General features: G+C 40.2%; 1 protein-coding gene and 1 long non-coding RNA gene across 7 annotated transcripts; one reads left to right on the top strand and one right to left on the bottom strand.

Annotated features, from left to right (window-relative positions):
* The first annotated feature begins 65,439 nt into the window (after window positions 1–65,439).
* Window positions 65,440–193,276, top strand: MCTP2 (multiple C2 and transmembrane domain containing 2). Of its 6 annotated transcripts, XM_071568171.1 has the most exons (25): window positions 65,440–65,454; window positions 72,276–72,354; window positions 89,509–89,612; window positions 90,421–90,957; window positions 96,092–96,154; window positions 97,171–97,279; window positions 108,693–108,835; window positions 109,626–109,702; window positions 110,855–110,966; window positions 112,836–112,871; window positions 121,212–121,376; window positions 123,148–123,278; window positions 129,713–129,899; window positions 130,604–130,697; window positions 134,411–134,513; window positions 136,153–136,255; window positions 145,215–145,316; window positions 146,216–146,290; window positions 147,086–147,205; window positions 170,302–170,424; window positions 173,192–173,233; window positions 183,335–183,444; window positions 185,804–185,913; window positions 188,280–188,377; window positions 190,577–193,276. In XM_071568171.1, the coding sequence occupies exons 4-25, from the start codon at window positions 90,484–90,486 to the stop codon at window positions 190,643–190,645; spliced, it is 2,646 nt and encodes an 881-aa protein (XP_071424272.1). In that variant the 5' UTR covers window positions 65,440–65,454; window positions 72,276–72,354; window positions 89,509–89,612; window positions 90,421–90,483; the 3' UTR covers window positions 190,646–193,276. The 6 variants fall into 6 exon arrangements, with proteins under 6 accessions (XP_071424272.1, XP_071424271.1, XP_071424275.1 ...); XM_071568170.1 differs by lacking the exons at window positions 65,440–65,454; window positions 72,276–72,354 and adding an exon at window positions 74,755–74,916; XM_071568174.1 differs by lacking the exons at window positions 65,440–65,454; window positions 72,276–72,354; window positions 89,509–89,612; ... (4 more) ...; window positions 109,626–109,702; window positions 110,855–110,966 and having other exon boundaries at window positions 123,213–123,278.
* A 56,212-nt stretch (window positions 193,277–249,488) lies between these two features.
* On the bottom strand, window positions 249,489–250,624 carry LOC139678190 (uncharacterized). Its single transcript, XR_011698981.1, has 3 exons — window positions 250,542–250,624; window positions 250,256–250,325; window positions 249,489–249,597 (listed from the first exon to the last, which is right to left on the bottom strand). It is a non-coding gene; the product is annotated as an uncharacterized lncRNA (long non-coding RNA).
* Between the last annotated feature and the right edge of the window lie 4,974 nt (window positions 250,625–255,598).

Genomic DNA, 255,598 nt, shown 5'->3' on the forward strand with positions numbered 1-255,598 from the left:
CCTCCTGCAAGCTTCACAGCTACAATTATATCAAACTCCTTCAGCATCAGAAATCTTGAGTTGCATTTGCTTTTCTCCCTCACCCATCTTCAGTATCATCTTTTTTCTTTTTTTGTGAGATGGTGCCAAAACTGTATGTTTCTGTACGAACCAGAAGCACTCCAAACAACTCTGTTGTTTTAACATTTTTGAACAAATCTCATAGATGGAAGAAGTTATGACGTGTCAACATGAGTTTTGAAAAACAAGTTAATTTTCATATCCTTATCTGAATGAACTCTCTCTGTGTATATTAACTGAGTATTCTGTTTTTAACTCTTGGAATTGCTACCAACTTAATAGTCATGACCTTGCAGAGTTATAAGCACCATGAGAAGTCAAGAAAAGTTCATTTTGTGTTATAAAGATTTCTGGTGGTTAAGCCTGAAACAGACTATAATTGGAGTTTTACATTGCAAAGATAAGTAGCTGAGGCAGCTGTAGTGTTATACAGATGTATAAAAAAAATGTTAGCTTACTACTGCCATCACTAACTATAAGAATGAGCAGAGAGGGACTTGCTTCCCTTGCTTTTTACTGCAGGTGTTTCATATCAGCATTTTTAGCTGTGCTATTCAAAGGAGAGAGTGAGTTGTGAAAACTTTGTGTGGAACAGGAATTTTGTGATTAATAGAGAAGACCTTGGATGCACACAGGTCTGAGTTGTATCAGTGTATTCAGTGAGGATGAGAAGCAATGCCTGAGCTATGCTAGGCCCCTCCACAGGATGACTGTAAAATTGTTTTTGAGAGAGATCCAGGTACATCTTATGCAAAAAATTAATCCAAGTACTCAAACCCAAGCAATCTGTTTTTGATACAGAGTGCATCATCTTAGTGAGCTGGAGAGACAGACAATTAATGGTGAAGTGGCCCATATCACCTTGGCTTTGGTGTTTGGGGTTTTTGAGTGGCTTACTTTGAAAAAGAGGTACAGAAATAAATGCCTTCTGAATATGCTATTAACTCGAGAGTATTTGGAGGGAGAGGAGCTTGTTGTACATGAAAAATATCCTTGGGAACCAGTGCTAAACATTATGCAAAGTGAACCTGGCAGAAATGATGGGGAGCAGAACAGAACTGCTAAACAGGTTTGTTGTGGTTTAACACGTGTCTTCTGAAGGAAACCTTCAGTGCTGGGCAGAAAGAAGCCTGCAGAGGACTGTGGGAAGAGGCAGAGCCAGCCTTCCATAGGAACACCTCTTCCAAGGATATGATGCAAAGAAACATGGTAAGCTACATTTCTAGCACAGCTCAGTGCTGTGCACTGCATGTACATTAAGGCATTGTTTGCTCTTGGCTTCAGTCAGGCTGTGGTGATCAATAATTTCTCTCTAAGGCCTTCCAGTTCTCCCTGAAGGAAATCCTGGAGGTGGCCACTCCAAGTCACACCTGATTTGCAAGCAGACAGCTTCTTGTATGGGAAAAATGAATGTCCAATTTGTTCAGCAGGGAAGTACGTTTTGAATCTCAGTGTAATCTGACTCCCTGGATCAGGAGAGATAGTGCATGGGTTTTGAGACAGAAATATATGCTGCTCTTGAAGTGGTTGGGAAAAAGCAGGGATCTGTGTGGGAAAGCTGGAGAAATGGCAGGAGGGAAAAGAATAATTACATGCATTAGTGGTTTATGCCTTCCAGACATTTACAAACTCTGGGTAATGCAACTCAGAGGGAATTTTAGTCATTCCAAGGAGGCTGCATGATTTAAAAGGGCAGAAGGGTTGCAGTTTGCTCTATGGTTTAACCCACAAATAAAACTCCCATCACCCGGATGAATATCTGGAAGGAATTTGGGGTTGCATTTTTAGGAGCACAGACATTAATAAGGCATAGCTTTATTGCCTCTGTGACCTATCACCTCAGCATCGTCTGGCCCTGTGCTGCTCATGGGATGGAGAGGTTAATGTGTAAAACACACCACAGCTTCAACAGATTTGGGGAAACAAAGACAGTCTTGCGGTTGTTGCACTTCTGATTTTTTTTGCAGATGACATTGCTTGCTCTTTCTGCTCCATGCCTTAAAGACAACCTACCCAATCCATTTTCCTTTGCTGGCCTACTCCCTTCCTTGTAGAGAGAACTAAAACCAAGGTAGTGTGCAGCTGAAGGGCCAGTGGCCATCATCAGGCCATGATCTATTTAAATTCAAACTCCAACTGTTATAAGTCCCTTTAATATTCTCCTACGTGTTTCATTCAGTGATATTTTCCAGTCCTTTTCCTAAATAGCTGCTACCTTAGAAAAGTGTTCCTCAATGAATTCCACTTACAGAGGCCACTTCATTTTATGTAATACATATTGTTATCACAAGAAATGAGTTCTCTCAGCATTTTTCATAATAACCTATACTCCATGTAGCATTATCCCTTTTTCATTCCATTCCATCCTTGTGTTTTCCATATTTTTCACATTTCAGTATGTTTTTCTGCTTTGGTTTTTGACATATAAAGATCAGACATATATCAGTATCAATAAAATCCCTCAATCTGCTTTGTGATGAACAACAGATGAGAATGACAGCAGTGAAAAAAAAACCTCCAAGTACTCTCCTTTCTTGAAGGACATTAAAGGACTTGAGAAAAAAATATTTGGAACTGGGATGAGAACTTCAGTCTACTGAGGGTTTAATGTTTATCCTTATTTTATTAGGAAAGGGAAACAGAGGCAGCAGGACTTGCCCAAATGAGTCAGTCATTCAGCCTAAGCGGATGTGCTGGCATGATTCTGGCATCTTTCAGAAATACCAAGACGTATTTTGATTGTGAAATACTTTCTGAAGTGCATTATCAGGGAGCCTCAAAGGGGTTCATTTCAGAGCTAGCAGTTTGAAGCTCTTCTGATGTGAAGGAAAAGTAGATAATTCCTCATATTACAATCAGTCCATGAGCAAGGACCCAGAACAATCAAATTCTGCTCCTTTACCCTTTATGACATACTTCACATCTTGTTACAGCACTAGGAGAGAGTCTGAGCCAATGGAAGTTGGAACAAAACTGCACCGTTGCAGCAATGAGTAGGACTGAGAGTAACTGAACTTGGACACACGGGGAAATTTTAAGAGCTTTCTTTGATCCATTTACTGGGGAAATACCACCAGGGTAATTTAGTTCCTGCCACTTCAGGTGTAAAGTGATTTTAGTGATGATGGAAATTTCTGTAGTGATACACTCATGATTTGCTTCCTTTCTTCTGTCCCTCTTGGAACATCTCACCAGAGTAATTGGCTCGTGGTTCAGGCTGTAATTTGGTTCATGATTAAAGTTCTCTCTCTGCCTTGTACTTTCACTGTCCTCAACATTCATTCCAAAAGGGACTCTAGCACAGGTAACTGGTGACCATTGCTAATCCTGAATTGCCAAGGAAAAACGTGGAGCTGCAGTGTCAGGTGTTGAAGGATATTGAAGTGACTAATCACAGCTCCATTCCCAATCCAGTCACTTCAGAAAGCCAGAACAAAATGTGTTGTGTGTGGCACTAAAAGGCAAAATAAAACTTGAAAATACAACAGGAGCTGCAGAGAAATCAACACAGGCTGCTAAATTAACTTCAGAAGCAGAATGAGTGTTGGGTTGATGCCCCATAGTCATCTGCAGCTGCCTTATAATTTCTGGAAGAACTGTCACCTTCCTGCTGGCTCAGGTGTGCAGCATGGTGCTGCCCTGTTCTAAAGCCTTTCAGACTCTCCTTAGGTAGGAGTAGAAGTCTGAATATATTTTATATTCTAGTAAGGTCTCAGCGAGGAGGATACGTGCTGTGATGAATAAAAAATGAGGCATGCAGAGAGTAGTCTAAAACACCCATTTTAACCGGTTGCTTTGATTTTCTTATGGATAAGGTTGCCATTGTTATTTGAAAAATGTGAAAATCAGCTTTTTTAATATTTTTTTTTAAGTAGAGGGTGGAGAAGTCTAAACTGCAGGTATTTTCATTGTGAGCATTTTCAGAAAAATGCCTTGCAAATGTATTTCTATAAAGAGCACACATGGCTTAGGCTGCTTCGACAGTAGCCAAAGCAAGCAGCAAAACATGTGATTGCCTCCAGCCTGCTCCCAGGGTTTTGTTCCCCTGCCAAAAGCTGAGACATACACTCACAGCATGAGGCAGCAAACTTCTCTGGCTTTATGTGCTCTCACATGAGGTGGGTTTAACATAAGAGACTCTTATGCTTTCCTTGTATCTCCGCTTCTATTTCTTCCTTAAGGTCTTGGTCTAAGAAAATAATGTGGAAGTCATTCTGGATCTAGTGATATTGAAGGCAGATGAAACAACTTTGCTAGTTGCAGCACATATTTATCAAGACATCTGGGCTCCTGAATGCTTTTGAAAGACCAGTATCAGTGTGTTTCATCAGGTTGCTTCTGTTTTGTGCCTGTGGATGGCCAGATATTGGGAGATTTCTTAGATACTGTGTATGTTTCCTAAGGCAGTTCAGAATATAGGGTCAATATGCTGGAAGAACATATGGTGTCTGCTCAGGAGGATCTGAATAGATACAGGTGTTTTCCTGATGTATCTTTCTGACACTTGAGAAACTTGGGATGAGCTCCATATATTGTTGGTGGCGCATCATGCTCTAAGCAGGAGATGAATCCCATCATCTCAGGGCAACCTTTCTTAACCTTGCTTTCAGCCTGCCTCTTCCCTGAGATCCCCCTCAGTTGTCCAGGGTAAGGAAATCATCTATAATTCCTGTCTACAAGGGTTTAGTCCCTTAGATATCATCATTGGCATTGGAAGCCTTTCATCAATTAAAAGTAGTTGGCTGCTCTTTGGTGCAGATAAACCTCTGTAGGCAACAGTAAAGAGCTTTTTGCTGTTCTGTTACCCTGGAGGAGGTGAAGTGCTGGAGGCTGCTGCACTTGCATCTTGAGCCCTTTTGCAAACATCAGCATGGCCCTGATCTTCACAGATGCTTTAATGGAAATGGACATGAAGAAAATGTGAGCACTTGTCTTACCAAATCCTGGTTCACAATTCATGCAATAGCTGGATATACAAGCCTGGAGTCTGCAGAGCATGTTTTCAGTATGGGCCTTGAGGAGTCTGCCCAGTCTATACGAAGTATGTGTGTCTTCTGGCAAACATAAAATCCCCAGATCTATTAGAGTGGAAATAGATCATGTCAGAGAGAAATTTTGATCACCCATGTGTAATTTTCTCATATACAGATGTCAGCTTTCATAAAACCTATGGGTTCAGTTTCAGATTAATGTGAAAGTTTTGCCCCCATTTAGTTTTTATCACTTAAGAAAGGTTGACTGGATTCTTAAAATTTTGTCAGCCCTGATTAAATCAATCTGTAGAAATCATCTGGTAGAACCTTGGCACAAGTCTGTATTTGGAAATTTTCATTTGAACTGTCTTTTGCTCCGCTTTTGCTTATACATTAAAACAGATGGACAGTAATGCTCTGTCATCTGCTGTTCTTGGGTTATGTGGATCATAAGAGATGTTATTAGATGAAGAATCATTTTTTGAGGGTTTATTTGTCGAATTGTTTCTGTGGGTCTTTTGCCTATGGAGGAGCAGGAGCAAGTTACAAAAGCTTTGGAGCTATATCAGTAAGTCCAAAGCCTCTAACCCAGATCCTCTTCAGTCTTTCCCTCCTTTTTCTGCTTCTGAACAAAGAGCTACAGATAGAGATCGCAATGCAGAACTAGGAGAAGTCATCTCCTGAACATGTTCATGCATGTAGAATATTTCCCAGAAGCAAATGCATTTTTCTAATCTCAAGACTGCTTTGTGCATTGAGATCAGATCTTAAGCAATAGAAATTCACTGCCAGACTTCCCCTCTGCTATGTAAAAATTCTGCATATCAAAGGTATCATGGACAGGATTCATCTGTACAAAATTGATTTATTAGAACTTGTGAAGCCAGATTTTATTCACATGGGATTGCAGGTCAGCACCATGGTTTGACTGTGGAATGCCATCACTGAAAAGTGTTTCACTTATTTAATGTCTAAACAGAGTCAGAAACGGGGAGAAGCATCTTGAATAACCAACAAAAAAAGTGGGGGTGCAGAGATTTCTGCCAGTTGTTTCAGGCATCCAACAATGCCTTGGATCTGTCTGATCAGCTTGGAAAGTTACTATATAAGATTAAAAATTTTTAGGTGCTGAAAGCTTGTTTTTTTAAGAGATCTGTTTTTATGAAGCACCTGTATTTCCCTGTGGTACTCAAAGTGTAACAGTCTCTGTCTGTCTGCAGCCTCCCTCACTGCGAGGGCTGTAAGGCTGACAGCTCTGGTGTGTCTTCTTCTGCCATGTACTTTCCCTCTGAGAGCTGAGCTGACCCCATATTTTAAATATCCACAAAGAGTTTCAGACAGGAGGAAACTCCTGGATGCTTTGTGGGTGACCCTGAGCATCAACTGAGTCAGACCTCTGTGCACTGGGGGTAAACCAAGCTCCTCACAGTCTCTGAGCTGTCAAGTGTCATGGGCAGCTTGAAGAGCCCTTATCTGCCTTTTAAACTGATAGAAATCACAAAATCTTAGTTTCTTATAGGCTGACTTCTTTTATTTTAGCTTATACTGGGACTGCCAAACTAAGGTAATTTATACACAAATATGCCAAGCCATCAAAACCCAGAGTTTTGAATTACCAAGGTATTTCAGATGCAAAATCCTTACTATTCAATCTTCTTTCCTGCTGCAAGACATAAAACTAGATACCTAATCACACTCTCTGCTAGATTTGCTTTATATTAAAATAGTTTGCTTGCTTTGCTGAGTAAGCTATTCCTGTGTCTGGTTCTGATAACAGGATTTCAATCACATAACCTTGAATCAGATAGAGACCAGTGGAAGTAGCTTCTTTATAAGTAGGATTAAACTTCTTTAAGAGTGGAATTGAACTTCTTTAAAAGTGGCATGAATCAGACTGGCATAAGCATAGAGAGCTGAATCATGTTCTCTGTGTTGCATTCACAGCCATTATATGGAGATAAAAGGGACGAAGGAGAGATATCGTGAGGAAAATGCAGTAATAATGATATCTGAGGATGTTTCTTATTTGGTTTTTAAAGTGTAAAATATTAAGCTGGTCAGTGAGGGAATGACATAGGCAGAATTATGTATTCTTGAAAATTTATATAGATTCTGAGGAAAATGGAAGTTAGGATGTACTTGCATGAAAGGTGGCTTGAATGTTTAAAGCAGATCTAAAAGTTTGTAGGTAATTTTACATTTAAAGAAACAAATGCATTGAATATTCCCCCAGTGCAGCCAAAAAAACCTTTTGGGTCTGTGTGTGGATGTATTGACTCAATGCTACTTATTCACAGAGCTCCTCTGAACAACCTGAACCCTTCAACAGAAACAGTTGTTTACAAAGGTAAGAGACAGCCATGATCCTTATTCATTGCAAGTGTGCCTGTGTCTGGATGAAATGGGGGACAAATTTAAAATCTCATTCACCTGATGGATGTGGAAGGAAAGCCACAGAAGCTGAGGACACTCCACCCAAAAGAAGCTTCTCTCTTGCTGTCAGTGTCCAGGAAGCTTCTGTAGTGCAGATGTGACAGCAACAGCAAAACCTGCCTCATCATCCTGTCCCTTGAAGAAGCCGTAAGTATTTGGAACTACACAGAAGAGTTGCTGGGAGGCCAGGGAGGCCAGACTCTGCAAAATAGCAAACATTATCTATCCATCCTGGTGTAGTGTCCTAGTTACTTGTGGGCCCGTTGTCTAAACCCCATCAAAGTAAAAGCACAGTGCTGCTATCTGTTGTTTTTCTGGTTTAGATTTTGTTTTCAAAATGTTTTCAGCACGTTGACTTATGGTTCTGAAACCCTGTAATTCTTCGACAGAAAATGTTTGGCTTGGTTTGTTAATCAGAATTGTGACTCCAAGTATCCATCTGACACAAAGGACTTGCGTGAGTGGTCGTGATGAAGCATGAGAGGATTATTATAACCACCCTCAGGAAAGCTCCATCTCCTCAGGTCCCTACCACCTGGCAGAACAACTTTGTTGGAGGTGGAATGGATCAGGATATATCCTGAGATGTTGCAAGTCTAGGGGCTGCTCTGCTTAGGATGGGATTTTTTTATTGTGAAAGAGTTTAACTCGATTTGTCATCTCATTGTGGGGCACACTAAATTTAGGCTGGAAAAATAAGGGACTTGATGAACAGAGATGTTCTGGAGTAACCTCTGAAGACCAAAAGTGGTGACAAAAGCAGTACTGCTTTTGAAACACAGACAAATAAATAAGTGAGGTACTAATGCTAATGATCTATAGCTACCCTAATTAGGGTTAATAATTTTACAAGATATATAAAACTCAATTAAGATATATAAAAATTTACCCTGGGGTTCTTGGATACATTGATGTTACTCCTGAGTTGCACTCCTAGAGAAGAAGAAGTAATTTTTATAACACCTTTTCAGATTTTATAGAACCCTACTGGTTTCCTCCCTCTTAAACACTTTAAAATTTTCTAACATAAAGTGTTCTTTGGAAGGCTGAGAGTATTCAGGAGGGAGGCGGTGGTGAAGCAGCCAAAGGTGTGTGATAAATTAATGTAATTACTCAGCTTTTCACTGTAGCTCAGAGACTGCACACTACAGTGTGCAGTGGATGCACACTAATGTAGAAATAATGGTAATATATCATCATTATGAATAGAGATGGACACATGAACACCATCTGAGAGCCACACTATTTCTAGATACGTTGTCTTGCCACATCTGGCTCCATGCTAACAGAATGGGGCTTTCATGCTATTTTTACTTCAGACTTTCTTTTCATAGGACTTTTGTTTGACTTCCTACTGCCCCTTCCTCCTCCTCTTTGCTTCTGACTGCACTCCACATGCTCTTGGTCATGAACATACAAACTCACATCAGTAGGCCAGTCATAGGAGGAGAGAAAATCTAAACTTTTTATTTTGTCAGGCTGCTCAGTCCAACAGTTCCTCCTGGCTGAAGGACTTGTTTTGGTTATTTCAATCTGCTGAAATTGCTGCAAAAATAACCTTCCAGACTTGCTCTGGCACTGTCTTTGGACCTTCACTGCAGAGCAAACCTTTCAATCACAGCAAAATTGTTTTCCTTTAAAGTCTCGTGTGCCTCGGCACATTCAATTCATTCCCTCACCCCAGTCTTACTCCCTTAACTCCCATCCGCTGATCTTCTGTTGAAGTTTGGAATAACAGCTATTTCTTAGAGTCACATAATCATTTAGGTTGGAAAAGACCTCTGAGATCATCGAGTCCAACCTTTGACTGATTACCAGCTTGTCAACTGGACCATGGCATTAAGCACCATGTACAGTTATTTCCTGAACACTTTCAGGGATGGTGATGATTTGTTTCACTTTGGGCCAGTTACCCAAGTTTGGAAAGGACAATTTAAAGTGAGATGTGCCATTCTCCAGGAGCAGAGGAGTGGCAGTGGTTTCCATTGTTCATCTGTGTCTTTTCACAAATGTTCACTGTGCAAGAGGTGGTTAGTAGAGAGAGCTCAGTGAGATGATCTTTACTACTCTACTGCAGAGTTTTGTTCTACTTTCCAGTTGTACAAATCCTGCATAGTCCATATTCAGGAGGGTGTAAAATGCTGTTCAAAATCATCTTTTTAGCTTTTCTCCTGTACTTCACAGCAATGCCATCACAGCATCACACTCCTAAGAGGTTCGGTAAAGACACTTACCCATCTTAAGACATTTCTAGGGAGAAGTCTTCAGTCTTTGTACTTATGCCACACTAATATGAGAAAATTAGTGTTCTTTACTCCAAGAGTGAAAGCTTTAGAAAATGTTTTTAATAGACTTTTGTCTTACTGACTGGCTTGCCCTGTGGTGCAGCAATAAGGAGTTATGAGCAACTTGCCAATGAAATATTTTGCTTTGAACCTCTGATTCAATATATAATCATGAGTCCATCTGCAGTGGACAATTTTAATATCCCTTGATCTGCAATAATAACTTTAATTAAAGCCAAAATGAAGTTTCTACTGCTTATTTCAGATTTTTGTTTTTTCTCAAAGCAGCTTCGTGTAAATGTTCTTATGAAATATTATGAGCCTGAATGATTTCAGATGAGAATACCAAGCCAAAATTGGAGTTTTTCTGAAAATATTCTAAACAAAATGCAGAACCAAATGTTTTTTTTTTTCTGGCATAGCCAATATTTTGAGTAATTTATTCAGCAGCTACTTTGTAAGTTGTTTTGAGGTAAATATTCCTGTCCAAAAGGAAAGCCATAGGGCAAAAATATCAGTGAATAATGGATGGAACATGCTATAGCACAGTGCCCAGCCATGCTTACATATGGTCTCTTGCAAAAATAATGGGCACTGCTCTGCTTTATACCTTAGTGTCTTCAATAAGCACATTCAGGTAGCAACTCAGTGAAAGTCCTGTAACATCTGGGTAGCCCATTTGTCTACTGTTGTTTCTTCTCCCTTGTGTTTTTATGCACTCTAACTAATGGGGACATTGCAAATACTCAAACCTTGGAAGTAAATCTTTTTCCTTTGGAATTAAAATAAACACCATTCAGTTACAACAGCTTTAACTTTTGTTCCCTCTTGTTTTGTCTTTTGCTTAAAACAATAATAATAATAAAAACCATTCTGTCTTGGTTAGGCATTTCCCGAGTCAGTAGTAAACTAAACACAGAAATTGTTTTCTAATGGCTGCCATAGTTATTAGAAACACAGAGATGTCCCCGTTCTAGGGGCATCTAGAATAGGGTCATATACACAAAATGTGCTCAGTTAAATGGATTTTGCCTTTAGAGTACCCCAGGCTGATTGGAGCACACACACTAGACATGACTGTAGAGACATATTTATAACTTGATCAGTGATAAAACTGTAACTGCAGTTCTGAATTAGTTTTCCAATTTATCAGGTTCATTCAGCTGGGTAGTTCAAGGACCATCTAGGCTTTGATGGTTGTGCAGGTTACAGAAGGTGAGAGCTGCATCAGTACTGCCAATGTCTGCTTTTGTGTGCACCCCACATCCTGATATCTTGGTTAGGATTCACTGGTTAGCAATTATTTGAGACAGACTGATCTATGCTTTGCTTTGCTTTGCTTTACATTTGCAGTAAAATTAAATCAAATTTTTGTTGCAGGTCAAGTTGTTACATTACCACTTTGAGTCACTGTGGTGCTGAGGTGCAGTAATGCTCTGTGGTGGCCAGAAGGACTAATGTATTCATGGGATCATTCAAACAAACATACAAATTATAAGGAAGTCCAGCAGCTGGAAGAGACATGTTTTCCAAATTCACGTTTCATTGTGCCTCCATACAGACTGAATGATTGCAAGAGATTTGCTTTTTAATGTAGGACAGGTTGATTGGCATAAAATGGAATGTACACTTAGAAAAAGAAACACCATCTTGATGTTATATTGACTTTATATAAGTGACTTTTCAAACAAGTGATTGTTTCTTTGTGATTCTATAAGATGATAAGTACTTGCAGTATAAAGAGACTGGACACAGTGTCCAAAGAAGTCCTGCCCATTGTTTTTATCACCTTTATGTATTTGAATAGGAAAAGTATCTCTTTAAATTTTGAGTAAAAGTTGAGTTCAGCTCCTTTATTCAAATCTATCCCAAACAGAGGGAGCATAACCATTGCATACTGAACCCACTGGAAGTGTACTGGAGGAATTTGCTTTCTTTTATTCTCTGTAAAGATTCCTAAGCTGTAATATGTGAATAGGATAATTTGTTTAAAATTCACTTTCTTCCTTCTCTTTATATTGCCTTTGGCAATGTTAAGCCTTCAAAGACAGCTACAGTTTCTTAACAGTTTTTCTGACAGTCTGCACTACTGAAGGGAGACTTCAATGGAGCTCACTAGCATCATGTGATACCCAAATATGATACCCTGTGCAGGTGTTTGATTAATTTTTAGCTTCCTTGGATACCTCAGGAAAAGTGTATGTATTGGAAAGATGCAGGTATTTTTCATTTAAGTATTTACTTTTTCCATTGTGACCTCATCTGCTCTACTGAGATAAATAGGAAGAGGGTAAATGGACATCTTAAATCTAGACAGTGAATTTCATGTCAGTCAAAACAAGATTTTAGGTTTTTTTCCACAGCACCAAGGATTAGAATCATTACAGCCACCACCCAAAAAAAAAACCCCAACCAAAAAAACCCAACCCAAAATCGCCACCAAACCCCTAAACTTTTATTAAAGAAACCATTTCACCAAAAACTGGAAGAAAATGAGTTTTGCAGATCAAACTGCTTTATAGCTATTATGAGATTTGTTTAATTTAAAGGAGGATCTTGAAGCTGAATCTCCTGTCTCAAATACAATAATAATGTGGCATCAGCCCTTTTTTTTCAAATTCCCTCAGTGTGGCTCTTTCAGTTTGCTGATCTCACCCACCAAGAAAGTCCATTACTCTGGCTTCTCCCTCTCCCCTGAAAGTTTTCATGAGAATTGTTGAAAGCTTTCATTTTTGTTCCACTGTGGAATGAAAATCAAGTGTCAAAATCATGACAGCTGGGGCTTTGGGGTTGTCTTTTCCCTTTAATGGAATGAGATTGCTGGTTTTAATCTGCTTCCCCATACTGAAATGAGTCCTGTATTCAAATTGGCACTACTGAGAAGAAGACAACTGTAGTTTGATATTAGTTCCCTGGGACCTGCAACCTACCTGGCAAGGAAATATCGTCAGGTAGGTTTTACCTCATTTAAATGCCATTATTCCAAGGATTTTCCCTATCAATATACCCTGAAGTGGGAGAGACACCACAGAGAATGGAAAGATGGATGGCAGGCTTGGATGAATGCCCTGGTTAGATTCTCTATATTAGACTGTCATGCTTTTCCTGGCCCAGATGCTAACATCTAACACATTTTTAATACTATTGCCTGTTGAGATCCTATTAGAAAATGATTGAGAGTCTGGAAAGTTAGGGAGGGAAAAAAAGTTAATTCCCTAGAAATAATACAGTCATTATGTGTATATACAATTCAATATGTAACTTGGGGGTTTTATGGCCTCTCTACCATCCTGCGCACCAGCTTTTTAAAATTGCAGTCACATTCATTATAAAGTAAATGCCTAATGCAAGTGATTCTCAAAACAGTTTGTGATTAAAATTCCAATTGGAAATAAAAGTAATGACCCACAATAGCTCATTAGTGGCTTTGCAAATGTTCATTATTTCCTTTGTCTTTCTCCTGGTTTTCTCCCCTTACAAAAAGACAGGGGAGTTTAAAGGTTTAGACTACCTTTAGAGCTATCCATCTCTAATGACCCATGAAAATGAACATTCGATTCCTGAATGAGGAAATCATCATTCCCTGGTGTTTTTGAGGGGATAAGTGTGTTCATTTAGCAATTCGTAAGGAAGCTAGATATTCCAGATGATTTAAAAAAATTGTTTTATATTTATACCTAGGGGAATTTTAAAAATTATTCTAAAATATCAAAAGAAACACAGAGAAGGCCAAGCAATCCATGAAAAGATGGATACGGACAATTAGGATTTTGAATTCAAGTTGTTTTTAATGATACCCTTGGTGCTGCTGTACTACCAAAGGTTTATCTGGCTCCCCATTGCTTGGATATGCACAAGGAGAGAGAATTCTGGAATTCTAAGGAAAGGGTAGCTGCCCTTTCTGTGCCCTGTGCCAGCTTTCCCCTGCAGCTCTCCTGCCTAAGCACTGGTGGTACCTGGGGGTTGGTTTCGCAGAATCCCAGAATATGGTGAGTTGGAAGGGACCCACAAGGATCCTCGAGACCAACCCTTAGCTCTGCACAGGACCATCTCCAAGAGTCACAAGATGTGCCCCAGAGTATCATCCAAATGCTTCCTGAGCTCTGTCAACCTTGGTGCTGTGACCACTGCCCTGGAGCCTGTTGAGTGCCCAGCCACCCTCTGGGGGAAGAACCTTTTCTAATGTCCAGCCTAAACCTTCCTTGACACAACTTCAGGCCATTACCTTGGGTCCTATCGATGGTCACCACAGAGCAGAGATCAGTGCCTGGACCTCCTCATCCCCTCATAAGGAAGTTGAACCTGCAATGAGGTCTTCCTTCAGTCTTCTCTCCTCCAGCTGAACACACCAAGTGCCCTCAGCTGCTGCTCCTACAGGTTCAAGGCCCTTCACCATCTTCATTGCCCTTCTTTGGACACTCCCTAATGGCTTAATATCTTTCTTATATTGAGGTGCCCAAAACTGCTACAATATTGCAAGTGAGGCTGCCCCAGTGCAGAGCAGAGCAAGACAATCCTCTCCCTCCCCTGGCCAGTGATGCTGTGCCTGATGACCCCCAGGACACGGTTGGCTCTCCTGTCTGCCAGGGCACTGCTGACTCGTATTCAGCTTTCTGTCAACTAGGACCCTCCCCAGGGCCTTTCCCAGCACTGCTTGCCAGCATCTCATTCCCCAGTCTGTCTGTACATCCGGAGATGCCCCATCCCAGGTGCAGAATCTGGCATTTTCTTCAACACAGCTCATCTCCACTGGCTTCTCTGTTGAAGACTTAGCATCTGCCATGCAGATCCTTGGGGAAAATGACACAGGAGAGAGGCAACATTAGGTTGCAGTGAGATTTCGTGTTGTCTACTCCCATGAGCAGGATTTAAATGGAATGGTGTTATCCTTAATAATAGACTCACCCTTGAAAATATGCTGCCTTGTTCACTTGGCTCTCTCATTGCCTTGAAGTCCTCAGTCCCTCAGCACCACTCCCTGTTTGTCTCCTTTATGGTGCCTCATGTGGCAGCATTTGCTGCTGCTCTGGAAATGCTGAAGTGCTCTTTGCCCCAAAATTCTTGAAACAAAAATTCTGTGGGATTAAATCTGCATCCTGCATGGCTCAAGCATGCTCTGCTGTAGTGTGCGCTCAGAGGAAAAAAATGAGGGGAAAGAAAAATCTCAGTTTTTCTCTACCCCAGTGATTTTTTCTCCTCATTAGCAATCAAGACTTGGAGACTGTCAGTTTGTTGCTGATTGCTGGTAAGGGCAGCCCTTAAAACAAACCTCTTTGGAATATAAAATAACAGATTTCTTGCTTGTAGAAGTCTCTCATAAGTGCTTACCAGAAGTTAAGTTTCAGTGACCTCTTTCTATGTATGCGAAGGGATTACTTTGTCAACATATGCATGAAACAAAACCTGGTAATGTGCTTAAAACCATTACCTATTGTTGGATTTTGGGTTATTCAGTACAGTCTTTAGATTACACCCAATAATTCTGTAAAAATTGATTTTTCCATCCTAAGTTCAATTCACTTTTATTGCATTGCTTCAAGCAGGTTCCTCCTCCAAAGCACAGTGCTCCTCTGTGAGCCACTAGCACCAATGCTGGTCCCTGGTTTGCTGATGTTTTCATTAGGTCATCTAAGAATTAGGTTTGACTGGACAAACTAGCTCATTTGACCTGTGTTGCATTGGTTTTAGAAAGAAACAAGTTAGGAATGTTCTTTCTCAATTCTCTGATCTACTTCTTGCCTAAACTCTGAGACCACTTCTCTCTCACTGGTGAGACTTGCTGGAGGCATCTTCTTCCTGGAAGGTGGCTGCTCTCAGTCTGTTCTTACCCCTCAACAGAGAGAAACAAAAGGTCAACCCTCAGTTTCTCATAACTTGCATGCACATCAGTTGTTTTCTTTTTCAGTTTCTTTTGCTCTGTTTTTCAGATCTACTTAACACACCCATTGACTGCTTCCTCCTCATTTGGTGTGTACTCTGGTGTGTCAGTTGTTTAGGTTTGCCCACCAGGTTGGTGTCAGATGTGATACTAACCACCTTTTCAAATTTCTACTTTAAAACAATATCATTCTCAATTTGTTCACTATAAACTGACTACACAGTACCACCTGCTGATGGACCAGCATCACAAACCTGGCTTTTATTACTGGTTGGGGTTTTTTTTCAAAGGCAGAGTTGCTGTGACAGCCTTGCCTTCTTGGGAAGGGGCCCTATGTAAGAAGCAGGAATGCTCTTGTGTTCGTGCAATGCCATATACTGTGTCATCTGCTACCACTTAACAAAATGATAATGTTGTGTCAGAAGGAGACTTGTGCCTTAGAAGAAAGAGTGAATACTCTCCCTTTTCTCAGAGCCTAAAAGGGCAGAAAAAAATATAGAGCATAAGCCAGCAGGCCTAAGGCTATTCTGATTTACATCAGGATATGTATAGGCCCTATAAAAAGCCCAGGAATCATCTACATTTACTTCAGGAATGAAGTATCTGAATATCAAAGTCATTATACTTTATTCGTCTTCATTAACGTGAGAGCTGATCTTGGTCTTATCTGTTATTTCAAAAGCTTTTACTACTAAGACACCAAACCCCTTGTCCTCCTCACAATTCCAGAAATAAATGTGTACAGTTTCAAGTTAGGGAGCAGGCTTGCCCTTATGACCAATCCAGTGAAATATTGATTATAGTTTTCCAATTGTTCATTCTGATTCCGTTGCTCACCCCAGAACATTCCTGCAACTTTTGGCCCAATAAAAGTTTGCAGAATTGTCCCTTCCTAGGGAACAAACTCAGTGTAACCACAGCCAGATAACTGTCAAAGAGAAACAGAGCAAAGCCAAGAAAAAGAGACGACAGAGCCAGAACTTGATATTTTGCAAATCCACATTCTGATCTCCTTCAATTATCTATCGGGTGATTAAGAACAGTCTATCCTATGGCCGACACTGCCACTTTCAAGAGCATTCTTTCTCCCCAGTTTGCATCGTTTTCTCTCTCTTTTTTCCTCTTCTGTTTTTCTTCTTTTAAGATGTGAAATACCCTGATGCATGGGTTTTGGTTTCGGAAGGCTTGCTTTTTTCTTTTCATTTCATCAAGACAGAGTTCCATTTGTTCAGCATCTGCACAGGGCAACATCTGGAGCCCCAGGAAATTCAGCTGCTCTGTGTATGACGCTTAAATGAAATTACTTTTTCATGCACTTCAGAAGAGTATCAAGAGCATCTCTCTGACCAAACAGGGCCTTTTGTTCTCCTCCAGCAAGTGTTTCTCATTAAAAATGTCATCTCCCTAACAAATTGCTCCTTTGCCTTTGCAGCTGGGGTTATTGTTTTCATGGTTTTGTACTTGTGTGATTCTCTAAGGGAGCAGAAAGCTAGGAGAGGCAGGGTTTGGTTTCCTCTCTTTGCCCTATGTCCCATGCTTTGATTTCCCACTTTTGGGGTGCACTTTCATATATTTACCTTTTTACCCTCTTGGCATAGCACTTGGGCTGCCTATGGGAGGCCATTGGCAGCAACATGTGTGACTGTCCCATCTCTGTTCATGGGAACTGTCCCATGGGGCTCTGGGCAACCTGGTCTTGTGCAACGTGTCCTTGTCCATGGCAGGGGGATTGAAACGAGATGATCTTTAAAGTCTCTTCCAACATAAAACATTCTATGATTCTATCTCCTGGGGCTGTTTTGCTTGCACAGGGATGGAAGGTGAGAGCAAGGCAAAAGCAAAGTGATAGATATCCACTTAAAGGTGAAATATAAAGGATTGGTTTTAAATGAGACAAATATGTTTCTTTTGTAAGAAACACAAATTTTGTTAATTTTTCCAAGTGTTCTTCCCAGATGGAGTATGTGAGGCTGTTGGGTCTGTGAGAAAACCTAAATTAGCTTTAGGGATTTAGGAAGACTGCTATGACTTTTCATGAAAAGTCTGGCAGGAAATAAAACTAGAGTTTAAGAGAAGAAGCTGGAGGAGTTCAAAGGGAGACAGAGTCAGTCTGTACCTACTGCACCAAGCTGTAATAGTGCAGAGTACATGAAGTCCCTTACAATAGTGAGGAACACTGTGATGAACCTCATTCAGCAGCATAGAACTGAAGGGCCTATATAATTTCAATGAAAAACTGCTTAGAGTATGTCAAAATGTCAAAAACTATTTTCCAGGGAGGACATTATTTAAACCCCAGACATAAAAACGTCAATTTTTTTCTCATTTCTGACTTTTCAACCAAGATTTCCTTCTTTCTGCATTTTGAAAAGCCTTCCCCCTCACCCTCCATTGAGGAGAGAAGGATGCCAAAAAATTAAACTAACAGATTATTTCAGATTGGAAGAGACCTATAGAAGTCTGGTCAGGTTTGAAGTCTAATTTAAATGGCAAGTTATAAATAATCTAGAAGCTCCATCTTACTGGCATAAGTATTCCCTGCACGGTAACATACCATCTGCTTAACCTGAGATCTCTTACTCCTTAATAATTTCACTGACCATATAAACTTGCTGGGTAATAAATTTGCACAGGCTTATTGCCCACTTTCACAGTTCTAGTGCTGGACCCACAGTGTTCGCAGTTTTTCTTAGTGTTGATTTCCTGAGTCATGTATTTTCCTGAGAATGCAGGTTTTCAGTTTTTCAAGTGGCAGGAGCTACAGAGAAATGTTGAAAGGCTCATGTGTAAAGAGTCATAAATGAGAATGTAAGAACCATTCCTTAATGTATATAATTCTTCACAAATCTTATTGTTATTTAGATGTTCTGATGTTTAGAGCTTCAGCTTGTAATTCCAATTTCTCTTTCATTTAAATAAAGGATAGAAATAGTTACAAACACTATTTCTTTTTTGTCAGTTGTTTCTTAATGGGATGGTTTTCTAGGTTTGTTTCTCTATTTCACCTGGGACACAACCAGCCATTTAGTTCACAAACCACAACAGTTACCTTGGTTGTCTCAGGCACAACTGATTTTAACGTATTACCTCTCCTCCTCCCACTTCCAAGCAATGAAAACTGTTCCTCTGTGTTAAATATAGCACCAGGCAGCCTTCCTGTGAGGCAGCTCCATTTCAGGCTGCAGCAGAAACATTGGGCACCACACTGTGGAAAATAAGTATGTAGCAGTTGTAAATATACATGTATATTTATATATATAAAATGGTGCTAGAACCCACAGTCTATAATTTGTGGGTGACCTTTTACTACATGAGGATAAATGGTTACAAATGAGGACCTCTGGTCTTGGCTGTTGTAACCTATTTTCTTACTTCTGTTAGTAAATCAAAAAACATGTATATCCATGGGGTTTTTAGAGTGTAACATTTGGCTTAGATTTAAGCTGGGATAACTGAACAAAGTGGAAAACCAAACAAATAAATATGATTATCCTGCAGTGTTTTGTTTCATGGAATCAGGTTCTGAAATAAGCAAAGTGTGTGGGATACTTTAAGGCCTGTAAGACAGACACGTTCTATTCCCATAATGAAATCTACTCCCTGAATTAGGTCTTTGTGCTAGTAGGAGCTTTTTTTTCTGTTTATTTTGTTACAAGCCTGCATTTTTGCTGAACTCAAGCAGCATGTTTAAACCTTCGATTTTTGAAGGCCCTTCTGTGATGAGGTTGGTGACATGATGCCCTTTTCTTGAAGGACTTGAAGCTCAGTCTCCAAGATCCAGGGTGTTCCAAGACATTTGGTTTTGAAATGCACTAATAAAGATTATTTGTGATGGGATGTGCACAGCAATTCAGGAATGGGATGGCAATAAAAACATTTGTTATAGGTAGATTATTTGCTACAAAAATCTAGGTAGCTGTTGGGTGATGGTGACTCCCTGAGCAGCAGGTAGGGAAAACTGGAAGATATATTTCTCAAAAGCTACATATTGTGTTCCCGGTTCCTATAGCTATTTCCACCCCTCCTCCCCCATCCTTAAATGCACACACAGCTTTCTCCATTCTATTTGATCATCACAACACTGAGGAATAAGTCTGCAAGTCTTCCAAGACCTTAAATAGTGACCCTCTGGGCTCTTGATTTCTCCACCTCAGTTTCAGTGGATTAATTTCTCTGTGGCAAGCTCTGATTGCTACTGAGCTGTGGCCTGCCTGCCTTTTTATTAGATGCCCCAATATCTTTGTCACAACAGAGAATGAATGTTGGTCTTCATGAATTTGTTAGCTTATTACTGATTTCTTTCAAGGTTTTCCTGAACAGGGAGTAAAATGAAAACAAAACAAAAAATGAACAAACAAACAAAAAAAAATGAACAAACAAAACAAAACCAAAACCCCCACAAAAGTAAAAACCCTGACAGAACAGCTGTATGTGTATTTCCTTTCTTTCATCTCTCATTCTTCCTTTCTTTGTCTGCATCTCCATTAAACCTTATTTAAAATCTCTGCTTCATCATCTGGGCTGTACCTCAGTCTCCAGGTCAGCCATTTATTTCCCATTTCCTTAGAGGAACACACAGGAAGTCTGGCTTGGTGGATATCCACAAGTCTGGAACCTCTGTTAATGCCTGCAAGACTGAAAACACTGTTTGAGAAGGTGTGTTCCTGAGAGGTAACAACACAGGGGGAAGGAAGGAAATCACCACTGGCATCTTAGAGGAAGGGTTACATAGGTAGCTGGACAGGATAGCTAATGGCAATGGGATTTTAATTTGGTTACATCTACATCAACAATTGCAAACAGTTCCAAAACACTCAGTAAAGCTTTGGGTAAAAAAAAAAATCCAAAACAGTGGTGGTTTGTGAGAGGCCTAGAAAGATATGAATCTTTTGAGTTGGAAAGGATGGCAAGGGAAAGAGTGTTACAAACAGAACCCTAGCAAGGACGTGTGATACACTCCAGATCACACTGTGCCAGAGCTACCCTTATCACCACTCCCTGTTCTGCCTTCCTGTGGATCCTCACATCCTGAATTAAATCCGCGGGCTCTTTGCACACCTAAGATGCAGAAATTAATCTTTGCAAATAGTTGCCTTCTCTGTACAGTCCTCAGTCTCATTTCATCTCCTGTAGAGGTTTAAGGAACTGTGCATGTCTGCAATCTCCTGAAATATTTCCCATTAGTATTTTCCTTGTTCTCATACAGAGCTTCCTGAGGGTTTATCCTTCTGGTTCTCATAGCAATTTAATAGCTGACTGTTGCTCATGAGAGAAAAGAAAGGTCAGCAAAAGCAAGGTTGGGATATCTCTGGTTCTCATCTTTTTTACGGTTAAAAAGATCTCTTTCCTCAGATGTGAAGAGATGGTGATGCTGTGAATGTCATTCTGCTTATGATGGAAAAGGGGAATGGTTTTCATTGTTTCCCAAAGGTGCTCTATCTGGATTTGTCTCATTTCCTCTCCAAGTTTGTTCCACAGCTGTATCTCCAGCCAGGAGACTTTTTCTCTGGCTTTTGCACTTTCTGTTCTGGACTTTGTGATCTGCACTGTCATGAAGAAGAAATAAGTGTAACTGTACAGCCAGCACAGAGATGGAGAGGAGGTCTGCAGTGTACTAAACACTGTACTAATTACTCTGAAGATCAGTCCTGAGCACCTCAGTTAGGAGGAGGGGCAGACTCAGAGCAGGTGGAAGTCACAGACTCTTTTGTTGCAGGTGAAGTCAGGCAAAGGGGCAAGCCACAGAGGAGTCCTTGCTTTTGTTTCTATTTCCCTTGAAATGTTGTCTGTGAATCATGGACACTGTGCACACCTCCAACACAGGCACATTGGGGGATTGTGGGTGCCTTTTCTCTCAGTTATTGCACTTGTGAAATTTCTATTATTTTGTTTTTGATATATCTTTTTTATGCAGGATTGATTACTCTGGCTCCCTGAAGAGGAGGGTAATCTTCTTTCCAGGAATTTGTGGCTGTCTCAGTAAACTTAAGAACTCACCAAGATTAAGGATGTCTTTCTGTGCCCACCTCCTCCCTTTTATACTCTTTTACTATACCCTCCTCTGGGGCACGCAAGGTGCTTATGTTCAGATGCAGTCCCATGGGACCTACACTGATCTTTGCTGTGGATGTAGTTTCCATCTTTCCCTTTTTTTGCTTCAACGCTATTCCCTTCTGTCACAAACCAGTTTCTCCTGACTTACATCTGCGTGGGGGCAGATAAACTGGTTTTTCAAAATGCTTATTAAAAACTACCTCTACTATGCTCCATTTCCTTCTGCTTCCAGCCATTTGCCTATGTTTCAGTACAAGGGTGATTGCACCTTCCCTGCCTTCTAAGGCCTGGCTCCAGCAGTCCATCCCCAGCTGACCCTTTCGCATCTCAGTGCTGTCTGGCCCTACCTCACAGTACTTGGCAGCACACCTTGTTCTGAGAGGTGTTTCAGTTACTGATGGGTGAGTGACTTGATTCAAAGTTTGCTTTGGATAAGCTCCCATGAATTGTAATGCTTGACTGTAGGTTATCCAAACTATCTGGGCCTTTTGAGACTCTAAATTGGCCTGGAAGATCCAGGCTGTTTTCTGAGATTTTGGCACTTCCTGATCCCAGAGAAGCTGTGGATAGCATGGCAACAGGCTTTTGTATGAGAGGTCAGCATTTTGGCTTCTTTTTTTAGCTGGATCCTGCAAAAGTAGTGAGCAAACAAACAAGCCCATTAGAACCAGGTGGTCCCAGAAGCCAGGTGGGAGCTGTAAGGAGCTCTCTGGTTTCTTATATTTGAGATGTGCATTGCCAGGACCTGCTGGCTGGCATTTGACAGAGAGGAGAGTGGAGAGGCTGTCTATTTGCACAACATTGGATTTGGCACCTTGGTGCACTAATCCAGGGGTAGATCTGAGTGGAGGAGGGATGCTGCACCCCAAAAAGTGACTAATGGAGATGGTTTTGATCAGAAAAAAATCACCCCAATACAATAGATGAAGCTGTGACTGACAAAGTGTGTGTTTTTGCTTGTGCTACAGCCTCTCACAACGGCGTATGTACAAACAGCTAGAGATTCATGGCTAATGCAATATCCTGTCTGGAGGGAGAGCAGGAGATTTGGACATGAGCAGACCAAGCAGTCCCTTGGCAGAGCCTCACCAGTTCCAGCACGCTGTAGTTTAGCAACTTTCAAGCCAAAAATCTTGTCCAGATCATTAACAGCCAGTGATCGACCTATTCTCCCAGACTTTGTCTATGCAGTTTTTAAACACATTAACACTGGCCAATTATTATTATTAAGGCAGGAAGATTGATTGAGAGAGAGGGAAAATCCTGTCTTCTACAGCTCTATGTAAAGATCCAGCTGTTAAAGGGAAAAAAAAAAAGTGGTCAAAGATTTGGATAAGTTCTGTAGAATAACCATTACTCCTGTAACTGCAGTTGTGAAAGGATTCCCTACAGAATTTGGGGGTGGGATAGAGCTTATTACCTGCACTGCCAAGTCTGTGAGACAAAGAGAGCAAATCCCTGACCTCATGATGTCATCTATTTTCACTCAGCTTTGAATCCACTCTTCTCAGCTCAAAACCACTGGACAAACACAGTTGTTTTGTCAAACATGGATGTAAAATGGAAAGGGGGGGGGACTACCCTCAAACCTACATTCCCTTTACATTATAGTATGTTCTTCAGAGTAATTTACAGTGTTCTGATGTTTTTGCTTTACATACTGCAAACCTCCTTCTCTCCAGCTTGACTCTGGTGTGCAGCCTTCCTGCCCACATGGTGTCTGTTTCGTGCAGACGTCATGAAGTTATTGCTAAATCACAGCTGTCTTGCCAAACAACTGGTTCTTCCTCTGGCCAATTTTGTTCAGCCTCTGAAAAGCTACAGGACTTGTGCTGGGCCTCACTCAAACTTAAATGATGTGCTCAGTTACAAACACCAAATAAAATGCAGGACAGTAATAAAGTAGTTAAGTTTTGATTAATTCTGTGAAAGGGTTAATAGGATTTTTTTCTTCTTTTTTTTTGTCCCTCTCTCTAAGGGAGGGGGAAAAGAAAGACAGAGTGAGAGACCCAAGTGGACACAACTAGAACAAAGCCCTGTTTATGATTAGTATGGCTGAAAATATCCATGTTAGGCCAGGTGCAGATGGCTAATTCTCCCAGACTACAAGCCAATTTAAACCATAATTCCTGAGATAGACCACTTTTCCCAACATTAATGGGAACCAGCTGCCTCCTATTAATAATATGGATGATTATAAGAAAAAAAAAGTGGGGGAGGGAATAGTGGAGTTAGAGAAGATATTATTTTCCAGACTGTCAGCCGTGTCCTGCTGAGGACAATATGGAAAGCTATGGAATACAAGTCTTGAAAAACCTGTCAAGTTAAATACGCATAGTGTGTTTGTTCAGAAGAAAGATGGAGTTATCAGTGTACTTCTATGTTGTGGTGACAAGGTTATTTAAGGGGTAACAATTGTATTTATTTAGTTATTTGCTAGTTCTTTGCTTTTGCTTTCCCTCTGCTGACACTGGATGGTTTTGATTAGCTTCCTAGGAGGGGAGCCCATTGCCTTTGGTACATTGAGCCTGGCCATTCCCACTGAGGCCTGATTTCATGTGAGATTGTGGAGTACATCAAAGTAGAAAGACAACAAATGTTCTGAAGGGTTCTCCTGAGAGCCTGACTTGCTGGTTCAAGAAATTTGTTCGGGCTTCCATTATCGTTGTGCCTGTGTGAGATGAAATGTGAAGACATGGCAGTTCATGGCGTGTAATAGGAATGAGTCTCAGGAGTGGGGGTTTATTCTGTGCGCTTTATGATTGTTTTCCTTTGGTTGTTTTTGGAAATCTGAGTAGAATTTATTTAATAAAAATAAATTCCATACCATACGTATTTTACTTATTTGGAAGGCAAAAGGAGAAGTCCTGTAGTATCAGTCATCTTGGCGATACTCCTTGTTCCCTATGCAGACATGATTCTTAACACATGGGTCATTTCTTTGAGATTGATGAATAAAGGGACTCACTAAAAATGTTCCTCTTGCCCCTGCAGGAGACGAGGAGGAGCCTGTGCCCTTTTGCCAGTTCTGCTAGGATTTTTTGAGATTCTTGGAGACATTTAGCTCACACAGGCTGCATTTCTTCTTAATCCATTTGATGACTGTCTCTGAACATGTGAAGGAAAGTCCAGCTCATGGCACTTTAATTCTTGCTGGAGGGTGGCAAGGACTTGTGTACTTGAAGAGATGCACAGATGGAACAAACTGGGATTGATCCCTACCCAACTGAAGGTACAGAAGCCTTCCCAGACCATGTGGGCCTTGTACATACCTCCTCCAAATGCACAAACTGCAAGGGGTCCTCAGAGCTTTTCCTGCTCTTCTCTCCTTTCTAAGAGGAAGCGGGGAGAAACACAGACTAGGACTTTGATTCTTTAATACCCTGATCACTCGCCTTTAAGACAGAGAGCCAGGAACCATGTTTCTTAGGAACAATTTCCCTCATTTAGACACCTTCTATCCTTTGCTAGGTTACAAGAAGAGCCTTTTCCTAAGTCAGGAGTAAAATGTCCTCTATATCACCAACACTTACTCTGAGAGAAAAAAATAAAAATCTATATACTTTCACATCCTAGCTAAGCCATGAAAATAAGAACATTCAAGCAACATAACTCAGTGGCAACACTCTGTTTTCATTCACATGTTTTAGTAGCTCAGTCCTTCCATGGGTCAGCAGAACATCTCTCTGGGGTATTTACTGTGAAAAAGAAAATCTCTACTGTCTATATCCAAACTTCAGTAGTATTTAAAGCAGACAGAGCAGAGGCAATGAGGAAGAGATTATTGATTTTATGTATGCAAATAGGCCATAACTGAGTTGACAAGATCTTTTTAAATAATTGAAAAAAATCAGCCTCAGCTGACAGTAGTTCACCAGATAATGAGGCTGGTAGTGAGGAACGTGAATAATTAGAGAGGGGGATTTTTGCTGCATGGAATTGACCCTTGGGGGCTCAGAGAAAGAAGGATTTGTGGCTGCTCTGAAATGCTAGTGGTCTGGTCCAGCATTCCTCTTGTCAATACGAACCTTGTGTTTTTATTGAAAACACGTGTCAAAACAAAACAGGATTTGAGGCTGCTACTGAGAGAAGGTAGGCAAGTCCAGAGACAGCAAACCTGTTTTTCTGTTTGTTGCCAAAAATACCGTACCACTGCTGCCCATCATGCTCAAATGAAAGGATAGACGATAGGCATACGCAATTCTTGCTGTATCTGTATGTATAGATAGAAAAATATCATATACTGGTGATTCTGACACTATTGCCTCCTCAGTGAAGCTATTCACACTCAGAAAATTAGAGAAATCAGGGCTACTATGGCATTTTGCTATACTTTGATGATGTCTGGATTGAGAGCTTACATTACAGTACTTCCCTGGAGAAAAGCTGTTGTAGCAAGCAAGGACTTATCTTTCCTGGACAGGCAGAGGAGCATTAAGTGAAGACCTGCCAGTCATATATAATATTTAACTCCATATGGGCTGCTAAAATACTTTAAAATCTTCATGAATTTGGAGTACTGGATTTGTTACCTGCATTATAGAGAATTCAAAGTATAAGAGGTGAGAGTCTAGTATCTGGTGTCTTTGGGTTTTTAAGATTTTTTAAATTTAAAATTATTTTGCTGGGCTGATGTTAAACATCTGCCTCTTTCTCTGCCCTCCTCCCTATCCCACCTCCTGAGATGGTTTTATTTCATGGGCGAATTAAATGGTTTGGGAAGATATAGAACCCAATTTGTAATGTGCTTTAGGGGCTTTCAGAATGAAAGGCAGGGATTGAAGTAGAGTATTTGGTTATTAGTGTCTCCATATTTCTTTTGCTTGATCTACCTGTCCCATCATGTTGTCAGATCTTCACGGTTGAGATTTGAGGCAATAATGTTGAAAGCTGGAACATGTGAGCTCTATTTAAGCCCAGCACCATCATATTTCTGGAGTGAATCTAAGCTTAATTGAAAAGGCAAGTGGATTTCTTTGGCAAAAGAAAACATCACTGTCATAGGCTTTACCAAGTTCAGTTAAAGAGAGTAGAATGTGCTCTGGCATTTTTGTTTGGTTTCCATTTTAGATATAAAATTAATGACATATTTCATCTGTTGTAGGTTTTAAGGATGATTTATAAACTAAAAAGAAAATAAAAATAAAAAGAACTTTACAGCATTCCAAGGTCTGGCCCTTGTGATGCCAGGAAATAAGTCTTCCCTCATCTTAATAACATCTTCACAACAGTTTGTGCAGACCAGATTACACACTGTCTTATGGGCAGCATGTATAGTTGTCACCATTCCTCATCATGCCTGTGATCTCTTCTGATGTATTTCCTATTGCTCTTGAATAGTTCAAGAAACAGAAACTATTTGCCTCCAAGTTCCAAAGGATTAGAGCCAAGTTTTGGATTGGAGGCCCATGGAGTTGGGTTGAGAGTAGCCCTACTTCTTCCCTGCTGCCACAAGCACAAATAACTCCTCTCTTTGGGAGGTCAAAATGTCCCAAGGCTTCCAGGAACAGCTCAATCTGTTTCCATCTTCTAAAATATTTTCCAATCATCACTGTCGTTTTAGATATATTTCTTTTGGTGAGCATCCATTTTTAGTTTAGAAATTGTAGATTTTTTTTATATTTGATACTCCTTTTTGTTAGTTTGAACCACCATGTGATTTTTGTCCTGTGCCCTTCAGAATAGAATTTATGGGAAGGTTTCACCCTCAGTAATAGTTTTACCAAAAAGAATTTCCATTATTAATTAGTTGCACAAGCTCAATTGATTCTTTAATGGAACATCACAAATAGATACTCATTCTAGAAATCTAAATCCACTTGTTGTGGTCTTTTGATCAGGCACTTTGATTTTATTTGTGTCTGATGCATTTTAGTGTCCTCACTGCTTACTGATCAAGGGCTCTGCTATGAACTAGGAACATTTTAGGAAATGTTATGGCAAAATAAAAAATACTGGAGATCCTCAAATTGAAGAAAATAGCAGTCAATCAGCTCTGCATGGCTCCTTTTGAAGACCTCATCTATCATTTGGGAATTGGCACAGGAAGCCCTTAGATTACAGTGGAATTATAAGCACACTCTTGCAGCAGTGGCACAATTGTTTTGAAATTAGGCAGATCTTCTGTGTTTACTATTTGGCAGGTTCTGTGTTTTTGGCTGGCAGCCACACTGAAATGTGTTTAGTTTTAATTGACAGCCATGGTCAACACTGCAGATCCCAGGTAGGTACTGCTAATCCTGACAAGGCAAGGCAGAAACAGAAAGCAGGCTTGTGTTCCAGCCAGCCAGAGACTCAAGTCTTCGGGAAGCAAAGGAATTCTGCCTCTAGACCGTTCTGAACCTCAGGAGCTCACCCTCCAGTTTCATCTCCACCTTAGCATCTCTTTGTAACAGCCCACAACTATGGGAGCTGTAAGCTGTTGCAAACAAAATGATTGTGTGATCAGCTTTAATAGAAGGGTTTTGGTTGGAAGGGACCAGCCCCCTTTGCCATGGACATGGATGCCACTTAATAGATCCGGTTGCTCCAAGCCCTATCCAACCTGGCTATTAGAGCATAGAGACATCTCAAGTTGTATTTTCTTGGATTTGAGACCTGAAATCCAGAAACAGTAAAATGTGAGACATTCCAAAAGTGCATATGGTTAGATTTATGTAAGCCACAGTTTGTAATGGTTTAGATTTAACCTCCTAGTCCTTGTGAGAGAGTTTCACCCTTGGTCTCAAGAGAGTAAAAGAGTAACCCAGAACATTTACAAAAATAAAATAAAAAAACAAAACAAAACATATGCACAGACTTAGGATAGCTTAGTCATGACATCTAATTAGGGACAGCAATGATTTCTGTGAACTACAGAAAAGTTAGTTCAGTTGGCATGAAATTCCACAGAATCATACTCGCAACTATCTCTCAGTCTATCTGTCTCTCTGTCTACCAGTTCCACTCATATGCTTTATTATTAGTGATGCATTCCTTGTGTTATTGTCTTCCTTATAAGATAATTTCTCAAGGAATTCTTGAACTTCCCCCTTAAGGGCCTTGTATTTCAAGCAGCTGCTCAGCAGAGGTCCATGACAAAGTGACTTCCCATCAGCACATAGGTCTCATCCTTATTAACCTCTTATGCCTCTGACAGAGAAGAATCCACAGCATGAAGTTAGACTATACCAAAAAAGGACACTGAAACTAGAGATTAAGAGCAAAGGAAATTTGGTGTGTCACTTGGGAGTACATGGGATGATTGTTCCAACCTTGCCTTTTGTCCCAGTGAGAAAGTAACCCAACCCTGACGCTGCCAGTGACAGCTTCAAAACATGACTTCAGTGAGTCAAGGTATTCCACAGCCTCCAGATACAGTTACTGGTGGTACCTCTGCAGAGAGATATCTTCAGAACATTTATAAATTTGCATTATTTCTGAGACCTGATTTTCAGTCTAGGAGAAGTTAAAGAATATTCCCCAGTGTCTCACTTTTAGTGGGTCTGTGAGATTGAGGTGGAGACCTGACTGTTCCAAGCTTTCCAAAAGGCATTTCCAATAGCAGAGTAGCCCTATTTTCTCCTTCAACAGGCCTTTAAACTGCAGTACTTGTTCATTAGCTCAGACTTTGATTTGGCACTCCTATGTCATGCAGATGTAGCAATCACATTGGTAAGCCTGGAACTAATTAAAAGTGGAATATTTTAGATCAGTCATGGTGAGTGTGGCCAGATTTACAGGGAGAATACAAGGGCACTTAAGCAGCAGAGTGATCTAGCCTTTTGAAAATGTTCTTCCTGCAACATTGGTACATTACCTGCAGGCCAACTGGGTTGGACCTTTAGAGCACTCTTTATACACCCTCTGGCTGGTTAAAGGGGAGCTTTAAAACATCAGCATTTCATGATTTGCTGCATTCCAGATGCATGCAGAATCATCTCTAAAGACTGCCTAGCAAGACATTGCTTTTTTAAAGAAGGCATGGTTTCCAAGCTTGTCCATCAATTTAAGAGACAATGAGTTAAAGGCAGTGGGGAATAGAAAAATCTGGAGATCGAAACAAAAAACAGATGAGGAGATAGATATGGCTCTAGCTGTGTACAACCATACATCTGACAGCTGCACAGAATGGAGTAGGGCCATCATAGATAATACTGTTACCTAAAACTTGGAGACTGCACTGATTTCCAACAGCCTCTCCAATCCTGTGAACTTGATGTGTGAATGACTGAAGAGAGAGCTCTCCTGCAGACAGCATTGCAGGGCCTTTGGGAAGGAAAGATTATCCACAGAGCAATTATATGGTGGGTCACCATAATTTTCTCCTTGCTTAGCTCAACATTTTCTGGGCTTTGCTGCTCCTGGCTGCCAGCTCTGCACCTGCTCCATGCTAAGTCAAGCTTAGAAACAAAGCAAAAACCCTGTGGTCTCTCCCAGGGTGTAGTCAGGGCTTATTACAGATCAGTGCTTTTTCCCTTTGCACCTCACCAACAGCTCGCTGTGACTGGCAACTGGTGTGCTATGACACTAGTCACACACCAATTGCACCCCTCATCACGGTCTGGTGGGGACATCAGGTTCCTGTCGCCACTGCTCTGTGTCACCTGATTGTTTCCTGGGCAGCACCAGGCTGTGAGTGCCTTGAGTCAGGATCTCTTCCAGACGTGCAGACTGTAATGGGCTGTTTGATCACATCCCCACTGGACTGCCTCCAAGCAAAGGAATAAATGATATGGGTGTCCCAGATATTGCTGCTGCTGGAGAATGGAAAGCTTACCTGTGCCTCGTCATTCAGGGATGACATTCCCTATAAGATGCTCAGATGGCAAAGCCTGTTACAAGTTTGTATATATGAAGATGACTTTTTAGTCCTGGTACCCTCCAAAGGATTTTGAAAGCAGGTAAGTTAGTATCATATAATGGTATTTTAAGAAACTATTTTAATTCGGAAAGACTTTTAAAATTAATTTGTCGAGAAAGTGTTGAATGTAGGTGGAGGCACATGGGCAGGTGGTTGTGGGGTGTTGCATCCAGCTTTTCACTTCAAGAGATGGACTGTCACCAAAAGGTCCCAAGTGGTTCTGCTGAGGGTATCCAGCAAATGTCTCAGTTTATCAGCCCCCACCTCCCCAGACAAATAAAATAAAAATCAACTTTCTCTAAACACGGCTTGGCTTGTAGTCTCTGCAAGGGTATCTGTGCAGCAAGAGTTATATTACCATTAAAATTATCTAACTGGAGACTCTGCTTAGCAGCATTGTAGGTGACATGATCCCTGGCTGTGGTGTATCCAAACAGATTGTTGCAAAGCCTTGAATAAACATTTTGTAAGTCTAGCTCTGAAGCAATTTACATCAAACAGCATTTATTGCATGGTTGCCAACTAGTTCTTGTTTATTCCTGACAGAGCAGACAGTGTTTTCTATCAAATCTGTTGGGTGAAAACACAAAACCTATTAATAATGTGGCAGGAACCTGACTGAATGCAATATTTATGGTTTATGCATGTGAAAGTTTCATGGAGGGTTTGTTTATAAAGAGTACATGAATTCTGTGGTTAATGTCTGAAATGAGTAAGAGAACAGGAATAATTTTCAACATTTTTCTCACAGGTACATATACCCACATACTTTCATTCCTCTTGTAATATGAAGGGGTGATACTTTTCTCAGAATAATCTGAATTCAGAGCTTGTCAAAGCTGGTCCATCCATTGATTTCAAAAGTTTTAGTCTGGGGTCAATGCATTGTAGAAAATATTAGACTAAAGCATTCAAAATCTAGCAAAAGGAGTAAATTCCCAGAGCCCTTAAATTTTTCTTGTGTGTTATGTGTTACTGTGGTGAAATCTCAAGTTCATCCTTTGATTTCAGTGACAAGTTGAAACAGTGTAGAAAAGGAGCAGAACCAGCTCTTGGCCGGCGGCAGCCATCGTGAGGTGGTGAGTTGTGTGCTAAGCACCTTAAAACTGAATCTCTTCCAAACCCCAAGTCTACAGAATGGATATGGAAATTTTGTGAAGTGAGTCTGCAGTTGGAGTATTTTTTTTTTCTTTTTGCTTTCACACAAATTAAGAGAGTTCCAAAAACAGCCTCTAATGCTCATTTCTACTGGCAGGGCCACTATTGATCAAGTCCAGAAAGAGGGATGGAAAGGCACGACAGTATTGACAATGATCCCAAGCTGTGGAGTTTGGATCTAAACCTTGATCCAAACTTTGCTAAAGAACAGGAGGATTTTTAGTATCTGGAGGTTTGATTTAATCTCTTGTACTTGCATGGAAAATCCATAGTGCTGGAGTGCAGTGTATCCTCAGGGGATAAGATCTATTGGATCTGTTGCTCTGTGGTGATTGGCTCGGTGGGGAAACTTTTATGCTGGGAAAAGAGGGGCCTAAGCAGCATCAGCAGCATCTGCAAGGGAGAGGGGTCTCCAGCCACGGGAAGCAGGAGAACAAAGACTATGCCAGTTTTCCTAAACGCGACCCAGCTCAAATGTCTCATCTGGCCTTTTTCCAGAACAGTCTTTTTTCTTTATTTTTTGTGTCAGCTGGATCAGGTATAGTACTTAAAACCTGATTGAAAAATTGACTCATGAATAGGTTGGAAAGTTTAATCAGGATGAAAACTTTCGTCACGTTGTGATTAATACTTGCTGAATTTCTGAATTTTTTTAATGAGTTGCAATTCATTAAACTAATTAAACTCATTGATTTCAACCAGATATTTGCACCTGGAAACGCATTTATGTTCATTTATTATTGGAGAGGGACTCTCCATCAAGAACTGAAGTGACAGTACAAGGAGTAATGGGGTCAGACGGCAAGAGGAGAAATTCATGTTGGATATACAAAATAAATTCTTTACTGTGAGGATGGTGAGGCACTGGCACAGCTTGTCCAGATAAACTCTGGCTGCCCATCCCTGGCAGTGTTCAAGGCCAGTTTGAATGGGGCATTGAGCAACCTGATTTACTGGAAGGTGTCACTGCCCGCAGCAGAGGGGTTGAAATGAAATGATCTTTAAGATCCCTTCCTTCCAGACAAACCATTCTGTGATTCTGTGATTTATCATTAATTGGTTTTAGTTTATGCTCTTCTGTCTCTCCAGTTAAAAACCAGAAATATTAGCATGCAATTGAGCCAACCAGTATCATCATTATTAAAATCAACTAACAAAATATCATACTTTACAATTTGCAAAAAGACAACAGACTGACAATTTCTTCTCCAAATTGTATGGTAAATATATTACAGTAATGAGTGACTTAGCAGAAAGCAGGAGAGAAAAGACCACAAATAAAATCAATATTATTATAAATATTACTTGCCACAAGTAATTTGAAAAGCTCTGTTTTCATCTGAAACATTTGTTTTAAATTATATGTTGACATAATCTGGAAATAATTATGATAGACTATTTTTAAATTAGTAGTACACAAAGGACTTTCTTCTTTATGTCCTTTTTTACATCCAGTTTCTGGTTTCTGATGTACTAAAATAGACTTGGATAAGGATCCATATATGTGTGTGTGTGCATGTAGCCACTTTTATTTATGTATTTTCTGGTTTGGACTACAGAATTGTTTTTTTTGGGAAGCAGGTGGTTTCCAACATTTGCAGAGATCTGCATGCTAAAGGAGTTATGTTTTGTATTGCAGGAAAGTATTGCTACATGTATTTTCATGGCATTCCTTTCAGGCATCCTTTTGTGTTTGTTTCCAAAATGCTCTGAAAAAAGAAAGTGATTTGCTTTCAGAAAGAAATTGCTCCACTAAAAATAATGAATATGTTATAGCTAATGTGGAAACTCAGTATGTCAGGGTTAATGTGGAAAAATTCAGAGTAGACTGAACTGAGAGGATAAATGATCCCAAGAAGGAATCAAATGAAGCTGTGTCAGAAAGTCAAAATTTTACCAGTGTCAGGATAGTTTGGATCTCTGCTTCTCGTGAACGGTTCGGGAGAACCAGGAAACTTTTTGCTGGCTTTGGTGAATGAATCAGTTGGTGCTCGGCTAACCTATACTCACATTGACCATTTCTGGGCAAAGGATCCAGGTGCTGGTGGTGCCCCAAGCCCTGTACCTATTATGGGGTGGCTAAGTGTCCCACGGAGGCTTGTACAAGTGGAGAACACTTATAGTTCCAGATACAAACACACACTCATGTGCTGGACGAGCATTTTGTGTGACCTCCTCTATGGGCTGTAGTAGTATTAGAGATCTCAGCTGGGACCAAAGTTTCCTTGTTGCTGTCCCAGGAAGTCTTGATAGAAATGCAAATCAAGAGTTGCAGTTTTAGCAGAGGCCTGTATGACTGGTTGACAGTCCTGGGGGTTGCCTGCCCTGTCCCTATCAGCACACAGTATCTGTAACGGGGGATTCCCCATGACTACATGCACTGTCATGTGTGTTTGTTGTTTCCCTGGTTTTATGACCAAATATAATGTTGGCTAAAGGTTGACATACAGTTCTGATGAGTGTCAGCTCTCCTTTTGAGAGGATTCATCTTACCAGATTGCTTCAGTTTGACTACCTAAATGAAAATTAAACATCCTACCCACCAGGAAAACTAATTTGGAAATACATTTTAACCCTAGAGCCATCTTTTACCTGAAAACTTAATTGTGTTCCTTTAAGAAGATATAATTAAGTATCCTCATGGCAGATCATCAGTTTTAACAAAGCATCTCTGGAGCAGATAGACATCATTACTAATACAATTGGAGGTGCAGGCAGGAAAATAAATTGCTTGTCATTGGGACATCATCGATATAATGAACATCTGACATGTAGACTCTTTGTTTCAGATGATGCAGACATAGATGAGTAGGAAAAAATGTTACTAAGAGCAACACACAGGACATTGCACACTGCATCTGTCTCATGAAATGTTATTTTCTGCCAACACATCACAGTAAAGAAAGTCTGTTCTTCCTGGGAACAGATGAGAAAAATAAGGTGAAGAGACACTTTCAGGTATGTCCTGAGAAACTCTACTGAATAATGCAGTTTGAATTTCTGAGCTGTTTTATTGCATCTTGGTAGCTACTTTCATTTCAGTCAGGAAATTGGTAGCTTGCCTGTCTTTTATTTCCATTTACCGCTACAGCGAAATTGAACCTCTGATTTTTGGAACTATACCATCTCCAAAGAGGAATCAGTAGCTAACATTGTCATTCAGACAAATACAAAGCAGAGCTGGCTCAAGTTTTGCGAAGACCTACGGGGGAAATTTTGACATGTAGAAGTAAATACCCAAATACCCTTGGCTGCCTTGGGGATTTCCGGCAGCATCTGCAGGATGCAGGGAAAAAATTCCAGTGTTGAAAACAACTGAAAATGTTCTATGATAGTGTCCCAGTGCAGTACTCTTTAGCCTCACTTGTTTTACGTGGATTTGAGCATGTGTTTATTTTTAAGGGTAGATGTTTAATCCAACAAGGACTCACTGCTTTTCCAAGAAGGACCATAACTCTTTTTCATAAATTATTTGGGAAGTGAATGTAGACTCTTTCAAGTCTTTTCACTCAATATTCATTAAAAAGTTTGGATGATCTGTACTCTTTGAATCAGTTGTTTCCTATTTAATTCACATAATGAGTGAACTAAACCACAAAATGTAATTCCTTTTCCCAGTTTTACATGACTGAAACACAATGAAGGAGAAAATTTTCACTTTCTTTACTTGGAAGAGTTTTGAATGAACAGCTGCTCACGTCAAAGGGATTAGCAAAGGGGTTTATCAACATGCTTGCACAGATCCCCATTTGTCAGGATATGTGTGAGCTAAAACCCCACAAGTCAGAGCAAAGTACAAGAAGAAACGCCACAAGGAAGTATCTTTATGCAACTAGAGAAGCTCAAAGCACTGTGCACACCCTGAGCTGATCAGGAGACATAAATAACCGTCCTCATGGAATGCGTTTGGCCAGAGAAAGCACAGTAGACAGAGTCAAAATTTACAGGGAACGTGAAAGTAATACAGGATCAAAAGCTCAGATAAGTATACTAACACTTAGATGCTAACATGGATGCTCTCCAAAGTTATCCAAGCCATCTGGGCCCAGCTCATTCCCTTCATAGTGTCTGAGAAAGGGTTTTCTTACAAGGCTGCTGATGCTTCCTGTTTGACAGGCGGGGAAATACAATCCAATGAGCCTTTCTCACTGGAGTTCATAATGCTTGGTAGGAGAGAGAATTAGGAAGTGCAGAGGCAGAGCTAGAGTTTAGAACAGAATACTGTGGTTGGGATGAAGTGGGAAGAAGCGATATTGAGAAGGAAAATTAATCAAGTTTTCTAATGCCTCAGAAACATGCTAGTTTTGAAAGGTATCAGCACATGTGGGGATGGATTGCTGTGCCAGGCAGCAGCAGGATGCGCTTCTGGAACAGCAACTCGCCCACTCATTGGTCCAGCCCAGGTGATAACATCTCCCTGTGACCTGGGAATGCAGCAGGATGAGAAACTCTGCTGAAATGACAACATGCAAACACATTTCTAAAAAGCATTTTCTATGTAAGGATGCTGTTGTCACTTCTCAGTGTATCTGGCATCTTGAAAAGGCTTGTCATCCATTGTTGGGTTTTTTTTTTAAATTAGTATGTATTTTGTTATTTTACAGGGCTCTAATTAAGCACTGGACTGCCTCCTAGCCTATCTGGCGTCACCTTATTGTTCCAGGGTAACAAGGCAGCAGCAATTGCCTTCGGTGGCAGATTAATCCATGTATGACTGTGTTGTTTTTCCTCCAAATGGAGGATTCTTTGTGTGCAAGTCTGAGGCTGTGTACACACGTGTGTGAACTCTCCAAAAGCAAACAACTTGCCTTTAGAAAGCCAAATTCCAAACACGAAACCAGCTTTGCAGCTGTGAAAGGTGTCTCTGTGTTTCATTGTTGATAAAAGTACAATCCACAGTGATTCAAACTTCAGGATGTGGTGGGAAACCAAGAAGAAAAGAAAGACGGAGAATAGGGGAGAAAGGGGAAAAAAGAGCCTTCTCCAGGAAGAGGAGTTCAGACATGCCAGATTTCTTTGGCACAGGCATTGCTGTCATGAGCCTTGCAGACATTTAGTGCTTGAGTTCCTGCTTACTTTTTGTTGGCTCTGAGCATGAAGGTTTTGAAAACAGTATCACAAAGTGTTTCAGATTGCAAAGCTGACCAGTAAGTGCCCCCAACAGCACCTCCATCATATGCTACAGGTTGACAATGCAGGTAGGAACCTGTCACCTGAGGGCTGTCACCAATCTGTCATTAGTGTGCATCTGTTCACTATGACATAAACATCAATGATCATTTTCCTCCACTTCAGCCCTTTCTTAAACTTTTCTGGGAAAGCAGAAGGCAGCCACTGGAAGGACAGGGACTTAACACTGAAAAAGGAAAAGGGAAAATCTAGACTGGAAGCTGAATGCTAAAAGTAGGTATTGATTTCCTATCAGAGAGGTGATATGTTCAAACTTGCCACACTGTTTTAGATTGAAAGGCATTTAGAGAGTCACTGAGACTACCAGGTGTGCTGTGTTCAAATGAAATAATGCTTCAGGATTTGTTCTGAGGCCCTGGATTTCACTCCACCAGCACCAGCTGTCTGGCTCTGGCAGAGCTAGAGCAGCAGGGGTGACTTGAAGCTTGATGGCCTCAGTGTTTCTCCAGTGGGGCTGTCAGATATTTAGCTATAGGAACACAGGCATAAGGTAAGAACTAAATTTGCTGTTGTAGATAGTACCTAACTAGCAGAACAGGATTTTTTTTACTGAACATGTGTAACCTTGACTTGCAGTAAAAGAAGAGTGCCCTATAGATATATGGAGAACAGAATGATGTAAGGGAATGGAGAAAATAAGAAATTAAGCAAGTCGAGTGAAGGCTGTACAGTCTGGTCTGTGGCATTCACTGATAGGAATATTATAGGGTTTCCTGCCAGGTCTAATCAAACCTATTGAACTGACAGATGCTGATTCAGCACAGAGATTCTATGCCTGGTCTCCAGGGGAAGAATCACAAAGGTGACCCTCAGCTTCTCAGCAATGATAATCACATTCCTGGTGCTGGAAATCCAGGAACTACTCAGACAATGGAAATTAACTAAGGAAAACATTATTGATAGTGTATTATTGATAGATTTACATTGCTGCACCTTCTCCTTCAGGCCACTACAAAGGCTCAAGAGGCTCACAGCTGGAGAGAGATTGAAGCCAAACTGAGCTGCTCTGCATCAGCTTCACTGGTGATGACAGGAGTGGGACTTCAGCATCCCTGAGGCAAGCTTTGCTTCTGAGAATAGCAGGCTGTGTCCCTTTAAACTCCAAAGAGGTCACATAAGTCACAAGAGCTCTGAGTGTTTGGGAAGGACCAGATACAGGAATAATTGCACTGGTACTACCAAGGAACCTCAGCAGACACTGACACCTGGTCTCTGCCATGTGTTGTGGTGATTTGTCTTTGTTGGCTGAGCATTCAGAGATGCTGACTGCAATCAGAGGGTATTACATCCAGCAGTGGGCACAGGGAGGAGCCGCAGACCTGGCAGAGACAGAAACATGAGCTACCTACTGCCCCTTGCTTATTCTTTGCTTTTGGCTCAGCTCTGAAGCAGCATGATACAAAATTAATATTCGATATTCAAATCTTCTTGTATGTATAGACTAATGTATGCATGTGTGGACACAACACATGTATAACATAAATGTGTTTTTAAGTACATTTCTTGAATGGCTGTTGTTCTCTAATAGTGCTATCCCTGTATTTCCACAAATAAATGACACTATTAGATCTAATCTCTAATTATATTCTGAAGACCTATAAACCCCCCTAACATTTCCGAATGTCTTTAATTAGAATAAAAACCAAACAACAAAACAACAAGAGGAAAAAACCAGGTTGATAGAGTCTCGTTACCCACTTGCTGATGGTTGGGAGTAGAACTGGATAAATTAGTAATTGCAAACATTTTGTGATTTTAGACCTGTCTAACTTTTTTTTCGGTGTCCTGCAAATATTTCTTTGTATATATTTATATTCTTTGAAATGCTGGATACATAGTTTATGTAAATCAGCACTCTGGTAATAAAGAAGTGTTTAGCTGTTAAAGGTGTTTGTGTGACACTCAGTATCCAAGTAAGTATATGCTTATACCTGGATAGCTGAAAAGACCATAAAACAGAGGGGAAAAATCAGAGATTCTCAGGAGGTCACACAGGCACTTGCCTAAATTGTTGTAAAGATGCAAGAGGGGACAATATGCCCCCCACTGCTATTTCAGTATAAAGGAATGGGTGTTCTTAATCTCTGATAATTTTTTCCAGATTATGATGCAGTTATAATTTATTTTTAATGGCATAATCTATGTTCAAGGCTATTTTACCTTTTAGCCTTTTCCTGATGATTTTCACAGCAATGTAAGAGTCCCTTGCTGTAATGCAACTGTCTCTGTGGTGAAGCGCTTCTGGTTAACTCCAGCACAGAAGCAAATCAGATCTGTGTTTTGGACAAAGAAGAAAAATCAGGAAAGAAGAATTGAATGGAGGAGAAAAATTTGATTAATGATGGACGTCTTCAGAAAGTACCATGAGACCTTCAAGATGGCAGCAGCAGCAGAGTTCCCATTGCTTGTGTATTGCCTGAACAGCATGAGTGATCTTTAAGGACAGCAGTAAGGAAGGAACTAAACAACATACAAGGTACATCAGCCCTGGAAAACAGAAGCATTGTACAAATGGTTTTGCCTTCTTATACTGGTGATAACCAACAGTGATGTGCAATTACTTCTTGTATTTGTTTTGTTGTATCTGAAACACAAAACCTTCACTTTAAACCTTGTTAAAAAGTAAAACAAGAGAATGCAGCAATTTCCAAACTATCCATTAGCTCAGCAGCAGGGCTTTCTCAGGTTGTTACGAGAGGAAAAAAAAAGAAAAAAAGTGAGTAGTTTAAACTTTTGCCTCAGGGGTTGAAAATCTATTTTTCAGGCTCTTTAACTTCTGTCATTTTCCATGCATCTGTTTAAATTAGCTTCAGACACTGAAATAAATAGGATATATGGCCCAAGGGTCCTTGGTTTTGTCAGAAGGGACTTAGAAAGAAGTAGAGGAGAAGAAGGAAGTCTGGTTCATGAAGGCTTGCTGGGTCTTTTTGCTGACATGAAAGCAAACCTGACTGAGAGAAAGTTCATTCAATCATTGCAAATACTTCAGTGTGCAACAAAACAATGAATGTGATGATACTGGATGGAAAGTCCAAGACAAGAGGTTGTGTGAACTTCTCCAAGTTTGAACTCAGAGTTTCAGCAAATGAAAAAAACATGAAGTATATCTGGGAAATGAGTTCAGGGAGGGGAGAAAGAGATTGTTTGCTCACAGTACAATGTGGCAAAGCAGCTGAGGCATTTGCTGCAACACATAACTGAGCACATTTGGGCATTATGAGTAATACATTTAGATCTTAGTGTCTCTTCAGGTTACAAGCCATTACTATTGATTCTAGAGAGCCAAATGAAAGGGAAACCTGGGCACTCACATATCTTAACCTCAGCTCAATAGAGCACCTCTTCTCAGCAACATTTTGAGCAATTCTGTCCTCATAAACCCTTCTCATTACAAAATCCTGGATAATTGGTTCATCTTCTCTCAGACTATTACCAGATCATGTAAACATCTTTGTTACCAGACTCCTTTAGTACCAGTCTCTTCTCATTTTTGCAAGAAAAATCCTTCATCACTGCTATGATGTAGAATATTTGTTTGTCATTGTTATGATACACATATATCTATGACCATAGCAAGATGCAATAGCATCTCCTCACCTTTGTAAGGCTTCCCTCACCTCCGATTTCCATAGTTTGATTCCTCGTGGCTTGGAAAAGCCTTTTCAGTCTCTGTGTTTGCAGTAGATGAGAATCACAGGATAACTTCTGCACTGTCCACTCACAGTGGTGGTGGTTCTGGTGTAGGTGTCCTACCTATCCTAACCAACTGCCTGACCAACCACCTACCTGCCTGAAAATGACCAAAGACCAAAAACACCCAAGCTGGGACATCCCCAGAACTATTTCTGTATTTCCTCTCTAGGTCTTCTGGCCCTGCTGGCACTGTGGCCCAGAGACTTCTGGCAAGGTGACTTCATTTCTCCCTGTCTTTATAACAGTCTTCTTGGATGTATGTCAGTGACTGTCCAGTAGGGTCAATGACTCATTTATGGCATAGATGAAGATATGCAAAGAATAAGCTACAAATTTGATATGGTGGTTAAGGAGGATAATTTCTAATGCCAGGTTTTTGCAATAAACAAATTGACACGACTCCCTACCCCCACTCTGTTTCCACTTCTACTTTCACAAATTTACATCTTTCCCTCAGTCACATCCTTCCCTAAACAGTCTCCGGTACACAGTTTTTAATTTACCCATTGTTCTTCTGTGTCCTCTATGTGCATTAATCAGGCTGTTATCAATAAGAGGAGCTTATCTCTTCTCCTTTATTTGGTCTGGAGTTGCTGATATATCCATTACCCTTATATCGAAGAAAACGATTAACAGATATTTGTGTTCATTCAATAATCAGTTTGACTTGGTTAAATGTTTGTCTCTCAAAGCACAAACCCTTGCACAGCACACCTCTGGTCCAGAATCCTTCTGAATCACCTAGAATATCCTTTAGATCAGGCAGGAAAGGCATTCCTGTAAGCAATATCACTAAAAAAATTATTTTTATGTCACACACTTACCTTGCTATTTCTGATGTTTTTTTCTCTGACACTTAAATTCAAAAATGTCTGAAATCAGCATGGAAATACAGAGACAAAAGACACTTCATCCTATTTTTCTCTAATTTGTACCTCTAGAATATTTTGTGAGAAATCAAATGCATTTCACAGCTCTCTCTGGTATGCACTATAATTATGATCAACATTTCTATATATCATAATAGTGATGGTGATAATGATGGCAACTGTTTCCACCTCTTTGCTGCAGGAAAAGAGGTGACTGCAACAGGATGTACTGTGAGCTAGATTTATTCCTAGATTTATTCCTCTCCTCTCTCAGAGGTAAAATAGGTCAATATTCTATTATAGTCCAAACATTATTAACTTACTGTTCTCATATATTTTCATATTCCAGTGGAAAATGCCCCATGAAAATCAAAATTGAACTTCAGAAAAAGACCTAATTTCAAGTGTAATTTTTACAGTTTCTCAATCCATATTTTCCATTTTTTTCCCTCCAGGATTTCTATGCATGTGCTTTCTGTACAGAAAGGAAAACAAAACTTGAGGACTGAAAATGGAAAGAAACAAAAGAAGATCTTGGTGCTTGTGCTTCTTTGTATTGTGTAAAAAAAGAAATCCACAATGCATTTCCCCAAACAAATTAAATATTAATATTTATTGCAATACATGCCCCTTTTTGATAGGTGTGTCTTTCCTGGAGTTGTGTTGGAAGCCATGTAGTCCAACATCTTAGCCCTATCTTTGGGAGAAGAAAAGAAAATGCCAGTGTGAGAGTATTTTCTGTGCAGAGCAAACCTCTTACTAGGCAGCCACATATATTAAAGGAGAAGCACTATAAATGTCTTGTCTGTTTCTTTGGATGACTTAACAGGGAGCATCCTTGGGTTTCTGCTACCTTCTCTGACAGAAGAGAAACTGCAGGGAAGGAAAGAAATTCTTCTGTCTGTGTCCAAGTTTAAGGCAAGCTGTAAAAAAAGAATGAAAACACACTGAAAAATTAATATCTCACTTCAGCAAGGTGTAAATCATTATGTGCAACATTTTGGATAATTCACCATGTTTCCTGAGCTTATTCACCCCCCTCACTCCTTTCTCTGCTGTACCTCAAGCTGTAGACCTACTTTTGCTTCTGCTACCTGGAGAATAAATCAGGTGTGGAAGCACTGGAGGTCCAGTACTGGAGAAATGCTGGTGTGAAACTGGGCTGAGTAGATCCACATCACTTACTGGGTGTTACAGGTCCGCAGGTCACTGCAAACACCTCAGGCTGGTGATAAGTAGCACATCATGAAAAATCCATAAGAAACACAGACACTTTTTAGATGAAATGGCTGGACTTTGGGGTTGATGGCCAGGGCAATGGGAAGAAGAGAAACAAATATAGTGCTTTCCAAGGAGCAGCCTTCGTTCTGTCCTCAGCCTGAGTATGGAAATATATTGCTCCTCACTGTAAAATAAAGCTGTGATTTTATTATTAAAACTAGGAGCAATCAATGTCTTAGCCTTTTGATTTAAATATAGCAAGAGAAATTTTAGGATTAAGTATATTAATTGCTCCACTGATATGTGACATTTGGTGTTGAGCGTCAAATATTTGAAAGCAGTCGCTATTTCCTTCTACTCACAATCTACTACAGAAGCAATTAATTATAAACACAAACCAGAGTCAGGAGAGAGAAAATGAACAGCTGGAGTAGGTATCAAAAGGAGAGAAGTGTGAGGAAATGAAATGGAAAATACATATAATCACATCTGCTGTAAATGTAACAAGAAGGAAAGTATGACAAATATCACTGATAATGCACAAAATTATGAAATCATGTTTTCACACTCTTATGAGGTTGGTTTTTTTTTTCATCCTGCCAATCATTTCCTCTTTGTTGGACTCTGAGAGAGGAGGGTAAACAAAGACATCAGATAAATAGCGAGAGGTGGCTAGAAATGGCTAATGCCAAAATAATGATAGCTCAGACTTTCTCTTCATGCTTTGCTTGAGCTCCAGCTCACACTTATGGAATTAATTATTCTATTGTGGATATTGTTTGTCAAGCACCATTCACAGGAGCTCTCATTGCCCCAGAGCTGTGTAGCTAAATCATGGTTATGGAACTAAATTGGCAAACTCTTCAAACTTACTTGAAAACCAAGTATGCGGTCAAAGGTACAGGTGAAAAGGCTGAATGGGCTGATGAAAGGTATTCCCCAAATGAAGGAAATCCTGTCCAGATGAAGAGGTCACTTCATCTGCAAGCCGTAGGCATTGCAGGGATAATAATCCCCAGGTTCAAGCGTTAATGGGAGAATAAAAGACAAATGGAGCCATTTGTCATTTATTTCCAAATAAATGCACGTTTATTATGAACAAAACCTTCACCCTGTCTCAACAGGCAGATCCTAGGGGGTAATTTCAGGTCAGTTTTCCCTGGTGAGTGCTTGCTCCAGGTTTATATGGGTTTCTGCTTTACTTCTTCTAAGTACAGCATTGGGCTGTTCAGAAATGGGCATTTACTGCTCTCACTTTTGGTGAACAAAGCTCTGTGTAACAATTCCATGTAGTTTTCCTGTAAGAAAATTTCCTTAATGTAACACGAAAACCTCCAGTGATGCTGTGGACTGTGAAGGAAGCCCATATAGGTGTGTTTTTACTACCTTGACACAAGTCTAGGAATGATGTGGACACACGAAGGCTGAAGTTGAATTAGCCAAGATGGAAATGACATCCATTAATTGATTAAAGCATTTTGCTGATATATAGAGAGGAACACCTGGTTCTGACAGAGAATTGTTGGACCTGCCCACCTGTGGGCAGGAGAGATGTCCTGGTGACTCCCACCCCCATGCACCAGACTAGGAAGGGCTAAAGGGCACCATTTTTTTTTTTTTTTGCAATCAAGCAGCTGAGAGAGGCAGAGTTAGCCAGTGTGATTAACCCATAGGGGCTGGGGCAAAAGGGAGGTTTGGTTTGCCTGGACAGGGGGAGTTTGTAGACTGTGTTACCTTGAGGAAGACTTAGAGGACTCCTTGGCTGGGCCTACCAGCTGTCCTGCTCCATCCCAAGGGCAGCTTCTCACAGAAAGGAACTAAGAATGGCTATTTTTTTAAAGGTGAGTAATTTTTAGGTTTAAAGACAATGTTTATCTTCCTGAGCTATGATAGAGCTGCTTTCTAATCCTTGAGTTGAAGCCTGGTCTATGTTTTTCGGCTGCTAGAGATTTCCTAGGTTGGCTACTTTGCAGGGCAGTGGAGCAACAGGTGCTCCAGCTCATTTCCACTAAGTCCCATCTTATTTCCCTTCCTTGGCAATACTGGGACAAGAGAGAAATAACAACAGCTCTTCAGCTGCCTGGGCTTTTTGTGAGCCTCCATGTGCTGAGGTCAAGCTGTTGGGATGCTTGGTGTAGGTATCTGAATGTGAACATCTGAAAGCCGTGGAAGTGGGATGAGAGGAGGGTTCAGAGCTCTAGAACAGTTTGATGCTCTTGAGGAGAAACAGCCAGATCATCCTCTGATCATTGCTGAGATTGGAGGGTCTGAGTTTCCTGTGGAGCAGTGGTGGTAATGAAGGCAGGGGCTGGAGTACTGATGGACTTCTCTTTTCACGTTTCCAGTGCTCACCAGTAAAGTGTTTGAGGGCCCTCCAGAGGAGAGGAAGAAAAAAACATGAACAAGAAAACTAAAACAATAAACAATCTGGTTTCTCTAGTCCATTGCTGCAAAGCAAATCAGTGCCTCTGTTATGTGGTGATAAGGAGAATTTGGTATACAAATACACTTGAGTTTCTGGTTTCCCAAAGAATCTAAATAGGAGGCAAGGTAATAACTAAAAAAAGAAATGCAAGCAAATCCTTGTAAAGCTCCAGGTTTGTGGCCTGTTTTGCTGTTTCCCCACCTGCTTAAGCCCAGCACACCTTCAAACATTCCTGGCTGAGGTAGATATTAAAAAAAACAAACAAACCATGTCTAATTTGGATTCGTAGAGCCCAATCCTATCCTAAACAAACAATGCTGCCTGGAATTGCTTGCCAGAGAGTTGGCATATCTTGCAGATTAGCTAACACTAACAATAAAGTGTTTCAAGAAGGAGAAGAGGCTGAACTTGGCCTTTGTTCACCAGGTGGAATGCCAGTATGGGGATGTGTGCCCCTCTGAGCTTCTCCTCACGGAGACTAAGGATTTGCTGATAGCAGGTTGCTCGACCCCAGCACTGAACCCTTTGTGGAAGTAGGCTGCAAGCTGAGCTGGGAGAATAATTCCACTACAAATTGCTCCAAGTGTTAAAGCTCCAGGGAGCAGATTTAATAGCTGCCTTCAACTCCTACCTTGGTTCAGCAGACTCTGGTTTATAGGCACAGCTGGATGATGGTGAGAGAAGCCAGGGAGGGGAGGCTATCCTGCACTTAAATTTGTGGAAAAAATAGTTTGCAATTGTCCAGGCTTTTTTTTGTGTCGATTCATCACTGTAAGTTTAGATGCATGGAGGAGAGGTGCAGGCTTGGAGTGAGGAACCTCAGTCCAGCTTGCCTGGATCAGGAATGTGGGAACCAGCACCAGCCAGAACTTACACGCTTTAGAAACAGCAAAAAAAAGTTTCAGCAGCTTGGTTTGGAATTTGGGTGGCCATGTGTAAACACCAGCTTAGCTTTTTTGGGGGTGGTGGAGAAGTTAGGATTTCAAGCTTACATTTGTCTCAGATTTCAAATGGTGGAAAGGGGAGGGTGTATAAATGCTAACTCAGCAAAATAAATGGTTCACACAGAAAAAACAATGTCAGGAGTGAAACCTGACTCGCTGAGAGCCTCTTGTGTACTAAGTGCATGTGCTGCAGTGACAGGAGAATATCCCTGCTGCCCCCATAGCAACACAATCAAAATGCTACTTATTCAAGTATTTAGAGATCAAAATGCCAAGAGGAAAGGAACAAAGATATCTCTCTGAAGATATAAGTGGAAGCTGAAGTTTCAAGTATCAGCTTGGGGAGTGTGAAAGGCAAACAGGAGTGGTCCTTGCTGGAAGCCCAGCCCAGCACATCTGCCTTATACCTGCACAACAGTTCCGCTGACTGCTGGGCAGTGTTGGCATCTCCTTTTGTGAGGGAGTTGCCATCTCAAATGGATCCATGGGGTATAGCTGGGAAGGAAGTACCTTAGGATCATCTGTTTCTGTTAGCTTGTGTGGAAATGCTTACCTTGCCTAGCAGGCTTTGCCAAGCCTCACTTAGAAAACACTTTCTTGATGTTCCCAGTATTTGTTTCCATTTTCCTCCCACCCATTCTTGTCTCAAATGGCAGGATCATTCTCCAAATCTCAAAGCTGGTGAGCATGGACTAGCAGTGCTCTTGCCAGTATGCGTTCCTCTTGCCTTCAGCCCAGGTTTGGGTGCCAGTTCTCTTTCACTGAGAAATAAAAAAAAGAGTGTAGTCCTGTAATGCCCACAGAAAGGCTTGTGATGGTGGAATGGGCTCTGCCCCTCACTTCTATCAAAATCAGTTCTTAGCAAGAATAAAAGTTCTTCCTTTTGCTTCTGAGCCATGTGACTTCTCCAGGTCCAAATCTTTTAATTGCTCAGCTGTTGTTAGCCATTAAAAATGGTCAGAAGTTGGAAAAGTTGAGGCAAGGGGAAATATTAGGAACACACTTTCAAAAAAGAAGTTCAAGCCACCAAACAAAACATCCCATAGTATAAACAGCTGCACCAAACAGACAGGTTGTTCAGATAGCAAAAATACTCCCTGCTTATCTAATACCTCTTCAGACCATTTCTAGATGCCCAAGGCTGTGCAAGTTTCCACTTGCTTGTTCATAAGCTTGGCCGCATTTTCTGTTTTCCAGCCCCTGATCCTGTGCCAGGGTTCAGTGATGCTCCCAGTTCAGAACTGTGGACCTGCCTGCACAGGCTGGGCATGTGGGAACGGGGCAGGGCCCCCTGCAAACCCACCCAGCCAGGTGTGCCAGGAGTGTGCAAAAGCCACGGGTGATTAAAAGGCAAGAGAATGCAAACCCATCATGTTATGTTGTGACTGTCACAGCTGTGCTGACATCTAAAGCAGTTCCTGAGCTCATGTGTCTCATAGCTGGCTTTGTCCATTCCAAAGGGGGTGAAAGGCTTGAGGCATCAGTGTTTTATCCCTTGTGGGGAGCAGTGAGCTGTCTTCCAGCAAAGGGCTCCTTCCAGGTCCAGGTGGAACCTGCTGGCTGGCCACAGGGAGCTGTGGGAGCTGCAGGGCTCAGACCCAGGGCAGGGAGGCTACGCCATCTCAAAGATTCAGTCTGCCTGTGAAGAGAGCTTTGTGAAGCTCTGCAAGAAAAACTTGCTTGTTGCAGTCAGAAATTGATGGCAATAATCTTGTGGAATTTTGGAATCTGTCTGAAAGTGTTCATTAACTAAAATCCAAAGAATTTGACAGATTTTCCAGAGCCTTCTGAGTTCTGATGTCCTTTGTCACAGCAGGCGTGGAGGTCCAGCCCCAGAAGGGAGGCAGTAAGTCAGGAGCAGGGGGGATGCTTGGGGACTGATCCTGTCAAAAAGAAGTATGCAAGAAGGGATTTTCTCTCCATGAAGCAGAGGAGGAGGCATCTCCATTGAACAAGAGTAGCAGGGGCTGGAGATCTTCTCCAGTGGACAGAGTGGCTTCTGGTCTTTGCTCTCTCTGCAGCTGGCTATTCTAGGTGGGAACACATCTGTGCATGGAGCATTTAGAGCAAATTTAGCAGTGCTTGCCCAAGATGCCTTTCGTTTGCACTGTCTAATTTTGCAGTTTTGACTGTTTTGCTGTTGAACATCCTCCTAAGGTAAATGGAGCAAATCAGAGTGAACATTCCTGACAAATTAATGGCCAAACACATTAGCAGCTCTGAAATGAAATGTCTGCACATCCCATGAATTCATTTCACAGTGTTTATATATTTATGGAAATGTCTTTGAATTATACCCCCAGCTCTAGCAGAGATGATTTCTTCCCCCATTATAAAGCAGGTTATGTGCTGATAACTTCTAGACCCCTAGGAGCTACTGGAGCATGTAATTATCTTGTTCCACTTATTAATGATGAAAGGTCTATGCAAGTCCCAGAGTAGCTGTATATACTATGCTCAGTAACTTAAAGAGGATATATAAATTTAATTTAGTTTAAAATTTAGTTGCTGACTTAAAATAATCTTCAAATATGAAATATAAATGTTTTAGGGTATTTAAAACTTTTCAAAATTATTAATGGATCTGTAATACTGGAAATGTAAACTTAACTTTGTGGTGCTAACATATGAAACTGAGAAAGTGGGCTGTAAAAAGAAGCTGAACAGCTCTACTCTGAAATGTATATTGCAAACATCAAGTTAATACAAATTAGGACGCAGGCTTTTAATTGTGAAGTAATATTATTGATAATGGAAGATATGTCAAAAATTAGTTTCATCTTGATATTCTTGTAAGGTGGCCAATTTATCTAGTTCTGGGCGAGAGATCTGCAAACCTCTGTTCCCCAGCCTTCCTAAAATGGCATCACTCATTTGATGATGTCTCCCAGCTACAATTTTGCTTCTCCAGTCTGCCATAATGATGCTAATTAGTTCTGTATGTAAAAAAACTATTGTTGACAGGACACTTTAAGCATTCACATATGACTCATGGAGAGAGAGAAAGAGGTTTTAAAAATGATTTATCCATAAACAGAGATTCTATATGTCCTAATCTGGCATGAATTTCTCTCCTCGTCTTTATAGCAAGGAATGTGTGTATCCCTGTAAAGCAGGGCTATAATGTGACAATTTGTCTCAAAGGGAAACCAGGATTTATGGTACTTACTGGAGACCACAGACGTAAAATGAACAGCAGGCTGTATTTAATCATCTGAATTTTCAAATATTTCTTTAGCTTGGGTAAATGTGTCTTTGTTCCTATTTGGAAAAGTGCTCAGCTGGAGGATTGGTTTGTGTAAAGGTGTCTGAAAATGCTGCAGGCATACTTAGGCATGTGCATGCAGGGAGGGAAAGAGGATCCTTGGACAGGGGACGCTTCTGCAGGATAGTGTTTGGGCTCCCAATTCTCTAGCTGAGTGTACTTCTGGCAAGGTATTAACACATCCTTGAGGAAAATGCATTTATTAGGTGTCCAGTGCACATTTGTGGAAATAAGAGCATATTGCACTGATCCCAGAGAAATGCCATAGGAAATACAGGCAGAGGAAAAAAGAGGAATTGGGAACAGTTAAATACTATTTATTTCTCCTGTAGGTCCTGATTCAGTGGCCTTTAGTGATGTGATACTGTTCCACCCTCGAGTAGTTGCGCTGATACAAGTGTAAGAAGGAAACGTTCCCTTTGCAGGGTTTGGAATCTTCACTGGGAATGAAGCTTAGGCCAAAGTACCCTGTACCTGGGATATTATTTTTGCCCCTGTAATCTGGACTGCAGTTTTATAACCTTCTGGTGATGCTGGCTTTTCTCCCTGTCTCTTCCTTTTATGTCTTGCTTTCTCTTTGCTTTTGGTATTAGCACAGGGTCAGTGATGTTATTACAAGTAATTCCTGTTACATGCTTATTCTACTCTTATTTTAAACCAAGAATATGGAGCTTTAGGTAAAACAACCAGAAATTATGGAGTTTTGATGCTTAAAAAATGGCTGCATGGATTACCTGAACAAAGAGATTAACAACCCACAAACCAGTGGCAGGTGGTGTTTGTGCCTTCATAATTTGAACAAGACAATGCTGCACATGTGACCCATAAAATGGGATGAAGCAAAGTGCTACTGGCAGTGAATTGTGATGACAGAACAAGGGATTTAAAAAAAAAAGCAAAGCTGAATTTTAATTATGAGGGGGCAAAGCTGGCACCTGCAGGGAAAAAGGCTGGCTGGTTTTTATGGCAAAGTTGCCAGCTTTGCTGCCAGTGGAATTGGAGCCTGTTTTCTGTCTTCAGAGAAGAAATCTCTCTGGGGGTGACAGTGGTTTAATTGGGATGGTTGTTCCAGCCTTTGGGCTTTGAGTCCTGGTGAGGCTGCCAAAGAAGTGCCAGCATGGAGTTGCAAACCCTTGTCTGCTGAGAATTGAACCAGGCTCTGATGCATTGGCACAGCTGTTCTTGGGAAAGGCAAAGCCAGCACTACTTTTGCCTTCTCTCTTGAATGTTCAATGACTTTTCCCCTTTGGGCTGTGCAGGGGGGAGAAATAAAGGCACTGAGCTGGCTCATACAAAGGAAGGGATTTATCAGATCCGATAGTTTTGTGGCCCATTTTTCTCCCTAAAATAGATCACTGTCTCTGACCTTTGTTTCCCATCTAAGCATTTCTGGTGTAAATACATGGTGATAATAAAAGTGAAATAAAAGCAGATTTTTGAGGGGTAGAGTAGAAATTTGGGTGTGGAGTGGGAGCTGCCTTTGGCCTGCTCTGTCATAACTTTCCTTTTTCCCCTCTGTAAACACTTGAGAGCTTACAGAAGGATCATAGATTACATTTTTCATGCAGTTGTCATTAAGTAATGCTTGAAAGTTGAAGTGAAGAGTTGGGTTGCTGTGAGGTGAGTAATATGTATTTATTGAGTGGTTATCTGCTACCTGCCAGCACACCTTGGCTACCTGTGCTGGCTGGTTTTAGCCACAGAAAAGAGCTTGGGGTTATGTTGTGTTTGATCCATTTAAAAACAAAGGAAAGGGATATTCTTTCTCATCTCTCTAAACAAATTCCTTAACGAGCAATATCCCCAAAATAGGCTGAGAGAAAAGGTAAATAACTATTTTGGTCAAACAGGGTAATCCCAACCCAGGAGCCAAATCATTCTCAGGGATCTGGGATTGCTATAGAGTATGAATTTTAAAAGTGAAAGGTCGGCTCAGATATATGGCAAGGGGAGGTCCTAGTATAATTTTTCAGGGAATTTTGAACATTTTTGGGAAGTCAGGTGTCCAAGAAGCTCAATGATCCCATGGAATGGTAGCTGCTGTATAAGCTTGCACTTGAACACTCATGCAGAAATATCAAATATTCCCCATGTTTTGGAAGAGTTTCTATTAAGGGATGATTTTTTTCGACCCTACAAATTCTCACTGAGTCAAAACAAGATAAAATCATAGAAAATCCCTTGCTCAAATGAAGTCTTATATTTTTAATTGTTTTGAGGCTAATAATGTGGCTGTATTTGGAAGTATAGGTACAGGACAGGGCCACAGAAGATTTGTCTCCTATTCCCAACACTCTGCCCAGTTTCTCTGTTATAAATATTGAGAGAAGGTCTAGTGGTGTGACAATCTCGTGATATTCCTCCTGGGAATTTTTTTGTCCCAGAGTCCAAAATATGAGATTCAGATTTTCCCTGTGAGCAGCTCTTCTACATGTGCATAAACCCTGAACATAAAAGGCAGGGTTATGACCAGGGCTGACTGAATAATCAGTTACAGAACTTTTGCAGAAACACTCTGGAAGAATCCTCCCAAAATTTCTGGGGTTTATTCAAAAGTGTAGGATATGGAGAAAACGTAAAATTTCGTTTGCAGGTGCAGCTGGCCGTTCTCAGATTACCTGTGTGTGTTAGCAGATAGTTGTGGTTGCTGCTTATCTTCCCATCCTTTGGAGCAGAATGTTAAAGGTTAATATTTGCAGTCATGGTTGTGGATTCCCCTGGCAGAATCAGAAGTGTGTGGGCATAAAAATGCTGACTGCTTTATGTGAACTTGTGTTATTTATTAAAAGTCCATTTTGAAAGGGACTTCCTGTTCAGGCCTTGTGTTGCAGTTTCTTTATCTGATACGAAGTTTTATTTTTCCTATGGTGATGCTTCACTTTAGGTTTTATAAGTATTTTAATGGAGTATCTACCCAAGCCTACAAACACACAGTAGCTGTACTAGTTATCCTATAGAGTGTGTGAGTTGTCAGTGCCACAGCTGCTGGGGTGACTTTTGTGAGAGGTAAAAGAAATCAGCTTGTTGAAAAGCTGTGATGACCATGAACACCAATGTGGGAGTGTTTGGTGTAGGCTGTGACAGGGAGGTAGCCAAGTGACTGTGTTTGAGGTGAAGTAGCTATTTATTGAAATCCTGTTGCCTCCAAGGAGGCAGTGAGGCTGTGGGGAATTTTAGGACACTGATTTCCTATTGACCTATAAAGAAGTTTTCATAAAAATGTGGCAATTCAAGGATTTGGTGTTTCTTGGTGGTACTAGGATTTTCCATTCAGATGTGGCACAAAGATCAAGTGTATTAATAACAACTTACATTCAGCAAAAAGATTAAAAAATACATCCAAGGAAGCAGATAACGGTATTGTGCTTTCTGAGTTCTTTCAGTGCCAAGCAATCACTTCTCTGAAAGAGCTATTGCTCAGAGAAGCTGAGGATGCCCCAATCCTGGAAGTGTTCAAGGCCAGGTTGGATGGGGTTTGGAGCAACCTGGTCTAGTGAAAGCTGTCCCTGCCCATGGCAGGGGCTGGGACCTGAACCAGCTTTAAAGTCCCTTCCAACCCAAACCATTCTGTCATTTTGCAAACTTGAGCTTGAGAATAGTATACCTGCAGCTTGGCTGTTCTTGCTTAGTGAAGTAGTGGGGCCACATAAGAAAATTTAGTTCACTATGAAACAGGCACTATGTGGGTGGCTTTGAAGTAATTGTAGAAAGAAAGATGGGGGGAAAAAAAGGGATACCAAATTGGTCTGCAAAAGGGAATTGCATCAGGTCAGGTGTGGAGAAGTGATGTAATCCAGAAACATATTGGGAGTATTTTGCAGCTTCTGAAGAGCTTGTCTGAACACAAACTTCAAAGTGGATTTGAAGGTGAGCCTGGCAGGTTATAAACTTACAGGTATTACTTGATATCCATTTTTTGTTCCAGGCTGTACTACTGGCCTGGAAGGAAGAAGAAACTTGGAGAAGTTATTTCATCTGTCTTTGATTTCCTGTAAAATCAAAGCAATGATAACAGCTATCATGAAAACATGTGGAGATAAGCTGAAGGAAAGTTATTAATTATACTAGTAAAATCACTTCCATGATTGTCTGTGGCAAGTTTCACAAATTAGACTCTTGAATTAACTTCTTTCAGTAAATAAAATTCCCTTGTTTATGCCTCTTTCCCTCTCATGTCCAAAATACAAGATGGATCTCAACTTTCTGTAGCTCCCACTTAATTGGATTAGTCATCTACCTCCAAAGGTATGTGCCTCAGGTCCAGTTCTTGCTGACAACCAAACCATTGGGCCATTACATGAGGTAGATGGAATCCAACATCAAAGGAGAGAGCATTTTGGGCTGGATAGATGCCAGGACCTTTTAGTGCTTAACGAAATACCTGCCTGCATAGAGATTTTTCTCATTGCTGTTCGTGCTCCCTTATTGTGTGTTGGAAAGGATTAAAACCTCTGCTTGTGAGTAAGGTTGTGATCCCATTATCTCCAGTGGCCAAATAAAAATGATGTAGGAGATCACTTATCACTTTCAAAAGCTGGTGGTTCTGGGGAATGAAAGCCAGTGCTGCAAGAAACTACCAACACATGGTATTTTTAGCAGTGCTTCAATATGATCATCTCTTCATCTCTTCCTGCCACAGAATCAACAAAGAAAATTAAGGGTAATCAGTACTATCATGTGGCAGGAGGGGTTTGCAAGAAGATGGGAGTGCAGGGTTCTTGCTTAGCTCTTCTAATCAGGCTGGTGCTGCAAAACAGCTTTCTAAACATCTGTGAAGGTCCCTGGAGAGCCTGTCAGAGATGTGACATTGCAGTAGTTTGTGTTGCCCTGGTATAGACCACACTGTACTCTGTGCTCTTGGTTTTGGTAACCTACAGCCAGTGTCTCTGTGGAAGTGCCATTAACTTTAGCAAAGGACCACCTGCAGTTTGAGAGCAATTCCTAAGCAGAAACTTGGAAAGATGGAACTGTGTTCAAAATGCAATGAAGGAAAAAACCCAGAGGTAAATATCCATTCCAGCATGTGTGAGAAATTAATCCCCAAAACCTCTATGGACCTGAGTGCAGCTGTTTTGCAAATTGACTCCTTTGGTTTCTACATTGAGCCAGATAGCTCCAGAGAATTGTGTTTACTGTGTTATTTCTAGTATCTTCCTGGAAAAACTATTTTTTGTGTTCCTTTTCTGCTGAGGAGTTTGGAAGCAGTGACAAAAAAAAGGTAACTGGGCATTGCTTCTTCTGAAAGTTACTGTGGGGCCAAACAAATGCACAGCTGAGGTAATCTGGAAAGATCTGCTAGTCTTCTGGGCATAGCCCATCCCCTCTTCTCTGCATTAGTTTTCATGTTGAAACATGGGATAATGCTGCTGATCTTTGGATTGCTATGAAAGATGAAGGTAATATTTGAGCATTTCTTAGGTGATGGGACCTATCTGCTGTGGTTTCTCCCTGCTTATGCCTAACATACAGAATGGACAGCTGTGTGGCAGTACTGGGCTCACAGGAAGAGCATGAGCTTGCAAAAAGTTCAGGGCTGCCATTACAGATGCAGCATTTCACAGAACATCTGCAAAAGCTGTAAGAGACCTGTGCTAACTTATTGGGAGCAAGGGTGACGGGCTGGGGCACTCTTTAGGGCCCACAATATGTTTACAGCTACTTCACCACCAAATTGAGTGCTCAGGGCTGGTTTGTTTTGTTTTGTTGTTTTAATTTTTTTTTTAAGTTTTATTTTTATTTATCAGTCCCTGGTTGCCTCCAGTCCTCCTGCTTTTGCTGTGCTGAGATTCAGCTGTTTCACAAGCCATGGGGTAACTTGCTCATACAGATCAGGTAGGTACAAAGACTCATCTTGAAAGTCTTGTCCTGAGGGTCTGCATCTGTAAAACCTGGCTCTATAAAACTAGCATTTGGGTATGGTTGTTCCCAGCATAGGATAATGTATGAAGTCAGGAATTCCAATATTAGTACTGGGTGTGGATTTGCCACGCGGCATTTTTTTTTTCAAGGAGAAGATATTCTTGCTTTATTTTCAGAGGCGAGCCTTTCCAAAGTTGTGAATACAAGAGCTTGCCAAATATTAGCTTTCAAGGTTTTAAGTCACACAGTGTTTACTCGAGTTACCTCTTCTTGAAGTCTATATAAAGAGTCATGTTTGCTCAAGCATACTCCTAAAAGCCCCAAGACACGGCTCTGGAAGGTGGTATGCAGCAGCAAATGTAAATATTGCTGTTCTTAAAACTGGAAGACCTCTGAGGAATCTATAGAAGGAAATAGTAACCTGAGGAGAAGACCTTAGAAGATTTGGAGGAAACTTTATGAGATTTGGAGGTGAAGAATACGAAGCAGTACTTGGAATAGATAAAATCCAGAAATTCAGTGATATTGTAAATGCAACTTCTCTTAGCTAAGGCTTAGTCTGCAGCTTACAGCTGCTCTCTTCTCTTCCCCAATGTTTCCCCTTGCTGTCACCAAAGCAGCATTTTCCCATATCCCAACCTCTGAGGCAATTGCTGGGAATAGTTTTTAGCAAATTTGCTGGCCAAACTATGGTGGCCTCTTACTATGGGATAACAGTTGGAAACAAAATATTTGTTGTACTTACTAAAGCGATTTCGTCCCACCTTTTGTCAGTAACTGGTGTCATTTTCCTGAGAAGGCTGTGGAAATGTGAGCTGAATTCCAGGTGCTCCATGATACAGTAAGTGGGAGAGGAATTTTCATGAAGGAGAGCTTAATACAGTGCGAATAAAGAAAAACAATTGAATTAAAATGCAACCACAATATTTACAAGTCTCTCCACCTGCCTGTATGTTCAGTCATGCTGAGATCAAATTCACATCATGTTTCCTGCAGCTGAGACAAGTGAGCTGAGTGCTGGGTTGGCTGTGGAGAATATTTGCTCTTGCCATGCTACTTTTTCTATGTATCAACAGAATTTCCCCACCAAATTTCCACTTCCTTTCTTCCCTCTCTGTAGATAGCTATTATCAGCCTTCCCACAGCAAGGGCAGGATGTAAAGAGCTGGAACTGAAGCATTTCTATGCTGCAGCAGAAACCTCTGTGCACGAGTTAGTGCAGAATTATTACATTTAACAGTGTATTTATCTGCCTCGATGACTGAAGGATTGCTGCAGAACTGGAGGCAGCAGGACTAGCTGTGGTCCTGTATCCTGCAGATGGATTTATGGTTTCCCGGTGCCATCTGCTGGCACAGAGCTTGCTTGTGCACTGAGCCCTTCAGCTTCTCTCTCCTGTAAGCAGATGCTTCAGCTCTCTATGTCTTTGCAGGTGGTGTAACCCCAATCCATCTTTTCTGGATGATATCGTGAGCTTTGTAAAGCAAATGTTCCCTGAAGCCAAGCGCCTGTAAAACCACTCTGCTCACAATCCCTCCTGGAGTTTTCTTCAGCTGGTTGACCTGTAGGCTTTCCACACCTCCCTTTCTCTTGCTGTGTCTGCTCCATGGGAGCAACCCCAGATTCAATGGAAACTGGAGCTGGAGCTGTTTAGTAATCTACCAAGGTCTGGGAACAACAGAATCTTGATTTTTGTGTAAGTCTTTGAAAAAAGCCCAGAAAATGAACATCCATGTTGCAGAGGTTGTAGGGAAATTTTTCTTTTTCCTGTCTTGCAAAAGGGACCCTGACAAGCAAAGATGAGCTGTGATAAGAATGTTAGTTGGTGATATTCCTTGGCTTTCGCTGTTAGCAGTCTGGATAACCTGCTAAAGCTGCTTTATGGTTTACACTGGCATCTCTACCTGCCATCCCAGAGCAGATGCCATGTGCTGCAGGGGAACTGATTTCTGCATCTTCCTTGCTGCTTGGAAAAACTCCTTGGCATGTGTCAAAGACCTGGCTGTGCCCATGTGCACTGCATGAGCCTAAAGACAGGACGTGTGCCAAAGCAAAGTCATGAATTCACTTTTAAATCTTCCATTTTTTACAGAAGTAATATATCATTTTGTGTAAACACCCCTGCCCCCCCCCCAAAAAAAAAAAAAAAGACTTGCTTCATGCACTTTGGTTTCACTTCAATCCAGGTTTGACCTGGGCTTCCCTTATTTCTGCCCAGGGAGAAGTAGGAAACTTGCTGTTAACCACAAATAACTTGGAATTTCTGACACTTAAATTCTAGTATGTCAGGAGTGGGTAGCAACAAGACCTAACTGGGATCTGTATTAGCATGTTTTCAGATATGGATCAGAGGCTTGAAATCCAGATGACATGAGGATGAATGAAGATGAGAAATTGCTAATCAAATTCTCCAGGGCTGCAATGCAATAAACCAGGGTAACCTGATGGAGAAGGTAATCAAGTCTTCTAGTCTGTTTTTCAGCTACATGTAGGCTTCACTTTTTTAGTCCTTATGCTTCCCCATCACATGGACTTTAAAAGGAAGGAGGGTGTCTGTGAGGCTCAGGGAAGTATCTCAGTTTTATGAATCAAGTCCAGTAAGCCTACTGGACAGATCTCCCAGAGGCTTCTTCCTCTTAAATGGGGAAATATTGCAAAGAAATTCTCCATCTTCAGACCATGATTAGTATACACAATGCCAAAGCAGAAACATAACATTATAGTGGAACTGGATTTTTCACCCCCTGTTGTTTAATAAGTGTCTAAACTTGAGGGTTGTTTTCTCTATCTTGCATATTTATAAATAAGTTTTTCTGAGTTTCAACACCTGATTTTATGCTGAGGAAATTTGGTACTTGGGTCCACTGTCATGTTTATCAAAATGATGCAATTACATGCAGAATACTTATCAGTATAAAGTGTTCATAGACCTTATAAGAGATGACTTTTGGGGTTTTTTGACTGAGATGTCTGGACATAATAAATATTGCCCTTGCATTATGAGGTGGGGGTTTCCTCTTCCTTACAGCCTTTTATTGGATACAGGAATCTTGGGTATTTTGTATCTGTAGGATGAAAGGAGCTGAGCAAGTTTGTAAGTGGAGCTGCAGGTGTTTGCTTTCTACAAAGTAGAAAGATTTTTTCTGAAAAATGCAGTGCAAAATCACAGCAGTAGCTGACATACTACCTCAATTTTGGATTTGAGCCAACATTTAAGCCTTAAAAAATGTGGTCAAGCACTTTGGTTCTGTAGTATTTCAGGCACATCACTTTTCATAATTCAACATTGCCTAGGTGGGAGACAATACACAGAACTGCTGCTTTAAGACTTAAAAGGTCCCTGCAAAGTAAGCTTCTAATTTTTCCTACTTTCTTCCTAAAATTTGCTTACAGGTTGTATGCAAAACATTCTTTTGACAGGAACAGCCTGATTCATTTTCAGGGAAAATCATAAACTGCCAGCAAATTCTGTGAACTACTAGGACCAGATTCCTTTAAGACAGAACTTTTTCAGTTCCATCTTAGAAGTAATTTAAAACTTGAAAATCTACAAGGTACTTATCAGTCACATAGGGATGTTGTTAATTCTTCTAGGTTATGCAATAAATTAAAAAAAAAAAAGGGAGAAATACTTAAGTGATCAGACCTTGCACTGGGCGTAATCTTCAGACACTGTTTAACAGGCAGGATTAAATGAGCGAGTATGACAGCTGTATTGGAAGGATTTCAAGCCTCAGAACATTTTCTAAATGAACAGGAGTTGACACCACAGAAGGTAGGTAAGGAATGGGTCTCTTCAACATAAGCCTGTGTGCTCAGATATTGGGTTTCCAAAGAAATTTGCCTCACTGAAGCAGCAAACCATGGATAGCAGTGATTGGTGGGGATGGTGAGGGTGAGGCTGTAACTCTAGCTTGACCTGTCAGGTTCAGTGTAATTTAAAACACATTTCAGGCTGTTCTAAATCAAGGGAAGGAAGTGGGGCCAACTTATGGTGGTCCTAAATTTAGCGGGTTTGAAATGGCATCTTATACCCACTTCTGTTGCACTACAGCTTTGGAGGAACTGGACAAAGCTGGAGGATGCTCTGGCTGCTTACAGCTGATAAACCACACAGGTTTGATTTGCTATTAAAATAGAAACAAAAGTTCAGAAGTCAAATGGAAGGAGCTGCCCTTGGAAACTCTCACATTGTTTCCTCTTATTGCCTGCAATTTTGTACATTTCTTTTCACCTCATACAGACCCTCAGGACCTGGGAATTGGACGACTTTGAGGTGCTGCCCTTTGCTTTGTGCTGTCCCTCTGCAGTCATCTGTGAATAACAGTGATGGCTGCTCTGGTGCTTCATGGACATTTGCTTACTATGAGCTTCCAAGTTCATGGGGATAAGCCTCTATGCCAGAGCCAAAATGGGATCTGGAAGAATATTTTATGTTTCCATGCATTGATGTTAACATATACTGTGAGGAGACATGAGAGTTTTTATATTTTGTGTGTTCATTTTGCTTCTGCACTGTTTTGCACTCAGCTGATTTGGTTTTTGGACCTACTCAAATTTTCCATGTGGTTTACCCCAGAGATTGTTGTACTTGGTGGTGCAACAGGGTTTACCCACATTTGACTTATAGGCAACTATTTAGGGGATACAAAATAGGAAGTGCTACAGGGAAACAGTGAGGACTCTTATTTAGCAACTATATGGTAGAGGGAAGATTTTTGTTTTCCTGTGGTCATTTTAAGGTTCCTCAGGGACCACTTTCACCTGTGGAGCTAAGGACTGCAGAAAACTCTGTTCCTTAGGGATGCTGAGAGCTTCCATCAGTATCAGACTTTGCTTTATTCTCACCAGGACACATGCACAGGCTCTAATTTTTCAGCTTTCCCATCACAAAAATGTGTATTTCTTTGATGGTATCTGATTTTATCTTAAAATAAGTGATACAAAGCACCTGTATAAGAAAATAGAGGGGCTGGAGTCTGTGATCATAGCCATCGAGTCATCTGAATTACAGCATATTGCCTTGAGATCTTTGCTCCCAATGGCCACACTGTGGCAGCAAAATCCAAACAGGTTTTCCCATCCTAATTTAGTGTGCTAGAAGTAGGACTGAGTCCATGAGCGCTTGAGCCTACGCTGCCAAGTGTAATACTTGAGTCAGATGAATCTTGCTGCAGGGAAAGACTGATAGGATTCATTTCTAGTAGTACTTGATTCCTTTTGTGCTTTGCTCCTGGAGGAATTGGACTGGCTGGGAGTGACACAAACTTTTCTAGATACTTCTAATAAGTTTTGGTTGAGTTACTTGGTTTTTCAAGGAAATCAATTATTTTTAAGCATCTCTCTAAGGATGAATTAAAGGCATTATGGAAATCAGTCTGGTTTTGGAGCATATTGATTTACTTCAGTCTTGTCATATTGTCATTTACAGCTTCAGGGTCCTGTTAGGCTGTGTACTCTACAAATACAGTATGAAACCATTCCCTAACTAATCCTTGGAGCCTAAATAAAAAGCAATAAAGAAAGGGCAATTCCATTTCAGACAAGTTACTAAAGCATGGAGACAAAGGAATACTTTCTTTTTTATGCTAAGGTTTTATTTAGAGAAAACTGAGGAGCTGAATCTTTTTTTAAAGGGCCTAATTCCCTTGGGATGAAAGTCCTCAAGTGTTTGAATGCTTCTTGCTTAAACTACACTGGAAATACCCCAGGTAGGGGACTAGAAAGCAAAGTCTTATCACAGCCCTCTAGTACCATAACACCTCTGGTCCCAAACCCAATTTCTGCCCCATGGCCTGAGCCATAGCCAACAAACACAGGGCTGAAAGGCAACTCATCATGTATTATAGAAGAAAAATAGTGCAGCTCAAAATGGATTTTTACCTCCTGATCCATAAATCTTGATAATTTCTCTCCTTGCCTAGAGGGACAGGAATTTCTTTGCAACCAGAAAAAGATGTTGGCTGTATCTGTGGCATGCCCAGCTCAGCAGAAGGGAAATGTTTGTTCATTATTCACAGCCACAATTAATTTAGGACACTAGTTAAAGGAGGAGCTGTTTGCTAAGCAATCACCAAGTGAGATATGGAGCTCTGGGATTAGCGAGGAGCAGCACAGGCAGAGCACTTGCTCGAAGGAATGTGGTCATACAGGAAAGCAGGGCAAAACACCACCGGGTGTGTGAGCTCTGAAGCAATTTTTTTTTTTTTGCCTGACTTAAAAGTGGATTAGAGACAACCTGAATATCTTCCTTAATTAACACCATTTCCTATATATGGAGTAATTTACTAGTTTAAATAGGAAATAATACAGGACAATTTATTAAGTGACTCATCAAGTAGAGTAAGACGGATTTGGCCAACTAGTTTATGCCTGTCTTGTGGGAAGGGGTATCTGAAGCTACAGTCACACAGATGTGCTGCACCCCTATAGCACAGGCTGTCACTTTTACCTGTACCTCTTTCATTTCACCATGGGCCTGCTTAATGCTTTTGTTCTTTTGCCTTTTCAAGTGCATCAAAAATGATGCATAGCAGACTGGCCAGACTGACATCAGTGCCAGGGAGTTTTATGGAGCAGATCATCCCGAGTATGATCACGTGGCACATATGAGATAATCAGGAGATCAGGCCCAGCCAGCACAGGTGTATGAAAGTCAAGTCCTGCTTTACCAGCTTGATCTCCTTCTATGACAAAGTGACCTGCCCGGTGGATGAGGGAAAGGGATGTTGTCTACCTAGACTTTAGTAAAGCCTTTGATACCATTTTCCACAGCATTTTCCTGGAGAAACTGGCTGCTTGTGGCTTTGGCAGGGTCCAGTTCCATCAGCTCAGTAAGCCTGTGGTTGGGCTTTTTCCCTGAATGCGTCTGGATCCTGTTATTTGGTGTCATTCCTGCTTGTACATGTTCTCTGAACTTTTGCTGGCTGTTTGCATAACCAGGAGTGTATTTCCTGGCTGGCATATGGCCCTGGATCTCTTTATTAGCAGTAATCATGGATGGGGGTGAGTTGGTATTCAGAGCTGTAGGCTTGTGCTCCACATACTCTGCAGGGTCTCCCAAGGGTTTATCTACTTGTATCACTTAAAGCCAGCCTGTGACTTGATTTAATTTCTGTCCTGCCCCTCTTCCCAAATATCAGTCTACTTATGCAAATAGAAGATTCACAGACATGATCCTGATGATCTGAGAGAAATTGACTGGCACTACATTGCCTAGTTCAGTTCCTCTCGGAAGTGTCTAAGTGTTATCCACCTTATCACCATGCAACTGTAAAGTAGAGTGTCTTCAAAGCCAAATTTCTGGGATGTGGGATCGTTTCTGGAATCTGAATACTAATAATGCCTCAACAGCATTTTGAACTCAAGCTTTTGACATTTCCATATATCCATTTGTTAGCACAGTTTTTCTCTGATTTTCAGATTTTATGTGGATTTCTTCTTAACTACAATTCTTCCTCTCAAGTCATCTATCTATTGAGTGTCAACTGAACATCTTTGGTGTCTCAGGCAATTCAGAAGACACCATTGCTTTACTTTTCCCTCCTGTGCTTGCTGTTTCTATTGTTGATGCTTAATGGCCATTCAGTAGGACAGCTGCAAAACTGCGCTTTCCTCATCCACTGTACCTTTTGTCCCTTCTATCTTTAGACCTGCTATCTCTGGTTTTTGGACCTTCCAGCTCATCTGAGGTGAAAAACTGCAGTTCAGCCACAAGGGAGAAGCGTTTGCTTGACACTGAGATGAGAACAGTCAAAGCCCATTTGCTTGCTGCATGCTGCAGAAATGGCCTTCTTCCAATTTGAACAGAAAACAGAGACAAATCTGCCAAAAGTGTAGCCAGAAACCAGCCTGTGCCAATGGCTTTGGAGCCTGAAGCTGGAAGATGCTCCAGATGGGTTACCATCTAGCTTCCTCATGTAAAAGTGGTGCTGTTCTGGCTACTATGGCATAAATTTTAGTGGTAAAGAACGTGGAAGAAATCAGGTGATGCTAATAGGCTAACAAACCTTTTTATTATTTAATCCAGGTGTAAAGCAATTCTTATGCAAGCTAAAAAGGTGGAGAGTCTTGGCTTTGTTTTCAATAACAGCAGCTATTTTGTTCTGTGGAGTTGAAATGCTCTGACCATTTAAAATGGAAAGACAGTTAATAGTGGAAATGTGTATTTGACACATCCACTTATATATGCAACAGAACCCATGGCCTTCTGTAACCAGAAGGAATTAATATGCTATAACAAGACTATGATATAGTTTCTCCCTGTCAGTGAGAGGCAAAGGAAGAGAGGAAAAATATTCATTTTAGGGAGAGGAGAAAGAGAGATTTCCATCAAGTCTGTCTTGTATTGTCAACACTGGAAAGAAATATTTCATGCTTTTTTATAACCTTACTAAATCATATGGGAACATCAGATTCTGAGTAAAGAATAGCATGGAGGAAAAGCATGACTCAAAAGTTGATCTGTCTTACTGAAAGCACAGTTAAAATCTATGCATGCATTATTCCTGAAACTGTTTTCCCTGCTCTTAAGGTTTATCCTTGGAGTCTCTGAATTACCTCTACTGGAGGAAATGAATGTTGGAGTCTGTACAGGATGTTTGTAATTCTTCTAGTGGTATAAAAATAACTTTCCCAGTTTTGATTGAGTCCTCATAAAGATCATTTCGGGTTTATGTAATGAAATTTGGCAAATTCCTAAAACTATTTTCTATTTAACTACCAGTGTTAGACACAAGATTCTCATTGTACATCATTGCTATATCAGTTGGAAGGAGGGATAGACTTGTAAAGAAGCATCATTTTTCTTCATACTCAGTGTTGCATTTGTGAAAATAAGCACAGTAATCTTCACTTTTAGATTAGACTTTATTCCTTGCTCATGCATTTTCCTAGGTTTTTGAGGTTTCAGACCTCAAGGAAAGAGGTCTGTGCCTGTAGCACATTTCCTTCTGGAAATGTGACATTCTGATCCTTTAAAAACAATAGTCCTAGATTTGATTTCTCTGTAAAAACTGTAGAACTGAATTTGATACTCATGTAAATTTTCACTTTTTCTTCTAAAAGCAAAAAAGGTGGTGGTGATGCAACACTTGCTCTTTGGATAGGCCAGAAACTAAAGTGAGTCTACAAGCATTAAGAATGTTTATGCTGTATCAGACTTTCTCAGCATTCCCACTCCCTCTCAAAGAGGTTTAAAACTATGTAAAATACAGTTGTGTGAAATATTCATAAAGGCAAGTGAAGCAATAGTCCATACTCCTGTGGGTTTATTTCTCATGCACTAAGAACAAAAAAGGGGAAATGTTTTTATCTTGCACCATTTTTAGATAGACAAGTTCCTTCTAAATATTAATAAACAATCTTTAGAAAGGAAATTAATTTCTGGTGGGAAGTGCCTTGCTTTGCAAGAATCCACATCTGACCCAGTTAATCGTCTCTGCCTTTAGGAACCAGGACAAGACCAATGATTCTACTGAGAAGGAATGATTTGAAGAAACTATAATGAACCATATGGTGTGATCAGTGAGATCCTCTCCTTATGGAGAAGATGCTGGAAAAAATTACTGTTCCCCAGGTGATCTGTGTCCCATCTCACTGTTGGCAGTGGCTACCTCATTGCAGACTCTGGCAGAGTGATCTGATCCCCAGGTGGACTGAGTAGTGTGAGTAGCAAATTGCAGGAGCGCCTGAAGGGGGCTGGGGAGGAGGCAGAATCCCCTTCTGCTGACACCAGTGTTTAAAAGGCTGTTAAAGCTCAAATTCTCTTTCACAGGTAAAGAGGAGAAGGGTTCGGGCAAACCTGATTGACAGCTTGTGTCAGTCAAATAGCCACTCCAATTTATGTAACCAGTTCAGGTTTTTCCAGGTGATGCGAAATTAGGCAAAGTGGGAGAGCCTCCCTGAAACTCTGGGTTTCCAGAGCTGAGTGAAGAGCCGAACTCAAAGGCCAGGGTATTTGGAAAGAGTTTTGTAAGAACTCAGGAACAAGCAAAGGCCCTAGAATGTTTTTTTTCTCCTCAGAATGTAATTGTTTAGCAAAATTCCTGCCAAAGGCAGTGAAGAGGGCAGGAAGATTCATGTTTGGGTGCTTGAGTACAGGATTAGAGGGAGTGGGAGGGCAACCTTGAAGGCATCTTCTAATTAATTAAGTTGAACTGCATCAGTATGAGAAGGCACTGTAATGTATTGCACTAACTCCCCTTGTGCTGTCTCAGATGGTTGAGCAGTGGAGCTGTCCGTCCCTGTGGCCCCATGCCATGGATTGTACCAGCTGTGTCCTTTCCCCTCTTCCAGGTGAAACAGGTAAGTATTTGGATGCTGAATTGCCTGCTTATTTCAGAGTTTTTTGCTTAGAATATCTTTGTTTTTCCATTAGGATTGTATCAGTCTTAGATGTTTTTTTACTCCCCATCTAGTTATGGAACACTGGAGTATTGGCCACAGGCAGAGAAAAGTTGTAAGGTGAGCCAGGCTGGGCATGGAAAATAATTCAGGTACAGACCAGAGAATATTGCTCATTTCTGGAGGTTTTAGTATAAATATTGTTGCAGACCTTTAGAGTCTCTTTCTGTATTCTAATGTGGCACAAAGGTCTGCTTTCAAGGACTATCTGCTATTTTTACTAAGTTACTGTCTTCATGTTTAAAATATCTTCCTGTTAAAGGAATCTGAAAGAGAAAATATGCTTGATGCTTTTGTCTGGTGTTTTTTGGAGGAATCCTGTTTTCTATAGCTTGTGATCTATGAAATACACCTACATTGGTCCTAAGGTACCAAGGTGTTTTGTGGTATCTGGAATAGCAAGTAAAAGTTATGGACATCTCTCTGGATTGCTTTTGACTGCAAAGGTGGGTCATGATGATCGACTTTCTTTCTGAAAGCAAATTTAAGGCGTTTACTGGTGTTGGGGAGAAGCATTTTATAAGGAAACAAATATTTGTTTCCTTTACCCAGAACATATCCCCTTTCTCCCCATGATCCCCTATCTAACTCTCCAGGTTATTTGCATGTTTTCAAGGTCAGGGTCTGGAAGGATTCCCAGTTTGCTCCACTTAGGCGCCATTGCAATTATAATTTCACACTTGGCCTTCAGCAGAACGGAATGTCTCATCTCTTGGAAAGGAATATGCATAGGAAAACAAATAAAAGCACTTACCAGCTGGTGCCTGGTGAATTACACTGTTTGAAGTTCAAGGATATTGAGTATAGTATATGCTGATTGGCATTTATGTGGATGTTTGACTGGCATAATTTTACACTTTGTAGCACACAGACATGCACTAGTGCAGTTTCTGTCTTACCATGTGAAAAAAGATGTTTAAATTCTCATGAATTTTCCTTTTTCCCTCTACATACCTGATTTCTTCTTACTGGCAAATGGTCTAGGTTGCTTCCTCTTTTTCTTGATCCCACATAATCGCTTTGGTCCTCTTGTCATAAAACATAGGTGGAGACAGCCTGTAGCAGCAGCTGGCTACCAGGAAGCCCTTGATTGCTGTGTGGCTCCAGCAAGGAGGAGATATTTCTTGCCTGCTGTCAGCCCTTAAGCTCTTGTGTTACTGCTGGACAACTCTCCCTCTTTCCTTCTGTTCGTGTCCCATCACCCCAAAAATGGCTTTAAAAACTGTATGTGGCAGAAGAAAACAAGTTAAAATGCTTTGGTCTTATCCTCCTGGTGTAAGAGGTGTCATGGCACAACTTCTTTCACCAGGTGCTAGTTTGCAACATGGAAATGCTGTCTGTGTTGAAAGAAAAAGTTAGTATGTGGGAATACTTTCCCCACCACCAAAGGAAATTTGGAGCTCTGGTTTCTACTGAACTAGATAAACAATGGAATTGCCTTCAGCTGTCTCCAGGATTTAGTAAAAGTAAGACATTTTGGTGCTAAGACTTCCTGTAGTAGTGGTAAAAATCCTCCTTTTTGAAGAACCAAATCTCTTCCAACTTTGCTGCTTAGTTTTTGTCAATACTAAATTATTTGCATCAGTTGGAGACTCAAAGAAAAAGAACAAAAAGATGCTTAAAGTATATATAATGTTGGAACATCTTGCCGTGTGATTTATAGAAATGCCACAAAAATGTATGTATTATGCTAGGCATTAGAAAGCCCTTTAAAACACCCACACTCAACAGGCTGTGTTTTTCCTTTGTTTTCTCTTGCTGTATCTTAGTTCTAGATATTGAGGATGGTAAATGTACAAATATAATCTGTTTTGGTCATTCTGTACCATAGCCTTTCTTCCTATCCCTGTGCAAAGCAGAATATTGTTTTATTCCCAACTTATTGATACTTGTATATCTCTTATCAGCTGTGCTGAAGCCGGATGTGTAAGCACCTGTTTGTCAGCTCTGGCTGTTACCTAGAAACATCATGCAACTTTTAGTATTCTTTCACCCACTTAGTCCTTAGGCTTATATTAAAAACCTTACCAAGTTACCTGTTGGCTTTATCAGGGAGGCAGACAGGGGAAAGCAAGATCAAAATACTTTTGTATGTACATATTTATTTTATATCAGCCTCAAACTGCTGAGACAAGAATGAAGTGTTTTTTTCAGGCTGCAGTGCCATAAATCTCTAGACTGGCTCTTGTAGTTTATTGAGGCTGAATGGCTGTGGTGATCCTCCATAAACAACTTGGACATGTGGAAGATGAATTTTAATGAGTATTCTCAAAGCTAAGTGCTACCTCTTGCTTCTACACCTCAAAATTACTCATTTTTATTTTTATGTTATATCAGAGGCTGCACTGTGCTTCCCCCTACCCCCCCGTTACTTACACTTAAGCTGGATTCTGTCAAGCCCAGAGGAAAGGGAACATAGCTGTGTACACAGAGGAGGGGTTTCCACCTGGCCTCACTTATGCAAGGGTTTAAACTCCCGGTCAAAACACCTGGACTTTTAAATGGGAGGGATTAGCGACTTGTGCTCAGGGATTGTTTCATTTGCTTTTGCCTGTGCAAAAGGCTTTTGTGTTTTGTGTCCTGTCTGCAGAATGTTCAACCTTGTTCTAGGAAAGGCTCCAAAGTAAATTAGAGCAGCCTCAGGGGCTGTTTTAAATCATAGCAGCTGAGGCCTTACCCCAGCACTTCACACTCCACCCTGTGTCTCTTCCACCAACACACTCTACAATAACCTCAGATCTTTACCTTTTCATAGAGAGAACTCTTGGCTTTGCATCACTGGTAGGTTTTCCTAGGTAGCCTGGGAAATCATCAAATCTGGTTCACAATAAGCAAAGGCAATGATAAACTGACCACTGGCTTTTCTGAGAAATGGACAGTCACCAGTTACTGTAATTCAGCATTCCTGTTTATATTCTTGAGTGCACAGACTGACGAAGTAGGAAAAACACAGCTAGAATAATTGCTCCTGGGTATTGTACTTTCATTTGCATTCCTGAAGCTGCTGATGACAATTTCCCTGAACTTCTAGCATTGTGTGATTGCCCATATCCCTTCTCTGGAGTTTCCACTTTCCTCAGCTCTGACAAATACTGGTCAGTGATGGAGGCAGGGCAGGAAAATTGATGGATCAGTGGAATGATCCAGTACCAACACATCCATAGTTACAAAAATAGGCAGTGATTCTTGTCATTTCCTTGTTCTGACACAATTTCCTGCCCTCCTCTTAGGCTGTTCTGAAGATTGCCCAGATGACAGATCTCTTTGAAGCCTGTCAAACCCCTCTGCAGAGCACCTCTCCTGTTAGGAATTGCTGTCTTGGAGAACAATGGCTGGGAGCAGGGTGAGGAGCTGTGCTGTGTTAACAGCCTTTGATCACACCTGGCATGTATCCAGCTGGGGCCTGCTTGTGAGCACTGCTGGTTTTTAGCATTTCTGATCATATCACACTAAAGCACAGAAGCTGCTTTGCTTGATGAGTTTTATTATACCCCCCAGAGATTTAGTCATCTCCAGCCTTCTTGGAGCACCTTAGAACAGGAGAGGGATGTGGGAACTAGAGATGCTCCTATATGAGCTAGTTAGGATGTGACTGCAGCAGCCAAGAGAGGAAGGTGAATGAGTTTAATTAATAGGGTTCTGATAATGCAGTTTATTTTGACAGAAGAGGATTAATGAGATCTCACAGCTGCAGCTCTGCTGACAGGTCTGTGTGTGATAATGTCTGGCATGAGGTGGTAGTGCACAGATGGAATTGATAACCTCTTTGTCAAGTGCAGCTGTCCTTGGCATAGGAAGTGTGATAACCTTTAACAATTTCATCAAGACCCTTAGGGATCTATCTGCTGGTGGCTCTAAGGATATTTGTGACATCTGGCCTGGCTTTGCAGGCTGGCCACCTTAAGTTTGTCATCCTCAAACCATGTTAAGTTTAGTTATGGTAGTTGTCAGCTTACCTTGCATAATTTCTCGGTCTTTAATACTAAAAAGGAACCGAAACTAAAAGACTAGAGTCCTTAGGTCAGTGTTATTTAGAATGGAGTATTTCTATTTGCTTATGGGATAACACTTGGGGAGCAATGCTAGGTGAGGCTCTAAGTAGATTTGTGGCCATCCCTACATGTAAACACTTATTCTAGTCCAGAAGCCCTAATATTGCATAATTCATTCAACATCTAGAACTATGCACAAGACTAATATCCCTCAGAGTCAGCAGTTCTAGTTTGTCTGATTAAATAATGTATTGGAAATATGTATTACCAACAGGCATGGGGTCTGCTGTGCTCCCAGTTTTAGACTGGATTTCAGCTTGGAGACATTTTTGCACTATAAAGAAGTGATTAAAAAACACATTAAGAAAAATAATGAGCAAGAAGCTGTTTTTCCTGATTCAAGTCAGTTGTAGGAATGTAAATCTTGTTTCTTAGCTATCAGTTATTAGTAAACACAGTTGAAAACTCTCCTGTGTTAAAACCTGTATGTGTAACTTTGTTCCCTCAGCTACTTCAAGGACCAAATGCCTCACTGCAGTTCTGGTAAGAGCATGGGGCTGAGAACTGAAAATTCCAGGGATCCAGTTTTCCTTTTTCAAGAAGTACAAGCAGAAAACACAAACCAAAATAACTCACTCATCTCCTTCCCTAACAAACACTTTGAGATTACTGGAAAGATCAGAATTTCATATTTTATTCCTGACTGTCACTGGTTTCTCACCTGAACCAACCATCAAACTAAAACTTTGCTTGTGACAATCTTTCTTATGACAGTACTTCTGAGATGTATGAGGACAAATGGAGAAATGCTGGTAAATTCCTTGGAGATTCCTGGATACAATTCCTTACTCAAACCCCTAAGTATACTTTTGCCCTAGCATTTGTTTGCTGCTCTCATGAGCCCACAGACCCACTGCTCAGCTCTGCACTATTCTTGGGATGAATCAGAAACTGAGTTTTCAAATGTTCTAGTTCATTTTTTGCAAAAGAAACAGTCCCCTGCCTTGCTGCTCAATAGGTTGTCAGGAAAAATGACTGGCATAGATACTTAATTATAAGTTCTGTCACAAAACACAGCCTGCTTAAATGGCATTTAAAAGCTGTTCATGAATCCTGAGTGGATGAAACAATTGTCTCACATCTTTGTTCTTTCTTACCGGGTACAGCGAAATGTAGTCAGCCGTTCAAATGGTGAAGCTGCACAGAAACATGGGCATGGGATTGAAAAAGAGAGAAGAGGAAGCTATGAGGTTGTGATGGTTTCTTTGAAGTTTAAACTTAGGTTTCGCCATGCAGCATTTCCGCTGTTCAGACAAGAAATGGTCAGTGGCACCTCAGAGCACAAAATCCAGCCCTAAAGAGTGTATCACACATGTAGCTGATAAGGTGGATCATAATGATGTTAAGTGGGATAAAAATATGTGGTTTTTCAAGGTAATCTTTTGGTGCTGAAAGTGAGTAGTTAAGCCATAACTAATTATTGTAATTCATGCATTCATCTCAAACTATTCATGTGCTTAAGTCTCCCATAGTCTTGAGTGCGTTTATTTATGCCGTTGCCCAGCATGACTGAAACCTTGCATTTAGCTTAGTTTGCTTCTAGGAATGGCTTAATACTTGCAGACCTGGGGAGCAAACACACCCTTGGTCCTGCTCCAAATTCTGCCTGTAAACCAGGTGCTTAGCTGCAAGGAAAATGAGCTGCTACTCAGGGACTTGTAATTCTCTGTGTTGGGGCCATCAGGACTCCTAGGACCCACTTGTCCTAAAGAAGTAAAACACAAAGCTTAGCTCTTGCAGGAGATTTTCCTTTTAAAAAGCCTTTCTCAATTGCATACCTGAGGGGTTGTGCCCAGGGCTAACAAATGACCAAAGCAATCTACTAAGCAAAGTTCTGTAAACAAGTCAGTAAAGCTGGTGGTGAACAGGTGGTAGGTGCAAACAGAATAGCTCAAAGTTGTGATAAAGGGATCTTTAAAGCTTCTGATGGTGTTTCCAGCGAACACCTTCTATCTGTAGGTGAGAAAAAAGGAGGAATCCAAAGTCCAAGACTTGTTACCAGATACACTACCTTACAAGGTCAGGAGAAAGGGTGTTTTAATCTACATGGGAGGGAAATTTAGGTTAGATATACAGAAGAAATTCTTTACAGTAAGGGTGGTAAGGCACTGGAACAGGTTGCCCAGAGAACTTGTGGATGGCCTATCCCTGGAGGTGTTCAAGGCCAAGTTGGATGGGGCATTGGGCAACCTGGTTTAGTGGAAGGTGTCTCTGCCCATGGCAGAGGGGGCTGGAACTAGGTGAGCTTTAAGGTCCTTTCCAACCCAAATAATTTCATGACTGTTTTCTTCTGTGATTTTATCTCCTTTTGTCACTGCTGTAAACAGGCTGTGCAGAGAGATGGGCTGGATACTAATGCTTCACTTGCTCCCTCTCTGAAAGGTTGCAGCTGAGCCTGTGATCAGGAAAATAGCTAAAACCATCATTTTCAGCACCCTCAAACTGATCCCCATTGGCCAGGTTTTGCTAGAGGCTTATGAGGTTGTGTTTTTTCTTTCAGCAGTCAGAGTACAGGTGGGAAAAGGAGAGGAAAGTTTTGGGTTTTTTTTTTCAGATTAGAAGACATATTTTCTTTATGAGAAAATCACATATTCACACAAAAAACCCCGAGTAGGACTTGATAACTCCAACTGTAGTTCTCAATTATGTGTTTTTTCTCTTCCCTCAAAGGAATTGATAGTGCCATCCTTAATAAAATCCAGAAGAAAAATCTTTGTGTCCATGAAGAGAAGGTGTACAGTGGCTCCTTGTGAGTATTTCTGGAAAATTAGTAATAATTATAATAATGTATAATAAGAACTTTTATGCACACTTAAATGTCTCTTGCTGAAATATTTTTGCTTGCTGTGTTTTTAGCTGCGCTTTTTTAATAATGTGTTTTACAGTGGGATTTAATTAGTGCTCATCTTTAAGTCCTATACTTAGCAAAGTACTGTTATGCATATCTTGGCTCTCAGTGACTTCATGTTACAGTGGATGCATTCATAAATACCCTCACATTGATGTTTTGGTGACATTTCCAGTGTCATGTTTCCTCCTCTCTTCCCCTCAGCCTCTCAGTGATCCCAAGGATCTGTGCACTATTGTCCTCCCTTTCTTTTCGTGGTCAGCAGTGAAGTAGCAAAGAGCCTTGATACTCTGCATGCTGTTCCCTCATCAGCATCCTTAATACAGTTACATGATGTCCAGGAGAAGAAAATTTCTCAAGCTAATTTTCTGCAGAGCCCATATTTGGTAGTCTTGTAATAGTTAATTGATTTATCTTCTTATTGCCACTAACTTGTGGCAAGTTTTTCTCATTTGGGTGGATATTTGGTATGAGAATTGAATTTCTGTATCTCTCCTATTGCATCCAAAGAGCACTGTTACATTTCATTTTGGCAGGCACATACAAGCTACTTTCTTTTGCTACTTCAGAAATAAGCTTCCACCTTTATTAGATTGCCTTTGGGCATGTTTACAGTTTTGTCTCTCTTGCCTTTGATAAAACACGCACAGAACTATATTTGATACACGTTTTGTGGAATCACAGACCTAACAGAAGAGTATTTTAAAGACTGTGTTTTGTGTTTTTTTTTTAGTTCTAAACTAATTATCTGAAGCTGATAGTTTTCTTGCTTTAGATGAAAAGAAGAAAATCATTAGTGGCACAAGTTTGGTTTCTTCTCTATTTTCAGTTGAGATTGTAGATTAGTTTTCTGTTCTCAGCCAACTTCTTAAATTTTTAATAGCATGAACTGAGTAAAAGTGGTCTATTCAGAAAACAGCAAGCTTTTGAGAACTTCTATGCATTTTAGGACTTGCTGTATGCTTATTGTTGTAATACTGACTGCAGTAACCAATGTCACTGAGGTTGTGCTGGAACATCAGGATCTGGCCATTCAAACATGACCTTTAAGTCAGAAAGCAAAATAAAACATTGCCAATTTTTCCCCCTGTTCCTCTAATATTGCTCATGTGTCCAAGCAATAATCGTACTGATGTATAACTCTCTGCTCTTGTACTGCTGGCACCTTGCTCTTGATTTTGTGGATCCATGTGGGACTGTGAATAATTCCAAATTGTTCCTCTCCAGATCTGGTTGAAAGAACTGAATTAATGGTTTTTACGTTTTCCTCACATTTTTATTCAGTGGTTAGTAAACGATTCTTTGCACTGTGACAAACCCTTACCACATGTCCATGACAATTTATATTTTGCAATGGTATAGCATGGTTGCATCACCAAGTTTCAGTCTATGGTGTGAGATGAGTGTCACTACGTCAGCTATGCTCTTAGACAATGTGTAATCTCTGATCAGAATGATATGTATGGAATGTAAATATATTCCATCCCCAAGCTTTCCTTTCCCCATCCCATTGCCCTGCACTTAGCGCTACCACATTCAATGGATGTTAAAGACCATAGGTGGAAGTGGTGACGTGTGGGAGCTCTCTGAGAAGGGATGTGGTGCAGTGTGTGACCCAGGGTGCTCCAGAAACAACCTGGTGCTCAAGGTGCTGTTGGGAGGCAGTTGCCGTTCCACGCTGTGGCAAAACCATGAAGAAACACGTGGGGCCACGTTGCAGCTGCAGACATGCCAGGTAAGCATGTCACCTCAACCAATCCTGCTTCAGTTTCCTTGTCCGGAACGCAGCCACAGTGCTTGGCTCCCTTGTTAGGCACCTGGAGGTGCTGCCAACAAAACACGTTGGGAGATGCAGCCAAGAACAAGTGTTACGTGGCAGAAGTGCCGCTGTTGATTTTATTTCCCTTGGCCCGTCCTCATTCCTGTAGTTTCCTTTCTGGCTCCACCCTCACCCAGGACTCTCCGAGGGAGTGCTGCCAGACTCCTACCCTCTGCTACCACCTTCCCCGATGTCCCTGAGTTTCGGGGACAAAACCCTCGGGGTTTTAGCTTTGGTGTGGGGGGAGTGCTTTGGTCTTGGTGGGGAGTGGGCGGGACGGATGGAGGTCCAACAGGGGATGGTGGTGCTACGAGGGAAACGATCCGCGGAGGGATGCACCAAGGAGATGCACCGAGGGGATGCCCCGGGCAAGCCGTGCGGGAGGGGATGCTGGCGGGGGTGGGTTACGGGAAGCTCCGGAGGTTCGGGCGTGGGCGGGGAGCGGAGCTGAGCGGAGCACGCAGGGAGGTGCCGGCGGGCGGCACCGCCCCGGGAGGCGGGAGGGGTCGGGGACAGGCAGTGGTGACAGCGGCGACGACAGCGGCGACAGCGACACGTGCCCACCTCGGGACCGCGTCCGCCGAGCGAGTCCCCGGCGGCGATGGGCGGCTGCGGGCACTGTGCGGACCCGGCCCGGAGAACAGGTAACCCCAGAGCAGAGAACAGGTAACCCGGGCCGCTCCCGGGCGGGGACCCCGCTCTGCTTCGAGCTACTCGGGACGGCGGCGGGAGCGCTCCTTCCCGCGGGGCTCCGAGTGCGGGAGTCCGCTCTTACAGAGGAACCCGCGCGGGCTGGAGGGAGGTTTTGTACGTTTTCTTTTTTTTTTTTTTTTATTTTGTTGTTTGTTTGTTTTGCTGGAGATTCGGTGGATTTCGCCCGGGTTTTTTTTTTGTTGCCCGCCAAGTCGCTCTCTCTGTTGATGCTTCCCCCCAGGCACCAACAGAACTAACTTTGCAGACTCGAGGTTACTCCGCGCTTTTCTGTGTGCTGCTTTAGTGATGCTGCACCAGGTGCTGCTCGCACCTTGTGTGAAAATGTTTTATTTTGCTGTTGGTGTGAGAAAATGATGCTGGAGAAGTCCTCTCCTTTCCCAACCAGCTCGCACTGAGCTGATTCATGGCGATGTGCACTTGCTGGCTGAAATTGAAGTGGTTGGTTATTGACTTTGACTAAATAAATAAACCACTTAATAGTAATAATAAAACAATCCCTAAACAAAAAACAAAAACATTTACACGACTACATCAATAAAGCGAAATTGCTCAAAGAGCACCTTTGAGTGAAATGTAAGGTGTAAAATACAGTTGTTTAAAAGAGATTGCTCAACTGATTGTAATGAAAAACAGTGTGATTTTTCATTGGTGTTTGCCTAGCACAACTTGGCAACTGGCAAGAAACCAGTTGGTGCCCTTAGTTTTATGACAGTCAGTTGTTCACAGCACACTGAAAGCTGAAGTGATGCTACGTGGTATTAAGAAAATAGAAGTTCTCACCTGGATATTTTAGTATTAATTTCCTGTAATTAAGCTGTAGAATTTGTCATGTATTTTGCAGGGATTTTGATTAATTCTTAAGAAGGTAATACTATTGAATGGGTCGATTTAGCTGTCAGGATAAATGGGTGTATTTGAGTAATAATCTTACTATTTTATTGCTTTCTTATCTTAAAGCAAATAAGCTTTCATATGCTGTAGAAGATGGATTCAGTATGTGTAGTTTCACTTTCCAGTAGCTGTGGGATGAACAATTTGAAGAAAACGGTGCAGAGAGGAAATCTAAAATTTTATTTCTTAAAAAGTTTTGTACATTTTTAATTGGGATGTTATTATGTGCTGTAAAGGAAAGTTTAACTTTGATTATATTATAGAACCTAAAGGATGGTTTGTAGATGTGTGTTTTTAAGGTGTCAGTTATAAAGAAGGGCATGAGGAGGGGCACTGCTGTCATTGACAGGAAGGTGGGTGTCTAAATAGCATGTGGATTCCTGTAATCATCCCCTCCTGGGGCAGTGCATGAGGCTGTAACAGTGCTAAAGTTGTTGCTTATCATGTCTTTCAATGAAAGTAGTACCATAACTGACTCAATTTCACTGCAAGTTTTTTTTCCGAGGGTCTTTCTCATTTGCTTATATAATCAGCTGTTTTTTTATTAACTTCACTGATGAAATGCCTCTTTATTTGAATAGGTAATTATTAAAAAATGTACCTGCACAGGCAACAAATGATGCTGAGGAGAACAGTCGTGCTTTGAATGCTGGCGTTTGCTGGGATGTGATGAAGCTGGGGTCAGGCTGTGTGTGTGGCTGAAGTGGGCTAGAGCCAGGGGATAAACCTCATCCCAGAAGCTTCTTTGTTCCTCCCACTGAGATTTCCAGGCACTACTGAGTTTCTGATACTAAGGAACTTCTGCCACTTTAGTCTACACTGTGCAGATTTGCCTGTCTCATCTTTATAACTAGTTTCTTACTGATAGCTGAAGGTTTCCATGAGGACTCCACCAGTGGCCATCAAGTTCATGCAAGATGTGTGTAACAGCTTGTGTTGTCACTTTGTTATGAGAATTTTGGGGTTTATGTATTTGGTTTACAAACACCGCTATCATGAACTGATTTTGGTATAGGGCTTTGAATTCCAATCTCCCAAGGTGCAGAGAGTTGAGGTGTCATCATCTCCATGCTGGCTGAGGTGCCTGTGCCTGTGCCTAGGTAAGAGGGAAGTTTTACCTTAGCAGAGGAGAGCAAAGCATGCCAAATATGTTCTGCATTTCCTTTGTGTCGTTTCCATCCTTGAGTGGAAAATTGCTCCCGATTTCCTCAGATCTGGAGGATTTACCTTGGCACCCTTCCCACATTCCCATTTACTTCCAGTTGTACTTATTAGATAACATGCTTGTGCAGAAACTTTTTATAAGAAAGAAAAAGAACATTTTTTCCTCAATCTGTTCCTGATGAAGTTAAGCAGTTAAATGTTCCCGAGGTGCAAAAGATCTGTTTCTTAAGACAAAACTGGTCTTTGCAGGATTGTGAGGATGTTGGAAGTATGAGTGCCTTGAACTCGGATTTCAAACTGCGTATCCACTTAACAGCTGTACCTGAGTGCACTTCTATTTTCTAAGTTGTTGATGCTATAAAATCTTGGAACTAGATGGAATATTCATATTTAGGTAATGCATGTGTCTCAATAGCAAGGCTTTCTTTCTGTATTCCACTGTAATCTATGTAAGGTTTTCTGTAATCCAAGTAAGGATTAACACCCCATTGTCTTCTGTGTGAGGGTTCTAATGAGAAAAGAAAGTGGACCAAGACTCCCATGTTTGATCAAGTGATTAATCATTTTGTTATATGCCTGGCAATTTCTGCCTTGAAGAAATTAGCTTGGGTGTAACTACAGGTTTACCAGCATAGCCGTGGAGTGGGTGGACTGCTGCGTGGGCAGATGGTTTTGGTCCAATTTAGGGATCAATAATAAGGACACCATGTTAATGGAGATTTCACTTCTGTTGGATGTTCTCCATGTTCCCTGGATCTTGGGTATAATGTACTGTAAGGCACTATGGATGTGCAGTCTGTCTGTCCTGCCCTGATGATGGCACCTCCTAAAGCAAACTTGACTTTCAGCACTCCTGTGACCACGTGCCTTGCTGTGCTGAGGTAAATACTTGCTCAAGCATAATTGTATTTACACTTACTCATCATATAGTTACTCTGGAGTGATACAAAGGAGGGTCTTGCTGTAATGTTTTTAAAAATATTTAGGAATTACTAGTTTTTATTAATCAAAAAATCCAGTCCTTTAAAAAGCTACACAACCAGAGGTAATTTTCAAACCCCTTAAACTGTTCTTTCAACTTAGAAATTATTTGGTAAAATATTTGTTAAGCCTGTAGAAAAATAAGATGTTAATTAGCTCTTCTTGAAACATTCCTAGATGGTTTTGAACTTAGGTTGTTTTGCACTACAGTAGGTATTCAGACAAATCAATTATCTCAGGAAAAAAAGTCTGTGGTGTAAGGCAGTTAAGTTTGGATGGTGTAACATTAACCAGCCTCCTTGAATGAACTGGGCTTTTCAATTAAAAGAGCTCGTTAGAGGGGAGAATGCAGAAGTGGGTACAATCTGAGTGATGTGGAGTAAACAGAGAACAATTACTCCTAATTTCACGTAGCTCAAGTTTTTAAAGAGGTGAGAATAAATGAACAAGATTCAATGAGTTTTTTTTCCTAAGGTACTTTTCAATAAAATTAAAATGCTTCCATAGTTAAATTATGCTTCTGTTTCACACAAGCATAATTTATCTGTGGAACTCATTACTGCGATATCTTCCTGTTGTTTAGGATATAAATGAATTTTGAAAGTAGTTTGGCAAATTAATAGAGAAAAAGTATGCTGGGACTGTTAATCACAAAGTTGCAGTTACAATTTCTAGCTGAAGCACCTCCTAAATCACAGATTCCTGGAAGCCAGGAGATTATTTTGCAGGCAGAATCACAGTATAATTTCCTGACCTTATAGTCTTTCCCTGAGCATCTGTTTTCAGTCAGAGTTAGAGGCAGCTTATTGGGCTAAATTGATATTTGGAGTGATGTAGTCCCCTTGCATGCTCTGTGTGATGGAAATTTGGATGGGTTTTCCTGAAATGACTTCTACTTTGTCTGAAATGGTTCCAAGCAGGTGAATGTTAGATGTAACTTCAGTTTTCACACTTGGGAAAAACCTGAAGTCAACAGTGTGCTCCATGCTGTGTTTCCTTAAGTTTTGATTAACTGGCTATTCATAACCATAATCTGTTAAGAACACAGATCAAGCTGACCTTTTGCAAGGCTACAGTACTGCTGCAAAGCTCCATTGTTTTATCACTTGTGAAATGGTTGGATTATTGTGTGAAAATCTGGAGGATGTTATGATTTCAGTTTTGATTTCTGTTTTCTTACATGTATATTGCTTTTCCAAGGAGACTTTTTGTTATCTGCATGTAAGCAGCCTGCTGACCTTTAGGCATTTTTTTGAACCTTTGCTTTTGATGCTTTCACTGCCTTCTGTTAAAACCTGCGTCAGGGCTGATGGGGACAAACTGTGTATGTATCTGTCCTTTCCCGTTGACTTCAGCTGCTGCTTGTCTAAGGAAAACAGATCCTTGAGCTGGGAGCCTTCAAGTCTACTTGTGGAATTGGAGCTGGAACCCTTCCAGCGTGGTCTTGTAGGTGTCCAACCTTCCCTGCCATCAGAGAGGAGCCTCGTATGGGTATGTTAGTCTTAGAGAGGAGCCTCTTGGTAACACTGTCTGGTGGTCTTTAGTTAAAACTAATTATTTTCCTGGTTTTTTGGTTAGTGTACAGTGAGAGCTGGAGCAGAGTGACCTGGAGGTGACTTTTCTGCCTGCTGTGGTGGGTGCCTGTTTCATATGTATTTACACAGATGCTCCTTCACTAGCTTGTTTTCACTTTCCCACAAAAACAACTTGATAAAATGCAAGCTAAATATTAACATAGGTTTCGAGATCTTTGTTTTGTTTTGTTGGCCTTTTGGGATGGGGGAAAAAGTGAGATATTATTCATATCCTTCCTTTCTGGGAAGCACTTGTACCCTTGACAATTCTTCCTGTTGCCCACTCCTAAGAAGTACAGTTACAGTCTGTGAAGCAAATTTTGCTTTACTGGAAATTTTAGATTTGGAGTAATTTTATTGTTTTGGAAATTCTTGGAGTTGTATAGCTTTGCTGGCTTAAGATCTGAGAAAAGATCTAATTTAGAAATAAGAGATTTCTAACTTTGTGGTACACTGTAAATTAAGACACAGAAACAGCTCTGTTGTCTTCTCAGGATTTATGAGTGTGGGCTTTCATCCTTCTTTCCCAAAGAGATAAGGCCTGATCTAGAAATAAGTTTCTAGCCAGGACAGGGTATATAATCTATGTCATTTGAAAATCTTTTAATGGAGATGAATGGAAACGAGATGGGCATGCTAATTTATTTGAGCAGCCATTTGTCTTTGTTGCCATTGATGTGGAGGTGGTGATGATCTGGAGCTGTCAGCGAGGATGGGGCAGCCTCTCAGCTCATTTTATCATGGCTATGAAATTTTTTTAAAAAGCCTGACTCATTTGTGTTTAAGTGAGGTGGGATTACAGAGCTCAGTTCTTTGAAATTTTATTGGATACAGGTTTCCCTTAAGTAAAATATTACTGAATCTAATGGTTTCAACAATTTCAAATAAAAATATCCAAATGAATGAGCGTAACTCAGCTTCTTGTCGCTGCTTCCCTGAGTTTCAAGAGGAATGTTTTTATGCTGTCTTCCCTCATGGGAAACATCTGCAGAACCAAATGGCAAGTCATTAATGCTCATTCAATAGCAGGCTTTGTTCCCAGTTTCTTGTACTTGGAAACAATTAACTGTAGCATTTTGTTTTGTCTTGTTTTTCTTTTTTGAATGCAAACATCTAATTCCAGTTATATATTCTAGTGGATTTTGTAGAAGTCCTGCTATTTGGGATTGCTTGTAATTATTTTAGAATAGATGCTTCCTACCCACGTTCCGATAGTGGGAATATTGTTTTTGTGTTTGAAGTGTGAATTGATTTTATTTTTAATATGTTAGTGACTGAATTTTGTTCAACTCTTTTAAACCTTAATTTAAGATACAAATCTCATTACAAGCTAAATGAAGACATTTGTCTTCAGTTCAGGTTGGTTTCTGGTTTCTCACTTCAACCAAGAAACCTTGGATGCCTCATAGTAGCATTTAGCAAAATATCTGGCCTTTGATACTAAGCAAATGAAAGCTGAAGAAGATCAAGCATTCATCTACTTGGTTGTAAAAGTTGTTTGAATCAGAAAACCTCCAAATCTCTTTAACTGACTGCAAGCAATTTGTGGTTCAAAACACTTGCCAAATTGGTGACTGCTGCCCTTGTCTGCTAGACACAGGGAACTGGAATGTTAATAGCTGTTAAATCCATTAAAACATACTACTACATCTTTAGAGGGGTGTTTTGACACCTATAGTAAAATTTTAGTTTTGAGCTTTTTGCGATTTTAATCCATGAGCCAAAGGAGGAGATTACATAATTATGACGGCTGAATTAATACACCTTTTAGTCTGTATTCACCATAACTAAACATCCATGATTAATAAACTGTGTTTTGTTAGTTAATTATGGGCTGAGTGGTCATAATTTGTGCATTTAACATTTACTTTGAGAATATGTGAATGGGGCAGATAATGACATATGTGGTGGTCACCTTGATCTTTTCTAAACTATCCTGCCTGGAGCTACTTGTGCATGAAAGGAGAATTAAAAACAAAAATCCCCACTGTGGTAGTAGTATACAAAGGAGCAGCCAGTGAGGTTGGGCAGCATGAGCAAGAAGCTGTAGATATGCTTAAGGAAAGGTATTTAAAGTTTAGCAAACTTTACCCCACCCTGCCTATGGCAAATTTACCCCAGATGAATCAGAACCAAATCGGTTTTTAAGGACTGTGTTATGTGTCTTCCGGTTTTCACAGAGCAGGTTTGTCATACAGAATCACAGAACTGAAAGTGAGGTTGAAATTGCTTCATCAGGTGTCATCCTGGCTCAACAATACCAGTATTTCTGTTTGGGGGAGCTTTTCTGATTGGATCGCTTGCAGGAACCAGAATTAACAAAACCAGGCTTTGCTGTAGTTGAGGTTCTCTGCAGTTTTTAGGTCTCCTAAACAGGCCACTTATTATTCATCCCAGCATGATATTCCTATATTTTAATTTTTGGCCCTATTCAAGGTTAACATAGTTACTGTAGTTGTAGTTTTTGGTTTTCTTGATAATGATGCCCATACTTGGGGCTTCAGCTTTAGCAAAATGAAACCCCAGTGTTAAGACTTTGGAAGTGCCAAAGTGTAACTGCCGATGCACGTAAGTTAAATTTACCAACTTTATCTGATCTTCTCAATAGGAAAATAATTCTATAACAGAACCTGAAGACAAGGTGCATATTTCTAGTGCCAGGAGGTTGAAAACTCAGATAGTATAAGGAAAGATACACCTCAAAACTCATTCTTTTCTGTGAAAAATGGCTGGCATTTAGGTATGTGTGCTGGCATATGTTTACAACTGGAAATAAAAAAGTTTGAAGCAGTTAAAGGGGTCTTTAGATTTTGCTGCCATTTGCGTGCTGAACATTTTGCTGTCATGACTTCGGGGGAGCAGTGTGAGTGACTTTAGTTGTATGCATTGGCATCATATTTAAAGTACTAAGCTATTGTCCAGGATGAAACCTGCAAACACTTGCCTTCACCAAGGGCTTCTTTGTATGTCAACCTTCCCTCTTTCTCTGTGGCAATGCAGAAACTCAGATCTCTTAAGTGCAGTGATTTTCTGTTAGGAGGCTTATGGTTCTTGCAGAAAATGAAGGCTTTTATTCTGCGCTACAACCCACCAACCTCCCTTTTCTTTAGGGACAGTTGCCTTCAGCCTCCTGCCTTTGGTAATTGCAAGACTGCAAAAACAGTAATTTTACCTACACATACACTCAAACTGTGAGATGTTAAATAGGAAATTTAAATCACGCAGGTCGATAAAGATTCAAAGTAATTTCATCTCTCCTGTGTGCCCAGTTCTCACTGTGAGCTCTGGGCCTGGCTTTGTGCCATGTTGCTGTTGGGAAGAGGAACATACCATAGTAAGCAAAAAAGAGGGAAGACCAACAGCTTAGTGCAGGTTTTTGTCCTGTTCAAGTTATCATCAGGCCATTTTTATGAATCAGAAGTATTCTGTTTAGGTCAGTTTGGAAAACTGTTGTTAAATAAAGAATCCTGCAGAACTTTTAATAGATCTTTCCTCTAGTCACTGAGTTTTGACAAGAGATATGACAGTAATAGCAGCTATTTAGGGAGCAATCCTGGCACACGCAAAAGTAATTTGCATGTAGTCACTAACTTCTTTTATTTAAATATATTATTTAAGTGTTGGTAAAAGGCACTGGTTGATGTGGTCTCCAGTGGAAATGAGTCTCCAATTTCCTTCCTAGGTTTGTTTTCCCCGAGAGTTATGGAAAGGGAGGATCTATTTCTGTGCGCCTCTTGTTATAAAAATAAACCTTTTGTTATGAGAAGGGAACAGGGGCTTGAAGGAGAGAGTGAGAAGGAAGGAGGTGCAGGGCTGGATTCCCACTGGAGCCACTCTGATGAGTACTGGCTCCTTCAACAAGTGTGTATCTGCCTCTCTCCTGATCGTGTTCCTCATGTGAGCCCCGAAAAACATTTTTTGTTTTTTGAGCACTTCTTATCTTGCTCTTACTCTGCTTGTACCTACATCTCTCCTTCCTCTTGCTGCTCCTCAGCTTTCTCTCTTCCTCTGCTCCAGGTGTCAGCATTCCCAGGGATCACCCGATGTGGTTGGGAACAGTGAGACAAATTATAAAATTGATACATTCAATGGTAAAGAAATATCTCAGTTGTTGGTGTGATCTGAGCATGCCACACAGAGCATTCCAAGCGCAGGATCTGGGAGTCCAGGATCTTTCTTGGAGTCTGATTTGAGGTGCACGTTATCCCCTGTGCCACAGGGCTGCAGGAAGATCTTCATGCATAGGTGTACCTGAAGAGGTTTGATGCTCAGCAGGTGTGTTTGCACTGTAAAGATCATATTTGATTGTACCAGCTTGTTACAATCCCATGAATTAGACTGAAAAGATTGAAAGGGCCCCTTGACTTGCACAGGTAAAATTACAAGCCACAATGTTTTGAAGGAAGCTGAAAAAGTGGAAGGAACATGTGAAATATTTTTTGTAAAAAATACACCCAAACACTTCCTCCTTCATTTCCTCCACACATACTCATCATTTTTCTTCTGTTTTAGAATAGACCGAAGCAAAATGAAAGCAATACTTTCATAAGCTGGAGGCAGGTGCAGGTTTTTTTCTTCTCAGTAACTTTCACTAGCAGATGCTATTTTAAGATGCTTGTAGCAGCTGGTCGTTCTGTTACTTCTCATAGTTCCTATCTGCTCATAAATGTTGAGAAAAAAGCCCTCCAGATTGTGCAAAAGAGCCTCTAATGAGTTAAAGTGCCCTTGTTCCTCTCTTGTGTGATAAGTGGAGGAAGATGTGTGCTTGTTTCATGTATTTGTGAAAGATGAAGCTCATCACCTTTGAGCCAACTAAAAATCAGAAAGCCAAGCATGGGTTGTAAAAGCCTAGAGCCTGAAAATTTAGAGATCTGTAAAAAATCCCGACCCAAAACAACAAATGCCAAACCTAAAATAGAAAATACTACTTTAGATGCCTGTATTATCTGCATGTGATAAACAGGCTTTTCTAAAGCTTTGTGTTTACCCTCGATACTATTTATGATCTTCTGCAAGGACTAGGTTTCTTTCACCTCACATCAAGCACATAAGGCTGGTTTCTTTTGGTTGCCTTATTTCCATCGAAGCATATACAGTTGTTGCTTGTGCTAATTTGGCTGACAGCAACAGGTCAAGTTTTTATTTTATTTTAGTTTAGCATCCTGCTATGCTTTGCAAAGGAGTCTGTTAGAGTAGGGCAGTAGAAGAGCAGAATCTGTATCCACAGGCTGGCATCATCTGAAACCCTACAGGGAAGCTTAAACTCATATGCCGTGGGAGCATTTGGAAGCTGGCCAAGCCATGACCCTGCTTTAGCAGCAAATCACCTGTGCAGTGAAGATGTTAGCTACACCACAGCAGTGTGCTCCCTTTGATGCTTGTTAGTGCTAAAAATAATTCTAACACTGATTTCCCCAGGGTAATTAGCCTGTGCAGAATCAGATTGAGATTTTTTCTACTGCCTTACCGAATTTAACTTCAGGTATTTACCATATGCTGTAAGAAGAAAAGGCTGTCTCAGTTTCTCAGTATTAAGATGTATGTGTCTAATTCAGAATCCTATGTTATCTTCTGGGATCATATCCAGGGAGGAATGGCCTTGGGCCCACCTAGTCCAGTCTTTCATTTTGGATTTGTTTTTTTCTACAAAGGAAGTGCAACACTGGCTTGAAAGTGTTGGTAATCCAAGGGACATCATGCCCCTGGTAAGGTATTCCCTTTTCTTTTCAATATCATGTATGAGTGTAACTAGGGCTGGGTTTGGAATGCTCCAGTACAAACTTTATTTGGATGATACTCTCTTATCTCTGTGTCTGGTGCTTAGCATAAAGCTACTGTATTTCCTGACAAGGCACTGAAATAAGCCACTGCAAAGAAGGAAGTGTTGGTTTCTTTAGAAAAAGTTATTCCACTCTTAGTAATGATTTATATTTGACTGTGTTTAAGATACAATGATATTAAAAATCTGGAGTGCTTGGTATGATCTGTTGTAGAAATAACCACCCAGCACATGCAGTGGTTGTTCTGCCAGCTGAGAGCTATTTTCCTGATATTTTCCCTTTCTCTCCTAGGGAGCAGTTGTTTAGTTTATGGCTCCTAGGGCCAGAGAGTGGAATTTATAGCAAAAAGAGAAAAGAAGAGTTTGAAAAATAGACCTCAGTCCCTTACTCCCCTGCTCCCTTATCTCCTTCTGGATGTCAGCCTTGTTTCACAGCACGCTGAATTCAGAAATTATAAACCTAATGGGGTTATATTAGAACTTTCCATAGCCAAATACTGTGTTGCATAGCAGGAGTGTGATTAGCTTTGTGTGTAATTCCAAAAATCTCATGTGTTAGGTTTTAAGTCAGTGGATGTGCCAGGTAGGCAGAGATTGGGGTGATCCTGTGCCAGAACAGCCAGAATCAATGGAGGTTTTACAGTGAGGGAGGTTCATTAGTTCCTTCTAATTTGAACCTATTTTAATATGCATCTAAGTGTGCAGCATCTTCCTAACAGCCTCTAATGCATGTTAGTGTTTTCAGCTGTGATGGATTTAAATGGTTATTGCCATTTAGTTGCAGCTGAAAACATACTGGCTGAATCAGACCTTAAAGCTGGGTGGCATGCACACTGACCCAGAGTTTTCACTTTAATTGGATAAACAAATTGAGTATAAGGACTAATAGATTTATGGAAGCTGTAATAGTGGTGGTGTGGTGCTCAGTAGTGTTTTTATCATCTTGCTGACTTTGGAGATGATGGTTATAATGCTAGCGGGGAGTGTCTCATGGTGCTTCAATGAGCATTGTGCAGTTCTGGATGTGCAGGGAATGTTTACATAGTGAAGAAAGACAATCTATTTCATAATTTCAAATGCATAAATTGATTTGGGTTTGTTTGGTTTATTTGTTAAGTTGTATTGGGAACTTTTATAATGTTTGCAGTGTGTCTTGCAGTATTTCTCACTTGTGGTTTTGCTGGCTTCCTGACAAGACAGTAAGTGAAGTAGAATTGCAGAAGGATTTCTCTAGGCTTTCAATTGCATTTGAAATATTTCTTAGAGCCACCTGTTAGAACATCTAAAAAAGTCATTAGCTCTAAATATTATATCAATTTAAGGGAGTACCTACAGAGTATTACAGTGAAAGAAACCAAAGCACATTAAAAACAAATCCTAAGGGCAATAATGAGAAGATACTTAAGGGAGGATAAAATACTAGAAATATTTATTCTATCAGTCACAGTGAACCGTGACCAACTTTTCTGTCACTACTCCTTTCCTTCTTTCCCCTGTTGCCCTCAAAGAGGAGACAGCAAAAGAAAAGAATATAATAAAAATGACAGATGCAATCAAAGTGGTCTCTCTGAAGGAAGGCATTAAACAAAATGGATTTTTCTCAGCTTTTGAGATTCAGCAGCTTATTAAAGAGAAGGCTGAAGAAGATAGGCTCGAAGATTTTTTTTCTTCCTACATAAAAACAAGGAGCCATTCAATTATAACCAACAAAGGTAAAATTGATAACGGGAAATGTTTCTCTTTGAGTGATTACTGTTTGCAGATTTTTGCTACAATGTGCCATTGAAAGGGAAAGAGTAAAGATGCCAAGCTTACACCAAGAATTTGGCAAAGTGTGTTTTTTGTCCCTGTAGTTGCTTAGGGAATATTTGGCAATATGGTTGGCCATGAACTGGGGAAGGAAGAGGGAAAACTTCTGGCCCATGGAGGATAAGGACTATGTGAATAACATGTTGGTACTGAGAACAATATGTTGGTACTGAGAACACACTGTTTACAGGCAAGAGAGAATTTCTCCCTCAAGAATTATATGTTTGTGTTGATGTTGCTCAGTGTGGCATGGTAGGGGGTATCCCAGTAATCCTGGCACCCCTGGCTCCAGCACTGTGCCAGGGTGGTCCCAGTCCCTGATCTTCCAGTGATCAGTAGGGAACAGATTTCTGATCATGGTGCTGTGTGTCTTCTTCTTGAACTGGGGAAGTGAAAAAAGGGCCAGTCTGCAGATGGCATCTGTCAGAATGCATTTGCCCATCACAGTGTATTTACCCCTTTCTCAGATTAGAACAGACTGTGCATTTATTGTTAATTGTGTATCATAGCCATCATTTGGGTTAATTTATTTGTAAATACAGTATTTATATAGGAGAAGTTGTAGCAGCATCAGGAATGTGGATGTAAAGGTTCAGAGGCAGACTATGGCCAAACTTCCAAGCAATCGAGTGACCGGTGTGGGCTTATTTCTTCTGTGGCCTCAGTTAGGCAACCTGGTGTTCTCTGTGCAGCAGATATCATTGGTGTGTTGCCCCAGTGTGGGAGCTGTGAGATGGCAGGTTACTGGAGCCATCCCTGCTGTCTTGACCAAGACCCAGAAACTTTTCACCCAGCTTTTTTTCTGGTTTTTTGTTTTTCAATTTTTTAAATTTTGCTGTTGTTCTGCTTGGCTTGAGCAGGACTCTGCTAACTGGGTTATGTGCAAGTGGGTCTCAGAGATACTGTACAGTCCCTGAACCATCCTTGCTGAATGGGCATTTCTATTCAGCAACTGAGGCAATGTAACTGTGGGGAAAAAGCATTTGAACTGGGGAAAGTAACTGGAAAAACCTACAGGAACAAGTGTGCTGCTAGGAAACAAAAATCTCAAAGCAAACAAAATAAAAACAATGGTGGTGGGTCATCATAACGAGAGGGGTAGAGAATAACAGGAAGGGAATAAGAAGCAGTAAGACCCTTGGGAAGTGGATATTGAGCTGGGCTCTGCCTTTATTTGCAACATCTTTCCTCCAGCAGGTTTCTGTGCATGTAGGCGAGCAAAGCAAAGAGCACTGGCAGCAGATGAGTTCTTTAAATGAGTCCCAGCAGTGTATTTCATAATGTTTTGTGCAAGTGTGTTTAGCCTAATAACTTCTGTTGCTGGCATGTGATGTAGCAGTACCAGGGGGAAGGCCTTGTCAAGATTTTGTGCAGAGAGGGAAGTGGCTCTCAGCTGATGAAAGCAAGTTCAGCACGAGCTTGTGCAAGGCATCAGTTGCTGCTCCAGCACAGGCATCCCTCCATCTCCAGTCAAATAGAGTGGTACTGATTCCTTTTCTCCTCCCTCCATAAACCTGTTTATCTTGAACTTCAACCTGAGTTCAGTGAGAAAGACAGACCCACCATGCCTTGGTGTACCTCAAATCTTCCTCTGAGGTTCAGAAAAAAACCTTTTTCAGAAGTTTTTACTTTTCAGTGATGCTCTGAGGGACAACACAGTTTCAGTTTTCCATGTGCACTTTGATACAGTGACTGATTCGTGGCAATAGAGGTGAAAACAGTGAAATAAGCTGATATATTTATACTAGCACACCTTCCTGTTTGGGCAAAACTTATTAGTGCTTTGTGAATGCATTGATTTATTATTTCTTATTAATATAAAGGTGGGGAGGAGAAGGTTGTGCAGCTTTAGCTACACAGTAATACAGTTAGAGAATTTTTTGTAGATCCTTAATGCTCTGCAAGTGTGGTGAGGTTAATCATAAAGTTATTTAAATAAGTTATTAAGTATCTGGCTATACCACCTCATCAAAATTAATGGTGCAAGAGTAGATTTCTTAGGAAGCAGACAGTGATTCCTCTGACTGGATTCACCCAGCAGTTGTACTTCTGTTGCCTGTTGTGGTGGTTTTCCTAGTGATCAGGAAAACAGTGGGATAAATAATTTTTTGTCAACTCTGCAATAGTTAGGAGGTAAATATGCTGTGAGTTTTGGAAGCAGCCGTCGTGTAGTTGTTAATGGTTATATATTTTTAAGGATATGTGTATGTAGTATAAACGTTTGTAAACTTTGAGTGTGTGATTGTAAAGGAGTAAATCTTCAGGTTTCATCAGCTTTTTTCTTACTGAGTTTTGATGATGATTTGACTACCTCTGCTTCACAGAATAAGGATGGTTGCTCAGCTGTTAACCACGGAAGAGCCTGTCTGTGAGAATATTCCTGTGCACAGAGATGTCCATTTGACCGCTCTCTTACGATGCAGATACAGTAAGTGATTTTCTTGTAGCTCTTTTTTTCTTGTCCCTCCAACATGTGTAAGTGCTTAGTAGGGATTAACTCACAGATGAGTCCCTCAGTGTATTTTCAAAATCAGTAGGTGATCCAAACATCTATTTTTGTCTTCATTTTTCACTCAATTGCTTTCTCTATGAGGAAAACCAAATCTACAACATGAACTTCCACTGACAGTGCATTACTGTAAGGGAATATTTTGGGGTCCCATCTGGATTTCCTCATATCCAATATGCCCTTTTCAGCCTCAGCCACTTAATTTGTTGAACTGTTTTTTTGTGTGTGTGCTTGTCCATTAACATGTCCTGTAAGAATCCATGTAGCCTTGGAAATAACCAGCAAAACCCTTCATAGCCTGGAAAAATATCAACAGAAATGCCTGTGCCAGCTTTGCCAGCAGCTTTCGTGTGCTCACATTTATCACGATTTAACTCCCATCAGTAAGTTTTGTACAGAAACACTTTTTCAAATTGGATAAACCTCAAGTTTTCACAAATCAAGACTTGGCAGAAGAAGAAATATAATGTCTCCTCTTAGCAATCATGAAGTAGTGGGCAGACATTGCATTTTTGTGTAGGAATAAATAATTGTTCTGGCTGTTTTCCTCCTAAATAATCAAACCTACCCACCAGATTGTATTTGGAAGCACTTACTAATGTGACATGCTCCATTTTAACTGTTTAGAAAAATGACTGAAAGTTTTAAGATGATACAACATGAGTCATACTCTTGAGCGGCTGTTCACTTTTGTGATTGACTTGCTTTCTTCCTACGTTCCTTTTAGTCACCCTGGGAATCGCTGAAGCTGTTTTGTGCAGGAGGCATTGCTGAAACTCCCCTCGCAGCAATGGACTTGGATAAACCATCCGTATGGGGATCCCTGAAACAGAAAACTAGACCGTTCCTGCAAAACCTGAGTGTGAGGAAGACAAAGAAGAGGTCTAGCAAAATGATGAAGAGAACGGTCAACTCCTTGGACCGATGTCTGAGTGTGTCGGTGCCTGACATGCTGGAGGTGGAGACTCTTACAGAAGAAGAAACGACTTATTCAAGTACTCAGGTGCTGTCAAGCAGTTCCCCAAAAAGCTTTTCCAGGTCTGTGATGTCCTTGAAAAGCAGAAGCGCTTCAGCAAGGGCAGTGGGAGATGACTGGCCATGGGTGGCGCAGCAGGTGACACGGACAGAAGTGACAGTCACCCCGCCAGATGTGCAAGCTGCAGGCAGCTCCATGTCCGAGGGGAAGAGGAAATCCAGCGATGACCTGTTTGAACTGCTGCAGAGGACCCGCCTGAGCGCTGCTCTGACAGATGATGGGACAGAGGTAGGTGATTGAGGGCCAGCCAGGCTCAGTGGCCACCTTGGGCTCGTTGTGCTTCTCCTCAATTGTCTGACTTATGAAGGGCTAGAGGATCGAACCAAGGCCAGGTTGGATGGGGCTCTGAGCAACCTGGCCTAGTGGAGGGTGTCTCTGCCTGTGGCAGGGGGTTAGAACTGGATAATCTTTAAGGTCCTTTTCAACCTGAACCATTCTGTGAGGAGGGGGCTCTACTCAAGCAATGAATGAAGAATAAAAATAAGCATGAACTTTATGTGATACCCATATTGTTCAAGACTAATTCAGCTATCCTTAAGCTCAGTTCATAGATGCAAAATAACCCTGCCTCATTTTTTTATATTCTATTTTTATTATTATTTTTAATGGTGCTTCAGATTTTTCAGGTTTGTTGGAGTTTCTTGCTTAAATCAAAAGTTGTTGTAGCCCTCTGAGCTGTGAAATGCAGTGCTGATACATTTGCTTTTTAGTTAATAGTTTGCCAGCATTGTTATATAGCAAAATCAATTTACCATTCACCCACTTAAGACTAAGATGAAGGCAATAGGTGAAAGATGACTGTGAGGAAGGGGAATTCTGCCTATGTCTGGAATTAACCAAAAAAACCCACTTGATGGGGAACAGAACATGTACCATCGTGCTCAGTACTGTCCTTTGGGCTTTCTCAGTGATGATTTAGAGGGGGTGCAAAACCAGTATGTTCCCTCTGCATTCCCCATCTTGTTCCTATTCCTTTCCCCCTCACCATTGTGGTCAGTGTTTATGTGGCTGGGCATAATTTCTCATGCACAGAGGACCAGAGACGGATATGCTCCAAAATTGCCATGAAACTAATTCCTGCCTGACCTGAGAAAATTGTGAATTCTATGGAGTTGCACAATGGCTTCATAATAGAGACATCAGGTGAAGATTGGATCTGCATGAAACAGTTCAGGCAAAATTTGTTTTATTTATATTTTGAGGAAGTATGTATCCTCCTGTTGAGTTCTCACTGGGAAGGTTAGATAATGAACTTTTTGGTGCCTTTTTCACAATAGCTAGTTGTTGCAGTTATGGTGGCTGGTTTCCTTAGTCATTTGATATTAAAAAATTGCAACAGGTGTTTTGGTTTAAGGTTCTCCTTTGGGAATGGAGATTTCACAGGGTAATTATTTTTTAACTGCACCATTCAAAATGATAGTGCTGCTCTGGGGAAAATGGTCCCTTCTGATATAAACTGCTTGTTCTTCATCACAAAGGCCTGTGGATTCCTACCAGATCAGTGTTGGCTCCTAGTCTGTTGTGATGCAGTGTGTCAGGATGGTAGTTACTGACCATCACTTGCAATTTAGTGTTGCTAAATTGTTCACACATTGGCTTCATCTTAGTGCAGTGTACCATTATTCAGAGGGCTACATTAAGAAATGGCTGAAATAGTATATTGTCTTGCTTCTGTGCTCAAACGTTACTCAAAACAATAAGTATATGGCAAATAGATGGACTCTCATTATTTTGGGAGTTCTTCCATGTCTTTTTAATGACAGCAGCATTTTTTTCCTGCTGTTGAAGACCAGAAACCCTAATCTAAAATCTACCACAGCACACCAAAGTTAATACTAAATCCTGTTTTGATTTTGGACAAACTAAGTGTGCAAGGAGAACGAAGTACCTGTGTAGTGATGAAATAGCTTAAGTCCAAGCAAAGTTTCTTCCAGATACACATCCTGAGTCTCGCTTATTTTCTGCAGCATTTAGATCTCTTCCTAAATGTGTATTTCTATATGTGCTAGTGTGTGTAAATCATTTAGTATTTACTTTCATGTCAAATCATTTTGCTCTGTGAATGTTTTTCCTTCCTGTAATCTGTCTCCAATACAACTTTTAAAGACAGTAAATCATTTTCCTCAAAAATACGTAGGAAAGAGTGAAGCAAAGGAAAGTAGAAATGGATAAGAAATACTGAGCAAATTTAATTATATTGAATCTGATTCAATAGGTGAAAGTTTCCCTGCCCATGACAGGGAGTTTGGAACTAGATGGCCTTTAAGGTGCCTTCCAACCCAAACAATTTTGTGATTCTGTGAAAACCTTAATATTCAGTTTTTCTTGTACTTAATTGAACAGCTACAGGTTTTGTGCTGTGTTTCTTGGATGGGAACAGTTAGTTACAGAGGTTTTTGGTCTCTGAATACTGGGTCATGTTGCTGTGAGGAGCATGACAAGAGTTCAAAGAACAAGCATTGTTCTTTTGTGAGCATCACTCACTGCTCAGGGAGGTAAATCAGAAGGAAGGCAGATCCCTGGAACAAAAACTAAAAAAAGCAAAAATGTAGGTTGAGCTTTTTTGCCCTCTGAATTGCTTGTCACATGCCACTTACTCATTTCCTGGTTGTCTTTGGCCACCCAATATCGTGAGATACTTTCCGAGCCTCATGCGTGACATCAGTGTGGGCTTGTGGTTTTCATGTTCATCTCAACTGTCAGTACAGAGCTGCTGGTGCTCAGCACATGCCATCTTCAGCAAAGGCTCTTGCCACAGGAACCATTTTTCCATTGTCAAGAGATTTACTTTCTGTTCTCCATTGCACCTCAGCTAGGCAAGTCTGAGGGGCGAAGAGGCAAGTGAAGTCGCACTGAATCCCTCCCTGCTTGATTCAGGTTGTAAAGGGATCCAGTAATGGCACTTTTTTACCTCTGGGTTTTGTCCATGGCCACGTGTCATTGCTGAGGTGCTCTGACGCCACTTCGTCTTCTTGCCAACACTTTGCAGTGAGTCACAGACAACCCACAGCCTTGTCCCATTGCTGATGCACTCAGTGCCCTTGCAATTTGAATCATTATTCTGCAGAAAACAAGAGGAGACAGGTTTTAAATACTGTCAAGAAGAACTTTTGATCTATTTGTGTGTATATACGTTCATACATATGCTCTTGCTTGGTTTTCACTCAGGTACATTTGGGACTGTGGCCCCCTTGGATGCGTCCCCTTTTGTTTAAAGTTGAGCGATGTCACTGTAGTTTGATAAAAATCAATATTTCAGGACCAAATTTTCACAAAGACTTCTGTCTATGTTCAGTCTTCTTGTTTCAATAAGCTACCTAGAATGATAGTAATTTATGTTATGAGGAGCTAAAATGAAAAAAAAGCAAGCTTTTTTTGTTAAGGTTATAATTGTTTTCAATATCTGTGGATGTAATGCAAGTAAACAAAAAGCAGAATAAAGACAAAATTATAACTTTGGGGGTAATTTTTTTATTATAAATTATATCAAGCTATCCAAGACAGTACTTTTCAAACTATTATAATTTCACTGCAGTTCTTTGGTTCTGTGTTTCTGCCATGTAAAACAAACTGTAAAGAGAAACCATTATCAGTGTCAATGATGGTGCCTTAAGGAGATTCCTGTGAAGCCAGAGACTCCAGGAAACACCAGGTTTAATGCACACAAGTGAGATTTTATGCATACTAGTCAGAAAATTCAAAGTTAGGGTTCCCCTAGCAGCTGTAATTCAGCTCTGTTGTGTGAGAAAATTCTTCTGCTGCTCTTTATGATGATAATTTTTCCACTTTTAATGTGTTTTTGCAAGGTGGCCAAGTTATTATTACTGTGGGAACCATAATGTTAAATTTTGTCTGTCATGCAAGGGAAATTTTACTTGCAATGCTGGATTGCTGTACTTCCTGATATATAATATATGTATCTGGGTGGAGGAGGAGGTGAAGAATTACACAAAGGGTATTTATATTTATTTCAGCATGTCAATATATCTAAGATTTATGTACTTTGGTGCATGAACTGGTTCTTTTTTTAATATTTCTATAGAGGTCCCCACAATGCCTCTCTCATCTGGGAGGTTTGGATGTTACCACACTGCACATAATAACATTTTCACATGAGGATCGAATTCCACCTTGTGTGCATTTCTGTAGGCTTGAGTTATTCCTAACATAAATCTTTGTATTTGAATGGGCTGTGAGTGCCCTATGTTAGACCAAAAGAGTTGCCCAGGCACGTAGGTCCTCTTCAGCTTAAATGAAGATCATAGGCTGTTTTAGTGGTCAAAGTAGCATCAGATGTGTCTTGACTTATGAATCACTTCTGTGTGTCTAGTCTAGATGCCGTGCCACTGTAGGCTCAAGGTTTTTTCATGACTCCGCATTTAGGAAGAAACATTTGACTTCCTCTCCTATGCTGGGCATTGGATAAAAATCCTTTGAATCTTCTACTTACTGCAGAAAGCAGAGGGAAGTACATGTCCAGTGTATTCTCTTTTGTTGTGGTTTAACACAACAGGCAGCTGAATAGGACGCAACTTCTCACTTATTCCCCACTGAGTGTGAGACATCATCCTCCATCCCAGAGTGTGCTGGGGAGAGAATCGGAGAAAACAAAGGTAAAATTGGTGGGTTGAGATAAAGACAGGAGAGAATAGAACAGAGAAAAATTATAAAACATGATACAATTAAAATATTCAAAACAAGTGATACGTAATGCAATTTCTTATCACCTGCCCACTGATGCCGGCCTGTTCCTGAGCAGTGGTCCCTGACCAGAAATAACTGAAACATCAGTGTGTTATCAACTTTATTCTCATCCTAAATCCAAATTACAACACCGTACCAACTAGTAGGAAGAAAATTAACTCTATTCCAGCCAAACCCAGGACATCTCTCGCTTTGACCACTTCTTTTTAATCTTTCCCTGAGTATTTTTCTTTTTCAAAAAACCCAAAACAAAAAAGAACCAGACAAAACCACCAAATGAAGCAAAAAACCCCTTTTCCTGGAACTTGCAGGATAAATTGTAGTCAACTGAGAGTGGCCAGTCACCAGATGCAATAACTTTCAGCTGTCAGGAGAGTTTGTGGTAAGAACCTTCAGCACTCACTACTGGGGAGGAGAAGAATTTATTCCAATAGCTGGAAGCAGGCACTTATTTTCTTGGATTAAACTCAAGACACTAAGTGCAGTTACTGCAAAACAGGAAAAAGAAATATATATTTAAATTGTTGAGAGGAGGTTCTATAAGCAGAAGTAAAAGAATTTCACTCATTACACACATGTATGAGTAATTTCTTGATTGATGCTGGAAGTATTTGCCTGTATTACTGTTGTCTAACTCATTGTATCTTCTGTTTTATAGTACCCATGTGGAGAAATGGATTTTGACTCTTCCCTATCATCTCAAAATTTTGATGATCAAATAGTAAGTCATATCATTTTAAAGCATTTTGAAACTTGATTGGAAGCGCAATTTATTTTAGCTTCAGATTCTCTGCTGCTTACATATTTAAAACCCAGCAGGTGAAGAAGGCTTTATCCAGTCTGGGGTTTTTTGTTGGTTTGTGGAGTTGTTTGTTTAGTGGTGGTTTTGGGTTTTGTTGTTGTTTCGTTTTTTTAGTAGTTCAAAGCAGTTATAAATGGACCCAAATATTCTGAATTTTTTTAAAGTATTATATAATATCTATATTGTACTGGTAACTGATGAAAGCACCAGCATAAATACTCAACTAACAGCCTGGGAACAAACTGGATTAAAGTAAAGACAGCAAGTAGCACAGCTGTAGGGTTTGACAGACAACAAAAACAGTTTTAGACCAGTGTGAAAAGACTTCGGCAGTTTTGAAATGTTATTCTTGTGTAAAGCATGTTAGCCTATTCTAGATGAACTTCTCTACCTTTGCCCTCTGATAACCTCTCAAGTGCTGTCCAGAGGCTGTTTTCACTGAAGGATGCTGCTGCTGAGGTGTGCAACCCTGGCAGCATCTCTGATGACCAAGAATCCTCTTGAGTTTGCTTCTGCAAAACCTCACAACTAGCATTGCCTGCCGCTGGGTTTCTCTCTTAGTCTGTATAAAGAAATGCTGATCCTTGTGGGTTTCTTCCAACTTGAAATATTCTGTGAAACAGCTAGGAAAAGTGATAGGATTTGGAAAAAACGGCCAAGCCTCTGTGGTTGTTCATATCACCACTTGTTTTCAGGTATAACGCTCCTCATGTTACCCTGTTTTGTTGAGCATACCAGATGCTAATACTTAGCTACTTGCATAGTGAAATAAAGCCTGGGAAAGAAACATTTTTCTTTTTTTTTTCCCTTTCTGTAACAGATTGCCCTAAGGAAAGATGAGAACTTTGTCTCTGCAGTACTGAGAGCACACCTGCCTCATTCATGGTCTGCTTCAGGAGCTGTGTGGTGGTGACTGATTTCTTTGTTCTCCTTAGGCTCTGGAGGAGGCAAATGACTGCTTGAGTGACCTGCCCAGCCCCTTTGCCTACCTGCTGACCATCCACCTGAAGGAAGGCCGGAACCTGGTTATCAGAGATCGCTGTGGTGAGCCCCACCTTTCAGCTGTTTTTCTTTGAAATTCACACAGCTCTCCTTTTCACTGATTTTTTAGACTGGCAGTGCATGTGCTTCTTTTCTTATCTCCATTGCAATAAATCATTGTCTTGTATCTCTTCTTGTTCAGGTCAGAGCACTCAGTGATTTGGTTTATCCACCTTAGATACACAGGGGAGGGAGTTGCTCTCTCCTTGCTGCTCCTCCTGTGTGGTTGTGCAGCTAAAAAGCACCTTCTTGGCCCTAAGTGCTTGTACCTATTCAAGAACTGCAAGACAGTCTATTTGAGCTTAAAAAAGAAGCTAAAGAATATTTGGAGATGTAAAAACTGATGGAGCTGCTCTAGGAATGCTTTTGGGGTTATCTTGCAAAGATGTGAATAAAAAGGAAACCATAGGAGCAGGGCTGTAAGCCAAGAATCCTCTCTCTAGGCTGGGGTGTGACTGCATGATGACAACATGCTAAAACCCCAAACCTAAAACCCAGTGCCAAATGATGTATCAAGTAAATTACAAAAGATTTGGGGAATTCCTGGAAAAACTAAGTGAAAGGGCCTGCTGTTAGCCTGGCTCTTCTTCAGGCTGTTGCAACAGGGAGCGAAAGTGCTTACAAGCAGCCGGTTGGTAGTTTCTCCGCTTGCTGTGGAGGGAAGAACTCTCCTGGCAGAGGTTCTGCAGAGTCTCTCTGAACCTGTCAGAGAGTTCTTACATGTGTCCAGTCTTTATTTTGTGGTTGTTGTTTTTTTTTTCCTGCATATGGAAACAGTTCTGATTCTTTTATGTTGCGAAATGTTTAAGTGGTTTCTTATGAGAAGAAGCCATAGGGTTTATTCATACAGGCTTAAAGAAAATAATCTTGCACAGTCTAAAGGCCTTTGAAAATTTGCACCTGGAGGGACCTGTCTGATTAAGAAACGTTCTCACATGGGGTGCTTGTTGGGATTTTAATTGTCTGGTATCTCAGTTAACTTCTTCCCATGCTGGTTTTTCATGTCTTCATGAAACAGTAACTTTTGGCCAAGTGTATGCTTGTTTCTCCTCCCATTCTTTGGAATGAGTGAACGAGTACTTAAGATCTTTACTGTTTAGACAGAATCCTGTATTTCCTAATAGTGTAACAGTTCATCAGATTTACTAGCAAGCTACACAAGCCAGGACACATCCAACTGCTCATATGAAAAAGATGCTAGAAATGAGCAATTCCAGCAGAGTAGTATTTCTAGAGAAAACAGAGTATATTTTCCTCTAGGCTGTGTTTTGTTGTGTAAGAAAGTAAAGCTTGTCTTAGTGTAGCGTTGAACAACACAGTGAAACAACATAAGGGGAAAAAAAGAATTTGATGAGTCTCTGTTGTTTTGTGGCAAATGACCACTCGTTTAGTAAACTGAGTATGTCGGGTGATACAATTCAATAAAATTCTTGCTTTTTATTACACAGGCAGTGGGAGGGGAGAAAGTAGTGACTTAATGATTATTCTTCAAAACCCCTATACTGCAGTGGTGGCTCCTTAACACTGCTGATGCCCTGATGTGTGTGTCTTTATAGGTCTGTGCTGTTGTACTGGTTATGTGACATCTTTGTGTGACACTCAGGCTTGATTTAGAACCACTGTGCTTTTTCAATATGCTTTTAAAAGCAAAGTTTTCAGCTTTGCTCATTTCTCCAGTGTGAGAAAACCTCAGAACTTGTGGGCTGGGAGAGTGTGACTTCCCTCCTCTGTCCCCACCCTGATGCTGGGTACAGCTGCTGTGCTGCGTTATCAGTGTACTTTGAATAATCTGAATATAGGATCTTGTTGCCCATGGCCATCACGTCTTGTGAATCAGATTGTGGCTTAGGCTGAAGGCCAAATCATCCTCTTTCACATTTTGGGAACAGCAAACCCCTAGTGCTAGCCCAGCAAGGCTGCCTGATACAGCTGGGAGAGAGCTCAGACCCTCCTCCCCATGGTTCTCCTTATGTAAAGAGGTGCCAGGGCTCTCCAGTCTGTAAAGCGATGATGATCCTTGTGGATTTCTTCCAGCTCAGGATATTCTCTGAAAGCCGAGTTGCTGGCCCTGTGTTTTAAACCCTCCTCTGGTCAGCCTTGTGTGAGCAACTTCAAAAATGCTCTGGTTAGGTGGGAGTGGTGGCAGAGAGTCGAGTTTCTAGGCAGGAGTAGCAATGTCCTGTTTTTATTCAAACAGAATTCAAATAAAGTCATACTTTATGGTTATTGATGGAAATGAACTTCAAATACCACTTAGAGTGTTCTATGTATTAAATAACAAAATATTCACATGTACACCACAGATGAGTGAAGAGTTTATGCCAACATCTCTAGCCTAAATTAGGTTTAACAAAAGTTTTGTAATTCTCCTGAGTTTTAATATTCAGTTACTACTTTATCAGCAATTTCTTCGGGGAGAAAAAAATCTCAAAGCACTCATCAAGCCCATCAGTTTACCTTTTTTTGGGAGGGGGGGAAGTTCTGTGCTGAAAGGTAAAGAAAATGGTACGTAAATGTCTTGTCCTGCCTTCCTCCCATGTTTGCACTTCCCCCTTAATTTTATCTTAAAACAGTTTAAATAGCTCTGAAGGGAAGCAGTCCCACAGCATAGGTGAGTGATGCCCTCTCCTGGCAGATGAGTAAAGTCTCATACCGCAGTCTGTTTCTGCCTCTGTTTTATCCCAACAAAGAGGTATTTATCTGAGTGTGTATCTGAAAATAAATCTAAGGTGTATGACCCAAGAGAAATATTTCTGCCATTGGAAATAGCTTTTGTTGAAAAATCCTGTCTCTCCTCAGCAAATGCACAGGTTTCTCCCTGAATTTACTCATTATATACCTAACAGTTATTAATTAGGAATTAATTATGCTTGTTGGAGTAAAAGTAAACAGGAGTTCTGCTGATAACTGCAGAGTTTAAGACCAACATGTGATTTCACTTTTGGCACATTTCCAGGTATTTTCTCAGATTTTTTGACTTCCTACGTACTGCTCTTTCCAGGATATGTTTCCTTTGGTGTAATTTAAATTCCTCCTTCACTTTGCAAGATTTTTATTACTTCCCCCCAGTATTAATCCTGTTAACATCTGCTCTTCACCTTTTGCCTCTTGCATTGTGTTTTTGTCTGTCTGTCGAGCTTCTGTAATCCCCGACTTTCTGCAACTTCCCTCCTTGTACCTGTTCGTTATAGAGATTGTCCATCAGCCCAGGAGCCTGGCTTAGCTGCATGTGCTCCCTGGTGCTTCTTCTGAAGTACATAAGCAATGCAGAAAAAAAAAAGAATTTCAGGGTTTTCTTTTCCTCTTTTATCTATTTTTTTTTAAAGTGTAAATGACAGAAAAAGCCTCCATACAGCAACACTCAATATGTACCCGAGCCAAGGAAGCCAGGTGCTGTTAGAGCAGGATCTTGGTTCTGCTGGAAAGTGGGGAAGCTCTGAAAAATCCCTCTTTGGCTCAAAATTGCATGTCCCCTCTAGGGATGCAGGATGAGAGAAGTGTTACCTGTTGATCTTAAGCTTACTTGGAGTCTGATTTACTTGCTTCCACTCTAACCCAGTTATACATTAGAAACTGCCTAAGCAGAAGGTAAGGTGTGCTTGCATGTTACCTGTGTGTACCTTTGGTGCCTAATGTTAGACAGTGTAAGGGTCCTGTATTTACAATTCTTGTAACAGATGAACCAAACACTGAAGGTCATGGATCTTTGTGTGTATATACGCAGCACCAAAAGCTTCATTTTTATGTACTTTTTATAGTATCATTGTTACTAGGTGACATGGTGCAACTCAGTGATGGTGAGGAGCTTGTCATGTAGTTTTAATAGTGTAAGTAGTAAGAAAGCCAAAATGTATTTTATTGATTAAAAACCTATGGAGCACAGCAGTAGTTTTGCAGAACAGAGAGATAATGATCTTATTTAGCTTAAAAAAATCACTATCATTGTTGCCATCTTGTTGCACTGTTAGTGGTTTTATGGCCTTGTTGACCCTTTTTTTGTGAAGCTCACAAGTTCATGCTTTGAACTGAGAGAGGCTGGAGCCTGTTTCTGCCTGCTGGTACACTTTCACAGGGCAGGGTGATGGGTCATGATTACTTGAGTCAGGCTAATGAAATCTGAAAGATCCTGCTCCCTTTTGCTCTGAGGTGCTCTAACTGTGCAGATTGCTGCCTGTACCAGTCACCTTTCGCAGCAGTGACACTGACAGTGAGCAGGAACGTGATGCCACAGCTTGAAGGAAGCATTTGCCTTCCTTCCTTCAGGTGACAAATCAAGCTCTGCTGCTGAAGAATAAGCAGAAACTGGGTTTTGAGTGTCTGTAATGGTAAGAAGCCCCTCCTGTTTCCAAATCCTGTACTTTCAAAGTCTATTTTTCATTTGTTAAACAGTGTGGTTGCAAGAAATACAGTTCTTGGATGTGATGTCAACTGGTGAGTGGCTGTGGTTGGTGTCTGTTCCCCCCAACTCTCCTCCTTTAACCACATTGTTCCAGCCTGAACTTTGTGTGTCTCTTTTCCACATGATTTCTTGTTTTGTAGATTTTTTTACAGGACCTTTTTGCCCCATTTCTATTTCTTTCTTTCAGATTTCATTTATTTCCTGTTGCTGCACTTTGGTTTGCCTTTCATTCTTTCCCAAGGTAGCTGAAAATATGAAGGGAGCAAGGTGGGGTGCAGTAGTACAGAACATACAGAAGATGCTATTGTCTTGATGGGTGCATCCTGCTTTCCTTGTTCAGAGCACATCATCCTTGTCCCTCACATCTAACAGCCCCGACTGCCAGAGGGTCCCAGTGGGTCCAGAAGCTGAAGTTTGATGATCCTTGTAGGTCCCTTCCAAGTCAGGATATTCTGTGATTTGCTGTCTGGGTCCATGCTGATACCAGAGTGCCAGAGGAAGGGATATGTGTGTGTGCTGTGCTGGGTGTTTGTCAGCTTAGACCAAGTAATTGTTTGGAAAGCAAACGCTCAGAGCAATTAGGCTGAATTGCTCTCTGCAAATACGCTGATTAATTTAGACTTTCTCTGTTTTCAGGGTATCTGCAATTAGATCATTAGTCTTTCAGATTTATTAATTATTGAGCTGTATTAGGCAACTTTTCACACTTCTTTTTGAAAGGCGTAATCATGGCTAATTTACAACTGCTGAGAATTTGAATGGTGCTGAGGACTTATTTTGATGTTTTCCGGTTGCTGTGTAGATCTGCGTACAAGGGATTGTGCTACAAGTGTTTGTCTGTGCCAAGGCCAGTTTCTGGAATTGCAATGTGTGTGGTTGAATTTGGTCCTTATGCACAGTGATCCCTGTGAGCATCCCTCCTGGACTGGCTGTGGGAAAGGAATGTATAGAGAGAGGAACACTGGGGAAATAACCAGAGTTCAAAAAATGCAATTTATGTACGTACCCACCCTTGGTAAATTATTGTTAAATTAGGAAATGTAGAATGGCAGCATAGAAAGAGAATGAGTAGGACTCAGAGAATACCCTATGACTCTTCTTTTGTAGGAAGTGTGATTAAATAGCAGGTTTCTTAAACTATAACAGCTCTATCAGTTGTCAGAGCTGGCTCTTGGGGGGCACCTGTCTACATTAACAGCTCACACTGCATCTTTCTGGGACCCTGTAAGGAGATTTTATTAGGTCTGAGACTGAAAACAAGACAGTCTGAGTTTGGGTTGTTTAGCCTGGAGGAGAGAAGTCTCCAGGGAGATCTTAGAGCCTCTTCCAGTGTTTAAAAGGGTTACAAGGGAGCTGAAGAGGGACGTTTCACAGGGGCACATTGTGACAGGACGAGGATAAATTGCTTTAACCTTATTGATTAGAGTTAGATAAGATATTAAGATGAAATTCTGTACTATGAGGGTGGTGAGGCCCTGGCAGAGGTTGCCCAGAGAAGCTGTGTGTGCCCCATCCCTGAAGTGTTCAAGGCCAGGTTGGATTGGGCTTGGAGCAACCTGGGATAGTGGAAGGTGTCCCTGCCCATGGCAGAAGAGTTGGAATGAGATATTTAAGGTCCTTTCCAGCCCAAACCATTCTGTGATAACATGCCACAGAAGTTTCTCAGTGATGAGACTTTATTTTCTGCCCTGTCCTTGTGCTCTCCTGTGTGTTCATCCCTGAGTCCTGACTGGAAATACAATGTTTAGTTGGACTGACTTTTAAAACATAGACAATTCAGTTCTTTGTCAAGTGTCTCTAACATATGTCACATGGAATTTTGGTAGGGTCTTCAGTAGGTTTTTCTCAGTTCCTTTACATTTTTTTTTCGAATGATGTTTCTGAAGTTTCTTGAATAGAAACTGCTATATCTGCATTTTTCATTCTGTTAATATTCAGCTCAGGCATTTTTTTTTCACCCTACTTTATTCCCCCATCAGCTGGGTTTGCACACTTTCTTCACAGTTCTCTGGTCTTTTTTATTTCTTGGGTTTTGTTGTGGCGGGGTTTTTTTTTTGGTTTGTGTGTTTTGTTTGGTTTTGGTTTTTATATTTTTTGTTGTGTGTTTGGTTTATTTTTGCTTGTTACTTGATTTTCCCTTGGAACCTATTGGTGCTGCTTGTTTCCAAGCAATGTTTCATTTCCATCTGGCCATGTAAAACTAGCTGGGCAGAAAACTTTCCAAAATTACCTGAATTTCCTGCCAGCAGAATACTTTTTTTTCTATTTTCCCTCTAAGCCTTGATCTGGGCTATTTCACTACAAGAAATATAGTGGTTTTCCACTTAAAATGAAAAATGTGTGTTCCATTTTAAAATATCTTTTACTCCTTGTCGTAAATAACTCCAGTAATTCTATTTCTAGGAAGATTTTCAGCTGTTTATTCTTTACATGCATATAAAATAAATCTTTAATTTCCTTCTTCAGAGTAAAATTTAGTTTTTTAACCAAAACTTAAGATGGTCTAGGTTATATTTCGCACTGTTCTTTGATTTTTCAGGATTTTAAGGCAACTTGGTCGTCATTTTTATTTATTTATTTATGGAAAGAGACTTGTTTCATATGCTATATTTCCAGTAAGTTTGCTCCTATAAAACAGTGTGTGGCTTGAAATTATATGGGGTTTTCTGGGTTTGTTGGGTTACTATTTCCTGATGACAAAGCAAATGTGTAGCAATAAGAAACAGTTGCTGTGATCCATCTCTCGGTAGCTGCTAGAGGGCAGCAGTATCCATTTAAAATCACCATTAACAGTTTCTTGGGCTACTGAACCCTCTTCTGCTGCTCTGTCTCAGCAAGTTTTTATTCCCTGAAGGTTTCTTGTGTTTTAGGTGCTGTGTGGTCTGCCTGCACTCCTTGCTTTTTAGTGTTAGTGGAAGAAAATAGAAGTGAAATAGATACTAAGCAATGGAATTCCAAGGGAGGTGAATTCCAGTCGAGGTCAGTGTTCTTTTTCCAGTGAGGAAACAGTCCAAGCTGATTGAATGTTGGTTTTTTGTTTGTTTTTTTTTTTTCAAAGGCCATCTTTTTTTTGTTGTTGTTTGTTTTAAATCTTACTGGGTTTGTTTGAGACTGAGAAGTAGATAATTTTGGGGTTCTGTGTATATTTTGTCCATATGTTTTACTGCGCATGAACCTTCTTGTCATTGCACGATATTCAAAGCATCACGCCTTGCATTTCCAACCAGAGAAGTATTTCTGGGGGAAAAATTCTCAACTGATTTCAAGAATGATCCATTTCCCTTTTGACATTGCTACAGATAATGTGTCTGAGATAAGAGATGAGCAGGTTCAGACCTTGCATTTGCAAGGGCCTGGATGCACATGCTTAAAAGTTTTTGATTCAATTGCCTTCACTAGGAAATGGCTGCTAAAAAGCCTTTTTTATTTTTTTTAATTGATCTGGCTTCTTCAGAAAATTACCCATTTCTGTCACATTTTTAAAAGACTGTAAACAAAAATCCTTTTTTGGACTGATTCATCTCTAAAATCACTGGGCGCTTTTCAAAAGAAGTTATGCTTTTCTGCTTAGATTGTAGATTTTCTCTAATAAATAGCTTTTAATAGATCCAGACATCTTTCTGAGCTTGAATCCAGAAGGCTTCAAACCTTGAATTTAAATGCGGTCAAAAATTTGCAGTCTGTGCTGTTCATCCCATCAGGACAGGCTTCTCCACCTGGCTTATTTCTCATTCCCTGCGTCCCTGAGGTTTGCTCACCTGGATACAAACTGGGGTGTTTTAAAGAAAACCAGAAACACACACAATGACGCAGGGAGCTTTGTCAACATCTTGGGAGCAACTTGGGGGAAGCTTTGAGAGCCCCCAAAGGGGTCATGGTGCCATACCCACTGCCAGCATCTCTCTCCTGGCCATCTAGGTTCACCCCACCGAGCCCTGTACGCTCCAGCTCCTGCTGTGGAGGTGCCAGTCCAGCTGTTCACTGGCACGGAGGTGTCATCCCGTCATTTGTATGATCCGGGAGCTGCGCTCCCGTGCCGACCCCTCTCCCTGCCTGCCTAGTTGAGATGTTACCCCTCTGACAGCCAGACAGGCGAGTGCTGCTGAGCCCCCTCCCCTCCACAATTATTTTCCCTCACAATTAACACCGGTACTAACTTGACACCTTTTCCTTGTTTGGCTTTTGTAAACCATCATCCCTTTCTCTATTAATTCCTGGCATTAATATTTTCTTGCGCCCAAGTGCTGCCGCTCACCCGTGAAACAGTTTGAACATTATGTGGCTGTCAAGATAGCGAGGGATTACCCAGGCTGCCTTGCCGGAGTAAGTGACACCACTGAGGCCCCGCTTTGAGATGTTTATTTTGAGAGTAAGCTGACAAGCATGAAGGCCTGATCCCACAGTGGCAATCTTATTTAATTAAAGGCTTCTTTTTATTATAGCTTTTTTCCTCCTTCTCACTCTTTTTTTTAATATACAATCTATATCTATATATAAATAATTTTTATACAAATATACCTTCCTTTTATGTGCATATATATGCTTCTATATATAAATATATGCAAATATAAAGGTAGAATTTATTTTAAAAAAAATATGAGAATGATTGCTAAAGTGGGGCACATGAGCAGTGCTGGGCAGCCCTTCCCCCCCTTTTATTTTCCTTTACTCTATAACAACCTGGAAAGCTTTCAGAGCAATAATGCAATTGGGATGCTTACTTAGCTATAGCCTTCTTGCTTCCCAGCCTTGGAGAAAGGGTTGGAGTTTTCTACTTGCGGGTATTGAACTTGCTGGCTGTTTGTGTTCTCTGAACCTCCTATTTTTCTCTCTCTTTTCAGGTTTTGCCCTTTTTCATGGGTTTTCTCTGCCAAAAGCAGATGAGTTATGGCCATAGACCACCTGCCTCCATTGCCCTCTTGATGTTTTCATTTCATCAGTTGCTTTCCCTGTCTTGGCCAGTTGCTATTTTATGCACAGAATGGATTGGGAACATTATTATAAATCATACTTTTAATAATGCAGATTTCTTCTGCTCACCCTGTAAATAAAAGTTGGGAGGTTTTTTGATCTTTTTTTTAAAAAATACTTTAAAATATTTTTGAAGAAGGATGGAAGAAACTGAGCTCAACACTGTTATTTCTTAACTCTGCATTCCCTGAGGGCTACTACCCATATTTTGGGACTACAATATATCTGTATTTTCCCATTCCTTGTGGAAACTGTGCTGGGTTTATGCTGTATGCTTTATGTTAAGAGTATAATCATAGTTCTGAGAAGATTTTAGGGAAAGGTCTAGTCCTAACCCTTTGAAAACAATAAGAAGCTGCCCTCTGACTTCCCTGGCTTTGGACCAGGCCCTTATTATTATTCTCTCTTTAAGGAGGAGAAAAAAAAATTCCCTTGAAGTTTGCAGCACTTTTTCACTAAAAGGGGTTTATTTCAATAATTATTACTTAGGAAAAGGATCAGTTGCAGGTAGTATTTGAAAACTGGTTGATATTTTCCTTCTGTGAATTATATTCAGAATGGCCAGGTTCTACAACTCTTTCCTTTTGAAATTAAAGCAGAATTAAAACTGTTGACAATTCTTCAAAATAAATTTATATGTCTCAGGAGCACAGTTCTTTACAGTACCATTTAATTCCAAATAGATGCTCTCATATGACTATTTTTCTTGAATTTAAGTCTGTTTTCACATAACACTGATCAGAGCTTGGGATGTTTAAATACGGACTTTTTGAATTCTCACTGTTTTGCCAAATGACAAGACTGAGTATTGCTCTTAGGCTGGGTTATACTGGACTGCCCTGTGTTTGCCAGTCAATATCTTAGTGGGAACCAGGTTCAGATGATTTCTGACTGAGAAGTCTAGTGTAGGAATTGGTCTTTCCTGCTATCAGCCCTTGCTGCAGGCTGGGGAGGCAACCAGGACCATCACCTTATTCTTGTAAAGAAATTGAACTGTTAAGAGGGAAGTTTAATATAATATTTCAAATGTGAAGTATAATACAGAAAATATTGGATGTGACAGATGAGTGGCACCTCAGTTCGTTTAACTGTATGTGCTGCTACGTCTCAGTTTTATCTTTTCCCCTTATTTGCAAATTGTGATATTTTTTTGCTAAGTCTGGATGAATAACTAAATCCACCACCTAGTTAAATCCTCCCTGTACCTTGTTCCCCCTTTTCTCTCCTCTCCTGCACCATGGTTGGTGTTAGTGCAGATGCTGCCAGTTTAATAACAATTATAAAAAGTTGATTCCCTCTTCTGTTTTCCTTTGACAGATGCAAGTCCTTCTATTGCTGTTGAGTGGCATGAGCCTTACGCTTTGTGCATGGACATCTGCTCCATAAAAATATGGGACTTTATTGCCATGGCAAATTGTGCCACTTGAATTAAAAAATGTTACCTGAACATCGCTTGTTTTTACAGAGTCTGTTCTGTGTGTGTTATTTTTCCGTGAGCAGTTGAATAATGTTGGTGTTTTTTCATTGAAACTTTAAATTTGCTTTTAAGTAAATTGGCAAGTGACACCAGTGATGAAATTCTGATGGGTATTTTAGCTATTGTTACTGGTTTCCTTGGAGCTTCTGTCCCAGTTACGATGCTTTTGAGTTTTGGTCTTTTTATATATTCAATCACAGGATCACATTTTCTCTCTTTCACTGTGTCATTAGTTGGCCTGTAAATAATCTTTCATCAGTGCTTCTGTTTCCTCTTTTCCCAAAGTAAAATGTTAACCAAGTTACTAAAGAATAATTAGGGTTCTTTAAGAATAAAACAGCAGAGATCAAGGAAACTTGAAGATTTTTTGTTACCTGCTTTCAGACCACTTTATTTCTGTCCATAGATTTCCTGTGTGAATGACCAATTTTTATATAGGTAATGAAGTGTATGCATGTATAGATAAAATAAGTAATTACTGTTTATTATTACTTCCTATTTTATGAAAATACAATTTAATGTTGTGGGGTTACATGGAAGTGTGCTAATCTATTTTTTTATCATCACAGGTACAAGCGACCCTTATGTGAAGTTTAAACTGAATGGGAAAACTCTGTACAAAAGTAAGGTTGTCTACAAGAACCTCAACCCAGTTTGGGATGAGACTGTTGTGCTGCCTGTGCAGACCCTCGATCAAAAACTCTGGATTAAGGTAAGTTTTGGTTTTAGATTTTTGAAAGATAGATCAATATTTTTTTAAACCAATTATTTTCAACTTCAGAAACATTGATTTTTATTCGCTGTAGCAGCATAATATAAAGCACCATCCAGTTTAAGGGTTTCAGCAATTTCAAATTAAAATGCACATATGTCTTTTCCAGATTTTACTCGAATGTTTTGCTTTCCATCTGCAAAAATCCAACTTGAAATATAACTCCTGGACTGGATCTGTTTAAAGCTGTGGAGCTAAATTCTGCTCCCTCTTCCCATGCTTGTGCAAACTCAGGGAAACCAAGAGCTGTTTCAGGAGCATGCTTTAAGAGTGTAATTTGGCTGGGTTGCACAGAGTTATTACCTGGGATGCAGCCGTGACAAGTAGCAAAGCCTTTTCTCATTATGAGTAACATTATAGTTACCAGAACCACAAGCTACCAGTTGTGAGCACTAATTGCTAAAACATCTGTAACCAGAAGTACCTGATTTTTGTGCAGTGTTTCATTACGCTGTCGTGTGGAGCATAAAGGAACAGGCACAATCCATAGCAGCACACGTCTCTGTTTACATAATATTAAGAAGACACTTTCAAAATGCTAGTTAAATATTTAGTTAAAAATACAAATTAAAGCAGGGAGATGGAAAATGATCCCTGAATTATATCTAAGCTTTGATCTTTCAAATACAAATTGAACTGAAAGGGCTTAAAATATCTGTTCTTTCATCACCTGGGATAAAACTGGCTTATGATGTGGAAATTGGAAATATTTGTCTTATTTTGCTACCAGGTGTACGATCGAGATTTAACCTCTTCAGACTTCATGGGTTCGGCATTTGTAGCGCTCACTGAACTTGAACTCAATAGGTAATACATTTATTTAATTAAAGGTTATTAATGTAGCTTAATTGATTAACAGAGAGAAATAATGGAATGCATTTGTTCTTGTTTGGAATTTTGTCTATTCATGCAAACTCTTTTTTTTTTTTTTTTTGATAGAAGAGTGGGGAGCACATTTTAAGAGAAATCACATGAGATAAATCTTCCACACACGTTTTTATCCAGCATTATGTACCGGATTCAAATCCAACCTGGATGGAGCCCAGTTCTTGGGCTAACAGTTTCTATATGTGGCATTGTTTAGGGAGAGCTACACCAGAGTAATTTATGGAGGTAGAAGAAGAAAGAGGGGGGAAGAAGGTTGAGACCCGTACTTAGCCCCACAGAGCATGGGGTGCTTTTCTCTGCACAGAATCGGGTTGGGGAGTGGTTTTCCCGACTTCTGCCAGCGCCTGGTTTCCAGCCTTCCCCCGCAGCCATCCATCCCTGCAGCAGCTGCATCTGGCCCTGATTTAGTGCCGAGGCAAGCCCTATGCCTTTTGTCTGCTGCTGCTGCTTGGTCTCAATGTGGAGCTGGAAGCCAGGAATTCAAGTTTTTGTTCGCTCTTTTATACTCCCTTGCTGTACGACGACTTTTTTTGAGAAAATGGATTCTCCCTGTGTGGGTGTGTTGTAGCTCCCCTGGCTGTTGTATTCGAATTTCTAGAAACATTAATGAATTTATCCATGACATAGTGCCACCAGGTAAATATCAGCATTCCTGTTTTCAGCATGGAAACAGAGTCATGGAGGGAGATTAAATGCTGGCAGAATAAATATCTCTGGAGTGAAATCCCAGCCACTAATATTAGAAAATTCACTTGGATGAGTTTCCCTGATACTCTTCTTTCCTGTGAAGTGGAGGGAGTAGTAACTTAATTCGGTGTATCTGCATATGGAGAGTTATGAGTTGTAAGCAGTGCTATAGGAGCACTGTGCTGTGTTATTAAAACAGGGGTGTATTTTGTCAGAACTAAGAAGGAACCCTCCAGATTTCCCATTTTAACATTTAAACTCAATATTGGGAATTTCAGACAAGAAGCTGAAATTTGCACAGCTCAGCGTGACCTTTAATAATCAACTCGAGTTAACTGGAGTCAATAAATGCACATTCTTTTTTTTTTCTTTTTTTGCTTGTAGAACTACTGAACAGGTTTTAAAACTGGAAGATCCTAACAGTTTAGAAGATGACATGGGAGTGATTATATTAAACTTGAGTCTAGCAGTCAAGCAAGGAGACTTCAAGAGAAATGTAAGTAGCTTAGGAAATCAAATTTATAGCTGGAATTTGTAGCAGGGAGAAAAGAAGACCTGGCATAATCTGATTTACTGGGAAATGCCACCTTTATTTTCATCCTCTGAGACTCCATATTGAAATCAAGCTAGATCATAACTTTAGAAAAAGCTCCATATTTGGCTGGGTTAAAGTTGTGTAGACATTTGTAGCTGGATGCTTCTGTCTTGTACCTGTGACATGCACTGTGGCAGTGCTCTCTGTGTACTGGGCCTGTGTCCACCACTGCAATGGGCAGGTTGAGGAAAAGTTATTGTATTTTTTTTTCTCTTTTTTTTTTCTTTTTTGAACAACAATGGAAAAACTTATCCACTTGATTTTCCCACTGGCTGTTTTCTTCACTGAGTTCAATTGCACTTGTCTCCTGATGCCGAAACATGGTGCATTTAGTCACTTAAGGAACCCAGAAGAACCTGGGCAGAGATTGGAACACCATAACTGAAGCTGATAGCTTTTAAATTTGAGCGCCTGCATGTTGGTGTGATTTTTTTTGTTGTTGTTGTTTGTTTGTTTTGTTTTGTTAGACTTTTTTTTTTGTTTTGTTTTGTCTTTTGAGATTCCCTACTAGTATTTTATACAGTGTGAAGCATACAAATGTTGGTGAACTTAATCCTGTTCCTGGCCAGCAAGAGATGGGGAAAAGCCAAGATTAGGCATTTATTTGGACTGTCTTTAAAACCAGAGCTGATTTTAAATATATGTAATACATGTGTTAAGGGAAAATATTCCTACAAGCTTGCTGCGTAGTATGAAAGTTTCTGTTTACAGCACATTATTGAATTATAGGTATGGAGTTCCAGCCTGAATGGGATTCTTTATAAAAATGTAAATGTTTCAAGGGATTGGAAAGCAAAATCAAAAAAGCTAATGTGTGATATTTGCTGGGTTTTATTTATTTTTCAAATAGTTGCTATTTTGAGAATTGAAAAATCTTAACTCTATGATTATCTTATTATTAATTATTTTAACCTCACTATGTGATAATTTAAAAGCTTAATGACAATATTTTAAATACTGTTGTATTTATATATCTGTATTTTTATGAGATGGCTTTGATCTGGAATGTGAATTCTCCTCTAACTTGTACAAGAGAGCATTGTTGGCATATGTCACTGGGTTGCAGGAAGGGGTGAAACAAAGACAAAGTTGCTTTAGCACAAACAAGTTTAGCTGAAAGAGCCTCAGGAATTCTTCTGGGATTTTTAGGAAGACCTGGGCTAAACTGGACCTAGCGCAAGAAACAAAAAATATATTAGTTTAAACAGCAGCTTTTGGTACTCTTGGGTGCTTAGTTAACATTCAGAGTGCAGGGGATAGAAGAGCTGATGCACACTAATTTTTTTTTAAACACAATATTTTAAGCCCTCGTGTTTCAAATGCAGTTTGCTCAGCCATTTCCAATGGAATCTGTACAGTGAAATGGCTCTGTCCACATTAGCACTTAACAATAAGATGACTGTTTTTTCCTTTTTAAATTGGTTTACTGTAGAACCAGATGGCACCAGAAGTATAAACCATGTTTCTTACTAATGTCTGTGTCCCTCTACTTTTTATTCTTGATTACCTTTTTTATTTTGGGGGTGGGGGGGGTGGTGTTGCAGGGCAATGCAAGTATTTTGAGTTTGTTGACTGTTATATTTAGTGAGGGGGGGAAGGTAGATGGGAGATATAGTTACAGATCCAGTCCTCTACTTTGTAATAAGCTTTTCTAACTCATTTGACAAGCTGCTGTTTGAATTATTTTACTAAACACTTTCCCCATTTTACTCCTTCTCTGTTTCCTTTCACTGGATTCTCTTTGGTACAATAATGGGGACTTATTAACAGAGATGGTCAAGTCGGAAGAAACGAACTTCAGCCAAGGTAATTAATTTTTTTTTTCCACTTAAAAAAATAAAAGTCCCCTCTCAAAATTTGTGTGCCATTCTGCAACAGAAACTGAAACAAAGGAAACTGAAGTATAGTTGCAGACTATCATAATGAGAGGGCTGTGATACGCTTTACTTTTTTGATTTTCTTTGCATTTCGATGAGAAATTGCAGCAGTTCTCTAATTGTAGGTGCTATGGGAGTGTTTTGTGGCAAGCAACAATAAGACCCCATTTAGCAAAGAGCTGTAGAAAGAGAGAAAAACTGTCTGTACTAAGGAAGCAGGTGTAAATTCAGCCAAAAAACGGGTCTGTGGAGGATTTGTTCGAGGACACCCAAAGGATGGCCGATGGTTGGTACTGGAGTTGAACATGGGACTCCTGGATCCCAGTGTATCTTTTGGGCTGCCTATCACCATGGGTGGAATTTTGAAAGGCACAATTTCTTCTGGTCGCTCCTGTGGGTTTTGAAATTCTTTTTTCTTCTTGTAGTGGAGATTGAGCAGAGAGTTTTCATTACCTCCATTGTAAACAGGATTTCCAAGATTGATGTGTTCCCACATGTCTACATAACCTACTTCTCTTGGTCTCCTGTAGTATCCCTGCAGGCTTTCACTACTTTTGTATTCCTGTATCATTTTTGCATTAGATTTGGACTTGTTCAGGAAACAGACTGTGGCTTTTTATTTGTTCTGTAAAGCTTTAATTTGCTATTGAGTAAATAACAATGATATAGCAACTGCAAGCCCCAGTACCCAGCTTGAGAGCTATACAATCTCACTTTCTGAAAAGCAGGATTTGGCTCTTATGAGAACATGCATCTTGATATTTTCTCTGTATAACTATTGGTTTGTGCGTAAATAAATTGAATAATTAACCTCCTCTTGTTTTATTCATTACAACCGTGGTGTGCTGTGTAGAAGAGCCAACCATTTCAGGTAGTGTGCCAGCAAGAATATATTTGTCATTAGAAGTACAGCAAAGTACTGTACTTTTTACTGATTCCAGGGATATCATAGTGCGTGGAGCAGGGAGCTGCCAGGCATCCCTAAAAGCCATATGATAGAAAGTGATGGAATAATTGGGGAGGCTCAGAACTTTTGTTTTTAACTGAAACTCTGGAAATTACAGTGCCCTCATTCGGTCACTGTCGCTTGATCCCTCTGGTTCTAGCACAGCTGTCTTTGGATGCTGGTTCATTTGGGACCTGGGAAAGCATGTCAGGTTTTTAAGCTCTGGTCCTTTTTCTTCAGAATAGCCAAAATTCTGTCCTGGTTGCTGTCACTGGAAGTTTTTGTGGATCTTTTTTTCTTTTGGTTATATGCAATATCTAATTGCATTTTGAATAATTTTTTTTGCATGCATGTTTTTGGATCTTTGGCTGTCATTCCTCAGCTCTCAAGAGTCTGACTTGTCCCTTAATATCTTTGAAAATAAAATTATGAAGCACTGAAGCATGTTACTGATTTCGGAGACATGAAAATACTGTTCAGAAGGAAAAAGGCTTCAACCCTGTGCTCTGTTCTGTTCCAGTCACTAGAGGGTAGGAGAGCTTCAGCTCTTCTTAAGGAAGACACAGTTCATGCTCTAGTGTGATCTCTAAAGAAAACCTCTGTGACCATCCAAAGGCAGTAAAAAATATTTCCCAGCATGCGCTGGAAAAATCTGACAAAGCAGTATTTCCTGGTTTTATTGATTCTGCTACTGCACTAAAACACTAGTACTGTACATCAATAACCATCTTTAGTTAGGAAACTCTGGTCTGTGGAAGCCGTACTAGCAGTTTGTGGCAGAACATAAAGGCTAGGAAGAAAAATTGTGTGCATGGGGAATATAGGTGTCTAGGGAAGGCACAAGAGGTTATGGAAGAATAGCCAGAGAGTATGATGGGGTAGAAAACAATGTTGCTGGACGAGATAAAGATACAGGAATAAAGGGAGCAGGGGAAATGGATAGAGCTCTGTAATGGATACACAAACTTGTCTCTTTTTTGGCTCCTGAACTGACTCTGGTTGAGTGTTGCAGGAGAAAAACATGGTATACTTACCATTTGAGCAGCCATACTGAGACAGATCTAAGTTTTATCTCTGCAGGTTTAGGCAAATAAAAGTTTTCTGTTTGAAATAGTTTTCCTGAGATTTTGGTTTTTTTGATGTGCTGAACTACAGCTGACCTCAATTGTAATATTTAGATTTTCTCCTTCTATAAATACAGAGAAAATGACTTACTTTAAGGATGGACAAATGAATAAAACTTCCACAGCTGTTTTTTAATCTGTATTGCCTACATGAAAGAAATCTGATTATCCTCTAATTTGACTATTTTATGTTCTCTTAGTGCAGATTTGGCACATCAGTGTCCTAAATGAGTCTTTTCACATTAATCACAGGATTTTTGCTGACTTACCAAATTTACTCCAATTGTTGATGCCATTGATACCTGTTGCGATTTCCATGTCAGACTGGCAAAGGGGTTCATGTGGGCTCTTGTGAATATTGTATACTTTTGATGTGTGTTCTCTGAGCACTCTTGCTGTTTTAAGAAAAAGCTGTATTTCCAACAAAAAAACCCTGTGGCAGTATGAGATCTACAGACCAGCTCCAGCAGCCTCATGGTCTGCATCTGTAGCATGCAGGAAGAATTTTTGCAACTGAATATTGTCTTTTAAATCACTTTGGAGCAAAAGCTGTTGAACTGGATGATTTAGCTATCTGTTGATTACAGAGTATGTATTTTTCACTACTGCTAGAAGGGAATCGTTGCATATTTGAGAGAACTCCCAAGACATGGGCACCACATCCAGATCCCTCATTTTTCATGAGAGCTGAGAACAGCATTGTCTTCCATGGGAGCTGTTTCAAAGAGTGTGACTTTATTCTTTCCCTTATGAAGGGTAGCACTGAAAAGAAAAGAGGATGTTGTTAGGCAGTATTAGTATATTCACTCATATCTGTACATTGGCAAGCTCTCCCCTCTTTTGTATTTTCCTTTCTGGGGCGCAGAGGGAGTTAGTGGCTCTCTCTGCTGGAGCCCAACATGCTGATGCTCAGTAGCCTTGTTTGTCCTGGGTGGCTTGAGTCTCACCCTGAGTGCCCTGCACGCTATTTCCAGCATTTGTACAGCTGAATAACCTTAAAGTGTGTAAGAACGTCTATGAAGCAGATAAACAGGTTTGCTTGGGGTGGATTGACCCACAGCAGTTCAGTCCTGAAACAAAAGCGACAGAATTGCCACCTTGATAGCTTAAGCTGATTGAATAAATTGGCTGAAAGGCTGACTGGACTGAAGTGCTCCTCAGCATCTCATCGCAGGGGAAAATCCCTCGCTCTCCTTTTTTTTTCTTTTCCTTTTTTTTCTTTCGTGTGTGAGCTGTTAGGTTTCATTTTTGTCTGCCTCATTGTGTTTGGCTATCTCCCACGATACCCTGTGGGCAGCGAAGCTCTCCAAGCGCTTCATGGAGCGGAGGGACTTGGTTGCCACAGGGTCACGCATCGTGGCGGCAATCTTGTGTTGGTTCACTTGCCTTTCTCACTGCCCTCTCCTCTTTCCCAAGGGGAGATTTCCTCTGCAAAATGGTTTCTCTGCCTAATGAGGAGAGGTCCAAAGAGTCCTCCTATTTGTGTGTTGTTGTTTTCTCAAATGGCAAATTACGTGGCCCAGTTTTGACGTTGACCTCTTCACAGGGATTGCAGCAGGCTTTCTGTTGTCCTGTCTCATCCTTTTAAATGAAAGATGGGAGAGATGGGCTCACTTCACACTTGGCCACCTCGCTGTGTCATTTAAATGTACAATTTTTCTGCATCTCTTTATTGCTTCAAAAGCAAGTTTGAACTTGGGGCATGTATGTGTTTGTCAGGAAAAGAGACAGATTTGAAAGCAGTGCTGTTGCACCAGAGGGGATTCACTGGGTGCCTATAGAGGGAGATTATATACAAATGGAGTTATCAGGAAGACTGGAGCTCCTAAAGGATTTTGTGAAGCTGGGTCAATGAGCTTGTTCCTTCCCCTCCAAAGCTCTGTCATTCTTGTTCATGTCCTGTATTTGACTCTATGAGGGCAGAATGTGGCCCACCTGCTCATTCTTGTTCAACTTTCTGTTTTAAAAGAGAACGTAATAAAAATTTTAAAGTTGGTGTGAGAAACTCTTATACTGATTTTGAAACTAGGAACAAGAGTCTGAAAATGGTAATGTAAGCACTGATTTTTAACTTTTCAGAGATGTGGGATGTTTTCTGACCAAGTATTCTTTCTAAGCAGTAGAGAAAAGAACAATCTTCTGGTCTTCATGTGTCAGCATCCTGCTCTATGACCAGGCCAAACTTTTGCGTCTGAGAAGATTACTCATTACTTACCTGATGTTGCACAGTCCCTAATCCTGCAGTAAACATGGGCTCTTAGACTTCAAAATCACCTAGTTTGTTTTTAAGAATAAAAATCTCTGGATACTTTTGTTCTTTTTTTGTTTTGTTTTGTTTTTCCTGGCTGGCTTATTTGAGGGATGCTTTTAGTTCCAGTTGTTATCCATTTTATAGCAGCGAACTGCTCAGAAAGGTGACCTTTATGGTATTACTGGTTATTTGCACACAGCTCAGCCCAAAGCAGAGCACTAATCAGATACAACCCCTCAAATTCTGGTTTCAAGGCTACCTTGATTTCAAGGAAATAAGCAAGCTTGTCCAAGGTTTTTGTTTGGGGCATGTGCCAACTTCCATCATAAAGCATGTGTTTACTAAATTCCAGCCCTATAGCCTGCTCCTAGCTTCAGCCAACTTTTCTGTACTTCTGCAAGGCACCTTTACTTTGGTCTGGGATGTAGTCAAGAGTGTGAGCTGGCTGAGTGCAGAGAGCTTACAAGAAAATAGAACAGGAGAGTTCTGAAGGACCTGGCACCCAGTCTGGGAGCACAGCTGGGAAGGGCTCGGGTTCAGCAGCAGGAGGAACTGAAACACCCAAGTGCGGAGGCGTCCATAGCCTGGGAGGCAACATGGAAAGGGAAGAGCTGAACAGATAAAACACTTCAAAACTGTTACAGATTAAGCAGTTATGTCCTCATTTTATGGCCAGTATAGACAGGGGCTTTCACTTTTCTAGTCTCATGAATGCAGGTTAGGGTAGTGGCGACTGGTGGGAGGGAAAGTGAAGTGGTTTTTTCAGTGCTTGTTTTGCCCCTGAGTAACTTTGTTGGACTAATCACTGCACTCCTCTGTGCTTTGCTCTGTGATAGTTTTGCCAGCTCAGAGGGAGGCTGTGAAGTTTTATCAATTAGCTCTGTGTAAATCAGTTTGAAATGTGTAGGTGTGGGGTATCAGAGAGGAGGTAAGGCTTCTAAAATAAATAATGCAATATCATTTTCTTGTCACCTGGGAGGCATTTTCCATAGTGCGGATTTCCCTAGGCAGCACTAAAGTTGCCTCATTGATGGTCCAGGTCTGTTGGTCTACCACACATCTGAGTTTCCCCAGACGTGCTTCCTTCCAGAAACTGTGTGTGGAATCTGAGACACTGCCTGTTTCACTGGGATTTACATCAGGGTGGTCAGAGGAACAGCCTGCCAAATACCTGGGGAGGCTGTAGAGGTGGCCACAGAGCCTGCACAGAGGGGCTCTTTGGTGCTACGAGGTACAGGAAACGTGCCAGACCTGCTGAGCAGACTCTTGTGGGAGCAACCTGGGCACGTCCAGGAAATCCAGAGCATTCCTAATGTGATGTGTCTTGCAGGGGTGTAAGGCAAACAGCCTTCCTGTGCTCTGTTGTGCTGTTTGGAGAGAGTTTTGTGCCAGTGGCAGAGGGAGGTAGGAAGCAGACTGCAGTCAAGGAGCCTGTGTCAAGATACTGCAGGTCAGTGCTGTGCCCTAGACCAGTTGCAAACATCTTGGCTTCACTATCCAGTGGGATGCTCTCAAGTGATGCTAGATCTCCTCCAGGCCCTGTTAACAGGAGACCAACACACCCCTGTTCTCAGATGAGCGCAGAGCACTTTTGCAGCTGCACAGCCATCTGAGAAAGGGGTGCACAAGGATGTTTGCTTGGAGCCACCTGTTTTGGAAGGTCAAAGTTGATGCATTGCAATGTGTTTCAGCAATACTGAGTGCAGGTGCTGATTTTTCCTGGCACTGTGTGGAATCCAGGCTGGTTTGGGTACCTCTCAACAGCCCTTTGAACTGTCAAGCCAGTGGCTACAAGGGTGGGGTTATGTGTGCTGCAGAAGTGGGATACAAATGTCCCCAATGCTGAGTGAATCCCTAAAATACTGGCTTGGATGAAAAAAGAAAAGAATCCAAGTTTGATTTGAAAACTGAGTGATAACAACTGTCTTTTGTGTTCAGTCTGGAAGCTTTGAAGAGAGATGGATGCTTTGTTTTTAAAAGAAATTGTAACGTGGATAATAAACTTTGTTTTTTTTTTGTGAACTAACATCATATATATCTTCCTCCTCTGAGGAAGGAGCGGCAGGGAGGGAAAATCCTTGCTCCTAAAGCAGCAAGTACATCACATCAAACATGACTATGTTAAATACTAAAATGTTCAAAGTACAAGCGAGATAGATAAAGGCTTTGATGGGAAGTGGATATTTCCCAGGGACATTACAAGCAATAATCCAGATGTTATGGTGTAATGCAATGAGTGTCCATGGATAGATGGGGAGCTCAAGCCAAGCAGCGCCTGCTGTAGGCCTTAGCCCTCCACTCCCATGCTGTTACGCCATATGGAAGCAATCTCCAGGCCCCCTTAATAGCCAGCTTTGGATTCCATTTTCACAGGGCTCATAGAGCTAAGTGGAGCTGTTTTATGGACAAGTTAGATAGAAGCCTTTCCAAGATAAACATCCAATTTGAAATTAGGACATACCAAGCTGCAAAATTATTTTAGGGCATATTTCATGGAAGCATTGCCATTTTTCTAAGGCGATTGCCAGACTGTAGAATGCCCTTTGATCCCTTGTGGACATTACTCCCTTTTTTATAAAAAGGATTTTGAAATAGTTGCAGTGTTTAGGGAGGAATATATCTGCTGGGACTTTGAAGTATGTCCATGGGAACAGTCATGCTTTAGCTTTTTGGCCCAAAAGACGAACTTAAAAAAAAAAGGAGAAAAGAAATTACATTGCAGCTGGATTTATGAATCAAAATCTCGTTTTCTTTTTAAAGGTAGGAATTTTTGCCTATTGTGCCAGGAAAGCCAAATGGGGTGTTTAAATAGAAGTATATTAATATGCTTGTGGGATTCAGAGTTCAGTATTTTAACCAGTAAAAATGAGTAAAAAAATTTGTGAGTTCACCACCTATGATTTAAGAATTTTGTTGCTGGGTAATTGATCCATAAAAAGTAATCTTCAGACATCAGGTGCTTTTGCAATTGTTTTATTTAGCAACAAGATTTCTTACTTGCTTTTAAAGCTAACACGTCCTGTTTTAAAGTGACTTGTGAAATCTTCTCCTCCGTCTTGCTCCCACCTGTATATGACATGATTGAAACTCCAAAGTGTGGTGAGTTAAAAGTTGCTTCACAAGAATAAAATATGGCAGGATTTTTACTGCAAGAAGAAAAGTATAGCCTTGAGTTTTAAGGTTTCCAGCTCACTCCCCCCAAATAAAGGTCTATTTAATCATCCTCTGTTCAATAAAATATTGCCAGTTAGCAAACTGTTAGCACATCCATGCTATGTAAGATGAAGCTGTGAAGGTAACAAATGTGGCTACCAGGTAATCATAACTCCAGATAAAGAGCCTGGTGGTGTCAGTGTTTTTTCAGCAGGCATCAGTATTTTTGATTCGTGGGCTCAGTTTCTGGAAGCAGGAACAGCAAAGGCAGCAGGCAAAGAGCTAACACAGGTTGAGTGATGGAGGAGGTGGAAGATACATGTTCAGCCTTTCACCTGGCCGTAGGCTTTATGATCATGGGTTGTCTCCCCAGAAAGGACCGACCTGCATTTTATGGATGTAGCTGGAGACATTTTTAGAGTTTACTTTAGTTTCTCCCTGCTTCCATCTCCCCATCACTCTCCTGTGTCTTTTCCTGAGCCAAGGTAACAGATTGCTCTCAATGCTCAAGGTCTGCTCTTGGAGAGCTCAGCCAAGTTAGCTGAAGTCAACTTTCCTGGTAGTTTAAGCTAACCCTGCTGATTTTGATGTGGTGCTCAGCACTGTCCTTTCACAAGGCCAGCTGTAGTACAGTCAGGCAGAAAATCCATAGCGTCCTACTGCCTTCCATTGTCTGCTTGCTCTTAGGGAATCATGGTACCTCTCTTGCTCCTGGAAATTTCGTATCACACTTAACTTGAGCATAAAAATGTGTTTGTGTCTTCTAATGTTTCATGTTGCTGTCTTGCTTTTCAGTCGAGTTTCATGCGGAACATGAGACTCTCAGAGTCTTTGCGCAAGAACCAGTTGTGGAATGGGCTGGTCACCATCACGCTCTTGGAGGGGAAAAACATGCCTGGAGGGGGCTTGGCAGAGATTTTTATTCTCCTCAAACTGGGAGATCAAAGGTACAAGAGTAAGGTAAGTATTAAGGATTTCCTTAAGTTTGCTGAAGCCAGTAAGGCACTTGAGGTGTCTTCTACTGGTGTTGTTGCCTCAGATGGAACTATTCTTGATACTGTTTTCTATGAAAACCAGGATACTAGATCAGAAACATTAATGTTTTACCAATATGCTTTACATGTTGATAGAGAAAGGGGAAGTTAGGACTATTGTGTGTATCTGTGTTTTGTGCATTTAACATACTCATCATGTTGATGGATGTTTGACATTAATATGAGATGAAGCTACACACATCACACAGGTTTTGTTCTCTACTAGTACAGAAGTTGGATTTACAATGTTAGGTCTGCTGGAAAAGCAGGCCTGAAATTGTTCCTGGTGTAGGGTAATTATTTTATTTTCAAAGCAACTTTCTTGAAAGATGTGTTACATATAGCAGAAGCCCCTCACCCCAAACAGGAATACTCCATGGTTTTGATTTTATTATTCTACACTGTGTTAATTTGTATCCAGTATTGTTTCAGGGGAATCTGAGAAATGGAGTTCTCAAAGATACACATTTCACCTCCAATGTCTAGTAATGAGAGAGGGTGTAATTAAAATAACATTGTGTTGAAAAAGCAAGCACTCTTCATGTCATGAACTGGAAGTGCAGAGGAGGGGGAGACAAACCTCCTCCTGTACAAAATGTACAGAGCAAGTTCACAGAACATTATGTTCAGATGTAGGCACATCCGAAACCTGCACTCTGTCCTCCACGTCAGACCTCAAACCAAGGTCATGATATGTTTTTTGTTTATAAAAGTAGTTTTGAAAAACAACAAATGGGTTAGTTATTTTAGAATAAGTATATGTTATTACTGTTATGACCCCTTTTTGTGTAATTTTGTAATGGTCCATAGCCTGTGTTGTGAGTGTGCAAGAATGTGCTGTTTGCAGTCCAGAAAATGAAATTTAAAATGTGGAGTTGAATGCGATGTTGCTTGTAGTGAGTTAATTACTTAGTATTTCTGTCTGGGGCCCAGAAAAAGCTGGGGGCCACTTCCTTTACGCTCTCAAGACTTCAAATTGGCAGTGTTTTATGTTCTCTCCTGGAGTTTCGTTAACTTAAAAAGTATGATCTCTTGTCATTTAGAAAAGCAGAGAAGGTGGGAGAAATCTCAGGCATGAGATAGGCTACTCCTATCTCCTGTCCTCCCAGTGCCCATACTGATATTGACAGTTGACAGTGTAGTGTGATATGAACTACAAGTGATATGAGTCGCAATCCAGTTAATACTCGCAGTAACCTGAACAGGTGAGCAGTCTTGGTGAAGTTAGAAACACAATTTGCAGAAATCAAATTAGTGGATATGGCAAATTTAAAATCTACTCTTTGCTTGTATCTTAGCACAAAGGGGTGAAAGATACTGGGCTGGGTTCCTTAATTCATTCAAACCTGTTTCCAGGTGATTACCCGCAAAGGGGTTGTTCTTGATTTCTTCTGGTGTGTGATGTTGGATGATGACCACAGTCCACTGGAAGTGGAGCTGGTGGGTCCACCTTGCATTTCAGAATTTCCCCAGCCATTCATTCACAGCACAATTGCATATTTATTAGTGAGAGAGAGGAAAGAAGGTATTTAGGAAAATGAGGCTGTGTGTGATGGGGTGGGAAGCTTTGGTTGGAATGACCTTAGTACTTGATGCTCTAACATCCAGCCTTGTTCTGCAGAAGAATTTATATGTGCTTTACTGTGGAAATAAGTACTGTTTAAGAAAAGTAAATATTATAACTGCATGTTTTCTAGACACTGTGTAAGAGTGCAAATCCTCAGTGGAGGGAACAGTTTGATTTTCACTACTTCTCTGACAGGAAGGATATGTTGGACATTGAAGTCTGGAGAAAGGATAACAAAAAGCACGAGGAGCTTTTAGGAACGTAAGTTGGGTTTGGGTTAGATTTTTTTTTCGGGGTGGGGAAAGTGGGGTAAATACAAAAAATTATGTGATTTTGATGATTATTTTTTTAAACTGGTCAATTTATTTTCATTATCAGCATAATAATGTATTTTTTTCTTATTCTGGTCCAGGTTATGTTTACATTATGTTTATTAAAAGCTCTTAATGGGTAACTGATCTGATTAGCAACAACCTGAATGCAGAGACACCAAAGCTGCCTTTAAAACACAAAATATTGTGGGAGCTCAATGGCAACCATTTCTGAGAGAACCAGTGGCATCAAGGAGGCAGGATTTGTCTGTATTTATATGGTGATACAGCTCCAGAGCCTAACGTGCCCTGCTGGTGCCAGCCCAGGGAACTTTGTGCTCCTTTTGAGAATGACACCAGTGTCCTTTTTTCTGTTTGCACTTTGATGTTGTGTTCTTGTAGTCTTGTTTAAGTATGGGCGCTGTTACCTGAGTTTGCTTCATTCGGGTAATCTCTCCCCCAGTGCCACAGAGGAGTGATTTCTGTGTGTTTGGGGCTCCATACGAAGGCTCAAAGTCTCACTTTTGGGAGCAGCTTCACTGGTGGTTCATGTCAATCTCCTGTCTGATACCAGATCTTGTCTCAGTGTATTATTCCATTATTCCAGTACCTGAAGGAAACCTACAAGAAAGGTGGAGAGAAACTACAGAGAAGGGAGGAATGGGTTCAAACTGACAGGGAGTACGTTTAAATGGGATATTAGGAACATATTCTTCCCTGTGAGGGTGGTGAGGCCCTGGCACAGGTTGCCCAGAGAATCTGTGCATGCCTCATCCCTGCAAGGATCCTGTTTGCAGTTGTTTGCTGTTCTCACCTGGCCAGAGTTTCACAACTTGCTGACTAAATAAGAGTAACTTGTAAGAACATTCTCTTACTGTAAGGACTGAAATAGTTTGAAACTATTCACTGAGAAGAACAATGCCCTTTGGCTCTACAAATGTTTGTGGTTTTGCAGAGCAGGAAATGCATTCTGGCTGAGTGCTGTTGCTCATCACATGGAGAAGTGGCTGAAGATGAATCTGTTCCTTCCATTCTCATAGTTACTTCCAGTACTTCTGATACTCTGTTTAGAGTTAAGAAATGAAGCAGTGTTTGCAGTTTGCCTCAGGTCAGTCTCCATGATGCTGGAGCAATTCTTCCTTAGGTTTTCCCTTCCCTCCCTTTTTTTCCTCTTCTGTTTGTACTGGTTTCTGGCAGGTGGTGTTTTGCATGGCAAAAGCTATTCAGCACTGGTGAAGTCTGTGTGTGGTAGATTTACTTTGAAGTAAAGATAAATCTTACAAGCTAAATCCCTGGAAGTGCTCAAGACCACTTTGAATGGAGCCCCAAGCAGCCTGGTCTAGTAGAAGATGCCCCTGCCGGTGGCAGAAGAGTTGGAACAAGATGATCTTTAATGTTCCTTTGAACCCAAAGAAATTTAAACATAGAATCAGAGAATTATTTTTGATATCTATGTGGAGAGAAAAATTTTGCTTTTCTTGTCTTGAGCACAGCAAATTGGCTGTAGCATCAAATGACAAAAAAGATATACTAGTTTTTGAAGAGTATTTGCAAGAACAGGTAAACACCAAATGCATAATAACAAGTCTTGTATTAGAGTGTAGAAACTTCTGACACCCAATAAAGAATATTTTATGAAGTGTTCAAATACAGTCTAATCTGGAAAAGGATTCTGTTGGAAAAACAGCATTATGAGGTGCCATGTTTATTGTCTCCATGATTTCCAAGTTGAGTTTTGAGATTTCTGGATTTCACAACATCATTGTAAGAAAGATTCTTTAGTAAAATGTTTGTGGGTTATATTCAGCCATAGCACATTCCAGTACAGCCAACTGCCCTCAAATAATTTGCATGGTTTTAAGGAAGGGGCAAAATTTTCTGGGATCTGAATTAATAATTTTGAGGTCAGTTTGTGAATAGAGTTAGAATTCATTACGCACCACTCCAGCCTGTTCAGCCTAGAACGGTGTTGGTTAGACCTTTAAATACAAGGATATTTGTAATATTTAAATGAAGTTGGAGGTGCTCAAAGTGGAGTCCAGTCTGATAATCCATACTGCAGAACTTTCATGGCTTAAAGACTCCTGTTAATTCCTTTAAACCCGGGGTTTTGTGTAGGATGGATGCCTTACACTCCTGGAACGGGGCTCTTCTCCCAGGTGCAATTTGGTTTCAAGGTAAAATATTATTCCTGAAATAGGACATGAACTGTCTGTGGAGACTCTGGAATGTGTAAAATAAGGAATGCCTTGGACCTCTGGTGCTAAACACGAACACCTGGGGTGTTTATCTGCTGCTGAATTAGTGGGGAAACATTTCATGCCACCCTTCTATCGCAAAACAAACCCTCACTGTCAGTGCACATTACAAGCTAAATTATTACATCCAGCCTACCTGCAGTCTCCTTAGTTTCAGTTGCATCCAATTTCTCTCCCTTGCTTAAAATCCTGCAGCCCTGAGTGGTTCAGCTGCAGCGTCTGACAGTGAGATGTGGCTGCATTCTGGTGCTGGATGAAATAATCCCTTTATTTAGTCTGCACAGGACTGTTAGTAACATTTATTAAGTGCTTTTTTTGTGTCCTTTGGAATAAGAGGCATGCTATAAACAGGAGACGATGTTAATGTGTATTAATAAACAAAGGTGTTAACATGTGCAGAGTTTGTCCAGGCAGAGTTAAATTGTTTATGCCAGGTTTTTAGAGAGTGTTTCTGCATTAAGAGATACGCTTTGAAAAAGAGATGCTGTGGAATGTTGAAGGATTTTCCTTCACATATTTACCTCAAGAAAGAGATTTTAACAAAAACTGCTAGTCTTAAGGCCACAGCTCTAAGACTGGATTTCATTCAATATCTTTGTGATGAATGCCTCCAGGAAACTAGGCCTTTGCAACGAGAAACAAGCCTTATTTTAAAGGCCTTGCTGTTGAGATGGAGCAGTAAAATCTATTATGGCTGTGTCCAGACCTTTCATTTAAATTTCACCAGGCTATAGGATGAATCAGACAACCAAAATTTTTCTGTAGAGTGAGTCTGAATAAGACCATATTAATTGTCTCCCTGACACCTCTGGCATTTGAAATTCCTTTTCAAATGTTAATGATAGGTGCATTTTGCTGTTTCCTATGGTCATGATTGTGACCTCTTTTGGGAAAGAATATCAAAAATTATGGAGGGGCTGGTAAGAGGCTAAGCTCAGCCCCTATTAGTGAAATTTTAACATTTGATTCCCTGATGAGCAAATATTTTAATCCAAAATTTGCTGTGTAGTGTTCTCAAGTAATATTTCTCTGCAAAATGAATAAAAAGCGGGGGGAGAAGGGGGGAAGGAAAGTCAAAAGAACAGCTTTAAATGAAAACTAAAGCTGTGGTATAATCCTTTACAGGAATAGAAGTTAATATGAGGTGTAGACCTCAATATTGATCAGGAAGAGGAAAGAAAACATTTAATTAATTGTGGTTAAAAAAAAGGCGATATATTTGTGGGCACACTCCACTCTAAACTTACGTAGCTGCATCCCTTATAGATCGTACATACAGCCACATGTGTGAAAGTTTATACCTGAATTTAATATGTAATATAGCAGAAGATGACCACAAGCAGAACTATTCTATTCTGACAGGATTGCTATGTTGAGAATTTAACTTAGGAGGTCATTTGCATCACCTAAAATACAAATAATGTGAGAGTTTTGCCCTCTGCGTTCAGATCAGACAACTTTTAAGCAAAAAGTGGATTACCTCCATTAGTTTTATTCTGTGCCCATCATGATAGTCTCTTACCACTTTCCTCTGAAATAATTATCTGTAATTAGGTTTTGCAGATAGAAAGCTAAGGAAGAAGGAAAGGAATAGTTTCTGTTTCAGGAGAAATGAGGGAAGTAGTTTGGAAATCATTAAACTCGTTTTAATAATGTAGAAGCATTTGTGTGGAAACTACTGAATTTATATAGTAAATTAAATGTCTAATTGTTTTACCAAGCTGCATTCTTTTCACTCTGATCAATAATGTTGTATAAAGATTGCCCTTTTTTTTCCTAAGGCCTTTTGCCATTTGCAAGTGCAAATGTGGATTTTCTTTCCAGTTCCTCACAAGAAAATAGAGTGAATTTTGCTTTCTCTCACCTTGAGTGAACACAGATGTTTTAAGGAAGTTAGTTTGCACTGAAATCGGACATGATTTGAGGAAGAAATGCTTATACACCATCTCCTGCTGTTCCCCCCTCCATATGTGCATCCCTCCTACCCCCACATCCTTATACTCTCTCTCTTCTTTGAACTTTGGCTACTCAAATTCTTTTGCTGAGAGAAACAATTCCAATATGCCAAAACAAGCTAGACTTATATTTACCTTGCCTTTGAGATATGAGAGATATGGGAGATGCACCATTGTCTGAACAAGCTGTCCTTTCTCTCTTGCCCCATGGAAAGTTTTCAACACAAAAAACAACTGCAGCTTTTCCCAGTTGTGCACTGTGTTGAGTGGGTGGTGTATGAAATGCTGACGTGGGAGACATGGCCTCTATTGCCAGCTGAACCACAGACCAGCTGGGAGACCTTGAGATTTCCCTTTTCCTTCCTTCAGTTTCTTCATTTGTAAAAAAAATAAAACTAAACCCTAAGATAAGGATACATTCCCCCTTTTGTGCTGGTACCTAAAGTATCGGTGAAACTGCTGCGGTCTGGGGCACAACGGTGTTGATGCAGCCAAGGTGACGTTGACCTCCAGTGTGGAAGTGATAAGGCCTTTTTCTCTCTCTTTGTTGTTGTTGTGGTTTCCTTTCTGCTGTAACTTTCCCTGTCATATCTTTCTGAAGAGTCTAGGCGTAGCAATGAGTTTTAAATGCAACCTCTCACACTTGGAAATGGTGTTGAGAGGCAGCCTACGCGCCGAGCCGTCTTGGTACTCTGCCTGGTTTATTTTCTTTCTCTTTCAAAGCACTTGAAAGCAGTTAATAAGAGTAAACTTGAAACCTGTTGTACATCCAGTGCAGTGTACAGCAAAGAGCACACTTAAGGCAAAGTCATCCCCATTGATTGTGGTCAGAGGAAGCTTAGGGAGTTGTGTTTTAATACATGGTACTACTGGATGACTTTCGAACTCATCAGAGCAATGGCTTTTACTTCATAACGCTGTTTCTTGAGTTTTCAGGCTGAAATGTTTTGAGATTTTTTTTTTCTCTTTTTCACCCCCTTTAGCATTCACAGAAAATAGGCTGTTAAGAAGCGGAAAGCATGCAATTTATAGCAGATGGGTATAAACTGCTCCAGCTCTACTACTGGAATGGGATCAATCAGGAACACTACATGCACCATTTACCCAGAAGAAACCCACCTGGGGGAGCCCTGTGGAATTTTAGCCTATTAAGACAACACCTTAACAAGTTTAGTTTAAATAAAAACTTGTCGTCAGGCATTAAGCAGAGCAAAAGCTCTCGCTCTCCATCATTCGCTTGCCGTCCCTTTGAGAAATGTGACTCCTCTTGCAATGTGGCAACAGACCTCCTACTTCCTTATTTTTTTTTTGTTTTATTTTTTTTTTCCTTCTTCATTTGTAACTTTTGTTCAGCCTGTCCTTAAAAGCCAAGCCCCACGGAGGTTCAAGAAAGTTCCACTCCATTTACTGGACTTCTAAATAGAAGGAATTTAGCCGAGCCAAGTGATTAGGCTTTTTGTTGCGTTTAACTGCTCCCTTCTTGTATAACTGGCTGCCTAGTGATCTTTCTGCTTTAGCCCATACTCATCTTTTATTATTGTCTCCTTATGAATGTTTTTCCTTTATCCTCCTTATTTTTATTTTTGGGGGAAGTATCAGGTTAATGATACATATTATGTGCAGGGAGTCGGTGGGAGGACTTTTAAGACAGTCCTTTCCTTTGGGAAATATAACAGTACACTGAAAATGTAGCTCTAGTAAGACTTGTAAAAGAGATTGGGGCATACAGTATAATGTAGCATAAAATGGAGTATGTGTCTTTAAAGAAACTAATCTATTTTAGGCTAATGTTTTAAATTTTGCATTTGCCCCTTTTTGTTTCCCCCAGGTGAAATAAAATTGTGTTTCAAATCTATCAGAAAACACTGGGGGATTTTAGAGGGGAAGTGGGGCAGGCCAGAGCTAAGTTTTCTTCCTGTACTTGCAGTCCAAACCTTTTACCTCTCCTCACCTGTAGATGGACCAGAAAGTGAAACTTGACAGTAAGTGCAAGAGAAACTGGCTAACTGGTTTCCCATGTTTAATTTTGAGGTGATTTTTTTTCATTCTTTCCATCCTAAACAAGCAGTAAGTTTTGGTGTCTACTCGCTACTGCAATCAATATAAATGTTGCTTTATTATTTTTTTTTCCATCTCCTTTTCCTTGTTAACCCTTGGCAATGTTGTTCTAGGTGCCAGGTTGACATTACTGCCCTGCCGATGAAGCAGACCAATCGCTTAGAGCTGCCTCTGGAAAAACATCCAGGGTCTCTGCTCATGCTGATTGCTGTTGCCCCATGTACAGGAGTGTCTATCTCTGATCTCTGTGTCTGTCCTTTGGGAGACCCCAGCGAACGGCAACAGATTTCTCAGCACTATGTGAGTTTGTGTCTCTTTTTTTCCTTTTTAATCTCCTTTAGTTTTGAAAGCAGTTAAAATTGCAGGAAAAAGAAAATAAATTCTCCAGTCATAATAACATGTGTCCTACCAATGAAAACGATTACATGGAAGAGTTATTACATTTAGAATGACAAGGAGATTGGCAGAGCAGATAGACCCAAGCAATTTGGCTGTTTGTATTTGTGGAGTTTTAAACTAATGCTGTTCTTTGAAAACTTGAATTTTATTAAGAGATTATCATGCAGAATGAGACCCTGATATACTTATTGGGGAGGTTATTTCTGGGCTTTCAGCTGTTGGAAGATAAAGATATACGATGGCTCCCATGTCCTCAAAAGCTGGCCAAGAAGGAGTAAGTGTATCTCAGTGTGCCAGGCGAGGTTCAGATAGATCAGATATTAGGAAACATTTCCTCACCACAAGTGCTGTCAGGTACTGAACAGGCTGCCCAGGGAAGTGGTTGAGTCATGAACACTGGAGGTATTCCAAAGATGTGTAGGTGTGGTGCTTAGGGATGTGGTTTAGTGTTGGGCTTGGCAGTGCTGGGTTAATGGTTGGACTCAATGATCTTAGAGGTTATTTCCTACCTAAATGATTCTATGACAGGTCATTTAGTAGTTCAGTAGTTTCTGTTTCTTGCTGAATTTCAACTGAAATATAACTTCATGCTTTCCTCCTTGTAGTGCATAAAGAATTCCTTTCGGAACATAAAGGACATTGGTTTCTTACAAGTCAAAGTTTTAAAGGCAGTGGACCTGTTGGCAGCAGATTTTTCAGGTATTTTATTTCTATTTTGCTGCATGTGGTGCTGTAATATATTGCAAGTGATAGATGTTGTGCAGTACTGTCAGTTGATCAAGGAAAAGTAAATCTTCCCATCATTTCTCCAGCTGTGGAACTTGCTTCAGGGAACTGAGATACCAAATGGCTTTGACTGCGCAAAGTATGTGGGAAGGTCCTGTGTATGGAGATCTTAATTTCCCTTTAGATCTGAGCAGTATGACAGATACCTTTACAACAGCATATCATGTTAAGTATTTTTGCCAGCAGGAATATGTAAAACAAGAGTTGATATAAAGTGATGGTGCCGGCAAAGCACCTGCAAAGCGAAGACTCTCCCATCTTTTATCAGATGTCTTCTGAGTTTGGAGCAAAACTGAAAGACTTTGGCAGTCTGACATGGTGCTGGGTGTGTGGGTTTGGGTGATGCTGCAGGCTGTCACCTGAAAAAGAAAGCTTGTCAGCAATGGGGATGTGAGTGTGATGGTTTCTCTTACAGCTTATATGAGGCTTCAGTTTGGAATGACCTTTTTGATGCTCTTACTCCATGAAAAGGATGGATTTTCCACTGAGCTGTACCTCAACTTGTGACTGGTCCTGACAGCAATGGACACTTAACACCTTTTAAAACCACAACTTTATATTGTCCCTCCAGGGAAGGTCTAGGGGGTTGATACTTTTCTGTAGTGCCTGCCTGGATATTATTATTTTTATTATCAACTTCTCCAGTATTCTGGAGACCTTTTAATTCCCCTCTGTATCTTGCAGCAGCTCATAATTCAGAGACACAGCACTGTGTGTTGTGTTTTTGCTGACATAGTCAATTTTTTAAGATAACTTGTTGATAAAGGCAGGCAAGATGCTAGAGGGAAAACACTCTTGCCCCATTCCCTTGTATTTGTGAAGGAATTGTTACATAGGAGAATGTTGCTCCTAAAATAAAGAGCAAAGCAGAGAGCCCACAGATTAATCATGGTACTATTTCAGTGCTATTTTCAATTCCCTACTTAATCCTGAAGTGGAAAAGAAAGCTTAGTGCAGAGAGCAGTACTTCGAGGCACTGAAGAACTTAATTTGAAAACAAACAAAAAACTGGCCAATAATGAAAGGAAACTTGGAAAGAAATCCATTTCTAAATTGACATAATGCATATGTCCATATATTAGGAGTGTAACTGCACCTTACTGACTAATTTAATAAGTGTAGTACAGCAAAGCTGAACCTTTGGCACATGGCAAGGCCGGGACAATCTAGAAATATATGAGATTTTAATATAGACAGTGTTCATAGAAAGAGCTGAGCCCGGAAGGTTATTTACCCTTTGGAAAACTTTGCTGATGGTCAGGCAGTTGCATCAGTGATGGATTTGGCCCCCTTTCCCTCAGTACTTAAACAGGAGCATGTGGGTGGATAATGAACATTGGAAGAGACACGCAGGTTCTTGATTCTGCAATTCAAAGACTTTTCATACGGAGTATGTGACACACATTCCTTGTGCATAGCACAGAATGAAATTCTGCTTAAGTAAAAGGTTACTCAGTCTGTCATTATATTCAAAATAACCCAGGCTTTGAGCCTGATTCATGAAGCAAATGACAAATTGTTTTTCAATGGCAGTGCTGAAAATATCCTAGTATTATGCTGTAATAGACCCACCAAATTGCAAAAGGATGCAGCCATTTTAGGTAAAAATAGCATAATTTCTGATCGTGAAATGAGAGACATAAAGATTAATTATCTGTTCTGAGCCATTCATAAATGATTAGTGCAGCAATTATGGGCTTCCATAATAGAGCCCTCCTAGAGCAGTGCCATATTTCCTGCATTGCCAAGGAGACTGCTCAGATTTATTGTTATTGATAAAAGTAAATTCAAAGTCCAGCTAAAAATCTGATAAAGGGAAAATGGCAGAGACAATCAGAGGTACAAAGATTTCCAAAGGTTAACAGAGGAGCAGTGTGACCAGGTAGTGTTCCCTCCCTGTCCCATCACCCAATCTTATGTCTGTGAACTTCTGAAAAGCAGTCATGTGATGATGAGTGTAATGCCACCTCATACCTTATTCCCATAGTAAAGATTGGATTTTTGTTGTCAGTTGCTTGTATGTTGGCATTATAGATTTTAATTGCAAGTTTTCAGCCCGTTAAAATAATAGTGATCAGAAAACATAGAGTATCTGCTTTGGTTTTGAACAGTGTTCAAACACTGTTCAACATAAATTTAAGACTAGTTTCCACACAGCTCTATCATATATGTAGTTCTTCAGCCACAGCTAGCGCAGTTTGAGCTTTCCATACTTTTATATTCCTGGATAATAGTTTTGTTGACGTGGAAATGACTTTTTCTGCTTTGTTGGATGTTTTCTGTGTATGCATGAAAGTTCTTCTCAAACACTACATTTGCTCACTGACCAAAAAATAGCATTCAGAATACCAAATTATACACTGCGATTGTTTTTGGCATGTACCAGTTTGCATTTCAAGCAGTTTCTCTGAAAGGCTACATGCATTTTCCACACTTATCAGGAAATGGGCATGTAAGCTGAAAAGGAGAAGACAAATAGATTCCAGTAATACACATGGTCTTTAAACTTTACCAATATTGAGTAGTTAATATCCACTGTTTACACACTAAAAAGATTCCTGTTTAGTTTATAAACTTCTCAGAGTAAAGACCCTTAAGAGCTCTGCATTAATAATACCAAAAATAAGGATTAGGGAAAACACAGCTTTTGCTTAAATATCTTGTTGGTCTGCTATCTAAATCCATGCATTGCTGACATACTTAGTTGCCACATAGAAGTTAGTTTGGAGTGTCTGTGGCTGAATTGTACATGAGCACTGGAGATGAGATTAAGTCAGATACTGAGCCAGACATGCTGATAAGGAGCACTCTGTTCACAATGAAAACTGCTGAGCTGCAATAAGTTGGGAAAGCTACAAATTCATGTAATGTGAGTTATCAAAAATGCATTAGCAAATGTGTTTTCATCATGATAGGTTCCAGGGTGACATCCTTCTTTTCAGAGGAGATTGGGATTTTTGTTGATTTGGTGGGAGGGTTACTTTGTTTGCTGTGGTACCTGGTTCGCGCATGGATTCTCCACTTGATGTTGGGTTTTGTTTAAACTGTGGCACGGTGTAGAGTCTTCGTAGCTTCAAGGACTTGCTCACATGGAACTAATTGAAGAAATGCTGCTGATACAGTCAGTGTTGTGTTTCTTTCCTTGTGATGTGGATACTTAATCCTGTAATCAACTGGAGAAGACCACAGGCTGTAAGCAGAGGATAAAATGGAGAGTGTAACTGCAGCACTGATGCTTCCCTGGGTCAGAACACTGGTACTGCTTTCATAATGTCATCTGAGTAATTGTCAGCATGAACAGATTTTTCTTTCTGTAAAGACTTAGGGATGATTCATTGTATATCTCAGATTTGAGGTATTAGAGTGATGCCCCCTGAATGAGTTATAAGGTAAGTGTTAGAGTTTCTGGAACTGGAAATGAATCAGAGATACTGTTTATTTAGCAAGTCATTCCAACACAACCAGGTGCTTTGCAGTTGTCTTAATGGATCTAATTTTATTTGACCAATGCCTTCCTCAGCCCTACTGCAAAGAAACACTCTGGATGCTAAATACCAGAACTTGCCCACTTAGTTTTGTTTCTCTTTTTTCTTTTTTTTTTCCTAACCTATCTGTTTTTTCCATAGGCAAAAGCGATCCTTTCTGTGTATTAGAGCTGGGAAATGACATGCTTCAAACACACACTGTTTACAAGAACCTCAATCCAGAGTGGAACAAAGTTTTCACATTGTAAGTGGATTGCTTTTGAAACCACACTGCAAGTCCAGTTAGCAGCCTAACTAGGAAAGCTATTGACTTTGAAAAAATAGAAAGGTCAAGTTTAAGATATGTCATTTTTTCATAGTCAGAGAGGATGTTGGAGAAATCTCAAATATAACTTAATTAAAGCCTTTTGCCTTTTACTAGTTCTTGCATGGAGTTTATTAATGGAAGTCATTAAAAGAAAAATTGCTGTAATATTTATAGGGAGAATCATGACTAGACATAATGGAGTCATAGCTGGATCCAAGAGATAATGTAACAGAAAGCTGAGACCACATACTCACGCCTACATTTTCTGTAACTTAAAATACGTTTCATTGAACCCTGGTGGAATCCTTGTATAATTTGAAGTAAGCAGAAAATTAGGGCTCATGTTTTTGGTAAATCTTGTGGATTTAAACTGGTCAACATACTCCAAATTAGAAGCTTAAATGTTTATGGAATTCAAAGTACTCATTTTTTTTCTTTTGGTGACTTTGTTAATAACAAAAATTATAATTTAGGTATTGCTTTAAAGCAGCACAATTTTTTAATCTTACTTTATGCTGACAAAGATGTTTATGAATAAGTGAGAGATAGACACCTCTAAGACTGTAGCAGTCTGTACAAGGAAAGCAACCACAAAGACTGGCAATGGAGCATTTATGACATTTGCACTGGAAGAACAGTTTGAGAATGATGAAGTTCTTGGAAAAGCAACATTCATAAATACTAGGCTGGATGAGAACATCTGATTTGTTTTATAGAAATACCTTGCTGGGTTTCTGTTTAATTCCTGGGTGCAGCTGAGAGCTTGTCTCTTACAGTTCTTTTTCTTTTGTTTTCAAGAAGCTTCCTCTCATCACTGTTTTTTCTGAGATTTTGCCAGCAGATGAGTCTTGTTAGATATTCAGCCAGCAGAATAAATATAATAAGAATACAAATTTATTTTATTAAAAAAGAAAGTTTGTGTCTGTACTTCCTGTGGATCTCAGGAATGTCATCCACAAACTATCTCTTTCTTACTAATGTTGCATGGATAATCCAAGGACCAAAGCTGCAGAGCCAGTCAGGCACTCCCCACTCTCCTTAGATTTTTGTCAATTAAAAAAAATTGAATTAAGCATCTTAAAAGATACTGATATTTCAGATTTATTCTGGAGAAGTGTGGATTGTTTTGAGTGGATGAGTCTGTTTCATCGGGAGCACTCAGTGCCACCATAAAACCTTTCCCATCAGATTCAGCAACGCACTTATCTGTGTGAGTCACTGTACAGTTTTAATGCTGTGAAGCCTGGGGTTGAATTCAGACATTGACCTCTCCCAGTCATCAGCTTTCTCTGGTGGAGACCTGAGTCTTACATTGATAGCATTGCCAGTACCCACAAAAAAATTGTCACAGTCTGGTAGTTTTTTCACTTCGTTATGGGACTGAAACATGAGGGGAAAGCTTGGGGAATACCCATAATTTGATTCATTTTGGGGGGAATTTAATTAAATTCTAGATTTATACTCCAAGGTAATACAAACTTAATTAGTAAAACAGAATTCTCAGATCTTTGTGGAGGAAACTGTGTGCATGTGTACTGAATTTTTTTTTCATGCATCTGTACGTTTTTTGTTCTAGCCCTATTAAAGATATTCATGATGTTCTGGAAGTCACAGTGTTTGATGAAGATGGAGATAAACCCCCTGATTTTCTCGGAAAAGTCGCTATCCCTTTGCTGTCTGTAAGTTACCTTTACCACATGTATCATTCAAACATTGATGGTTTTGCCAGGAACGAGTTGCATGTCTTTTCCCTGCAGCACAAGAGCAACACAGTTTTAGAGATAAACAGGTTTTGTGATCTGTACATGCCTTAGTTGGCAGTGTTTATAGTTCTTCTTAGTGTAACAAGCATTGTCAACCCATTTTAGCACAGATTTGGTTGACTGGGAAGAAAACTGCAGAAATGTCTGTACTTCATCAGTACTATATGCCATGGAGGTCGGAAAATGTAATTGAGTTTTTCTGTGTGTTTCCACATCATCTTCTGAAGGTAACATTTTAAGTGTGTCTTTGTTCTGTCTTGCTTCTTTTTACTCCATGAAAGTAATTGCACATCACAGTAGGATTGACTAGATATAGCTGTTGTTATTGGCACAGCTGAATAAAATTACCTAAAAGGAGTGCATTTAAAGACTGATGGCTTTTGTTCTGTAAACAAATATGTGAGGAGTGAGTGCTACCACAGGAGTATAAAATCAAAACTGGAAACAGAGCAAGCTCATGGGAAAGTGGTTGCTCTGGAGATTAAGGAGAGTTGAAGCTTTTTCAGAAATAGCCAAAAAAGGCCAGGCTAAAGAGAAAGGAACATGAAAGGGTCATTAGAAGACTTTAATAGAGGAATGGGGAAAAGCAGCTTTATGTTTGGTAAGACTGATTTAATTATGAAACAAGGCTGGTAATAATAGTGAGTAAACCAGATCAAGAGGATGTAAACAGCTCCATGTGTATGTTCAGTGTCACTGAAGATTGTGTTAATTTTTACAGTAACATTTAGGGAGAACTTTCTATGCTGTGACTTATTAAATCAATTAGTAGATGAGGCTTGAAACATCATGAGACTCTCGTGTCATATTAGTCAAGTCATGTAAACACGTTTAACTGTAGGCATGGGGGTTTCCATGAGTTTTGAGGCAGAGGTGCTTTGCAGCAGGTTCCCTGTGCAGAGGAGAGGATGTGACAGGTATTTATGCAGTTAGTACTGCACAGAGCCCTGTACAAATGTTTGGTGTGGTTATGTGTTGTACAAACATCATGGTGTGATTCTTGGGGTTGTCCTGTGCAGGGACAGGAGTTGGCCTCAATGATCCATATGGGTTCCTTTCAAGTCAGGATATTCTATGATGACATTATGCCTTGCAATATATAACATGATTCCGGTAATGCATAGTGTGATGCTGTGGGTAATAGCACTCTCAAACAGGCAGATGGTGGATTCTGATTGAAATTACAGAGTACAGAATTGCAGTATTGTTTTGAAACATCTCTGTGAAAGCACATTCACCTCTGCAGAAAGGCTGGCACGTCTTTCAGGGTTAAGGCAAGAGTTTGAGTTTTAGAAGCAGGCTGCTGCAGGAAAGGCAATGACAGGTTAGTGAGACTCTGTCCTAGCACAGACTAGAGAAATAGGAGTTTTCTAGAGGGAAAACAAAGGTCCCATCTGATCAAGACAGGCCATATAAACCCTACAGCATGAGGACGGTTTATGTGAAGGACCAGTCAAGATCAGAGAGGGGAACTGCAAATATTTGTTGTTTCCAAATAAATAATGAACTGCCCAGAAAACTCTTGAACTGACTTAGACGATATGATCCCAACCTAAACAATGCTTTATAGTGGTAAAGAGCCAATGGGCTCCAGCTCTGTTATGATTTTGTCTAAATATGTGTATTTCTTGTGTATGTGAGTTAAAGGCAGTGGGACTTCTATATCTCTTCAAGAAAGTGTGTTTGTTTCCATCCACCCTGTGCTCTTTCCAATTCACACTGGAGTATGAAGCAGAGGAAGCCCTACAATTTGGGGATATAAAGAGCCTAAGCTATAGGAGCTGAGGAGTAAATACTGAGCTGTTGATGCCTCACAGGCTGTTGTGTTCTGTGCAATGCTCTTTCCTCCATGGCTTGGACTGCAAGTTCTTTTTGGGGATATTTTATCTTGTTTGTCTATTTTAGTGGCTTGAGTTGTCAATATCTCCTATTTTAGAACAATATTAGAATCAGTTGGGCATGGAGGATGATTTGATGTTTACAGGGAGGAAAAAACCTCTTAACATCTTTTATTCCATTTTTGATCACTTTGTTAATTTTTCCCCAAGTCCTCATATCTCTGATGTTACTGGAAGAGAGTGGCTGGAGCAGCTGCTCTCCTGCAGATCTGGTGCTTGCCAAATGGTCTGCATGATCGGCAGCAGGCTGTGTGGGCTCACAGTGAGAAGATGTTAGATTTGGATTTTCTGTTGATTTTATAGGCATTTGTCAAGTATCCCTTAGGAAGCATGTAACAAGGCAGAGGAGGGGAGTGCATGTGTGTGGTAATGTCCAAACTATTCAGTGTAGGGTTTTTTTGTCCAAGGTTTGAGACAAAAAAAATAAAATAAAAATTGTTTATGCTCTCTCTTGCCAACTGATCTTCTTTCTTCCCATCCAAACTTCTCTGCCTCCTATTTCAGTCAAATCTAGTGTAAATATACTCATCTCTGCTTCTGATTAAAAACAGTTTGCACCTATTAACTTGGTCTGCTCAGATAGAAAACTGTAATTTTCTAAGCTCTTTTTCTTGAAACAGGAATTTCAATGTATGTTATCTTTTTGACTGTAAGTTTTAATGTGTCCTTTGAACTATTTAGATAAATATACTAAAAGAGAACAAAAGTTAAAGGTGCAAGGGAGCCTCACAGTCATGTAGGTTTAATTTCTTTAAGTAATCAGACCTAATATTTGCCTGAAATTGAATTTTCTCTTGCAAATAGATGTGCATTTGCCATTTTTTTTTCTTGTTAAAATGCACAAGTTAGACTTGTGAGCTGTCAGCACGTGAAGTAAGTTTACTTCAGGAATTGTTCATGGATGACTAGACTCTTTTCCTAATGAAAAATTGCATTGAATAAATTATGTGTTGGAGGGATATAAAATGTTTAATTAATGTGACAACGAATTTTGGGTTAAATGTATTCAGTAGTCCCACGTTGGCATTTTGCAAACACAAGTACACCTTCATCATGACATTAACACACAATCTTCCTGCACAAAAATTCAGGGATTGTGAAGTTACTTATTCGTTCCATTCAGTGATCCAGGCTTATCGCAGACACCAAATAACAAAAGTAAAAAGCTGCGCAGCATGAGGAGAGTTTTAAGGTGCCAAATGATGAATAAAGCTGCAAACGTCACTTTCTTCTGATAGATGTGATACAGCAGCAGTGGATAAATACATGGTTTGGTGGTAGCAATACACTGAGTTTGGGGATAGAGGGAGAGAAGTTATTTGCATTTTAGCTTTTTCATGTTGATAACCTATCTCAAACACAGCTCTAGTCAGCTACATTCACAGAGGCAGAATTTAAACTGGAAAAGACAGAGATCAGTGCTCCTAGGGTATTCAGCAAAATGGATCACTCTTTTGTCAGAGGTGACCTGTAGGCTCTGTCTTGCCTAACCTTTGGGCTGAGATGGAGATTGCCATCTTGGAGCCTGGGGAGTGAAACAGAAGACCATGTACATCACTGAACAGAGAAGGCTTTTGTGCTAGAAACTGAAGAACCTGAGGAACAGAGAAGTAGGGCAAAAACTTTATTACTTCAAGAAAGAAGTTAGATAGGTTTAGAAGTTTTGTAGGTTCTGGGGGACTTGAACTAATTATCAAAGATGTCCTTTCTATCTCTGTGTTCCTTTGTGTCCTAGATCTTAGTAAAAGCAACCGTGTGTCTCTTTGTGAGGGTCTGTCTTTTTTCTTCTGCTTCAAGAGTCTCCTATCTCCTAGAAGGCTGCAAGTTATTAGAGACATGGGAGCATATAGTGTGCTTCAATGATTTGAAAGCAGAGTATATCAAATATCCTTATGTAGAAAGACCTTTGAGTGAAGAGTTGTAGCACAGAATGGAATGTTTTTTATCTGCTAGATTATCAGCTCAGTGTAGTCCTCAGATGCACCCTTTTTTCAGCAAACAGGAAGAGGTCTATGAAATATTTTGAAGTGCCAATCAGGGTCAGTAGCCAATGATACACTGAAAACAAATAATGTGCCTTTTGGAAGCTTAATTGTCTAAAACATCACCTGGATTCAGAGAGCAGACACCCAATGACTGCAGTTATTGAGCACTTGACCAAAAGTGCACGGGATTTTACAGGAGAAAGTCTTAGTCTGAGAAAAGTGGATATTCTCTGTTTATGCAATAGAGACAGCTGTGAAGTGTGTTACCTGTTCTGACTTTTATCCTGATTGTGAACCAGGATTTTTTGTAATGGGGGAAACCTCCTCACATCTTCCAGAAAAAAAAGCAACATCTTGTTTCTGAAATTAGCATTTTCCTCTGACCATACGTTGCTCACTGAAATGGTATCAACAGGAATGTTTTCTGAAGTACCACCTAGGATCCTTTTGCTCCCAGGGTTTTCAGCTCCTCCTCAGATTGGCTGGAAGCCTTTGTGTGGCTGCCTGCTTTCTTTCAGACCATCAGATCCGTATCTATTTGGTCTTTGGATAACAGTCCTCTGCCAAGAACCCAAATCTCCATTCCACTTTGGATCCCATAGAAGGTTAAAAGTGAAGGCTTTGGGGGCAAGAGTTTTGGGGTGAATGAAAAGGCATTTTGTACAAAATTGGTGCAATTTATATGGCAAGTAAGGAGAGAAAAAAAAATCACGTACAGGTGGATCAAATATGTGGCTTGCTTTCATCTTTTCCTGGGGAATTATGTCCTTTGATAAGGGTAGGTGTGTGTCTATTACAAGACAGCTTTATGTTATGCGGGGCAAATGGGATGACATTGTGCATCAGCAATGAGCTCAAGCAGGAATATCAGAGGTCCCAAATGCTTTAGATGAATTACCTTTGGATAGTAGCCATTACCCTTTCCACACGTCATGGGTGTTGATGTACAGAGGTTTAACCCAGTGTTCTTCTGTCAGGTCATCAATATATGACATTGAATCTGCATCAAAGCTGGATACAGAGTGAAGTTTTCTTAAAATCAATGTAAAAAAAAAAGCCACTAAACCATATTTCTTTGAGACAAGAGCAATGAAAAAACATGCTTTGCTGCGTAAGGGTCCTGTCTGCTCCGTGTTTTGTGTCATATCAATCTTGGCTTTTGCTATTTCATTAAAATTCCCAAGCGGTCAGAAGGTTGTTGCTTAATAGATTTAGCATTGGCTGGCTACATCAATACTGTGTTTAGTCACATTTGTTTTACTGGGGACATCTGTGCAAAGAGTTTAGCAAATATATTCATTCATTTGAAAGGAACCTGCTGCACTTTGGACCTTGACTGTGTTGTGGTCTTGTGCACCTGAGCATTTGCTTCAGTCAGAGGCAACTTCAGGTGGTGTTTTGCCTCAAGTGCCTCTGAAGATCGAACTATTTATTGCAAAAAGAATTTTAACTTTTCTTCCAACTGATAATTTCCTTCACATGGTCCTGCATGGAGAAGGGATGTGATATAGAATATACAATTTATTCTGTGAAAATACGGAAATTATTTTGTCTTTCTGTGTTGACTCAGAAGAGGGAAATGCCCCAAGTATCATAAATTCCCATGAAATGCAAATCCAGACTATTTTCCTGTTGGTGACCTTGCAAAATGTTGGTGGGATGGGGACTACTCTCCTCAGATTAATCTCAGTGTTATGGACAGTCTTGGTAGGAGGTTGAGCCCCAATATCTGTATGCTATTAAGAAGCTTTTAGAGAATGCAGGCATTAGCATTCAGTGAGGACATAAAGCATCATCAATAAAGGAATAATATTGATTATGTCTCTTTAAGGTGCTTACCCGCAGATATTTTCACATTTAATTTAAGTAGTCCTTTCCTTTCCTTCTCTTTTCCCATAACTAGATGTTAACATTCTTGGGAAAGATAATCTGTTTTGGACACAGCTATCAGAAATATTCATTGAGTCAAATCCATGTGAGATCATCAGGTATGCAGCAAAAGGTGTTTGGGTGATAGAAGAAACCTGATCTTTCTGACATTGAGGTTCATCCATACCCACAGTCCTGGCTACTCACTTTTCCACAGCTGGAGGGAGTGTTTAAGCAGTCCTTGTGAATAGCAGAGACTGGGAAAAAGTACGCAGAGAGGAGAAAGAAATAGATCCAGAATGAAATTAATATGACTGCCTGTCTCTCAAAGTTGAGGGAGAAGCTGAGCAGAATCTGAACTCTGGCCCAAGAACAGCATGCAGTGAAAATGTAGAGTATTTAAGGCTGTTTTGCATGTTTTCGTCTGGGCACAGTTGAGACATGCCACCGATCTAATCTCCATGCAGTCATGGGTGTTAGAATTACCCCGTACCTTTTGTTGAATTGCACTCCCTTAGCACATTGCCAAAAATGTGAGAGGGGCTTTTGTTTGACTTCTCTTTCAGTTGTTTTTTTCTTTTTATCCAAATAAAAATGCAGTGGAGACAGGCCATTTCAGAGCCTGTCATTCTTCTCTCCTGTGCTTTTTTCCCTCTAAAGAAGGTCAAAGCTGGGATACCTGTATGATTGTTTAGTCTTAGGCTGAGTTATAATTGCACATCTTCCACACAGTTCAAACACTTAGAATTAAATATGCCAAATGAAGCTGACTGTAAAACTGTATATGGGCTGCATTGCTTTCTGCCCTGTTCAGTTTTAGAATAGCAACAATAATAATGATGCCATTAAAGACGCTTCCCCAGCAACAAGCAATGACTATTTACAGATACAGACAGAGATGGAAGTTATTTGGTTCTGATTTAAAACTTACTGTATGAACACACCTGCAGACACACCCCAAGAGTTTGATTCAGCTCCAGCTCTTAAAATGAAGAGTCTTTTCCCAAAAGCCAGAAGCATTGTTTGAGTGCAGAATACCTCAGTATCAGACTCAGGTACTCAGGTACATTTCTTTTCATTTTTCTATCAATTTACGGGTATGTGACATTTTTTTATCTTGTGAGTTATGCTCTTGAAAGATGTAAGAAATACATTCCAAGGACTATAAAGTGAACTTTGCACTAGTTGTTGCTCCTAGTGTAACAGGATGAAATGTGATGAAATGTGTAACTGAAATAAATGGAAATTTAGCTCCCCATTTATAACTACAGAGAATCTAGAATTAGGGTATTGTAATATATATTGGACATTTACATCTCTGCAGACACTCTGGGACAAAGTGCATTCTATCCTGTTGCAGGAGAGTCCATTAAGCAAAGCTCAGGCTAAACCTGCTGCTGGGGCATCCTCTTGGACCTTGGACCAGTAACCTCAAACCAAATCCTCTGGCTTAGTGTCCTTACCATCAGTAAATCCATTTTTCATTTAATTTGGGACACTGAACAAAATATTTAATAATAAAAAAATCTGTTTTCTTACAGTAACTTGTAAAATTATTTTTAGCCCGTGTTTGAAGAAGGTAAAAAGAAACCCCTGATGAAATAGCAGAAACAATTATAACGGCAGTTGTCCCAGGGATCTTCTGATGCTGGTTCATTTGGCTCTAGAAGAGGGGCTAGTCCTTCAGCAGCTCTTTTATTTTGGAGCTGCGGGTCTGCAAAATAGTTTTTTACCTGCCCCTTTCCCAGGAGCTGCAGAATCCTTTGCTGCCAGGTGCCCTGTGCTCTTATGGTGAAAGGAGGGGTGGTTTGTGATCAGTTCAGGGCAGTGCCTTCTATTGCTCTTATTTATTGGTATTAAATAAATTCTACATAGGTCTCCATAAATGGTAAATCTTTGGATGAGAAAATAGATAATAGCTGGAGTTCCTGGTCATACAGCATGGAGGATGCAATGTTGGTCCTTTGAGAGCCCTCTTCCCATTCAGTCTTAGGCAGAAACCCCATCTACTCTTTGATGAGCTGTTCTGGTATAGAAAGGGTGGAGCAACGTTGGGAAAGAAAGTGACCTTTCCCTTGTCTTGTGAAATCACTTGGTTCCTATTATACCTTTTTTTTTTTCCTTAATCGTTTCTACCGTGGTTTATATGAGTGCCTCTTCTAAATGCCAGAGCAGCAATAGCCATTTTAAATATGGTTGCAATTTCATGCCTCCAAATTTCCTCTGTTATCTTTAATCTTTGATCATTACAGTCCCTCACTGTAGCTTTTTGGTAAGCTGAAGTTTTTTATGTTACTGCTGTTTAGAATTAACTGGTCTGTTTCCTAAAAAGCCAAATGTTTAATCAATACATATCCTACTGTGTATAATAAATACATTTCTGCCATCACTTTTTGAAGAGAGAATGCCTTTGATTTGAGCCAAATAGTTTACAAAATGGTGAGGGAGGTTTTTTTCGTTGGTTGTTTTCTTTTAATAGATGTTTAGTGAGATAGGGCCAACCGGTGGATTAGAGCATAGAAACTGTATTGAAAGTCAGGGATGGGGTGGGGGGAGAAGTCTTCCACACGAATTAGTTAATTTTGAACATTTGTTACATTAGCATTTGCTCCACTTCAGCTGATTAATTTCTTTGGATTGCGTTTGTTTGCTGGGTAATAATTTGACAACGTTGCAATAAACTAAGCATTAAGAAGTGGTTTCATGTACTGGAGTGTGCAATAGGTAGGTAAAGTTGTTGTTTGTGGCTCTTTTCCTGAACTTTGGAAGAAAAATCCCATTTTAAACCTGTAATAACAGAGGCTGATTACTTCCCATCAACTCACTGGCTTCCAGGGCAGAATTTTCAGACTGGTTATTGCGTGCACTGCTCTACTATAAAGTACAAGGTCTGTAAATTAAAGTTGGACCATAAGAGATTTAATCTGCAATTTTATAGGTCTCTAATCCAACAGTCGTTTTGTATTTCAGGCTCCAAGTATATTATCAGGGTTTGGGGAAGGTTGGAGGTTTTTTTGTGCTTGAGTTATATTTATTTATTTGTTTGCAATGTCTTTAAATTATATTGTGAATTACAGCCAGGAAAATATTGATGCTTTTTTTCTTCCCCCCACAAAACTATAGATTAGAAACGGTAAACAAAGTTGTTACACGCTGAAGAATAAAGACTTGGAACGTGCTTCAAAAGGAGTAATTTACTTGGAGCTGGATGTCCTATTTAATCCTGTAAGTTCAAGTATTTTCTCTCTGCTTATCGCTCATGAAAGAAAAGTGTGCATCTATAAGGACGAGGGTGGATGGGGGGTGATGCCAAGAAGGATAGCCCTGACCCAGGTGCCTCTGGTGTTGGAGGGATATTTGATGTGATTGAAGAAGTATTGGGCTATCAGAGCTGTGGCCCCACCAGGTGGATGGGAGAAAGGAGATGCAGTTTTGGATTGACAAATAACCACAAGCGCCTTGGGAAGGAGGTGCCAATTGCTGTGGCCACGGCTTCAATTGCAACAGCCAAAAAAGGGCTTAATGTTCATCTTATTATACATTAATTTTAACACCTACTTCTTCCCCAAGAAGAAGAACCCACGATTTTCTCTTCCCAGGGTGTTGACAGGAAAATTAATGAGGCATGGACACAGTGTGCTTAGTTTTTAGGTGGCTGAGTCAGTCTCAATTGTTTATGCCCTACAGCCTTTTACTGAGTTTAACTCCTATTTATTAAGGCCATCACAGGCTGTGCCACAGCTCCCTTCTTGCTGAAATGAGTCCAGCCTTGCTCATTTTAATTCATCCACATTTTTCTTAGTATAGAATGGTTTGGGTTCAAAGGGACATTGAAGCTTATCTCATTCCAACTACCCAACCTTCCACTAGACCAGACTGCTCTGAGCCCTGTCCTCTGAATGTTTCCAGGGATGGGGCATCCACCACCTATCTGGGCAACCTGTGTCAGTGCCTCACCATCCTCAGTGTAGAAAATATGTCTAAAAAGCACCTTGTAAGTGACATACAGTCTGAAAGAGTGAGAGATACTGAAGTTCCTAATCCTCCTGAACAGCACTGGTGATATGAAACTGAAATAAGGCATTTAAAACTATGTGATGTTATTTTTATAATTTTTTTTTTAGATAAAAGCAAGTATTAGAACATTCAAGCCCCGAGAAAAGCGCTTTACTCAGGAAAACCGCAAATTTTCTAAAAAGGTGAGTATTGTGTCTGGCCTAAGCCTTTGCATCTGTTATGGAAAGAATTGCTGTAGCACAATTGCAAGAACAAAACCTACTTATGCATGAAATGCTGAACACATGTAAATTCAGTGTATTTCTGTATATATTAAAAGGTTTGTTTGTGTTAACATGAAATTGCTTTCTGATATAGCTTGCATCAGTAGTTCTGCTTTGTGCTTCAGAGTGGGGAAAATGATAGCTGTGGATTTTGCACAGTTCGCAGCACTTAAAGCTCAATGAGAGCCTTATTCCCGTCTTTGGGAAGGAAGAAACCAGGGCTAAATTCTTTATGTAAAGAGCCCATAGGATTTTAGAACAATGGCCATTATTCTTTTTAAAATAAAGGTATCCTGTAATAGGTCTAAAAATGCCTATTTGTTTCCATGGACTAGTCCGAAACATGTAGAAAAGATGTTCAGACTACATTCTATCTGGCCCTTTTAATGAGACATTAATTTATATTGACAATCAAAAGAGGATAAAGGTATGTTTGTGTAACTCTTGTATTTAGTTTTGTTGTTGAGACATGCCTTTTTTCTTTCTTTTCTTTTTCTTTTTTTTTTTTATAAAGGATGAGAAAAATTTGGAAGGTTTGAGTTTAATCAGAAAGCAGAAGAGAGCTGGAGAATGTTTGTGAATAGAAGCTTTATTTGTAATACGTACCCTGATGTGCATTTGTACCTTAAATTATCACTGTTGCTGAAGCAATAGTAGGATATTAGTGTGTTTGATTAAACTACTCTTCCCCTCCTCCCCCTCAATATTTATCAGATCTTATCAAGAAATGTTGATCGCGTGAAAAAAATCACCATGGCAATATGGAATACAATACAATTCCTTTGGAGCTGCTTTCTCTGGGAGTCCACGGTAAAGAGCTTGATAGCATTTGTGGTAAGTGGATTTCTTCTTTTATTGCATGAGGCTAAGTGATATAAGATCTTGAGTGTTACCGTGCCTTCCTCTCCACCAGAGTAAAGCCCTTTATTGTTTGCCGTTATTGGTATTTTATAGCTGGGTGGCTGCAGGGCTATGGGTTTCAAGGCAGCTTGGGCCACACTGGGACTGATGGGCATGGAAATTAGACCTTCAGGAATAGCCTTTCTTTGCTCGGAGCAGAGGTATTCATCACCTGCACTGAGGATGCCTATGTCCATGGTGGGAGGTGCCACCATGCAAAGGCTGTAACTGTGTGGTGACTCTGGAGTTTTTAATTATTTTTAATTTAAAATGTGGCAACTTGTGGTAGGAAAGGAAAGAGGTGGTGGCCAAGAGGGTGATGCAAGGAGATGCCTTTGATGTGGGTGACACAGTGGAGCTGATGGATTTTGTTCCTTCCATCTTCCATTACATTGAGGCAGCACTTCACTACAGGTTATCAATTCCTGCTATGCCTGTGTTGACATTGCCTGTTACAAATTTACTCTCTTGACTGTAATAATACATTGTTTAAAAAAAAAAAGAAAAGGAAAAGTGAGTTCTGCTTCATGCTGCAAACAAAAAGCCAAGTTCTCCACCTGTCTGTCCAGCTTTTCATCTCTCTCCATTTTCCTCTTGGTAGTAAACACCCCATTTGCAGTTTTCTCATAATCCACTCAAGCACAAAAAGGTTTTGCCTGCTCTTTATTCTGAGGTGTGACATTTTCTTCATGCTTGAAATGTTTGGCATGCCATTAAAGGTTGCAAAATCATTTTGTGGTGGTCCAGCATGCAGAAAGAAAGTTTTTGAGTTGAGTGTTTATTAAGTGATATAACAGTCACATCTCCAAGATTTTCTCCTGCTTTTACTGTCTGTGAATTGTAAGATGCTTAAAGGCTTTTTTTAAAGAAAACACTTCAGTGTATTTGCCAGAGATGAGTAAAGTAGACCATTCCTGATTGGAAGAAGCTCCAGAGCAAAGACAGAGGAGCTGTCTTCACCCTGTAGGATCAGAGAGGTGGCTGATGCATATGAGAGGGTCTTTTCTCTGTAATTTTTGTCTTCCTGTTGCTTGATGTTTATTTAGATCATATTATATATACTAGATATACTATATACCTATACTATATACAGTTAATGGCTTGAGAGCTGGTGGAGGGCAGGGTAGTTGGTACTTCACTGAAGTCTGTGTGGTTGTGCAAGGGAGTTGTATGATTGTGCCCAAGGGAAAAAAGGTCATGTACACTAGGGCTGGAAAGAGAAGATTCTGTGTAAAATCCCAGTGTCAATGTCCTACCATCACTGTACAGCAAGAATCTAAGCATATATTTAAAAGGTTTGCTCTTAAGAGATTTTGCCCCAAAATACTTGTGAAGTTACAGCTGTGAAGTTAGGTTTTCCAGACTTAGGGAAAATTTGGAGGTGGTGAAGAGGCAGAAAAATAAGAAGGTGGTGAGAAAGTGGTTCTACAGAAAAAGGAATTCATTCCTAGTGAGAAGGAGGATGAGCAGGTTACAAGTCACAGACTGTTAACATCTTTACTGGATACCATAATACTCCTGGTTTCCTGAAAGAAAGTGGGTAATGGGAAAGGAATAAAAATACTCAGCTCTAAGAATAATTACCACAGGCTTCTTCTACAACCCAAAATTTAAGTCTATCTGATTTTTCTCACATGGAAATAATTCAGCTCTGGCACTTAAAATGAAATGCTAATTATATATCTCTCTCTGACTATTTCCAGCATGAGTGTTCATAGTATTGAAAATACACACACAGCATGGTAGGTGCAGCATCCTTCCCTGCCCGTCTCTGTGGAAAATCCACTCTTAGCATGTTGGTTAAAAGATGAGAGGAGGAGGATGCACAAAGCTTCTCTGGCCATTTTTCATCTGGGTTCATGAAACCCTCACTGGTAACTTCAGTGCCAGTCAGGCCCTCAAACCATAAAAATGCCTTTTTAGAAAAGTGTTTTTCCTTACAGGTGTTTTCCCTTGGTCCACTGGTAATAACTGTTTTGATCATATTCTCCATTTCCACATATCTTCTCTGTGATAATCTGAGATACTGGGTGGTCCTCAAAACCCTCCTCCCCTCTTGTACTACTCTTGCTTTCCCTCTACGGGTAATCCATACCCCTTCCTCCAAGGGGGAGTGAAAGGAGGGAGGAGGAGGAAGACAGACAGTGTAATCATGGGAGCCCTGTTTCTTAGGAAATCAGACAGAAAACCCGAGACAGAAGGAAATATTTGTGAGCTCATCAGAGGATGGCAATAGGGGAGGACATGGTATCTTACACCTTCCTGGTTTAGTTTTCATTACACTGCCCCTCCCTCCTCATTAGTGTGACAGCTCATGTGTGTGACAAGGACATCAGCTGCTACTTCTGGGTCTGCAGCAGAAAGAGGCACTGGTAAAGAGGGAGGAAACAGGACAGCACAGGCAGGACAGGAGTGAATAGAAAAATGCTATCACTGTGTTTTGTCATTTATAAGATATGTCATCCCAATTTAAATCTCTTTATTAATGGTGAGGGGAAACAATCCAGGAACATATGAACAGATGAATTTTTTTGTGCTATAAAAATGAAATCATATTATTCATTAGCATTCTGTGCTTTTAATTCAATGACTTTTCATCTGATTTAATTGTATAGGCACAGAGGACACTGGTGAGTTCTGCCCAGGCACATGGAAAATCAGAATTTTCTCATATTTAGAGATTTTAGAAAGAGGTTTGAAAGAAAGGTGAAGTGAAAACCAACATTTCCCTTTTTGTGATGTGCACAAAGGGTTTGGGGCAAACTGTGTAACACAAATTCTGGAATAAACATCCTGAGGCAGAGGAAAGAGTTACAGGTTTTCTGGGTTGTTCAAAGAGTTCCTCTCACCATTGGTTTGGTGTGAAAAATGGACACACATGGTTGTGTGTGCCTGGAAATATCAGGAATGTTCCCACATGTGAAAAATATTGCCTGTAGAGTTGACAGTGTTCATATTCCAAGAGGTACCTTTGAGTACTTTGTGTATTTTTCTTCATTAATTCAGGATTTTGAGGGGGAGAATTACAGATTTTTGAGACCAAGGACATCTTCAAAAACATTCTATTCTCTTTAATTATGATATAGTTTTCTCTGTATTCAACCCAATGCGTTGTGTTTTGGTTGAAATACACTTCTCAAGAAGGTCTTTAATTTAAGATAACTAGAGGCATGGTACAGTACCTCCCTGCATGGCCCTTCTCATGTGTCTGACACAGTTCATACCCTTCCGGGGACTATTTTCTACCAGTTTCCAGTGTGAATGTTGTAGTTTTAGTCTGGTCCTCGTCACTCCTTCCTTATGACACTTTTCTCCATTGGGACATCACTTCCACACAGTGTTACTGGGGTCCAAAAAGCTGCAGCTGCAGGATGAAATGTGCCTGGGAGAATGTCTGCTGACAGGTCATTTTACATGTCTGTGTGATTATAAGCTCCTCGTTTTCCCTGCTCATGCATACGAAAACTTGTGTTCTTATTTTTCTGAGGCACACTTAAACCGAATTTTTGAATCTTCCTTCTACGTGCAAACACTCCCTACCTGCTCTGTAGCCCCATCTCCTCTGGTCATGGAAGTGAAGTCTAGATTAACCAAATCATTCTTACTGTACTCAGTGTATTTTAAAAATATTTTAAAAGTTAATTTTAGTCACAGAATGATTTTCATGAGGAATTATGCATCATTGCACATTGTACTTGTGATTTTATACAACATAATTACACCTTCTATTGACAGTTTTCTCTGCATTAATGGTAATTATGCCATTTAATGAAATTACAGTAATTGCATAAAAATATAATCTGGTGTGAATTAAAAGGATATATTGACTGGAATTTTTACTATCATATGTATATTTTTTTTAAAAGTCTGCATGATAGTTGGAAGAGACATTGACGGGATCAGGCAAATGATGGAAAACCAGCCACCATAGCACCTCTGGTGTGACTGGCAGTGCTTGCTACTGAATTCCTTCAGGGTCCCTGCACACTCACCCTTGCCAGAATACTTCATTTTTACTGGCAGCATTTCCCACTATATCAGGTTTAGGCTTCTTGCTAATCAAGGCTGCTGCCAGGGTGGGTACAGGTGGGAACTATTTTTCCAGCTCAGCCCTTGCTGGCAGCCTGGGCCAGCCAGACAAGGAATGTATCAGGCACAGGCAGTATTTATTTATTTAGCAGTGACATTGCAGTGTGTCTGCTAATTGTTTTATGATGGCTTAGTACTGGGAGGAAGGGATGGAATATGTGGTGGTACAGCATAATGTGTTGGAAATGGGGAGATTTTGGTCAAACTGACTGCAGTTATATAATGGTGGGCAGCTGGGAAAATGACACAAATGGGATCCTTTTGGAGCATTTTGGGTTTCCCAAAAAGCGAGCTGATGCAAGAGTTGGAAGCTCTGTGGGTTGTGGATGCCCAGCATAGCTGCTTGAGGGTGAGGGTTGTGGATGCGGCAGAAAACCTGAACTTAAGCTTTTATGGTCCTTGCTGCAAAGGTGAGATTTTGGCACCCATTCTCTGTTGAGCTCTCCAAAGCTTTTTAAATCCAGAGAGAGCTTGAGGATGGCCTGGTTTTTTTGCACTGGCCCCTTGCACTGTGGGAACTTGAAAGTCTGAGGAGTCACAGGGCAGGCTGGGTGAGGCTTCAGGTATGTGCAGTGCTGTGCCAATTTGCTTCAGGCTTAATCTGGGGTAATAGCAGAGAGAGAGGTCAGATGCTGCAGCCCGTGACCTTCTGGGAATCTCTGCTGAGTGTGCCATTGAACATGCTGCCACTTAAGCCTGTGATATGGGAGCTGGATCTGAGCCCAGCTAAACTCATCTCATGGAGAAGACACCAATCATCTTATTAGACAGGAACAGTTTTGATTCCTGTTGAGCTGGGCTATATTTACATTGATGAACTATGGGCAAAAGGCCCTTAGTGTTGTTGACAGTGTCCTCTAAAATTGCTAATTGCCTATCGAGAAGGGAAATGTTCTTTTTTCCCTCAAGAAAGATGTTTGTAATTCAAAATCCAAGCCTTCTGGAGTTTACTTGGGGTAAATTTCTCATTCTGCATGTGGACAAGTGTCTCCTGCATGTTATGGTTTGGCTTTCCCAAGCAAAGCACAAAATGTTCCAGCCCTGTTTGTACTGAGCATAATTCAACCCTGGACATGACAACAGTATACGGGTAAAACATCCAATTTAACTCCTGCATTGTTTCAAAACACAGTGATTTATTTTATTTTATTTTACTTTTTCCTAGATGGGAAAGGAATTACAGATCAATAAGGGGAGATTCTTGGGATGAAAGTGACACAGGGAACATGAGAAATCTATGGAGAGGGAAAGTAGTAGCAGCTATGAAATCCAAACAGCTCAGGATAGAGACAGAGTCACCAAACATCTCTAGGACCTCTGTCCTGCCAAGCAGAGGATAGAGGTTAAACTGAACTGAGAATTTTGATTTACCATTAGATGAGAATAATTCACTCTCCTGTTTGGTGGGAAGGAAGATTTGCTCTCACATGAACTTCCCTAAATTTTTTTTAATCTTCCTCATGGATCGTCCACTAATTTTGAACAAGCAGTTCCCTGATACAAAGCACAAACCACCCTGCCATGACTACATGTGTAACTGATGAGAAGGGTATAGTCTTTTTTCTCCTTTGTTTTTTCCTCATCCTCATTGCTGAAGACGAAATATAAAACATTGTTCTCAAACTATCCGGGAACAGCATTAAAGTAATGGTAGATTAAAATGCCTCCACATTCAAAATGAATAGATGTAATCCTAAAGAGAGAAGAATGAGTATTCTTCAAACACTGAATAGGGAACTTGGAAAACCAAGAAACTTGAAAAAAAAAAGAAGAAAAAAGTATTAATGCAAAAGAGATGGTCTTTACATCCGCTTTACTGTAGAGCTTTTGCTGAGGGCTGTTCTCAGCCCATTTGCAGCTTGTGTTTTGCTGCAGTTTTAAAGAAGCAGTCGGCAAGGGAGGAAGGCAGTTTCTATTTAAATAGGGGAGCTGTAAAATAACACTACGCTACAAAAATTTGTTCATATTAAAGCTAGAACTGGCGCTGGAGGAGTAGCAAAAGACAGGTTTCAGGAATCTGACCGAGTAAGTAATTTTCAGTGCCCCTAACATTTCCTTCCCTCTCTCCCTCTGTAAATCCCTGGCGAAGGCACATCTTTAAAATTATTGTCTTGAACTCCAGCGAGAAGGCGGGATTGGAAGTATGTTTTTATTTCGAGCTGTTATATCCCAGTAAAAGCATTTTCCTAATGACGGAGGAAACGTTTACATCCTGCTTCCTCCACACTGCTCGTGGCAGCGCCTGTGAAAACGCACCGTCTCTGCATGCAGAGCTGGCAGGAGCACATTACCTGACACAAGTGGCTGCTCAGATGAGAAACAGGCTTCTCTAGACAATTAAAGGAGATGGTTTTACCCTTTTTCCAGCAATTTTTACCTTCCCGGTATTATTCCTCTGTGGTTGAGGGGAATACAATTTAAGCTTGAGATCCCAGACTTTGCTGCAGCAGTTAAAATTCCTGGAATAGCAACAGTGATATTGATGATGCTGAGAGACACACAGCAAAGTAAACACATGTTATTTCCAGCTCTTTCAAAAATGCAAGAACAAACAAGGACAAAGTTAATAGGGAAATAACCACTTAGAAGCTTGACAACAGGATAAACAAGATTTAAAAAGCAAAGTTTGTAGTCGGTGTGAGATGGAGCTGAGCAGAGACTAGTACAAATATCCCTTTTAACTTTGAAAAAGGTGGATGTCTGGCTTTAAGTTTTCAGCTCAGAAGTTTGGAGAATTTGCTTTTTACCAGTGAAATGTTCCAAAATAAAACTAAAAGCAAAACTGTGTTTTGCATCTGAGGAGTCATGCCCATTTCCTTGGGCGTGCTTGACAAGGCATTTACCCAATATAGCAATTCCCTTGATTTTGGGGTTAGGGATCCTCCTTTTAAATTAAGGCTATGCTGTGCTGATATTTTTGAGGAATAGTCATGTTTTCTGTGCTGTTATTCAAAACTTGAGTGCATCACATAGGAATGATTCCCTCAGCCCTGGTAATGAGAGAGACCTACATCACTGCCTCTCACTCTTTAATTGCATTATGTTGGTTTTAATTGATGATAAAGCCTTTTAATACCTTGGCTGTGTGGGTTAAACTCTGTAGTCCAAGTATTTGGGTGAAAGAACAGTCTTGTCAGAGGATAAGCCTCTGTGCAGCTGGTCAGCAAGAATGTGTATGCAGGCATCCAGTCAAGAATTAAGGCAATGAGAAATTCAGCTTTGTTTCAGTATATGGATTTATCCCTAGAAGGTATCTGTGTTAAGATATGCATATATATTTAGCTATCTGTGAGGCTTCAGAACTGGAGTGGAAATACAGTTTTCATCTCTTTGGCTATTTAATGACAACCCACAAAGCCAAGATCAAATGTGAAAACATTTTATCTAATAATTAAAAAATAATCAAATGTAAAAGGGCTCTTTCTGGCTAAAACCTGCGCTAACTGCACACAGAAACCCTTGTGCCTGCCTTTGTGTTCAAGTTGTGACCTGTTGGGAAACTCTGCTCGGTGCTTGTGTTTTCAGCTAATTTGATACTGCCTTTTCTATTTTTTTTTTTTTGGGAGGGTGTTGAAGCTCTGTCATTTGTTTCGAAGCTGTCATTTTTATTAGTCTCCCTGGCTGATCTTTTTGGGCTCTCGTCAGGTGGTGTATGTTCTGCATTGTCTGCCTGCTCTTGGCAAGCAGTAGGTCCTTTTATTGCCATATGATGTGGGCGTGCTTGCAGCAGTAGCCTGTAATTATACCCACCACAGGTGACAGTTACAAGAGAGCTTTGGTAATAATTTTAGCTGCCTGATCTGATGTTTATGAAGAGCAAACCCTCTTTGTGGTCTGGCTGGACTTTGCTGTATTGTTTTGTACTTTGGCCGTTTGGTTTATGAAGCCCTGTTTGTTTGTTGTTTTGTTTTTTTTTTTTAATTTTTCCTTAATGTATAGCATCCTGTGTCTTTTGAAGTTCTGAAGTTTTGTAATAGGTTATTGTTGATCTTACACTATCTTGTACATTTTCTATTTATTTTTTCATGCACTATATTTATTTTACTTTGTTCAGCACAGTAAAATAATACCCTTGCCTGTTGCTGGTTTTATTTGTATATTTAACATTGCTGAGCTCCTGTATTTAACCCCTCAGTAGTGTTTTCCTAACTGGGAGCGTAGTCACAGATTAGCATTTAACTAATTTTTTTTAAAATTTGACTATTATTTAACTGTTTTATAAAAGGTGAAATTCTCTGTCCGTGAAGGCAGCAGTGCTTCCTTTACTCCTGAAGGAATTGCAAAACTTGCATATATCAAAGGTAAATTTAGTTCATTATTCTTACTGTTACCTTACAAACCTGCATCACAATTTTAGGAATTTGCCACACTAAAGAATGTGGAGAAGACTGATATGCCCACTGCCTGAAATCTGGCTTTTCTCTTGTGCTGTATTTCTTTTTGCAGTTTTAAATTCTTGAAGGAAGTTCAGATTAAAACTCTGGAGCCTCTTCTGAGTTTTTGATTCTTATCACAAGTTTCTGATTTGTAGTTCTTATGAATTGAATGGTAGATTGAAAACCAAAGGAAATTTATTTGTAACCATTTGCTAACTTATCTGATCCTAAAGGGAGGATATTCCATATCAGGATCCAGTAATTTTCATTTTCCCAATTTGCCTGTTGCCTTTACTGTGAAAGTTCACTTTATTCACAGATTAGAAATTGCATAAACAAAGATGAAATTAGTATTCTACGTTGACTGGGTGCTGCATCTGTGTGAGACTCATTAAACAGGAGTGTGAGACAGAAGCTACTTACCCACCACTATTGGAAATACCAGAATTTGAGAAGCTTATTTGTACAAGTCTCAAAGTTTGGCCTTGATTTTGACTTTGCAAGCTGTATGGATAAAGACATGCAGCTCAGCTCAAACCAAGGAAAAAAAAAGCAGGAAACCCACAGTATGTATTTTGAAAAAGGTATATATTAGGAAGTGAATATGTCATTAAAATTAAAAATTCTTTTACTAAGTGTACTCTTTTCTTTTTTCACTCCCAGAGCCACAAGTGTATTGATTTTCTTTCAGTCAGCATCTGCCTGGGTTTGTTTCATTATTCGCATTACTTTGACCTGGCACCTCTTAGAAAGTACTTTAAAGCACTCAGTTTTACAGGGAATTTGTAGACATTGACTATTATCTCCCATGTCATTGGTGGAGCAACCTTACCAGTGTTTGTTTTCCTTCTTTTTATTGTCTTTTAAATTTTAAAAAGGCAGATCTTTTACTTTTTACATAGACGTATGCTTAGAATAACATTGCATTCCCTTGAAACCTAGAGGAAGTTTTTAGTCTTCCAAAATGAGGGAATAAATAGAGAAATGTCTGTAGGTGGTTTAAATCACGGTAACTCCATTAACTTCAGTAAATCCATGTTATTTAACATCAGTTAAAAATCTCCATCCTCATTTTGGGGCAAATCCTGTGTGAATAGGAGTAGCAGGTTTTCTGAGAGGAGGAAAAGCCTGTAGATGGCGATGGACCCTCAGGAATGAGCCAGCTCTGGCATTCAGGCTTTTGTCAGATTTTTCTGGCAGGTTTTCTTTCTTTTGCTTGAACTATTTTATTTTTAATTTAATTCACCCTTTCTCTCAGTGCTAATCTAACACTAGTTACAGAAATCGTGACAACTGGAAGAAATTTCCTATTTGAAGGTAATGCAACATTTTGGTTTATGATGGAGACAGATGTACCTTAAGGGATTTCTCTTAAGGAATTCTGCTTGTTGGGCCTTTTTTGACTTTTTTTTTTAAATAAGAAAGAGTTGGATCTTTTACAAATTCTGAAATAAAAGGGGATTAGGATAGAAGCTAGAGAGCAAGTACATCTTTTTAAAAGCCTGCTCTCATTTAGTTTTACTTTTCTTCATTAAAAGCTTTTACTTAGAAATTGATCTTAAGTAACCAAAAGTTCTTGGGTTGTTTGAAGATAGCAGTAATAATAAAACTGTCTTAAATCAGGATATGTAACTATTTTGTAATTAATTTTTTTTAATATTCAATGGGAAATAAAGCTGGAGCAATAGAATGACTGCAAATCCAAGAAATCAGATTTAAAAGAAAAATCTGTGCCATTAATTCTGAATATATTTGACTGCTACCACAGTAAAGAGTTACACTCCCAAAAGCAAAAATAGTTTTGATCTCTTCCCCCACAACTTAATGAAAATTAAATCTGTTATTCGTAATCGTAGCATCCACACTGTAGTCAAGCTTAACTGGTTTCTTTAAGTGTTTTTCTTGGTTTTTTTTCTTTTTTTCCTTTTTTTCCCCTACAGGTAGTGCTATGTTTTTGAGAAGTGTTAATAAATATGTAAAACATGCAGTGTTTTCTACCAGTCTAATATGCTGATTTATTTTACCCTTAACATTACCCATGTAAAGTCAGCATGTTTACTGGGAGATGAGTGTCATAGGTGAGCAAAAGTCTTCACTAAAACAGCCTTTATCTGCTCTGCTAGCTCAGGTTCAGAACTTTCTACTTGCTTTTTGGGAGAAGTCGCTGTCTTCTGTACTTTACTTCAGCTTTCATCTTTTAATGGAAGAGAAGAGCAGCACAGCTCTGTATCAAAGCCAATTGTCAGCTTTCATTAGATGTATTCTATTGTTTGTTCAGATTAGAAATAACTGCATTACACTTTTGACTTTGAAGGCTTGTTTGTTTTTAAATATACTGGGTATATGTGACCTTTTTGTCATTTGTGATGCACTTGGCTTGGCAAATTTGAGATACCTATTTAAACAGCAGCCAAAACTATTTTGCACAGGTACTTTGCAAAGGCACTTTTTGTAGGTCTAGAGAAGTAAAACAAAATCCTGCTAATAAAAAGCATTAATAGAGTCATATAAAATATTTTTAGCTAGTATCTCAAATACATTACATGGGGAGTAAACCCCAGTCCTCAGTGAGGCCGCAGCATCCAGTATTTAGCAGTGGGTGGAAATCAAGTCAGCTGGTTTTATCATCCTGTTATGTATTGGCCATATGAGTTGTAGCCTCTGTCACAACATGATGGCAAGAAAGTCTAATTTCATTAAAAAATTGCACTAAGCAAATTTTCTTAAAATGTTTAGAATATTAAATGGGAAATGCATAATTGATACAGCGATATTAGCTTTTTTTTTTTTTTACCGAACATGCCCATCAGGAGTTAGATGATGACTTGTTCTTGCAGTTAAGAGAACTTCCCCAGATACTTCCATGTGTACATTTGGGAAAATTATTTGCAATGATATATTTCAATTTCCTTAATAAACTAGACCTGTCTTCCTAATTCCCTTTCCCTTAAGTCCCTCCGCAGGGGTTAAGAAATGAAGTATTTTGAAATTATTACCAGATAACTGTTTCTATGAATAAAAAACTAATCTAAGCTGCCTTTTTTTTTTTTTTTTAAAGAATAGATTTATATTCCAAAGCTGGGAAATAAACAGTGGCAGTAGAAAGGAAATATGAGATTAATAAAAATGAAGACGTTTTGCAGAGCTATTCTGGATTGTTTTAATCTTGTTGTTTGTTTGGTTTTTTCTCTTCTTCTGGGAAGTAGTACTTCTGCAGCAGCCTGCATTGCGATGAAAGCGATTCCTGCTTGCTGTTTCAAAAGTTGTATGAATACTAGCAGAGACAGTGGTCCTTTAGTGCCCAATGAATACTGTCTTACACACTGGTACCTGTAGGAACACACACAGAGTGACGATGAGATCAAATGCCCTGGTTAAAGAGCCTTAGGGAAGCATTATGTGTCTGAGGTCTGATCTATTGTCTGGGAGGTCGGAGAGTGTTAATGCACTCGGCAAAGATTAGACTCCCTTACTAATTGCTCCAACACTTCCTTAAAGGATTTAAACAGTCAGGAAAGGTGATGCTCCTTGTCAATTTTTGTCTTCTGACAGCTGTTGAAGTTTATCTGTCTTTCCACGGAGACCACTAGATCACACAAACGAAGCAGTGGCAAAAGCAGAGACCCTGAATTAGGACACAGAGCAATGAATGCCACTATTTACAACTCCGTTATTTCGGCTTTTAGATACTTGAAGGGCTGTGACCAGGATTGCTCCTACATGCTGTGTCATTTACTTTTGGTTATGGGAACTCCCGAAGTCCCACAAAAAGTTTAACTCTCAAATTTGATGAAAAGTCACCCTTTTAATTCTGGAGTGAGTCATATTATGGTCTGCATCCCTTAGAGCTCAGCTGATGCTTTCCCAGCACATCTCTGTGGTGCCCACTCAATCATGGCACAGCCACTGCTTCTTTATCGAAGTGGAGTGCTACAGCTGAGCTACTGTGAGGCACTCTGCTGTTTACTCCCAAATTTTTGTCTCCCTCACTAAGTCTGATTAGGGATTTGAGTTCTTGTGGTTCATAAAGCCTGAAACACATATAAAACATTTACTCAGAAAGCTGGTAAAGCTCATGCAGGAAAGTTTTTCTGCTGCTGAACAAGAGTGTCCACAAGTACCTGACTCCTATTACTGACTTTGAAGAAAAGTAGAAGTTTGTCCAATGGATCAGAACCACTTAAATGAACCAGTTTGTTATTTTGCAGCCTAGATATTTGAAATGGCTTACAATTGCAAAGCATGCTGCTTTTACTTGGAAAGTACTTTAAGAGCAGGGGATGGAAAGAAGGTGAATGTTACTGAGAAAGGAGAAACACGATTCCTCCCCAAGAGAACTTGAGAGATTTACTATATTTTTTGCAGCAAGGCCATGGTATCCTCACATTCACAGTAGGGTAACATTATTGTAACAAGAGTGGAATTCGACCCATCTTTTAAAAAATGTCTGTTCCGGTATCACAGATGTGAGTGTGTCCTGTTTTACTGCAGCTCACACAACATGACAGGTCCTGCTGACCAGAGAGCCATCCTGTAGTTACTTCTGGTGAATCAGAAGCTTTTCAGTTTGAGAGTGTCTGTATTTTTGCTAGTCTTGCAGCATCTAAATGTGTTGGTGTATCTAATCAATTTCACACATAAATGTATAAATATGACCTATATAAATATACATACATTTAATGCCTCTTTTCTAGACTCTGAGCAGATGACTAATACAGCTGTTCAAAGGAGAAAAGGATTTTTTCTTTCTTTCTCTTTTTTTTTTTTAAAGCCCTCTTGGCTCTGAATCGGAAATTGAGGAGCAGAATTCATCAAGTGTATTCTGATCGTTCTCACATGGGTAGTTCCTCCTTCCCTTCCTGCATAGCATGTTCCTTTGCACTGTTGCTATATTACATGAAATGTTTCATCTGTATATAAAAATTAAAAATTCAAACAAAAATCTGGCCCACATGAAGAACAGGCCCTTTGGGCATATGGTTCATTATGCATATTCGTTTAATTACTAAAACACTTGGGATGTCTCTACTGCCCTTGCTTTCAACTTGTAAAGTTGGATCTGTTCTGCAGCACAGAATATGTTGAACAGGCATGTGTCATAAAGGACTTTAGTTTTCTCCTACTTCAAACTCTATATAATGTTCTTGGCTGAATCGTTAGAATTTACTGATTATTAGTTCAATCCACTGCATCAAAACATCATTTCAGGATCTCTTTTTTCTTAAGATCTTCTCTAACCCCAAAAAGGCAAGTTTTACAGTGGTTCAGAGTTGTGTTTAGTATCGAGGTAATGTGAGACTCAAGATTTAGATTTCAGGCACATTCCCACAAAGCACCTAAAGCTGCGTGTTGAAGCTGTATAACTTTTATTAGCTAGGAAGGGATTGCTGTGATAGTGTGACTTTAATTGATTTTCAGGGCAAACAGGTGGTGATGGTTTAGGCATCTCCCAGTCTCCTGCCATTCCTAATTTGGAGCTGCACATATAGTAGCTTTATTAAAATAAACAATCTTCTGGCTTTAGTTTTACCTGAACAGCTGCCTGGAATTGCAGGAGTCTTGAAACCTTTTTTTTTTTTTAAATTATTTTGTATTTTGGAAAGCAAGATGTTATAGGTCTGCTAGTGGAAAACCTCTATTACATAGTCATGCTGTCAATATATTGGATTTTTTTTGTGTGTCACTTCTGCTAAATTACAGTAGTAACATATCTAGGGTATAATTACAGTGAGTCTTGGAGTCATCTTCATGCATTTGTTCTGTAATGCAGCATTTTGTCACACTGCAGATGATGAACCTGCTGAAATTTGTTTAAGTGTTGTGTAATCACTCTCAGTGACCCTGATGTCCTATGCGTGTGTCAGGTGTGGGGAGGGCTGGACTTCAGTTATGAACTTCAGTTCTCTTGACATTGAGAAATGATTCTCTGGCAGATGAAGACACCTGGGCTCTGGCATGGGGCTGTAGTGGGGAATCCCATGTACAGCTTAAAGAAAGAGAATAATCTGGAATTCTTTGCCTGAAAGGATGTCGTCTTACTGCTTTATATGTTCTTTAGAAGTGTTTTTAGATTTCTGGGTTTGAGATTTGGGTTTAATGCTTTGTTGATTCGATTTTTCTTTTAAATTAATTTTTTGTTTCTTCTGCTCTATTTCAATCTGGAAACATTCTTTTAGGACTGGAGATTTTGGAAAAAATGGGTAGCAGACAATTTTGCAGCAATAATGTGTACAATCATCTATTTCTCATTTAACAGGATTTACTGCAATCTGTTTTTTGATTTTACTTTTTTCCCCTCTGTGCCATAACTGGAGACTGCCAGAGAAGTAACCTTAGGTGTGATTCTCTTGCCAATGAACTAAGTCTAATTTGACATGTTGGCTTTATTAGAGAGCCCTTTTTTTTTTTTACTCATTCAGCTGTAATATACACACTGAATGGGAAGGAGGAGGTCATTAAAGTAGTTTAAACATGTCATTTTAAGACTCCCACTTGCTACCAATTGGAACCCAATTGAGACCCCAAATTTAAGAACACTTTCACCAACACTACTTTCACTGCCGTACAATTATGTAACCATCTGATCCTTGCTGTTAATGTTTCTCACAATGCTAACAAATATGTCTTCAAATAAGTGGACATTTATCAGCTCAGGTAATGATAAATTTTTTCATGACCCTTTTAAGGTGTTCACTTTATCCAGAATAAATAAAATTAGTCTACATTTTGGGCTCCTTTTAAATAGCACAGATATTTTTTTCTGACACATTTTGGAAGAATTATTTACTATAAGATCAGGCTTTTAACTTGCAAATATATTGAGTTTTTGTATGAGAATAATTCCAAAATTGTCATCCTGCTGATAAACAAACCAAAACACTAGAGTTAAAGATGATAATTTAATTTACCTATGATATAAAACAACAGATTATTTTTTTCTTGCATGTCACCCCCACTTTATTTTGTGATCTTCCTCCATTGTCTTGGTCTGTGATAGCTACCCCGTTAGAAATAACACACAGATTTATTCCCCTAGCCCATTCCCTGGGGAATTCCCCAAAAGATAGAAAACTTGTAACATTTTTTTTCTTCTGTTTTTTCAATTTTAAGCTTGAGGGTCTTAACTGTATTTTACTTGGCACAAGAAATGTAAAATACGTTAGATAAAAGCATGAGGGAAAAATTAGACCAGTCAGCATGTTGGCAAACAGCTATTTCTTCTGTGTCTGCTGCCTGAAAGGATTTGAAATATTTTACTCTAAAACTGTTGTACATACATAAATATAGAACCTAAAACTTGTGTTGTGGTTTATTTTGTTTTAACCTCTTCAGGGATGAAGTAGCAGCCACAAGAAAATTGTACAGAGACATCTATGAGATTTGTGGTTGGCATAGGCTTTGGGGTTTAAATGTGTGTGTCCTGGAGGACAAAGGTGACACTCCCAGACATACACTCTTTTATGTTGAAACTTATTACCCACACTGACCAATTTTCCAGAGTTGTCAAATAGCTGGAATGCAATATAAAAATCTTAACTTACATAGAGCCTTAATAGGTGATAAGTTCAGGAAATAAATTTGAACCAAGTGCCTCTTCCCTGACCACCTCGTTAAAAAAAATATATCTAAGGATTTTGTTTCCGATTTTCTAGACTGGCTATCCTCATTAATTTAACCAAAATAATAAGAATAAAAGAAGACCATTTATGTTTTAATTGGTTTGTTTTTATTTTGTTGTTGTTTATCACTTTCTGGTTCCAGGCATTGTTATGAATAACGAACAAATCCCTCGAACATGTTAATGGCAACAGTAATTTAGACTCAAAGTGGGGACATTTTGTAAGTGTTTGCAGTCTGAAGTGTAGCATCCCAGCCTTCCCTGATGGAGTTCCCGACAGCAGTGTCCCAAGAGGATGGTGGAGAACAGATTGTAACATTGTCAGCTCTTCTGATTTCACTGTGACTTTTGCAGAAGAACATGCTTCTTCTTAAAGCACCATTTCTGAAGAGTCCTGTGATTGCACATGAATCACAGCTTTCGTTTAAAACACAAATGAGTCTCTACTTCCTACCAGCAGCAAAGAAAATGAGATCCCCCTGAAGAGTCTAAATCAGGCAGTGACCAAAAAAAGGCTCTAACACATATTGACTTAAACAGTATGAGTTTTTCCGCATGTTTTGGGGACTATTTTTGTTGGTTGTTTTATGTCTTTTTATTTTTGTTGGGAGTGGGTGACATTAGGATTTTCTTTTCATTTTGAATTTTTGGTAAAATTATGACCATGCTGACCAGAGTTCTCATCCTTCAGAGGTGTTATTCTATTACTCCTTTTTCTTGTTGCATCCTTACACATGATATAAGTTGTTAAGCACAAGTTGGGTATCTCAGATTTGCCCTTAAGCTCATCCTGGGCCACTGCCAAGGTGCAGTTGTGACAAGAAGACACATGGATGTGACACATGTATATGGCAGCAGTACATGGCTTTGCAGCTGTGTCATTTATTCTATGCAGACAACTGAAGTGGGCAAACATAGCCATGTTATTTGTTATCCGAGCACCTTCTGAGAAAAAAAAATCAGGTGGATCTACATGGTAAAAAATAGATACATATCCTCTGTTTATACTTCTCAGTTCTGTGCAGTCACATATGTAATGCAGAGTGAGCGTTTCTCAGGCACAATATGGTTTGACTTTGGGATGTTCAAGTGGATGTTTTCTGCCTGTCTTTGTTTTTAGATTCCAGTTGTGTTTGCACTTAAATCAAAGAGTTCTTTTCTTGTTGTACACCCTTAAAAAATTAGTAAGTTGTAGGCTGATATGTGGAGCAATGCAGAGATAATTTGTAATGTGGCATTAATATTTAAAGAGTTCTATTCCTTGAGGTCATTTTTGATTTTGATCATTGCCGTTCAATACCCAGCATGTTTCATGCTGCTGTTGAGGTGCTTTGTGTTCTTCTGCCGGGGACACAAAAAGCAAATTGAATCTAAAGTAAATAGGTTTCTTCTACCAGTGCTGGCTTATTCAAGTATAATTTCTCTCTCTGCCATGTTCTCCATTATTGCGTTGCAATGAGGGAGTGACTCTACTCATAACTGACCCCTCCTTGAGCTCCAGTTTAGTGGCCATGAACTGGCATAGCAGCACTCTCAGCAGTGGGAGAGCAACATATGAATGGGGGAAGGAGAGTGTTGGTATAAACAATTCTGGAATGGATCCTTGAAAGGAGGACCTTTACTGAGATATACATGCTACTCGTTGCCTCAAGCTTTTTTGCTATGCCCTGAGGTGGGGCTGTGTTAGGCTAATTTCCACTATTTTTAATGTTTGTTTATTCTTCACTATTCCCATTATTCCAATCCATAAGCCAACCCAAGAGCACAAGCCTTGTTACTGCACTCACATCAGACTGAGCCCACTTTGGGTACCCTGATTTTTGTTAGTGTGGGCTCAGCACTGCTCTGTTCCTGCATCCAGATTGCACTTACCTGGAAGAGATGGCTCTGTATACAAAGCTATATATACACATATGCACAAATGTACTGCTCTGTGTGAATGTGTTAATTTTCTCCTCTACTCTTGTACTCTTCCTTTCTAAAGACAGGAATAAGTGTCTGTCAAAAATAATTTGTTGCTGACAGGCTTATTGCCTCCGAGGGATTTCATGCTCTTTTGGGGAGCCAGTATTCTCCATTTTCTTTGGGGCAGAGGGACTGAAAACTTTAAAAAAATTCAGAAGTCTAGAGAGTTTGTCCCCAAATACTTATTTTCAGAATTTTTTTCTTTTTTTTTTTTACAGAGTTCATTTTGCATAGGAGGCAACTTGAAACTGTATAACCCAGAGATAAGTGAAAAACACAGAATTTCTCGCTCCTCTAAATGAAAAGGGAGCACATCTTTGTGTCTCAAATCAAAATCAGTGATTTCATTTAGTTCAAAGCCTAACTTCGACATTCACAGCAGTGCCAGCTCAAGTTTTTCTCCTGCCTTCATGAATTACACAGATCGTGTTTATAAATCGGAAGGAAACTTTTGATGAAGCTGTTAGTACTTTAGAGTTCAGTTGAATTGTGTGTTTTGAAACTTTGAGTTCCAAATAATATTTTTCACAGCTCTGCTGATGAGGCATTTCATTAGCATTGGAGCCTGCACTGGCTGAGAAAATAACTTTTTACCATGGGCTCCTTGCATGTATTTAATCTCCTTTCACTTTTATTTCTTCCATCTGATGGAATGTATCACTCTCTTCCCATCACTGTTGTTTTCCAAGAATTATTCTGTCGCATAACGCAGCATCTTTCACTTCCCCACAAAAGCTTACCAGGTCAAAGAAAGCCTGTGTTTTACAGTTAGAAAAATTATAATTACTGTGTAGAAAAATCAAACAGAAGATGCTATCTTGTGCTAGGTTTCTAAACCTCTTAAAACTGTTCTATCCCCTGAATGTGGGTTTGCTGGTGACAAATGTTTTATGGGCATATTTTAGTAGACACCCGTCTAAAATCTGGTCTTAATAGTCAGATCCTAAATTGGAACCAGAGGGGCAGAAAAACCAGATTTGAAACGTGTTTCTAAGGGTTTGTTTTTACTTTCAGCTGAGGCTGCCTTCTCTCATCTTTTGTACTGCTGTCAAAAGGGCCACTCTCATGGTTGTTCAAACTCCATGCTTCTTGACAGGAACAGTTGGACCCCTCTTCAATGATTTTCAGATGAAACAGCTTCCAAACCTCCAGAGCTTTAACTTGTAGTTATTAGGCCCTTTGAAATAGCAACACATTAATCAGCTGAAATCAAGTGGTCCTTTCTCCAAGGCTGTGATATTGCTGTTCTCTTCTAGGTAAAGCACTAGTCTAAATATTGGTTTCAAGAGCTCTTTTTTTTCCCCTTTCCCTCTAGATATGTCTATTCCATTTCTGTTTCTGTTTGGATCAGTGTTTTAGAATGCTGTGAATTAAATTGTTCACTCCTATAATAGGCTTTTTTACTCTCAAATGGCATTAAAGGAAGTAACGCGGAAAATTCACTTTCCTTTGTTTGACTCAGTTTGTAAATCCACTGTTGTCCTTTTAACTTCTCCCATGCACAGTGTGAAGCCCAGCAGAAAAGGCATCAGTGATGTAATGGATTATGTCTGACACAACTTGTTCTAACAATGATGTGAAACATCGAAAAAAGAAATGGTTTGTTGAAACCGGGTCATTTGAAACAGGAGCTTGGTTTGTGTCCCTGACTTCGCTGGTATAGAGAAAGTGATCTGAACCTGTTAATGGATTCTCTTACTAGTCTGTGTGTTAGGTAAAAGGCAGACTGGGGATGACAAGAAATCATGAAAGATACTGTTCTGTGTGTTAGCCATTATTTACGTCAGCAGATGAAGTATTCTTGAGTTTTGGCAAAAAAATACTGATAAGTAAATAATTTAGGGAGCATAATGCAGGGTCTTCTCCCAGGCCTAAGGTATCACTGGGGGGAAAGTAAAAACATGCCTGATTGAGAACCTTGTAATTTGGGGAATGGGTGTGTGTGTCACAAGACTGCTGATGTGTGGTCAGTATCAGGATACTGAGAGTTGATAAAATAGGACATGGGCCTGCTTGGAATCTGCTTTGCAATCTGATGCTGCAGAACTACTCAAAAGGCTGGTAGATTGCAGAAATATTTCTATTTGCTTTATAAACACACTCTGAACTTTTATTATGTACTGTATGTTCACAGCAATCATTTCCCATACCTCTGAGGCTAAATAATTTCTGAATAGCTAAATCAGTTTGTCTTGTGTCTGTAGTGTGTCACAGTAATGAAAGTTTCCTGTACTGTGGCAGTAGCAGTAAAGCAACTCTTGTTATGGAGATGTGGGGGCTCTATCAAAGTGTCACTGTTTGAGTTACAGCTCAGCAGCTGATTAACCAGTCAGCATTAGAAAGGAAGAGACAGTATGCCTGAGCTACCCATTGAGCCTACAGTGAGATTTTGTAATGAAATTTTATTTAAGGTCTGAAACTTAATAATACACAGCATGTACTGTAAGATCTAAAATCACCAAGGTCTTGATTTCGTAGCCTCCCTAAATGACCTGTGATTGCAAGGTTTTGTTGCACTTGTAGCAGAGCACAGTGATGTTCACACAGGATGGTGACAGATGCACTAAAACTGGGTCAAGTCCTGCAATTGAGTGAATGAAGAAAGGTTCTTCAAGAGCTTCATTGACTCCTTGGAGGACTTTGCCTGGCTGGCTACTGGTGGAGCCTTTTTGCTGTGCTAAGGGAAGAATGACTTTGCTTATGCTCCAGGGAGATGGTGTAAATGCATTCCCCTCCAATGGGCAAGTGTTTTGAATCAATACCTGGCAACAGGAATTTCCATGAAGCTGTTTACATAAGGATCAGATGTATATTTATGTGTGTGTCTGTTTTTATCTATCTGTATGTACCTGAGAAAGATAGCTGTGCAGATATGTACAGTGTGAGGTCCTTGTTCTTTGGAGTGACATTTGGGGTAGGACAGGAGCTGATATCACCTTTACTTTGTCTTACAAAACAAGCAGAGATTCATCCAAGGGAGTTGGAATAGTTTCAGAGGACCTTGTTCAGTTTAGAAAGTTTCATTTATGAGAGAACTTTCAGCTGGGAATACAACAATTTTTGAAGTCTTTATTAGCTAAAGTCATGTCATGCAAGACTCCTGTAACATAGATCAAGTACTGTGCCTTCTTGGCCAGAATTCATGTGTTTCTGTTGCTTTGCTTACATAAGAAATGTGACTGTGTGAATCATTATCACTTCTAATAATTTAGTATGTTGAAAAGCAGGATCAAAAAGACAAAAAAACCCAAACATACATTCATGTGCTGCAAATCAATAGCATGGGGATATATTGTCTGGATGTCAGCCCATTTTATAAATGAATATATCTCAAAGATTGTTTTACTGGCCTACAAATGCCAAGAACAGGATGACAGTCTAATTCCTTGCATAGCAACAGCTAACATAAAATCAGGTTCACTCTAGAAAATGCAGTGCTGTTTGGGCAAGGTTACAGATACAGGCATTGTTTCTTGGTTTATGTTTGGCCCATGGTAGGTATTAACTGGTTATTTGTCTGATGTCAGACAAGTCTTTTTGTTTAAAAGTTACAACAGCTGCTGTTTTGTAGGGGTATAAATTCTAACACTGCTGAATGCAGTGGGAAATGTTTCTTCAGTACAGTATGGTTACACTTTCAAGTCCATAACACAAAATACATTGCCATAAATAATCCCATTCTAAACTGCCCGCATTGTCTTTATATGTAGTATCTGACAGGCCAAGGATGAAGGGAGGTAGAGATGTAGATTTCTCATCACCCATTGAGTTTTCCCTTGTTGCAGATTGAGATACATTCACTGGATCTGACTCATTTTCACTTACCTGTATTATTCTAAAAATGTGATTGTTGTTTCTGATCACTCCAGGTTCTTTGGGAGAAAGAAAAATCAGAAAAATGTGTTTGTGCCTTGTCTTAAAGGAGATTGCTTTAAATAGCTTCAAGTTGCTACCAGCATTAGGCAGTTCTTCTGGAAACACTATGTATGAGTAGGAAAGGAAATGGGATCACAACATGCATTTTATGGCAGTTCTGGATTTAGTTTATTAACTTTTCATTGCCAACTCCTCTAAGTTTGCAGTCTGTTCAGGTATTGTTGGTACTTTTAAGATAGGATTGCAGTTTGGCTTGTTATATTCCTTTTGAAAAATCCTGTGTGCTTTATAAATCCCCATCATGTTAGTTGTGTGATTTGTTTGAGTTTGCAGAAAAAAACCCTTAAAATTTAGCTTCTTGTTTTGCAATTAGTGGGTTTTGTCAGATACCACTCCAGATACACAGACTCACACTGGTTTTGGGTAAAGAAAATCCAAGCAGCCAGTGAAATCAGAATATGTTGTGCTTAAAAATGGCAGCAGTATGGGAATGGAGACTAGGCTGACTGGATCTCTTTCCAAAATAATGCATCATGTGCAACCTTAAAGCCTTGCCTCCAGGAAGGTGATAGTCCTTTCTCTGTGCTGCTGTGCCAAAGATACAGATGGATTAATGGTGAAGATGCCTTTGCTGATCATCCCCTGTGGAGTGACAAGGGAGCTTCCCAGCTCCTGTTGCACAAGAGAAAAAACTCTACTCTAGCCTGTGAAAGACCCCCTGGCAATTAGGTTTTGATGAGGTGGAGCAGGTTTACCTCTGTAAGTGTGTCTGTTATACACTAGCACTAAGGACAAAAGGCTTTTAGGCTTTCAGGAGTCCCAGGAAGGAGTCAATAAAGCCTTCAGACTAACCTTATATTCATGGCCTTATACTTCTCCAGACACAGGGGAGAAGGACCTAACAAACAGCAGCCTAATGAACTCAGAACAGAATAGAGTGAGAGCATGCTCTGGGAGCAGATTTCTTTGCCAAAATAATAATACGAATGAGGTTAACAGAGATTCAAGGATGAATGTACAGAGTGATAATGACTGAAAGGCTTTCGTACTAGTCTTTCTCTTTAAACACTTGTGTGTATTCCTTTCTGCTGCTTTATTTCTCCCAGGTATTTGTGGTCACTGTCTGGAACGTGGAGCTGTATATGGTGCCCCTGGCTTTGCTGGTGCTCTTCGCATACAATTTCTCCCTCGTCACAACAGGGAAGGTCAACAACACCCAAGATGCCCAGGCAAGTAAAGTGGCAGTAACATTTCTGGAAGCTCCAGTTTGCCCTTGAGTGAAGTGTCACGTGTTTTAACAGTATTAAACTATTTATGTATCTAAACAACATTTTTATTTCAAAGTTACTGAAAAGAAGCCTCAACCTTCTCAGTTTTCATTATTCAATTAAAGCAATAAGCCATTCAGACTAGTAGGAGAGGACGAGAGTGTGTAGGAGGAGGGTTTCACTTACTAAGTAACTACGAGCGTTTTTAAGTGCCATTAAGAAAGGCTTCCAAAGCAACAAGTTCCAAGCCTCTCCTGCCATTATGCTTTGCATAACACTCATGATTCATGATTCACAGCAGAGAAAAGTAAATAGAAGCCAAAAGAGAATGTAGATGGTTTTTAAAATTGTCCTGTGATCTGCAGCTTTAAGAAGCCTTTATTCCTCCTCCCTACCCCCTACCCTTAAATGACAAGTGATTTTTTCCCCCCCCAGAAATTTAGCCTTCATTTTTTTTAGCCTGGGAGAAAAAAAATTTAAATACAAAAATAATCACAAAGTGTGATGAAATGTTACTGTTATTTGATGCTGACCACCGTCTTTACTCACATAACAGTGGTAATTACAGCTAGAAATGAAAGTAAATTGATGAATGTCCATAATATTCTGTATTTGACAGTGAAATAAACGCAGTAATGAATTGGAGGGTAAAGTTTAGCTTCTAACTTTTTGTCAGAAGATGATCGACATTGATACCTTTACCTGAACAAGTCAAGTGTATTTTATACAAAGGCATAATATTGTAGAATTTAAAAAGTCCTTAGCTGGTTTATTAATATTAGGGATAAAAGTTGCTCCTAGTTTGGTTTTCATCCATTCCCAAGTGAAAAAATTCTTAGAAGACAGGGGAAGTTGCATTATCCAGACCAGGATAGGTTTAATTTGAAAACATGGTAAAAGAAATTCTTTTCTCCAGTGTCAGCCAAGTCCAGAATAACACAGAACGATACTGTGTGTCTTCATTGACTACTTGATTTCATCAAGAAAATAACTTCCATTGTGGGAGAATCCCAGGCAAACAGATGTTTTTGTTTTTAATACAAAAAATAAAATAAACGATAACTGACAAGGAAAAAAGTACAGAGAATGCCTTCCAGCCCCCTCACTCATCCTGTGGTGAATTTGTTGCATGTTCAGGTGATGTCAGTCTCACATAAGACAGAAGAATTGAGCAGAGAAACGTTTAGGTGGATACTACAGAAAGGATATCTCAAAAAATACTCAAGGAAGGTTCATCAGAAATTTGGCTCTTTTCCTGTCACACATTCTGTAAGCAACATGATGCCATGAAATTCAGGGGTGCATTTTGCATAAGCAAAACCACACATCTGCCAAAGTGCTTTGCAGGATTGGGGTCATATGGAACAAGTAGTCAAAGTGCCTTTAATATTACCTGATTTCTTTTTATGTGTGTCTATGATTCTAACCATCTGTAGGTCAAAAATAGACAATCAGGTGCTACCCCTACTCACATCTGTCCTGCAGATGAGGAAAGGTTTTCTTCAAAATACCGACGTTTTTTACACAGTCATTTATTTATTTTTTGCTTCTTCAGACTTTGTCTGCAAGTTCACTGCCCTTGGTTTTTGTGTGCCAGCACACGCTTTTTGTGTACATAAAGGAATGCAAGCAACAGTCTTTGCAAAAGTGAACCTCAAATTCTCTCTGATTTCTGTGCTATTAAATGTGAATAACAGTATTAACCTTGTACTCCTGATCCAGTTGCCAGGAGGATAAATTTGTGAATATTGGTAAAATGGTTTATGATTTACAGATGGGGAGCTTCTATAGAAATGTAAACCATGATCAGTGTTAATTCTACTGCTCAGAGTGTTCCACGAGCCAAAGAATAAATCTGGGTATCAGCTCCCAGTACCTTTTACATACAAAATGCAACTGCTTTTCAGGAGATAAAAAAGAAAGAAAAAAACTCCAAAACAGAAACACCCAACCCCCCAAGAAAACCCAAATCCAAAACATCCTTTTGTTGTGGTTTCTCACATTCTTTGCATGTTGGCTCTATTTAAACTTGTAGGACATAGATTCAAATGTAGCTATTAAATAACCAAGAAAAACCTGGAGGATCCTGTTAAAAGCTCAGTTTATTAAATACCTGAATTGAAAGCCAAGTGCTCCTAATTCCAAGCCTTAGCCAAGTCTTTTGTTTTCTCTCCTACCTGTCAGCATAGAAGTTAAAGGGAGGAAATAATGCTGCATAGAAATCTGACTGTGATTCATGAGATTGATTATGTTCATACTAATGTATTTTCTAAAGTCTAGTGTTTCAGTAATGGCCCTAAAGGGAGGGAGCAGTCATTGTAGCAGTGAGGATGGAACAAGTTGAGTATAGAGTCTTCAGCCTTGACATACCGTCTGGTTCATTTGCAAGACCTAAGTACAAAGCTGTTTACACACAGTAAAAGTTGGCAATGAATTTGAAAGCCTGTTACCTTCAAATTACTGGACACAGCCACAAATGCTTTATTTAGACTTAAAATTTGTATAGGGTATTGCGTGCTTTGTTCTGAATATCACACAAAAAAAAGGTCCTTGAGTACAAAACACGATTTCTGAAAGGTGAAAGTGGTGGGGTTTTTTAATGACTTTCAATAGAAGTGGGAGAAAATTCTATAATGAAATCTTGTGGGAGTAACATAAGCTTTTTGAACATTGCCTGTTACTGAAAAATAAGTGTAGGGTTTTATAATATGGACATCTGCTTCTGCAGGAGCTTATGGGCTTGGATGAAGATGAGGATGAAGATGATAAGGTAAGCATATCTCATGATTGTGTTGGATAGAGAGTCAGAAGGAACGTGGGAGACCACAAACCCACCATATTCTCTCCATGAGAACTTCAGTTATTATCTGTATTAAGTGGGAAGACAGTTGTCAGCAGTTTGCTGATTGGCAAATTTGAAAGTAGGAAAAGGTTGGTTTGTGTAACATTCCATAGTGATACTACTACCTCCATGAGACCTCTGAACATTAATTCAATCTGAGCAACCCCAGTTTGTGCTTGACCTTGCAATGGGCATATGTTCATGTATGTGCACTTACAGGTACATGTATGGGTGCATGAGGTGCCACAACACACACAAGTATGTAAACCCCCCCCATTGCTTCCGAGTGTTGGATGACATTCTGTCCTAGCAGCTTTCCCCAAGTGATTTGGCATTTCCACTTCAGTAGGCCAGAATTGGTATGATTTGTGGAGGACTGGTTAGAATTTTCTCAACATTTCTTTCAGAGCCTGGGAAAAAAATTGTTTTAGTTCATCCGCTGAAATGTGGAAAGAATTGGAATTGGCAAGGCCTGTTTTTTATTTTATTGGAACGTACTTACTCATTCTTCTCACTGTGAAAAATTCATTGGATTTTTTTCCAAGTTTATCAAACCACAGTGACAAATGATAAAAGGATTAGAGGGCATGACATATGAAGAAAGATTAAGAGAACTTAATGTATACAGCTTGAAAAAACATAAGTAAGTGAAGGAGGATCTGATAATCTATAAATACTTTAAAGCTAAAAGGTGAGGAATTATTTAACAAGCAACAGCATGCAAAGGAACATTAGCTGTTAGGAAGAAAATGTTCACAAGGCGATGTGAAACTTTGAAATTGCATACTAAGTTAATAAGACTGTTCTTGAATATTCTATATTTTCAAAGTGTTACAGTGAAATTGTTGATCATTGAGACGTAAATCAATACCACAGAGAGCAAGTGCACCTTAACTCTTCTCAGTCACAGGCCCTAAAACTGAAGCTCAGCAGACTAATTGATGGGAGTAGTTATTTAAATTTAACTTGCTCTTCTGTGGTGGTTATATTTTAATAAGCAACTGGAAATCCATCAAAGTTATAAAGTGAACTTCAGGCAATCTAGTTGAATTACAGGTTTCTTGCAACACACAATAATTGTCTAAATGTTCTCGTTTATAATTTACCCTTTGCATCATAAAATTTATCAGCTGAATGGACCAATACCTGGAACTCATCAGAAGTTGCTAAATGAAGGTTGCATCTTTTTCAGAAGAATAGTGTGTATATCTAAAAGTCAATAGTTTCTATTTAGTGGGTACTTGTTGCTAGACACCTGTAAATACTGACCCCCTGCATATCATTTGTGTGATACCTAAAGGTATAACTTATTTGCTGGAGCAATCTCATTTATTTTCTTCTATTTTAATATTACTCTTTTTCCCTTGCAAGTGCTTAGGTGGGAAAAGAGAAGTAAAAATGTGTTAAATAAGTATCTAATCTTCTGTTTCTGGTGCCTTGCAATAGATTCATTGCTGCAATGATAAAGCATTCTAGGTTAAGATTTATCCTAGATATGTCTTCAGTGGCTTTGGTTCTCTCTATAAATACTACTGTGTTTCTTAAATATGGATTGAATGACTTTACAATTTTACCTTCCCCCAAACAACTTAACTGTCATTCTCTTTCTTGGTTTCTTTTAACTAAGTAGTCAGGTTTGGGTAAACTCGGGTCACAGTGTTGAGCTGTTGATGATTTGGCCCTACCATTTTCTAATAAGTGTTGCCTCTGTCTCCATAACGCTCTTGACACAGAGAGCTGGTAGCACTGGCTAAAGCTACTTACTGTAGACACCTTCAACAGGCTTTCTCATAAAGGTAACACTTTGCATCCCAACATTTCAGTAATAATAATTCATATTATTGGTATACTAATGGTATAGGTCTACGGAGTTCTGACACAGAATTGCCAGAAGAAATATTTAACAGTCACTACATATGTCCCATGTCTTTGTTGTGCCCTGTGTGTATCCCCTGTGCAGCAGTGATGGGCCATGCTTGCACTCTGATGACTTGCAGCTTTTCCAAGTCTCAGGGTGGCCAATGCTCTCTGGGGAGTTTAAGAAAAATGTAATTTTATGACATTATCTCATGGCAATGTCAACATTTAAACAGACAACTATATTTAAGAAGAAGTCTGTGTATTTTTTTTATCCCTCCCTAATACAAGAACTCCCAAAGCTGAAATCTGCTAGTTGGGTTGTGGTATAGGAGGTCTCTGTTTCTGTTTCCTATCATCCTGCTGTATCAAAATACTCGCACACAGAGCCCTTCTGGGTTCTGCTGCCCATTAGACATAACAGACCGTGCTTCTGGGAATTGTAACACACCCTCTAAAAGATGAACTGTTTACAAATTATAAATACACAGACACTTAGTTCAAAAACCCAAGAGCAGATTAACTCTCTCCACCTAAACTATCTGTCTTAAATGACAGGGCTTAATTGCCAACTCCCCCATCCCTTCTCCCTTTGCCCTCCCCACATACCAGCATGGGGGACTGTAAAAGATAGAAGACTTCTGTCCCTTTGGCACAAGCTTTTGGGTGGATGAATGTGTTCTTGGATTTATGCTGTATTGGATATGGGGTTCAGGCTCTGTCCTGTCAGCTCTGGGGTCTGTCAGGCTGCCTGAGTAAGGATTGTTTTAAAATTACATTACTGAAACATCTTTTGCCTGCCAGTGAGAGGGTATAGACAAGTTACATGCAGCTCAGTGTAAGTTGTCTGGTGGTTGACAATTTCTATTTATTTTATTTTATATTTTTTCTGGTTTTGGTAGTGGCAATAGAGCTTCAAGAACAGATAGTGTCCCTGTGAGTGAGTGTGTCACAGAACCTGACTGGAAAGTCTTGGAATCTTCTCAGTTGTGTGAATAAAATTTGCATCTCCTCCACAACAGACAAAACTTTAATTGCAGGTCTGGTAACTGATTCAAGAGAAGATCAGAGACAAAACTAAATCAACAACAATTCTTGTGTGTTTTGGGGTTTTTTTCTCTTTTTTTCTTGGAGGATTTCTATCCTGTGGTGAAGCAGCGTAGCCCTTCTTTGCTAGTGGGATGTAACAGGGAAAGATCAAATGATACTGTGGCATTAGGCCAAGTTACTTGGCAACTTCCAAGAAATGTTTAGTGTCTCGTGTATTGGAAAAAAACCAGAAGTGGGCAAAAATAACCAAAGAATAAAAATCCAATGTTTCTCATGTAGGAAAATCTCTGTCAAAAATAGGTACCAAAGATATACAAAGTCTTATGAACACAATTCAAAAAGACTCCAGCCAAACAAATTAAAGTCAAATTCATGCAGTAGCAAAGACCTGACATTTTCCATTTGAGTTAGATTCAGCATGTGGAAACCGTCCGTATGGATCTTATTTGTACGGGTGGATTACGATGAAAATTGCATTAATTTTCTCCACAGTAAAGGTCAATAATTGAAACATGAACCAAGACTCTATTGTGTAAGATGCTGTATCCCCATGCTTAGGAAAGGTCATTCAAGACAATATCATCTCATTGTTTTCTTCCCTGGAAGTATAAATAATTTCATTAGTTTTTCTCTTCAATACAACAGTTGCAATATAACGTTTCAACATCTCCCATTAAGATTGCTGAAGAGAAATGATGGTAAGGACTTGAAAGTACTCCATGATACACAGGGTATCAGACTGACAAAGATCATCCACCTTCTTCACAAAATTATGGGCAAGATCATGTCCGTAAAAGATCCAGTGTAGGGGTTACTCTGATTGTGCTTTGCTCTTTCCTTGGGAGCCTCTTGTGTACAAGAAACTGGAAGATAAATGATCTCTTGTTAAGTCTTTGCATTGCAGCATAGTTTAGGACTGCTCTTACCCATAGGTGTCCTATAAATTGCCACGGTCCTTGTATCAGCATCCTGGCTCATCCATTCATAGGTTTAAGAGTGATGGGGGAGCAGAGTTGAAAGGAAGAGCTTGCAGAGGACTTTTAGACATTCTAGGCACTGTGGTATGTCTCTCCTGACAAAGAAGTTTTAACAGTCCTATGGCATCTAAATTTCTCCCTCTTAGGGAGAATTACCTACCTCAGAAGTAGGTAAGCCAACACTAACTTCTCTAACTCTCTGGAGAAATATTAAGTAGCACTAGGCAGGTCACTGGACTGAGCACATAAATGTCAGGGAGATCTTGTACCTTAAAAATTCCAACTATTAAAAATGTTGAATTTTATTTTCAGTTGGCTAGATATATGATCTATCTTTCCCTTGTAACCCAGATTGGTAAAGATCATTACCTAGATTATAGATGATGATCCAGTAGTTTAAGTCTAATCACCATGTGATTGTTCTCAAGTCTCATGTATTTCCAGGAGAGAGCACTTATTTTGACAAAACTTGTTTTCTTTCCCCTTTACTTTTTTAAATCAAAGATGACTGGTGACTTTTTATCTCCATTCAAGATTGATTCTTGTTGCTTCTTACGCACATGTTCCTTGCCTGAATAGTGTTTTATTCTGTTGTGACTGCCAGTATTGCTTTAAAACTTGTAGCAATACCACTGGACTTTGTGTTACTTTACATGTCTATGAAAACGTGAGCAAGTACAGATAATGCTTCTTAAACTCCCTGCATTTCATGCCTGTGCATAGAAAAAGCAACAGAGTTGTTATCTAAGGTTTTTTGTATAACATTTCCCTTGGGTTTGGCTTAGGAGGCTTTTGCTGGTCCCCTGTGCACAGATGAAATTCATCTAATGTAAGCAAAGAAAGTGTAAGCATAGCTGAACAAGGCATGACGTGGTCATCTTCTGCCCTTTAGGCAGTGTTGCCCAGATTTAGCTGTAGGATTATGTGCTGTTGCTTTTAAAATGTGTCCTTTTAAGACCAATGCTGCTCTCCTTCATAACCAATCTGAAGTGATTCTATTGGATCTGGTGGAATTATTCCAGATTTCACACCTTTTTAACTGAGAGCATAAATTGACCTGTATGTGTTGCATTTCCTCTATTTGGTAATTATTTCAAGTGCACTCAGATTCGCTAAATTTCCACAGGCAGGCACATTTGCAGCATGGTGTTAATAAACAAAAAGATCCTGTGATGCACAGTTTCAGGACTGCACGAGGCAATTGCTCAGAGTTTGGCAGCCATCCTCTCCGGGTACCCGTCCTGGAAGCGCCGAGCAGCTCTCGACACACAGCAGACATTGCAGCACAGGGCAAGACAGTGACTCAGCAAGGCAGATTGCTGGGTTCATTTCAGCTGCCTTTGGCTCCCACCAAAGGCACGATCCAGTTCAAGGTTACTGTGGTGACTGTTTTCAAAGCTCTGCCTGGAATTCATTTTAGCTACCAAGAGACTGTCTGTCACTCCATGGCTACCACCTCCCACAAGAGCTTCATTTTGCTGCTAGACTGGAGCTGTTAGTGAAGTGTTCCCTGCAGACAATAGAGCCCAGTGGTCTGCTGTTTATACCCAATAAAATCTTTTTGGTTTCAGAAGTTCTACATGGATGAGTATTTTGGCCTTAAGAAGTTGTTTGGCACAGGTTTTGCTGGCCACTGATAAGGTCAGAGTTTTGTAGTCTAGTACAGAGCAAGCTGCAAATTAAATCCAACTTTGGCTAACTCTGCCTTTCTCTAAATAACTGCTGCATGTTTTGTGTTGTTTTCTTTTTTTTTTTAAACAGAATAATAGTGGAGTAAAAAGCAATGCATGTCTGAGCTATTTTTCTTTCTTTTCCCTTTCCATCAATCTTGTTTGCTGCTAATGCACTGAGGAATTAATAACTGGTATGTCAGATAAATCCTGGTAAAACATTGCCCTAATGTGCTTGCAGCAGTAGCATAATGAGACAGCTACTGTAAGAAAGCTAATCCTGAAAGTTAGGCCAGCCCAGGGCTAGGGAGAATAATTCTTCCAATCCCTGAAGATATTCATGATTTTCATTCCTGACTTAGTTGGCTGTATCCTGTTTTCTTCCTCCTTTTGCATTAATCCCTATTTATGTTTTCTCCTCCCCTTTTCCTCATCTTTGCCCCCAAGTGTTCCTTGGTTTTATATATTGAGTTTCCCTTGGCACGCCAAAAATCTGCTGATGAATACCACTTGTTTGAAAGTTGCATGCAAGATTTCTTTTTCTGCAAGTGTTTTATATGAAATCCAAGTGAGCAAGTATTTAGAACTTACTCGTGGCTTCAAGCCTAACTTGTAGTTGTGTGCATATGAAACTTGGAGTATACATCTGAAATACACTTAGAGAGTAAAAATTGTCTATGTATTTGGAGCATTGCTTACTAGTTTGGATGTATCCAGAGGAAAAATATCTGAAGGATAGATTTAAAAAATAGGAAACAGCTTTCTGTAAGGATGAAAGCTATTAATCACTGAAACAAATGATCAAAAGAATTAAGAGAATCTCCACCATCCAAGCTTTCAATTCAGTAATGGATGCTTGGCTAGAGAAGAACCAGTAACAGGCGGTATTTGGTCTTTGTTCCAGAGCAGATGATTGAAGAATTTTGCCTTCAGTCTCTTCCTCCGTAAGTCTTATGATTTTTCTTTGCAAGCCCAGCTCTGACCATTGTAGCTCCCGCATTGTGAATTGCTGTGTTATTGCTGGGGACATCCTCTCCTGGCTTGCCCCATATTCCCATTCTTTTAAAAAGTCTTCGCCATTGGAAGTGCCTCAGTATTGTGGTCATGTGAAGGTTCCTTTTGCAACTGTCCCTGAATATCTGGAAGCAGAATAAGTTCCTTCCAGGGAAGGAAGATCACAGAGCAGTGGTAACCCTTTGAGTGTGTTTACATGTCCTGTTTAAGTGTTACGTATTTCAGAAACAGGAAAATCTAGAAGCCACTTTCAGTACAACAGAGGTTTGGTGTCTTCATTTACAAGTTGATGTACATTAGCTGGACGCAAAAGACTTAATTTCTGAAATTACTGTGTCTTGGTTGGTGTTGTTTGTTTTTTTTCCCTTGACATGCTTAATCTTTTGTAAACCCCCTTTTGTGGTTTTGTTCAGGCAATTAATGTAGAAATGAAGGTTTCTTAAATCAGGATATGCAAGGAAGATTTGAAGTAGCACACTGATTATATAATTAATTCTCAGTTGTAAATTCATTTTGATGGAGTTAATTCTTTCCCAGAGGCTGAAGACTAGTTTTGGTCCACCCACAGTGCTGTAATCAGCTAAGAAATAAAGAAGAGAAGGGCTTGGAGGGATGAAATTTTCACATCTGAGTTTAGGAAAAAAATGCCAGAAACAGGCAGGATATTTTGTTTTCAATTCAAGCAAAAGCTTCTGAGCTGTGATTTTGAACCATGGGTGTCGAGATCCTGTTTTCAAGCAGCGTAATACATTGAGTTGAAAAGAAATCAGAAAGGAATGATACTTGAAGAAGATGGAGAAAAATTATTTGCATGGTGGGACCCTGCACAGATGGGAAAGTCTATTTAGTGGAAGATGTATTTAGGATTATTTTTTACATCTTCCACAAATGTGGTAGTGTTCCGGTGTAGCTTTCTCTTCAACCGTTGCCCATTTATTAATAAACAGGGGCCAGTGATTGTCATCCTGATGGACTCTTACTTCTTCCAACAGTGTTTTGTGAGGTGCTGACTTCAGAAAGCATAAGCAACACTCTAAAATCTAAATAAGTTGGAAAAATCTGTTTGCTGTACTTCATTTGTCTGCTTCTCTCTTGCTTAATCCATGACCTAATAATCACATACATGTGTTTAGACTGCAGGTTTCTAGAATAAAACAATAATAACAGAGAAACATAGACCAATTCCCAGGATTTTTAAATAATTATGCACACACACTGCTGTGCATACTGCAAGGACAATTGCAGCTTATTATACTCTCTAATAAGTGATTTTATTTACAAGGCTTTCCAATCTCTGTTTGTCTCTGCCTTTACATTGGTTGGCCATATTTTGTATTGGAAATTGAAACCACTGTTGTCTAGAGGTGACTTGAGCATGCATGCCAGGTAAACATAGGCATGCAGTTGTCATTATAGCTTTGGAACTGATAGTTTCTATTTTATTTTCTTACTCTGCTTTGTGGCTGCAGCAGAAGTTGTGTTGTGTTGGTTAAACTGCGTTATCGCCACATCTCTAAGCTCAGTCGAAGATGTGTAAATGAAGTCAGCATGATGCAGATAGACCTGACAGATGATCTGCCTTGCAGCTCTGGGTAGCAAGAGTAGGCTTGCCCTGCAATATCACTCTATTAAAGTGGTTTCTTTACCCCTCTGTTTGGATTTGGACAGAAGAAAATTCCTACTGTCCAGTTTTCCATGAGCTATCCCCCAAGTTCTGTTTCCAAGTTTGGTGAAAAAAAAAAGCCAACTATGGCTGAGAGACCATTGTACAATTCCAGTGAGTGAATAGTTAAATATAATTTCAATGTGTCATTTACATTTGAGCCTAACGAGGTTATAACTGGAGCTGTGTGAAAATGACTTTTTGGTGCTATTTTCACATAAACTGACTATTTATTTATTTATTTTGTTCTGGGGTTATTTCACACCCCAAGGGTTTCATTTTTGTTGGTTGTTTTATTAATGTAAAAATACTCATTTTCACACCCAAATGTGTGATTATTTAAAAAGCTGCTTCTATTCATTGTGCACTCACTTGCAACCTAAAGGCAAATATTCAAATGTCTGGAGCTTGATAACTCCATGGTGTTTTTGGCTGGCTTTTTAAAATTAAAAATTACTGGGTAGAAAAATGGGCAGTAAGTAGTTCAAAGTGTTGTAAGGGCTGTACTCCCATGCCTGCCTCTCAGCAACAAAGGTTGGGTCAGAGTTTATTCAAGCACACACTGGAGTGTTGTGCCCTGTCTCAGGTGCACACAAACTCTCTCAGTATGGTAGTGCCAAAAGGCTGGAGCAGGACCCTCACCTCTGAGGCCTTGTGAGACTTTAAGTAGCTTCTGACCTTCTCCTGCTTGGAGGAATAACGTGGATGACAACACAGAGGCAGAATTGCAGCAGTGTTGGGTCTCATGTCTCTGGTCCTTGCTCATCCCCACCCACCCTTTCTGCTACCTTGGCTGGTGAGGACCACAGAGAACATGGATACAAAATGCTTTTTGCCATCATCTTCTCTGTCTGGGAACCAGTTGGTTAAAACACAGCTTAAAACATCTTATTTTTGCTAAATTGGCTTGATTTTTGAGTGTCTAAAAGTGATGAAAAATCAGTGTCCAGGGCTCTGCATTTTGTAATAAGTGAATGTTTTGCTGATTTCTCACTGGAATATCTGCAACCACACCAATTTGCATGCCTGTATGTGTGTTAGTTTGCTGGCAAAGAAATGCTGAATGCTGATAATTGTATACTGATTTTCAAGCCTGATTTAAGTAATTTTGATTTTTAATTCATTCTGTGTTTTTTTTTTTATTTCTGCACTTGTTAAGTAGTGTCCTGTAATGTTGTTGCCTAAAATAAGCAGTAAGAAACGAAGTTGTGAGATGACTGCTGTGAAGGGAAAAGGACATTTTTTCTTTGATTCTTTTTTTTTCCCCCGTAAAAGAATAAGTCTCTGTATACAGAATGTTCAAAAAATACTGCATTCACTATCTTGCTGCTAATTTATATACGTAAAACAGCATGGCTGTGGGGAGCCTAGAAAGCTCAGAAAAGTGATATTCAGAAGTTCTGCACAAGAATATTCTTGTTCTTGAGGAGCACTGGGCAGCCATTACTCCACATCATGGGTGCCCAGCTCCTCTTCTGCTTTGGCATGAAACTGGGTTCTTCAGTGAAATCCTGGTTGAGGTTCTGCAGTTGATTAATGTTAGAAGGTGAAGAAACCTCTGCCCATGTGTTGAGGAAAAGGAAATAAATAGAGGGATCTATGTTTTTCTGTATATCACATACAATCAACAAATTATGTTACCCAGGATATGTGTTCCCTCCTGCTTTCAGTGACATACTTAAGTTCATGGATCCATCAGCAGTACTGGGAATCTTACTTACTTCACATATCTGTGCACATCCTAGCAAACACTGGATGTATTAAAAGTTTTGGTTTTTCTTTTCTTCTTTTTGGTTAGGAATCTGAGAAAAAGGGACTAATTGACAGAATCCACATGGTCCAAGAGATCATCATAGCTGTTCAAACCATCCTAGAAGAAATAGCATCCTTTGGAGAGAGGATTAAAAAGTAAGTAATAAATTTTTGCTTGCTTGGCCATGACTTGAAGTGAAGCAGAGCCAGGAGGATTCAGGTGGAGTGAATGTCTTGCTCCAAAAATGACTGCAGGGTACAGCAAGAAAACCTGTCCAGTCCCACCAGTGTTTCTTCTCTTACAGTCTTTTATGCCAAACACCTTTCTAAAGCATAGAGAAGGGTAGAAGCCATGTGCTTTACTGATACAGCTTTCAATAAGACCTAAATTTCTGGTCTTGTTTGTTTATCATGAAGTAGTTATGAATGCCACAGATACTACTTGAAGATGTGGGTACAGAAGCCTCAGGCATTTTTTTTCAGACCCATCATAGAAAGTAGGTAGGAACTGATGGTCAGAGTTGCTTTTCCCACGCCCTCCCCACTGAGATGTGACTGCAGGGGTTACCAGTCACTTATGTCCCTGGCCAGTGCATTTAGGTTTTTCTCTTTACCATTTTGAGCTGTCTGCTTCCTGCTGGTGCCACGAGGAAGCCCAAAGGGGGTTTTCAGGGTCATGTTGCAAGGGGTGGCACAGAGTGTATTCCTGACCTTACGAAGGAGGGAGGTGAAGGAAGAGCCTGAAAAAAAAATCCCACACACGAACACACACAAACTTTTATAACTCAATCTTTATTGAAGCCTAATTGTTTTCTGTTTTGAACACAAAGTGATGGTTTGTGATCGAGCCACACTTTAATGAGAAGCTGGGTTCAAGCTAAAAATACAGCAAACGCATGTGCTGTGGTTCCACGCTGGACACCCCAGCTGGGGTGGAAATGCCCCAAAGATGTATTCCAGTCCATGAACAGAGCACTGTTCTGCCCAGCTGCATGGCAGGAAGATTCAAAGCACTTAAACACTATTAATTCTTGTATTCATTTTGGTAACAATGGTCTTAAAGAACACATTGGGTATTAATGTGGATGTCCGATGTAATTTCAGAAGAATTCCGTTGTAACTCAGCAGTGATGTACCATTAAAAAATTGCTATCAAAGTTTTTTTGTAAGTGACAGACTGAATTGTGCTACAGTTTTCAGTCTGTCACTCCAGTTACACAATCATAGGGAGTTTTCTCTGAATTGAGCTGTTTTGCCTTTTTTTTTTTTTTACTTAAGCTACTTGATTGATAATGATGGGTCCTCTCCCACCTATCTTTACTTAATATTTAATACATCTATTGAAGCTTAAAAGTAATTCTTATAGCGTCCTACTAATTTTATCTGTCAAGGGAAGTTTGTCTTATTTTATAGCCTGATAAGTGGTCCACGTTCATTCTCTCTTCTTCCTACTCCCCGTCATTGTGATATGATGATGTTAGCAGTCAGATTGTGAGAAACAGATGCCCAAATCCATAAATTCATCTGACTGGACTAAAGTCTGTTTAGCTGTGGACTAACTGGCATTCTCTTAGTCCAGGTATCTCAGTATTTGGTGCATGCCACAAGGTTGTCTTTCAAGGGCAAAGAGGACAAAGTAACTTAAAAGATGTGTTAGCAGTGTTAGCTGCTCACCTTAAGTTCATGATCAACTTCCATGTGAGAGGTCAGAGTGAAATAACGTCCTGCTTTTCACTACAATGTGGCAAAAGTCTGAAATACTGTAGTAACTGAGCCTCTCAAGAGTGCTTTTCTTGGGAAAAATCTGATGTGGATTGTTGGAATACAGAAGTTTGGACTGCTGCTGGCATGCTACAGTTTACCCAAGCCAGCCTCCTATATATAATGGAGTAAGCAATTCTTGAAAATGTTGAGAGATAGAAGCAAATTTATATATATAAAGAGGAATTCATAAAAAACATTATTCCCTAATATTATGCAGAGAAATTACTCTTAACTGCTCTTTCACAGATTAGCATCATATTTAATCCATTCAAAGTTATTATAAGGGTTGGCTCTGGCTACTTGCCACATTTGAGTCGTGCACTGACACACATCTCATGTCATCTCCCCTGTGGGCCAGTGAAGCCAGCGCTGATGGCCCTGTCTCCAGATCAGATAATCCACCCCTGAATAATGAAGAGCTGACTGGTGAGCAGAGATGTGTAACAAGTGCGACACATATAAGAAGAAACAGAAACAATTCACTTACATGCCTAACAACTTCACTGAGCTCCCCTGGGCTCCTTTTTTCTTTCCTTATCATGATATATGCCTCTCAGATATCTCCCTTAATCCATTATAACATCCAGAAGTAGCAATCTGCTTATCCACCTTCCAAAGGGTTTGCAATTTATGGCATATCTGACTGTGCCAAACACTGCAAAGAGGTCATTAAATTATTATTGGGTAGCAGAGTACAAACAGGGTCCAAGAACAGAAATGTTGAGAAGGATTGTTTGTTTTCTCCTTACAGCACATTCAACTGGACGGTGCCTTTCCTCTCTGTCTTGGCCTGCTTGGTCCTGGCAGCAGCAACAGTTATTTTGTATTTTATACCACTGAGGTACATTGTTTTAATCTGGGGTAAGTACTCCCCTGTGTCTCATTTGTATGAGATAAATACAATATATGTTCAAACAAGCTTTAAACGACCTGTTACACAGACAAACAAGATCTGTTACTTAGAGGTGAATAAAGATGTTAGGAACTTCTTAAAATTACCATTTCTCCCCCCTGGGTTATCTGATAATTTGCTTTTCTTAGGGTTCTTTATAAGTTTCCAACAGCACCACAAGAAGAGCATTAGCGTAGATAAGCTACTTTCAGTGTTATTATTCTTCTGCAAGAAAGTAATTAGTTTCCCAGTGTTGGAGCCCTCCAGCTGGGAAATGGCAGGAAGTGGACAAGATGGGTTTTCAGAGCTGGACCATGTAGACCTGGACCCTGGGAGCCTTTCGGCTCTGAATATCCCTGCAATCAGGACAGACAGTGTACCTGGTACCCAACAGCATCTCCTTTTGTCATGGGTCAGAAAGTATTTCTATGAAGATACATTGTAAAGTAAAACAGGAGCTTATAAACATTAAAACTTTTCCCATGATGTTATGAAGAAGTGAAAGATTGTCTTTCACAAAAGCAGATGGCTTTCAAGGGTATGCAGTCACAGGACAAGGGGGAATGGCTTTCAATTGAAAGAAGGTCGGTTTAGATCAGATATTAAGAAGAAATACTTTACTGTGATGGTAGTGAGGCTCTGGCACAGGGTGCCCAGAGAAGTTGTGAATGCCCTGTCCCTGGAAGTGTTCAAGGCCAGGCTTGGATCAGCCTGGTCTAGTGGAAGGTGTCCCTGCTCATGGCAGGGAGGTTGGATTGAAATGGTCTTGAAGGTTTCCTTACAACCCAAACCATTCAGTGATTCCAGCTGCTGAAGACTTTCTACATCTCTAAATGGCTTCCTGTCTTATTTAAGGTGGTAACTTTTGTCTCAGCCTTGAGGTAAAATGGTTGTGAACATCATGCAGGTAATCCTCACTGGCCTGTGGAAGCTCAGTCCCAGTATGGCTCTAGGTCATAGAGACTCCCCTGTCATCCCTCTGGGGCTGAACCATCTGCAGCTGTCTTGGCTCTCCTGGGTGGGAAAAGGGAGGGAAGGAGAAAGTGGCAATAAAAAAAGCTACTTTTGGGCAACAACAGCAGCCACCAAAAAAGAAATAAAGGATTAAATCAAACAAAAGAAAGGGCAAAAGGAAAGGAGGGAAATTGCTGGGAGTAAAAAGTACAGTAACAAAATATTGCTGTTCTTGTGTGGAAGACATGGTGGGTACATGAAAACTATACATCCGTTCAACATCATCTAGAGTGACAGGGCCTTCAAATATGATACATGTTAAACAACTACCCTGTGGCAAGGCCTCAAAAGACCTTACGGTATTTTCTGTTTTTTAAAAATCAGGTACACAGAAAATTGTGTTGTCATTTTGCTACAAGTATATGGCTTTAAAGCTGAATCTCAGACATGGAGCACGTACATTTCAGGGAGAGGAGAAGGCTGGAGCAGCCACTACATTTGAAATCACTTTCAGGGAAACCACTGTGAGATTTTGGACATGGGCCTGATGGAATTGCGTGCTGTATTATCCTCAGAGGCAACCAACATTTGAATTTTTTGCTATTCTTTAAAATAGGTTAGCTGATTTTCTTCACTTAAAAGGCAGCCTCTGGTAAAGCAAGAAAAGACCTCCTGAACTTCACAATAGAATGAACATTCCACTCCTATGGATCTTCTGTCTAGACTAAGGACCACCTCTGACAGCTGAAGCTTAGCTAAATCCATGGTGATGGGGGACAGAATTGCTGCATTTAATAAGCCAAATTACTCACACAATGATCAAAATAAATTAAACCTTGTGATAGGTTTTTACAGTTTCCCACAACATCATAATGTGGCCAGCTTGTCAAAAGTGGCTCTGCAAAGAGGGGATAAGCTGTGAGACATGAAGGGGAAAGGAAGCTCTCATTTTCAGAAGAAATGGAAGGAAAAAAGCCTTTTTCCTGCCCAGTTATTTTCAGAGCCCTCCAGTTGTCTGGGAAAGAGGAGAGGGGATACCTTTGGTGATCTCAGACAGCAGATTTAACAGCAGCCTTGGATGTAACTGTGTGTATTCTCTCCTCAGAAAGAATTCATGCTGAAATCTCACTACATTGTTGGCAACAGATGATCTCCAAAGTAGAGGAATACCTTTATAAATAATGCCCTCTACTTCCTCCAGGAGGCACTTGTGGATGATTCCACATGACAGGGAACGTGTGTGTGGCTTTAAGTCTGAGGCACTGTTTTCACACTAATTTTTACTTGTGAATCCTTCTTCCCTTTGTCACCTTGCCTGAACAATTTTGAGGACGGAGTAGAAAAGGGTTGTGTTATTTTGTTTGCCTTTTTTTTTCCCTAGGCATAAATAAATTTACTAAGAAGCTTAGAAATCCCTATGCCATCGACAATAATGAGCTACTAGATTTCCTCTCCAGGGTACCATCTGATGTTCAAAAGGTAAGTAATGAATGGCCACAGCCAATGCAGGCAACGAGTGACACTGAGAACGGCTGGGTGCTCCGCTTGGGAATACAATGCCAGTGCACTTTTGAATAACGGAGATAAGGCATCAGGGAAAATCCACAGAGGAAGGGGGAGAGAATGGTAGAAGAGAGGGGAGCCAAAATCCTTTGTCAGAAGGATAAAATGATTGCAGAAAAATTAGCCTGAAAAGACCTACTTAAAAATGATCTGGAAAATCACTCAGCATGGTTACTGAACTGTGGTTTTTGTCACCTTTCTCCTCCGGTATTTGTATGGAGGGAGGAGAAAAATAGTCTCTTTGATAGAGATAACCATCCAAAAGGATTTGCTGAATTCTCCCTTTTCTCAAGATAGGGGGAGGAATGGGGGGAATTATTTCTGTGACTTTGTGCTTGAGCTCCAAGCCTCCTTTGGACAATGCCCTGCTCATCTCCTTCTCTAAAGAAAACCTTGAAATGTGTATAACATTCTCTGCGGTTGATCAGATCAATCTTCTACCATTATGGAATTACAAGTTTTAATCTAACCAGTATCTATTCTCCCTCAATTTCCGTCAAGTCTTGTCTCTTCTCCTATTTCTTTGAAACAAAAACACTGTCTTCAATAATCTCGCCTATCTTCCTGGAAATTATTTGAACAATAAGTCCTTTAGAATGTCAAGATCTGTTTATTTCTCTTGGAGGAGGGAAAATAGTCTTGCTGGGTAATGAAGCCACACAGTATAAAGGATTCTTTCTTTTGTTTTAATTAACTGGAATCTGTGTCCTCAGGCCCTGATCCCGATGCCCTGGATCCCACTGACATTGTACCTTTTCTTGTGAATTGTGGCACTTTCCCTGTGAGGTGCTGATCACTGGGAATAAGGGAATCCTAATCTCACCTTTAGTGACTTTATGCTTGTTGGGAACAGAAATGTAATTGCACACATGCACTGTTGAGGCATCTGGTAGAAACAAGGCTGGGAAAAGCTTCTGGTGACATTTATCTCAAGAGGCCACCAGATTGGTTGATGGCAGTACTAATAACTGGAAAGAAATCTCACTGTAGGCTGGTGGGAAAAATAATGCTAAACAGAAACAATCACAGAGACATTAAGCTTCAGTGTAGTTTTATTTTTTGTCATTGCTCTGGTAGGGGCCACTGGATTTTCAGTGATGGTTTGCATATGCCCTTTAAGTGTTTATGTTTAAAGATAAGCTGCTTTTCTATTTATGCTTTATTTAACATTTACATTTTTAACATTTCCTTGAGTGGTTTCCATCATTTGGGGATCCTTTGAGCTCTCCAAGGAAAATGATAACAATTTTCTATGATAAAAGTTCCTTGGATAGGACAAACCTAGAGTTTTCCACTAGTGCCAAAAATAGTGAGGCCAAGTGAAAAGTCATTCATGGAAGCTCCAAAGCCCCTCTGTCTGCTTTGTTTTACATGCTGTTGATGCATCACCATTTCACTGGGGTATTGCAATGAGTTAGAAATTACTTCTGTCTATCCATTTGCCATTTACAACCCACGTGTTGGACAAAAGACAGTGGAGGAGTTAAAAAGATGGCACATTGAGACAAAGTTTCACCATGATTTCAATGAGAATACTTTTCTCTAGCACAACCGACAGTTTGGAGATTACACCATCCTTGGCAGTTTATCATACATAACCATTATATTGTATATGAATTTGTTTTGAAAGGTGGAGGCAGCTTTGCCCAGGTCCTATTCAGGAAAATACTTTCTGTTTTTGGAAGTGGTTATGTCAACCTCCCAAGGTCCATGTATGGTTTTGAAAACTGTCATCTTACTGTCTGTTGGGATCCACTTGAATTGAAACTCCTGAGAGAAGTTTATTAAACTAATCGGTTAGTGCCAGAAAGATAAGAAAAACAAATCCCAAACCAAAACAAACCCTAAAGATCTACCCTACATTGCTGAAATCAGGTAGAACCCTATGTATCTCATTAGAAAAATCTGCTTTTAATATTTTTGTTTCAAGAAATGATGCATGACTTCTCAAATCCTTCCTGCAATTAATCCCCCATGTTCCTGTGTTTAGAAAATGATTCATTACTTTTGAACCTTCCTTAGTTTCCCTTGGTTTGTCCTCGGGGAGCCATTAACACACACTGTAGTGAGCTAGGGTTACCTAACTGCAAACGTCATGTCTGTTTGTTTTTACAGGTGCAGTATGCTGAATTGAAACCATACAGCAGCTCCAGTCCCGTTAGGAAGAAGAGGAGTGCGCTATAGGATGCAGCGGGAGTTCAAAATGCATCCTCTCCCTCCATGCACATGCCTGTGCACACAAGCTGTACCCCTCCCCTTCTTCTAGCTTCAGAACAACACTAGAATAACTGCCACAGGCTTTTTTTTTTTTTTTTGAAGATGTGGTTTTTGATAAACACCTATTCTGGGTTTCTTTTTTGGGTTGTCTTTTTGGCATGGAGTTGTATCCCAAAAAAGAACAAGGTGGAATGTATGAACTAGTTTGAGGGGTGGGGAGGAGGAGAATGAGAGAGTATGGTGCCACTGCATCTTTTATTTTTATTTTTACTTTTTGCCTTTGATTGCAGAGACAAGGCTGGATGTGGCAGCGCTCCCTGTTTTATGTAGGAAGAGATAATTCCGCTTAGTGTAGCGGATCAGCTGAGCTGATGTGAGGAGATGCTCTGAACCAGTTTTTAACATATCCAACAGATTTACATTAAGATATGAAAGCTATTCTTTTCTGAGTTAAATCGCTGTGCCTAGGAAGGTTTAAGCTCTGAATTAACGAGTCTTTGATACCCATCTTCTGTTCAAGCAGTGTACATTTTAAAAAGTTTTTTATCATAATTAGCAGAAAGAGCTAGGAGCTCCAACAGTATCTCAATATTTCATCCAGCACTTGTGGGTTTTTCTTTTTCCTTTTTTTTCTTTTTTTTTTTTTTAAAGCCCACCCTGTGGTTAACTCTTTGGATACTGGAATCGTCGGAGATCCATTGCTGGCAATGGATGCATGAAAACCTTGTGCCGTGAAAGGATTAAGAGACTGTAGAAAAGGCTAACTCACTGACCTGAAAAGACTCTGTTGACTTGCCTTTTATAATTCCATCTCATCAGATAATTTCAGTATTGCTGTTGTTTTCCTGTCTGAATCCAGAGGGGTCAACACTACAGATCCAAGAGAAAAAACACTTTATAGCCTTAAAGAAACATGTACTTGTGCAGAAAGAGAGCACTGTACCCAAAGACGTGGTTGTGCAATAGTGTGCAGGCTTTGGGCCACCACTGATGTCTTCTTGAAGTCTTTCCTGGTAGTTCACAAGGAGAGGACCAGAAAGTGAAGTCATATGAAATAAAGGACAGAAGAGAAGACCCCGTTATCTGTTCTGAGGAGAATGTGATTTCTTGCTTGCTTACCAGTCTTTTAACTATTGTGCTTTTGCTTTATATATTTCAGATAATCAGCATTATTCAGGTAGTTTGACTGGGGTAACTAAAACACAGAATCATATGTAAACTTGCTTAACTTTGGTGATTGTGTAGCCCTTGGTCCTTTAGGTGCTGTAGGACATTGTGGGGGTGACTTTCGACTGCAAGAAGTCACTAGTAGAATGAAAGCTGGAGTTATGTCTTGTGATTCCCAGACAGGGGTTACCACCAACAGCCCCTTTGGTAGTTCACAGAGCAAAAAAATAAAGAAACCTGAGAGACAGGTTTCCTTTTGCTGAAAAAAAAAAGGAGGAAAAAAAACAAAGACTTTGGAAGTCATCTAATAAAAGGTAAAATCTTGCTTATGGATCAGTGATCCAAATGGAGTTGTGTGTGTTTCTGTGGGCCTGCTGCATGAATTTGAAGAAGGAAAACTAACAGCAGCGTATCTTCCACTGGATTATTAGCCAGATTCAGTAATTTTTCGTAAGTTTATTTTTCAAAGTCCCACTGTGCCTTTGAATAAGGAACAGGCACATTTTCATATACTTGATTGGATAAAGAGTGTATTTTGCTCGTGCAAAGCTTTGTGTAGCTGCAAATGGAAGGATAGAGGAAAGATAATCCTGGTTTAAAAAGCCACAAAAATGCCTCTTTGTTTGCACATGTGCTTGTGTACCCATGTGTATAAAGAGTTGTGTATAAAGAGTACATGTATTTATAGGCAAGTGTGTGGGGGGAAATGGGTGAATATACAGATTGAAAAACCTTGAAAATGTTTATGAAAAATGCCAAAGATTTTAAAGCTTATCATCTTGCGTCTGTTCTTCTTCATTTTGTATCTTTCCCGGCATGTCTCTCTGGCTGAGCCAGATCTCTGCATGATTTGATTTACTTCAACTTAATGAAGCTGGTTGGAAAGAGCCTTGTAGAAATTACAAAATCTCCAGTAAATCTCCTTCTTGTACATACAATAGATGTCCACGGAACCCTTTTGTTAAACCGGTTTCTCAATCTTCTCTGTAAACAATGCCTCATTGTCTCGCTTTAAACTATCATCTGGTTTATCATACTGGAGTCTTGTCATTTTGTAAGGACTAATGTCAGACATATTTAAGCAGGCATGTGAGATCTGATGGTTGATTTGAGTGAAAACATTCAACTGCAGGAAAAATTGTTTATTTATTCAGAAGTTGAGACTGCTACTTTATAGTTTTTGGGTTTTTTTTTTTTGTTTTTTTCCTAAGAGTTTTCCATGTGGAACTGATTTCTGTTCAGGAGACAGGGTGATGTCTTTTTTTTTTTAATGTAGATATTTTTGGTTTCAGAATAATTTGTGTTAATTGTTATGCTGGAGACATACCAAATGAAGGGGTTTGGATGGTCCAGTACCTATATATGTTGTAATGAGCTCTTTGTTTTGATAAATGCTGTTTGAAATGCAATAAACATCTGAGGTTAAGCTGATGCTTTTAATTTATCTCATTTAGGAGATACGTTTCCCATTGTTTGCAAAATACTTACTATGCTGTCATATTTAGTATCTGACTAGGTAAGCAAGTACATCCCTTGGCATTGCAGTGTAACAACTGACATTGGAATTTACTTGAAGTGGAGTGAGGAGCATAAGTGCTAGAGCAGGCAATGAGGTAAAGCCTTACCCCACCTGCTTACAACCCTTTAATGGTATTTCCTAGGCCTTACCTAAAGGAAAAAAGGGTTATGAGAACTTACTGCACACTACAGTCATCAAACTCTATATTCAGATTTTTCCTTTGGATCTTAAAGGAAGGATATTAGTTGATACATATCTCTGTGTGTCTGTTTGCCTGTGCAGATTATCACTGTTTACATTGTTAATCTATTCAATGTACAGCATAGAAATGATAAAGTTATATCTTTAATATATGGATAGTAATTTCAGTGCATCTGCAGACTAAAGTCTCCAAGACCAGGAGCCATTCAGAAATTTCTGTGGGGCTTTTGGATTTTAGAATCATGGAGATATGGGAATAGGAAGCATGTCCACTGACTGTACAGTATGTAAATGACTGATTTTGACACATATGTGCAAATGCAATGTGTACTCATGTTTGCCCAAACGAAAGCTTCTGCTGAAGTTGGTTTCTTGAAAAATCATGAATAGGACTGAGGACTTGGCTCCCCTATGGATCCCTGTCAGTAAAACTCAGTCACTGAATTGCACCTTGTGGGAAGCAAACAAACAACTGAACAGAGCACAGTTGGTGGAAATGTCACACACCTTTCCTTTTCACTTAATTGCAAAGCTGCAGTTTTAACCTTCAGCTACAGCTCTGCTTCCCCTCTGGTCCCCTCCAGAGGCCCCACAAAGGTGTGGAAAGCCAGGCTTTGCTCTGAATCCCAGGGATCTCAGCAAAGAGCCCTGTCCAGCAGACCAGCACCAGCACCCCTGTGCGTGGGAAGAGAAACTGCCTGTCCCCTAGAAATTAGACTAATTCCCTGCCTGGGATAAGAATACTAACAAACCCCTGAATTGGGCTGTCCTTCTAAAAACCAGAGACTTTTAATTTCCTGTACTCTACATGGGGCTATGTTTTATTTTATATTTTTAATTTGGTGGGCCTGATCCTGCAGGCGCTACCACAAGGGGAACTGGAGTTATTTTTTCATTAGACCAGTAGGTTCACACCAGGAAGGAATTTGGCATCTCTGAAACTTAAGAAAAAAATTGACAAAGTACATTCTAACGAAATCTTAACCTTTAGATTTTCCATCATTTAACTAAGCTGATAGACTGTTTTGGAAATGTTAGCTTTGGATTTAGAGGCTATGGCATGTGTTAGTAGTGAATCCTCTTCTGACTTAATGTTGTACTTCTATTTTATCTATAAAGGTACATATATCAGGGCCCTGGTGCATCTACTCCTTCAAATCACATGGAGGCATGATAAGAGTATCTGCTCCTTAGCATCCTAAAACTTACCAACTCAGAAGGAAATTGATAGTCTACAAATGATTGTTAATCTGTTGCAGATGGAGTCTTTTAATCATTCTCAAATTTGGGTAAATTAAGCCAGGTGAAATATGATTTGGGGACAAAGTATCTGCTTGACAGTTTATTGTTGGGAAAGGCCCTCAGCAGAAGTAATTACATAATTCAATGGATATGTGAGCAAAAGATATGTTTGTGATTAATGTAAATATTCAGAAGTATTTAGAAATGGAGTGAAAAAACACCTTCTTGAGATTATAGCATTTTTAATCTACTTCTGTCTATGATGCTTTGACTGAAAACAATGCAGCATTTTAAGAGAACTCAGAAGGTCATTTTGTTTTGAATAAAAGATGTACTTCTGACATAAATCATGAAACTGAGCACAGGGAAGCAGGAGGTGGCATTCAGGTCTCGGTGTTTGCAGCAGCAGCACCTGGGCGGGCATGAGTTCAAACTCTCAGCGTGGCTTTAACCTGAGGGCTGGTGATTCTTGTTAAATTTTACGTGAACGAACATTGCCAATTGGTTCCTGTGTGTTGGATTGAACACCTGCAAATTCCCTCTTGGCTGAACAAGATGATATGCCTCTTGCAGGGGAAGAAAGTAAGAGCTGGAAGACATGCTGGTGTAAGCTTCATTTTTGTTGATGTCCTAGTGCAACCAGCCTTTTTAACTCTTGAGGACTTCCTTGCAGAAATAAGGTGGGACAGGGTCAAGGTCCTGGCACATACATCTAGTTCTGGATCTTACAGGGCCAACCATGGTCAGATTTAGATAGTCAACACATTATGCCTCTCTTAATTATTGGCTGCTAGAATGTCTCAGCAAACACATTTAAAGAGTGGCTTTCAGTCCACGAAGGAAGACTAAGGCACTGCCCTTCAGTGATTTGGAGGATGGATAGGTATGAGTATGGAACCTGTGCTAAGGAATGCTTCCCCAGGAACCTAGGGACTGTTTAGCTAGGGATTCCTCCTCAGCACCTGATATGTTGTGTTCAGATTTCTAGCAGATGAAGAATATTTTTTTTACTCTTGATCTTTGTGTTGTGGTAGGAAAAAAACATCAAATATTTAACTGTCATCTACAGACTGATAAAAAGATGACAAAACTTAAGGACTTGGGGCTGACACTTCCAAGTGTATAGTTAGCCTTGGTTCTTCTTCAGTACCAAAGGGATGTGGGGGTAAAATGGTCCTGGATCCAAATCCTTTCAGGGCAGTGCAAAGTCTGCTCACCAGTTAAGTTGCAGTGACTTCAAAGATGCTGATGAATACTTCAGTTTCGCCTTCAGTCCTGGTAAGTGAATAAAAGGGGAATTGTCTTGGTGATACCACTCCATTCCTACTGTGGGTGTTTTCTTTAACAAGATCACATGAAAAGAAACAAAACATTTTTATTTCTTGAGTGAGCACTTGCTGTTACTTCTGTCCCAGCAACTGTATATAGGATATGGGATTTGACTGGGGCTTGATCTCTCACTGCCGCATAGGGCAACTGCTTCTAAGGGCCTGAGTCTGTGCACAGTAAAACCATTTATTTTTCACTTGCTCAGTACTGCCACCTCCCAAAGTAAAGAAAATATCTTCATTTTCAAATGGAGATGCACAGGAAAGAGCATATGTTCCTACAGACAAAAAAAAGACTTAGATTCAGTGACTTGTGTGCTAAATTTTGCTTTGATCATGGCCGTCTGCTTTCTCCTTCCATCTTCTGTCTGCCTGTGGTTGGCTTATTCCACAGGGTGAGTACCCAGAGCCACAGAGCAGCTACAACCTTAGAAGAAGGGGCAGGAGGGGGGTGAAGTCTCCCTCCAGCTCTGGCAATAGACGACTTTACTGAAAGTCAATGCCATTCCCTTGCATTTATCACTGCCACTCTTGCTCTGCATATTTTTGGTATTCGCCATGCATTGTTAGCAGTGATTGTCATGTAATTAAATCACTGCTCATCACAAGAGCCTATTTTTATGCTGAGATAAGCATCAGAAGTCTGCTGCAGCGTCCCCCAGATCAATAAAGATGTTCCCTGTAGGATTACAAATAGTCTGGGGTTGTACAGGGCACTAGAATTAATTAGGAATGATTTCTCTTTTTCTTTCTTCTTTCAATACATTTTTAATTGTTTATCCATTTTCGATGGGCTTGTTTTTAACTCTACCATGATGGCCCAGATGCTTCTGTTCAGACCTTTTGAGTACAATGTGATATCAATTTGGGCAATACCAAATTACTGTAAGCAGTCACTATTATCATCATCTTTCCATAGCCATGTGTGACTGTTGCTTTGAAATACGTTTTTGAATGAGGTATTTGCATCTCAGGCTTTGCGCTTGAGATTACAGTTAAATGGGTTTATTAAAGGATTGAACTTTGAGATCCAAACACCTTTAGGTGTTATGCTGAAAATTTTGGCATTTTGATTGGAAGACCAGAGGGCAAGTGGGGAAACTTGAGCCATTTCCCAAGGAAGCATTTGCCCAAGGTCACAGAGCAACTGTGTGGCAGAAGAAGGACTAGAACTCTGGATTATTTTGGTTTATGCTTGCCCAGTCTCAGCTGTCCACTTCCCTTTGCATTGTTTTTGTCTTCTGGTTGTGTGCCAAAGTGGTTTTATCATCCCTGGGCCATGCTCCATGGAAGCTGTGGGTTGCCTATTAAGTGGGTTGCCTGTGTAGTGAGACAGAAGTTTCTGGAGAGTTTCTAAAAACAGAGTGGGAATGTCCATAAATGGATGAGGTGTAGGGAAGGTGAAAGTCTTCATTTTCTCTGCCCTTTAGCCAAATAGCTGAGTGCCTTGTCCTGATCCAGAATCATCAAAAGTGGAAATGGCTTCTTCAGCTGTGCTGGTGAGAGTGTTTGCCGTCTCCAAAGTGCAGGGAAATAGTAAATTCCTTTTAGGGAATAGGAGCAGTGTCAGGATTCCTGTGGGGAAATATAATCACTTCTCTACATGAAAAAGCAATGAACAGTTGAGTGTTTTGTGTGTTGCTGTACTAAAGTGTCATTCTTCATGAGCTGCACCTGAAGTGCACTGTAATCAAACGACTGTGGAGCAAAAAAGGCTTTGGAGCAGTCTGGATACCTCTATAAAAGGGATAGACAGTGGCCAAATTTGCTGCTGAAAAACTGGGTGCACTTACTGCAGAGAGGATGGTGACCCACCAAGACCCAAGGCCCTGTGAACTTGTTGCATCACAAACCAACAGAAGGTGCCTGTGCCTAGAGCATGATATGTTGCAGCTCCTGACAGCCAGACAGAACCCACCTGCCCAGGATTAGTGTGGGGCAGCACAGGAGAAGAGCTGTCAGCCCCTGAACATCTCTGGGGCTTGGTGAAAACCCTCTGAATGAGCCTCTTCTCAGTCTAGAGGGAGCTCCTGCACAGGTCACATTTTGCAGTAGTGGCTTGTTCTGTCCTCCACTGCTGCACTGTGCACTAATAGAAAGGACACCATCATTCTTGCTTGTGCCAGCAGAGCCCTGATGACTTCAGCACTTGGTCCTGGCTTACCCTGAGCAACAGAGAATTCAGACTTGCCTCTTCTCTACTTGCCAATTCCTTCCTTCCTGAGAAGAGGCTATGGGGGATTTTGTTTCTCTCCTGAAATTCTGCAAAGCTGCAGCTCATCACCCTGCCCAGGGTTGCAGGGCATGAACATGCTCAGAAAGTGAGGGTTCTGAGACCAAGAGTGGGTTTTTGGCAGCTTTTCTATTGTACATGCACACTGTTAGGCTTCTTCACAGGAAATCTCTTTCCAAAGTTATTTTCTGTTTTCTCATGTGTTCAGTCATTTCCATCATCACAGTGTGACTTGGATTAAGGTAATTCAGAACAGGAGACTCCTATAAAAGATGTTTGCCTCAGAAACTTTTATGAGAAATAATTGCCAGCTCGTAAGGTCAGTTTGATTGCCATCAGCCTTCCCATTTTTTTTAAGTAGTATTATTGGAGCTCAAGTGTATGACATAAATTTAATATTGTGATAGATTTTGGTTGACTGGAGATTTTTTGGGAATGGTTGGCATCCATGCTACATGAAAATGCTCAGTTTTATGGAAAACTGGATTACTGAACCAAAGGAGAAAGTATACTGAGATTTTCAGTGGGCAGTTTCCTTAAATCCAGCAAGAACCATCCCAGTCCTGCTAAAGTCAATGCAACTCTCCCATTGTTCTGAAATTAGCCTGGACAGCCTTGCTGGGTGGTGACCTTTGTGGCAGTTGCATGGTTACCTCACAGAAAATTTGCAAATTGCCCATAAACCATGTGTACAAACATGTCTGGTATGGTGCTAATTTAACAGCAAGGTCTGGGTACATGGATCCAGCACTGTGATCGTGGGGGGAGCTTCAGCCATGTCCAGCAGCCAGTGTAGAGGTTTGATTCCTGTGCAGCATGTAAGGGATATCTGATGGATGGGCTCAACCTCCCTTTCCCATGTGTTTAGAGATTTCCAGCCAGGCCAGAATTTGCCAGATGACCACAGTGGGGAAGGCATCAGAAATATTTCCGTAAATATAACCCCTCCACACACTCCAAAATTTATCTAGTTTGTCCATGGGTGTTGCAAAACCCTTGTTCAGGGCTACAGGATGTGGCTGGACATTATCTGTCCTGTGTTCCGGCTGAGTTTATTTTGGGGTGGTCAGAAAGGAAACCCTAGTGTAGAGGCGGGTGAAACATTTTTGTTGAACTGATGTGAAAAAGAAAAATACCTGGCCATTTGGAAGGGTTTGAACTCTTAGCATAAGGCTCTGGGAGATGGATGAATGGTCAAAGCGAGGTGACGGGTTGGGTCAGAGGTCCTATGGCATAACTCATCACTGTGAGAAGTCCCTATCTCACAGTGAAAGTCTAAGAACTGGCTGGCAGCAGCATGACCCTTAGCAGCCAATTCATCAGAAGGATTTCCTGTCTGAATATGCAGATGTGCACACAATTATTTTACGTATCTTCACAAACAGAGTCCATGTCCCTGCACACTTAAATAAATCTTGGCGCTGTCTCTTCCAGAAGGCATTTTGGGTTCAGCCTGGTTGCCTGCATCCTGAATAGTTTTGTTCAGTAAAGTCCTTGCAAACAGCCCGTCTCCTCTTCCCTTTCCGCTTCCCCTTCCTCCTCCTCCCATCCCACTGCAATCACTGCTGCCCAGACCCATCCTTCACTTGCACAATACTGATTTCTGTTTATGGAGCAGCTGGCAGCAGCAAGGCTCAAGCACTGAGCGATGACTAAGAAACAAGCCCACTTTTCCCTTAGCTGTCAGGAGCTTTTAGAAATAACACCCTCCTCTGAGGAAGTCAGAATAGCAACAGGAAAATAAGTAAAACCTATTATAAAACAGTTGTCCAAGAACTTAGGCACGGCGCGGGGTAGAGATCAATATGCTGTGAAGGTTAAATCTATTTTCACACTGTGTTCTATTTCACAGTTTAATGGTGTTTTAATGTGTCTGTCACTGAGCCCCCTTCATGTTATGCAGGTAGAGCCTTTACAAAGGAGAAATAACGTTGGCTTTACAAGCTTCACTGTAACATCTTATTTACCAGCTAAGATCTGACGCTTTTCTCTCTGAATGTATGCTAGGGCTTAACTATTTTATGCTCTTATTTTGTTTTGTTTTGTTTTTCAGAAGACATAATATAGTGTTACATTTACAATAATTTTTAGATGGCTTTTGGGGAATGCCTGTAGGGGTGGGAGCAACAGGAGCATGTATGTGCCTGTGTAGAAGGGACAGCAATACCTACTGCTGTTTATACAAGCTTAAATACATGGAGGATACACAGCATTCCAGGCTTGGGTTTGCATCCAACCCCAAATGGTATATTTCAGTGTTTTAGCTTGAACTCAGCTGATGCTGGAATGTTCCACAGGGCTTGGGAAGAGCATGGAGGACAAAGTAAAGATTCTGAGAGAGAAGGAGGATTGACTTCAGCCTGTGCAAGTGGAAAGGATGAAAGGGGTGTGAGAGGAAGCAATGGCAACTAGGGAAGGGGGAGTCTGGGATACCCCAGTCCAAGGGTACTGCTAGTTCAGGGCTTCCGATGTGGAGCAGGGCAGGCAGATGCTGTGTGTTGTGTTAGTGTGCTGACCTCCTTGCTGGGGATGCTTTCAAAAACCTCCCACCACCTGCAGCTGAGCCAGCAGCTGGGCAGGGCCTCTGGCCATTTACACCACCCTGCAAGGAGTTGGGGTTGCACAGCTGTATTTTCTCACACTGACAAGGCTGGGAGAGCCACAATTGAGTGAATCTGAGTGAGTGTGTTATCTAGAGGGACTTGCTCCAGACATCCTTGCATGTTGGGGGAGGACAGCCTGCTTATTCCAATGGCTTCTCTTGTGAGATCTCTCTCCCATCCTTGCCCTCAGCAGCTCCCTCATTTTGCTCGAAGAGTGCTCTCCTTCAATGCTCTCTTGCCTCCCACCTCCCTCATCTTTTGATCCCTCAGTTGCTCTTTACACTCCTCTTCCTTTGTCTTGCAGCCAAAAGACTTAACTCTGCTCAGCCTCTGGTGGGGAAGGGAGGGTAGGCTGTGAGAAGGGGATGCATCAGAGAAGGAGATATAATAGTAAATCTGAGGAGCAACTTGTTAAAAACCTCATGCTTCTCCTCAGCCTTTGCTCTGTCCAGGTCTGTTGAGAGCTGGTGCTTGCTGGAGTGTGAGTTTTTAGACTTGCAGAGTATTGACTTGGCTTAACCTGCATATCCCACTGCAGCAGAAGTGTCTGCAATGTGTGTTTTGGCATTGGTGCACTGTGTGCTCTGAGTTCATCTCTTTCCCCCTTCCGTTTTCCATTGTTGGAACAACAATCTTCTGCTGGATGCAGAGCTCAACCAGCCCTGTATTGTGGGGCCAAAACAAACTCTCTGCTAGCTGTTTTCCATCCTCGACAAGGTAAAATACCAGTGCTGAGAGCAGTTGCCCCCCTAGTGGGAGCCTGTTTTCTGAAAATCCAGTGACAGACTTCATGGGACAAAACTTTGCCTCCAAGCAGCGCTGCTGAGAAATGAATTTGAATCCTTTGGAGATGAGGCATCAAAAAGGATGAACTAGTGAGGGTGATTTGGAGGAGGTTTCCTCCTCAACCACTGAAGCCACCAAAATGCAGCCTCTTGTATTAAAATATCACACGTATTCTGGACATCACATCACACCACAGCACTGAGTGCTTGCTTTATTCATACTTTCCAAGTGGATGGAAACCTCTGAGAAGGTCAGAGCTAAAGACAGAAAACCTTAGGGAGGCAGAGTCCCAAAGGGCTGCCAAAAATAGTTTCAGTCCATTTTTCTGCCCCAGTTTTTCAAGTCCAAAGTAGTTAAGGAAGGTGGTCACTCAATACCCCTTACTCAAAATCCATAACACGTTCACATCTGGCCTTATGTGGAATGGTTAGAAAAATTGTTTTTCTGCTTGATAATGGAGCCCAGTGTTTGAATCTTGTGTCTTTGGGGTTTGTTTTGGTTTGGTTTTTTTTCACTGGCCTTTACTGTTTAAGGGCCAATTCTCCTGCTTAAACTGCTAGATCAAGTCTGTGAATAACTAAATTACAAGCTTGAACATACACTTTGAATATTTGCCCAGGTCAGGTCACCTCTCTGAAAAGAACTGAATACCTGTTATGGGCTTAACATTTAAGGACCAAATTTGCATGTTTGCCACCTTAATCACAGAGTTTTAGATTAAACTGGAAATTTGAGAAAGCTGCCTCATCAAATGGCTTTGAACTTTAATGTCCATTTTTATTGCCTTGGTTAATCCATGGCCAGGTGCTTTTTATCAGGTCTTGGAGTTTTGGAAAAGTGTCAAAAGCCCCACTGGAGTAGAAATGCTTCATTATTGTAAACTCAATTTATTTCCTGCTTTGTAGAAAAGACATGGGGGGAAAAATGTTTGGGGTTTTTTTTGTTTTTTTTTTTTTGTCTTGCTCAAAATAAGCTTTTACTGAGGTCATGAAGGCAATAATATAGTTTACTTAAAACTCAGATTTACTGTGAGTTTCCTTGTGAAGTATTGAGTTCACAGATTAGAAGTAAATAAAAGGGTAGAGACAGGAAGATATCCAAAATCATATGAATTTTAAAGAAATTATTAACAGACAGGGATATGATAGTTTGCTGTAAGGTAGTTCTTATTTGTGGAAGCTAATGAATGATTTTCTAAAGAATTAATATTTCAGGTAGCTGAAAGAAGAAGTTTTTCGTCTCTTGCTGTGAGAAATTCAGCATTCCCTTAGAATTAGAGAGTTTCTCCACAGCTGGGTGTTGTTGCATGCCTTAATTGTGTACACTTGAATACTTGCTGGGGCTCATCTACAGTCTCGCTGGGAGCAGAGGAGGGTGGCAGAGAGAGACTTCAGAGATTTGAGCAGCTCCTTGGAAAGAAATGGATCTGAATGCTCAAAAACAGAGGGACAAGGGAATTACTGAGCTTCAGCCAGGGCAGAGGTTGTGTTCCTGTCTAAAGAGACAGAAGGATGCAGCTTTGCTGTCATGTTCCATAGAAATTAATAGCTTTTAGAGTAGAGTTTAGATTTTTCTTCTACATATTCTGTGCATCAACTCTGGAAATTATTGTGCTAATTGTTATCACGTGGACATCTTGTCCTGGTGGATTTTCATGAGCAACCCGAGATGTCATGGTTCCGGATTCTGAAGCAAAGAAATTCTTCAGAAGTTCATAGCCAGTTCCACTTGCATTTCATAAAATTTCCATTGGATTCTTACCTGTGGAGATTTTGGACTTCTTGAGTATATTTTTGAAGTCATGTTTCTGATACTGATATTCACTTATGGCTGCTCATATTTTCCAAGTATATAAAATTCTCTCTGTGTAAAATTGACCCTACAAAACACCCAAGAAGCATCAGCACCACTGAAGCAATTTAAGTAAATTCAAATATCTAAAAACTATTGCTTAAAACCCTTTATGAAATTTAGTGGAGACTATACATTTCAGATACTCATGAGGAGAAAATCAGTTCATAACCTGATCATATCAGTTCATAGCCTCATTGTAAGTACTGTGATAGAAATTTATACGTTGCTCTGAAATGCTGAGACCTTTTTGACGTTTCTAAAAGGGGAAGTGGCAAACTTAGTTATATGTTTTTTACATCTCCAGCTATGTTTTATTGCAAGAATTTGGAAAATATTTTGTAACAGTGCAATAGTTCTGACAGTAAGTCAACAGAAGATATCATAGAAAAAAGAATTTTCAACAATTATCCTTCCCACCCAAACCTTTTCTTAGAAGCAGTAATAGAAAACTTTAATGGTGTCTTACTCCCACTATTGGCAAAAAGAGTTTTTTCATTGACTTGAAGGGAAGAAATGTTTAACCCTTAATTTTTTGCATTAGCAGAGAAGAGTAGTTGAGTCATTAGTGGATTTTGGATTAAAATGTAGTTATAATAAATAAGCCTAGTTCTTTTTAACCTGAATTGAGCAGCTCACAGTTCACTGCAGTTGAGGTTCTCATCCTCTGCTTGCACTCCCCTCTAAAAATCTCTGCTCAGGTACCATCATGATGCAATGACAAAAGATGATCCACTGTTTATAAATAAATTGCTACACTGTGCTGCAGGCAATGCAGAGGCTGAAACATGGTAGTCCTGGCCATGACAGTGCCGACGGGAAGCCAGGAGCTGTCAGAAAGGTCAGGATTTCAATGACATGTCTGTACATTTCCAGTGTTCACTGCATTCCCTTCACCCACTCTGCTCTTTCCATTCCAAACCCCTCTGGAGCAAACATATCCTCTCAACAGACCTTTCTGGACAAACAAATGTAGTAAATAAATAACCGAGGAAAGTTTCAGTCAGAAATCTCCTTCAAAGCCTTATGGATGTAGATATATTTTGGAGCATGAAGATCATTCTGGATCATTGGGCTTCCTCTCACAGTTCTCCCTATGCTGAAAGGTTTGCACCTTTTCTTTTTCTGAAATCACTTGTTAATGCCCTTCTCATCTTCTGTGCACCTGCCAGTTCTTTTCACAGATGTTGCATAAAATGACACATTTATGAGGTGTGATTGACCAGGTCCAGGTCTGAAATTCAGTCCACCCCTTTTAAAACTCTGATTTATGACGGCAAAATTGTATCAACTCAAGTGCAAATTAGATAAACTCACGATACCAGTTCTGACCTGAAATTCAGCCTTACCTGAAAACATCAGATAATTATCTACAGTTCTGCTATTAGAACTCAGTGGAGGCTGCAATATCTGTCTGAGGAGTTGGATATGAAGCAGACTTAACTCCTTCTGAGATAGGCCTGACCAACTTGACCATGGTTGCACAAGACAACTTTAACTTGTCTAGGCAACAAGTTTTGATCTTCTGTAACGATGCTGCCATCCTTTTAAGCAGACTGTCGATTTTTTTTTTACACTTAGGAACCCATAAAACATTACCAATGGAGATGAGGATTCCTGTGTAAATGTGAATCTGTGAGAATGGGTTTGATCAACAACCCTTGGAGATTTTTTGGATGTGCATCCATAGCTCCCTTCATTGTTTATTTGAGACTAGTTGCATACTTTACTTTTAATTTACATTTCTCAGTGTAAAGAACAAAGTCACAAGAAGTAAAAAAACACTTCACAAAAGCAAAAATCTTCCTCAAATCCACATCCATACCCACTCATTCCAAACAAACTTTTTTAAGACATTCATTTCTACAGCCTCTTTATTAGTGTTTTTTTTTTTCCCCAGGTTCAGTCTCCAGGTTAAGCTAGGATTTCCCTATATTGTGGTCCCATCTTACAGTTCTGCTGCATGGTGCCCAGGAGTGCAACAGCAAAGAAATTCTGCCAGGAAGCAGGTGGACCTCACTCTGGAACAACTTTTATCCTGCTGGTGAGTGCCCTATATAATGGTGTGTGTGTGATGAAATGAAACATCCTATTTTTATCCCTTACTTTTGTCCATTTTTGCTTGCTTCAGAACTTGAAATGATTGCAAAGCAGCAGCTGGGAAAACAGACACATCTCCTGAGTAATACGAGAAGGATTTTAGGCATTGCTAAAATCAAAAGAAGCAATGGGCCAATCTCAGATCTCATCTGCAAAACATGAAATAGCCATATGATTTAAAATGGCCTTTTATTCCAAAAACTTGTAGCCCAGCTTCTGAATAATGTACTTAGGTGTACCATCATGGTTTGAGGGAGAAATCCCACTCACAGGAGGAGGGACAGGGAAAGATAATGTCTTTTATTCTACATGCTAATCTCAGTTTTGGAAAAGGATCTTTCAAGTACTGAAGCTTGTTTTCAGGTCTGAAACAACATGCTGGTTTTCTAGTTGCAGCTCTCCAGTTCAGGATTGATAATTTCTGATCCTACCTCAGCAGATAAAACCACTACCTGCACATTTCTTTTAGTGGGAATTTCTACTGGAAACACAGTTCTCTTCTTCCATTAAATTCTTAAAGAAAAGAATTGTTCACAGTGCTGGATTATGAACTGGACACAGCCACTGCATTCATTATATAGCCTAAAAATGAAGGAAATTTTGACTTTCAGTTTGTTTCTTAGCGAACTGGTCATGTGTTTTCCCAGCAGGGTTGTTGGAGTGAAAGCATCCACTGTGATCTGGCCCAGTGTAATCTGCATTTCTAATTGAGACTATTTGCAAGTCTACTTATCTGATATGTGCAAAGAGTAAATAATAAAGCAATGAGAAAATAGCAATCTGTAATGAAAGTTTTGTTTTATGTTTCCTTCTTTTATCTCTCTGTAGGATAAATGTTGAGTGCAGGTAGCACAAAGGATGCCTTGACAATGGTACTTACTGCTGCAGACAGCTGAGTCACTTTTGCTTGCTCTCATCTTCTTTCTGTCTCTAGGGAGTTTGTTTGTACACTGAGTGTTTGATCAAAATGGCTTTGTGTTCTTTTAGATCCTATTGGTTTGTGGTAGTTCAGCACCTTTCAGGGCGGGTTCTTCTGCTGCAACTTGGCATTCATTCGCCTTAATGATCCTTCCCTCATGGAACCCTCCACGGTTTGTTCAGGGACTGAGCTGAAGCATCATCATTTTCAAACCCAGAGCTTCCTGGGTTGCTCGCTTGTGAGGCTTTCAATCTTTGTTCTCTTACCTTTTATGGAAAGAGAGATGGATTTTAAAACTCCTATACCAGTTTATACTTTCAGCCTTTCTTTTCACCCCTTCTTGACACATTTTTGCAAACACTCTCTGCTTTCACCTTAAGCTTCACCTTGAAGTTGAGCTTCTTTCACCCACCTTGCCACCCTTCCTCATTGGTGCCTCATCAGCTGGCTTTGGCTCTGATGTTTGTTGCCAATGTATCCCACTCTTGATGAAGGCCCAGCTTGGGTGAGAGTCATCCAGTCTGCCCCACTGCTTAGGCTGTTTATCTCTGGTTTGGGAACTTCTCAGAAAGGGGAGAAAATGACACCAAATTTCCAAAGGTGTGAATTATCAGCAGAAAGGTTAAATGAACCTTCCTGGAGTGTGGGTTGCTGATAATTTCTCTGAGAGTTTAACAGAAGAAGTGGTTCTAGACCAAAATTGAATGTAATTGGAAAAGAGTTTCCAATGGCCTTTTGTTTTCCTTTTCAATTTTCAATACAGGAAAATGATTTATTTGGTTTGAACACCCCATTTCTTCAAGTTGTCTGAGGAACTGAGGTTGGCAGTTCAGGATTTTTTTCACTACAAAAGTAAACTGGAGGTAAACTTTGTTGTTTATTTTCAGATTTACATTTCCAGTGCTGAGAGAACAAAGCCTTGAAGATGCATTGGCAGAGGAGTACTCTGACACGCCACAACCTCCCCGTGCCTTCAAATATTGGATTTACAGGAGAGTTCATTTGGGGGTTTGATTCAGCTCTTGAAACTTCTGCTGTTGCTATCAGTAAAGGCATGACCTTCAACATGAGGTAACAGTTTCACTCCATAGAGCTTTTCTCCTATGACAAATTTTTCTGAAACCCCACTACTCAGTCCTTCCCAAGTACATCATCCAACGTGGCATATCCCAGCGTTCAGAAGTTGCAACAGGCTTGTCTAAGTCTTGGATTGCTTTAAAAAAGGCAAAACAATTTCAAACTCTGTGAGTTTTTTAGGCTCCCTCTCACTGCTAAACCTTTAGCAGTCCTTTTTTTTTCTATTATTCTTGATTTCTCTGCTGTTATAATAAGAGGTTCATGCCGATTTTTGCTTTTAGAACCCAGTGCTAAATAAAGTAATTAAAAAAAGTCAAAATATCAATAGACTTGTGATATATAACCACAAGACTTGGCAATACTTCATTTTCCTTCAAATTTAGTGTCTTCTGTTCATACACAGGTTTTCTCAGCTTTCATTTGCTTGAGGAAACAGTCTGGAGCTTCTGGGCAAAATATAGAAAGAAGAAGAGAGGAACAGTGGACCATTGCTACAATTGGGGAAACCTAATTTTTGTCTGAGTGCATCAGTGAGTCAGTGCTGGATGAATAGAGAAGCTTGCTCTTGTGATCAGATGGGAGAAAGCTGGAAATGGGATGCGTAACCTGAGAGCTCTTCTCTGTGAAGAGACAGGAAATATAATTGGAGGGAAGTATTCAGAAAAGAGGTAAATAACCTGTGAAGTGGTTAATCTTTGTCCTGTTTGTGCTGTTTTGTCTATTCATCATTGTATTGCTCTGCCCATCCCTCGTTGTTTTGCACCCAAGGTGTACCTTGCACCGTGCCATTTGTACCTTTCATGGTTTCTGCTATTTCTGGCCTTTGTCACTACAACTTGCAGAACCTCTTGGTAAGCAGGATGAGAGACAGATCCATTTCAGTAATTTCTCACCTTTTACTGCTTTCCATGGTCTGAAATTCAGCAGGACCTCATCCTTGGTGTGATTCATGGCCTGGAAGACAAGAACACAGCTGGAGGCTGCAGTATGCAACAGGTATAAAAAGGGCAGGAGATATTTTATGCTGCTGTTGTCACCAAAAATAGATCTGTAAGATCAGTGGTGGAAACCAGCAAGATTAAACACAAATAAGAGAGAGCAGAGGTGAACGTTACTCTTTTGTTAGCCACAGAGTAATGAATGTTAGGGACATACATGTGCTTCACAGAATCCCGGCCTGTGACATGCAGCTTTTCTTTTCAATATAATCTTAAAACAATAGCATGTAAAAAGAGAATTTCCTACTTCTCCCAGTCATTGCAGGAGCCCAAACCAAGACATACCACCTGTGACCCTTGGGCTAGGGAGGTCAGACCTGAGCAAGTCTCACCCACTGTGTGAGAACAGTGAGAGCCCATCGCCCTTGCCCATCACAGATGGCATTATTGGATGCAGGGGGGCAAAGAGCTTTGAGATGTTCTGACTGGGAAAGGTCAGGAGAGCATCACCGTCTCTTGCAGGAGCTCCAACACCAAGGGGAAAAATAAATCACACAAAGCTTAAATAGGAAACCACAGCTGCTGTCAGATTAAATCTGTTACAAGTGCATTCCACTGCCTCACTGAAGAGTGTTTTATTTCACACCTCAAAATGTGAGGCCCTGTGCCACGGACTTGCTTCTTTTTCCCTATTCCCCCTAGATGACTTAACAAGCTGAAAGTGCAGCTGGAAATTAATGTTTCCTGTCTTTTTAAATAATGTGACATTGAAATCCCAGTATTTAATGTATTGGCATTTAACATGCCACAATATTTCTGTTACTTCGCACTGGTTGGGGTGCAGAAGTGTTATTACAGCTGTTCTGAAATTCTGACAAAGAGGTGCATTTCTCTCTTTTTTTATTTCCTTTTTTTTTCTACTCTGTCCCACCATAATTGCTTTTTGCCGCATCTCTGAACTGTAACCATGGTGATCCACCACATTCATCAGAGGACCCTCTTGTTGTTCTGCTTGTGTGAATATAAGAAGGGGAAAAAATAAAAAAAAATAGAAAGAAAAAAGGAAGAGGGGGCATAAAATATTTGCAGAACTTTAAAAAAAAAGCAGATTTTTTTAAAATCTCTTTATGCTTTTTCATTTCTTTTCATAAAGACAGAAGCTGTATTGGAGAAGTAGCCTGGCCAAAACACCAAGGACTTGTTCACAGCCTAAAAAAGGGAGAGGAAAAGTCTGGGTCCGGAGGTGTCACTCTTTGTGGAAAACAGACTTCAATAACTGGAGCTTTCAAGCTATTCCCCCTTGAAAGGAGGAATTGTTATGTGCAGAAGGGGCAGGAAAGGTTGACCCTTTTCCATTTCTGTCTGGTGACAAACTGGTCCTTGTTTGAAGAACAAGTTCATGCAGAACATCATTACCATAAACCCATGCTGTTTCTGACTGGAGAAGGAGAAACTGCTTAGATTTGGACAAAGATTTGCCACTGCTCTTCTCTGGCTTTTCTGGGTAGATGGTCTCTTATTCATGCTTTGGATGGTGAGTAGGGAGAGATGTTGAAACCACTGGCTGTGATGGGACAGGCAAGAAATTAAGGGGAAAGGGAATGTTTTGACTCTCAGATATTTTTAAATGTCTGACACCTCAATATACTTTCCTTTTACTACTTCAGTAAGTTTTGAAAATCAGCCTGGAGATTTTCATGTTAAGAGACTTGGGCAGTTCATCTTACTTCATGTCCCAGAACTCCTTTGAAGAGACGGGAAATCTGTCTGATATTCAAGGTGACCTTGGATCAGCTTTGCCCACACAGTGCATCACTGTTGGTGGGCTCTCCAAGACACAAGGAGAGAAAAGACTGTAGTGGTTGTTGGAGGGTCTTCTTGGGATCCTGTAGTGCAGAGCATGGGCATGGTATGATTTCCAGTATCCAGTCTGTCACATGAGATGGCTGAGGATGAGGGTTTGGTGTCATGTAAAACTGGGCTGCCTTAGCTGTGTAAGGGTGTTGTCACGCTGTAGAGGTAATACAGCTCATTTTCATGGAATAGAAACAACTTCCTGATATTATTTTGCTATCCTTCGACATGACAGCCAGGAAAAGCGTGATGAAGCAGCTGTGCTCTGGATCTTATGGCAGCACTCACAGGGTGATTTTGAGAGATTTCCTAAATGTCCTTGCTGTGGCAATCAGCTGTGGCAGTACCTGGTTGTCTTGTAAAGCAGTAGCTCTTGACATAAAGCTTCATCTGAATGAATAATTGCATGTCCCAAGGCTGTAAGTTGTTAAAATCAGGGACTGGGCTTTGTTTTGGCTTTATGGAATTTGGCACAGGGGCTCTGGTGTCTGAGACTTCAGTGCAGCAACAGACTGGTGCAATTCACCTTAAAGCCCAGTACGAAAGTCCTTCATGCTGAGTTCACTTGTGTTCCTGCTCTGCCATGGCTGGTGCTCATCAGCAATGATTGTGGAGCTGTGGTGATTTGGGGAGCTTCTGTTCCTCCTCCTTTGCTCTTCCTCAGACAGCTACCACTCTCTATCTTCCTCAGCTGTGGTTCTGGCAGATCAAAACCTGTGTGCGTGCCACCAGTGCCTCAGTACACAGACTGGGATCTCAGGACACACCCAGCCCGTGTCAGTGGTTTCATCCAGCTCGCTGGACCATGCTGGTGCTGGCCAAGGCAGGGGCACATATCCCCTCCTGCCATCAGCACAGAAACCCCAGAGGAGGGAGGAAGGTTCCTCAGGCAAAGTTACTTATTGACATGGGCATTTGCTGGCAAGGCAGAGCCACCAGAGCATTGCTCAGTGACCTGAGAGGTATTTGGTTGGAAAATGTCTGGTCCTGTTCTCGTCTGGGAGCCATTTGATCCGTCCCCAAGGATGCAGCACAGCAAAGGCCCTGGGGCCCTCCCATGGGTGACAATGGATACATTGGGGACTGCAGAGCAAACTGGGTTGTCTAAAAGTCAAAAAGTCTTAGATACCCGTTTGTAGGTGGGATTGTCAATATAGAATAACAAAGCGAAAACACTCCAGGCTAAATGTTATCAGTGATTATTTTTAAATTTATTTTTACTGTTTCTGATGTGTTCTTCAATCTGTCTTGTTGATGTTTATTTTTTCATTTGCAATAAGGGTCATATGTCATGCCTCCCTTGCATCAGGTACCACAGAAATACGTACTGTCCTTCCCCCATACATTTCACAAAGTCTTTCTCTGTGGGTGAGCTCTCATTGGCACTGTGGTCACTGAGTTATACATGCCCTTGAACAGGAGTTTCTTTACAGGGTGTAGGTGTCCTTATTTCTCTTTCAAAAAGCCATGAAAGAGGTATGAACCTCCTCTTTGGAAGTAAAATATGACATAAAAGCCCAATAATATTTCAAAATATTTTCCATAATCAAAAATCACAATCAAAATTCACAATAATTAGCAACACCTCAAAATCCAGTGATTTGGATATTTAGTGGAGGGAAGCTTATTTGTTCTGGAGTTGTTTTCTTGCTTTCTGCTATTCTTTTTCCCACATAAGGAAAACTTATTTCCTCCATAGTTCCTAAAAACCTGGGAATTAAATTGGTAGTCTCAAAATGGATTTTTGGTCTTTATCAGCTGTAATGTAGAGCTTTCAAAATGCTCTAACTTCCATGCTGAGTTCTAATGTGTTTCTCTATGAAAAAATGTTGTGTATGTTGGCTGCAGTGGGCAATCAGAGGACAAAGTTAGAACACTTTTTGTGAGTTGGACCTGCACTAAAGCCTATTCCATCATATTTGATTAGGGATTCACTGAGTACATGTCTGTAGATGTAGAAACCTACTATTGAAAATTTTATATAAAGCTAAAGTTACTTACTGAATAACTTGAAACAAGATGAATTAGGTGATGATTAATAAAAAGTAAACCCCCCCCTTCCCGATGTGTGCAATGCCGAGTTTTCAGTCTCCCGCGGATGAAAAACAATAAAAAGCTTCTATAGGATGTGTCTTGGTGGGTCTAGAAAGGTTCTCTTTCCATATTGCTGATCTCTGAGAGAATTGCTGTAGTATGAGATGGGTTCTGAGCCACAAATGACTAATTTTTTCAACTCTTTATTTTGGTTGTTATGGCTGAACACAAAGCAGAGCTCAACGGAGCCATTCGATGAAGCTGCCATAGGTTTGAGGTTTCCTCAGAGCAGCATTGTTGTAGTCAGTGTGATGAGCACCAGGAACTGTAATGCCAGGTAGAGCACATGGAACTCAGAGCTGGAAATTAAATATTTTTAATTAAAATCCACATCTGCAAGCTGCTTGCTGAGAGCCTGGGTTTGGCTTCTAAATTATGCTGCCACACTGGGATCACCAGTGTCAGAGACGGTAATTCCAGAGAGGCAGCCAGCAGATCTCACTAGTTAATATTTAAAAAGGTGCTGGCACCCGATGGAAAGTGTTTTGTGAAATGCTCTATCAGGAGTGTTTGTATCTGCTTGTGAGTAGTGTCACAGGTGGGGATAGTGTAGCTGTCACTTCTGTTTGCATGGCAAGTTTGGCCTTGATGCAAGTTATAAGATGTCTTTAAGCTCTTCCTATGCAAAGGCCTCTGAATTTGGTGTTATGCCAGCAGTGTGCCGTGAGCTCAAAGCAATCCATCCTCAGAGTTCCTCTTAATTTCTCTGACTTCTCTTTCACCAGCCCTGGATAGCATCTCGTGACCTCTCTGTTGTCTCTCTCAAATATTTTTAGGCAGGAGGAGGCTGAGGAGAGATGGCTAATATGTTTCTGGGTTTACCAAGCTGGGAGTTTGTTCTGCATGCCCCATGTGCCCCACTCTGCTGCTGGCTCATGCCCTTCCACTTACCCAGCTGCTCCCTTGGCCACCTCACAACCATGAGCACAGCATCCCCTGAGCAGGGGGTGTGTCTATGACTGGTCTGAAGAGACACTGGGGCTGGAACCATGTGCCAGAGACATTTTATTTCACCATTTTTTTTTCTGTTAATGAAATAACTGTATCAGTCTCATGCAATCCTTCCTAATGCAGCTACGGAGGCAGAGAAGAGACAAGGAGAAGTTAAGTAGGCTCCTCTGCACCACTCTGTGCATGTTATAGGCTGTGAGAGAACAGGTTTGAAGTCTTTTAGCAATGATTTCAAAGCCAGAGAGTAGAGCAGCACATTTATACCTGGTTGATATGCCTCAGCTCTCATCAGCATTTAGCAACTCCCTACCCTGCCTTTACTGCTGTGTTGGTTTTCTATGCAAATGGATCTAATAGTATGTTTTTTGTCAAACAACAAAACCTGCCACATGGGAGGTTAAGAAAGACATGCCAGAGATGTGTTAGAAAGGCTTTGGAGAAAAGTTACAGCTTTCTGTTCCACTCCTAATGTTCTGGTTTATTGTTTAGGTTTGTGTCGGCTTAGATGTAAAAACAGGAGTGGTAAGAGATGAGAATTTACAGACTTCAGACATGAAGATCTCTGCAAGACAAAAGCTTGTCCCCCCTATGTATCTTCCCAATTAGCTGGGAAACAAGACTTAATCAGTTGAGACATTCTGAGCAAACAGGGTTATCATTCAGCTTTCTCTGAAAGTGGCCAGATTAATACTTAATTCTGTTGAACAAGAAGTGAAGTTTGGAGAAACCAGTCTGCCTTGGAGAAGGGCAGCTGTCAGTGCACAGAGCAGGCAATGAAACATGAATGGTCAGGTTCACTTTTGTTTAAAATCAATTTAATTTGCTCTAACACAACCTGGTTGTCTTTGTATTTTTGGTAATGTCTGGGAATAATTAATTCTCTCTGTTTTAACAGACCTCTCACTCTCACATCACTCCAAAGAAACCCCCAAATTATAGATAAAAAATTACTTTGACTCCCAATTAACTCAAGATTTTAAACCAGTTGTCAATGCCCCTTTAAGTCAAATTCTCTTTCCACTTATAGCACAGACGCATGAAAGAGGAGGCTGTTGTTCCTCTGTGAGCTCGGAGGAAGATTGAGTTGTGTGTGGGAGGACAGAACAGGAGAATACTCCAGTTACCTGGGCCACTCCTCCAGCAAAATTAATAAGTATTGTTAGAAAGTACTTTGCAGCAGGAAAAAAAAATTAATCTCCTAAGTGTAGTCAAATGATGGGGCCGAGCTGCAATAATAATAATTAAAGAGAAAAAAAATATTGAAAAAAGTTAGGTAATTTTCTTTGCCATTCAGACTTTTTCTGGGGAAACAGGAGATAGTTTTTTTGTCGCTGTTTCCAAACTGGATAAATCACCCAATCTACAAGCCATTACAAATCTTTCTTTTGTTCCAGCTCTTTCTGAAATTATTTCTCCTCCAGAGAGGGAGGATTACAGCCCCAAACTTGATTCAGAATGGTCTAGGATATTCAAGCCTTCAAAGGTCATTTAGACACAAACTAAGACAGACCATCTAGCAAGCATGTGGGGACTGAGTTCAAAATCAAATCTAGGTACTACATATACCCAGAAGAATTTTCTTTCCATTTTCTATTTTGGCCCATCACTCATATATTGTACTATTGAGTTATCTAAAGAAATAAAGCATGTTTATGTCATCTAGGTATATTCAGCAAACTTTATTCCTCTCTCAAGAGTTCATCTATCAGTTCCAGCCTCTATCTAAGCTTGGGGACATGTGGATCTATATCACTGCATCTTTCTACACCCTGTTCCTTATGATGACCGATTAACAATACTTCAAAGAAAGGCACAAACTGGACCCAGACAAGCCCCACAATTCTGCCAGAAGACAAAAAGGGTGAGAAGGGGATGAATCCTTCTTGCTCTTAAGAAGTAACCACAGAAACATGATGCATAAGATAAATACAATGCAAATAAAGAGTAATCTTGTCTCCTTTCAGCCCTTTGAGGTTTACTGGCATGCAGGACTCATGTCTCCTTGGCAATACAGTCCCTTTGAAAGGCTTATCAAATTCCAGTTCACATTTCCTTCTGTTTAATTTTAGAAAACGATAACAGATTTTCAATACTCAAATAATAAATACTCATGTTGTTTTATATTCATGGTCGATCTATAATTAACTGGTCTTGTTCCAAGTGTCCTTCAACTTACATAATCTTTCTTTACTGTTCCCCTGGCTTCACCATCCTAAACCCTGAATGCATTTAAGAAGTGCCATTATGACCTCTTTTAAATTGTTTGGTGTTTAAATGACAAAGTCCCTTAACCTCTTCATGAGGGAGCTGTTGCATTCCTGTCACATATTTACACCCTTCTCTGCACTTGTCCCAATAAGGTGTCTGTTCTTAAACACAGTTGCCAGAATAAATATTTCCACAAGTTTTTATCAGTGCTTTGAACATCAATAGCTTTATAACAAAAACACCTCTGCTAACACAGTGTAGCCATTCCTTGACTGACCAATAAACCATATTCTTTCTTTCCTCTGTGGCACTTATTGAATTACTTTTTTTTCAAGACTTTGACATTTCTTTTTGCAGGACTTGATGAATTTTTGGAAAAGCTGTGACAATACTAGTTTGAGAAAGCCACAGTGCTATTGACCTTTGATTGTTGATGAAATCTTAATATTCAATTTCTTCTTGACATCTCTTCAGCCTTTTTTAGCATGACTTGTACTTGAAGCAGTGCAGAAGTTGTTTCTGTGCCTGGACAGAACTGGTAAGAAGAATGCAAGTCATAATTCTATAATAATAATATGCATGATAGTCTAGGTGACCACCTCTTAGCCTGTCTTCCTTGTGTGATTCCAAATCAGCAGATGAAAAGGAACTTACAAACAAAATGAGAGCATTAGCCATGCTCTAAGCACCTTTTGCTACTGAGTTTTGCAAAATTACAAATTAATTTGTGTTGCCCATCAGGTTTCCTAAGGGCCACAAAACAAGTTGAAGCAAATTATGAGGACTATGGGAATTTCTCACATGATACTTCAGTAGTTTCTTGGTGGTTTCCTGTGTGTCACCATTTTAGACTAGTAGAGACTGTCCCAAGCTATAATTCACATTTAGATCAAAGATCATATTTTGATATGAAGAATGCAATTATGAATAGTTTATAGACTGTTAATAAATTTTTAATAGAGAATACTACTCAAGTCATGAATAACATGTTATAGATTATTTAAAGCACATCAGTTCTAATAGCGTAGGTGAATATAAACCTTGCTAATAAGCACAGAATTGAACAGCCCATAACAATTGATTTACTTATTATTAATATATCTGCTACTACCTTATTAATGTGTTCACTCTTTATGTGATTGCTCTGACAGTGAGTGAGTCTAAACCAATTTCTTTTGAAACAATAATTTGTAAAAGTCATTCTGCTACATTCTGTATTTGGAATTTGTTGAAGAAAACACGTAAGCACCTTTTTGTCCCTGTAATAAATTAAAAACATGATTCTTTTTGATGGCTACCCAAAAAGTGGTATTTCATCTGCCACTGTGATCAAAACCCCCTTCCGTAAAGTGATCAAGTTAATGTGGAGGTAAGAGAGTAAATGAAAATAATTATGTTCATCTAGGGCTTTGAAAGGAAAAAAGTTGACAAGTGGAACTTAACAGGGCTGTTGGAAGTGTGATCCATGTGTAAGCACCTTAGTGAGATGGGTGGGATCTGTTGCTCTGGTTGTACCCATTATCTGAGCACAGCTTTGAGGATGACACTGAGGAAGGAATAGGTAGGGTGAATATCAGGAAGCGTTTCCTGGCAGTGAGGTCTGTCAGGCAGTGGAATGATCTCCCTGGAAAAATGGAGGAAGTCCTGTTGAGTCAATTAAAGGCTAGTCTAGACAAACCCTCCATTAGGGTATTCTCCTATGAAGCACCCTTCTAGATGGGGAGGGAAATGACATGAGGGATGGGAAAATGACCTCATCCATCTCTGTCACCTTTAAAATGCGGAGGCTATGTTGGTGCTGGCTACCACTCCACAGAGGATGCCAGTAGAGATATTAATTGTAGAGATGGTTTTGTGATATGGGTGGGAAGGAGACAGTAAATATCAGTGACTCATAAGAATTGGCAAAAAGATCATTATGATGTGTCCTCTGGTCACTGGGTTTTTTGGTGAGGTCTGTATAATAATTAGCTGAGCACATGGAGAAAACTCTTTGGTCCATTAATAGTGCTCAATCAGTTACTGTTTGGATTTCATCATCTTAAAAGATAACAAAAGAGAAAAGATTAAACTGTAGTTCACCTAAAAACATTGGCGCATCCTACACTGGAGACAGTCATCTTGGCTCCATCCACAGCTGCATCACTCTAGAATTAATGCTGTAGCATAATCAATAAAAGGAGCTCAACTATACCCAGGTAATTGCAATGGGCTTTATTTTATTTCTCATTACAGACCTTGACCCTGTGGTCTGTAGCCCTTGCTGATGCAAAGGAGCCATCCCAGTGGGAATGTTGTTGCCTGGGACACCCACCGGGAGAATGTTGCTGGCAGCAAAGGAAGGCTCTAAGGACATCTCTGCCCTCTCCATCCTGGTATGTGGCAGATGGGACATAGTCAAGGACCCCATCTGCCTGCCTGGTGGTGAGGTATTGGAGCAGTTCCCTGTTGCTTTTGCAGACACCATAAATGCCATCAAATTTAGGGCTGCTCCAATTTATACATCATTGGCACCTCCAAGACAGCTGGAAAAGAAGAATAGCTTTAAAATATTTCAAGAGTGCACCAAGTAAGTGTTTAGCTCAAACGCCAGCCCTGTGCCTCATGCAGACTGACAAGGATCCATCAAACTCTACCTATGCTGAAGAGATAATGATGGGGTTTTTTTACCATTTAAGGTAGGAATTATTTTAATCCTGTGCAATAAATACTTGATAGTGTACATGCAAGGCACAACTGTGCAGTTCATCTCATAGTCAGAATGTTTTCCTGAAAATTACATTTAAGTTAACGAAACACACAGCAATCCTCTTCTTGTCCAACCACTAGAAGTCTTGAAAAATCAGGTAAGGAAGGCAGGCAAAGAGTGATTTTCTTCCTTTCACAAAACATAAATTTCTTTTCACTGTTTGTTTTTGTTTAAGTATTTATTTATTATTATTTTAAAGTCAGTTTCCAAGGTCATTAAAAATGAATGTGAGCCTTTAAATTTCTAAATACCAGAGGAGCTCCCATTAGCTTTCATCCTCTGTCAGTGTCTTTTTCAGGAATATTGAAGCCACAGATGCAGAGGAAATGCGCCCAGTCGGTAGATAACGCCTGACTGGCCTCTGACCCTGGGGTTAAACTGCTGTCTGGGCTGTGCAGACCAGTATCCCCCTTCCCAGGGATGGAAAACTGCCAGCCAGCTGTCAGCATGCCAGGGCATTGCATCCAGCACGGGGACATGATGATACAATATCTTTTTAATGCCCATTCCTTTCATGCCCCTCTGCGTTAGCAGGGACAGAGGGGATTGTGCAAGCAGGCGCTGAGCCTCCCATCAGTTGTTTTCATAGCTGCCAACTAAATCTGATTAGTTTGTCTGCATTCCCGAGAAAGTAAATCTGCTGTTTATCGCCGGGTCCATCAAATCCTGATTATTTCAACTGATGCTTGTTAAGGCATATTATTATTTATTTTCCTTATTGTGCAATAGCCACAAGGATTTTTACAGTCTGTTGAATTATAGGTAAACGAATGGTTTATCAAGCTAATACAATGAGACTGGTAAGGCAGAGCCAGGCTCTCTGAGCCTCTGGTGCAATAAGGGAAGGGACAGAATGACAGAGATTCATGTAACTTTGATTTGGTCCTGATGGCACTAAGGAGGGAAGAGTGATTATTGTTGTTGGAGCTGGGCAAGCCAACAAAGAGGTTTGCTTGCAGAGAGGGGTCTCCTCTGACTGCCCTGCTCACAGCAGCACCCCTTTGCCCTGCTATAGAACAGCCCCTGCCTGAAATACTTAACCAGAATGTGCCATTCCCAAGGCCTGGATATGCTCTGGCTTCATTACCACCACCTTAAACTGATTTGGGTTGTATACAAGGGAATGAGGAACACTTCCCTTCCAAGCCATTATAAATGGTGGTGTTTGCTGCCATTTTGGTGACTCAGCTCTTTTCAGGTTCCTCTCTGCCCCAGCAATGTTGGCACTTGCAGTAATACTGTGAGCTTAGGGATGGGAAATTAAGTGACTTGCCTCAAGGCATACACAAAGGCTGTGCAGAGTAAAGGACTGAATGGGGGAAAACTGTAGATCCTGAGTTAATCCCTGCCCATCCCCACACCACCCATTCCTCCAGTCTGAGATGAAAAACAGCAGTCATGGCTAGGGATGCCTTAAAGCATGGGCAATAAACAAGAGTAGACATGGGACTGAACAGGTAACAGACAGGATCTTCCTACCTAAAATACATCCGGCAGTTCAGGTGCAGAAAGACTCATCACTTCCCTTTATATATTTATGCTTAGCTGCTGCCTAGCCTAGATGTACTCACATCTTTGGTGGGTGAAATGCCTCCTAGGAGGGCACCATTTAGACAGTTTTTATTAGCACCGGTTTTCCTGTACTTGGAGCTTCCCAAGATTTGACTCTGAACTGTCTCTCAGTGTGAGGCAATGTTGTCTTTCAGGAACACACAAGAACAGAAAATTGCTGGTGCTTATCACTTGTCTGGGCAGAATCTTTTGCTCTCATTATAGAAGATCCTAATATTTGTTTCTACCTTTTTAAAAACGATTGTTATTTATTTAGAAAATGGGTTTCACAACATATGTATTTTTTTCCATTGTTGCCATGAATGATTTTTTAGCAAAAAAAAAGCCACCCAGAAGCGATTTTTCAGTCTGGGAGTAAGGAAATGAGTACCACAAAAAAGCTTAAGAGGTTTGTAACAGCTCTTTTCCTTAGGTTGTAAAGACCGGTGGTTAGTCTCAGCCTGGACCATATATACTTAGACAGGAATTGGAAAATCAAACTCAAAATACTGCAAGTGCAGCCGTTTTGGTTAGCAAAGTATCTGGTAAGAAAGTGGAGGATAACACAACTACAAATTATGCTGATTTGGGTATAAATCATTGCATTTGGCTTAAATTCAACGATGTTTCAGCTTCCTCCATATATCCCTTCCACACCAAAACCCTCACATATCGAAGTATTCAAGTCTATGCTTAAAACATGTATAGGCTTGGGAGAACACATCTGCTGGCAGCAGCAGCAGCTGTACAAAAGTATCCTCTGCTTGCTTTCATCTCCTTCTTAATGGAAAGGAAAATGGAGCATAAAGATATTCTGCAGAAGGTTAAGTGCTCCTGTCTAAATGTGGTGGGTTTGGAGGAGTCAATGAAGCAAAGCAGGATTGGGGGGGTTGGAGTGGGCAGGGGGGCCTGGAGGGGATGCACCAGGCTCTGTTGTTTGGCTGCAGATGTGTTATTCCAATTAACTTGAAAGTGGGAATGGGAGGAGTGAGCAGGAGGGAAGGTGAGGAAGCGCTTTTATGACAGGAGGTGCAGTCCACACACAGACAGTGATGGAGATGGCCCTTCTGGTCTCTGTAAGGTCATCTGGTTTTGTGTGAGGCAAGAGATGCAAAGCCAGTACATGAAACCCAAACAGGAAGGGTCTGAATGGCATATGTGGAAGAGCTTAACAGGCACATGCTTGACCCAGGGCTTGGATTGCTCCTCACTGAGCAACTCTGTAATTACAGGCTTTGCTGGACAGCCACTATACTAAGTTTCAGAATAACCCACTTAATTTGATGATAAGCACTGCAGTTTACTTATGTGTGGTTGTCAAGGTCTTTGGGCTTGTTGGGTGGATGGATAGCATTAGGATGTAGATAGAGGAAAAGACATTTAAAGCATTCCTGCTGGATTTCAACACTAAAGGTACCTATAATTGCACTGTGGTGAGAGTCTGGTGAGCTAAATAGCATTCCAGGCTGAAAAAGAGGAGAAAAGGAAGTGTGTGTGTGTGGAGGACATGATAATACTGAGAATAAAAGTTAATTAAAAAATAAAATCAAGAGAAATGTGTCTCTAAGGCCACTTCTTTCGCAGAGACCACCTGTCAAATGCTTCCCTATCTATAAAACTCAAGATTGGCTTCCAATGTACTCTGCAGTTCTTTAATTTTTAATGCCCCTCTCCTGGTCTCACAGGTGGCTATTATAGAATAGCTGTCGCCTGTATAGATACAGATGTGTGTAATGCACATGCTGAACATGAGTGCTCAAGATTCGGGAACTGACACCAGCCGGGAGCGGGAGCTGCCAAAGGAGGTTGTTAAACTGCAGAGAGTAAAGTGTCTCGGCATTGTTAGGGATTGCCACATCTCTTCTTCCTTTTCTTTCTTTTTTTTCTTGCCTCTCCAAAGTGTCATCTTGGAGAATTTGAATTGAAAACAGTACTAGATGGTGAACTGCAGAGAGAGAATTCACGGTGTAATATGTGGGATTTTGAGGCAAGAACTGCTGGTTTTAATCCAAGCCTCTTCTGTTTTCCAATACTTAGCTTCTCCATTGCCATAATTCCAGGTAAGAAAGAAAGGAGTCATAATTCTTTACCTGACTCACAGGGGTGTTGTGAGGTTCAGTTAGTTAATTATAGTAAAGCTTCTGAATAATAATCATAATAACACTTAGCAAATGAAAAGCGAGCATTATTATCGTTAAAGTAATGACAAGGCATCCTGCTGAAGGAAGCAAATATAATGCTGATTATTAAAATCATTTGTATTTAGTAGCAAATGTTGCTGCTGCTTTATAAACTTAGAGATGTAATCTTGTCCCCAAGCCATAACAATAAGTAATTCCAAGTGCTTTGTTGTAAGGCTTCTCAGGATATAGGAACAAACAGGTACCTTCAGTCAGAAGGGATTTTATTTTAAGAATTAAGAAAACAATGGAAGAAAAGAGAAGAAAAAACCCATCTTGCTGTGCTGAGGCCAAAGGTGTGTGTCTTATCTGAGCACTTGATGGCTGCTCTACCCATTCCTGCTGGTGCCAGCACACCCCAGGAGCAAGGGGTTGTTTTGGGAGAAGTTGCAAGGGGAGTGAAAGGAGAAGGGAAGTTTGAGTTTGGAGGTTGTCTCAAGACAAGATTTTGGTACAAATTACACACACTAATTGTTATTTCCACCAGAACCAATGATAGGCTCTCAGATCTTCTATGTGCATAAAGCCTGCATATCTTTGGTTTTATATCTGTTACCTCCCTTGCACAGCCTGATTTCTAAAGCTTTTCTTTTCTTTTTCATGTACATGGTTGAAGTTTTCTCACAGAAAACTTTTCTGCCTTGCCCAGGGTATAACAGGAATATGCCCCAAAACTGTCAGGGTCTAAAAACAGCAGTGCTGGAATGAGGCAAAAAGGGAGAGTTTGGGTTAAGTCTAATGAAGGGAGCAAAATATTTGTGATTTTGAAATCAACATCCATCTTTTGGGCAATAGTAATTTTTTCTTCCCTTTTTTGCCCTTTAACTATGGTTTAAGATTTGAGCAACTGGAAGGGGCCCATCAAAAAGTCATTGCTGTCAGCTGTCTCATGGAAAAAATGCCTGTTCCCATTAGAAATAACCCCACTGCAGCTGGTCATAGCTGGCTGACACCATGGATGTCATCTCAGAAAAAGGAAAAAATATTGAACAGGTCTCTCGAGGTTCTCGTCACTCTCCAGACATGCTCTCGCCAAGTCCTGCTTTCAAAATTTGCAGAGTCACTGTTTGCATTTTGTATTTTGTGTTGATGGATGGGCTCAGTTACTAGGGCTATTAATCCAGCAATTTTTAAGGAACGTAAAATTAATTTTTGGAGGAAATATACTGCATAAATAAAATGAGTATAATTGGATATTGCTCTGGTTCCACTGATCCTAGGGCTGTAAATTGCACTTGATGTTCGCTGTGTCAGGCTCCGAGGTCTTTAACTCTGTTCCTTAACGATGACTTATGCAGTCAGGGGCGAGTGTTTGCTTCAGCAAGTTTGACTATCTCGAGGGGATCCCAAAATTGCTATAAAGGAGAAGGACTCACTTGTTAATGCAACCTATTTGCTTTTGGGCTGCAATATTTCACCTTAAAGCTGGCTTTTGATCCCAAGAATGGTTATTATTCATATAAATCTAGCACATGTGAATGTGGCATAAATATTCAGGTTGACATTCAGGTATTTGTATTTTACTCTTGGTTGTATTGCAGTTGAGGTTGTATAATACTCCTGGTCCTGTGATTGCACGTCTCTGCTTCCAAGGTATTTTGTGGCCAGTTTTGGAGGGTTGAATTTTCACATTTTCACACCATTTTCACACAGTGGGGTATGAATACATATATTTCAGTTTGTGAGCCTCCAAGATCACAAGTATGTCAGAGGCAAGAATAAGCTTTACAGTACATTGGGCAACTCTTCTCTCAATCTAGGAACCTGCCAGTAAGTGTTGATCAATTTCTGGAAAGGCAAGTTTTGAGGCACAGCAATTCCATGCCATAATTGCAACATCCTTAGACAGCTGTAAGGGCTACCAAGAATAGATGACATATTAGATATATGAATTTCCTTTACATCTTGTAAGGCCTTATCTTGAAGCTGGAATCTATCTGGATGATTGTAGAGAAGAGAGACAGAATCCATGGAGGTGTCTCTTCTGGTCTGGTCTGACAGAGGCGCTTAGGACCTCCTCAATCCTTGATTTTCTTGGTTTAATTTATTATAGTGTCATGTATAAACATCTTCAGAAAAGTATTAATTAGAGTATGCATTCCTTGACAACTAACTCTAAATGGATTAAACATGCTTTACTCGATGAAGCAAAGAGGTGTTGAGAGAAATTGAATTGTATCCCTGAGATAATTTTCTGTCTCTGTGTCTAGAGAATATAGGCAAAACTAATGCTTGGAGGAGAAACTGAGCCTCTATGCTACAAGTATCTCAAAAATAATATTCAGGACATACATATTAATTGATTTAATGTAAAAAATGCGTGATGCAAACTTGTGCTGAGACTTTAAATTGAGGTCCTGACCATTCTCTGTGGTCACTAGAGGATCCCATAAGAATGGGAAGGACCTGGCAATTTCCAGTTTGGATAATTATGTTCTGCTTCCTTAATGTTTCCTATGCCCTTTCAATTAGTATGATAATCATCTTCACTTTGCGACCTACACTGAAGTATAAGTGATGGTACATGCTGTTAAATAGCTGCTGTACTCCACCCGAGAATCTGCCGTTTTCCAGCAGTGATGCCAGAGCTTTGTTGTCTGGTGAAACCAGGAAGGTGAGGGACTCCAGTCCTGTGGTGGAGTCAGAGCTGCCCCTTTTACGTAAGCTATTTCAGAAATTCTTCTGGATGAAAAGTCTAAGACGTGTAGGAATTATCACTTTAAGCGAAAAAGGGACAAATAAAGGAATATGGAAAGGAAGAGACAGTCATTAAATGTAGTATAACAACAGCAGGTGAGGAAACCTCTGCTGCAGCTCAGAGGTGAATTTTTAGTACGACTAGTACAGTCCATCAAACAGGTGTGGAGGAATGAAGAGATGCTGCAGCTCCTCTCTCCCTGCCGGTGTGATTTAAAGAACTGCTTTTTGCTAGCCTGACCTCATGTCTTTCAGTTGCCTTGAAAGGGAGAGAGAACCATGTCTCTGCTCCCTTGTTGGCATTTGTCTTTAAAATAATGAATTACATTTTAAAAAATGAAAAAATCAAGGGAGCATGTAGTTGTGTGTGGGAGAGAGTTCTCCACACCAAACCCCCCGGTCAGTCACCGAGTAATAAGACAACAGGAATATTTCACTGGGCTCCACATGATTTGTTTACAATCACCTTAAGGGTAGAGAGTTTTTACATCAGTGTTGCACCTTGTAACAGATGCAGTTTGCAGCACCACAGCAGTCCCAGCTGCATTTTGGATAGCAGTTTCCTTGCAAGAGATTTGTTGCTATTTTATATGTTTTTTGATATGCAGCCCAAATGAAGTCTCTGAAGGAGTATCTGTCTTTTGCTAACAGCCATCATTTTTATATAAAGTCAGAGGTATTCATATTATGTCTTCATCTTCTATATCTCAACTAGTAACAATATCACAACTACTCCCTCCTGACAACTATATTCATTTCTCATTAAAGATATTTCATGTTTTATTCAGGAATTTAAATGAAGCTATCAGAGCCTGTAATAGCAACAGTTTGGGATAATTGTATCTCATTGATGGCAGCCTCAAGAGTTCTAATTAATATATATTTAGCTCCCTGGCTGTCTTTAGACCAAACGCCTCAATATGAAAGACAGGGAGAGGCGATAAGGGGAGGGGGAAGGGAACAGACTCCAAAATAACAGCCCCTTTTGAAATTCGGATAGGAAAATCTGTGTTGTGAGAAGTAACTGCATGCTTTGGGATTTTTTCTGTTTTTTAGCCCTGTTCAATCCAAAATAACTTTTGAGATATAGAATCCTTTTCAAGAAGAGAAAATACAAGAACACAGGTTTACTGCCCACTTGTTTGGGGGGGAAGGAAGGACGACGAATATGTATTTTTCTCCTCCAATGATACACCTGATATCTGAGTTCATCTTATCCGGGGTCTCTGCTTTTATTAGCTTTTCCCCTGCCTCCTTCAGCCAGAGTGCTCCATTCAAAATTGCTCAGTTTCACAGATATGATCTGCAATGCAAACAGGCTCTCATTACACTTTTTCATACTAAAAAAATATAAAATCCTACTTTCGTGTGTGCCTGATTAGCCCTCACCATACAGCTCTCAATTTTCTCATCCCCTTTGGGCTTTTTATTCCTCCCCCCTCTTTCCTTCAACACTACCTTTCTCTCTGTTGTATGAAATGAGCTAGGAAAAGATTTGGGGAGGGGGTATTATTCTGTCATTGGAATTCATAGCACTTGTATTCACTTACAAGCCTGAACTATTTTCTCAAATCACTTCAGTCTCTGTGACTTTCTCAGAGTGTAGTTTATAAATCACTTTTGTGGTACACTATCTAGAGGGGATCAAGACCCCTGGAAGCTTGAGTCATATTGAATTGCATTGTGTAACGGAGAGTCATTAGGAGTTTACAGTCAGGGGAAAAAAAGAAGTCTTATAAATAGGCTAATTCAACTGGCACTTATATGTTTTAAAAGCGTTATTGAGGAAGCAGGATGGTAGTATTATTTGCTCCCAATTTTGCTCTCATCAGCAGCAGCTAAGGGTGGCTCTTGAAAAGGACCGGAATAGAGATTTTATAGACCTCCAGCTTTAAAACCTCTATTTTTTTCCCCCTTTATTATTTAAGCAAGTACTAAGGACTGTTTAGAGGTTTATTTAACTGGCATCTCTGCCGGAAGATAATCCATCCTATACTGGCTCAAATTGCCTCAGTTTCTCCCGAAAAAGAGTTGCTTTTCTCTTACTTCCACTGATTTTTCTTAAAGGTATTGATTTAGGAGAAGTATCTTGTGAAAAACAGGGGTTTTCTGACAGTGAAAGGATTTGTGGTCGGAGGTTTACACAGCAGCTGCATTTTTTCAGTCTGATTCTGACAGTATTGGTATTCCCATAAAGCATATCTTTTTTTTCCTCCTTTCTTTTAAAGTTAGAGTGATGATGTAATGAGAAGGTATTTATTTCATTTGGGTGTGTGTCACTTGCAGATTTGTCAACCTCCAGGCGTTGCCTTGCTGCAGGCTGTATCTTCTTGGCTGAGTTTGGAAGATATCGAATACCTGGATATCCTTATGCTTACAGGTGTGGTAGAGGGAGAACAATAACCAGAAGCAGGTGCTTGGCCCTCAGGAACTCCAAATCACTGCCAACAAGCTCACTTCTAGCTGAAATTGCTGTTTTAAAAAAGAAAAAAATAAAAAAGATAGGTTTTAGTATTGTCTGCAGATCTCAGTCCCGTGTCATCCACTTCCATGCCATCTGTGGGATTGCTGTGTGTGGCATGGTCAGGACTTTCTCAGAAAAACAAAGTGAACCCAGAACGAACTCCTGGTTATAAACAAGAGTGGAGTCAGAAGTTCAAAGGGTGGAGAGTTGAGTGGGCTCACGTGGCCAGCAGCAACTCCAGGTGAAGAGTCTCCTTGGGATTTGGTTGATGGGTTGCTTGGCAGCTCTGCCCCGGTGCTTCCATAACCTGGCTTGGAATCTAGCCCAGCCCTGAGAGATGGAGGGTCAGTCCAGTCTGATAGTGTAAGGTCAGACATGGAATGAGGTTGGGATATCTCAATTGAGATTTGAGTATATAAAAGTATAAATCAAAAAAGCAAAATCCTTGAAGGGACACCTTGCAGCTGTCTTGGGAAATGAAAGATTTTAAAATAAGGAGACTCAAGAACAGGAGAATCTTGCAGTCAGTGCAACTAATAACAGTTTTTGGTGTCAACTCAGAGAATAATAAAGTCCTCTCTGTTAGCTGGAAAAGTGGAGGGTGTATGGCAAACATGGGGGGAGATGCTGCTTCTTGACACAGAGAGCTGCCAGCATACTGGGGAGGTTATATGTATGTGTAAATACAAATCACAGCTTTTATATTTCTACTTTTCAATCAAATACATTGAAAAGGTTATTCTAAAAAGGCTTTGTCTGCTGTAGGGACCCTTCTTCTGTGTCCTTGAAAACTCTCCATAGGTTCAAAGTTCACCACCAAAGTCATGGAAGGGGAAATGAATGGGCTTTTTTATTCATGTTACTACTGAATGCTGCTATCTCATTTTTGCTGCAGGATACTCATAATTTTATGCTTATTTAAACAGACACATATCTAGTTTATGGGCATATTCCAGGGAAAAAAAAAGTCATGTAGCTTACAGTGCAGTTCTCATGGGCAAACACCTGATCCCCTTTAATAAGAGATAAAAGGGAAACTATTCCCTTGCCAAGCTGCTACATTACAGGGCCTTGCTTGCAGTAATGTGCTGGTAAGCTGCACATCTGACTAGTGCATGGCGCAGCACAGGCTCAGCTTGCAGGTACAGGGATTGTCAGCAGCTTGTGCCAGCGCCACTGAAACGCACCCCAGCAGAACTTGTATGTAGCGCTGAGTGCCACAGAATTAGGGTACAGGAAAGGTTTCAGAGTTCAGGATGTGCACACCTGCTAATCAAACACATGTCAAAGGTGGACCTTATTGATGTTCCAAGCTGCATCATCTGGAATCCTTCCTGTTTTAAGGATTTTAATGTGGGGGTTTTTTCTTCTGTATCTTCCCAATTGTTTGAGTTTTTTTATCACTGTTAGTAATTCCTTGAGGAATGCCAGTTAAGTGCTGAACTCCTGTGTGCTATCTAATTTCTCCCTTTCCAGGGATATTTTAAGTTTGCATTCATGGATTTTCTTTGAAATGGTCCATGCTGGGGCACTTTTATTCTCTAGAGTCTCTGTCATTAGTTGCAAGCTTTGGATTACCTTGTCTTGCCCAAAGAGACAGTCAGAGCAGTTTAAAAAAACAGATGGCTCAGCTGTGTAAAGTGATAAAAGCTGTATCGGTTACAATTCTGGACCTGTTTTGATATGAACAGCCATAACGTGTCTTTTCACAGCAGTTTAAGGCTGCTGCATCTGCAGCTTTTTTTTTAACAGGTAACACAGTAAGAGATGCTAAAAGCAGGTACCTGACTGCCAGCCAGTGGTCTGGGATAGCTGAGGACCCGAAACAGAAAAGGTAGACTGATCCCTTTAAGTGTTACCCCACTGCACATCACCACCTGTGTTACAAAGAATAATGCCATGAAGACTTTTTTATGGAGATGGAATATAGAGAGTGTGGTGTTTGCAATGACTTAAATAAGGAAGGCTATAGGCTCACTTTTCTGGTTTCGATTTTTGAATCTAATTTCACTTTTGGTCCCTGCTGTGTGAAAAGGTGCTTTTATTAACTGATTTTCAGGATATTTGAGGGTTGATCTCTTAGCAAAGCATCACTCCATATCTCAGATTTCAAGAAAGGCCACTATAGGTGAGTTCAGTGGTTCCGACTTACCAAAGTCCAAAAAGTCTTCCAGTTCACTTCAAAGGAGAGAGTAAACCTTGGAGATGTTGACTGAGGAACTTTGCAGGCAAACTTGTATCTTCACTGAACCAGAAAGTATCTCTTATTCACAGCAATATGGACACACCAGGAACCCTGTAAGAAACTACATTTAGGAGAAGGTTCCATTGAGCAAACCCAAGGTGCACTTAGTTCAGATAAACCCTGGAGAATCAACCAGTGAGACCTCACAGTCCAGTGTAATTTGCAGACTGATGTACTGCAGCCAAAATTCACTGCTCTCTTTCCACAAATCAAATGGAAAAAATCAGGCAAAATGATCAGGCACTCAGATGTGGTCCCAGAATAAGTGCAAAGCCTGTTTCGTGTCTGATTTCTGTTCATATGCCACTCAAGAAGTCCATGTAGATTTTAATTTAACGTTTAACCTGAGCAGAAGCATCTACATACTTAAAAAGGTCAATGTTATTGATGTGCATTTCACTTTTAGCAATGGTGTAAATGAATTATTTTTAAAATTCTTTATTTTAAATACCCTTTTGGGCAATTGTGCTAAAAAAGAGCAGAGTTAAATGGCTAACCTGTTTCTCTCCTCAAGAAACTGGCAAAATACTTGCATCTAGAAATTTCTATGGTGCCTTCCATAGAGTTAGTGAGTGAAGAGAAAGGAAAATATTATGGAGGTGCAGCTCAAAAATTTCTTTGAAACAGCCACATATCACGGAGGGTTCCTTTTATGGAGAATGCATTGTCCTGGGTAAGCAAAGGGGATCCTTGCTAGTTATTTTAGCAAATTGCTCAAAATAAATAGATAAAATACTGAGTCCAAAGGTCTAGTAGCAAAAGGTAACTTGGTGTGAGAGCGGATGGAGCAAGTGTGTCTTCTCCTTGCCCAAAGTGGTCTCCCCTGGCTTCACTGTCTTCTTTTAACATTTGATCAATGCTATTGCAGCATTTCAAAATTCTCTGTTTTGAACCTGTTACAGTTTTTGTTGCCTCTGACAGCCCTTCCTTTACTAAACATGAACAGAAACCTGCAAACACCCAGAGAACATAATGATATTGAAAATCTGCTGAAAGCAGGGTGAGAGAGAAAGGAAAAGAGAGGATTAAGGAAAAACCCTACTTTGAATCCCTCCTTTTGTTTTATAGCTCATGTAGCCTTTCCTTGACATATCAACAAGAAACAAAGAATTGAAATCAAATTAAAGGGTTGGCGATTAAAAGAGAATTGTCTGCAGCATTTCAACAAAGCCACCAATCGCTTGTGCTGGCGTTGGCTGCTCTCCCCCACCTCTCCCTCTCCGTTCCCCCTCGTTATACGATACTACTTGGGAACATGTTATCAAGGACTGAGAATCAGGCCAGTGGCTGCTGATGTTAAAAGGACATGACATGTGCACAAGGCAGGGCATAGGGGCTGGCTGCACATATTAAAGGCAAACACATCACAATCCAATTAGTAGAAATGGAGTGTGTGTGCTGGCTCTGGGATTTTTTTTTAAAGTAATACTTCTGTGCTTTTTCTATTGATTGATTTATTTTTGAAAGGAGTAATTCCCTTCTAGCTTTCCTTTCTCTTCTCCTCCCTCCTTCTCCCCACCTTCAATTCCTTCATCCCTGTGTTTTCACCTCACTGGAGCTCCTGAGGAACAGGAGTTCAAAGGCAATTGGAGTAGAAATAAAAATAAAAACAAAATATTGTAAATGCAGAGCTTTCTAATCTCTTTTTGACCTTCCTGTACAAAAGACAATTTCTGCCAGTCTAACACAGACTTGTAAATCTTCAGTACTGGGAAGGATAAAAGCAACATATAATGTTTCATTAGAATTTAAGCTGACTAGCTCAATGTATATGTGTGCATGTATAGAAATTTCTCCTTGCTGTTTTAAAAATTGTTTTAAGTGTTTCTTATCTTCCTTAAAATGTTACCTAGCCACCAGAATCTTTATTATTTTATTGGAATGCATCTCCAGTAGCTTTTACTCACTATTTCAGTAGGAAGGAAGGGAAACAAATTCCTAAAGGAAGGACAAATTTTAAAATTCTGACACTTGAAAAAACACAATTTTCATTAGATTCAGCAAGTTTTATTGAATGCAAAATAAAGAATGTAGTCAGTATTCAATATCCACAATGATGAATTCAGGTTCTGATGTACTGGGCAATACTTTGCTGTTGGACCGTAGTCTTCCTACTTATTTAGCTTCTAGTCTAACAATATTTAAATGTGTAAATTTAGGTTTGTCTAAAGTCCCATTGAGAATAAGGGAATTTCTTGTCTGCCTAAAGTTAGATTCACTGTAATAGCTTGTTGGTTGAGGCCCAAAGTTTCATCTCAAGTCATTATGCTCAAAGGTGACCTTGCTCAGCAAATCACTTTAAAACATCCTCAGTTTTAAGCATGTGTTCAAATCCCACTGCTTAGAACTCATTTTGGTGAGATGTGTGGCCATGGGGTTAGTCTGAGGGAAAGGTCAAATAGCAGAGAAATCAGACAGGCTTTTCTTTGCACTCATGATGGTAAATACATAGAATTTAGTGAGAGGAAAACAAAACCATGGGGAAAAGGAGAAGTTCAAATGAGGTAGGTGGACCTACATGGGCATCCTTGCTTCCTTCCTTCCCACAGTTTCCTCTGTTCCTATAATCTCAGCACAGATGTTTCCTTTTTAATCCCTGGCTCCAGCTGGCTGTGCATCTCTGCTCTACTGTACTTAGTCGCAATTACTGCAGACATTAACTCTGCACATGCTTCGGAAATTGACTGCTTTTTCTTCCTTGGAAATGTTGCTTAGCATCAGGTTTTTAACAGCCAGAAATAAAGGCCATTTGTGTACTGATGAATCTGATTCCCTTCAAGATCTGTAAGAGAGATAAAAGGCACAAGAAGCATGCTTAAAACAATTTCTGGCATGGTGGAAAAGTTGGATATTAAATTTACAATACCTTGCTTTACTAGTACAGAGAATCTTCCTCATGTGATAGAAAAGGAATGGGAAAGGTATCAAGCAGATGCCATATTCACCTGTCTCCTGCTACTTTTCCTAACCAAGTGTTTTATTTATGTATTTTTACTAGAAAATCAGAGAGTTAGTATACCATGGTGTTTTCAGGATGTGTCTTGTTGTAGGTGAACTTTCATTTACTGGTGAGTAGAGGTTGATCAAAGTGTCTGGGGTCAAACCCTCAAAACCTACACCCAAAGGTCAGTTCCACTCTTCTTGTACCCAGACATGGGACTGTGTCACCTCAGGGTCACCCATTTTGTGGTGTGATGCTGCCAAAGTGCCATCAGAGCCTGAGGTGACCCGGGCCAGATTCTAGCTGAGAAAAATATAACTTTTCCCTGGCTGTACACAATGAAAAATTCCTCCATCTGCTGGACTCAGTGATCCCAGTTTACCTTGGTTGCCCTGATAGAGTATTTTTTTTCCATATCAAGCAACTTTCCATTGGATGTAGAAGCCATCTGAGACAGCCACAATATCATGACAGATGGGATGGATGGACAGAAGAACAGTGAAGAATCTGGAAACTTCACACATTGGGTAAGGCAGTTGATTTTCTTTGGTGAAAACTCTTAAATACTGTAACTATGAAATATCTTGAAAATGATCAGGCAACTGGCAGATTTGGACTCTGTCTTTTTCTGCATGATGTTCATGGATTCAGATTTTCTATTCTTGATTCTTGAGGCAAACTGATTTTGTGCACTAAAATCTATTGATGAAGTTACTCTTTTTCTCACCTTGTTTTACTCATTCCCCTTAGCACTTGCTGGAAGAACTGAATGCATTCCCATTGCTTTCCACCCCATTCTTGTGAAGGAGGCGAATGGATAGCATGCCCAGCATTCAAGTGGCAGCCAACATGACATGTACAGCTTCAGACACTTATGTGAGCGCCCAGAATAAGAGAATAAAGTTGGCAACAACCTGAGCTCATCTTGCCGATAAGCCACCTTAACCACTGCCCTCCAGGTAAGAAACTGGAAACCTGTGCTTATCTCTACCAGTTAATGTTCTTAAGTGAGCAGACCATTGTGGATTAGATGGATGTGCTGCTACAGACACAAAAACCTTTTAAAGGCCCTGGAGAGCTTTCAGTATGGATTGTACTACCTCTCAGTCAATAAGGAACACAGGATTTGTTTGACAATGACAGTTCTAGGACTAAAATAAGAAAGTTCTGGCAAATGATAACAACCTCTGTGCTCCTGCAGAAAACTTGTACCAACCTGCGTACAGTTTTTCCAGGAATGACCTATAAAATCCAGATAATTATATAAAAGCAGAGGTTTATTTACACTATATTGCCTAATATTCTGTGCAGCCTTCAGTATCACTAAGCTCCATTGAAAGGGCACAATGATTGAGTATTTTGGCTTCCTACTGTTATTGAGTCCATTCACTGATGGAGAACAAGAAAGGAGAGTAAGAAGAACAAAACAAAACTGAAAGTGCTTGAGGACAATTCAACTTTGATATTGTTTTCATTAAATACAGGAAAAGTGCAAAATGAGCCCTCTCTGAAACTTGCTGAATAAAAGCTGTTATGAAAGCTTTCAATATTTTTTTCAGCTTTGGCTCTTCTTGTACTCTTCTAGACAAGATGAAGTATGTATGAAGGTATCACTGCCATCAGCTATTGGAAAATAAAGAAAACAGTAAATGCAGTTTGGCTATTGCAAAGAAACTGGGCAAAATCAACTACATAAGCAAAGCAGGAAGAAAAGAGAAAGTTAATGGGTTTTTTAGCTATGGGACTTCTCTTGGATCATATTATATGTTGGATGTCTAAGAATGGCACAAATAGTTTGATATCTATGAGAAAAAAGTAAGTGGATGGGACCTTTTGCTTTGAGGGTTTGCTTTGAAGGAAAAATTTGTTTAAAAAAGCCAACACACATAGCAAAAAAAAAAAAAGACAAGAACTCAAACCAAAACAAAGTTCTGAAAACCTGCAGAACTCATTAAGGAGACCTAAGAAAGCTGCAGTGAAGTTAAATGCAATTGGACTTCTAGATTGTAATATTTAACATTTGAAACCCATTCCAGGTGACTTACAAAATAGTTATTCTTGTGAGAATGAGCATCAGTAAGGAAATGTAGCACTGAGGATGAAGGCACTTCAAAGCAATCTTATGATTTAAACCATAGAGGTGATCATTCAATTTATTATTGCTCCATTAAAGAAATTTTGTGAGTTTGGTTTTTTTGCTTTAGGTTTTATATGCTGTTCTGGTTTAGTAGTTTAAAATGTTTGAAAGGAACAAATCTACACATACTTATTTTTTTAATAAATGCATTGCGCTTTATGCCATGTATTTGTTGCATGTTAAGTCAGTGAGGAAAAGGGATTCAGCTCCTGTGTGCAGCCAGCTTGACTCATAAAAGTGTTCTCCAACCACTTTGAACTAATTTCCAGAATCTCACAAGCATGTTGAGTCTCTCACTACCTAAGCATGTTCACTGGTGCCTTGTAGAGTTCAGAGCAGAGATCAAGCGTGTGCTCTTGACATGTCCTCTCTCTAATAAGAGCTGGCTACTGTGATAGAGTTGAATGAGACTTCAATTGTGGTGGAAGTTAACAGGGTTTATTTTTATTGCTGAGGTGCTGGGAAGTGGATGAACCTTTGAGTTCACTTTGGCTCCCAAGCTATGTCAACTTATCCTCAATGGTCTCGCTACATTTCCCAGTCTTTCCCTAGACTGTTTTCCCTACAGCATGATGGTATCTATATCAATAAGGCATGCAGCACCTTATGAGCTACTCCACAGAGGGCAGTAGTTGATGCTGTGGGCCTGATTTCTGTGCTACACATAACTGAGGGATGATTTGTTTTCAACTTTCTCCACTATGGTCCCATAAAATGAAATTATTTCAACAGTTTAAGCTCAAGTTTTGTTATTTTTATCAGGCCTTGAGTAACGTGTACCACAATGCAGACTGTGGGAGTGACTGGGAGATAAAAGCACATTTCTAATCCAGATATACAAATATAGACTCAGCCTACATTTCCCTCTTCTCAGCTGCCTAATGAGGAAGAGGAGCTGGTTCAGAGAAGTGATCCTCCCTAAAACAGAAAGACTGGTGTAAGCAACAGGGGAAATGAAGTATAGAGGCTTTTGTTTCCCTTTCTGGTTTTGAGATATGTATGTATGAGATGGCAAAAAGCTCTTTGTATCAACTCATAATTTCAAATGGTTCTCACCTAATTTCTGTAGGCAGTTCTGAATGTTGGCTATTTGGTTCAATTTGGATCAAAAGATCAAGTGATTTGTTTTTGTTCCCTGACTAAATGGACTTGATGTTTAGATTTATATTTCTTGAACTGATAGTCTTGTTATGAATTTAAACTGGCTTCCCACAAACACCTCTGAATAATTGATACGTTTTCCTACGGAAATAGCCAACTTGTATGTCTTAAAATATTTGCAAGGCCCAAATTTATATTAAGATTTGAATTTGAATTGACATTTCCACATGCAATGTTTGTCTGTCTCCATTGTGTTTATAGGCAGAAGTTATGTTTTTGGCAAGTTTTCATTTAATATTTTTTCTATAGTTCACTCCAAAAGGAACAAAATTTGGCTCAGATTGTGAATTCAAATGGAGTTTTTCCAAGTGCCTATATTACAAGTTCCCCTTCAACATCTGAAAACTGAATTATGCTCTGTTTAGCATCACTAAGCACTTGTGATAACAAAGCTAGTAAACACTTTTCATAAAGTTAGACTAAGACTCATCAATCCCATGTTATCACTAAATGGAGGTTAGAATCAAGGAAAAGGAGAGCCAAGGGACACTCTACATTGTATTTGTCCCAAAGGAATGTGAAAAAAGGGTACCAATGTCTCTTCTTGCCTTCTAGGAGAACATTAAAAGAAAATAATTTTTTAACCTATAACAAATGGGACAAAACTGGTGACTCTATGATAGCCAGCAAACTACCTTCAGAATCAATTAAAATCAAATTTCCCCCTGGCAAAAAGGAATTCTGCTTCTCCAAAGCCCCTTACTTAAAACTGTTGCAAAGGAAAAGAAAAAAAATAAAAAGAAAAAGGGGGAAAATTAAAAGACAAGAAAAAGCCTTTTAGGTCAGCTAGACTGTCCCTTGCTGATCCAGGCATGCTGCTGACAGTATTTTCACATCCATGAGTGCTTTGTCCAGGCTACTTTACCTCCATCACTAGGGCTTCCATCTGCTCTCAGGAGAGATCATTCCATTTATTTGTTATGAGTTGGCTGTATGGATTTTTTTAAGTTTTATTTTTATTTTCATTGACAAACCAAGCAATAAAGATTGGGTTGCCATGCCCAAACTTCTTCACAGTGCAGGTTGTTTTGTTGTTTTTTTTTCTTTTCTGAGAATGGGAAAAAGCTTTCAAAGTAGAATCACCTCCTCCTTGCCACTCACCATCACGAAACCCTGACTACAGAAGCATCTCATTCATCCCCTGAAGTGTAATCTCTTGAGAATTCAGAAATACTCCATAACCTGAAAACACTCTTTGTTTTGAAGGATAAGAAATAATGGACTGTTTCGACAGTAGCTAAAATGTAGGGTTTTGTCTTGAATTAGTGTTAGCTTTTACTAGGACATGGGATTCTATATGTATTTCTGAGTTAGACATGTGTTATGATCCTTAGCTCTATTACTAAGCAGAGTCTGTCTGTCTCAGGGTTCACTTTTCAGAATCAGACAGTTTTCAGCCTGATTGTGATTTGTTTTACACCACTGCTCTAAATCAGACAGTTGCTATCAGCAGGATGATTGATGCCAGCAAGAAGCAAAGGTGAGGTGAACCTCATGCAATTTGCATTTCAGGAAGGAATCAAATTTTGCTTCCCAACTTTCACCTTTGGTTATAGGCAAGCAGTGTCTAGCTCTGCAAAGGAAAACAGTTGGAAGAAGGCTATATGGGGCTATATGCTACACAATGCAGATAGGCTGTGTTCTGCTGTGAACTTGCAGGCTGCTGTGCTAGGCATCCAGCTCTTTGTACTAACAGGAGTGCTAATATGATGTATTAAATGTCACACCAGCATCGCTGGGTATGCATATCTCCCCTGTTGTACTGCCTGTTTATGCTTATTCAGCTCTTTGAATAATTTAACACATTTCATACTCCAAATTACCCACAACAGTTTGACGGGGCTGCTGGCAGTTTACTTGAAACACTCGGTGTTAGGTCAAAGTAGGGCCCAAGCATCTGCTAAATAGAAGGACATTTCATACTTAGTAAAGCATAATTAGATGTATTCCTGCATACTTTTCTTTAAAAAAAATAGGTAAATCCATGCTAATCCCAGTGATACCATAGAAATAAAGGGCTCAACACCAGGAATGACTTGGACTGGAGAAGAATAGTTATGGAGACCAGTAGTTGTTGATGACCATTGAAACGAAGCAAGATAACACAGCTATCACTCATGCTGTTTTAGAACAGAGGTACTGGCTGCCTTGGTGCAACTAGGCTGGAATTAAGGAGAGTAAGTAACAATCCGTTGGCTGAATAATGAACCTAGAGCACATGGCCTAAGCACATGATGTCCTACACTTGACCATCCCCTGCACTGCTGGGACCAGAGTCATACGAGGTGCCCACCTCACAGGTGTACACTGTGAATTCTCTCTTAGACTTCACCTTTCTCTGTCATCAATTAGCTCAGGACCTTGCCTTAATAACATTTGTCAGGTAGGTGTAGGAGAGGTGTGAATAGAGAAAATGGGGCATGGTCCTTGGCTGATGCTGGGAATCTGCTCAGGATTAATGCAAGTGGTGACCCATAAAGTGCCGCTGTTTTGTGGATTAAATTAGGAAGGAGACAGAGCCGTGAGAGAAAAAGTGATTTGCAGATGTACCTATCTGGGACTGGGGTGTATTTTGTTACTAATGACGTCATCCCTTTGTGTTTCTATTGTAAAGAAACTGCAAAATGAGCATCGTGCTCTCAGCAGTGCCTGTTTGCCTCATGGTCGGTGAGGCTGTGTAATGTCCACACTGGACCATTTGCACTCATCACAGATAGCCCAGCACTAGATTGGTGGACTTGGCATAGTGCTGCTCAAAAAAAATTTGGGGTGTATCCGGCAGGAGCTTTGAAACTGCTGGATGAATGTGGCTCCTGGACACCCATGACACAGCAGGCAGGGGCTGGGAGGAGAACTGATCTGCCCCAGGGCCACCCAACCCTCCATCAGCACTTTTCCTCTGCTCAAACAGAAACCAGAGAAGGGACAGGGTAACAAAAAAGGAGTGCTTTCAATTAATACTTAAAAACCTCATCCCTCAGACTTCATCAGGTGGGAGGAATCTCTCTCCAGTCTCGTGGCTCACCCAGGGCCTCACAAAGTGATGATGCAGGGCACAGTCAGCGGAGATATTTGCAAAGTGACAGCAGGGCTCTGATTGAGTGAACCTCCCAGGTCCAAAGCACCACACTGCTCTGGAGGATATGCTGAAAATCTTTCTCAGGGATTTGCACATCCTTACAACAACTGAGGGTCTGTAATGAAATGTTTGCTTATCATCCATTTAACCCGCTTCGAAGCAGACTGAGCCTGCATGGTAACCTCAGGTCAAAACTATTTTGGATAGCTGAAACTCATGATAAACACATGCTTTTGAAGGTTAGAAAGCCATCAGTGGGAGACATCAGATTCACTTCTTTATTATTAGAAGGGGAGAAAATCCAGGAGTGTTCAGAGTGGCAAGTTTTGTATAAAACATGAAAAGCAGATGGGGGGAGGTGGAAGAAGGAAGGAGGAATCTTTTTTGATACCAAACATCACTTCTATAAATCCTTTTTTCTTGTAATTTAAGATTGTGCTTGAAATAAGGAACCAGCTGCACTGGGGTGGGGGTGGGGGGGAAGGGGGGTGTAGCAGAGGGCAGCCTGTCCTTTTGGGTGCTTGATTGGCTTTTTCGTGTATACCTGATAATTACTGGTGCTGGTAGGAATCCAGTTGTGCTACTTGAACATGCACTGAGCAGCATCATATTCATAGCAGCCCTGTTTGGTCTGATATCTCTAAAAGTGGAAAAGAATATTGTCACAGAGCACAAGTCTTCACTGATAGCAAATTATAGCCTTACCTAAACTTCACTCTAACTGGACCTGCTAAACATCTGTACTCACTGTGGGGTTTCAGTTGTATTAAGCAAGCCAGATTAAGGTATTTCACCTAGAAAATATCTTTATTTCTCAGCTCCATATAGGAATCCTCCTCCTCCATCTCTGATATGGGAGGACTCCCAAAGTATAATCTTGAGTGCAGTCTCATGGATGTTACTTTTAACATCATCAGAGTCCTGGACTGATGAGTGAGATGAGGGAAGATGGGAGCCTCTCTTTACACATGCCTGCTCTGAGCCACAGCTGACTGCCTGAGCATTGCCCAGGGAAACAAGAAACACTTTCATTGCTTTTTAAGGCAAATCATTGATGTGTGCATATATACATACACACACACACACATGCAAAAGGCAAAGTTTCATCCCTCAGAATCACAATCGTTTGAAGACACCTGTCTCTGAAGAGTTTTCTGTATGATGAGCAGAGCTCTGTGCTGTAACTTTTCTCTTTATCCCCTGTGCCAGCTGCATAATTTCCACCCAACAAGCATTGCACCCTTCCAGAACTTCTGCCTCAGTCCAACAATCCTGTTGTACTAACTTTTCTGCCACAAAAGCCAGATACAGGAATAATCAGCAATGCAACAGCAAAGGAGGATTCTTCCACTTGGGAGGACTCCACATTTCCTCTCTTCCCAGGACCTCCTCACTAAGCGGGTTCAGTTTCCAAGTGAAAAGATCTTGTTTTTTTTCTCTTTTCCACTAATGGTCAGAGATGGCAAACTCCCTCTGGGATCTGTGCATTCAGCTTTGTTCTTTCTCCCTCCCCTGCTGTCGCCAGTAATTAAAACAGAGGGAAAAAACTGAACATGCTATTTTTTGAATAGATATTTGAAATTTAAAGTGGAAAAAAAAAGTTGTGAAACTTGTCAGATCAATGATTTGACACATATTATTTAGCTGGCTCTAAATATTCTGGAGTGAGAACTTAGTTAACAACTTGTTAACAAAGCATAATTCGGAATAAAACCCAGCTCTCTCTTTGCTAGTTGCATTTGCAATATGGAGCTGGTTCTAATAACTCTGTCTCTTAAATAACAATGTATTTCTACTGCAGATTCTAACAGTTTTTGCCACTGTGGTGGCAAAACTAAAATGGAAATGTGGTGGCACAGAACTAAAATGGAAACAAAATACAGATGCAATGTCCACCATATCTTCGTGGTCAAGGTGCTGCTGAACACCTTGATGTGAGTAACTTGTCTGAGTCATACACAGGACATTGGTGATGGGGAGCTCAAACCTGTCAGCACTTAAAAACGGGTTAATCCTTCTAATTAAGCACTTGAGAATAAATGACATAGGAAAAGCCATTTCTTTGAGGAGAAAAAAAAAATAGAGGTAATTTTTGTAATGCTTTTGTTGTTGTTTTCTATCTCTGGCCACGTTAATGTGTCTCACTCTGTCTTTGGGCTTCTTTCAAAGACTACTTTTTAATGAAGGATAAACAGGCCTGCTTTCCCCTGAAGTGCATCCCTTACATCCTCACACCTGAAAACAACAGATTTTTCCACATGAAATGAAAGGGCAAGCACATCCTGCGACCAATTTTGACTCTGTAGAGTGATGTAGCATCTAATCTCCATTACTTTTCCTGTGATTTGTTAGTAACTGTTGCTAGGTAATGCCTTTTCCACTGAGCTAATGTGAGGGCTTTGAGAATGTTTCATTATATAATTAAGGCTTTGGTGGTGGTGCTGATTTCTACTTTACGAAAGTCTCATATCTTTTTCATGAGAGCAAAAAAAAAGTTTTTATGGCATTATACATGGGGACACAGAAAGCACCCTTGAAGCCATTGAAATTTCTTGGTAATGTAACTGATTTCCGCTTTCTTTTATTATTTATTACACACAGCTATCAGCCACCCCTCACAATGGCATCTAGCTAGACTCTGTGTTGCTTAGATGGAAAACATGATAAATACATGCAACACATGACCCATTGGAAGTATCACTAGATCCCAAATATCTCTCCAGGCTCCATAATCCATTAAACAAATGTGGTCCCTTTGTTCTGACATCTGGACACTTAGTCTAACCATGACCTTTGCTTCCCAGGGACAGGACTGAGATACAGAAAACCTTCTTCAAGAGGATATGACTGGTCAGACTGAATATGAGAGTGGAGATTTCCCAAAGATCTTCAGGCTTCAAGATATTGTGAATTTTGTTTAAAGAGTGAGAAGAAGAAAGGAGTGGAGGACATGTGGAGGACATGTAAGTGAGAAAACGTAAACACAAAATAAAAACAAACCGCATAATATAATGTTAAGAGTTTGTATTTTGTCAGGCTTCATGCTAAATATCAAGATCAGTAACTTCCACTGAAGGGGGAACACTTGGCCATCACAATATATAGGACTGTGATGCACAAAGCCAGGCTGATCCAAGTTTAGTTAGCATCAGGGATGCCTAGCAAAAAAAAAAAAAAAAAGGCAAGAAAAAAAATTTACAAGTCAGCTTTGATCAACCCTGGTGCTGTATGTGAAAGTCTAGCTCAGTTCTAAGATTGCCACGGTAAGTGAAAGAAGAGCCTTGTAATTTTTGTCTTACAATTATGTCACACAGTCCTGTAGCCTTCATTCTCTCCATGCAATTTGTAAGAGACAACAAGTCATTCAAAGCACCTCTGTTTACAGAGAGCCTCAGTAACAGAACACCACAGTCAGGCAGATTCCATGAACTGCAGACCCCGTGTTGACAGATGGGGTCTGTGACTGATTGTTTGATGGGCGCCGTGGGTGAGGCTATAGGGGAATAGCAAGAGAAGAACAGGGCACTGGGTTTTTTGAGCTCCGAGTTCCTGTCGGTTACCAGTGAGAACAGCACTCAGTGTTTTCCTGTTGCATTATTGTTGCTGGTGATGAAGTTTTAATTGGGGAAGGGCAAAGAGGATTCTGTCCTCCTCCCACACAGTGCTGCAGATGCTGCTGCTACCAGCATCTGGGGGCAGGATTTCAGAAGCTGCTCGCTTTCCACCGGGCACAAGCCAGCAGAAAGAAAAAATGAGTGAGGAGGGGATTGCTGCATTCATGAAGGGTATCTCATGTAGGTAATGCTGATCTGGTGAGCAAAGCCAAAATGATATGTCTGAAGATGCAAATGCCTTGCACAGCAGTACAAGTCCTCCTACACACTGATAATACAGCTTAACCCAATTCAGTATATTTCTATGTCTTGGAAAGTTTTAGATTTCTCTGCTGGAGCCATCTACTATCAAGTTGGTGATAAAATGAAATGCATTTTGATACTGTATTCAAAAAGTAAAACAAACCGAAACCAACATAAACCAACCCCCTAGAAAGCAAAGCAAAATTGTTGTGGTCTATGGCCTGAAAGCCACTCAATAGCAACCAGCTAATATGAGTTACCTTCTTGCTATGCAGGCTTCCTGATACTGCAAAGCATAGTTTGGGTATTGGAATGCTAAAAATTATTTACTAGGTGCCTCAGAGCATTCAGGATCCTGGTCATGGGATCTCTTGTATTCGAGGGCTGTGAAAACAAAGAACAAAAGAAGAGTCCCCAACTAACACGCTCACAAAGTAACTTACAAGGCAATTGGCAACAGATGAATACCAACAGAGTATGCTGGGAATGATTATGGCAGAACTGTCAGCATGAAGGCAGTGCTTATGAAATACCTTTAATCTAGCCACCAGTGATTATTCTTTTTCTGGGCAATCAGCTCTTCCCACCCCCTGCAATATCTTGCAGGATGTAGCAGGATGCAGCCAAAGTTGCTGTCTTGCAGGAGACCAGCCTCCATTCATGTCTCCATCAGGTGAGAAACAGAGATTTTCAAACCTGTTAAAAGTCTGATGGAAACAAGGGATAGATCCCCAGGATCCTGGCCCTGGGTTTCTCACCATGAAGCAGAAGACAACACTGTCATTCAGAACAGCAAGTTCTCATTCACAGTTATTTGTCATGTTAATTACTACAGACAAATTTCTCCTTCATCTCAATCGTGCAGGTCAAAGAGGAGAAGTTTAGCACTTCAGAACATCAAACTTTGCTTTCATCTGAGTTCGGGACATCATTCTGAATTTCCTTTTGATCTTTAAAAAAAAAAAAAGGAAGACAATTTGAAAGTTTGCTATTGACTGGGTTTGTAATTTCTTTGTTAAAATCAAGGGAAAAGAAGTCTTTCTAGTCATCAGTCCTTGTCTGGTTGTGTCCATAAACTCACATCTTCACCGGAGCAGGTAACCTCTGAGTAAGAGCCAGGAACAAATATTGGCAAATATTGCTGCTTCCCTCCATAGCCATGCAGGATCCTCATCACATCACTCCCACTTCATTAATTTCAATCCATGCTATTAGCTCTATTAGATCCCTGTGTACTGTGCTATAGGAAATACCCCTGGCTCAAACCCCAACATTTTTCATGGAAAGTGGATGCATATCATGAGTGTAATTTACTGCAAAGTGTACCTACGTGCTCCCACATTAGCTGTAATCTCTGTCGTGCTCACGCCAACATTCCAGCAGTATTTGGCATTTCACGAACGCAGTATTTATCACTGAAGTTCATACAAAGTTGCAAACCCTAACGAGGCTTATCAGCTTTTAAAAACCATCTCTGTCCACTGGAGTGTGACATGTTGAGTATAATTCCACTCACTGTGCAGTCATCGGATGTGAAACGGGAAGGAGGGGGCTTCAAAGCAGCATTCCGTATCGCTTTAAATGAATCATGAAATCGAATGTCTGTATAGTCCCGAAGTTCCTGCAGGTGAGATGTAACCTGCAAGCTGGGCACTTAGAGCAGTCTTTCAGTCAAATAAAATCTTCTCATCGTTACTGATGTGGCAATTATGCCCTGGAAAAGAGCTGTGCTGTGGCTATGCGAGAGGAGAGGGACTCGAAGCTCAGTCTCAGCAGTCACAAAGGGTGGCTGGGGGCAGATTAGGTCAGTCAGCTTGAATTTACCTACTGTGAAGACAGAAATCATCACAGTTACTGAATTTATTTCAGAGACATATCAGAAAGCATAATTAAATATGTAAGTTATAAATCTTTCCCTCTGAAATTTCATAAGATTGTGGTATTGGTAAGAAGAACTTGGTAACCTGCTTTACTGATGGTCTAGCCCTTTATCTAGGATGAGGGCAGACACTGCAAAGCTTGAAAAGGGACTTGCTGTATCTGTATTTCTGCGTGTCTACATGTCTACATGCCCTTGGTTATGTAGCACCCAACCACTACCCCTTTCCTGCTCATCAGGCACAAGTGTGACACACTGATGTGGGTGGAATTTGATTGAGAAATGAGCTACTGTTTGTATTGTCATCACAGAGTTCTCTAAAAGCATGAAGTCGGGCTGCAAAAATCAGATGTTAAAAATGAATGCTGTTTTTTTTTCCTTTTCTGCTCTGTTTTTTGATTCTTCAGTCTGCATTCACGTCACTTGTGTAAGGTGGTGTTGGGATATTCTTTTATAACAAGACCTTACAAATGCTTATTTTCTCTTTCATTTAATTCCATATCAAGAGTCAGGCTGATAAGTTTAATGTCTTGAGGTAATTCCTTAATTATTGTGTAGGCTTTCATAGTTCCATTGACTTCAGCTGAGATGTTAAAATACACACCGACTCTGTATTGCCTAATATTTGGAATTTATAAGAATAAGACCAGCCAAAGTTTGTCTGCAGAGCACAAAAGTATCCCCTGCCAGGAGAATATTTGTAAAGGCTGGAGAGTGGGATGGGAGACCTTATAGAGTTATGGAATAGAAAATGATTCGTTAATTGCATTTAGAAAGTCCAGTGCTTATGTAGTTCTGTGTTTGGTGATACACAACCATAAATGCATTCCCTTGCTAGCAAGTGCTTCAGAGAGACACTGATGGGTTCATTTAGTCCACTGGACTGTTTGCACCTATAGACCATGGTAAATTTTCCCATTCCTGTTTGGTTTTGTTGTTTTTTTTTAACCCCACAGAACTATTTTGCTGATTTTTTTTTTTACAGTTAGTAAATCCCAAGTGCTTCTGACTTGGAGCACAGAAGCAAGTTCCCTGCCTGCCTCCATGAGTGACTCATGGTCTAACCTTGTTCAGGTCACTTAGATGGTGGTGTTGTTCTCTTCTTCTTAGTCTCTAAAATGCATATTTTGTTCTCTTCACAATTCTGACATTGTAACATCTTTCTGGCTCTAGCAACAGTCTGTATCATTTTAGATATACATTATCTTGTACAAAAATACCCACCCACATCTCATACCCTGAAAAATCACAGTAGCCAAAACTCCAAATTTAGACTGAAAAATGTAGAGCTGCGTAGATGAGGATATTTTTCCAAATGTGAGTTGATAGCCTTTCACTCTCTAAATAGTTTGGGCTATCAGAAATTTTTAGTATTTAAACTTGCAACTAAGGCTTCTACTGGGAGCTCCTGGACATGCTGGACCACCCAGCAGACAGAGCTGGAACATGTCCTTCAGTGGTGTTTTTGCTTTGCCAAGGGTAAGGATGGTTTCACTGCAGATGTCAGATAGCTGGATATTAATGCCCTGTCACTGTTGGTTGTCTCATCCTCCACATCCTCCCTGCCATCTCACCACAGCTGGTTTTTACATTACTTCTGCTGCTGTCTCCTTGCTGCCTTACCTCCAGCAACTGAGGAAGAGAAGGAAGCAAGAACAGAAAAAACAGTCCTCCTATAGCATTTTAGCCTGGCTATGCAGACATTTGTAGCATCTAAACACAGCAGTCACAAGCAGATTCCTTCTCGGGAGCTGTAAATCTGGACCAGGAAGACCTCTGTACAAATGCAGTTGTCTGTGGATCCTTCTGCCATCCTGTTAATCCCCTCCCCTTTCCCACCTCACACCTGCCAAAGCAGGTTTGCATCAAGTATCCAATGCTTTGTCTTTTTTTTTTCTCTTAAGCATTTTTGAGGGACCCACAAGGAGAAAAGCGATTAAGGTAAAAAATAAAATCAAGTTTTGTTACATTTTGTTAGGAAATGGACTTGTGTATTTTGAAGTGTTCCCACAGGATTCAGACTTCAGAGCACAAGGAATCACTCACTGAATTGTCTTTTTTATCTTGTCTGAGTGCACAAGGTGCCCAGACACCTTCTGTGGGCTCTGTGAGAGCCCCAGTGTGTGCGCCAGCTGGATCTGGCCATGCTCCTGGCAGGCAGGGCTAGTTTGCACATGGATGGGATTGCTGTGCTCTCCGTTCTCAGCACGGACAGGCCATCGCCACCTTCTGCAGATCACTGTGTCAGCATGCCATGCTTGGACAGTCCCAGGGCTGTGAGATGCTGTTCTTGTGCTGCTCAAGCTAGTCTTTCCCAAGAATGCATCAGTCCAGAGCTCTCCTGATATATCAACAGCTGTTGGCACTGTAAGGGCTGCCCCAACCCTGTTTGGCTATGATTTCAAACACCTTCAGTCTGCCTATGGAAGACCATGTGGAGACACACTAAAGGTTATCCCTCTGATTAAATGTAGATAATTAATGGTGAACAGATACCATTCTAATTTACCAAAGTACTAAGCTACTGCTCCCCTTATCCTCATCAGATCCTCTGTCAACAGGTTGGTGGTGGCATCAAAGGGCACTTGGCATTTCCTGGGATTTGCATATCCATGGCTTGCTATGAGGAGCAGAGTATCGAGTTGAAGGCCCTTCACTGAGAAGGCCCTGACTGCAGATTCATAAATAAATCACCCTTCATCCAACTTGCTTACATCTGTGCTATCTCAAGCCTGGGCAGAGGGAAGCTGTCAGCCTGGGCACTCCAGCAGACCTTCACTGTCACAGAGCAGCATGGAAGGAAAAGTTGCCTGTAAGATAGAGAAGAACACACATCATACCTTTACTTTGTACAGCAATCTTGATATTTTGTATGCACTTATTGCTCTGAGTTTGTATCCCTTTCCCACCTGTACTTACACTGTCTTTTTTCTGAGGCTTGTTATTATTTCTATTGAGCAATCTTCAGCCGAACTGGGAGATCTTGCAGTGACTCACTTACTTGAACATTATTGCCTAGTTCTTTACACAAGACAGATTGGATATGAATGAGATCTCTTGTCCTCATGAGCATTATATTTATTTCACAAGACATTTTCTTCAGAACTCTCCCTGCAATAAATTATGTGGTATATTTATTTTTTCTTCTACCATGCTATAGCTCTGTCCCTTTTTTTGTTGTTTCTCATTTTTTAGACACTTCTTCTTCTATGATCTGCTGTTGTTGTTTTCTGTTTTTTCCTTCTCACAATCTCTTAGCTATTTCCTTGGGATTTTTTCCCTTGTGCATTTTTTAGCGCAGTGCATGTATTCGATGTACTCAAAATGAGAGCTTGAGATACATATTTAAAGTAACAAAATGATTTCCCTCTTTTATCTTATAGATGTTGTGTAATGACTGGAAGAAAAAAAAAGAAAAAATAAAAGCAGGTGAAATGCTTTAAGTGAAGTATAGAACTGTAAGAAATACAATCATATGTATCATTTTCTAATCTTCAAAATGTCAGCTGAGTGAAAGATTTTGGAGGTGCTTTATTTCTGAAGAAACACTTAACTGGTTTTCAGCAGCTGCTTTTGGGAAGAGCCCAGAAATTCTGAAACCCTTCTATTTAAGCAGAAAAGGTGAGTATATTTAGAGCAGATGAAATGGTACTTAAAAGTAGCATATGTCCATGGTATTTATAGGAGTCCCATATTAGGACTATATCTGTTGTCAATGTACAGCACTGTGTTCCCTTGCTTCCCAGCTCTCCTGTCTGATCTGTCGACCCCTCTCAACCTTTTTACTTCCCCAGTGCTTGGTGGAGCTGTGCTAGAAGTCTGAGTGTAGCCCAGTTGTGGCCTTTTTCTGAGGGCAAGTGGTGGAGGGAAAGAGGGTTTAAACTGAAATGTAAATGATCCAATGGATGCTTTTGAAATCCAGGTGCAAGCTAGACTTTGAATATTGCTGAACCATGTTTAGCTGCTAAGAATGATTGTTTCACTTCAAGACTACTTTAATGTCTTGTGGCTAAAACTAGAATTAAACTTCTTTACCTGGAGTGCAGTACAACACTGAGGCATGTCATTCAGGGAAGTGGTGGGATTTCTCTCCTTGATGACTTCCAGGGATCACCCACACAAAAGCATCCCCAGACTGATCTGGTGTTGATGTTAATGAAGCTCCAAGAAGCAGGAGGTTGGCCTGGAAACCTCCAGAGGTCCTTTTCGAATGTTTTTTTTTCCCTATGATCTTACAGTTCTGGTAAGTGTGTTACAGTAAAATAACCAGATGGATTTTTTTTGGAAATATAGAACAGATACCCTGAGGGCAGAAAACAGTATGTGGAGAAGACGCCATGGGTGGGGGTGGGGAGAAAGACACTTATTTCCATTTATGAGTTATAGAACCAGGAGTTGAGAATTTTGTCTTGATTTGGAGATGAGGAAAGCAAAGACTTCTGAGTAGCTTTTTACAGTAACGCTGCCTGGCTTGTGAGCCCCATCCTGTCTCGAGAAGGGTAGGCAGTGTTTTAAATGTTGGGGTCAGGCTGGTTCCTGCTCTATCTAATCAGTTTGGTGTACATATATTTCTAGAAGTGATTAAATATGTCTTGTCTTCTGTGGTTTTATTAAAGGGCAAGGAGGAAGCAAGGAGCCTTTACTTCTGCGAATGTTCTGTCTGGTTGCCTGAGGTGTCTGCTGCTGGGGGAGAGGGAGGGAAGAACAGCCAAATCTCATTGTTATCCCCGAGGCTAATGCAGGAGAACTCTGTGGTGAGGCTAGGTACATACCTGAGGCTTGGCTTCTCTGTGCACAGGACCAAATCAGCAGGAGAGGGGTGAGATTACTAATGTGCTCAGCATCCCCATCCGTGTCTTCATAGGCATGTTCTTGCAGCCAGGGTTGCTCAGCTACAGACACTCCACCCTGGGATGTGTTGTGCGGAAACGTAATTTTACCCTTGGGACAAGCCAGTGTCTTTTTCTCCCTTTTCTGTATGCATTCCTCTTACTAGATCAGCCAAAACCTTCTGCTGTCACTAAAACTGATGTGTTTTTTTGTGCAAAACCAGAGTTTTTGTACACATCAAGGCCAGCTCAGGCTGCTCTGCCAGTAGATGTCCCTGCATGCCTGGCTGCAGTGGATGTGCTGAGTCTTTTCCTGGGAAAACTGACTTCCAGCACGCTGAAATTCACATCATTCGTGATGGGTATTGTTCACATGGATTTTTATTTTTTTCCTCACATTTGGGCTTCTGGTATAAAGTTTAATCAAGCTCCAGAAATGCAAAAGCTGAAATTAAAACGGAAGTTCATTCTTTCATTGCAAAACAGGCTTTCCACAATCTTTAAATATTTTTGTGTTTATTTATAAACCAGAGTACTGACAGCAGAAAGTCCCTGAACTGCCTTACCCTGTTCTGCCCTTCACTCCTGTTCTACATCATGCATTCAAATAACTTCCACATTTTTTTTTCTTCCTTGGATAGCAGCATTTTTTTTTGAAGTAGATATTTCTTTGGTGCACTGAATTGAACAAAACAAGACAAAACTAAACCAAATAGTACTGAGCACCAGGTACTCACCTCTTGGTAGGAGTCACTTGGCAATTTTACAGATGCTGAGAGTCTCAACCTTCAGCCTGCAAGGTGTTTCCTGTAATATGAGAATTTATCAGCTGGCTTTCAGAGCCACATAGGTGAGTTTTAAGTGTTTTCTGTAATGCTCTGTGCTCTGTATTATAATCCTACAATTACATATTTGCATGCCTGCTAAATTAGCACTAGAAAGTTATCTTCAAAAGTGCAAAGCCTGCCACTGCTACTCTTCCTGGGAATACAGGGGATGATAATTGTTATGGAGGAAAATTACCTTTGCATGGTATTGATTTTGTGCCCCACTGCCTGTCATCATCCCTCGGCAGCCTTTTCCCAGCACAGGACAGTGAGCAGCTGTGCCGGCAGCCTGTGCTGGGTGGCTCTTGGCCGGCTGTGCAGGGACAGGCAGTGGGCAGGGATCTTACATTGCCAGCGGCCAGCACTGCTGCCAGCCCCACGATTCATGGGGGGCACCAGTGACCCACCCTAGCAGCCTTTCATTCTAGCTTTGAAGCAGAGGTAGCAAGAGGCTTCCAAAAAAGCTGAGAGCCACAGACTTGAGTGGGGAATGGCTCAATAAATGATTGGTGGAATAAAAGTATTTATTGATTTAAGAGCGTTCTTTTCTTTTGCCTTGCTTTTGTCTTCTAAAACAACTTTCTTTTAAATTTATGTCCCACATTGTCACATCAGGAGGAAAATACATGAGAAATGTTTTCTTATTTTAAATTTATCACATATTACGTCAGCTGGCATTGTGGACTCACAATATGTAATGCTTCATAAATTATGAAAAATAAATGTTTTATGGTCTTACTATGCACTCTGAAAACTGTTGAGCTGGGGAGACTCACTGACCCCCGTACAAATTAATGTGCACATGATTTTCATTATTGCAGCTCAGATGGGAAGTATGAACATCTTTATGTATTTATTTAAAGGAAAATGAGGACAGAAGTTTCTTGAATACAGTTAGTCTTTCTGGCAAGAAGCAGGTATCATTTAACCTGGCTCATAACCTATTGCTTCCCTCACAGTCATTGTTATTCCAGGCCAAAGCTTAAACTCAAAATCAGAGCTGTGAGGACTTAGTGTGAGCTTCCAGAGGTCAAATCCTGCAGTCTTTAGCCAGGCAAACTAAACCTCTGAGTTGGTAGGATTTTGTCTATGCAAGGACTGCGGCTTTTGCAGAACACGAGGCAAGCACAAGTCAGGCTCCTGCAGAAAGAAAAGCAGTGAAGGGTATTTCTACCTAACTTTCCAGTCCTGCTTTCCCTGAGTGTGATGGAGAGCAACATTCAAAAAAGGGTCACCCATCTCAGCTGTCAAGGGTCTCACCACATATGAAAAGCTCAGTCTCAGGGCACCAGAGATCTCAAACCTCATGGAACATATCATCTCTCAGTACTGAGCTGTAGGAATCAGAGGGAACCGTCCTCACCCGCCTGCATGGAAAGTGTGTCGTCCCATTTTCTGAGGAGCAAAAGTTCACTCCAACATGTGTTGCATGGGAGGCGAGTGTCTTTGGGGGGAAAGGCTGCGGTGACGGGAGGTACCAGGAATGGTGAAGTGCTCTCAGCAATTTTTTTTTTTTTCTGTCCTCACACCCAAATATTTCTGTTCCTTGCAAAGGGGGGTCAGATGTTGAACCCCTCCTCTGGATGGTTTTTATATCACACAGATCCACCACTGTGTTTCTAATAAAGCCATCAAGAGCATGACTGGGAGCTCCCTGCATGGGCTTAAGAAATATAAGTCCCTGCTTCAGAGGACTCTCTTAACTTGGGCCTGGATGCACTCAAAAAATCTTCCAAGTTATTCTCTCCTAATTCAAGTCAGCTGAGGCATCAAAATGTCGGGCAGATGGACAAGCTCTGGCTGCAGCCAGCCTGTTTTCTGCTGTTAGGACTATTGCAGTGAACACTAAGGGACTTTTAGTGTAATTGTTTTTTATTTAATCAGTGATATTTTGAGAAATTAACCTTTACATAAGCACATTAAAGGAGATTACTGTGTGCTTTCCAGTGTAAAAGACTGTGCTCTAAGGATCCTAACTTCTCGTAAACTGGATTAAATGGTGTTCTTATCTTAAAACCATAGTTTTGCTTCTCTCCTTTCCCCTTTTTTTGCCTTCATATGTCTATTAAGAATTATTAAAGACAGTGGTTGAGGACAGTCACTATTGCAGTTGCTTGGTCAAGACACTGAAAAGTAATTTTTGGTAGTTTTATTTTCTCAGAATTATTAACTTCGTGCTTCGTGTTAGCGAGAGGCAAGAGAATAGATAAAATAAGCAAAGTACACCCCAAATTCATACTTCACTTTTCTTTTTGCTGTGACTTGTATAGTTGAGAAAAGTCCCTGCCTCTGCCGCTCTCCTCCAGTGGATGGCAGTTGAGTACCACGGTACGGAGCAGAGCTGGCTTGCACCGCTGTGTAGCTCGCTCAAGGAGGCAACCGCTGATTGGAATTAGCTGTTCTTTGCCTGTGTGAAATATCTCTTAGAAATACCTGAAGAATTAGAAAAGGAAAAAATGGAAATCTTTTCAATTTAAACTGCTTTGTTAGTAGAGCAGGAGCAGATCTAAAAGTTTTCCTCAGCATCTGACAGGGTAAAAAAAAGGGTCTCATATCCATATACACAAGTTTCAAGTGTTTTCTTTTTATATGTTAATCTGAATTTCCAGTATATGGATGCTAATGAAAAAAAGTTTCTGACTTTCCTTTTGCTTCCTGACCTCCACAGTCTTTAGGTTTTAATACTATACTCATAATTTTGGCATGAAGAATAATTTTACAGGCGAATTTTCCTTTCTTGAAGTCTCAGCTATACCAGAAAGAATATTACAATTCCTAAGGATGGGAATTATGATACGATTTTAGTTATCATTGAAACTGTGACTAGTTTTGAAATGTTCCCCTAAAAGAAAAGTTTAAAACAAACATTCCAATTAGAAACAGAAACTTAACCATGTTCCTCTTAAAAATGGGTCTCCTCCAACTCCTACAGTTTATAGCACATACCCTTGGGCTATTACAGTCTAGAAAAATCTGAAATAAAAACCACACTCTTTTCTGGGTCTGATCATGCATCACTCTCTCAAAAAGAAGTTTAGGGCCTCCTGAGAAATACAAGGTTTAGGCCTTCCTGACATGTGTTGCTTCTTTTTAAAGAAAACAGTCTAGTGCATCTTTTTGGCAAATGCATCATTTTAGTTTTATTCCTTTTATAAGGAATCACAGGTGGATTGGAACAGAAAACTTTAAAAATGTTTGCAATTGTAGTTGCATATAAGTAATACTGTGGTCAGCATCCTCGTTGTTTTTAATGTTAGTAGTTGTTTTCTTCACAAATTTTATTTGCTTCCACCTCTACTCTCCTGCTGTTGTAGTATAAGATCAGACACAAATAACCATTTACACCAAAAATGAAGTTTCTGTAAGTAACTATTTTAAAATATTTGCCTTTATGTTTGCTGCTGAAGGATCTCGAGCACGCCTGCCAGAAAGGAAAGTATTTATTATCTCTCTTTTACAGATGAGGAAACTGAGACACTGTGAAATTAAAAGCTCAGGGAAATTAGTACACAGTAAATTATGGTGTGAATTTACTGTGTACTAACCACCCTGCACGAACTCATCATGTGGACTGGCAAAGAAAAAGGATTAAACTCCCTTAAATTATCTCACATTTGCCATGGACAGACAGTTACTATGGATCAGCTGACACGCAGCAACTTCTTAACCCCCAGTGAGTCTTTCACATGGTGAATCCCCTTGTCGGAGAGGAGCCGATTCACAGGGTGCTGTGCTGCATAGCTAATCTCCTCCAACTTTATGCAAGAGTTTTATTAGTCACTAATTTCCCCAGCTGGCCAGATCCTAAGTGGTTTATCTAAAAATCAAAGAAGGAAATCTCTGGTAGAACAAAAAGTCAGACTCAAGTATCCTCACAGCCTTGAGAGCAAAAGCTGTGAGTGATAAAAGCAAAATATCAGGAGGAAATAAACTGTCCTTCTGAAGGACAGAACATCTGCAGGACATGTCCAGGCAGTGTAGGGGTTAAAATGGTCAATGAGAGTGGTGGAATCAGAAGATGAGTCCTGGAATTTGAGAAAAAGCCTCTTATCTCAGGGGTTTTGGTGTTACAGCTGCTTCCAGCACCATGGCAGCAGCTTACAGACCAGCCCAGGATGGAGTTCCACATGAAATCTGTCTGTCCTGGGAATCCCATCAGACACCTCTTCCCACCCCACAGCTGTGTTGAGCACATATGTGTGTATGTGTTTGCAGGGCACTATACAAGTTCCCTTCCATCTCACAGGACCGCCTCTGGAGTCCAGAGCCACTGGATATGACCACTGTAACCTTGGTCACTGTTCCTTGGTCCCAGCAGTGACCTCTGGGCTCAGGAGGCCACTGACGAGAATCCAGGGGTGACCTCCTTGCCCTGCAGTAGGCTGAATGGCTGATGTTGAAATGATTTTGGCAGGAGCATTCCCAATTGTGCCTGATCCAAGCTGGAGAGTGATGAGCATATAAGGAGCTGGGACAAGGGTTGGCTGGTGAGAAGAAAATTACTGATAAGTTCATTTCACTAATAAACAAAGACATAAATAATGATGCTATAAAAGAAAAGCAGGATTCTCTGGAGAAAACCACAGAGAGATCTAGTAAGAAAGAGAGGTGTTTAGACAACAGTTTTGTATTACACCACTTGGTAAAAAATGTTCTATTTTAGCTCCAAGCTTGAGTCCAGTTAGACCTGCACCAGGGCTTAGGAAACAGCATATATTTTCATGTCCTGTGAACAGAAATAGCTGGTAACTAGTACATTTAAATATGAAAAGCATAACTTTTCTCTGGGGATGTGTTATTATATTTTTTTAAATGGATTTTGTCTTCATAGTTTACACTGAAGCTATAGCATTCCACTGGCAGTCATTTATCTAATGACTTAAGTCTTTCAGACTGTGAAAAATGCAGCATAACAGAGAGAGAGAAAAAGTGGTGATGGTGGTAAGTTCTTTTTAATTTGCATTTCAGGGTTTAACTTGGGAGCATAAATATACAGAAGTTAGCACCTTCCTAACATCCCTTCACTATCTTGTTTACAGTGTATTGCAATATGAAAACAGTGGGATTAGGGTACTACATATTACAATCCCTCTCACCCTCAATCCCTAAAGTAAGTCTAAATAGAAATGGATTTGCTTCTGGTATAGATGAAATTAAGACAAAAGAGTATGTCTGAGAAAATATTTCTTTCCCCCCAGTAAAGCTTGATCTTAGAAAATGCCTGTATGTATTAGAGAAATGGCTTGCATGGAA

This window comes from Pithys albifrons, chromosome 13, assembly GCF_047495875.1.
Source record: "Pithys albifrons albifrons isolate INPA30051 chromosome 13, PitAlb_v1, whole genome shotgun sequence".
Classification (NCBI taxonomy): domain Eukaryota; kingdom Metazoa; phylum Chordata; class Aves; order Passeriformes; family Thamnophilidae; genus Pithys; species Pithys albifrons.

Coding starts and splice junctions, on each gene's coding strand:
- MCTP2 (XM_071568171.1), top strand. CDS start 90,484: ATGGACTTGGATAAACCATCCGTATGGGGATCCCTGAAACAGAAAACT. Junction 110,967..112,835: donor AAGGAGACTTCAAGAGAAAT/GTAAGTAGCTTA, acceptor ACTTATTAACAG/AGATGGTCAAGTCGGAAGAA. Junction 121,377..123,147: donor ATCAAAGGTACAAGAGTAAG/GTAAGTATTAAG, acceptor CATGTTTTCTAG/ACACTGTGTAAGAGTGCAAA.